At 40.9% G+C, this 241151-nt stretch overlaps 3 protein-coding genes across 8 annotated transcripts; 2 read left to right on the top strand and 1 right to left on the bottom strand.

The window, feature by feature from the left end:
- Positions 1-20830: 20830 nt before the first annotated feature.
- myo18ab (myosin XVIIIA b) lies at positions 20831-202928 on the bottom strand. 6 transcript variants are annotated; one of them, XM_084351386.1, is made up of 48 exons: positions 165606-165747; positions 160132-160234; positions 159712-159744; positions 157576-158814; positions 154642-154704; positions 153028-153174; positions 150708-150773; positions 149973-150060; positions 148185-148291; positions 146805-146981; positions 146139-146349; positions 145065-145207; positions 140318-140418; positions 139509-139572; positions 139239-139383; positions 132804-132974; positions 131899-131989; positions 129569-129761; positions 128824-128910; positions 121356-121497; positions 121072-121231; positions 119344-119530; positions 116735-116942; positions 115428-115537; positions 108974-109039; positions 99019-99147; positions 89523-89666; positions 88827-88916; positions 87605-87724; positions 81550-81661; positions 74731-74858; positions 73103-73257; positions 71352-71475; positions 68122-68229; positions 64166-64258; positions 61585-61695; positions 59325-59429; positions 58156-58302; positions 57115-57228; positions 48558-48674; positions 46562-46645; positions 41091-41228; positions 39014-39199; positions 38701-38840; positions 36643-36687; positions 28857-28979; positions 25907-27394; positions 23592-23732 (listed from the first exon to the last, which is right to left on the bottom strand). In XM_084351386.1, exons 2-47 carry the CDS (start codon positions 160168-160170, stop codon positions 25915-25917), a joined length of 8031 nt encoding a protein of 2676 aa, XP_084207512.1. In that variant the 5' UTR covers positions 160171-160234; positions 165606-165747; the 3' UTR covers positions 23592-23732; positions 25907-25914. The 6 variants fall into 6 exon arrangements, with proteins under 6 accessions (XP_084207515.1, XP_084207516.1, XP_084207512.1 ...); XM_084351389.1 differs by lacking the exon at positions 25907-27394 and having other exon boundaries at positions 20831-23732; XM_084351387.1 differs by lacking the exons at positions 153028-153174; positions 154642-154704; positions 157576-158814; ... (1 more) ...; positions 160132-160234; positions 165606-165747 and adding exons at positions 135484-135495; positions 198199-199329; positions 202809-202928.
- A 5204-nt stretch (positions 202929-208132) lies between these two features.
- On the top strand, positions 208133-208948 carry LOC311256221 (phospholipid scramblase 1-like; the record flags this gene model as incomplete). Its single annotated transcript, XM_084351070.1, has 1 exon — positions 208133-208948. The coding sequence occupies one exon, from the start codon at positions 208133-208135 to the stop codon at positions 208946-208948; it is 816 nt and encodes a 271-aa protein (XP_084207196.1).
- Positions 208949-223702: 14754 nt separating this feature from the next.
- On the top strand, positions 223703-225213 carry LOC311256222 (uncharacterized protein; the record flags this gene model as incomplete). Its single annotated transcript, XM_084351071.1, has 2 exons — positions 223703-224089; positions 225187-225213. The coding sequence occupies 2 exons, from the start codon at positions 223703-223705 to the stop codon at positions 225211-225213; spliced, it is 414 nt and encodes a 137-aa protein (XP_084207197.1).
- Between the last annotated feature and the right edge of the window lie 15938 nt (positions 225214-241151).

The raw sequence follows: 241151 nt of genomic DNA on the forward strand, positions 1-241151 counted from the left end.
CATGACACTTTATAGTTGGAGCAGGTCTAGACCATACAGTCAGCAGTGTTGCCAGATGTTTTAATTCATTTCCTGACATTATGAGGACAGCAAGATATGGATCCTGCAGCTACATTACCTCTTTCTAGCCAATAATGCTTGATGTAGGATCTGATGATGAACGTGATTTGCAAGCATAGCTGTTGTTCTCTCTCCGCTTCTTCACTTGGAGGTTTGAACTTTCTCAGTAAGGTATGCGGTGTGTAAGTCAAGGTGTTGAAAATGGTCAAGTCGCCCCAGTTATTTATTTAATTAGCTTATCTCATGGTCTTAATTGTATCCATGCAGAATATGAACAGGCTTCCAGTCGAGCAGTCTTGTAATTTAATTTTAGGCTATTATCAAAATTGTTAGACTGATGGAGTTATTTTTACTTAAAGCTATGGTCTACGATTTGAAAGATTTGTTATTATTATTAACATTATTTAGATGGTGGTTATGACCCAATAGTACCACCCACACAATGTGGAGAGTAAAAGGAACCAAAAAAATCCATTCTCTCTAGTGTCTGAAACAGAAAAGAAATTGACCAATAGGAACCATCCGGTCCGGATGGCTCCTATTGGATCAATTTTCCGATCCAATCCTCGCTCACTCTCCTGGTCCTGCTCACGTCTGGTCCCGACCCACTTCCGCATTTGAAACTACAAGCGGACAAGAGGTTTGTTTTGCCCTGAGCAGTTCAGCTGCCTCTGCTCGCCCCACTGACAAAGAGTCAAAGAAAGAAAGTCTGTCACTGAAAAGACACAAACCGGAGATGTGAAACAAAGAGGGCTCAAACCGAATAAACATCGGGTCATCATTTGAACGGTGGCGAAAGGTCCGTGAAGATATGGACCCGGTGCTGATACAGCGGCGTTTCTGTTGAGCAGGTAACCTTCGTCTTTATTGTGGATGTTGTGACACAGATAACTTTCATGCCGATGCTGCTGATGACTGTGAAAGCTGCCGTTAGTTTGTTTCTGTGTTATTAGACGGTGTCTGTCTCTGCAGTGTTGTCAACACTTGTTTACTTGTTCGACGGAGACGTTAGCCTCTATGCTAGCATTGTAAGCTAACAACAAGCTAACATTGCTAACATGTTTACACCAAATCAGCCTATTTATTTGCTTGTGGCAGCTAAATGAAGCAGCAAGTAAGATGAATGAAGGGATGGATGAAACCGCAACGCGAAGCGGAGGGGTTACGGATTTATTTCCGGATTTTTATTTTATTTGTCCGGATTTATTTCTCCATAACAACCTCTCGCCGGGTCACTACTCAACTGTTTTGCTAACTCTCCTCCCGGTCTTGTCCGTTTGTTTTCAACGAAGCCTTTGTTAAATCAATATGATGGATTGTCATATAGGCGTTACGATGTGTGTATTTGTGTCTCTTATCTGTCATAACCAAGAGATTGCGGTTTACGGGCACGTTTGTGTCGCGGTCTGGTGCTACTCAGACAACAGCTGGGACACACACAGCTGGTCCGAGGCTCATGTAGGTTTAGTTTTCAGCCACAATGTGGAAGCGATCGTTGTGATGAAAGCTGGCGGCAGCATCTGTTAGTCTCTTGGCTCTCAGTAACTTTTCGAAGTGGCTAACTTAGCTGTTGTAGCTGATTACGTAGCTGTAAGGTAACGTAGCTGTAGCATGCTAATGACGTTACGCTAGCTTGGCTGTGGAGCTTAGCTGTGGACATTGTAATGACTTACAAGATTTACGTTAGTTTCAACGTGCATTGTAATAACTTTATCTGTGAATCCGACATCGTTACTCCGCATTCAAAGCTGGGCTGTATTTGGTTTCTGCCGGCTTGTTGCTCTTGGTGCTTGTTGCGGGACGTATAAAGTTCGTTGAAGAGAAAAAAAAAGCTTGTAGCGGAGGGGGTGTGTCGCGGGACTCCGAGGGGAGAGCGATACAAGCTCGGAGGGGAGGGGTTAAGGTGCACAGAGGGGAGGGGTGTGTGGGGGGGGGATGCTTTTTTCAAACCTTTCTCAGATCGTAGACCAGAGCTTTAAGTACCTTTAATCACAATTGTACTTCACTATATTTCAAGATGCATTCTTTACAGAGCAATAACAAAAGTCACATGAAAAAGTCCTGATAGTGTGAAACTGTGTGAGAATGGAACAAGAGATGTGCAGCTACAGAGAAGTTGTTGCTGTTACATCTCCATCAGGAGAACTACAGACAACATACATGTTCTCAATGTTTGTGTTCACTTACTGTGTCAGCACTGAAAGAGGAGTAAAAGATTCCATCTATCCCAAACTGGAATGACCGTCATTGAACAGAGGAGGTGGCCTGCGACATTACTTATCACCCACCTACAATGCAGTACTGAGTTCTCTCCCCAGATAGCTTAATAACCATTCACATCTGGACTCTCATAGCCCTAGCAACCCACATGAAGGCCGGTTGGGTCAACAACCCACAAGTGACTCTGAAACTCAGAGCTCACACTTCCACACAGAGTTTAAAAGCCTGCAACTCCCCTCCAGTTAGTTAGAGCTGAAGAAGCCTCTTGGATGAGAGGTGAAATGTCTTGAAACTGAAACACGTCTAGTTGCGTACAATATAGCACTTAGAATTACCATGACCTGGATGACTGAGACCTGGATTTATACATTAGGTTGAATTCGAAACTCACTTTAAATTTACAATAGTCGAGGTCAAACTGGGGTAGACTTTATATTCTCATTAAGTTTTCAGAGGCTGTCCATCTACAGTTTGTAGCAGTTTCCATCTGAAATGTGTTGTACCACCACAATTTCACACAAATCAAGTTTAGTCTGAAAAATATATTTCAATTTTTTGTATGGAAAGAGAATACATAAAAAGAAATACTTAAGTGCAAATTCAAATACTGAAATAGTGACACCATGAAAACCTAATGCCGTGTTCAGCCGAAACGAGATGCGAATATTGGCATCGAGTTTGGTCTGAACACAGTATCATGAGAAGCACCATAAGCATCCAGGACTCCATGTCTGTTCCCTATTTTAAGAACGTTTCATATTGACTCTGAAATCATCCCATTCATTACCCATTTTTAATATCTGTGGGTGAGAAGTTCCACATTGATCCCCTGGACAGCAGAGGATAACTCTCCTTATGGGACGGGCTATGTTGCATTGTGGGTAATAGGCGCCAGGTTTTGAAAAGGATGAAGAATGTGTGGAATAAAAAAGGCAATAATTCTGGTTCTGCTTTTGATCATTTGTTTTTGAACAAATATTATAGGAGTGCAATGCTAGACCAGTGGACTGTTTTTGGAAACCTGGCATCTGAATTTACCCACAATGCAACTTGGCCAATGAGTGACATCACTGGAGGCAATTTATCAAATTACACGCAGCTTTTTCACATAAGTAGTTTTACTCCACAAGTCCTGTAAAATGGCTTTAATGTGTAAAATTGGCAGTCACCCTTAAATGAATTAAACAATAAGCTGCTCACACTTTCTGAAAATACATTTTTGACGTATGAATGCTTAAATGAAGACACCCAAAAATGTTACGTTGCACTAATAAATATTTTTAGATAAACAATTGATCAAATGACCACCTTTAATGTGAAAAGAGTCACAACTCTGCAGTTCACTTCAGCTCTACAGAGCTTTTTGCCTCAGTCGCAGCACCCTCATCAACTTGGTTTCCAGGAGCAGCAGGCAGCTGTTTTCTGTGAGAGAGCTCGGATAAACCCACAGTTAAGTTAGTAACTTGGTGAACATAGTGGATTGTAGATGTAACACTGGAATTGTTTATTTGATATGGTGTTGAAGTTGTGGATGTGACAAAAATGGATGACTGTTACTTGGTCAATCAATGTTATTCTACATTTTAAGCATTTTTCGTGTAGTCACTCTGTAGTATCATATAGGCTATGCCTTTTTGATATGCTGTCTGATGATATGCATTTTTTCCCCGCATATGTTGAAGACTGTTTTAAAAATGTCTCTTTATCCCAGCCATTATGCCCCCATCATTGACTGTATAAAATACTGGACAGAGCCACAGTGAAGTCACCCATAGGTTTCTGAAGGTCCAAAATGAAGCCCAATGTTGGTCGTACTGGCCGTAGCCATCTTGGCAGTGCCTGACTGCACCTAACTCCTGGCTAATCACAGATGTACAAAGAGGTGAAGCGTGGGTGGATCTTAAGTGAGCCTAATTAAAGAGTTAAACAAGCCCACAAGTCTGGAAGCTACCAAGCTAGCTAAGACTAACAAGCTATTAATGTTCACACATAAAGAGAAGCAATATTCACCTCACGTTTATTCATGTAAGTTTGACCGCAGGTTTATTTTCTTCAAACAGACACAATACTTAATTGTACACTAGACTCAAGGTAGTGAGCAACAACCAGCACCGAGGGTGTGTGTTTGTGTTCAGTTAGCAGCAATCAGCAAAGTTAACACTCACCAGATACTCCGTTTCTTTCTGTTATCCTTCAATATGTTTTCTTTTCCCTTTTGCTTATCTGTACAGTCAAGGTACAGCTAACTAAAGTACATTTCCCATCCATTCAGTGGTCAAATAAGAGAGTTCTAGTGCATAACAGGGGATTGTGGCACCTCTGTGGGTTGTTCTGGCAGGCAATAGTGAAGATAAATCCACTTTTTAATCCCTAAAGTTTAAAACAAATGTGCTGTTGGGACCCACAGATGAAGTCATTCATTGTGGATTTCAAAATGGACTCTGAACTGAACTCAGTGTCCCAGAATTCCCCATTCTTCACACCTAGGTGTAAAATTCAGCTTTGAGCTACTATTGGTCAGGGTGACAGACCCCCCTCTGATCAGAGAGTCAAAACTCCAGTGCCTTCCTTTGTTCTCTCTCTTCTCCTCAAGGGCTCCTCTCCATCTCCCCCCCCCCCCACAGGGCTGCCTGCCCTTAAGATCTCTTCTGGGCCTAAGAGCTGCGGAGAGCTGCAAGCTTCATTTGCAGCAGGCCCAAAGAACTTCTCCTCACTGCAGCGACACGAGGTCCTGCCAGTATTCCTGATCAGTTAGCACCAGCAGCTGCGACGCAAAGCTTGCCAGCTTACTTCACAATCTGAGGAACACCAAGCAAGTTAGCACTGAGCTGCTACCCCTGCAAAGGAAAGGAGCCTGGAGCATACCACACCCACATGTGATATCAGTGACCACCATTGTTTCTTTGTTCTGCCAGACACACACACACACACACACACACACACACACACACACACACACACACACACACACACACCTGTATATAGTACATGTTAGTTAGTGTGTTTTCATCTTTGTGTTGAATAAAAGACTTTTTAACCCACATGTTGTCTATTTAATATTGTACAAGAGTGAATGTTGCCAACCTCTACTCTGTCAAGAGCTCCAAAATCCTTCCACCATTACTAGCTGTTATGGTGATATTGGTTGTAGTTATTAAGTTAATTATTAATCAGAGTTACAAACAGTTTAGTACCTTTTCTGAGACTGATTTGGTGAATTGGCTATCTTTTCCCTTCTTCAAGGGTGGTGCCCCAAGGTGATCTAATGTAAATTGGATCTTATTAGTAATCATAATTAATAATTGTCCCTGATAATCATTAATTATTATTGATAGCCAAATTTAACCCAAAACTCCCTATTACTGTTGCATGAAGCACTACATTATGGTGCCTCGTGTGATGTGAGCACAACAGTGCTATTCCACTCCAAGGGTCTTTTCCTCCAGAGCTCGCCAGCTCCAGCGACTGTCTGTGGGTTAACACTCGTTAACAGGGTCACTCATTAATCCACATCACTGCCATCTGTCTCTCTGCTCTGATGTTAGTGCAGTTAACTGCACAGAAAGCCATTATTTGTCTGATATTTGCATTAAAAATTGTCCAAAAGGCACCAACACCACAAATATGGCCAAGTGGTGAAGATCAGTGACTGGAATTAAATGAGGTGAAGCCGAGCAGACGGTTCAGGAATGCCTAATTTAAACGAGTGACCTATAAAAAAATTCACCCAAGTACAGTTGTCATGAAGGGATATATTGGGTATAGAGGCCAACCGTTTTGTGTACCAGCTGTAAACATGTTTATCTCTGCTGTAAAGTTGGGCATTTGAACATACGCTCTCAGGGGGAATGACTCACTTTTGGAGCCAGCCTCAAGTGGCCAATTGAAGAACTGCATTTTTGGTCCTAAGCATTGGCTTCATTTCTCACCCCCTGATGTTGCCACTTGGTCCCCAGCACTTTGCAACACATAGACACACCCCTGGCCATAACAGTAGATAACTACTTTACCACCACTCCCCGCCATCTCTTTACAAGTCCAGTCACCATCCATTAATATCATACTGATGATTGTAGTCTAATGTTTCTGTTCTGATCACTGCTCATACTGCTCAATATTGAGTCACAGGACATGACTGGGTATTCCTGAACAAGACTTTGGACAGCACAGCTTGGTAGTCGGCATCATCATTGAGAGCCCTCCATGCTGGAGTTCAACCAAGGAGGTAACATTTCACTAAACTCGCAATATTGGCAGTGTCCACTGTCCATTATTGTTTTGTCTGGATGATTATTGAACTGTTGGCATTTCACATAATGTTTCATTAGATCTGTTTAATCAGGTCGGATTACAAAATTCACAAAGCAAGCCCTGTTGCTAGCTTAAGCTCAATTAGCGGTAGTAATGTTAGCTAGCAAACAGCCAAGTGAAGGTCTAATTTATTTAACTTGCTTTAAACATTTTTACAAACACAGGCTAGGCTATTGTCAGCACACCAGTTTTCCAGGCTTTCTTTAGCATTTCTGTAAATGAGGCTTAGACCTAATTGAAGCCAGCAAAATAGCCAGGAATGTATATTAAGTTCAAGCCAGTTACAATGTGAAGATGTAGCTAACTTGTGTTCACTTGTGCTGTCATAGAGCTGACAGAACAACCACAAACCAGACGGACCTGGAAGACTTTCAAAAAGGAGCGAGGACCTGGAATCACCAGATTGTCTCTCTCAGCAGATGGAGAAGTGAGGTACAGTATGTGTCAGTGTGTTATTCCATATTCAGGTAACCATTTTCAGTTCACATTTACTTCTGTTAACCTTTCTCTCCCTCAATTACTGTTTCACAGTTTACCAGTGTCATTATGTTGCTCAATTTTTTTGTTGTTTGTTTAACAGGCTCGTCATCGGTGATTGAGGATACCAACCAAGTGCTGCAGTCAAGTCCTCTCTCACTGTTCGCTGTCTCAGTTATTTTAATAAAAATGATAAAACATTATTACAGAGGCTGCTCTACTAATGCAAAATGTGACCATAGCATCTTAAATGTATGGGAGCTGAACACCCCTAAAAGTCTGATCCTTTGCCCCTTACCCTATGCAAGGCAGCTTCATTATTTTCTCACACAGACAGAAACAGACCAGTACTCCTATGCTTGAATAATAACAGCGTTTTATGTGATCAGTTGGTGGTAATTAAGTAAATTTATTCATGAATACACACGATGCAAGCCCAACTTAAATTAAGGTCTTCACTATGGGGCATATTTAGGCAAAGTCTGGACATTTTCAATAATTTTCTGATTGTATTGTCAACAAATGTCATGGAACGACCCAAACCAGCAACTAATGTATTGAATGTAATTATTGTACATGGATCAAGGCTCATGATATCTCATTTGTCTGAGCCATAGCGCTCTTTTGTTTACCAGACACACTCAAGGCCGTTGTTCAGGAGGTAGAGCGGTCGTCCACTGATAGGAAGTAGATGTGTAAATAACTTGGCAGTGGTGTGGACAGCAGCTAGTCACATGAGGGCAGAGCTGTAGCTCGCAGGCCTTTTCCAAACACTCCCACCCAACCCCAGAGATGAGCCTTGACATGAGGTCAGCCTTCACCAGTCCTCCAGGCCCAGCTTCACCTGTCCTCTGGATAAACACCAAACACTGCAGGGCTCTGTATGCACGCTGCTGTTACTCAGTCTCAGCTGACCTGGACCTTTATACAACAGACCTTCAGCTGTGTCCCAGAGGCAACACTGAATCCAACAGCCCACAGGTCAATCAACTTTAATAAACACTTGAATGGAAGGAGAAATCTTAACAAGCATGAGCACTTGAGAGGTACACGGGAGAGCAAATCACTGAAAGAAGAGTAAACATTGGAAAACATGAAAAGAGAGAACTTAAATTTTGCCTCACATTGGTTTCCTCCGAGATGTAGGAGGAGGTCAAATCAACCTGAACCCAAACGAGCCAAACACACTACTAAAATTACATTATTGTCTTCTGTTTGCAACTTTACAGCAACAAAATGAGGAAAGAAATCCTTTGCCAACATTTGTAGCATCAACAAACTGCTGTACTACATTATGTGTGACGCAAATACAAGTTATTGGAGCACCTGTGTGTCATTGCAGAGGGATGAAGCAGGCCTGAAATCTGGACTAAGTCAACTTGTATCTACAGGTCCTTTCAAATACTGTTGATGAGATTTTTTAGCCTCCAGATAAATCTTTGGATAGGTTGTTGGCTGTGGCCGACAGTACACATGGATTATCACTTGTTCGTCAAAATAGTATTACTTTGGGGACAGTAAAATGGCTAGTTAGCTAGCTGGTCTTTTTGTTCAGCATGCTGTGAAAATATATTTATTGTTTGTTAACTGTACACAATGTTATTGACTTTAAATCTTGAACCCAGAGGTTTCTATGAGCTGAACTGACAAGTTTATCTTCCATGCTAAGATAGATAGATAGATAGATAGATAGATAGATAGATAGATAGAGGAAATGTATGTTTTGAAAGGACAAAGTATTGTCATCCCCAGCTCACTTAGAGAAGACACACTTGACATCCTCCACCATGGCCACCAAGGTATAGTATAGTGTTGTGCTAGAGCCCGTGAATCAGTCTGGTGGCCAAAGCTTTCTTCTGCCGTTAGCTGGAAGGTAGAAAACTGCCCCACATGCACGAAAAATGCATGCGACAAGAAAACTTTCCTTGTAGTGGTTGACTATTTCTCTCGGTACATTGAGGTTGCCTACCTTAATGTTGCAACAGCCAGCACAGTAATAGCAGCCCTGAAGAACATCTTTGGCCGTCATGGTGTTCCAGAGGTGTTAATGTCAGACAATGGGCCGCAGTACGCCTGTGCACTCTTCAAGGACTTTGCCAGTGAATACGGCTTCACTCATTTAACCAGTAGCCCACGATACCCACAGGCCAATGGAGAAGCAGAACGGGCAGTGGGAACTGTAAAAGGCTTGTGGAAGGAAGGAGGTGACTATGCTAAAGCTCTGCTCAGTTACCGAGCCACCCCATTGGAGAATGGCTATTCTCCAGCACAGCTCCTCATGGGGAGACAAATTCGAACCCCTCTGCCACAACTGCCCAAACTGTTGTCTCCACGCTGGCCCAACATCAGACACGAGGGAAGAGAAAACAGGAGCAACACTACAACAAGCTCCACAGAGCACATCACCAACCTGAGTTGAACCCGGGCCAGAGCGTGTGGGTCACCACAGACAACTCTTATGGAACAGTTATACAGCAGACAGCAGCTCCAAGGTCATACCTTGTTAAAACAGATGAGGGACTGTTCAGGAGAACTCGATCACATCTGAGAGCAACCCAGCAGCCATCATCTGCTGAAGAGGCTTCCACCACAAATGATACTGTTTCTCACAGTGCTGTCAATAATGCAGATACACACACCATACAGACACCTGAACGTGATGTATATGTCACTAGGTCAGGCAGACTCTCACGTCCGCCCATGAGAATGGACATTTGAAGACACTGGACTTAATTGGGCTTGAAAGCTATTCAAGGAAAAAAGAGAGAATTGTGTGTGGTGAAAGAAGGAAAAAAAAACAATACTTGATGTGATGTTGAGTTTATTAGAACTGAAGAAAGCCACACAGTTAGTTTCATTTTCAGTTTTTATGGTTCAGGAAGATTTATTTATGTATTCAGTAATAAGGAAAACAAAGGTGCATTGTTAATTAATAGAAGAGAATGTGTTTGTTCTTACTCAAAGCGGGAGATGTTGTGTAAGTGGTTAACTGTTGTGTAATATAGCAACCAATGAGAGTGTTTGTGGTTGAATGGTTGAGAACCCGGATGTTACCTGAGCTGCAGGAACAAGTAAAGTTCATGATAACTTAACTCCCTGCCTCGTTATTATAATAATAATACAACAGTTGAAGTCGCCTGTGATGATGATGAAGGCTCCGGGTTGTTTCGTCTGAAGTCCCGCGGTCACATGCTCCTTCTGCGTGGAATGTAAACAGTGATGGCGATGACACTTGTAAACTCCCGTGGCAAATAATATGGACGATGGCGATGAGCTCCATGTCCGGGCTGCAGACGCGCTCTTTCACAGAGATGTGCCCGGGGTGACACCACCTCTTGTTGACAAGCGCGGCGAGCCCTCCTCCTTTCTTCCTGCCGCTCCCGGTGGTGTCTCTGTCCGCTCGGACCGTGTGGAAGCTGCGGATGGTGGCGTTGGAGTCCGGTATCTGCTCGTGTAGCCACGTTTCCGTGAAACACGACACTGGACTCTCTGTACTCCCTCTGCGTCCTGGCGAGCACTTCCAGTTCGTCCATCTTAATAGGGTCCATCCTTTTAACCGGAGTAGAGAACAACGTCGCCATTGTATAAGAACCTTATTGAATTGTAATGATTGTTTCAGCTATTAGTCATACTCTTGTTTCCAGGGCAACAGAGTTACTGTTTTGTGAGAAAACCTTTTGATTGCAGAGGCCTCCACAGCATCCATTAATTCCTGATAATGGACACCTCGTCTGGAAATGTCCCTTACAACAAGAACACCTAGAATTTTGAATTAATTGTTATCTGAACAAAGTTATTTTTAAAGCAAACATGCCAAAAGTTCACTGGCTCCACTTCTCAAAGTGAATACTCGTCTTTGTCTTTTGTGGTAGATGGCACTGAATATCTTTGGGTGTGGGAGTGCTGCATATGTGAGCTTTGGCTGTGGGACTCTGTGAAAGACACTTTTCAGGATTTTGTGTCATTTCATATAATTGAGAAAATAACTACCAGATTAATGAAACAACTAGAATTGCACTCAGTATAGTCCCTTTTAAATCAGTCAAGCCTAATCTAATATCAAACTGGATAGCCCTATATTACTCCAGATTTTATACAACCCATAACTGCGTAACTGTAATTAAAGCTCAGCAGATCTACAGTAGGATCCACATCAAATTGTATTCATTTATAGATTCGCTCTATCTCCTAATGTTAAAAAAAAGTGAGAAAAACTCCTTTATCCCAACATTTTTTTCTTGATCTTGAAAACAGCTTTGGAGAAAAAAGTCTTACAACATGGTCAGTTTAGAAACAGTTCAGGAGCTTTTGATCAAGTAACATGAACTTCAACAGCAGTCTGTTGTCATGTAGTAGTTAGGGCTGTTAACGAATATTCTAAATTCGAATATATATTCGAATATTTATAAAAAACGGAGATTCGATTGTGAAAATTAATATTCGACTGTGGAAAAAAACCACATCAGCGGCTGCTTTGCGAGTGGGCGCACTGCATGACGGGTCAGGGACAGGTCACTTACACAGCGTCACTCACTGCTGAAAGTGAGACGCGACAAAAACCGTGGCAGATGCCCAGAGCCCAACTCGGCAGCAGAGAGAGTGGTTTGGACTCCAAGCAACCTAAAAAGCCCCGTTTGGAAATACTTCGGATTTTGGTCAGTAGACGGCAAAAATGCGGAGCCTTGAGATAAAGGTGTATGCTAGCTGTGTAAGCTACAGTTAGCTTACCATTCCACCACTAGCAACATGAGGGGAGTGTGCGAATAGAGAGAGAGGGGGGCGAGAGAGAGAGAGGTCTACGGTCCTAAAAGTTTTACGGTATAGGCCATTAGTTCATTTACTTATTTTGTAATGTGTAGGTATGTTTTCAAAGACATGTTAAAACTAAAAAAAACAATACCTATACAAGTAGTTATGTCTCGTTGTATTAGTTTGTCCTCCTGTTATTGACATAATGCACAAATCTAGATATTCGATTGGTTTGAACCTATGTGGTTTTTTTAGATCGAATATTCAAACGTCATTTTGGAACAATCTTGACAGCCCTAGTAGTAGTAGAGGTGTACAATTCTACTTTTATCAGCACTTTAAGGACTTATTGCTCATATTGGCTAAAAGAAAAACAAATTAAAAAAAACTATCAACATTGTTAATATAATAAACATTTAATTTAAGCTGAAACTATTAGTTGATTAATCAGCTAGTTACAGACAACAGAAAATGTAGCTTGGGGCTATCACAATATTGGATTTTCACTACACGGTTATCATAATAAAATGTCTCCTGATAACGATATTATCGCGATATCCATAGAAATTTTAAAATAAATACAGTAAAATAGTTTGCTGTAAAGCAGCTTTCCTGAGAATTCAGGAGATTCTGTCAAAACATATTTATATCAGAAGCTAAAAGTTTCATTCTGTTTCCTTTGGTGAGGTTATAACTACAGTTTTCAGTTTTCCTGCTTAAATGTGCCACGATATTAAGTAACGAAAAAAGCAGCCTGTCAAATCATAAAATCAGAGTGGATGCACAGTGTGAACCCACCTGTGTAGGCGCATCTTTGACTTTTTTGTTGGTCTATGGCACTGTCTCTTTCTGCTGCCTCAAGATAGCAATCCACCAATCTGCCTGACCACACCTCACTTTAAGACAAACACACCCAGAGGTGCACAGGTATGCGCAAGTACATTTGCTATTACACAACGTGGGTGCTGGGCATCGTTCTGAAACTAGCAATGACACTTGTGCCAACTTGCGCTGAGCATAAGATAGAGATCCATATCTTTGGGTTGTTGATTGGACAAGAAACATTTGGCTTTGACTTTGTGAAATTCTGTGACATTAAAGGAATAGTTCCCTCTAAAACAAAATTCAGTCATTATCGACACATGCTGATGATTTTTCTAGCCTAAACAGTCACTATGCTGCATCTGCCTGGAGGCACGCTCCGCGTTCTCTGGACTTCTCATCAGCATGAGGGTGAGTCGATAATGACTGAATTTTGTTTTAGAGTGAACTATTCCTTTAATTAATTTCTCAATTTTATAGATCAAACTGTCAGTTGAGATAACAATCAGTGGATGAATTAATAATAAAAATAATAATATAATATGAGATTAATAAGATCATTATCTCAATATTTTAATCATTATTTTGAGATACAGTACAATCTAAAAAAAATGAGTATGGCTACTTTGGGAGTCCATACAGTATATCTGGAACTAAATGGTGAACTAGTTGAAAGGACTAACTAACCCACCATAGACTGTATTAACAATGAAAAGATATATTCAGTCACAGTAGGAGGAAAAATCACAGCAACGCTCCAAGCCCTGGTAGGCAGCAGGAGTACCTCTAGATGTTTCAGGCCCACTGCATCATACTTTGTTCCCTGTAAGTGCTGCCCTGTTGCAGGCAGTGACCTCAGGCCTCCAGGTTGGGCTGTTTTCCCATGGTCTCTTCACTCTCATTGAAAAAGAACCCCTTTCGAGCGGCTCACCCTCCGAAGCAGATGACAGTTCAGAGGGGCTGTCAGCCGTTTGCTTGACACAAGGTCAGAGGCAATGACTGCAAGTCAGCCAAAAAACAAGATGGACTGTCAGCGAAGGAGCCCGCGGGGAAAGAAGGAAACAGCAGCCACATTTGGAAGGGTAATGAGCTCGGTTGTGAGGCAGCCAGGAGAAAACATTGAAAGCCTTGCATGTTTTTACAGCATTTTCTTGTCACTGACTCTCTCTGGGGAAAAGGTATGCTCTCCTTCCCACCATCGCTCCCTCCTCCCATCATCTCAGTCTCTGTCCTCACCTCTCCCTTCTTGCTACCAGAGATGTGCTATAGCGGCTGAAAGGCCAATTTCCATCATTCAGCTCATGAATACCGAATGGCCTCAAGTAGTTTTGATTAAGAAGGTACAAAGGTTGCAGACAGTAATCTGCAATCTTTCACCATGGAGGGGGATTTCTAGGAAAACAGGCAAGAGGAAGAGGAGAAATAAGACCTATTAGAATAATTTATGTTTCATTTTTAAACTACTTCAAACAGAGAATGGCTGCTGCTGTTTAAGGGAGTAGAGTTTTCTCATTTTATTCCAGACAGAAGTGAAATATAAGGTATTAACACCCGAGAGAATTGCCTGAAATTGCCATTTCCCCCATGCTGGAAGTGCTGAGGCAGCATAGCAACTTTTGACATTCTAGGCCCCTGAGCTGCCATATGAGAGGTGAAGCTGAGCAGCCGCCTGCCCACTGTTTGGGGATGTTCCCCTATAGAAGAGCCACAGTGAGGGAAAATTCACTATCACTTACCAGCTCCACAGATGATCTGACCTCACCTCAGGTTGCTTCCTGCTGGCTTTTGCTTGTCAGTGAGACTACACTGTAGGCAGGGAGCAGCTGACGAAGAGCAAAACGCATTTGACCCATGAAGAGCAAACTGCATGAGACCAACCTCCCAACCTCTACACATTTTCCCAAATATGAAATGTTAGAGGACAATTCCTATACTGGCAATTGATGCGTGATTAATTCCAAGTATCTAGAAGTAAGTACGAAGGAAGAACTTTAATGTTGATTTGAATTCATTAGCCTGATGCCAGTGCATTTAGATTAACCTACATGTTTTCTTCCTTGTTATTTATGAATTTTGTGCATTCATTCTTATCACCAATCTACTTAGGTTACTGTGTAGCAGGCCACCTACTGCTGCAGCTACTGCTACTTACCAGATGGTGTGGTCAAAAGGTGCCCAGTGTAAACATGATGTGAGGTCAATATGATAAAAAGATTAATACATTTGTGATAAATAGTGCAGACCATGTTTGAAGCAAGCTGAAGTTAATGAACTGCCTTAAAGCTGCAAGTTATCTGCTGAATACCTGATAAAGTCTATACAGCAAATGTCAGACTGTAGTAAATACAGAACTTCTCTGAGGACCTGGTGCTCAGTATTGTCTTTGGTAAGGTTTTACAATTTTAGAAGGAGTTTACTGTGAATTCACACTAAGTACTTATGAATGATGGGAATTTGGAATCCTGACCTCAGTATGTCTAAAATCCTGTTCACAGCCCAGGCTGAAAACACAACAATGGTTTATTAGCAAAACAAATATGCAGTAGTTGATATGACTAATATGTTAGCAAACAACTGCTTATTATGTGTTGTTATGTATTATGCACGTTGATGCTGTGTGCGAATTATAAATTGATTATTATTCCTATTTCCCAGGCATATACCAGTGTGTGCATTGGCATAGCGGTGGTGTGTCACTCTCGATTTATGTCAAAAGTTGATTCTTAGTGCTGTCACTGCGGTTGACCAGCTTATGGCACAAGAAAGCTGGTGGCCAGTAACCAGTGGTAGGTAGCAATGCATTAGAAGTTTTTTACGGAACAAGTGCGCTTCACGTTCCTTTTTTAAAACTGTACTTCTGCTCTTTACTTTGTTTATATTTTTGAGCTAGTAATCTAGTGTTTTACGTTGCTACATTTGTCATTTCAATGTTCAAGGTGAATTACTGGTAATTATACAACACAGTGTTGTAACAAAATTAAAGTTTGTAAACTCTGTCATGCTACACAGACACAGAACACAGTGTTTATCATAGACTTTACTTGGGCAGTCAGCCCAAATATATTGGCAGGCCTTTATAACTTTATAAAACTTACTGCTGATGAAGAAGGCAGATAATGTTGCTGATAGAGAGAAAACAAAAGGACAGGGAAACATAAAGGTGAGGCTAGCCAGTGTGTATGCAGCAAGTTTTGCTACAAAACTCCAGAAATGTTTTGTGGACTACGAAACTCCACCTGGCTTTCCATCAGCATTGGGGTGAGGAGATGATGACTGAATTTTCCTCTGGTTTCCTTTCACAGTGTAAATTGGAAATTACCCACATTTAAATTGAAACAAGATTAAATGTCTGTCAACCAAGTGAAATGGAAAGGCATTAAAAAGGTCTTGTTTGAAGACAAAGTAAAAGCTCTTGAGAGAGTATAGTTGTAGTGGCAGTTATAACATTTGTGATGTCACCATGAGGTGCTGGTGTGACAACAAAAAACATTTGCATAATCAGTTAAATTATAAAAATGTTCATCTGATGCACACGGTGTCTGTCTGATCAAACAACATGGTAGTTCTCTGCTCCCTGAAGTCAGGAGGTAATTGAAGGACGAAATGCAGACCACATTCCTCACACATATCAAAATATTAGATTGAATATTGATCAGCAAAAACAGATTAGATCTTAGGTCTCACTCTGATGTCCTTCAAGAACACTTTGAGCGCTTAATCAAAGTCTGTACACACACGCGCACACAGTAGATGATTGTGTTATGAAAGCAGCTCTTGACATTGGATGTTTGAGGATTCACAGTTGACACCACATGGCCTTCAACTGTTCAACTCAGACACAGTCTATAGGTAACCCTCTTTCCATGCTTTAGGATCTAATTGAAGGATTTTAGATATTATATAACTGGGAGAATATGGAACAACTTAATCATCTCACAAAAACAGCAGGTTATCTCAAAATGTTTGACCTTTTTGGGAATGACCTATTGGAGGAAACTTGCTTCAGTATAATAAGCATTATAAATTATGAGTCCGCCACATCATGTTGTCCGTCATAGCCATAGTTCTACACAGAATATTGTAATATACAATCTACAATTTACAATATACAATATTGTAGTTGTTGTGTGTAGATATTGTGGAAAGGGAGAATTTGAAAAATGCTGGTATTGGATAGAATAAAATCTCATTGAAACAATTCTGGGGTTTTGCAGAATTGTCTTATAACGACCTTGTCTGGTGATAGGGTTGTTAAAGCTTTGTTGAGATTTGAAAAATGTCCAACTTTGGCCTCACAGTGATAGTAAGGACAGAAAGGCAAACTCTGAGACACAAAATAAAAAGTTGAAAGCAACTGTGACACAAAAAGGGTTATCAAAATACCAAAAAGACTAAGGGCCCTATTTCAACGATCTATGGCGCACGTTCTAAAGGCACAAGTGTACTGAGGGTGTGGATAATCTGGGCGCCAAGTAAGGCGCACAGCAAGAAGGGGTTGCATTTAGACTCTTGATTAGTCATTTAGGCATAACTTAAAATTAGAGAATCTCACATTCACTTTGAGAGCCGGATGCACCAGTACCTGGCACCTTGCTAGAAAGCAGCGGCACCCGTCTTCGCTGAGAGACAGTTATATGGTCCTCCGATACTCCACCCTCTGCCGCCACCATTTCACAATCATCTGTGCCATCAACAACTCTGTTTGACTGCAATTGAGATAATACGCTGATATTTAAATGAGAAGGAGGAGGAGGAGTGCTGTGTGTGTTATAGTGATGCATAGATCTCAGTCAGGATCAGGCAGCATGGGTCATAAAAGTTATTCTGATCAATAGCGGGTGGGATGCAGGTGGGTGAAAATACACCTTTAATGAGAAAGATGTAAGTGACATTACCTGCAACGATCCTCCAGCAGCGCAAACGATATCTATATCTCTCCATTAACGACATTTGCATACAAGAAACAGTGGATAAACTTCAGTGATTATTTAAAGCTCATGACTCACCAACAGGACCGGTAGGTATTTCCTTTTAATGAATGTTCTGTGTTCTTCTACACATCAAAAGGTCACACAGTCCACATTCATAGAGTAAAATAGTTTTTTTATTTTCATACTATTTCAGAAGCTAAAAGTTTAATTCCGTTTCCTATGGAGAGTTTTCTCTGTCCTGTAACTAGTTTTTAGTTTTGCTGCCACATTTGCTGCAGTGACATTTCTGTGTGCATGGAAATGTTTAAAATGACTGACAGCAGCCTCTATATGCGTCTATGCTTGTTGTGAAACTGCCTATGTATCTTACTACTCTTATCTGAATAATGTGTCCTTTAAATAGCAGCAAAATACTGCATCTTGTACTTTAGACCAGCTTTTTGTTGGTATATGGCGCAGTCACTTTCTGCTGCCTAAGGCTGCGGTCACACATATGTGAAAGCAACATTTGCATGCTACAATTTCACTGGTCAAAGTTGAACTCCACATGAAGCCAAGATGCAGATTTTCTTCGCAACTGGATGCAAATCTTTTTGTGTGTTTTTTTGCCCCTTTGCTTGCATGGAATGAAAGTCAACGGGAGGTGATTGTTGATTTTGACATATGTGTGACCGTGGCTTAAAGATAGCAATGCGCCATCTATGCGTCTGACGACACCTCATTTTAACACCAAGATGCCCAGGGGCGCAAAGATACATTGGCTTTTTACTGTGGCGCTAGAGAAACACTCATCAATGTCACATATTAAAATAGAAAAAATGCTGAAGAGTCCACCAAAGACAAAAGAAATACTGATGAATACTATTAAAGGGGCTCAATGTAACAATTTGTATCATTTTACATGTTTTAATCACTTTTTCATTAGCCATATGTGAACGGATTGTAACGTGACATGAAAAACGAGACCTTCCTCGTTTCTCTGTTTCCTATACAAGCTTGTGGATGATTTGTTTAAATATTTTAATGCTGCTGGACTGTGGATTTCTTTGTGAAGGACTGGAGGATGGGTCTTTATGCACGTTCTTGAGTGCCTATTCTCAGCGCATCTCTCCGCTAACAGAGAGCAACAGTAGCCAACGTTACTTTAGGAATGGAATCCACTAATATAAACTACCGGCTTCCAGCATAACACAGAAGCTCCAAAGAGCCCCTTTAAACTATACTGGATACTGAAAAGGTAAATAACTTCAGAGTTGAATAAGCATTTTCGAAGACACGGCTGCAGAGTACCAATACTGTGGCTGCACTGACGCACAAGATTCAACCATACGATAATTGACTGAACAAAATGCAGTCTGGTTACAACTGTACATGTATTTTATTCTATGGAGTGGGGTAAGTAAATAAAAATGTCAGACACATCTTTTGCTTCAGGTTAACTTTTGTAAGGTAGGAATTGGAATCACAGGAATCATACCATAACAGAGTCCATCAAGTCCATCAACGTGAACACATTGGCCCTCATTTATCAAACGAACGTACGGCAGAAAACCGTGCGTACGACCATTTCCACGCAAGCTTCGGCATTTATCAATTTGGACGTGAGCGGAAGCTACGATCAGATCTCACGTCAGGTCTGAGCTCGTGTACGCACATCTGAGTCTGTGGATTTGCGGTGCAGCACAGCAAAATCTGTCTGAAAATAATTATTAAACAAACCTCAGCTGTCATTAAGCATAAGCAGTCACATATTTAGAACAGATCAAAACGGATTCTTAAAACGAATAAAACAAAATATTAAAAAAATAATTTAAAAAAGCCCACGTTTTTACTGATACCACTTTTTTGTAAAATGAAGCAATACGATAGGTTAAATAGCCTAACATGACAACTAATTATTGCACATTAAAATTTGAAATAATAATACAAAAAGGCAATTTTATGAGATTGCTCGGTTTCCGAATGTGGTTGGAGCAATTGATTGCACTCATGTGCGTCTGAAGGCACCATCCATGAATGATTACGCATCATCAATCGCAAAAACTACCACTCGATAAATGTGCAGGTGATTTGTGATGCCAAGCTATCACTTTTAAACGTGGTGGCCAGGTGGCCGGGGGGGACACACGATTCTTTTATATTTCAAAACAGCTGTGTTGGCGCGCGGCTGCAGGAGGGCGCACTGCAGAGCCAAAGTCACCTCCTCGGTAAGCAGCTACCCTGGATAAATTGCATTAAACTAAACAAGGTATCAGATGATAAACATTTTGGTATGGTTCTTCTAGGTGACGAGGGTTATCCTCTAACGGAATACCTAATAACCCCGCTGGCAAAACCTGCTACAGAGCAGGAACGCAGATTCAATAGTGCGCACACACGCACACACGCACACGGGTCACAGTGCAGCGCTGCTCCGGGTCGCTGAAGGGCAGGTGGCGCTGTCTCGGACCAGCAGGGGGGACGCTGCTGTGCACCCCAGAGAAAGTGTGCGATATTATTTTGGCCTTCTGATGTGCCGGCGCGGCCAGATGAGCCAATGCCCATTGTCTCTCCATCTCCGAAAAGTTTCTCTTCTTGCCAGTGTTTTTTCTCTCCATGTGTGGCAGGGTGAAGAGGGCCCGGCGGGGATTGAACCCACACCTCCCAGGTAAGAGTCATGCGCGCTTGCCAGTCAGCCAAAGGGACAGCCCCTTGGCCAAGTAGCCAGGGCACATGATCAATTGGAGGCATAGTGACCAGAACCTCAACTGTCACACATGTTTGACCTCAGTGGGCGAGGCCTCCGAACCACGAATATTTAAGGGCGTAACATGTTAATGACGATCGGATTCAGCCGCCGCATTTATCAAGACCCGATCATTTGTACGCTGGGATTGGTCAGATACGAATGTTTCATAAATCACACGTGTCCTGTCGTAAGACCAATTCTGCGCTCAGATCTGCACCCGTTTTCACGCAAGATTGATAAATGAGGGCCACTGTTTCTACCATTTACAGCTCAACTTTGGAGCAAAATATACAATATTTAATTACAAAAGAAAAACTAAATCAGTACATTTTATGTCCCTTTAAGGTATTCACATGGTCAACAAGGCTGTTGACATTTTTCAAGGCAGATGAAAACAGCAAAGTGGATGCATCAGAAAACGTTTCCCTTTTTTGTTTTATCGGAATGCCCTCTGAAGATCTGAGAACAAAAGTGTGAGTGTATGGGAAAGACATGAACTGAATACACACAGCAGCAAAACACAAATCCAGTCTTCTAAAACAATCACCATCATTTATTTACAATATATTAAACTGTAATGCAAAATTTATAACAAGTGGTCAATTTGTTCAATAATGAAAATAAACATTAACTATTTTCAAAGCTAGCATGAATCATACACATATTTATATATAAATACGGTGTGCAGTAAGCATTATTATGCCTGCTCTTTTGCTTTTTTTCTGTTGAAGCCAGACACTTGTATCAGAGTCAATGAGATAAAAACACATTTCCACACTTGTGTTAACTGCATAGAGAATAAAAATGAAGACAACAGTCTACAAAAAGCATGTCTAATAGAACCACACCCAACTTCTCCCACAATGAAGAACATCCATTTATTTATTTCAGCCCCAAATGCCATGCCAAGCTCTTCTGGACTTTAAATGGCTTTCAAAGATATCTTGATGCTAATACCAGACAAATGACTTAAGAGTATGATGTAACACTTACACAACAATGAAAATGCAGGTTCCATTTGTCTTGCTGTTTACATGATTTCACAGTATTGGTTATACAGGCTGTAGAGTGTCCAGTTAATGAAGTTACAGTTACAGTACCCAATGAGGCTTTAAAGAACAAGGATGGGGATATTCTAAATCTTTATTTTTATCGAAATTCATGAATCCATTTATCCAAGGAAAGATCAGTTCATTCCAATGGAATCCCTGCCATCAGCTGATCTGCTGGCAGGACTCACATTTAACTTTGGTAAACTTTGAGACTCAAATTTGCCCTATTGACCTTGAAGGGAACAGAGAATGCCCTGTTGCCTTATCCGTCAACTAGGCTAATGTAATTCTCGCTAGAGCAAAACAGAGAGAACTAGCTAGCAATGCTGAACGAATAATCATGACACTCAACCCTCTGAGAAGTCCACCAGTCGCATAGCAATAATGTTAGCCTTGTTACTTAAGTGAGGCAGCAGAGGCACAGTGATTATACAGAACATTAAAACTTTTTAGGACAGGACATAACCTGTGTTGGTTTTAATTTGTTTGAATTACAAATGTGGCATATTAGCTTTTATATAACTTTGCTTTACTGGAGTGAACTTATGTGACCAAGCTAGCTAAGAAGCTAACACTGACTAGCAACAGCGTGTGCCCAATGTGTTACAAACTACAATGGCCAGAAATTCAGAAAATTCCTGAATGATTTTTTTCCCAATAATATACTTGCAAATGTTTTAAAGTTCCCATGAAGTTAAACTTGATGTTTAAGTGTTTTTGTCACATATGTTGTTCCATATCTCACCTGCCTTACACATTACTTTACAAAAACAGAAACTTTGGAGGAAACTTAATCAAATTTATGGAGAAAGAATTTTCTGCTGCCTTGCTGCCTTAACTCTGGACAATTAGCTTTACTTGTCGCTAAAGTTACTTCTGCTAACTACTGATGACCAACAGCCTCCCAAGCCTCCAAGAATGACAGAGTCCAGCTATATTACTGAGATGATTCACGGAGTTCCTGATAGACAACTACATTGGTAGCTTTGTTGCTTTACACGTTAAGGAACTGCTTCCAAATGTAGCTGTAACACATTATTATTATTCTCAAAGGTCACCAAGGGTCCCAAAGGTCTTTCCATGTGATTTACACCAGCTTTTTCCTTTAACATGCTAGTTGAGGATACCATCTGCTCATTGTTTTTTGTGAGAAACCAACAAATGCCTGGTGCCCAAAGTCAAGTACATTCTTTACTTCGGAAAAGGAGAGTACATAAAACGTAAAACAAAACACAGGCGGCATGTGAATGTCGAGATCTAAAGTCTCTTCATCACTAAAGAATTCTGGCAAATAATTCAAATCAAGTCGTAATAAAATAAGACAACGCATTTCAAAGAGGTAATCTCAAACCTTGTGGAAATGAATTTGCTTGACACCTGCTCTCTGAACAACAAATCTGTCAAACATTATAAACATAAGATTCAAATGCTTCGCTTTCATGATGGAGTAGTAAGTGATGCTAACCTCTACCCCTGTCAGGAGATCATTTTCCAGCAAAAAGCAGAAACAATTTCTCAGGCAAAGAAAAAGCGAACAGATGTGGATGAGAGAGTCTTCAGTGTACAGCGCAGCAGTTCATGAAATGGAGAAGCCAGCTGTAGAGGAGTCCACTTAAATCAAATGGCACTTTACCCAAAAAAGATAGAAGAGAAGAAAGCTTTGACTTTTCCCAGGACTCTTCATAAATTGGCAATAAGTAAAACATTGTGCACACATACTTGGACAAGGGCTTTTTGGCAATACATTGTACTATGGTAATACATACTACTGTGGTGTACTATATGTAAAGAAAAGAGGAAGAGTAACAGAGACAAGAGAAAAAAGTTATCGTTGCAACCTCAAGTTCTTTGGCTCAGTTAAAACCATGATGATTAGAGTTTAACAGAATGGCTGCTCAAGCCAAGCAACTGCTGCTTACATGCACCCAGCAAAGTGGAGTCGGTAATAACAGAGCTGCTGTGTGTGCAGTGAGGTTAGACTGATGAGTGCCAAATCAAGCAGACCATGAGGTTTCCAGAAAAACAATCCTATGAATCCTATCTGTCATAGGAACAACTCAGTAACATCTACAGTATTTGATTGACTGTGTTTTGATGCAGGGCTGTGAGTGTTTAAGTGAACAGTTGTGTCAGACTAACCACTCTGTGGGTCAACATTGCATGCAAGACGAACAGTTGAATGAGGGTGCGTTTCAGATGGTGAGTGCTGGTAGCGAGGACTACGATGTGGTCTCATAAGGTCTGTCCTCGCTGTCTTTCATATGGCTGCTATATCTGTATCGAGAGGAGTAAGAGCCCTGGTTCGCCCCGCCTTCTTTTTTTTCTTCTTCCTCCTCCTCTTCATCAGAAATATCGAAGCAGTAACGTCTTCGGCCAGGGGGGCTAGAGCAGGAAAGGACAAGGACAAGCCGATGTTATTATTGAAAAACAAAGAGCGTAGAATAGTACGGTGTCTAAGAGAGCTCAAGACATGTTACAAAAATACAAGCAAAGGCAGAAATCATCATTTTGACATATTTTTGAGTTTAGAAAAAAAAAAGTAACATAAAATAATTTAATTTCATAAATTTGTTATGGGAAAAATATTTAAATACAAACTCACAGGTTGGCAGGTAATTTTCTGAATGATTTACCAAACAACTGAAACAATTTACTTGCAGAGAAAGGTTGATACACCACGGAAGAATGACACTACTGCTTTAATCTGTAGGCTGAGAAGCGTTTCAGTTGGTGAGGGAGAAAGAAATCCTAGACCATTTTTTATTTTTAAATGTTGAGGTTAATAGAAGAGACCTTCAAAATAAATCAAGGTTTCTTTTGTTACTTTGCACTCAACGACATTGTTTTTCTCAAAACTCAAAGATTGCTATGATGATTGCCTTCCATCCAGTGAGTTTGTATTGTCAAAATTCTTCCTGGGTTCATGAGCATAAACCCTTTGGTAACTGTGACTTGGCCATTCAAAGACTGTGATACATAGTGGTCCTGGATCAAAGCAGAAACATACTTCAAATTCAGTAAAAAGAAAATATAAGCAAATAGAGAAACACTGCAGGCCGTATACAACAATGTGACACTAAAAGCATACCCAAACAAGCCACACAATAAACTTGAAAATTGAAGTTTAGGCTCTTATTGAGTAATTTTTGTGTTATTTGATATATATTTTGATGTTATTTGGTTCTAATACGTAATGACCTCTGTTCAGGAGACAGTTTTAGCACTGTTTCAGAAAAAATCTCCATCCATACTAACTAAGGTCAATTAAGTGAACTTGGATCTGTGTGTCATTGCTTCCAAAAATGTTTAGTTTCTGCTCATCCAGACGTAAAACACTGACAACATAGTTTCAGAATATCGGCACCCCGGAAGGAGTTTTCCATCAGGTCTATTTCCAGAGACCTAAAACACTGTTTACAAGTGTAACTCATAGAAAGAAATACATTTTCAGAAATACTTGTACACATGTGGATAGGGCCTTATAGTCCACAATAATACTCTGTTTTACAACACTTTATTGTTTACTACTTGCAGTGTTTCTGTATTTGCTGATGTTTGTCTAATTGTCAATGTAAATATTTGCTCATTTGACATGAGGTTTTCATCATTTGCTTGGGTTTTGTCCATTTTCTTGCCAGTTCTTGTGTTAGAGCATGTTGAGCTCTCTTCACCACAGAGGAGCTTTATATCTAGCCATGTTGCATCAAGTGGAAACAAGATCTCATGCAATGTGGTGCCACACCAGCGTGCAAAACTGTAATGATGGTACAGAAGTACTAAATCCAAGCCATTGAAATAACAAATACAAAGCAATTCCATCCTCTCAAGGTGTTAAGAGTCATCAAGTGAATGAAAATGAAACAAATGCTTACCAATATCTAAACATGATTGAATTCTCTTTTTTAAACATCATCTCAAATATTCCAACTGAACTCTAAAGAAAAAATAAATTCAGTATGCATAGTGTCTAGCCCAGCCTTTTCACATTATTTAATATTCAAACTGCTTAAATATTGCAAACTGGGGGTTAATTACTGTCAACTGTGCATCTCAAATGAATTTGCAAGTTGGTGTTAATCAATGCTCAGGGTCTAATTATGCTTGCCGTTTTGGGGCTGTAAGGAAAATGTATTATGGCCTCTCTAAGTGTAGTTGACTCTCGTTAATTTTTACCTTTCTGGGGCTATAAATCAATATGACATCTCAGAAGTAATTAAAGGCTAAGTTAACATCCATGTTGAGTGCCCCATTTCACCAAGTACACTTCCTGGTGTGATAAAATTCACAACACACCAAAGACTTTCCTGCTCACTTCTGTTTGGCTTGACACTGTGAACGTGTAGTAGTAAACCTCCAAAAAATTGTTAGCATGCCTACAAAGCAATAATCAAGGACGCAACTCGCAAAATAGACTCCTAAAGTGTGTCTACTCACAATCCGACTGAATAGAGCAAATTTAATATGCTGACTGATGAGAGTGAAAATGTCTTTGATTAGTTAGGTCACACCATGCTTCAAAAACACTTTCTCTGGTAAGTTCGTATAAGGCAACCTACTGCCTGCCTCAGTCACTGTCTGGCCGGTACAGGTACTTCATCATCAGACTGTCCACCTTCTTCTTCCTTTTCTTATCATCCTTTTTACTAAGGGGTTGGCTTTCAATCTGTGGCCTCGCTTCTTCTTCTTCTGGGCTGGACACCTTTCGAACTGGGGCCCTCTTCACACTGCTGGAGCTTCGGTAAGAAATAGTAGAGGCACCAGAGCTTGATTCTGACCCAGAGTCTGACTCAGAATCTGAAGATGATGATGAGGAAGAAGAAGAAGATTGATCCCTCTTTTTGGACTTTTTCTTGGACTTCTTGGACCTCCTCTTGGAACTGCTCCTGTGACGGTCATTTCCTGAGCTGTCAGACTCAGAGCTGTGGCTCCTCTTCTTTTTCTTGCTCTTGCTCTTACTGCGGTGGCGACTGCTGCAGCTGCTAGCACTGCGGGACGATCTCATGCAGTCCACAGCGGATGCAGAGCGTCTGAGACTGCTGGCAAGGCGAGAACTTTCCTGATTACGCGCTTTGTTGTCATCTCCATCATTCTTCAATTTTTCTTCTTCACCCTCAGAGTTCTCCAAGCTCCTGCGTTTGAATTTGATAGGCTTGAAACTCAGCACCTCATTGATGGCTTTCTCTAGATCAGGGTCGAGGTAGTTGCGATGACTGACTGTTTTGATGTCCCAGTTATCAGCTGGGTCATTATCAGCAGTTGATGATCTGGCCTGCGGTGGTGGCATGGAGATACTGCGGCCAGTGGATGAGTGAGGACTGTATGCTGACCTCTCAGTGAAGGCCACGCTTCGACTATCATCTATATCAATGTCAAACTCGCTCAGGCGGCAGCTGCGTGCCAGCGACATATGGGAATCAGCTTGGCTAACACTTCCAGGACTGCGACCCCCAGACCGTCTACTAAAGCAAGGGCTACTGGGACTGCTGCCATACAGTGACCGCCCACCTCGGCCCTCATCTAAGCGCGAGGTGTATCGGCGTCCACGTGGGCTTGACAAACCTAAGCTGATGGTAGACTTGGTATCCTTCTCTGGGCTTAAACCGACACGTGTGGAGGCCCGACTTGGTGCAGTGAATGAAATGGTTGATTCTTTGTCAAAGTCACCCCAGCGGCTGTCCATGCCTTTCCTGGCTCTGCTGTTGGCCTCTGAATAGGCCTGGGACACAACTGATTCTGTGTCATTCATTTCATCCCCTGCCTGTGACTTCCTCCTTGAGCTTACTGAGAAGGTGTCATCCTTAAGATCTGAGGTTTTGGGTTTAGTCTTATGTAAGGTTTCATTTTCTAACTTGGCACTCTCCTTGAGGGCACTGAAGAGGGTATCCCCTTTAGAGTCAAGGTTGGATCTTTTTCTGTAGCTGAGGGAGCTCATCACTGACATTGGCCTGCTCGACTCTACCTCTTTGCCCTCTTTATTAGGCTCTTTCCATTCCTTACCCTCCTTCCAATCGTTCCCTTCCTTTGCATCTACATTTAAAGCAAATCTAGAAAGTAACAAGAATGGAAAGAACAAAGGAATGAAGACAGTGGGAGAGAAAATGACAAGATGAGATTTGGGTCAAGTGAAGGTGAGTGAAGGAAGAGTATAAGAAACAAATCAATCAAACTTGACAAATCATATAAACAGAAATGTGATGAGAAATGTAACAGCAGAAAAAGAGTGCAAATGGAGACAACTGACTAGGGACTAACAAGGGCTTTTACTGCATTGAAATGTCAAGACAGACACCAACATTATTGTATTGTCCACCAAGGACAAATAAAGGCCACAGTAGTTATGAGAAAATCTTAATCAGTAATTCTCGGCAAACCCACTCCAAAAAATGTAAATGTTTTGTGGGGCTATGGCCAGACAATAATAATAAACATTCACAGAGCCATTTAGATTAAAAAAACATACAAGTTTCAAAATTAATTAAAACTTGAAAGGCTATCTTTGAGTTCTAGCTGTGTTATATCTGTTACTTGACTGTTGGTGATTAAAGTTGTTGAAATCTACAAAATATCTAAATAGATTTGAATTTGGTAGTACATTTGCTACTGGATTCAGATTCAATCAAATGTGTTTCAGACCCAGTCATAGCACCTGACTACTATTCTACAAAGAACAGAAGGACTGGATTCACTTAGGAAAGAGGATTCATAACATTTGGACAGAAGACAGAGTATGTCCTACTTGTTGCAGTCGTTGGGTTTATATTGTGTATGCTTGAATGACAGGGTTGAGGTTTAAGGTAACTCTAATCCTTGTGTTCCAGCAAAACTAATATATGTACTTTCATAGAAACAAATAAGTGCTAGCAACAACAGAATATTTCAGTAGCATTATTTGAGTAAACTGGCTGGAAATGTTTCCCATACGAAAGTTTAAAGGTACATTTCCAATGGAGTTGTACCCGTGTTCCTTGGCAATTAAAGACAATTGAACTCTAAACTGCTACTACAAGGGGGGTTGTTGGCCAGCTCTGTGAATCAGTTAATGTGTGTCTAAGGGGACAAGTTGCTAAGAGAGATTTAAAAACTCCAAAAGTTTTTAAGTTGGGAGTGGCTCAGCTGAGGGAGGGAAGTTAAATCTTCTGGTGAGGAGACAAATCTGGGGCAATCGAAGCTGTCAGCTTGCAGACACATTCATTTATTTCAGCGAGCAGCTCAGGTAGACTACGCCAGCTGGCCACTGGGCACGTCAATAAATCTACCATGGAGACGGTTTGTTTTTGTGGAAAAAAAAGGACCATCTTCACCAAGGGGGTGACAATGAAGACAAAGCAGCTTGAAAATACATTTAAGTAACAGCAGTTCCGTCATTTCCGCAAAGATTTCTGCTCCGCTTTATTTCTGCTGGATCAGATCACATAAACCATTTCATCTAGACAGGCCAAAAGCAGTTAAATTTCTAGGTAGGTAGACTTCTGACATGATAGTAACAGCAGCTGCCTTTGTACTGACCTGGAGCTCTTGAGGCTGCCGTCATCTGAGAGGTTCTTTGCAGAACCTTTGCTTTTTGACAGCCAAGATTTCACACCGTCCACACGATCCTCCACCTCAGAGTCCGTGTCTGAATCCCCCTGACTGGGGGTCAGAGACAGGGAAAGAAGTCAGAGGAAGCAAAGGAGAGATGAGATTGCAAATGAGGTTATGAATAAAGAAAAGAGAGAAAAAGCCAGATATAACCATTCGGAGAGGAGAAAATATGGTGAAATAAATGTTAGTGTGCAAGGAGAGTCAACACTGGTAGAAACATTTCTGTAATTCTCTCTAGCTGTGGAACCAGAGAATGAGGTCAGCCTACAACTGTTAGTGTAGAAGCAAAGAGGGATTGTGGCATTTATTCTGTATAAGAGACAACGCATGCAGTCAGCTCAAAGAGCCCCTGTAAACACACAAACATGCCTGCAAGAGGTTATACAGTATCACACAGCAACTTGTCACTGTTGTCAATATTAGGTGAGTGCTATCACAGTCCAGCAGGTAGCTGGCACTGAGGCATCAAACAAACATTCTACCTTTACTTTTCCAAAGTGACTTCAGATCTCAAGTAGCACCATGACAGGAAGAAAACACAACGGCTAAGCTTAAATTACAAGAACTCTGTTCTTTTACAGTCTGGCTTTTAGTTTCACGTTTTTCACCATTACTCCTGTTAGGTATGATCAATTTTACACATTACATGCATTGCTGAGATCTGGGAAAGAAGCAACTCGGCTGGACGTTCTTTGACACAGCACACGAATCACCACTTAAACTGACTGGTTTTAAGACCACAGTTCTTCTTTGTTATCTAAACTACTTGTTAGAAAGTGAAGAGGAAATATGAATTGTGCTTTAGGTAATAAAAATAAGTGGTTTGGTTGATTTGGTTAAACTGACAATGCGTCCAATACCTGCCAAGTTGTCTGATCATTCATGCTGAATGTTCATAAAGGGGTGCAAAGGTTTAGTATTGCAATTCCAAAAGGAGGTGTGTGGGGGTGGGAGGGATTTAGAAAAATTCAAAATCAAAGCAGAAGATGCATTTCCTCCAGCTATCTTCACACTCAATATCTGAAATCACCCTTCCTCTATTGTAACTTAATCACAGTTTGAAATGCAGGTTTTCTGTTAGAATTTGTTGACTCCAAGCTCAAACTAAAAGGGGAAGTCCACCAGTTTTACACATCAAGGTCTGGGAAGTACTAATTTATATGTGAAAAGGTTGTACCCTTTTGCGTCAGTGTTGTTTACGTCTGAAGACAACAGAAAAGACTGGGAGTGTGGAACCTCTGTCCAAACTTTTAACAGTCCAGTTTGTGGCACCAGGTTTTCACTAGGAAGAGAAATTCAATGAATAGGGGCCCTGACACACCAGGCCATCGGGGCTGTCGATGTCCGTGCGTCTGTGGCCCTAGTTTGAGCGGTGTGTCCCACACCTTTGGTGGCAGTTTTTTGGAGGACTAATCATTTTGAATCTGCAGCGGAGCCGGTTGGTGAGAAAAGTCACACTGATCGGGATTTCATTGAACAAATAAGTGCAAGGTAGAGCAACTTGTACTATTTTCCTTTTCTTAAGATGATGCATTTCAGCAAAGACGCTGTTATTAGAATACCAAAAGACTGGCATCCTCCTCCTTTGACAGAAAATAGAAACTCAACCCCTGCTCATGTGTGGTGGATACAGCTGAAATGAGTATCTGGTACAGATATTGTACTTTAAGTAAAAGTATCATCTGCGTAAAATGCTTCAATATCTGTGCTATTGATGAAGTAAAATCCTCATTGGGTACCTGAATGAAGTTTAATAATTTAAATTTACCAAAAGCTTGTTCTGTTAAAAGCTCTCTTACTCTCAGGATATAAATTTGATCTAAAGCTCAGTTCTAAGGCTGTTCTGTAAGTAGTTTTCTTGTAAATAAATAATAATATAGCAACTTCTGATTGGCCCATATCAATTTAAGGCTGAAATTAATAACTTCTGGTTAGTCCCTCCTACTTCTTGAGTACAGATAAAGATTATTTAACTGGTTGAACAGATACAGATAATGGTGTACCTGCTCATCCTGAATAACGTAGGTACTACTCTAATTACCATATGGAAAGATGATATACAATGGACACTTGTCATCAAAGTAATACCAAAGTACATAGTTATTTAAGCTTTTCTTCGAGGCTGTTTGAAAGACATATTAAGGCATCCTTCATAATTTTGGTCCCCTCAAGTTTACCTTGTACTCTGAAGATGTTTTGGTTCAGAAGTCTTTTTTCAATAACAGCTTTAAACTGTGTTGAAGTTGTGCGCCCACATATTAACTTTGCATTCAGAAATTTGTTGTATTTAATGTTGTTTCACAATGGGATTTGATGTAACAGTGCAATCTATTTTGGGCGATACTATCATAATGAGATTCTGATTCTTTTTTTTTGTTTGTTTTTTTTGCTCAAATGCATAAGCATCAGAGAATAAAACTGAAAAACCACTATCTCAGTTCCTAAGTTTTTCTAGCTTTAGCAGAGCAACAAATTCACTCAGAGTAAGTGCACCTGGCTTGTACTGGTGTAGCAAACTGAATAGTAAATGGACTTTGACATGTGAAAGCTGTGTCCCTTTGACTGTGAAGATCTCTGTTGTCAGAGGGCAGCAGGACTTGAATTTAAGACAAAATCTCTTATACTGTATCACTTATTTGATGCTTCATTATTTCATCAGTTTTAACGACCATCATGAAGATCAGACTGAAACCACATTCACCTGATTAAAAGTGGGAAAATGTATACGATATCTGTTTAAAATCTATAAATGTACCCCAACCACTCACTTAGTCAAGATGGCAGAAACTAAACTAAAACAAAAAAAAACTGTTAAAAAAAGATGAATTTTCTTTGAATTGCACAGCAGAGAGGCAGAACATTTCCAGATTTACCTTTCATCTGGTAATTATTTTCATCACCAGTCCTGCACAGACACACGCAGTCATATGCATACACTCATAATTTCAGTTCTTGACAGATTGATTTGGTACGCAGCTGGGCACTGCACTGTTTTTCCTCTCAATTATCATTAGACGTTCACAAACCACTGCGAGCCATGGAGTAAAATAGAGGGCTTGTCATAAAATTTGACACGGATGAAAAGAGCGCAACACTCATTAAGTGCTGTCAAAGCCCAGTGCTTGTGTGGCGCTGTGAAATTAAGTTGTTACAGCTTAATAGTCCTATAGAGACATCAGGGGGGTGGCTCAACATCTCTGCATCTGTTCCAGAGCCTCCCATCTTGTTGAGGAAGAGAGAGAAAAATATACTTTTCTACAGCACACAGAGCTCTGAAAGGCCCACTACCACCTATAATTAAAATCATTAGCAGTTAGAGACAAAAGCTCTGTGGATTTCAAAGGGGAGATTTCAAATAATGGCTTGCCCAGTGAGATCTAAATGCATAGCCTACTAGCTTTTATGGAATACAATAACCTTGCACTGCCTTCAAACCAAAAATGAGGAGGAAGGAGTGGGCAGAGGGCGGGGGCAACTGACTCTTAAGCTGTAAATAGCTTTGCAGAACATGCTTCGACTATTAGACAACTAGGGGATTTGCTACTGCCTACTGTTATGATGACAGAGCAGCCAAGTGTCTTTGTCTTTGGCACTGTGGACACTCAACGAGGGGAGAGGTAGGAGAATCTCAAGTCCAGACAAGTTTTTTTACAGGAACTTTTAAGAGTTGAAACTTTCAAATTAAATCAAATCCAGCTGTATTATTACATGAAATCATTTTATCACATGCAATCATACACAGTACAATGTATAGTGGAATTCAGTCTTTGCATTTAATCCTATCCCTAGCTCCAGAAACAAGGGGCAGCCTTTGTGCAGCATCCAGGGACCAACTCCAGTTCCAGGTCAAGTTCTGACAAGAGAATTAACCTAAGTCTTTGCCAGGATAAACGTGCTGGTCAGGTTTTGGTGAGTGAAATATTCCCTACAGCTCTCTTAATTTAGTCTTTTAACATTTGTCTCTTTGAGAAAATGGAAATGAGTAAATTCAGTGTAGTCAAGGTTTTTTTTTTTTAACCTTGTACCCATCGTGACACTGCTGAGTTTCTTATAACAGCAGTAAGTACTCAAAATTACAGTTAAGCTTGTGGAACACAGCTCTTTCTCTAGCCACGGTTATGCCTATACGTTTTTGAGGAATCATAATCACCATCAGTGTGGATGGTGGGTGTACACAGCCACATCAGGCTTTGCATCCTGCATCCCACATGTTATTAGGTTTAGGCTACTAAAACACTCTGCCTTCCCATAACCATGAAAACATTTAGCAAGCTTAAGTTTAAATTTTAACAAATGTATGAAATTTTGTCAAAATACAATGTGAATTTATGGTAGTGTTTTGTAATGAATGAATTTGTCAGTGTTTCTAGAAGTCTTCATCACATCTGCTTTTGGAACAGGTCAACCCTTTTTAACCATTTTTTGTTTTGATCTTTTAGAAATTTTGTTACTTCCACAATTTTTTTATGTGCATAAAGACACCCATTTTCTTCCACAGTGGTGCCAAAGTTTAACATTTTCTACAAATTCTACCTATAGACACTTAATGAATTCTGTGATGTTTATGAAAAGGGTAAAGATTTTATTCTTTTAAAAAGGGAAAACAGAAAAATAAAACAACAGTTAAAATAATGATCAGTTTTAAAGGTTTTACAGTGTGTAGATTGTTTCTCATGTTTCTTAAAACCTAAAAAAGAAGTTAGACAGTAATAGTGACTCTGAGTAAATGTTACTTTCACCCTCCAGCTGCAAAACTCAGACTGTCATTATTCTCAGAGACTTTCTTATCAGTGTACAATTTTATGATGCGCTCAGAGTACACAGGGAGACCTCTGGTTTACAGCCAGCACCACAATGGTGGGCACTATATAATTGAGCACTTCACACATTGTGTCAACCACAATTTATGTCCTTGACCACCATACCATTAGTTAAGCCCTGCCGAAAGCCTGGGGGAAGCAAACAAACACAGTGCTGAGGAGACATTAATTGTCCGTGACATTCTTCCGCCATTGGTTGTACATCTCTGTTACACACTATTACATTCATCATTAGCTTCTATGGATCCTCCTGCTCTGCTGTGCTCAGCTTTGCTCCTCTGTGTCCCTGGGTCTTACAGACCCCTATGTTTATGCTCCAAATATATGAAACTGTCGACCCTGTGAAGTCCCGTGGCTTTAGAGCACAGGCAGGCATATGCATCCTTTCCAAGATCATCAGGAAACAGACACTTGGAAAACTCCTCTCATCCACAGAGTCACATGAAAATGTATTACTGTTATCTGTGCTGCAAAACTGCAACAAGCAGTAAGTTCAGTGCGATGTGAATTGCACATATTCAAATAATCATGCTCTAGCTACACCAAAAAACAACGGAAGTTACAAAAACCATTCCTTTCTTGTAGTCGAAAAACTGTCTGAAAGTGATTTCCAAATTTACTTAAAAAGACTAAAAGAAAGATGGTCTTTGGAGTTACATAAGAAATGTTACTTTTTCCCCCAAGCCTCTGAGTAAGTTTGTTTGATTTACCCCAATTTACCCTTTTACCTACAGTATATACCTAGTTTACATAGTTTAAAAGCTTAGGACAGGAGACATTTTGATAGCAGTGGTATTGAGGAATAAAGACCACAACATTTAATATGCAAACTTACAAACACTGACATGTGAAGGTAAATTTTTAAGCTGTTTATTGTGCTGCAGAAGCTCCTTTTCTATACTGTTTCTGTACAGAGGAGCAGCCTTCTATTAAGTATCGAATTGGCAAAATCAAGAGGGACTTTTATGGAGTGAGGAAACAGACAATTAATTCAATTTTACTGCCACTTTGTTGGATTTGCTTGTTTAAATGTGAATAATTATTTTCTGGGTTAGTTTGTATTCATGTCATTTTGGTTTTGTATTGGTCAAACTAACACATTTCACAAAATAAGTGTTAATGGATTTGCGTGTTTTTGTTTTGCTGTTTTGTGCAATTTTGTGCAATCATTTTCTTTTTAAAATCTGTAACCATCTGGTTATGATTTTCCTTTTGTTTTTATTGTCATTTAAATGCAATTTTAAAATGTTCTTAGTGTCTTATTTCTAATGTGTTTCTATGTCGTTTTAAAGCACTTTGAATTGCCTTGAGTCTGAATGGTGCTATATAAATAAACTTGGCTTGTAAAAATCAAATATAGCTGTCTTGTTGATTTGCTATCTAGCCTGCAAACTCACCATATGTTTTCCCTGGGTTGATGTTGCTAGCTCATTGAACAAGATACTGTGCAATACAAGACATGTATGTTATACTGTAGGTTGGGGGTTATTCATAAACACTGACATGTGCTCAAAAGAGAACTCTGGCTATGTAATTTACAGAGCAGAAATGTATGTTGTAGCAGAAAAAAACAATGTATTTTCAGCAATAATCTTATGTATTTTAGAAAAAGACTTCGCTACATGTATAGCTACATCATTTATATTAAATGAAAACTGAAATGCATGTTGATTTTTACTCAAATGTAGCAGTGTTTCAGCTCATTACAAATCAGAACACTTTGGTCTCTTCGACAAAAGCCTGCACTTTCCAGTTGTGATGAATAATCCTCACTATCAGAAAACCAAACACTGACAGGGGACTGGATTGGCTGGGAGCCAGAGGTTACCACTGTGTGTGTGCTACTTGTCTGGTGAGCAAGACAGCTATTTGTAAGACATTTGAGGGTTCTGCATTATTAAGTGCGAGTCAAAGATTGATGAGGATCACACCCTTTTTTCCTCCTGTCAGGAGGGCAGTCACTGCCGAGTCCCACTCACAACCAGCCCTAGAGTGGGCCGATGAAATATTAAGAGGGCCTGGGGAGTGAGAAGATGACTTGTTGCCGACGTGTCCAACACGATGCCCTCAGACCAAGACAAGGCCGTATACACAGCTGGGTACCCCTCAGCGACATAAGGGAGAACTGTGAGGAAGATCTAGGCCTCTAGGGGGATGACCAGAGAGATCATCGCACTTGTTCCTCTCAGTTTAAAGCTTTGCAAAGTGGTTAACCACACAGGGAATCTGAGTAGGGAAGCTTGTTTCATGCAGGGGCTCAAGTAACATATTGTCAGTGGTATTCATGCATATCAGCATGTGAGGGCATGCAGTCATGAGTGGAGGAAACTGGGGTTATGAGGGAATCTTTGAGCACTGTTGATGATGCATCATCCTTGAGCCTTTACACAACAAAGGAAAATCCCCCCTTGGATTTACTGCATCTCTGCCTCGTCCAGGGGCCTTGGGCCTTTCTCTCTGTTTGAACTGTTGAACATGTGTGCATCTGGAACTGAGCCATCGGCCTTTGATTTTAAGGGCCTAACACAAAAGCTGATGTTAATAAAAAAAAATTAAAAAAAGATTATAATCACAGGAATCAGAGCAAAGTCACCGAACAACAAAACTGGACCAGAGTGCCAGGTGCATTCCAAATATCTTTTCTATTTTTTCCTGTCGGGGGGATTTTTCCTTTAAATATCAGCTCTTTTCTACAGTGTGACAGGAGTGATGGACTAACTGGACTGAAACTAAATCCAGAGAAAAACTCTGTGGGAAAAAATTCTCTCTCCACAATCAATGTCTAGACTTAACGTTCAAAGACTGTAGAATGCTGCATCATTTCCAGTGGACCAGAAATGGTCTAAAATAAAATAAAATAAATAAATAAATAAATAAATAAAGTTCCTCACGTTTTGTTCTGTCTTTTCTGATACTTTGTCACCATATCTTGCAAACTAGTCGTGATGATGATGGGTGGAGGGACAGACAAGAAATGAAAACAACAAAAGACAATAGAAGAAAATCATGAAATGAGAATTAAATAAAAAATAATACATCAAATGCCAACGATGCCTAAAAATATAATTTTATATATATAATAACAATTATGGATGTCATGGCAGGCGTTATAATAAGTCAGTTTTCCCTTTGGCAAAGTAACTGTACTGCATGCATTTTGTTTTTAGGGGCATTTACTCTGTATGGCATTTTATCCTGATCTTGTGTCCTGCATCAGAGTGGAAAAGGCTTACAGAGTGTATTCTAATGACTCACAGAGCTGTTTACTGCTACTGTAGGGAGAAGAATAATCAGTAAGACTCAGCAGGCATCTCAGAGAGTGAATACATTTTCTTACATGGCGCCCCAGAGAGAATACAGGACGTTTTACTGGGTGTAAATAACACAGTCTGACTGTGTTGAAAAAGAACTACCTTTGGATCGCTTTATCATGAACCCTATGATCATTTTAGTGCAACTAACCGACTCCCTCGCTGTTTTATCCCTTCTGCTTTCTATCTCTGTGAAGCTGGGCCAGACATTAGCTGGGGTAACTGCCGTCTATAGGAGAAAGAAGGTCAATAGAGGTACAATAAGAGTAATAAATTACCAGGTAATTCAATTTCTAGAGGGCTTTGGTTGGATTGTTGAAATTATCATTGAATAATATATTATCATTGGTCATGTATCATAGTGGTGGTATGATACATGATAAGAGAAAACAAATCAACTCAACTTAAATAAGAAAACATGCCTCTTTGGTTTCTCTCTAAGAGTTAAATGTGGAAATGGATACCACATCCTAGAGTCAGGACTCAGTTAGCCTAGCTTACCTTGAAGACTGGAAAAGGGGAAACAGCTAGCCTGGCTCTGTCTAAAGGTGTTCAGAAAGACACCTTGCATCACCTCGAAAGCTAATCTTCAATTAAAATGCTGTTTCTTGATCATTTAATCCCTATACAAACAGAAATGTAGGAATGACAAATTGTTATTTGTGAATTGAGAGTAGAACTATCTTTTTTTTTGGCAAGTAACATTTATGTATCTGCCCAGGACTTCTGACCAAACAGTTATGGCTATAGCATGGGTTGCCAGATACAGCTAGTGAGCACAGATTGTTGTGTGGTCTCTGTACAGGCATTGTTGAACCAGGCAACCTCACTGTGACGACAAAACTAACCAAATTCCTGGCTGTTTGATTGATTGATCTGAGCTCTATTCTACACACAGACATAAAACTGATATCCATCTTCTCAGCTCACACTTTGGAAACAAACAAGTTTTTGGAAATCGGATGCAGCAGAAAGGATATAACATGTAATTATTTCACCACAGCAGCATCTTATGGCAGTATGATGATTTAAAATGAGGAGTGGTGACAAGTAGGTGGTCTAAGAGAGTAGAGTGACAAGTATACATATAATGCACTACATAAAGTCAGATGGTGCAAAATACAGATGTTTGTATACTAAATCTAATGTCATAGTGTTGCTTTTTCAAAATGTGCGTAATTGCACAGAGCAAAGGGAAAATGTGACAAATTCCTCAAATTCTCAGACAAAAATATTCTTCTTGTTAATATCTGGAGTTTCAAATTACATCCACTTGCTAGCTTTTTCAGGAGCTCTCAACTGTATCTAATGGTCTTCTTTAGCCAATGGGGTTAGCAATATCGTCACAATATCAACTGCGGGTTTATCACAATGACAACTTGAAAAAGCTAGTAAGTGGTGTTTGATCTAAGATTGTTGGCACCCTTTATGCACAGGTGCCCTTTAATCTAATAAACATTGGGCTGTAAATGGTGTCTTTCTAGTGACTGAATTATTCCTTGGGCGAGTGTAAATATTTGCTATATACGTGGCTATTGGACTCCCTTCTCTTTGTTTACACTCTGTTTTGTATAAGTCCTCCACCTTCTGGGACTTCAGGAAGCTCCAAACCTGGGAGTTGATTTTTTTTTTTTATACCTGTTGATAAGGTCTTCATTATCATCACTCTCCATCTCGTCCTCGATGGCTGCCTGGAGGTCACCAATCCTTTTGAAAGCCAGCTTGAGGTCTGCCTGCAGGCTCTGATTAGCAGCCTCTAAGCTCTCAATATCCATTTCCTATTAATGACACAAGAGTCAGCTGATCAGGACCAATGGTTGATTTGTTCAATGTTGCTGAGTTATTGTTCATGGATGCAGGCTCCTATAAAATGTCAGGAGTGTCTGACTTTACTGCTTGGTCAGTGACAATTGTTAGCAAGTTGTCTCATTAAAGTCAGTCACATCCTTACCAGCTCATGTTTCTTGCGGCTGGCCTCGGCTTCCTTTTTAGCAAGTTCACCCATCTCTTCTTTGACGTCGCGGATCTGTCTCTGCAGACGTTTGTTCTGCTCCTTCTCTCGATTCTCGCTGCTGCTGCGCTGGTCTCGTTCCTCCGTAAGCTTCTCTAGGTTCTCCTTAAGACGAGCTACAAGGCTCTGTGCAGTAAGAGAGAAAAGGTTCACCAACATAGTCAGTTTGATACCTTTACATAAGTTGTATGTGAGATAATGTAGAGCCAGCTGTATACAGAACAACAACAGAAGAGAACAACAAAGTCACTAAAGAGCACATTATTGATTTGAGTAAATCAGGAAAGTCACTTTGATCCATTTCAAAGCAGTTACAGGTCCCACAATCAACTGTGCAAACAGTTGCAAGTATAAAGTGCATGGCACAGTTGTGTTACTGCCATGATCAGGAAGGAAACGAAACTATCACCTGCTGCTGAGAGAAAATTGGTCAGGATGGTCAAGAGTCAACCAAAAACCACCAGAAGGCAAGTCTGTAATGAATTAGAAGTTGCTGGAAGACAGATGTCAGTGTCCACAGTCAAGTGTGTTTTACATCAAAATGAGCTGACAGCCTGCCAGGCAAGAAAGAAGCCCTTGCTTGAGAAGTGGTACCTTAAAGCTAAACAGAAGTTTATTGCTGATCACATGAACAAATAAAAAACTTTGAGGAGGAAAACTCTGTGGTCACATGAAGCAAAAATGTAGTTGTTTGGCCACAACGAGCAGCAATATGTTTAGAGGAGAGAAGGTGAGGCCTTTAACCCTAAGAACACCATACCTACTGTCAGGCATGGTGCTGGTAGAGTATTGCGCTGTGGGGCTGTTTTGCTGCCAGTGGATCTGGTGCCAGAAGATTTGGTCTTGGGTGAAGTTGGGTGATCCAACAGTACAATAATCCCAAACACACATCCAAAGTGATAAAGCAAAGACTAAATCGGGCTAGAATTTAGGTTTTGGAATGGCCTTCCCAAAGTCTTGACTTGAACCCCATCAAAAACATGTGGACTGAAGAAACAAGTCTGTGCCAGGAAGCCAACAAATTTAGTTGAACTTCACCGATTCTGTCAAGAGGAGTGGTTAAAAATTCAGCCAGAGGACTACCAGAAGTTGGGGATGGATATCAAAAGCACCCAACTGAGGTGAAAATGGAAAGAGACATTTAACCAAATATTATACTACTTTTAATGTATGTATATTTTTGACTCAGCAGATTTGGTCACATTTTCAGAAGACCTATAATAAATTCATTATTGAACCAAACTTCATGATTTTTTTATTTATTTTTTTTATGACAAAGTAGTTTGTGTTCCACTCATTTCATCACAGAAAAATGAGAGCTGTAGAAATAACTGGAACTCAAGACTGCCATGATATACATGTTCTTTACTTTTGACCATGACTGTACATATAACTTGATCATAAATGTGTATCTGTCTGTATTCAGTCTGTGCATCAATGCCAGCAGCATACATTATCAGTGAGTGAGTTTCTGCATTAGCAACCAGCTCCGTCCAAATTTTACATAGAGTGAAATAGAGTGGGTGTTATACGCCGCCTCATCACACATGTATTGATTGAGCTCTGCTACCTCCAGCATTGATGAGTGGTAATACTCAGATCACCTGGAATATTCACACGCTGCAGGTTTCTTTGCTGGGAAGAAGTCATAAAAAGCAAACCAAAAGGCAAAATGAGTCTAACATTTACATTTTCCAAATATACATCAAACGCATATTTCACCACAGGCTAGAAACCCAGATATTTTAAATAAATAAATAAACATGTATAGATGAATATATTTGCTATGACTTTAGAGGGTACAGTTCAGAGGGAGTGTCTCTGGCAGTGAGCTCATTGTACAGCTAGTAATTACTAAACCGAACCTGCAAAGTTTGGAGCTGCAGTACATGTTTATGTGGTGCAGTTTATGTTTAGTTAATCATGACCTTTTATTGTTCTGTTTCTGCAGTTGATCTTTGACCCCAGTACATTTCAACCACCCACCAGCACTCCTCCACCTGTCTTTAGCTCTCACCTCCAGGCGTTTGACCTGGGTCTTCTCAAACTCCAGCTTGGACTCCAGTTCACGGATCTTGGCCTCCTGCCGGCTGACGAGAGATTTCTCCACCATGGACTGCTCCTGGAAATCCAGCTGGCTCTGGAGGGCTTGCATCTAAGACAAAAACATATACATATTTATGCTACTATACTCGTGAGTAGCACCCATTGGCTGGAATAAAATCTGAGCTTTTTGTCTCAATTCAGATCTTCTCATCACAAAGAGTAGACAGTCCATGTGGAGTGCTGCAAAGCTCTGTCTTGGGTCCATTACTTTTCATTTTCATTTCAAATGCATTGCATTTTTCATTGCTATGCAGACGACATCCAACTCTTTACAGCTGTTAATCCTAATAAGCGGAGCCCCCTTTATTCCCTTAAAAACTTCACTCTGGCACATGTGTTTGCTGAACTACATGTGTTTGCTGTGCATACAATTTACTACACTCCTTGAGCACATTACAGCCCAAGAGTGAGTCTTTAGGTTCTCATTTCAACCACTCAAGACACTAGTTCATGTTTCGAGAATTAAATTATCCTTTTCTGACTGCGGGAGCTAATCCCCTGCTGCATTTGGTTGCATTAAAAACCTTTAGCATCTTGGGTCACAATGACACATCGTAGAGCCCTAAAGTAAGGAGTCTAGGAAGCTGCACACCTTCAGTGCACTCTTCGCACGTCAACATTTCTGTTTGTGTACGGATAAAACAAATAAGATTAGTGTTAATTAGTGAGTTCTAAGGTTGTTGGTATGCTTATTTCTAAACTTTGGACGGAGCAATACTTTATGCTAAGCTGGCCTAACCACATCTTGACTTCAACTCCGTACTCCACTCAAAGGGATGAGGGTGGGGTCAATCTTCTCAACTCACTTGGAAAGATAGCAAATAAATAACAATTCTTTTGAGATAACAACATACATTGATGAGTTAGGAAATGTAGCTGATGTTAAAAAATTGAAAATAAGGTACTTCAGAACGAAAGACTTTAAATTCCTCAAAGTAGGGTACAATATGATATTCATGACATTACAACTTTAAAGTAGCACAAGACAACCTGTGAGGCTGGTAAAAAAAATGGAGAGCCTGGGGGGTGGTTGATGTTTTTCTGGCTAAAGAGAAGTTTCAAGATTTTCTCATGCTCTCAGTGGAGACAAATGATGTCTCAGAGATGGTGTCATAGTATGGAACACTGCAGGGCTTGGGTTATAATAAGATAACATATCCCTTGCACAGGTGGTCCCTCGTCATACTGGTGTAATATCCCCGTCTTTTTGGCTAAGTTTGATTTGTCAGGTACAGCTGTGGGGAAAATGATTCATGCAGCAGCAGTCATTATGAGGATGACAGCACTAACATTTTCAGCATTATTATTTGGCTGAGCTAGGAAACCAAGTTGGCCATCTGTATCACATAGTGCCAGCGCCAATCCTGCTTGAATGACACATCAATTACATCAAGGCTTGTATTTGTCAAGAGACCAGTGAGTGCTAAGGCAAATGAAATGGGCTACAGTGGTGCTTCACATTCATGCAAGTCTGTAAATGCAATTCTTCACTCGAACCTGCAGCAGAAAAAACCTTCACCATCAAGGGAGAGGCCCTGCATTATTAGGCTCAAACTGTCGTACAGCCATCATACATTTTTATTATTCAAGCTCTTTAGGCAACAATAACTAATTATAATCAATCAAAATGTAAAAACAATTAACGGATGCCCATCTCTATTTCCCACACCCCAAAGCAACATATTCAGATTGTCATATAAAAACATACACAAAATAAATAATTAATATCTAGTTTAAATTCAGAATCCTCATATTTAAGGAGCTGGGAAAAAAACAAAACAGAAATAAATAAATATATTGCATTCATTAATTTACGAAATGTGACACTACCGTTTGTATAAAGGTCTAACCCACAGTTAGATTTGACTACTGGCATTCTACACCTGTATGTAAGATAAAAGTTATAGCTCAAAATATTAATATGGTGTTAATATACTGTAATACTGCTTTTCCAATAAAATTAGCAGGTCTACACAGGTTTTTCGGTCCAGTAACATTTGGAATGTCTAGAAGAGCAACACGATTAAATTATTTTATCCCCATTCAAGTTAGCCAGGCGCTAAACCGGAAGTTAGCCGGCTCAGCTGGTGATCCAGGTATTATCATAGCCAGGAAGTCGAGCTTTTTGGCTTGATTACTTGATTACTCAAGTTGTTATGTTTTGAAAACTTGTATCTTGAAATAAACATGTATGTAACGCTGTGATCCTACCCTCTCACTATAGTTACATAGTGCAGAAACCAGTGATAGGGTGGTTTAGGTTTATCATGGTCCTCAAAGATATTCTCAGTTGTCCCATATACATGTGTCATGTGTGACCTTTTTAGCCTTAAACTCAGTATTAGTCATAGACTGAAGGGGTCAAAACTATCAAATCATCTCTGTGTAAGAACTCTGTCAATAAAACTTTTACCTCCATTCAGTTTCTACTGGAGTTAGATCTGGTCACTTCATTTAACTGTGCACTTCAAAGGGAGGACCATGCACCTGGGCTTTAACCAGGAGTTTTGTCCTTAAGATTTTACTCTCAGTTGTGCTTATAAGCTTACTGAGTCCTCAACATTTCTTTATATCAAGACATTAAAAATGAGAAAAAGGCCAATTCTAAATTAATTATGTGCACAAAAATAATTCAAACTTTAAGTGTATTCAGATACACTGAGGAGTCATTTAAATGTACATGGTTATTCTAGCAGCAGATGTAAGAGGTGCTGCTTGATTTTAAGATTAAATTGGTTATTTGCATTCAAAAGTATGTTGAAGGACTGGACATAGAAGTCATACAACTCTCAGTCATTAAAACTGCTACAGAGAAACGGCAAGATTACAGAATCTGGTCTTTATGATTGAAAGCCTGTTGCTTTGCAGAGGTGTTAAGTCACAATTAAAAGATGGCGTGGCTGGCAAGGTGTCGGTTGTCAACAAAGAGAGTTTTAACGCAAGATACACAACTGCCTTTAGCTTAGCCTCGCTCAGCTCAAACATGCTCAGCATGTGTGGAACGACGTATCCCTCCGACAGCTAAAGGGCCTTTGTGCATAGCACTTTAATGTTAGCCAGTTACATCTATGTTTACAAGCTTCTTGCCGTATCCAGAGTTTCACAGCACTCAGGTGTGTCCCTGCTCCTGGTCACAAATATTTCAATGCAGGGAGATTCACCTACATCAATTAAACATAATAACCATCAGTGGCAGCAGGGGAGATTTAACATATTCTGGCTTTCCCCAACAGTATGGAAGCACTAAATGTTTACTGACTTTGGCTCAACCATTTGCTCAATACCAACTTATATAATAACAACATAAAAACACCACATGCAACACACACACTAGTAAGCTAAGCTAGTGTCTTCCGCATGAGTGGCTGCTCTCAAACCCAAAACCATGAGACAAGGAGGACCTACTCTGAGGCCTTTCACAAACTTACAGGGAATTCACCTGCCTGACACAAATAAAAGATACGCAACAATAACTTCACAGCAAGTCACAACAGGGGCACTTAACTTAAACTCTTTTCTAGCGGTACTGTCTCTACAGTAATCAGGCTTTCTGCCCGATAATTAGTCCATCACTTGGACAGCTATTTTATGACCAGGGGTTGTCGTAAAAAAAAAAGGGCTAAGAGGTTTCCCAGTCAAAATCCAAATCAGCACATTGTTGATAACCTTTCAATTGATATTGGTTTTAATATGCTTCTATGTGTACTTTAACTTTGTGTTAATTACTCTATTTATTTACTCTTCCATTTAATTTTCAAGTTTATTTATGAATGTTTTAAATCTATTTCTGTATTATTTGCACTTTGCCAGTATTTATATCCTCAAACTTCTTCATTTCTTTATTTTCTTTTAATATACATTTTTGCATTTCTGCTTCATTCCAAGGCATCAGTACAGTAGGCCAGGACTAGGTGAAACAGTCTTGGGAGAAGAAAAAAAAAATGATGACAGTTGTGGGGGTAGCTACAACCAGGACTCTGATCTGATAAAGGGAAATACTGTGCTGCCCTCTTTGTGGATCTTACAAAAGCTTTTGATATTGTTGACCACGCTTTGCTCATACAGAGGTTAAGTGATGTTGGTTTTGATTGTAATTCCTTTAATTGGTTCAAGGACTACCTGTCTCATAGACGACAATGTGTTGCTGTAGGAAATGATCGTTCCGTGTTTTTACCATTGTCTAAAGGGGTTCCGCAAGGTTCAATACTGGGTCCTGTCTTATTCACAATCTATATGAACAATATTACATTTTCTATAACGAACTGTAACGCCCATCTTTATAATGATGATACAGTCCAGTGCTAAAACTGCACATAAAGCCATGACAATTCTCCAAGAAGCTTTTGACAAACTGCAAGATTCTCTTTTTAACCTGAAATTAGTGCTCAATGCAAACAAAACCAAATTCATGATATTCTCAAGAGCCGGAGATATTGCAGACACTGGTCTGCATGTTACCACTCTAACAGGAACCAGTATTGAAAGGGTTTCTGAATACAAATATTTGGGTATCTGGTTGGATCAGAAACTCAGATTTAAATTTCATATTAACAAAAACATGACCAAAAAAAATGGTTATTTATACAGAAACAGATTTACTTTCCCCATGTTCTGTAGGAAACGGATCATTGAAGCTGTCCTTTTATCTGTCCTGGATTATGGTGATGTTATCTATAGACAGGCCTCTGTCTCCACTCTTACTCTACTAGACTGGGTTTATCACTCCACCCTCCGATTCATTACTGGTGACTGTTATTCCACTCATCATGCTATTCAATATGAAAAAGTTGGATGGGCACCTTTAACAGTAAGACGTTACAGCCATTGGTTTGTGTTTCTTTTTAAAGCCTTGAAGGGCAACATGCCACCATATATCAGCTCTTTATTAAGCTGCTCACAGAGTCACTATTCAACACGCTCTAGTGATCGTATAATGTTCCCCGGGTAAACACTAAATTTGGGAAAACTGCTTTCAGCTTCAGTGCTCCATACACTTGGAACATTTTACAACGCACATTTAAACTTGATACAGTTATACCTATAGGGTCAGTTTAATACTCTGATTTCAAACTACTCAGCATTTGAATGCAACTGTTTTTAACTACGTGCTGTCCTGTATGGTTGTCTAAGCATTTATTTATTTTAATATTATTGCTGGTGCATTTCATGGAATGTTTATTTTATTTATAGAGCGTTTATTTGTTCAGCACCTTTTTTCTTCATTTTTTATTTAGCAGTTTCAGTCATCAAAACATTTCAACTCGTTCCACAGTGTCAAAACTCTCTACCTGTTTTACTGTGCTTTTAGACAAAAAGTACAACTATTACCTGGCAGTCCCTGTCAAATCACCGTTAAGCTATGACCCGAAAGCCAGCATCTACCTTTTCCTGAATATCCTGCTTCTCCTTGAGGGCCTCCTCCAGCTGGGCTTGGAGGTCACTGATCTGAGCCAGGTTCTGGGCAGACTGAAACCACACGAGCACAGGAAAGAAGAAAAGTCAGTGAGTAACATGATACTAGAGTATGCAGTGTATACACAACCTGTACAGCTAAAACAAAAAACAAAAAAATTACCAGGAAGATCAAGGAAAAATATGATGACATCTGAGCGACATTATGGTGAAAGTATATAAATAAATCTCATTTCAAAGTGACCCGTGTGAAATATTAGAATCAAGTGCGCTTTTTTTTTTATAGTAGATGAAGCACTCTGAGTCCCACTGGGAATTCAGCTGCCTCAATTTAGAAAAGAAGGATGGATTCATTTGGAGCCAGTGGAGGCAGATCACTCATCATTCCATCAGTGCCAGAAAGGAAGCGCTTTTACTTTTATTTCCACTTGCTGCTCATCTGCATTTACAGCTACATTGATACTAATGGGGAAATGATTCAATGATCAGAGATGAATTGTGTTTAAACATTCAATGTAAAGCTTGATTCAGGGATTTTACCATTTACAAATTAACTTGAGATTGCCTTTTGGCACCTTTGACATGGTATGGTCGGAGACATGAAAATAAACGCAGAATATTCCTACAGCTTACTGATATATCAGGACAATTTTTGCTTTTAATTGAAAATCATACAACCAGTCAATGTCATTCATCTGTTACATGATGGATTACTCAGTTTTAATATCTATTTTGGCCTCTAGTAGCACTGTAGAGCTGTTCTTCTATGAGTGGGCCCCTTTGTTTATCTTGTGGGTCACGGGACACACAGTCACACTAATGGCTTTACAATATTCAAATAACATACAGGCAGTGGTAACATGCCAAGATATGCTATAATGTTCCAAATAAGGGCAGGGAAGAAGAAGAAGACTATTTACAAGTAAAAGAAAAAAAGTTAGTAAAATTTCCATCCAGCCTGAACTGGGTATAAGATTCTGTTACTGCATTGCCTATTTCTAACCCCAAATGTTTTCAGAGAGACATTTTAGTAAACTGTGTAGCTTTAATTTGTGATGTTTAAACTGAAAACCAGTGACACTGAAAAAAATACTGTGTGTAGGATGAGTGCCTCATGTCTCCTAAATCTCGGCCAAAAAACTGCACTTGAGCAAACCGATTAGACTATTATTATTATTAATATACTATTTTAATCCCACAATGGGGAAATTCTTTTTTGACTACAGCTGGCGGCCAGAAAAACTTGTATGTTCTGCGCCTGCATGAAAGGAAATACCCCTCTGCCGATATACATACACCGTTGTTATGCTTAAGCAGCATAACTAATATAGCCGGTTCTAATGGAGAATATGTTGATTCTACATGTTGAATTGGCCAAAAAGGGCTGTCCGGTGCCAACGATAAAGGTCACATCGCAACGACGAGAGCCCCGGACACACAGTGACTTCCCTGACAATGCCCGAGAGCCGACCATCAGCCTGGTGTGTAGAGGCCTTAAAGGTGCCGACTTGGGTAGACTGATTTACTGTCACTGTTTTTTTCAATGTTGGCTGGTGAAAAAAGAAACGCTTTATGTTATACCAATGAAGTCTTCAGCTGTAATAATACATCTCAGAAGATGCACGTGAACGTTACCACGAACCTACACAAGGATGATACATGATTTCCATCAACACATAACAGGTGGGGCTCTGTGAGTTGAGCTTCATTAAATGTTTTGGTCTTAACATTAAAATGATCACAAAGTAGAGCCTGTACAAATTAGTTGTGAGATGGAATATGATAGGCAGAAAAATTAGGTGGAAGTAGATTTCATATTAAAATCAAATAACATAATTTTAAGCATAAAGCTGCAGAGGAAAATGGAAATGTTGACAGATTTATTTTTCAGGTCTATAATTATTCCAGTAGCACACTCAAGACTATTTATTTACTGTGTATATGAAACAAACAGAGAAAAGTAGACCTGGGCCACAGCAGCCTTGTGTTTCTTCATCAACTCATTGAGATCCTCCTGGTCCTCCTCCATTCTTGACTGCAGGTCATTCTTCTCTCTCTGCAGACGACTCAGCTGCTCCTCCAGCTGATGGACAGAGACAAATCAAGACAATTTGTAATTAGATGAACCCAGCTGTTTGGTCACTGTGTCAGACAAATTGGACAAAGATTTGCAGCTGGTTCTCTCATCAAAACCTGTGTTTACAGATAGGGAGTTTAAATAATATATCTAAATCCAACAAATAGGGTCTGTGGGTCAAAGAGTCATTCTCCAAACATTTTCTTTAATACTGTAAGTCAAATGCTTTTGCATTGTAGCCAATTATGACTTTTGAAGACATCAATCTTTGTCATACATCTGTAAGTGTGAAAAGTAACATCTGTCTATCAAAGTACTTCTAGTAGAAGAGGACGACCAGGCATGAAAGCTTTTTGGAGCTAGGCATCTAGAGGTCTGCTGAAGAGACAAACATCATTTATCACGACCCACCAGAATAGAAAAGAAGAGCTGCTAGTCACAAAAATTACAGTTCAAAATAAATTGGACGGGAAGTGACTCTGATTTACTGTCATCACACAACACAAACCATTTTAAGTGATGGCTGATATAGTCAATGACTGCATGTGTTAGGAAAGTGACTAATCAGCAGCACATTATATAATACTGATGTGTTGTTGTGTAAAATGATTTCAGTTGGGTGAAGTGATGGGATTGGATTTCCAATGAGAAAAAATACATGAAGACAGGGAAATATACTGTGAATATCAAGTTTCGCTAAATAAAATATTACAATTTTATAAGCACACCAGCTCAACTTAAATTGATAAGTGTAATTTTAAAACTCCATCTATCCACACAGACAAGAACATCTTTAGTTAGATTAATTGCATTTATAATTTGTGTGTAATAAAAGGCTTTTGAACTACATGCTGTCTATTTAATATTGTATAAGAGTCAATATGGCCAACATTTACTCCGTCAAGAACTCCAACATCCTGCAACCTTTTCTAGGTGTTGATGGCAATTTTGGCTGTTAATTTGGGTAATTATTAATCAGAGATCCAAACTGATAATTTAGTACTAATTTATGGGACTGAATCAATGAATTGGCTATCTTTCCCTACTTCAAGGGTGGTGTTTCGCAAAGCGATCTAATGTAAAGTTAGATCTTATTTTTTTAATATTAATAATATAATAATATAATTAATAATTATATCTGATAATTCTTATTCTTCTTAAGAATAAGAATGTTTTGTGATACCTTGTTATGAAAAGATGCTTTTTGTCAAAACAGAATTATTTTGTGTGAAATATTAACACTGAAAATTAAAAATAACTAAAGTAATCGAAATTCACTCTGCACAAAATTTAAAAGCTCTCATATAAATATAAATAAATAAAATAAATATACAGAATTTTTATTCATGTCATGGTGCTAGAACGACTTCAGGCAGTCTTATTTTAAAAGAAAAGAGTTTGTCAAAACTCACCATCCTATAAAGCCTGGCAAGTGTCATGGGAAAAATGATAATAATTAATGCCCACAAATATCTAATTTGTACTCTTAAATTCTAAACTAAGGCTCTCAAATTATTTTGGTGTGGCTATTTATACATTTTCCTTGCACCATCTCCATAAAGAATTGTAAAATGTGACTTAATGGTCAGTCTGGAGACATGCTTTGACTTTGTAGGTGTGCCACTTTATGCGCAGAGGAACCCTAATTTGTTCATACACAGTCCATCTGTGATCACTGGGCCAACAGGAGTTATTTAAGGTGCTAGTCAAAACCAGGTTATCCAATTAGAGGCAAAAGACATATCTTCAGCTGAGGGGAGGGACTGTGCTGAAGCAATCCTATTTCTGTAATGACTGAGTTAATACACAAAAGAAGGAGAAAGGTTGGTGGTGCAGGACTACTGATTAATAAATTATGACTAATGTGAATATGTGAAAAGGCTAATGAATCCATTTACGCTTAGTAGGTAAATGAGAGGAGTCGGGGACCGGCAGAGCTGACACCGTTGCATCCATCTTCTTAAGTCCAGTCCAAACAGGATGTAGACTGAACCCAAATCATTGAATCAAAAGACTGCTTCAAAGTATGGATTTTGATTATGAGGGTAAGACTTACAGTATATATTACTTATCTATTTTTATTAATACCACACACTACTGAGATGTACCAAGGTGTACTTCAGTAACTAAAAATATCCATGAGGAATCTGGGGCAAATTCATTTACATATCATGCTTTCCTTTTTTAGATCCACCGTTGGCCTCACGGAGGGCTGATAAAAGCTTTCAAAGCAGCTCCAGCTTTGCAAAGTGGGAAAAATATTGTGATGGATGCAACTGTTGGCAGCATCAAACTTTCATTTAGCACATTTAACAATAGGCTGTCAGTGCAATCTCAACCCAATTACGTGGCAGGGCTCTTTGTTTTTCCCTTTTTTTTCTCTTAGATTGCCATGGTTCTCCGGAAAAATAAAGCTGTCGAAAACATGCGAGACAATTTTCTCAAAACACTGCAATTACGGCAATAGAACGGCAGGAGAATGGCAAAAATGCACGACCATTTGAAAGAAATGTTATTTGCATGATTTTATCTTTTGTTGAATTGCAGTATATGATGTGGCCGAGGCTGCATCAAAAACACTCCATTCATGCAATAATCATTTCTGTCATCGGTTTTCAATGCCTTTTACATTCCCAGCAGGCTGGCTGTGTACTGCAGAGGTCATCCTCAAAGACACCATTTCAAAACAAACAGCTGCTGACACGTTCATCTGATCTCTACAGTATTCCTTTTCCACCTTCTACGGACCAACAACATTGTGAAAATAATTAAGCTGCATTTATGAAGTCTATATTATACTTTAGTAGTATACAGGAATACCTTTTTAAAAATAATGTGAAACAAAGCCAAAATAGGGACTGAGATAAAGTCCATGGCTAGTGAAATAGGGGCCCAAATAACTTTCAAGTTAAAGAGTCCAGGGCTAAATGCTGCTTCATTTTATTGGGACTGAAGTGGGCAACTAGGGTCTAATACTGACTATAATGTTTTGAGCTCCAGTAACTCTATGAAGCTGTTTTTTTTTTTAATGAGCTGGTTCATGCATGTGCATGAGGGCACACATGTACACATGCACGCAGGTGATGTGGTGAGACAGTCCTGCCAATCGCACTCAACAATGCACCAACATAGGAAGGGAAGATTAGACTGCAGACTAGTAAACATGAATGCAAACAATGCTGGATTCAAAATACTTTTAAATACTTTAAATCAGCTTTGTTAATGTTTGGGAGGAATGAAATACATTTGACACCTTTGTTGAAGCTCAATGATAAATACAATGCATTTTGATTGCAAACATAACCCTCATTGGTTTACAAGGAATCTCCACAAGGGATGGTTAAGAAGTGTTGCTTTGAAGCTGACACTACTTGTGATAATAAACAGAAAAGCCTCTAGTTCTACAGAGGTGTTAATAAATCTTGAAATGGCACTGAAACAATCTGGAATCACTTCACCTTACATCTTGTAATGGAGCAAATTATCTTATTGTGTGCAGAGAGGACACACACCTTTTTTGTGAAAAACAGTCAAACAATCTTTACCATGAGGTCCACCTTGATAAAAAAATAAAACATAAATAAACAGTGGGCACCTTATTTCCCTGTTGTTTGTTAGTTTGAAATGTTTTTGTTGGGGTTACAATGTGCAATCAATGTGATTGTGGCAATCCAAAATAAATCAGGAAATTTATTTAGGACTATAAGTTATTGAGCTAGATGGCTTTTTCAAGTCACTCATGTGAGGATATTCACATTTATACTGATTCACAAGGATCCTGACAATAGAAATTCACCAAAATCAATTTATGGATTTTTATCACAATCCACCATAAAATCTTACATCCTCCCATCCCTACTGTTGAAATAAAATGTAATTAATGGAAATTACGTTTTAAAGTGGTAGTAAAGTGGTAATAGACTTGCTTTTAGTCATCATTCTAGAGGAAATACTAATTGCACAGTGAAATGGCCATAGGAAATGACACCATTCGCATATAGATTGGTTCCCTATAAACCTTAGCTTTCACTCTTCTGAGGGGGTGGGTGGGGTTGAAAAGTTGTCCATTTCCTTTTTAAGAATAGAATATGATAATAGTATTATCAGCTGAAAAAAAATCATTTGTCAACTAAATAATCATTGACAAATGTATCAGTCTCTTTTATATTATCTTACATTAAGGTATTTTAATGTGTCATTTAAATGTAATTAATACATGCTTACAATTTATTGATTGATTATAACTGTAGTTATAAATTGTGGTATTCACACACACACACACACACACACACACACACACACACACACCCCTCCAAAACTATTGGAACAGCAAGGCCAATTCCTTTATTTCTGCTGTTTGGTGATGTCAGTGGGTCGCAGGCTTGATGCAGTTATTGCAAACAAAGGATTTGCAACTAAATATTAAGTATTATTCACTCTAATCTATTTTAAGTCTACCTGTTCCTATACTTTTGCTCACCTAAAAATGTAGTGTTCCATTACAAATGATGCCTGGAAATGAAAGTTGACATACTGATCTCTTGTCTCATATTCATCTTTTGATGTCTAACCCAAATGTTTTCAGTGTGAAGCAAGAAAGGGAATTGGCCTCGCTGTTCCAATAGTTTTGGAGGGGACTGTATATACACATATTTGTGTGAATCAAATACTTTGTACCTTGGCCTCTCAACTTCTTCTGAATGATTCTGACTGATAGCAGCTTGTTTTATACACCCATTAGACTCAGCCACAAACATTACAATGGGAAAGTCATGGGAAAGAGCTCAGCATTGATCTGAAAGAGCACATTATTGATTTGAACAAGTCAGGAAAGTCACTTAGAGCCATCGCAAAGCAGTTACAGGTCCAAAGATCAACTGTACAAACATGTTTATATATACAGTATAAAGTGAGTGGCACAGTTGTGTTACTGTCAAACTATCACCTGCTGCTGAGAGAAAATTGGTCAGGATGGTCAAGAATCAACCAAAAACCACCAAAAAGCAAGTCTGCGATAAATTAGAAGCTGCTGGAAGACAGATGTCAGTGTCCACAGTCAAGTGTGTTTTACATCAACATGAGCTGAGAGGCTGCTGTGCAAGAAAGAAGCCCTTGCTCCAGACGCAGCACCTTAAAGCTCGACTGAAGTTTGCTGCTGATCACACGGACACAGAAAAAACCTTCTGGAGGAAAACTCTGTGGTCAGATCAAACAAGGTGAGGCCTTTAACCCCAAGAACACCATACCTACTGCCAAGCATGGTGCTGGTAGTATTATGCTGCGGGGCTGTTTTGCTGCCAGTGGATCTGGTGCTCTAAAGAAAGTAAATGGAATAATGAAGAAGGAGGATTATCTCTAAATTTTTTCGGGAAAACCAAAAATCATCAGCCAGAGGTTTGAGTCTTGGGTGCAGTTGGACAGGACAGTAACCTCAAACACACATGAAAAGTGGCAAAGGAATGGCTCAGTCAGGCTAGAATCTAAATTTTTGAATGGCCTTCACAAAGTCCTGACTTGAACCCCATCAAGAACATGTGGACTGTGCTGAAGAAACACAACCGTGCCAGGAAGCTAACAAATTTAGTTGAATCAAGAAGCTTCTTCTATCAAAAACACCTGAGGTAAACAACATATTCATTATTGAACCAAATTTCATAAATGTTTTTTGTGAAAAAATAGTTGGTGTTCCACTCTTTCCATCACAGAAAAATGAGAGCTGTAGAAATCATTGGAACTCAAGACTGCCATGATATACATGTTCTTTACAAGTGTATGTAAACTTTTGACTGCAACTGCATATACTGTACATATATATACATATATATATATAAACAGAGGTGGACAGAGTACACAACTTCACTACTTGAGTAAAATACTCCTTGTCAAATATTACTCCAATACAAGTAAAAGTAGCTTAGTCAAAATATTACTTAAGTAAAAGTACTAAAGTATTTGCTTAAAAAATTACTTAAGTAAAAGTATTTAAAGAATATCTCAGGAAATACAGGAAAGGAAAGTAGCTTAATGTCATTATACAATACACTGATGCGATTCTGCTACAGACGTGTTTATAGCTCAAAAATAAACAAATAAAGGCAAGAAGCCTCAGAACACAGACTCAGCTGCATTCACCAACACATGAAATATATACTATACTCACTCTATGCTACTCTCTCTCTCTCACACACACTCACACACACTCTCTCTCTCTCACACCCACACACACTCTCTCTCTCTCTCTCACACACACCCACACACACTCTCTCTCTCACACCCACACACACTCTCTCTCTCTCTCTCTCTCACACACACACACACTCTCTCTCACACACACACACCCACACACACTCTCTCTCTCTCTCTCTCTCACACACACACACACACACACACACACACACACACACACACACTCTCTCTCTCTCTCTCACACACACACACACACACACACACACACACACACACACACCCACTCTCTCTCTCTCTCTCACACACACCCACTCTATCTCTCTCTCTCTCACACACACACACACACACACACACACACACACACACACACACTCTATCTCTCTCTCTCACACACACACACACACCTAACCCCTACCTTGGACTCTTTGATATGAATTGTATAAAAAACATGAACAGAAAGTCAACTCAATCATTCAACTGCACTGCAACAGTTGCCATATTTTTAAACTGTTTAAAAATGGCAACTATGATACTACAAACACATACAATTACGTTTAAAATGTTCATCTGCAATTTAACCAACATTAAGCTAGCTAACGTTAGTAACAACTTTACATACCGCGACGTGCTTTTTCAGGTTGGAAGACGAGTTTTTGTAGGCCGTGATATAATTTGTTCGCGATAAGCACAACAAACATGTAAACTGAAACGAATCAAACATGGGTTTGAGATAAGGCCACGGGTGCTCGGTGGGAGTTTCCCCCGTGTTTCTCCAGTTTCTTCCTCCATTTCTTCGTATGGCATGACGTAGTACAGGTACGGCAATACGACTAAGACAAACCATACGCAAATCAGCAGAAACAGTTTATTTTCTCTGAATTTTGCACACAAAAAAAAAAAAAAAAAATCATCAGCTGACGTAAGCTCAAAAGTAGCGAGTAACGAGAGCATCAATAGAAATGTAGTGGAGTAAAAAGTACAATATTTGTCCTTCAAATGTAGTGGAGTGAAAGTAAAAGTATCCCCAAAAAATAATACTTAAGTAAAGTACAGATACTCAAAAACTGTACTTAAGTACAGTACTCAAGTAAATTTACTTCGTTACTGTCCACCACTGTATATAAATATACTGGTGGTACACACCTGACTCCAATGAGCTTCCCCAGGTCATTTAAGAAACAGATATACATTTAGAAAAGAGCTGACAGTCGGTGAGTGAGCACATGCATCCGCACTGACTGCCTCTTTCTATTGAGAGGGTAAAAGAAAAGATTAAAATCATTTGAAGATGAGGGAGCGCAGAAGTCATCCTGATATCCTCTGCTATCCATCCACACATACATCTATCCCCCTTTTCCTAATATCTGCTTCTGACCTGAAGCTTTGTCAACTCAATTATCTTTACCCTTCACTGCACTGTGGACATAATATTCACCTTTCCGAAATTGGCAGTCAAACTTTTCAAGGTGCCATATCTTATTTAAATTAGATTTCAACAATCAATAATTTCTCTTAAACAGACAGGAGAGAAAGCACAAGCAGATAAATCCTCACTGATACAGAGGGTAAGAATGAGGGTAAATGAATAGCAGAATAGATTTCTTCTGCTATTCATTTACCCTCGTTCTTACCCTCGAAGATGGAAAAAAGGCAGTTTGACTGACGTATAGAACCAGATTGCCATGGGAACAGCGCATTGAGTAAGCATTCACAGATGTCATGCCAAAAGGACAGAAATATATAAAGGTCAAAAAAGATTACAAGTGGCTGAGATAGGAAGAAAAGAAAAGCAAAAACTAAAGATGTAAAGAGAGAGGTATAGACAGAATACAAAGAACTGTGTGTTTTTGCAGGAAAAGAGGAAATATCCTCCCGCAGAGACTTGGAAAATATGGTAAGAGAAGCAGAAACTAAAGAACAGAGGGAGGGATAGGGGATGGAGTATGAGCTCTGAAGGAACAGGTGTGTCCTCTAACCTCTTATCTCCGGCTATCGGCAATGATTTGACATATCTGCTGCACCCCTGCTACCACCACAGATGGTGCAGCCTTAAAATGCCTCACAACAAAGTGATCACCACTGATGATAATGTCCAAATGTTGTGACAGCTTTAGCTTTTTCCTCCTACTCAACAATGATATGCAGTAAAGTTAGTACCAAACTTGATCGAATCTGCCACCTGTGGTTGTGTCATCCCAGGAAATGTATTAGAAATGCTGCTTTTAAAGACTGAGAGGATGGTTCAGAGAGCTGTACTGACCGCCTGTTTAGTTTTGGAGATGTCCTCCATCTGAACGTGCAGATCTTCAATCTCCACCTCCATGGATTTTCGAGCTTTAACTGCAGCCGCACAAGTGAACTCTGACTCCTCCAGCTGGAACAGACACACAAAAGTAGAAAAATGTATCAGTTCAGTAACTTCAATGTAGCGTAATACTGAATGTCCTGTAGCAAACTAGTCAATTTTACGTACAGTCACTGTACTATATGACCAACTGATTCTGGTCCCACTGCTGAAAAAATACAGTTATTCTGTACTCTAGACCAAAGGATTGCAGTGATTTGCAGCAGTTGATTTTCAACCTTGGGTTTGGAACCCCAAAAAGGGTTACAATATAATCTTGGGGCTCACAATATGAATAGGAAGACTTTTTTCAGATTCAAATTAAGACTCAAAATCGGAGAAGGGAACCATCTTGGGCAGTCATCTCTGTATGCCTAGTACTGTAGTTACAAACATGCTTGTGAAGATTCTCAGTCATCTGGGTCATGGTGTGTCAATATGGAGGCAGCTGGACTTCCCTGAAGATGTTTTAGCATTCAACCAAGAGGCTTCGTCAGTTCTAACTGATTGGTGGGTAGTCAGAGGCTTTAAACCCCGTGGGGACGTTAACCCTGACAGAGTCATGAGGTCACATGTGAGCTCTGAGTTTCAGGGTTGTTAAGGACGCATGTGAGACAGCAAAATGCAGTAGAGACTCTCACATGGACCTGAGATGAAACAAGTGCTAATAGATCAGATAAATAACATGAATAAAATATTTTGTTCCCTTCAGGGTTGCTGAGATTAAATTTAGGTGTTCTTGAGCACCCCTAAGATGGGTCTAAAATTGCCTGTCATTCAGTAATCCATCCCCAGTCACACATGAGTGAAATGCTAACTGTTATGCTGCTGCTGAAATGTTTCTAACCTGCCTTTCACAACTCTACAACTGTCCTACTCTTTCTCAGACTGTAAAATGTGTCTTATCTTATAACTGGTGCAGTAAGTGTACATACAATGGTGTTTTCATGGCTGTACCTGGTTCTTTAGCTGAGCGATCTCCCTCTTGCTGGGTGCGTTGTTCTTTATGTGGTCCAACATAATCTGGGCGTCAGCCAGCAGAGCTTTGGTTCTCTTCAGGTCTTTTCTCAAACGCTTCTCCGTCTCCAAGTCACCACTTCTCACCTGGGAACAAGGTTCGGTTGGGTTTGTTGACTCAACTGACATCACAAATCATGCTTAGTGGATATTTGCTACATCAGTGTTTGAGTAGGAGATTTTTGTCACATCCACAGGAATCCCAGGACTCAATGTTTCCCAGCAGAACATCACATTGTAAAAAAAAATGTTATAACCTTCACCTGTCAGTGGTTTTAATGTTGTGGCTGACCAGTCTATTCTGGATTTTTTTTATGCGAAGAAGTAGGATCTATTTTAAGGATTTTAATATTGTAATTTACTCTGTCTGCAAAAACCATGGCAGACACAGGATTTTAATGCCTTAATACATGTGCATTGAGGACCTATAATATATATTTTTTTAGATTAACATACATTGTATCAGCTCTAGAATAACTAGCATTCTGAATTTTAGGAGTTGGGTGACCTTTACTGGTCACAGATGGTGTATTTAAGACAAGAGAAAAAGAATTCTGTTGATTACATCTTAAAAATAACTTTATTTGGGTTACTTATAATACAAGAAACTCCTCTGGGTCCAGCATGACCAACAAGTTAATACACTGTAGTCACAGGTGACCTTCATTTTATATAAATCGAACTGGACTCGTTTGGTCGCAGCAGGCAGCATTCCCCCCTTCTATTCCCTGGATGTCAAAGTTCGACATTGATTCAGTCAGTATAAATAAATCACTTCAATCACATAAAATGCCCACATCTCAACCCACACACCTCAACAGTAGCAGTGAGCTAGCTTTAGACTAAATAAATCACTAATATTGTGTTAATAGCCAACACTGCATATACCAAATGAGGATTTGATGTGCTGTGAATGTACAGAAGAAATTTACAAATAATCGAATGAATAATTTCAATCTGGAGAGATTTAGACTTGTAGACTTCACCCCTGATTTCACTACATAGAAGAACGCTGTAGGAAATAATACCAATGTGTTTTTTACATTATCTACGATCCCGTTCTTGGTTCATCAGGACTGGGATCTACTCTCTGTGTGTGGTGTATTTACCTTGTCCTGTGCTGACAGAAGCTTTGACTCCAGATCTCTCCTTTCTTTCAGCACCTTCTGCTTCTCATCGTACTCTTCTTCAAGCTGGACTTCCATTTGCTTCAGCTTGAGACACAAAAAAACACTGATCACTGAGGAGTTCATAAAGTAGTGAGTGTATGCTGTTGACTCATTAAATCACTCATTATGTTGGTTCATTAAAACTTGAAGTTTTTATTCTTCTTTAAAGCAGGAACGTTAAACATACTAGAAGGAACCTTTAAAAAGTCTTAATACTGATGCCTCTATATGACCTATATAAGTAAACAAGACCATCAGCATGAAGTTTGGCAATTTCTATCTAGCTATTATGGTTTTTCTTAATGCCTGTAACAATGTCAGATTCAAACTTGTCTGGGTTGAATAAGTCATACACTTAAAACAATTTTTATGGTGGCGTGTTGAGGGTGAATTAAGGATTATCACAGCTTAAGGAAAGACGCTGCTGTGTAGTCTGGTGGGACAGCACCATCGTCATATTACAGTTATTAATTGCCCATAGTCACAAATAGATACATTACGTCATCCCATCAAAATATTTACTTATCTTAATGAGACCATAATTATCCATAACAATTTCAAAGGCAATCTGGTCAGTAGTTGTAGTCATCTTGCTTTGGACTTTGCTGTGTTTGACTGACAACAGCGTCCTTCAGCTGGACTAAAAGGCAAGGACCACACATCTATCTCACTTAATGAATAGTAGAGCAATATGTTATGGTCACATTTCTGTAAAAACTGATCACTTCTAACACTATCCAGTCAGCCAACAGCCTATTCTATATTTCACTTACTTAAAAATCAAATATAAAAATGAGGAAGGTTCAAACAAGACCTGTCAGAAATTTTACAACAGAGTGGTGTCCTTCATTTATTCATCAAAATATCATCAAATACTGCATCACTATGTAAATGTTACTGGAAGACACAAGTAGACACGGTGTTCCCAGCGTGTGTTAATGTAGAAAATGCTAATTATGCGTGGGCTAATAAGGGCTTGACTGATGGAGGCCAGTGATGAGGTAGTCAGCAAACAAATAGAAAATAGCATCAACAGCATTTAACAACAACGAAGCTAAAAATGCACCTAGATACTAACCGCAAACCACCTACTCACTCACTCTGTCACCTATACACCAACACTCCTCTACTCCACTGCATCTCCCTCATATTGATATCATGTGGCAGATAAGCCACTAACTGGATCCATAATGTCGATATATAAACAAATATGACTCAAGAAAAGGTCCAATAATTTACATGATGATCTTAAATCTAAAACATACATTCATACATGTTGTTGGACATTATGTGTATGTTTATGTGTTATTTTGATTTTATATTTTGAAAAACAAACAAAAAATACCACATACCACAATAACCACTCAGCATAAAATACATTTTGCAGACTAATTTATCAGTACACCAGCATGACATACCTCATGTACAAAAAAGCTCTCTAATCAATTGATTATTTTCCATTGTTGTTCTCCTTAATTTTTTTTTTTTCCTCCGCCTGCTAATGCAACATTTTCTGTATATGTTTCAGATTAAAGGTCTACAGGAAAAGGATCATACCCTTTAAGCAGCTGCAAGGCTTTTATTGTGAAATATCTTTGCAAAAGTGTTGAGTCAATTGACAGTAGATTGAGGTGGAAAGTTCTGTCTCTATCTCAGTCTTTAATTTTTACCATTCTTTTTCAATCTGTATCTAGTAAGCAGCCTTTTTAAAAGGGCTCTGTGGAGTTTATGTGTCGTGCTGAAAGCTGGTCAGTAGTTTATGTTAGTGGATTTTTAAACTAATGTTAGCTACTGCTGGTCTAAGAGATGCACTAAAACGAGGCACTTGAGAACATGAAAAAAGTCCTATCCTTTGAACTGCTGCGGAAAATCAGATCTTAGTCCTTAACAAAGAAACCCACATTCCAGCAGCATCAAACAACTTTAACAAATTGTTAGCAGGCTTGTGTAGGCAACTGAAAGAATCATGGAAGGTCTCATTTTTCATGTCACAATCTGCCCACATATGGCCAATAAATAAGTGAATAATCATGAAAATTGCTAGAAGTTATTATATAGAGCACCTTTAATAAGTATATGAATGGCTTCTCCCACACATTAAATCACAATTGTAAATAAGAAACTAAAACAACTGCAAACTGCAAAAACAGTATTAAAATGTGTGTATATACAGTACGTGTATTGTAATGAACTTCCTGACCTTCTTGCTACAGGACTGTCTGATCTCTTCCACCTCATCGTCTTTGCTCTCGATCTCCTTTGAGTGGGTTTGACGTAAACGCTCCATCTCCATCTCCAAACGCAGCTTGGCCTGAAAGAAGGAACACAGTCATTGTAAACTCTGCTCTCATCATGGCTTAAAGGCTTACAGCTTTACACTTTGCTGATTTTCAACATTATTTCCATATATTATTCATAGGCGCTTATGTCCACAGTACTTTTGGTTGTTCTCTATACAGCTAACAAGCTCTGACATCTGCTCATAGTGGAGAAGGAACTGGGGAGTTAGGCTGAGAAAACCTTTGCTTTCTCCTTTTCTGCTGGGAGCAGCACTATAGCTCAGTCTACTGGTGAGATCTTGCAAAACATACGGCATGAATTTAGAAAGAAGTAACATCAGTTAGCTTACTCTTCAGGTCCAGAACGCAGGACCAGTCCAATAATGCATGAAATGATAAAATATATCATGTAGACAGCTATGTCTGTCCACATTATTGTTCCACATGACAAATGTTGAATTGTTGAAACAGTAGTTTGGTAAATCCCTGCTCTATGCTGTCTTTTAAGCTAACAAAGATATGACTAGGCTCTGCACAGCACAGTTCAAAGAGACACAGACGGGGTGCCGACACACAGGCTTCCCGCAGGAAAAATGCAGGATCATTCTGCAAAGCAGTTGGCTCAACTTTCGCAGCAATGCATGAATCTCGTAATCCTTCTGTATACCTTGTGATTGTCACAAAGGAGGACAAAACTGTTGCTGTGATAACTTTTAAGAAAAGTTAAGTCCTGTATCATAGCATTATTAACTGCTGTGAAGTGTTTTGGGGTTAATAAATATTCATACTCATGGATCTGTTACTCAAACCGGAATTCCTGAATTATATTTCATCTAGTCATTGGTATTGGAAACAACAAGCCACCCCCACTGCAGCAATGGTTAGGGCGTGAATCCTGAGTAAGCTATCTGACATGCCTAAAGGTCTGACACAAAAGTGCACTGCATATTGGTCCAATCTTCCCAACATCTCTAAGAAAATCATTAGCTTGTGTTCTGTAATAGATAAAACAGATACTTTTCCCAGGGTGCCGTGGCCTGTGTAGATGCTATCTACATGCTTTCTACATGCTTGTCTGCTAATTCACTCTACAGTCTCCTCATCCAGGGAAGAAGGAACCATCCTAGGACAACAGAGTGTTATTTTTAATTCTTTGTTTCATTTCATTGTGCTCATTGAGAGATATCAATGTTTCATTACATCAATATATGTAATGCTTATTAGTTGACACTCATAACATTTCAAACTGGGGTCATCTGCCCCCAGCTGGACTTCGGCTGCATGCTTGCAACAGCATGCGCGGTGCAACAGAGGCCTGCTGCACCTTTGATTCCTGACTCCACAAAGTTAGGAATGAAGAAACTAAAGACAGCCTACACAACTTTCCAAAGTGTGCATGAAATGTAGAGAGAGCGAGAAATGCAGGACGCCACATCAGCAAAGGCCGACTGGAGAATCACCACAACGCCTCCTCCCTCCTTCCCCTGCAGCCTTGTCAGGTATACAAAACTTTCCAAAGGTTGAATAATATGGTTGATAGCTTACAGGTTAAACAAGTGTAGGCTAGGATGAGATTCACTAAGTCCAAACTTAGATCTTTTGGGTTACTTTCAGTACTCTCAGCTTTGAACGATGCAAGCACAGTCTTTTTAAGGTTCTACACCTGGTCCAACCCCCAAACCTCTCTGTCTTTGTGTCTTTGTGTAATGTCTTGTCGCCATAGTTTAGTGTATCTGTTGTTGTCACATCTAGAGGTGAATAAATGTTCGACCATAAAGTCATTGTTTGTGGTTTCTGTACATTTTACAGTTCGGTCACTGAACGCATTCCGATATTGTTCATGCTTTACATAAATTACAATTAATTATTTTGCTTGAATTAATATGTGTGTTAATAGAGCCACTCTTACCTGATCAAGAAGGGGTTTCACTGTGTTATTGTACTGATTATGAGGTCATCTCGCTGGTCAAGGGATCAACAATAGTCTGCATAACAACCTTTATTATTCACATATTAATACTAATATTTTGAGCTATAATTATAATCATACACCTCTCTACAACTCTGTATCTCTAAAGCTCATGAGTCAACCTGTTTCATCTCGTTTGTTTAACCAGTACATAAGCAGGAATGTAAAAAAAAGAAATGTTGTGGTCCTAGGGGGAGGGCTTGAACTATTTCTTGATGAACACAAAAAACAATTGTCATTTTTACATTATGCTTGTGTATGGCTTATGCTTATGCTTGTAAAAGTGACTTTTACAGTTGTTAGTCGGCTTATTTCTAAACTTTGGACAGAGTCAGGCTAGCTGTTCCCCCTGCTTCGGGTTTTACACAAAGTCTTTACACTAAACTTGACTCAAAGTGAATGTCAGGGCTTAGTTTGTCATAAAGTTTTGTATTTTTCTGTCCCCAAGTCACCAAATGTAAACAAATGCATTATTTAAGTATTAAATACTTAAATAATATCCCTCAGTTGGAAGCACTTTGCTTCGTGTGTACCTGCTCCAACATCTGGATGGTGCCGGCCTGCTCATCCAGCTCCTCTTCCTGGTCCTTCACCTTGGCCTCCATGTCGCGAAGCTGTTTCCTCATCTAAATGATAGGAAATAGTAAAAAAGTAGAAAATAATATACATTCAGATTAGCTTGTTCAGTTAAATAGAGCACACATTTCTTTGTTTTTATATCTTTGTTTGTGTTTGTATAAAAAACTGAATGTCTTGACTATACTGCTAACATAATATGGAGCCAGAACAGTGACTTTAAAATTTGGCATCCAAAAAAAAAAAATGGCATTGAAAACAAAACCAGAACTGAAAAAGGAAACATTGGCATTGAAACATTTGTATTGAAAACAGTTGTATTGGCATTGAAACAAGTATTGGCACTGAAAAAGGAAACTAATTAAAATAATTAAAATCTGAAAATCTTATTATTTTATTTTATTGGGATTTTTTGTATTTTTCAATGACAATCTTCAGATTTTTTCTTCATGTCACTTTTTTTTTCCAGCGACAGATTTTTTTACAATGTCAGTTTTTTTTAGTGTCACTGATTTTCAGTTTCAACTTTCTGTCACTGTTTTGGCGTCGAGAGGGAGGGGTCTGAGGGGAGGGGCAGGTAGAGCGTGGTTTGCATATCGGCATCCTGAAGAAGTAGCTATCTGCCATCCGCTCGGAAGCCTCTGGCACGGTGGCATTACTAAAATGTCCTGTTCACCGGGAACTTTCAAACCGCAATTAAGTCTGTTTTTTTTCTCTGCTATTTACATGTTTATTCACATGCAACCTGGCCTGTTTGGTTAGCTTTTAACGGCCGTTATGCTGTTTTTGTAGAGGTCCGCTGGAACATGTAAGTTTCTAACATTAGCCGTGTTGGCTAACTTAACCTGTGGTTAATGCAGGATCAAAAATAAACACCCGCCAAGCGCCGAACACGGCTAAAAGTCGGTTTTGGCAGAAGAATAAATTAACGTCATGTGTCACCGGCCTGGCGGTAAATACTTGTTGCTGCCAAGTAATAATACATCACAACAGCGGCTAACAGTAACATAGCCTGGGACGTTAACATTAGGCTCGTTCGAGATGAGCCAGGCCTGCGCAGAATCGATCACCGGCGACCACCGCACAATGCATGCCGGTTAGATTTGTGTACGACTTGATCCCGACTTGCTCTGCAACGATAACCTCGCGAGATCAAGGCGGCCGCAGTCTTTAGAGCCAGGCATGTCTATGGAGCCAGGCGCCGCAGTTGCTCTCCACCGACTGCAAGACCTCAGGGCATGATGGGAAACGCCTGGCTGTCGCCTGATCAAAGAGCTGATTGGTTCTTAGTTAGGACTACGTTCAGTCGACAATTCTTATTTTCTGTGTATTGTTTATATTTAATGTTAGATTATATGAATCTCATGTGCAATGAAGGTTTAATCTGTTAACAGACATATTTTGTGTGGTTGATATACTGTATATAATTACAAATATAAATACATCAGTAAATAAAGATTATAAGAAACCTTTGTTGCTTGTCCTCCCCATGTGTAACCTATATATGTAGCTGTGAAAATGTTTGGACTGTTATTCAGTAGTTCAATTTCTTAAATGTGGGGATTGTATGATTATAAATGACAGTGCCTTTATATAAATCTACTTTGTAGGCAATTCTTGTTCAATAAATGACTTCCAAGGGCTGAAATCTGCCCAGTCGTTCTGATTCTCACCTCAATCATAACAGGGGCATCGTTAAACAAATAAAAAGTTATGATTGACAAATTTAGACAGTGAAAAGTAGTTATCATTTTAGAAAAATCCACTTTGTATGACCTCAAAGTTTGTATTTCTATTTGTTACATTTGTGAGATTAAATATTAAAAATCACACCACATCCCATCTGCCCATTAAGAGGATTAGCACAGTGTAATTCATGTGCAAAGTGGAAAAGTAGGGGGATCTCTTCTGCTTCAATTTCATCAGCGATCAAGAACGCATGTGCAGTTTCTTCAGCCATAGCTGTCCGAACGTGTTGTGCAAACTACAGATAGCCTACAGATGGATCTGACAGGATGTAAATATTTCTGTGACTTCCTGTATATTCTTTGACGGCGGCTGGAAACTGTCCGACTTGACTGCAGCTTTTTGCCACTGCCCCCTGCTGCTGCCGCCTGGTCTCGTCCACCTTCCAGACGAGGCGCAGTTCATCTCGAACGAGCCTACTGACATGATGAACAGCAGGGCTTCGGCTGTGTACGTTAAGCTACCTCATCCCCAGCACACACACACGCACCATACAGGCTCTCATCTTTGAGCCGCTAGCTCAGCTTCAACGCAGGTAGTACACAATAACTCTTACAAGGGCCGCGAATTTGCTTCTGGTGACGATAAAAATGTTCCAGCGGACTCTGTTTCCAGCGCGGTCATGGAGAGTCTGAGCAGCTAACTTACTGAGCTGTGACTACCAGCTCTGCTTTTCTCAGTTTACCTGCCACTGGCAGATGAGCCAGAAAGTTAAATGTGGACCCTGGGTAAATGGAAGCTAATGTTAAGTCTCCAGCCCTGTGATGTTTTGCCGTTGTGTTTTTCACAAAGACCCTGGCCGAGTTAAAGGTAACTTTGAACGGCTAACTATCATTAACCACAGATTAGCTAGCCAACACCTATTAACTTAGCATTTGTTTCAGTGGACCGCTGCCAAACCAGCACAACAGCCGTTCAAAGTTGCCAGTGGCAGGTAAACTGAGAAAAGCAGAGCTGGTAGTCACAGCTCAGTAAGTTAGCTGCTCAGACTCTCCATGACCGCGCTGGAAACAGAGTCCGCTGGAACATTTTTATCGTCACCAGAAGCAAATTCGCGGCCCTTGTAAGAGTTATTGTGTACTACCTGCGTTGAAGCTGAGCTAGCGGCTCAAAGATGAGAGCCTGTATGGTTTGTGTGTGTGTGTGCTGGGGATGTCGGTAGCTTCACGTACACAGCCGAAGCCCTGCTGTTCATCATGTCAATGTTAACGTCCCAGGCTATGTTACTGTTAGCCGCTGTTGTGATGTATTATTACTTGGCAGCAACAAGTATTTACCGCCAGGCCGGTGACACATGACGTTAATTTATTCTTCTGCCAAAACCGACTTTTAGCCGTGTTCGGCGCTTGGCGGGTGTTTATTTTTGATCCTGCATTAACCACAGGTTAAGTTAGCCAACACGGCTAATGTTAGAAACTTACATGTTCCAGCGGACCTCTACAAAAACAGCATAACGGCCGTTAAAAGCTAACCAAACAGGCCAGGTTGCATGTGAATAAACATGTAAATAGCAGAGAAAAAAAACAGACTTAATTGCGGTTTGAAAGTTCCCGGTGAACAGGACATTTTAGTAATGCCACCGTGCCAGAGGCTTCCGAGCGGATGGCAGATAGCTACTTCTTCAGGATGCCGATATGCAAACCACGCTCTACCTGCCCCTCCCCTCAGACCCCTCCCTCTCGACGCCAAAACAGTGACAGAAAGTTGAAACTGAAAATCAGTGACACTAAAAAAAACTGACATTGTAAAAAAATCTGTCACTGAAAAAAAAGTGACATGAAGAAAAAATCTGAAGATTGTCATTGAAAAATACAAAAAATCCCAATAAAATAAAATAATAAGATTTTCAGATTTTAATTATTTTAATTAGTTTCCTTTTTCAGTGCCAATACTTGTTTCAATGCCAATACAACTGTTTTCAATACAAATGTTTCAATGCCAATGTTTCCTTTTTCAGTACTGGTTTTGTTTTCAATGCCAATTTTTTTTTTTGGATGCCAAATTTTAAAGTCACCGTTCTGGCTCCATAACATAACTGCTGTAACACTGAAAGAAGAATGAAAGCTCAGTATCAGTGCAAAGAACTGCAAAGAAAAGTAAGAAAGCAAAACTCAGCCATAAATATGATAAAACACAAAAAAGGAAAATACAAGAGAAAAAAGGTGACCTTGGCCAGCGATGCCTCATCCTTGGATTCTTGGGAGTTGAGGTCCTGCAGCTCGGTCTCCAGCTGGTCCAGCTTCAGGTTGACTGCACACACCTCCAGGTCCTTGTCCTGCAGGACAAATGTTTACAGTCAGAACAGAGAGGACGTGGAACAGGAACAAACACGCAATTATTTACTCAGCAGGTAGCTACAAGGTGTACACATGCACAGAAATATTTCCACAACTTGGGCTCATAACTACAAACTCATGCTGTATGTACATGTGTAGTGTACACCTGTGGAACTTTATTGTAGATCTAATAAAAATTAGGAGTGGGAATCACAGAGTAACTCATGATACAATATTAATCACAATACACTTCCAAAGATAATTACAGTACAGTAATGACATTATCATCTCACAATACATCATGATATCTAGGAATTATGTATTTATTCTCTGCATTGTGGTGTCAGTTTCCCAGAATTTGACACTAACTGAGATGAAACAAGCATCAAAAAGTGCATTGAGTCTTAGGTTTGTGCCTCCTTAACACACGCACAATAACTGCAAGTTGTTATGTCCATGTGTGCCCGCATTCCAATGTAAAAAAGCCAGAACCTGACAAAAGGCTTAATTGCCAGACAGTAGAACAGTTTCAATTTGTCTAAATTAAGTTAACTTTCCAAAAGTTATGAAGTAGTGCATCTGGTAGGTCACATTGTCAGAGGAATCTGTTAAGAGGACCTGCAAGGTTTAATAAAGATATTAAAATTTTGCGCCAGTGTATCTACAATCATATTGTAAGAGGAAGTGATATGATATATTGCTGTATGGATATTTTGTCCCACCCCTAATCAACATCGACCAGTTAACAAGGATCAAATAAGAGATTAGAAGCTAATGTGTATAAAATAGTGCACAATGCATGCAGATGTTTAACACTGATGAAATGGCGCAGCAAAAAACAACAAAAAACTGACATCTTGGATTAGTTCACTTAATACAACTTATAAACATGAGGTTGACAATATCACTTCAAAATGAATAAAAATTAATGTGAACCATCACTGCAAACACAATTACAACAATATTATATTTCCATTCCATTTATTAACCTCTATATGCTTTGTATGTCCTGTTGGGTAACTGTGATATTTATGTCAGTTCATTTTTGCATTTTATCTGTTTTTTATCATTTCTAAGACAATTTCCTGACAGGCTGGACAATTCTCTAGTCCAGTGCACATATATTTTGAAAACGGTCTAATTTTTCTTTGAAAAGTCACGTCAAGTAATAAAATAATAACTAATAGAGCAGCTATCCACAACAGTAGTTCTATTAGAGATGCTGTTTATAATTTTATCCTATTCTGCCAGAACTTTGAACTAGTGTTTTCAATTATGTAAAAATGTGTTTAAATTAGTGCTGCCGTTTCGGGCACCTGCCACTGACTTATCGCTGCCACCATTTGAGATTGCTGTCCCACAAACTCAAGTTCTTAACTAAATTATAGTGGCCATAAGAAGTCGTCTGTCCAAGGTAAAGACGCATTAATGGCAATCGCCTCTGTGGGAATCTTCCTTGATGCATTTGATTACGCTCAAGCGAGCACCAGGTTTGAGTCCATGTAGACTAGGAGGAAGGTTTGAATTCAGCAGTTTTCTAAAGAGTAGAAAGTACAGATAGAGACAGATTGTGTTAAAATGTAGGGAGTAAACTTAAAAACTTGTTATAAAAATAAATACTTAAGCAAAGTACAGATGCCTGAAAAATCTACTTAAGCACAATTAAGAAGTATTTATACTTCATTACCTTCCACCTCAACTGCCTGGATGCTGCTGGATCTGGTATGTTAAGCTGTGTAGCTGGGATTTTTAACTACTTCTATGTTATTGAATTGTATCAGTGTTTACAAATCAGTTGATTCACAGAAGATGTATTTTTACAAAAAAGTATATATATATTTAGGTTTTTAAATTATGTAAGTCATCTATTTAGCATAAATCCAATACATCGTGAGGTTCCAGCTTCACGTATGTGAGGCTTTCCATTTTACATAAAAAATGTATTTGGGCTTTGGCTTGATGGCTGAAAAACAACTAGTAATCCTAACTGAGTTTCAACTGAATAGTCTTGCACAGAGTCATGATGCTAAGTATGAGTATGAGCAGATGGACTTTTTGTTCAGTTGTCATGGTGATGAATCTGTTGACATACTAGCTCAGTAGAGAGAAGTGAAGTCATAATAGCTACTGAGCTTGCAGGTCAACAGATCCATGGCCATGACAACTGAGCAAACTTCATCCCTGATGAAGACCAATGCTGTGTTTGCATTACCCTCCATTTACGATAGGTATAATGCAATACATTTACTGACCGTCTGAGTTTGTAAATTTTGCCCTCAAAAATTCTCTGAATGGAACAAATGAAGTGGTGTGAAGTACACTGCTTTCTGCAAAGAATCTCTCAATGCAATATGTGTCATTTTGTAGATGTGAAAACTATTATTGTGTGACACTATGATGACGATAAGTACAGTAAGCATTCGAAATCTGACTTTACTGCTCACTACAGGCTCTATCTTACACTTGGTGCAAGGCGGCCTAAGGTAGCTTGAGATGGGATTGATTTTTCAACAAACGTTTATTTTCTCACTGTTTCGGGAATCTTAGTACAAATGTACTTTACTGTAATTGACATGCCTTACATGCGATGTCTTACTTTCGATTGTTGTTTTAAACTTGTTTCTGGCCAGGGAGTGCAAATGAAAACTAGCCTCTTGGCTAATTCTGGCATATGTTCATTAATATGTACTGTGCCTGAGAAATAAACTGGATGAATAAATGAAATGTATTCATCTTTGTTTCACCAAAATTGTAGTCATTTCAACAACAGATGTAATTTCCAGCCACTTTACATTCGCCTTTCCATTTTATCCGAGCCCCCATGATACCTTGCGCGAATTATGGACGTAACTATGGGTATAATCTGTCACTTACCCGGAACCGCCGCCCCTCTTTCTTAGAGCAATTGATATGGTGTATCATTCACTTTATAGAGTGAATTCTACTAAAGGAACTATTGTTGCTTAGCCCACTTAGCTAACGCTTGGATGCATATATGACACCACATATGACACCACAGAGAGGAAAATCCCATCACCAGAGCAATTCTGTATGTAATTACTGACGTGAAACTCAATCATTTCAACGTTTCTGAAGCAATCTGGACCACACAGGCACAAACCTCCAGCTGCTGTCGGAGGCTGAACGCGTCTCCGGTCAGCATGTCTTTCTCTCGAGCCAGTTTCTCCCTCAGGCTCCTCTCCCTCTGCACCTCCTCCTGGGCTGCACTCAGCTCACTGTCAAACCTGCACACACACGCACGCACGCACACATGCGCACACACACACACACACACACACACACACACACACACACACACACACACACACTTACTTCACTGATCAACAATGTCAAAACTTATTCAGTATTACTGGTCCTGTAACATTCACAAACTTATTTATTATAAGCAGGAGGCAGGTATCTCCTGGGTGGATATGGAACAGTCCTTAATTCTCTGGTTAGTTTGCAGTTACCCTCCTCACTGAACACCCGCTCTAACCCAGTGATTGGAAACACAATGAAGATTTGGAGTCAGTTCAGAAAACATTATGTATACACAGACCTCTCTCCAGTCTCCTATTGTATCTAATCACTTGTCTGTCCCATCCTGTACTGACCCCATTTTTCAGGTGTGACATAACAAGGGTATCCAAATCCAGACAATATTCTTGCATCATTTAGTCAAAAAAGTGGCCTCTTTAATACACATTTGTTTTGTTATTTTCAAATTCGGCATTTTGTACAAAATAACTATCCACAATTTCCATATTGCCCCCCTTTATCTATTCTTGATGACCAATGATGTTCCAATTAAATCCAACTAAAAAGAAGACTGTGTCTGAGATCTATAATAGAATGGTTAACATTAATACTTTACTATTAATTAACTTTAAGAACTCTTGGGAAGAATATTTGCAAAGGGGACATTCAGAGGAACAATGGGAAGCAGTTTTAGACCTTATCCATTCGTCGTCCATTTGTGCCAGGCACGCTCTCATCCAATTTACTCATCAACATTTTGCACAAATGCTACACAAATGCAAGACTCACAAAACTCTACCCTTTCATTAGTCTTTTCTATGTCAGATTTAAACAGACCCCTGCAGATCTTATTCATATGCTCTGGTCTTGTCCCACTCTCAACAACTACTGGACAGACATTTTTTCAATACATTCAAAAGAGTATTTGATAAACACTTTGATCCAGATCCTCTTATAGCAATTTTGGGTTCATACCCGAAAGGGGAACACCCGCTGTGATTCGATCTGTAGTGGCCTTCTACTGACGTTTAGCCAGACACTAATATCATTGAAATGGAAGCATGTCACCCCACCTACCCACTCCAGCTGAATTAAGGGGGTTCCACAAGCAGTAAAACTAGAAAAAATTAGGTTATCATTGAAAATGTTTCCTGGTTAAATTTGAGAAAACCTGGAGACCCTCGTCAGCTATGCGCAGACCCTGGTACTTACAGAAGAGTGATGTGAACCTGTGTTACAACAATCTATTTCTACAGACATTAATGTACAGTGGGAATATCAGCCTGAGTTACGGCAGTTGGTTATTATTCATTTATTTATTGATTGATTGTATTTTTCCTTTTATTTATCCCTTCTTTATTTAAATAACTAGCTAAATTCATGGTGCGAAAGTTCTTGAAATCTGCTGAGCTGGTCACAAAGAAGATCCTGCCTCTGTTTCAACTACAGCATGCATATTCAGCAACAGATACAGTGTACATCGTTGCTCACACACACACTCACACACGCACATGTGCGCACACACGCGTAGCAACAACAGTGGACCCGGACACAATACTCTGTGTGTGTGTGTGTGTGTGTGTGTGTGTGTGTGTAAATGTGTACACTGACTTCCTCTGCTTCTTCTCCAGGTCATGATTGCGGCTCTGCTGGCCCTCCAGGTGAAGTTTGGTGTCCTGCAATTCAGATGTCAGTCGTTGTGTTTTCTTCTTCAGCTGCTGGATGTTTCGCTGGGACTCTTCGTTATCAGCCTGCAGGTCACTTATCTGCACATACACACAAAAAAAATTATTCGGAACTGGATAAAGAAACGTTTTCAGTATGTTGAGAAGCCTGGACGTAAATGTCATACGTCTGACAACTTGAGAGCTATCCAGGCATAACAAATTGTATACACTTAGAGCCGAACAAAGCAGGCTTGAGAATTAAACACTGCATTGTTCCTCTGTTAAAGTTGACAAGAATTTGGCTCCAGAATTTTACATTCTTAAGTTTCCTTGGGAAGTAGAGCCTTTTCTGTGCTTTTTTATAACAGGGTGGTGATGACCAATATAGGTTCTCTGTGATGTTGATTCCCAACTTATACATATTGTTCCATTTGGTATTTTTATTGCAAACTCGTTTGCTCTAAAAATAATATTTCAAAGCCATAATCAGGTATTTGAGGAAAATTAAAAACTAAACAATGCAGCTGGCACAAGTAGTTAACCCTGACACATTAGTACTTGGTAGAGCTCCCTTTTGCTGCAATAACAGCGTGAAGTCTTTAAGGGTAAGAATTGACCAACTTTACACACAGTTCGGGTATGATTTGTTGGTTTGACCTTGTGCTTGAGGTCATTGTCCTTGCAGTTGAACTTTCTTCCAGGCTTCAGTTTGTAGTGGATTGAAGGAGGTTCTCTGACAATTATCTCCCTGTATTTTGCTTAATTCCTTCTTCCTTTTTTCAAACAAGATGCCCAGTCCCTGCTGAGGAAAGCATCCCTACAGCTTGGTGTTGCCACCACAGTACTGTAAGTATAACTGTAGTGTAACAGTGGTGTTTGCTGATGTATAAAAGTTGCCATACAGGGCACTTTTATACAGGGCTCCTGGTATAGTTGACTGGTGTAGCTTACTCCACTTTCAGTCACTGATATCTGTAGCCAAGTAATAGTTGGCTAGTTTGTGGCTTGCCTTACAAGTCCATTTCTTGCCCTAACATTGAGTTTTGAGGATCAGGCTTATCTAGGTAGTGCCTGGATGGTAAAATGCAGCTCCCATTTCCTACTGATCCAAAAAGGCTTATTAGGATATCCAAACACCTGCATATTATTTTGTAGTGTTTTCCTAATTTGTGAATGTCAATGACTAAATATATATACATATATCATATATATATATAGCAGATGGTGTCCTGGGAGATCTCCTCCCTGACCTGAATCAGGGCATCAGTGAGCTCCTGGACAGTCTGTGGTGGTACTTGGCAGCGTTGGATGCATAACATCCCATAGTGGCTCAGTTGGATTAAGGTCAGGGGAACAAGAGGGCCAGTCAATGGCGTCAATCCAAGAACTGCCTACACATTCTGGGCACATGAGGCTAGGCATTGTCCTGCACCAGGAAGAACCCAGGGCCCACTACAGCAGCGTAAGGTGTGCATATACATTAACTGATAACTGATTAACTGATACACACCTTCCATTTCACTTACTCATTAAGTGAAATGCAAGGTGTGTATCCGTGAAATCCTCACTCACCCTCCTCTCCAGCTGCCGTTTGTTCTGCTGCTCAACCTCCAGCTTGTCATCAAACTCCTGCTGCAGTCTCTTCTTGGTGAATTCAATCTCTCTGATGGCTCGTTCATACTTCAGCCTCCACTCTCCTCCTGTCATATAAACATGTTCACAGTCACAGTCACCCAATATGTATATAAAAACACAGTAGTGGTTCGAAACAGGAATTTTAGCAACGAATAAAATAAGTCTAAAACTGTGTTTCATAAAATACCATATATTTGCAAGGGATAATGTTTCATACTAATAATATGATAACATCCAAATGTCATATTAATCTCAGTTGTAACTTAGCACATGTACATAATATTAGCATTAAAAAATGCAAACATCTGTCCATAACATATGTCCTATATCCTGATTTTTCAGGACATTTCAATGGCCAAAGATTTAAACATTTCTATGTTTTGTGTTTGTCCTGAGTTTGTGGGACAGCAAGCTCAAATAGTGACAGCAGCTGCTATGCAGGGTACCGCTAGTGCCGCTGCCACTATTTGAGCAACTTTATGTGCCGCACTTCAACCCACATAGCAATGTTAAAAGAACAAACAACAGTACTGTGGTAGTAGGTAGTGCCTTTGGCAACTAATATGAGAGAAAACTACTGCATACATGTGAATGCCCCCCCTAAGAATCGCCACCTTAATGTGGTGGAGGGGTTTGTGTGTCCCTGCAATCCTAGGAGCTATGTTGTCAGGGGCAATAACTCCTGATAGTGTCCCCCAAGGCAAATTGGTCTCAGGGGAGGGACCAGACTAAGATCATTTCAAGAAGACCGGATGATATGGCAGTCGCAGGGACAGAGTACCTTGCCCGGTACAGGAGCACCAGGACCCCCACCTGTAGCCCGACCTAGGAGGGGAGCTCACCAGTGAGCGTCCAGTGGCCAGGCCTTAGCCCATGGGGCCGAGCCAGGCTCAGCCCAAAATGGCTACGTGGGGCCTCCCCCTTCTAGGCTCACCACTCGCAGGGGAGATGGTATCGGGTACATTGTGTATTGGGTTGCGGGCAATGGCGGGGACCTGGCCGTCCTGATGTGGAATTAGGGCTGGGCTATATGGCCGTTTACTAATATCCCGATATTTTTATGCCATGTCACGATACACGATACATATCTCGATATTTTGCCTTAGCCTTGAATTAACACTTTGATGCATACAATCATGCCAATATGATGATTCTACGTGTCTACATGTGATTACAGGTTGCTGGGGGGAAGGCTCTGACTGTTGTTTGTACTTATGCAGCAGTTCAGATTACCTGGCCTTCTTGGAGTCCTTGGGTGGTGTTCTGGAAAGGGCTGCACCTGGGGACTCTAAAGTCCTTCTAGTGGACTTCAAAAATCACATGGGGGAGGATGGGGAAACATGGAGGGGGGTGACTGGGAGGAACAGCCTGCCTGATCTGAACCTGAGTGGTGCTTTGTTACAGGACTTCTGTGCAAGTCATGGATTGGCCAAGAAGAGCTGTAGCTGCTCTTACTTATGTAGGAGGTATGGCGGAGGGAGGCAGAGATCATCTGCAAGTGTTTTTTTAATATGGACATCTGACGGATTTTATGAACTTGCTGGGAAGCATGAACTGGACGAGACCCCTGCTGAGCGTGACTTCTGCCTCGCAACAATCACTAATCACGTTAGCCATTTTCACCTGAAGCTAACGTCTGCAGCCATACATAACTGTTAGAGCAAGCCCAGCTAAAGCGCCCAGATCTGAGGAGGCGCTGTCAACTTTGCTGTCCAACTCTGAGAGAAGTGTGTGCAGCAGTGTCAGTAAATGCCTCATCTTAAAGCTGCCATGTGAAAACAGTATTATATTATTATATAGTATTATATTATTGTAGATTACAACAAACGTGTAAGGCACCTCAGATGGGTAAAGGTTTTTTTTTTTTAATGTTTATGTATTGAAAAGATGCAGCTTTTATTTTGTAGACTACTGTAGACGGATTATTGGAAGGACTTTCTGAATAAAAGGGGAATTTAAATGACGAAAAGTAGCCATGTGCAGTAATATAGATGATTGAGGATGCCATACGCTGAGATGCATCACGATGCATTGAGAATCCTTTTGCGTTCAAATCGTTGACAGCTGAATCATAATCGCAATCAAATGGAATTGTAAGGCCAGAAGTAACATGTCCTCTGCAGGGAGGCAGAGTCTGAAGACTCAGGGGAAGACTCCTCTGCAGCACGGCGGCAAGGCGCCAGGGGTGTCTGAGATTCGCCCTGAGATGCTGAAGGCTCTGGACATAGTTGGACTGTCTTGATTGACATGTCCTTTCAGTGTCGCGTGGAGGTCGGGGACAGTGCCTCTTGAGTGGCAGACTAGAGTGGTGGTTCCCATTTTCAAAAAGGGTGACCAGAGGGTGTGCTCTAAATATCTGGGTATGACACTGCTAAGCCTCCCTGTGAAAGTTTATTCGAGGGTGCTGGAAAAAAGGCTCCGACCAATTGTCAAACCATGTATTCAGGCACAAAGCAGATTCCATCCTGGTTGTGGAACGGTGGACCAGCTCTTTACCCTTGGGGGCATATTGTGGGGGTACTGCAGGAGAATGGGGTTCCAGGGCTGTTGCTACGAGTTATCTGGTGCCTGTATTACCAAAGTGAGAGCTCTGTCTGTACACTCAGACTCAGACACTACATAAAATCATCTATAAAGGGAGGATAGCCTGTGCAACTCAAGATAATTAGCCTATATTTTGCCAGATGTGCTGTTATTGGAGCTTCCATGATTGGTAATGCCAGAAAGTGCTTGTGCTCCAACTCCTCCACTCCACCAGGGTTCCCTGTCCCTTTTGCTGGTTCTCTTTTGTGTTGCAGGATGTGTGGAGGGAGGAGTAGTCATTATCTTTATGAGGTAAGCCGGTGTAGTCCTCTTCCAAGCCCACCGCCACCTCCTTACAGTTTCTTTCTGGACCATTGCGGCATGGCTCTTCAGTTCTGCTTAGTTTGCTACTGACATTCACACACACACCCATGACTGCCTGCACTACTGTTGACTGACTCCCATGTTTGTTTTCATTCTTTGCATTTTCATTCATGTTAATCTCATCTGGTCTCCCCTTTTTTGTCCAGCCCAAGAGCCAGGCAGTGACATCATAGAAAGAGAACTTCAGAATAAGTCTGTTCTAATACACTCAAATACACAATTTTAGTAAGACCTATACTATTTTGAAATAGCTCTAAATGCCACAATCTAATGTGCAATAAGTTCAACATGAGAAATACCTTCATGATTGTGTTGCAGCATCATTTGACCTGAATCAAATCTCTACTATGGGACAAACAAGTAAAGTTGTTCCAACCTATGCAGTAAGAATGGAGACATTTAGAAAAATCAATCCAACATTCAAAAAGTCTGCATGCAACACAAAGACAGCTGACAGTCTGCCTGCAGGGCGTCTGGAACTGAAGCTTTACCTAATTTTTCACTTTAAGCTAATCCATTTCTAATGTACTTCTTCACATTGGATTTTTCTTGGCTTTTGTCAAAGCATCGACACCACCCCTGCAGTTTCTGCACCTCCACAAAAGATCTCACACTGGGCTTTTTGGGAGGAAATTACAACTATTAACGTCTGTGTGTGAGTATGTGTATGTACAGTTTATACTGGGAGTGGACAAAATAACAAAAACATATCACAAGTTTGATGGCAAGTTTGTGTTGAGACTTTTAGAGGTGTTCAATCAACACAGCACTCTTTTGTTGAAATTCCATTTACAGATTATTAAATAAATTTACTTATTTTTGTTGAAAGTTATTGTGACCACTTTTGCTTTTTTTCAACACAGTTTCTATGTTGAGAAGCACCCAGTGCCCAGAAGAAGAAACTCTGGCCAATTTCTGTGTAATACAGTACAACAGTTCTGTCTAATAAATCTGTTATTAGAACGGTGAGATGGCCCTCTTGAAATGCAAGGAATAATTTTTCTTTCTTTCTTTTTTGCTTTCCTTGCTTCTATGCTTAAAGTACATCACATTTTTGAGGACCAAAACATGCTCAAAAACTCATGATACTTTGCACTTCATTCAGATGTGGTAGGAATTTATGTATTTTATGGTTTTCGGCAATGGCCTTGACACAATGGGTCACCTCCTAAAATGCAGGCCATGGGACTACTTTCATGTATGAAGTAACCCTAACCGTGTATCGCATTTTTATATCCAAAAACGTCTTAGGTGCCATGAACCAAGCCCAAAAGAAAGTTGGCCATTTCGGATTTAGTGCAAATGTTTTGTAAGACCAATGTGTGTGCTATGGATCCTCTTAAGATGTAACCCTGAAATATTTCCTTAACCCATCTAGAAAACAGGGAGCACTGGCAGCCTTCTGTTAGAATTAGTCATCCACATACAGAGATAATTTACACTCAATATTCCCCACCTTTTCCTTCCTTAATAGCAGTATGTAGCCTTATGCTGATGTCCAAAGCTCAAGTGCTGAACTATGATCAACAGAGGACTGGTACAGCATCCCTATCTTGTCCCACGTTTAAGGTTAAGAGGTAAAGACCTACAGATCTAATATATAACTACAGGCGTACTGTTTACTTTATATTCAGCATACATTATGTTAAATAATGATTAGTGTTAAAAAAATGAAAATCTACCAGATAAAAAGTTATTTTGATCAGGATGGCCAGCCTAGTGGCCAGCATCCTTGCTACCACTTTCTGACTGAGGGATCTATGTGCCCGGATCTGAGTCGTCCCTCCCTTTCATTGGGCCTGCTGTCTTACAGCTCGGAAGTGATTTAATTGCCTCTTTAAATTCTATTAGCGATGCGCTCACATCTCCGACCCAACGCAATGATGCCATAAGAACAGAAACTAAAGTGATCACAACACTGATATACTAGTATTACTGTAAAAAAAATAAATTAAAGCTGCAAGCAGCGATGAACAGGCCCTCGCCCCACGTGCGTCGGGCCGTGGCACCGTCGGAGGCCGCACGCCCAGATGTGTGCTCCCCCGTTGCCTGTGTAAATGTCCTACCTAAATGGGATACGTGCCACACAAAGCACAACAGTGACATCTTCAGTGACTTCCTGTGTCCAGTCGGTGGCGCTATGGATATGATGCAGTGTTGATGCATAGAAGGACTGAGGGTTAAACCCTGTAAGGAATTCCTGCTTATGGCGAGGGATCGAAATTGACCACCACCCGCCATGCCCATCAGGTGTAACGTAGGCGAAAGCTTTTGACAACTTTTCATTATGAAGGTATGAGGATGAGACTTAGTGACTGGGAAGTCTGTGGTGTTAAATCTGTAGGACAAGTTAAATAAAGTATGAGGCATAGAAATGGGTACTTACAAAATGGGAAAAGCCATAAGGGGGTCATCGAAATTGAACGCACTACCACGCCCACCAGGAATAACATAGGTGAAAGCTTTTGTCAACTTTTCATCATCAAGGTATAAGGATGAGACTTCGTGACTGGGAAGTCTGTGGTGTTAAATCTGTAGGACAAGTTGAATAATGTACGAGGCATAGAAATGGGTGAAAATGGCGGCGAAATCTCGACTTTGAACCAAAATGGCAAACTTCCCGTTAGACTGAGGGTATGGGTCCAGGAGGGTTTTTTGTGCGTATGGTCATGATACATAAGCGTACCGAATTTTGTTCATGTATGTGCATGTAGGAGGCGGGGCTTAAAGTTTGAAATATTCCAGGGGGCGCTATGGAGCCTTTTTTTTAACTTAAAAGGCCCAGACCCATATCAATTATCAATGTGGGTGACTCGTGATGCGTGTGCAAAATTTGGTGTGCATATGTGTTTGTCTGTATGTACGAAATGGGAAAAGCCATTAGGGGGCGCTACTGAGCTGCCGTGTCACGCCTGAGGCCAGTGATGGTATCAAATTAACGTACTGATGGGTTAAAAGCAATGTGCCAAATCTGGTGAGTCTGAAACCACCCTAAAGTCCCGAAAACAGTATCGCAAAAATTAAAATCGCCGCACGCCATTCAAGATGGCCGACTTCTTGTTGCAGTAACAATTCTGAGTTTGGTGAGTTTTGGGGTATGTTCAGGCCGCCAAATATGCAGTCGAATGGAAGGAAAAAGAAAAAAAAGCAGGTTTCTGCTCGGGGCCTTATGAAAAAAAAAAAGGTAAAAAAATAACGCAACAGTGATTTCTGACACAGCTTCCATTAATAAAGTGAAACACAAACTGTTTCAGTTCATTCTCAATCTTCTTATACAACACTCCTCACTGGTGTGTTCTCTTTGAAATGGTTTTACACGTTATTAAATAAACTGGGCATCATTGAGGATGCCATACACTTAAAATGACCTGCATTCAATTCAAATCTCTTTTGTCTCAGCTTGAGTGTTTGCTTATTGACCTGAACACTCAAGATGGTGTTATATTCATTCTTCAGTTTCCTGATACAGTTTAAATATTTCATCGACAGAGATTATATGTATGCCTTTACCAGACCTTGTTTACAACCACAAAACGTCGCGCATACAAAATACTGATAATCCACTAATTTAGAGTGATTCAATATACTAATTAAGATTATCGTTAGCAGAGGCCACCACTGTGACAAAACTCACAGAACTGTCACTCAGGCTTGATCCATACACGCCCACAAAGTCCTGAGAAAACATCTAATCAGTCAAACACCTACGTGGGTGTCCAGCAGCTTTGTCTTACAATTGCCATTTCTATCTCTCGAGTTTTTAATGCAACATAACATAAATATCAATAATTAAATGGTAATTACTGCAGTGCTGTGCACATTGCGTCTGTGAGTAGGAGTGTGTCTGACCTGTGTCATCATCATCCATCTCTCCATTGAGTTCAGAAGCCCTGATGAGTCGAGCCTCCATCACCTCCATCTCCATGGACTCCATCTGTTTCTTCATGCTGTCGAACTTGGCCTTGTGGATGAGAGAGAAAAAGCGGTTTCTATGAAAATATAGACACATCTGTCTGGATTAACCCCAGATTTCTGCCGGTTTTCATGAGTTGGAGCACAAACAGAGGGACATTAGATGGTTCAGAGAACCACTGGACCAGATTATGTCTCTGGGGCCCACAGAGGAAGGTTTTGGGTGCATTTAATGTAGGACTGAAACTTCTCCTGCTGAGTAAAAACTATGATCACAGTCAGTCCCATCATGATGTTATTATTGCAACCCAGAGTGGGTATGTTTAGAATGGCTCATTGAAAAAATTATGATGCTTTTTGTAAGCCTCAGTGTGGAATTTTTGGATGTTCTGAAAAAGCTTTTAAAAATTACTTGTCTGTGGAAAAATATTATCCAATTATTCCACAAATTGGCAATTTTAAAGAAATATCGACTGGACATGGATAGGAATAATTCCTAAATTCTTAATATAATTCCGAGAGTAACATACAATTTCATTTTATGAAGAATTAAGTTATGGTGACAAAAACATTACTATATATACATATATACACATATACATCTATATATATTTATCTATAGCTATCTATCTATATATATATATATATATATATATATATATATATACAGTACAGACCAAAAGTTTGGACACACCTTCTCATTCAATGAGTTTCCTTTCTTTTCATGACTATTGACATTGTAGATTCACACTGAAGGCATCAAAACTATGAATTAACACATGTGGAAATATGTACTTAACAAAAAAGTGTAAAACAACTGAAAATACGCCTTATATTCTAGTTTCTTCAAAGTAGCCACCTTTTGCTCTGATTACTGCTTTGCACACACTCTGCATTCTCTTGATGAGCTTCAAGAGGTAGTCACCTGAAATGGTTTTCACTTCACAGGTGTGCCCTGTCAGGTTTAATAAGTGGGATTTCTTGCCTTATAAATGGGGTTGGGACCATCAGTTGTGTTGTGCAGAAGTCAGGTGGATACACAGCTGATAGTCCTACTGAATAGACTGTTAGAATTTGTATTATGGCAAGAAAAAAGCAGCTAAGTAAAGAAAAACGAGTGGCCATCATTACTTTAAGAAATGAAGGTCAGTCAGTCCGAAAAATTGGGAAAACTTTGAAAGTGTCCCAAAGTGCAGTCGCAAAAACCATCAAGCGCTACAAAGAAACTGGCTCACATGAGGACCGCCCCAGGAAAGGAAGACCAAGAGTCACCTCTGCTGCGGAGGATAAGTTCATCCGAGTCACCAGCCTCAGAAATCGCAGGTTAACAGCAGCTCAGATTAGAGACCAGGTCAATGCCACACAGAGTTCTAGCAGCAGACACATCTCTAGAACAACTGTTAAGAGGAGACTGTGTGAATCAGGCCTTCATGGTAGAATAGCTGCTAGGAAACCACTGCTAAGGACAGGCAACAAGCAGAAGAGACTTGTTTGGGCTAAAGAACACAAGGAATGGACATTAGACCAGTGGAAATCTGTGCTTTGGTCTGATGAGTCCAAATTTGAGATCTTTGGTTCCAACCACCGTGTCTTTGTGCGACGCAGAAAAGGTGAACGGATGGACTCTACATGCCTGGTTCCCACCGTGAAGCATGGAGGAGGAGGTGTGATGGTGTGGGGGTGCTTTGCTGGTGACACTGTTGGGGATTTATTCAAAATTGAAGGCATACTGAACCAGCATGGCTACCACAGCATCTTGCAGCGGCATGCTATTCCATCCGGTTTGCGTTTAGTTGGACCATCATTTATTTTTCAACAGGACAATGACCCCAAACACACCTCCAGGCTGTGTAAAGGCTATTTGACCAAGAAGGAGAGTGATGGGGTGCTGCGCCAGATGACCTGGCCTCCACAGTCACCGGACCTGAACCCAATCGAGATGGTTTGGGGTGAGCTGGACCGCAGAGTGAAGGCAAAAGGGCCAACAAGTGCTAAGCATCTCTGGGAACTCCTTCAAGACTGTTGGAAGACCATTTCAGGTGACTACCTCTTGAAGCTCATCAAGAGAATGCCAAGAGTGTGTGAAGCAGTAATCAAAGCAAAAGGTGGCTACTTTGAAGAACCTAGAATATAAGACATATTTTCAGTTGTTTCACACTTTTTTGTTAAGTATATAATTCCACATGTGTTAATTCATAGTTTTGATGCCTTCAGTGTGAATCTACAATTTTCATAGTCAAGAAAATAAAGAAAACTCTTTGAATGAGAAGGTGTGTCCAAACTTTTGGTCTGTACTGTATATATATATATATGTATATATGTATATATATATATATATATATATATATGTATATATGTGTATATATATATATATATATACACATATATACATATATATATATATATATATATATATATATATATATATGTATATATGTGTATATATATATATATATATAGAAATAAAATAAAAAGTAAAATAATTTTGTATAAAAGTTCCTGCAGTTTAATAATGACAGATTTAAACTGCTTAAAACATTTGAGAATACTGATAATGAAAAGATAAGTTAAAAAATAACACTAATAAGATACCTGTCACCTGTGACCAAAGTTTTTGTTCAGTGACACAACCCTCTGTGCACCTGGATCTAAACTCACCTTTTAATGTTAATTACAAATAACAGCTGCACAATATATCGCTTTAGCATCGACACTGTGAGATGCGCAATCGTCACATCATAGGATGTGCAATGTCAAAGTAAGGCAAATCAACTCAAACACGTCCTGATACAACTTTTTTGCCACTTGACACAAAAACAAAACTTGAATGATTCTCAATTTCTATGACTAATCTACAAGAGACATCTGTCTGATATTAGACAATTTAGTTTGTTGCCAAAGCAGGGTCTGGTTTGGTCGCTGGATAAAATATACTCCCCTACAAAATCACCTCAATCATTTTAGAATTATATATTCTTTCAAATTATAATTATTTAACTTATCAAGACGAAATTGCTGTATTGTTTCATACCAAAATATATATCACAGAAAACCTAAATGTTGCAATGTCAGTTTTTTCCAATATTCTGCAGCCCTACAAGCTAAGCCTGATGCTACTTTATATACTTACTTTATATACAAATCTGTCTTCTGACATTTTAAATGAAAATCATGCTTTTAGGTTAGTAGTTTATTTGTGCCTATTCAGCACTGCTACCATCAAGGTAACACTAAATAAAATAAATAAGTAAATAAGATTGTTCCAACCTAAAAATATGAGTGACCACTGCCTTAATTTTAAGTAATGAGTAATGTGTTAAATGTGTTCATTGGTTATACTAGTTATCTCCGGTTTAGGCAATGCTAGTTATTACGTTTAATTGTTACTTTTAACTCTTCCTGGAGACTTCCTCAGAAGGGTTTCAAAATGAAGTCCAGGAACCCACTAAATCCACCACAACCAACAACTTACAATATAGTTATCTGAATATGTAGTGTACATCCGGTCCATTCCAGTGGAACATTTACAACATGCATGAACCTTTTCCTCTGTGTGAATACCCACATTGCCCCCTTGTGCCTCTCCATCAGACAAACACACAGGAAGAAATACATCCATCCCACATTTCTATAAGCTGGGCCATTTGTAAGCGGCCCCTCCTCATGGCTATCCAGAGCAGTCACTGGAAAATATCAATCCCACCACCCGCAATAAATATATAGAAAGAAATCATGTCAAAAATGTCAAAGAGTGAACTAAATGGATCGAGGGAGCACAGGGAGACAAGTGGTGGAGAAATGGCCTGACAATATGATTTCACAATTACAGTCATCCCATCCCATTATGAAGAAACCACCTTTTCAGCCAGTAAGGAGAAAAGGAATGATTACAGAAAACTCTACACACAAGTACTCAAAGAGATATATATTACAACACACAGAGCCAATAATGTACGAGCAGTTTGAATATGAAAAACTAAAAAAAAACTCAAATCAACTTAAGCATTTAACTAAAATGAACCTAATACCAAAATTATTATTCAGTTCACCATATCATAATCTTCTGATGATGTGTTGTGGGCCGCTGTATTAACATTTTCTAATTGTTTGGGGTCCTCTAATACCACACTGCTGAATGTGTTATGTTTGCATGAGGCCCAATGAGAGCACATTTTTTAATCTTCATTTTAAATCTGTGACCAAAAATAATCAAAACAAATGAATTCTTTGGTAATTAACTATAGCTGACGAATCCGGGATGCATAAATTAGATAAAAATGTATTGGCTATAATGGTGAAATAGTACCAATCTTGTTTTTAGTTACAGCATTGTAAATTGAGCCTCACATGTAAAACTATGGCAACATCTAGGATTAAAGTAATCTGGAAAGACTGAATTAGAAATGCTTTGGAAAATATAGAAAATAGCAGAAAATGTGTATTTGTTTGTTTCAGCACTAAAAGACCCAATCATCTATGCTTGTACTTCCCAATATTGAACAAATTAAAGGCCAGATACCAACAAACCAGGATTGGTAATTATAGCTCAAAAATCATTTAGACAGTGATGATTTACAGCCCAGCAGGCTGTGTTCTTCTGTTGTCTCACAGCAGCATCTGAAGCTCAGCACCACATACCTGGAGGGCTGAGATCATTTCATCCCATACATGGGAACATATTAGTTAATGTGCATTTACAAGTCGGAACTTTTATATACATATTTTTTAAGTTGCCCATCTGTGTTTCCATTTTAGGAAAACAAATTAATTCAGTTCATAGCATCTGGAAAACTGTTTTGCGTGTACAACTGCATAAAAATTATGTATTTTAATTTTTGCCTTTGCTTCTCTTTTATTGTTTAAAGCAGTTAGTATGTTTTTCATCAATCCTGTACAACTTACAGGTAAAAAACTGTTCGCGGTTTGTTCCGTTGACTGTTGAGAGTGTGTTGGGAGCTCAATACAAAACTACAATGTTTAAAGATCTCCTCCACACCTGTATTAAGGCTTTTAAAAACATCTCTTATTTGTGTCTTACATGGTTCTTGCAAAGAGTATAATTACCATATTAAAATCATTCAAATGGCTCCCTCATTAAAAGCTCCAAGCTGCTAATAATTTTCATTTCACAAGTTTAACTGCTGACATACTCTCAGTGTATGTGAACTGGATGCTTCATGTTTCCACAACACACTTTGGCTCCAAACTCTTTGTGATGTCACAAATTGTGCTCATAGTTCTGCCTCTTCAAATCAGATTTTCAGTCAGCACAGAGAAAATGTACTCTATGAGCAATTAATGTGAAAAAAGCCTTATAGTGTCAAACTCTGCATATACATCATTCTACACAGTGACGCTCAAACATTCAACTGTAGGAACAAGGAGATAAAAACATTTCTGAATGGAGGGGGACTAGTTTGCCAAGTTTGATTTATATTTAACTTTTTACACAACATTCACACTCAAGGATGAAAAAAGCAAGGATGGCTAACAGTTCGTCTCCTCAGTAGTTCAACTCTTATGCAAATGGTAATTTTCATATAAATGAGCAGACATTAAAATACACTGTATAATGTGCCTTAGCATCAAACTTTATTGTGAAGTCAGAGAATGTGGCTGTGTTGTAGAAAAAATGTATTACCTTACTGCTAACGGCCTAATTGGGCTATAAACTGTTATCCATCTCGATTTTGCAATCACAATAAGGCAGTTCCATTTTCATTAGCCTTAATAGAACTCTTTAATGAGTAACAAGTGAAGGAATGGTTCAGTACTTTAATAAACACAGTGAGACATTACTCCCCTGGTGTGTGACAGTTTCAATCAAACCTAAACGTAGGCCGCAGCAATGCAGTGATGTAGCATGTGAGCACTACAAGGCTCTCTTATTCTATAGATATGACTGTTGTGTTGTCTTAAAGAAGTGTGTGTGTGTGTGTGTGTGTGTGTGTGTGTGTGTGTGTGTGTGTGTGTGTGTACTGTATATGACTACCTGCAGGTCCTTCATGTCTTTCTCCAGACGGAGTCTCTCAGAAGTTTCAGTCTCCAGCAGCTGGGAGGCTGACTCCCCAGTGTTACGCTCATCAGCCAGTTCTGACGACAGCTCTGTAATCTGGTGCAACACACAAACATACACATTGGAATATTTACTCCATCATTAGGTGATTTTGTTTAAGGCCAAGTTTCAGGATTTATCATATTCATATAACAATAATATGAGTTACTGACACACAGGCTCATCAGGGACATGATAGAAAATACATAAGAAGTTCTTTAGCAAAGTCAAGACAGAGAATTCAGCGTATTCATATTAATGCTTGGGGAGAAAACTGACATTGCCATGGATACAGAAAAAATGTCAGAGCATATTCACAGCCATAGGAAAAAAACAGAGCAATAAAATATGGAACTCCATTAGAAAACTAGAATAACCACCTTGTAGTTGTGTACGTCCACACACCAAGGTGCTGTTTCAGAGCTATGGCATCGAATAATGGCCAGAACATTTTTTGCAGAAATTTATGATGTCACAGATAAGTCCTCTGCTGGATATAAATTGTTATGACTTCATCATTTTACCCTGTTAGATATTTCTGTAAAATGTTGTCATAATTATCATATGAATTGTTGAGTACTGGCCAAAAATGTGTTTTGTAAGGTTGCAGTGACTTTAAACTTTGACCAACAAATCTAATCAGTTCATCCTTGAGACCAAGCGGATGTTTGTGCCAAATTCAAGTCCCTCCTCAAAGCATTCCTGAGAGATGCGGTTCACTAGAATGGGATTCCATGAGATTTCAGTAACCTTGACCTCACAAAAATCTAATCAGTTCGTCCTCAAGTCCAAGTGGATGTCCATATCGACGTACGGACAACACGAAAACATAATGCCTCTGACCACGGATATTGATGGTGCGGAGCAATAAAAATGCACTTTTAAGGCACTTCCCCATTGGCTTTAATTTTCGAACCCAGAAGCCCCGTCCACTTATCACACTGTGTATGATCGCGTGGCAGGGGCTAAGACACAAGGATAAGACAAGTGAGGAAAGTAAGTATATTTAAGTCAAACGAGAAGCTGAATCATTCTGAAGTATTGTACTAACATTATAAACCTTGTACAACATACTTTGGCAATATTGCATTGAGACATGGTCGAGGCAATTAAATAAATTAATATTCTTCATCTCATGTCATAACATATGTATGTTTACCCGGCTCTCAAGGCGATCGTTGTTGAGTCTCAGCTCATTCCTCTCTTTCTCCACCTTCTCCAACTTCTGCTTCAGCTGCTGGATCTCTTCCTAAGAAGGAGAAGACAGAAGATGGTGGTGACAGACAGACATGTTTGTAAGGACACAGCAGATAGACTGAATTAATCAGCATATAAACTAATTATACACATAACTGCACTGTAATTTTGCTAAATTGTAGGTGCGTATTTATGAGTTTTCCTTCAGCACAACCTCTTAGCTGTTTTTTCACATGAACTCTAGACAATGTCTGGAAAGTCAGGTCCTGACATTATCTGGAGTTGCCTTATCACACATGCAGCCTACAACAGGAGATTGTCCATGTCAGATGTGTTGTCACCTAATACATTTTATGGTTTTGGTGGCCGGGCAGAGCATGCAGGAGGCATTAAAAACTTAATTAAATTCTGGGCAAAGTACTTGAAAATGTCAATGATATTTTATTTTGGATATGTTCAAATCAAACAGCAGCCACTACAGACATGAAATTAAATCATGCTATACTGTCTAATGTCTATATAATGTCTTACATTTATCAAAAAACATGGCCATTTCATGTGTACTAGTTCAGCAGTTGTGACCAAAAAAAAGCAACAATTTCAAAGCATGCATCATTCGCACCACACCGTGTGAGTGTGTGTGTGTGTGTATACTCACATCCTTGCCACGGATCTGTTCCTCAGTGAGCTGCACCTCTATCAGAGGTCTGACTGTGGTCAAGAGCTTCCACCATGGCCAGCCTTTGACACCACGATTCTTTTTAATATTCTTCTGGATACAACGGATGGCCAGATCCTGGATCTGTCAAACACACATGCAACAACATTAGTCAGAGGAAGAACACTGAGTAGCCAGCTGCATTTACTACATTTAACCAAAAGGAGATTTGGGGATTTTATGATGCGTCTATATAAAAATATTTTATATAGTCAATTCCTGACCTCTAAGGTAAGTAGATTTATTGTCCTCCAGCTATACATTTACGCTTTGAATATTTGTTGGACAATGAAAAAATGTATTTGTTGGACAACAAAAATATACAATACCTATACTGTATATGTCCCCTTAAAGTGGTAAATAGGCTGAGCTTTCTGTTGATATACTACAGCTCTACAGGACTCTTTTGTGTATGCAGACTGGGATATGTTGAGAGATGCTGCCACCAAGGAGAACCTGATCAATCTTGAGGAATATACACTGACAGTGATATCATATATGAGCACATGTGTTGATGTTGTCGTGATGAAGAAAAAGCAACAATAAAATCATAAAGCACCGTCAGAGCAAGACGAAGAGCTGGCATCAAGGAGGACCAGCAGAGACATCAGGAGAGACTGAAGATAGAACTCAACACCAACAACACCAAAGGTATGCGTCGGGCGATCCAGACCATCACAGGCTACAAAAGCAGGAGCATCACGAGTGAGGCCCTGTTGCCAGATAAGCTTATCACATTCTATACTCTCTTTGATCTTCGCAACAAAGAGTCAGTCCACTCAGCCTGCAGATCATCCACAGGTGAAGTGAGGGGAATCCTGCTGAGAGTAAATATGAGTAAATCTGCTGGGCCTGATTACATTCCTTACCATGTACAAATAACATGTGTTGACTACCGGTCTCGTGCTGTTTTTTTGGGATACAGCATGACAAAATAAAACATAGGTGACAAAAAGAGAAGGAGAGACATGAAAAAAATATATGTAATAATAATGTTGGTCAATATGATGCAATGACAACAACATACTAATAGCGTGGTGTAGTTTGTAGTCAAACCCGGAAATCAGTGTGCATTTTTGAACTCTTGGTTCCCCCATCTAAAAGTCTATGACGTTTTTGAAATGGTTTTCAGTTAAATGTCTCAAATAAGGTCTGTGGTTATCACAGGCTTAAGATATTTACACATTTTGTTCTACAACATAAAATACATCATTAAATGTCTCACAATATCATTATAAAGCCGTTACATGTCTTAAAAACGGCAGTTGCTAACAAATGGCTTAATGAGACTACAGTCATTGTCACAGACATTAAACTTCGTCCTGCCGAACACGGAGACTAATACACGCTATAGTCTGTCTTTACAAGCGGACTTCTGTTGCAAATTATTCTAACTCTAACTTTACAACTTGTAGTTCAATTTACAGAAAACTTGTATAGTAATTGTGTAGTAAGACACTTCCTCACCATTAGGTGGGAGTCAGTCCACTGAGGACTGACATTTGTTAATGTATTTATTAATTTTTAATACATTTCTTTTCTTTCTTTCAAATCAAATCAAATCAAATTTGATTCTTTCTTTCCTTCCACCTCTTGTCTTATACTTTAGGGTAAGGGAGTTAGGCCATGCCAACCCAATCCCATCCCACCCCCACAAGAGACCAAACCATGCAACAAGAGGGCCAGGAGGGATATTGCTGACATTTTTAACATATCACTGACACAGGTGAGTGTTATCTTCTGCAAAATATCAGCCACCATCGTCCCTGTACCCAAAAGGTCTGGAGTGTCGAGTCTAAACAACCTGAAATTTTCTATAAAAAGTCAAATGTGTGACAAAACAGGATTAAAATAAAGTACTGTGGTGTAGCAGAAAGGCTCTGGCCTGAAAATGCAGCTCTCCAGATGTGATAAATTATGTTTGATTGGTACAGACAACGTGTGTATGCATGCATGATTACTTTGTTATGCGTGCGTGCGTGCGTGCGTGCGTTGTTACGTGCAGATTGTATTTCACGCGTAACAAGAAGCTGCGTACGTATGAAGCAGCGTGTGCACGTCTGTCTGTCACTGTTTGACAAATGATGTTACGCGTTCACACACACGTGCGGTCGCAGTTTCTGATGCTACACAACTGGAAGTTGTATGGCGGTAGAATCGTGTCATAATGCGTGCGCACCTATCAACTGAACGTGTCACACGCGCGTGCTTTGACGCCTGTGCAGCAAGCAGCGCCTGACGTGTAATGTAGTTTCCCCATTGACTTATAATGGTCCCCCGTTCACACGCACGTTCACGCGTATGACTGCTGCACGCCGGTAATCACACGACGCGTAGTGACTACGCGTAACATTCATGCGTTTTTATGCGAACGCACGCATTAACGCTCGCATGAAGATAATTGAACATTTTTGTCACACGCTCACATGTAGGCGGAAATGACGTGCGCAAACTATGTCACGCGTAACAAGATGCTGCGTGCGTACGAAGCAGCGTGCGCACGTCTGTCTGTCACTGTTTGACAAATGTTGTCACGCGTTCACACACGCGTGCGGTCGCAGACCGCAGACAAACTGCGACCGGAAGTTGATCTGCACCGTGCGCAACACACCGCGTACTTAAGCTTGATTTATGCTTCTGCGTCGCGGCGACGGCGTAGCTACGTCGTCGACGCAGACCCCTACGCAGACCCTGCGCCGTAGCCTGACGTGCGCCTCCAAAAAATCCTGACTACGCGTCACGTCGACGCGTCGAGACGCGAACGGCAAGGACTGGGATTGGTCCGCTCAGACCGTCATTCCGGCAGTTGCTTTTCCGGTCAACAGTATAACAACACCGCCAGTTACTTCTGCTGCTTGCATGCTTGTCTCCTATTGCTTGTGAACTCCATGCTTTGTGAGATCCCAGCAGGGCAGGAGGAGTATTGGTGTTGTGTAGCATGTAGCTTGTAGCCCCACACTGTGACCAGAATGCTACACAGCATATCCGCTCTGACCGCAACTGCAGTGCAAGAGAGCAAGAACCCCCCGAAACCAATCCCCCCCCCCCCCCCCCCCCCTCGCGGCTTGGCGGTGAATTGAACGCGTTCCCTCGACGCAGAACTTCGAATGCTCAATGACGGCGTAGGGTCGACGACGTAGCTCCGCCGTCGCCGCGACGCAGAAGCATAAACTAGGCTTCAGACGCCTCGCGTAGTTGGCCTTTTCATTTTATTGAAGTGTCGTCAACCAGGGGAGGCAGCAGTGAGCCAGACACTGCTGCCAGAATTATAAAAGAAGAATGAGAAGGAGGAGAAGTGTTTTTTTTGTTATATATATATATATGTATGTATGTATAAAAAACGCTGCTGCTCGAGTCCTCAGTGGGACCAGGACGGTGGATCATTGATAAAAGTGCGGGCTTCCCCCGCCCCTCCCAACAAAAGTCCTGGGAGTGTGTTGCAGCTGTTCAGGTGCACAAACCTAACGCACCTCTCCAGCGGTCCCAGCAGTTCTCAATGAAGTGATTACCTGCGGGGGGCGTGGTTAACTTACAAATGTTTGTCATTGATTTTGTGTCTTATGTGAGAAACAAAGTAAAAGAAACAGCAACAGAACTCTTTCTCTGTCTTCACTGAACACATGAATCATGTCATGTAAAAGCCTGTATGTCTGTATCTCGTATTGGATCGATTGCGCCATCAACTGGATGAACATGGAACACAGAACAACTACGCGAGGCGTCTAAGTACGCGGTGTGTTGCGCACGGTGCAGATCAACTTCCGGTCGCACATCAGAAACTGCGACCGCACGCGTGTGTGAACGCGTGACAACATTTGTCAAACAGTGACAGACAGACGTGCGCACGCTGCTTCGTACGCACGCAGCTTCTTGTTACGCGTGAAATACAGTCTGCACGTAACAACGCACGCACGCACGCACGCATAACAAAATTCTCATGCGTGCACACACCCGTTGCTGCGCATCTCTCTGGTTGTTTTGACATTGATATACCTTCATAGAAGTTGATCTGCATCGCGCGCACCAGTCCATGTACATGAATGCCTCACATAGTTGGCCTTTTCATTTTATTGAATTGTAGTCAACCAGGGGAGGCAGCAGTGAGCCATACACTGCCTGCCAGAATTTCAAAAGAAGAAGGAGAAGGAGAAGGAGATATATATATATATATACACATATATATATATAAAAGGTTGCTGCTCGAGTCCTCAGTGGGACCAGGAGGGTGGATCGTGTCACTCCAGTCATCAGATCTTTGGACTGTCTCCCTGTCTGTCTGTGCGTGCGTGCGTGCGTGCGTTGTTACGTGCAGATTGTATTTCACGCGTAACAAGAAGCTGCGTGCGTATGAAGCAGCGTGCGCACGTCTGTCTGTCACTGTTTGACAAATGTTATCACGCGTTCACACACACACACGTGCGGTCGCAGTTTCTGATGTGGGACCGGAAGTTGATCTGCACCGTGCGCAACACTCCGCGTACTTTGACGCCTCGTGTAGTTGGCCTTTTCATTTTTATTGAAGTGTAATCAACCAGGGGAGGCAGCAGTGAGCCATACATTGCCTGCCAGAATTATAAAAGAAGAATGAGAAGGGGGAGGAGGAGAAGTGGTTTTTTTTGTTATATATATATATATATATATATATATATATATATATATATATATATGTATAAAAAACGCTGCTGCTCGAGTCCTCAGTGGGACCAGGACGGTGGATCATTGATAAAAGTGCGTGCTTCCCCCGCCCTTCCCAACAAAAGTCCTGGGAGTGTGTTGCAGCTGTTCAGGTGCACAAACCTAACGCACCTCTCCAGTGGTCCCAGCAGTTCTCAATGAACTGATTACCTGCGGGGGGCGTGGTTAACTTACAAATGTTTGTCATTGATTTTGTGTCTTATGTGAGAAACAAAGTAAAAGAAACAGCAACAGAACTCTTTCTCTGTCTTCACTGAACACATGAATCATGTCATGTAAAAGTCTGTATGTCTGTATCTCGTATTGGATCGATGGCACCATCTACTGGATGAACATGGAACACAGAACAACTACGCGAGGCGTCAAAGTACGCGGAGTGTTGCGCACGGTGCAGATCGACTTCCGGTCGCACATCAGAAACTGCGACCGCACGTGTGTGTGAACGCGTGACAACATTTGTCAAACAGTGACATACAGACGTGCGCACGCTGCTTCATACGCACGCAGCTTCTTGTTACGCGTGACATAGTTTGCGCACGTCATTTGCGCCTACGTGTGAGCGTGTGACAAAAATGTTCAATTATCTTCATGCGAGCGTTAATGCGTGCGTTCGCATAAAAACGCATGAATGTTACGCGTAGTCACTACGCGTAGTGTGATTACCGGCATGCAGCAGTCATCACGCATGAACGTGCGTGTGACCATTATAAGTCAATGAGGAAACTACATTAGACGTCAGGCGTCAAAGCACGCGCGTGTGACACGTCCAGTTGATACGTGCGCACGCATTATGACACGATTCTACCGCCACACACACACACACACACACACACACACACACACACACACACACACACACACACACACACACACACACACACACACACACACACACACACACACACACACACACACACACACACACACACACAGCAGCAGCTTCTGCTTGTCACCACCTGTTCCCAGTCAAGGGGTGGAGGTAGGGCAGGGGTTCTGTCTTTAGGCAACTATTTAATTAGGCTCAGTGTTGGTTGGCTGGCAGGGGAATCCCCCATGCTCCTCCACTCTCAACTGTTCCCCATGAATGTCAAAGAGATAGAGAGGGGGGGGCAGACTGCATGGCTTCAAAGCAGTGAGCAGATCCCTTCTATTTGTCTATTCCCCCATGGTGAGGCACAGTCTCTCTTTCTCCAGTTTCCTTCCTTTTTCTATTTTGTCATTTTCATTCTCCATCTCACTTATTTCCCGCAGTGCTGTCAACACTGCACGGCCGGGGGGATAATCCTGATTTAGCACACGGTGAATCAGTTTCAAATCAGCTATTAATATTTTCACTAGCCGATTTGGTCGATTTTTTAACACACTGCAATAATAAAGCCTTTAACAGGTCAATCCTATATCTGGCTGTCAGGCTCACTCAAAGTACACTGGCAAGAGTTCCCTATTACCTTTCATGAATGGAGATGCTGCAGTCTGCAAGTTTGTTTTTTTTTCTGCATTAGTGATTCAATGCATTTACGTTCTTTAATCAGCTCTCACCTCAGTTTGTATTTTGGATGGCTGAATCAGCCATTTCCGCACTGTATTCAAATCACCTTCAAACACACAAGGGTTTCAAAGAAAACTTCAACTGGATCAATGACAAAAGTCTCACTGTTTGCTGTTCACTCTCCTACAACTGGATCAGAGCGGTATTGCAATTTTTCCTATTGTTTCTGCTACACAGGAATGATTAACCATGAGAGGATTTGGATTGGAACGGAGAAAACTTCTTCACAGCCTCGTGACCACAGGACTTCACTCTGGCACCATAAAACTGGCTCCCCAGGAGCATCAAAGCCCAAATGGCAGAAAGATGGCTTAGGATGGAGCCACTACTATGATGATGATGATGATGATGATGATAACACATGGCCCAGGGTTTAGAAGGAAGTATTGTATAAACTGTTCTTGGCCTGTGTAAATACTGATCCACAGCACATGCCTGTTGTTCTGCCCTCTGTTGAGTGCATGTGTGGCTGTTTAGCAAAGTTTTGTGTCTTGCAGTGCCCTCTGTTGGCTATTCAGCAGCAGCAGTAGTATTACAGCAGAGTTAATGAGTCATGGTGGAGAGCAGAGTGCTACTGGTTCTCCTGCTGCATCTTTCATCTTTCTACATTGTTGCCTTGGACACTATTTGTCTGTAAGTGTTATGGTTATACATTTTTTGCATGTTAGAAGCATATATAAAGATATATCCTAAGAATATAGTGCTGTAGTTTGTTTACTTGAGACAGAAAAATTTGTGAATTGATAGCTAGCATACCTCTGAGATAATGATTAGCAGAGTGACTCAGCACGTTCTATTTTTCTCTGAACCTTACATTGTGCTTATTGTATGTGCTCTGGTCATGTTCTGATTTCTGTTTGTCATTTGTGCTTTTGTTGCAGTTTTACAAGTAAAATTCTTCATTAAATCCAAGAGAAGTTACAGTTTTTATTGGGGAACTGCATACTGTTCGCTAACTGTCTAGCTTTGAATACGGCAACTCATTGCGAAGACCGTATACCTGTCTGTTAACACACACTACAGCGTTTCACACCCTACAACACCAGAAGCAGGAACAATTCTTAGACAAATAGTGTGTTGTTTTAAATTCTCTGTTTCATTTTACTGTGCCCTGTAATTATACCAATGTATACATGGATATATCTGATGTTCTTACATAATGACCATGCATATCATTTTATATCTAAACTCACAGTTGTGGTACTTGAACATTAGCTGTGAATCCACCATCTAAGAGATTTCACAGTCTGTTCAACCAACGACTGACAAATATACACCTGTTTTTGACAATTTATGTGTGATTTTGTCCATTTTAACTTTGATAAAAACAAGGTTGTGTCACAACTTCTGTCTGTCTACAATATAAGGGCTGCAGGGTCTTTATCCTTCTTATGATCTTTTTTATTTGGGGAAAAAAAACAAAAACCCAACCATTTATTGCTAGTTGTGTTTGCACCACCATCATTATAGTTAATTATAAGCTTCATTGTGACTCTGACAAACAGACACTTATATCTCACCTTCTAACAATTTCTTGATCTCTTTACTCTAAAAAAAAAAAAAAAATCACCAGAACAGCAGGAAGTCACAATCCAAAGACCATAATCCACTTGAGAAGAAAATGACTATACAATGGCATCAATTGCATGAGATTACCATCAAGCCCGAGACATGAAGGCCAAAACTGAGTCCTTCGTAATAAAAATAAACTAAAATGGTAATGAAAAAAAGACAGGGACTCAAAGCTGAATCTCTTTCCAGTCACACACACATACACACACAAAAAATTGTTGGATCTACTAAAACTGTGCACCAAATAAAATGTGTGTTGGCATGAGAAAACTCCCACAAGCAAAACCAAAACTTCTGTGATAACACACAATAACAGAAAATCAACAGATCCCCACTGGCAACATGAAGGGTCAGTCAATGCATGGCAGCAATGTTCTCCACTTGTCAGGTTCAGTCTGGTGGAACAACATGCACGCACGCACAAAATTCGCTCCTCCTCGATGCACCATGCCAACTGCTATTTTATGGAAGACTTTACATCTACTGAGGGGTAGGTGTAAAATTTAAGTTGTAACTAATGCCTACGTTGGAACTATATCAGTTGGTGCAACCCTTAAAATGTTGATCATAAATTAGAAATTACATTCAAACTAGGCTAAGTTTGAACTTACGCATAGCTGGTGCAACCAAGTGCAGGTGACTGTGGAAGAAAGTCTATGACAGTCAGGAATTCTCCTATTTATATTTTTACCATATATACGGTTGGGGCCAAACGTCTGAGACGTCATTGAAAATCTCTAATATTGTCAAATAATCCTGGATGTAATTAGAAAGTTTGAGGAAAGTAAGTAAAAGTGTCAGAAGTCAAGTTACTATTCTAAGCAAAGAGAGGCTTTCTCAGCGTCAAATCATGCAAGACTCAGGGTTTAGAAGGCGGCAGTGCATGGAACTCTAATACTCTTTGTAGAAACTGGATCAGACCACCTGCTGCCCCTCCCCTTTAGAGCAACATCTTCAGGAGAATGAAATCCCACAGCCACTGATCAATACTAAAGTGGTTGAAGTTAAGGTGGTGGCATCCCAGTGGAGAGGTGTAGCAGACTGACAGCTCTATGATCATTCATTCAGGCCTGTTTTGCTTTGGCAGATTGACAGCTGATCAACCGGAAACTGTGATCTGAAGCTCATATTTAGTGTTACACTAAGGCATAAGCCCAGGGGGGAGGGCAGCATTAAAATGACTAGAAGCCACCAGGAAACAACTAAAGTAGCTCAAGTCCATCTCAGAGGAAATGTTTTCACAACTGTTGGCTTTGTGCTCTCAAGATATTTTACACTGATTTTGCTAAGGCCACAAACAGATATGCAATCCCTAGCAGTTAATTAAAGGTGGGGAAGGTGATTTTGGTGAAATCAGTTAATTATTGAGTCGCATTCCCAGGTCGTCAAATACAGCTGCTTTGGGTCAGTATTAAGCCCGAAATTCTAACCCAAAGCCTTGGTATTTGACGACATGGGAAAGAGACTAAACAATCAACTATCTTTCTTTGTCGTTAAATTCATTACAGTTACCACCACAAAACACTTCTTTATCAAGTATGACATAACAATATTAACAGCAGTAAAAATGAGGCTACAATGATGTACCATGATTGTAATCACTATGTGCAGCAGTCTTACCTTCCTCTTCTTGAAGGCATGTCTAGCAAGGTATCCCCTGCATGCAGCCTGGAACATAGAGATGTTCCTCCTTGTCTGAACGTCCCGCTGCTCCTCCAGCCTGGACAAAGTTCCTGCCCTGAAGAACACCTGCAGGAGGAGAGAAGGAGTTAAGTAACACAAGATTATTTCCTTAAAGGTAGGAACACATGGCCACATACAGCTGCAAATACCTGTCCAGGGTAGAAATTGTTCTCAATCTTCGCACAGTAATGTACTTCAATATGTTAAGCAAGTGATTGTAAAAGTTGCTAGGATTTCATGTGGATTTCAACCCACTTGAAATCCTATTGGTTTGTAAGCATGATTACTTTTAAGAGCTCTCCTAAACTCCATGTTGATATGATCTGATTTTAAGAAATGGCAAAAACCTTAATGGATCTTTGCCCAAATAACTTATAATAGCTTTTATAAATGGAAAAATGCCAACCCTGCAATTAACAATTTTCACAATGAAGTCCAATACTATATCCAAAATCCCAAAATCCAAATCACTTTTATGTACCATGACCCACCACATCATTCTTATCTCTTGCATATTACTGACCTCTAACATGCAGCTGGAATAGCATAACCCTAACCCTAACTCAACAGCTATAGCCCTTACAACCTAAACTAAAATAGCATTAGTGACGGCTGTGTCCACAAGTATGCAGTTACCTATAGTTCCCTCAAACAATGTAATGAAGACGCGCACCAGAGGGGATTTAGAAGTGGGTAAATGCAATGCCGACTGAAAAATATTTAGTTTATTTAACTTAGTTCACAGAGGAGATGTTGAAGTTAAATATCAGCTGAAGCAGTCATATTAACAATCGTTTGACCACATTCATCTGCTTCCAGAGGAGTCAATCAGCCGAAATACAGACAGCGCCACTCTGCCATTGCTGAGCACATTGTGGTCAAACGGGGTATGAGTAAAAATCGTGTCATCAGAATTTTACGGTCATTATCAGGATTCAAGCACTCTGCTACCACCTAGCATCTACAGTTATCAAGTGCAGTACCCCCTTTAACTACTGCAGCGTCACCGTGGTACTGCAGCAGCAAACAAGTCTTATGAAAGGAGAAGCATCTGTACACCCATCAGCCAAAACATTAAAACCATTGACAGGTGAAGTGAATAACATTATGCGTCCCTTTACAATGCAATGTTCTGCTGGGAAACATTGGGTCCTGGCATTCAGGATGTGAATGTTCTTTGACATGTACCAATCCACCCAAGTACAACCTCTCATGGCTATGACATTAACTGATGACAGTGTTACCCAACATTCTACTGAACTTGAAGTACTAGGGAGGCTATGGAACTGCCAGTCTGCAGTCAAGAAGGCAGACACCATTTCAGCCTATGCCTCCCTACAGACTCTCAATTTCCTGGCCATGACGGAGAACTGGATCACCCCAGAAAACACTGCCACTCCAGCTGCCCTCTCACCTGCCTACTCATTCTCACACTCCCCAAGAAAGGTCGCGGAGGAGGAACTGGACTCCTCATCACACCCATGTGGTCCTACCAGGTCCTTCCCCTGGACCACCTACCCAGATCTGCACTTGAATTCCACGCTGTCTCTGTCACCCTTCCTTTCAAGCTCAACATTGTGATCTATCACCCCCCTCCCGGTCCTCTCCGTAACTTCTTTGATGAGATGGACGCCCTCCTAAGCTGCTCCCCTGACCCCGCTACACCTCACACGGTCACCACCCGCCACAACCTGAAATCCCTCTTTCCCCGACTCTCTCCTCAATTGTTCTGTCCTCACTACCATCCACAGAACAATTCTCTCTAATGTCCACCGAGGGAGCCTCCTCCACTCTGTTATCCTCACTCACCTCCTCTTTAGACGCTCTCTGTCCCCTCCACTCCCGACCAGCAAAGTAACAGACATCAGCTCCTCATTTACTCCTATGCCCATCCAGAAAGCACCTCCCCCAACCCTCACCTCTGATGGCCTTACCTGCTTCAGCCCTATCTCCTCTGAAGATGTTCACACACTAGTTACTAGTTACGATTCCCTCCTCCCTTCTACAAGACATCTCACACGACGGCCTTATTTCAGCTCCTTTCAAGACAGCTACAGTAAAGCCACTCCTAAAGAAAGCCACCCTAGACTCAGCTAACATCCGAAACTACAGACCTGTGTCTCATCTTTCATTGCTCTCTAAAACCCTGCAACGCGCTGTCTACAAACAACTGTCCACCTATCTTTCACAAAACAACCTCAATCAGTCAGGCTTCAGGACTGCTCACTCCACTGAGACGGCCCTCCTCACAGTGACTGAGTCCCTCCGTGCCGCCAGAGCCTCGTCCCACTCATCCGTCCTCATTCTCCTCGACCTATATTCTGCATTTGAAGTCAACCACCAAATCCTCCTCTCCATTCTGGCTAAACTTGGCATCGCTGACGCTGCTCTAACCTGGTTCACATCACACCTGACAAATCGCACCTTTCAGGTCATATGGAATGGCTCCTTGTCCAAACCCTGCTTTCTGAAAACTTGTGTCCCTCAAGGCTCAGTACTAGGACCACTTCTGTTTTCATTATACACTAGATCACTAGGCTCTGCAATCATACCACATGGATTCTCTTACCACAGTTATGCAGACGACACCCAACTGTTCCTCTCTTTTCCCCCATCCTCCGACACCCACGTTGCAACACGCATTTTGGAATGTCTGGCAGACATCTCCGCTTGGACAACTGCGCACCACCTCAAGCTCAACCTTAATAAAAATGAACTCCTCTTCAACCCAGGTAAAGACTGCCCTCACATGGACCTGTCAGTCACTGTCGAGGATGTCACAGTATCGCCTTCATCGACTGCGAGGAACCTGGGCATAATCCTACGACAACGGACTATCCTGCACCCCCAATATCACTGCTGTGGCCCGATCCTGCAGATTTGCACTCTACAACATCTGCCGGATCCGGTCTTTCCTCATAAAGGACGCAACGCAACTCCTGGTCCAAGCACTGGTCATCTCCCGCCTGGACTACAGCAACTCGCTCTTGGCTGGACTCCCAGCCTCCGCGACTAAACTGCTGCAGCACGCCTTGTTTTCAATCTACCCAAATTTTCCCATGTGACTCCCCCGGCTTCGATTCAAGACAATGGTACTGGCCTTCAAGGCCGTCAACGGAACTGCACCCATCTACCTCCAAACACTGGTCAGACTACACACCCCAGCGCAAGCACTTCACTCCACTACATCAGCTGGCTGGCTGGTACCGCCATCGCTGAGAGCAAACAAAGGTCGTTCAGCGAAGTCACGACTCTTCTCTGTTCTGGCGCCTCAGTGGTGGAATGAACTCCCAACCAATGTCAGGACAGCAGAGTCGCTCGCCCTCTTCCGCAAAAGACTCAAGACTCACTTTTTCAGACTTCACCTCGACCCCGCATAGCACGACTCCCTCCCACCCCCAAATGGGGGGAAAAATACATGCAAATGCATACTTGCCCTTTTGCCCTTTCTGCTCAATATTTACCAATTTCTTAACTGTCAAGAGCAACTATCTCAGTGATTTTCCTAGCCTGATTATTATAGTCTCACCCAGAAAAATTCCTGTCTCTTTCATCCCCTTTGCTGATGATTTGGTGCTACTTTCTGAATACCAATGAGCGCACAATTTCATTTTTGACTGTAAAGAGTCACAATGGGCTGCTACTGGGCCCTATGCACAAGCATCATGCATCATAATGCCTCTAACTCCTTCCTAGATAATTTGTCTGGGGACAGACATTGCTCTGTTCCTCCACCCTGAATTAGCTGGCAGCTCCTTGAGGAAGCAGACTCATTAAGCAGAGTTTGAGTGATGCTTTGTCCTTCAGAGGACCTCACTGTTCCTTACTCTGACTGTTCCTAACTCTGACTGTAATTTTCAAAATTGGTTGAGGAGATAGTAGGGCTTGGAGTATTGCCAAGAATAAAGAATGTTGTTCAGATGTCATGTGGACCTTGTGACTGCACCACTGTATAACAATGTTGTGCTGTGGAATAAATATATACGCATCCTGCAAGCATTTTGTGACGTAGGCACTCTACATACATAACTGTTCCCTTGACAGTCCATCCAAACAGCAGGTATTTCTAAAGCGCACAGTGACAATCAAATGGCAGTGGTTCGCACTGTCACCACATGTTAAAATAGTCTGCAAACAAATGTAGGAGGGATGGTCTCATGGATACATAGTGTGTGACAAGGCGGGGGTAAGGGAAACAGGTAGTAGTGGCTCACAACAACTCAAGGTAGATAAGAGCGATGTGTTAGTGTTGTCAAGGTGGAGGTGGGGGGTCATCGGAGAAGGGGCTTGTAAATCAAATGAGAAAAACTGGTCAACTTTAAAGGTTAGTCCAGCTTAAGTGACCCTGGGTCGTAGTTGTCACTAACTCGGTGGCTAACCCCCTTCACGAAGTGAAGTGTACACACAATGCACTGCTACAGTAACAGCTATAACATTACTGTAATTGTGTAAGTACATCAGTGTACTCAAAGACCAGCAGAAACCCTAACGTGCAGAGTACAAAGTAAATGTATTTGTTATTTTGACGCTACATTCACAAAAAGAACAAAACAATCTATTTTATAAAATGGCATGTGGAGAATGAACTGAGGAGTCTCACAGCCTGAGGATTGAAGCTGCTTTGTACTTTGGTGGTATGGCAGCAGGAACTTCTGTATCATTTGCCAGATGGCAGCAAGGGTGAACTGACTGTGGCTGTGGCCATCTTTTAGTACCCTTTGGGCTTTTTGCAGACATCTCACTTCACCGATATCACTGATGCTCTGTAAATGGGTGCCAATGATGTTCTGGGCGATTTTAATTACCTGCTGCAGAGCCAAGTTTGTGATGTTTCCAGTAAGGATGCTTTGTATTGCTCCTCTGTAAAAGTGCAAAAGTACCAGAATTTGGCTCCAGAATTTTGTCTCCCTAATTTTCATTCAGAAGTAGAGCCTTTTTTTTTTTTTTACCAAGGGTGGCAACGTTTGCTGACCAAGATCGATCCTCTGTGACGGTCATTCTGAGGAACTTAAAACTGTTCAGCTTCTCCACCTCAGCTCCACTGATGTAGGCAGGGGTGTGTGTCTTTGCCTCCTTTTCTCTTAAATCAACAATCAGCTCCTTGGTTTTGCTGACGTTGAGCAGTAGCTTGTTCTCTGTGCACCACTCTGCAAGATTTCCTCCCAATATGAACTCACATTGTTGTTTGTAATGCGGCTGATAATGGTGGTATTGTCTGCATATTTTGCCATAGACTTCTCTTGATGTCTGGGAGTGCAGTCTTGGGTGTACAGTGTGAACAAGAGCGGAACAGGAACAGAGCACACAGCCCTGGGGGCTCTGGTGTTGAGCACTAACATAGAAACGGTGTGACTGCCAGTACGTACTCTCTGGGGTCTGCCTGTGAGAAAGTCCAATATCCAATTCCTGAGTGTGGTAGTCAAGCCCAAAGTGACATTGTATTAAATGCTGAGCTGAATCAACAAACAGCATTCTGATGTAGCTGTTCTTATTCTCATTGTGTGTGAAGACTGATTGGATGGCAGTGAATATGGCATTCTCTGTGGATCTGTCTGAATGTGTCCGGGTGAGGGTCCAAGCTTGTAGGGATGTTGTCTTTGATGTGTCTTTGAGAACCAGTTTCTCAAAACACGTAATCAGGATGGTGGTAAGTGCAACAGGGCAGTAGTCGTTAAAACTAGACACAGCAGACTTTTTAGGTACAGGGATGATTATGGCTGTCATAAGGCCTGTGAGAGTGGGATGTCAAAAACGTTAGTTGTCACTGTGAGTCTGCTGCTCCTATATGGTGTGTAATTGTGTGTTGGCATGACATTTTTTCTGAATATTAACACTCTACAGGATGAGTGGGTGGGTGTACGGTATCCCATATCAGAACTCTGGTATGAAATGCAGTTGTGGGCAGATGATGGCAAACTAGCTAAGGAGGAGACAACACATCTGGTTAGCATGAACTGCTATGCTCCTTGAAGACCCATTTGTTAGTGCAGGTATGGTTTAATGATATCAGGCAGACGGCCACATACAAGTTGGCAGTGAACCACTGGGGCAGTTTGGCAGTGAGAGGTGGGCCATCTGCCAGTCTGGAAAAGACACAGCCACTTGCACGGTCCACACTTCATGTGTCATGGGTGACACGATTATGTTGGATGATAATCATTCTGACAACAAAGCTAAGGTAATAATATTTTGTGTGTTATACTTTTTAGTTTGAGGGATAAGCGGCAAATTTAAACTAAATAAAAAAAGGGTTCGCTTTGTGTCATTTATTCCACTGGATGTTGACTGATTTAAAAGAGGATGCTCTGTTACTGCTGCTTCAACAAAAAGCCTCTGTGATTATTGCCACACCTACAGTATAGACCAAACTGAATATAGCAGAGATGTGACGGCAGACAGCAGTGGAACAAACTGGCTTTTACATCAACATTTTATGTTGGCTAAGTTGCTAACAAAGGTATATCTTGCTGTTGGCTTATTATTATGAAAACAATAACATAGCTAGTTTTCTGCCTATTCCGATTTGGAGAATTTTATAATAAAATCTTTCTTGCCAAACAGAATCAAAAGCCTTTTTAAAATCAATAAAACATGCAAACATTTTACCCTTGTTTTTTTGGTGTGTGTGATCATTAATTGGCGTGTGTAGGGTACAAACGTGCTCGGTGGTGCAGTGATTCGGTAAAAAGACAATTTACCCTTTACTCAGGACATTGTGTTCCATAAGGAAGGCCATCATCCAGGCATTGATAATGTTGCAAATCTTCCCCAAATCACTGCTCATGCAAATGCAGCATTGGTTCTTAGGGTGCATTTTATCTCAACTCTTACTGTATGTATTGTGGAAAAAAGCCCCCGGCTCCAGATCTCAGGAAAGCGATCTGACTGAAGAACGAGATTGAACAACTGAAGCAGGGCCTGTTTCAGCTGAGGGCTGCCGTGTTTCAGCATCTCTGTCCTGAAGCAATCAGGTCCCTGTTTTCCCAGATTTCAGTTTTTTTATGTTGCTTCTAATTCTTTCATTGTAATTAGGTAATCAAGAGGGTCTGATTATTTTTGATCGCTGATTCAAGGATTGTCAGTTTTCTTGGATATAAGATTTTTATGTGAAATTTCATCATATAGTTTTCAAAATAATTTTTCCAGAGATTGCCATTTTGTTGAGCGAGGTTGTCTTTTTTGTCGTTTTGTTATTTCTCTTTCACCTCGTTTCTTCTTATGTGCATTCTCTCAGTGTTATACATAAGTTTGTCTCAGGTATGTGTTTTGTGGCTGACGGCGTTTTAGGTTGGGCTGCTGTCTTAATTTCTTTGTCATTTTTTCCATTCCTTGTTGTGCCACTCTTCCTTTGTCAGTCTCTGTTTGGATACAGAGCTGTTCTTAGTCACTTCCAAAACAAATGCACATGCTAGCCAGATCAAGATCTTGTGACATTCTGTGATGTCAATCTTTGTTTCACCACTTTCAAACACTGACATTATTGTTATTAATGTACTGATTTGACAGTAAATCATTTTCAGAACATCAACTTTTTCAAGCATTTCAATAAGTACTGTACATTGAGTATGTAGTTATTGCCCAGTCTGACTGGGCAGACACCTAATATATGTCTGTTAGTACAAAAAGTAACAACAAGTAATGTAAATCCAGTGTATTAACAATAAGGCAACCCCACTCTGAGTCAGCTAATTTATTCATTATTCCAAATGATTCCCACAATGCACGAAGTACATAGTATAAAAATAAAGACATAGATAATAGATGAAGTAAGTGACCCAGTGTGTGGGTTGGTTAGACCTGTGTGTGTCTTGTCCACTAGTATAAACAATGTAAATCAAGACGCATTAGTAACATTAGTAAAATGAACACCACAGAACAAAAAAGTTGATGTGGAACTTTATCTAAACTTGGGAAAAGTAGGGAGCTAAGTATAGACTGACACGCACCAACACTTAGACAAGGTTAAACTTCCTGCAATATCTGCCAAGTAACTTCTCTAATTGACAGCTAAAGGCGCTCTCTGTGCTTTATTCCACAGACATTCACAGATCTAATTAACAAAACCATCAGCCTGTCTTTTTCCTTGTGATTAGCTGGGTGTTTTTATCTCAAAGAGTTGGAGTCTGGCAGTGTCTGACTGCTGCTTGGCAAGGGTCACTGATACAAACAGTCAAAAAGATCAGCTCCTCTCCATGAATAGAAAAATATTTCACACACTACAACTAGTGAAACTGAGAAGTGGGAATACTTGTCAAAACAGCGGAACAAAACACCACTGACTTCTCCATGCCCACCACAGCTTTTGTTAGAAAGGTAGGTGAGTAGAATGGGAAATGCTTTCTTATTATCTATTTAATTGTGTTCAAATTAAAAGACTTGAAGTTGTGACTAGAAGCAAAGATTCCCCTTGATAGTGCAACAAAAGATACAAAAGCCCAAAGGTCAAACTGCCCATGGTGAGAGACACAGCTTTTGCTTTATTTGATGGAAAGCATGCAGTGTTTTATGTCAATTTTAAGGGTTTCTTGCAATTGACTGGCGACTGCCACATTCCAACAAAGATTTTTCCTAAGGTTGAGGTTGAAACATGATTCAACAAGGGCAGGGATCTTCAACATTTTTCAGGCCAACAATCCCTTAGCTGATAGAGAGATGGAGTAGGGACACCCTTCTACATGTTGTATAAAATTATGTTTCATATTAAACTAGGCCTACAGTAATGTGTAGGGCAGCCTAAAGTGCCATGTATAAACAAGTCAGCAGCAGTTGTGTGGCTAATGCAGGGGGTGAGGCTAACATCCCTTACAATTTCTCCACTGGTTTCTGAGATGGAGGGTATGTCAGAGACTCTTCCTTGGTAAGTTACACAACAATCCACTGTGTCTCACAAGATTGTCCATACGCTTAGGATAATAATAGATAACTGGCCAACATGTTTAAATAATATGTAGTTAGCTAACCAGTTTGTTGTTTTTGATAGGCCCTGCAGTTTGATTTAGCATACAGTTAGGTTAGCTTGCTCACAGGATTAGATGACGAATCATTGGTAGATTTTACGGCTGGGACAATATGCTTTTCTTCCAATTCAGTATTTTCACAATACTGCAATTCAGTATGTATTGTGGTTCTTAAGTATTGCGATTCAATATTGTGATTTATTGCAATTTTTACTGGCTAGACCATGGAAAAAAGAATCATACATGTCTACAGTCATAAGACATACTGTATTTATTTCTTATTTCAGTAGCATCATTGCTGTACTTAGTTTATTTCAACAGATCATGTAAAATACTGTATATACCTGCAAGTATGAGTGCATGTTGTTTTATGTTAAACATGTGAACTACAATGAATCACTTGTTGAGATAATATTGTTGCGACCCCGATGCTTATTTCCATTAACCTGTTTACCGTTATGTGTTAGCATCAAGCTAAGGGAGTAAGCACTAGTCATTTAAAATCAATTCAAGGGGTGCCCCGGTTGCTCAGTTGGTAGAGCGTGTGCCTCATATAAGGAGGCTGTGTCCTCACCGGGGCAGCCCACGTTCAATTCCAGCCTGTGGCTGCATGTCATCCCCACTCTTTCTCCGTATTTCCTGTCACTATCTGCCTGTGTTGTGGAAATTATGTTATTATTGACAAATTAATCTATGCTTATAATTTGTTGGTTTCTTGTTAAGGTGTATTTACAGTACAGAAAACAGGGAGATTTTTCACCAAAACATGAGCAACAAGGCATTTCTATAAATATGCTTGTTTCAGATATAGGGGTCTATCTGCTGTTAAAGTGGCTACCATTTGAAAAGTTACAGCGTTAAGGTCCAAGGTTAACGGTCTTTATTTGTATAATGAGATGAAAAGTGTGCGTGAGCATGTGTATGACTCCACTTACCCTGCTCAGCCCCATGTGGTAGCTGCTCTTCTCCAGCTCCAAGGACTCCAGCAACTCTTCCACTGCCTGGAAACCAGTAAAGCAAACAGTTAGACAGATAAGCAAAAGCCACCACTGCTCGTTCTAGGCCTTACCTCTTCATGGCCACATAACCAAGTTGCCCAGAAGATGCTAGCCTGGCACCATAGCAACAAACACCATGTTACCTTAACACCAGAAAACACAAACACAAACACCTCCCCCTGATCTGCCTCAGGGGACATGATAGGACATAACAAGTCAGACAGAGAAGCTTCTCAGGTCCCTTTTCTGTTTCATCGATTGTGTCAACTCAACCTTTTAAAAGACAAACTGCAGACTGTTTGGTGAATAGGGCTCAACTCAGAGCGTTTTGAAGGCTGATGCTAGAATGTCAATATCTGAATTGTAATTTGGTTGAATATGTTGAATTAGGCTATTTGGAGTGCCTTAATCCACAGAGCATGTACACTATGTCATGACAGTCTTCCGTTTCAATGATTTCAATGAGCGTGTGCCTCCTTATATGAGGCACACGCTCTACCAACTGAGCAACCGGGGCACCCCTTGAATTGATTTTAAATGACTAGTGCTTACTCCCTTAGCTCCAGTTCTCAGATCTTTACACTGGCTTCCTGTCAGTCAAAGAATAGATTTCAAAATCCTGTTGTTGGTTTATAAAGCACTGAATGGTTTCGGGCCAAAATACATTTCTGATCTGCTACCACGTTATGAACCACCCAGACCTCTGAGGTCATCAGGCTCAGGTCTGCTTTCAGTCCCTAGAGTCAAAACTAGACATGGAGAAGCAGCGTTCAGTTACTATGCGCCACACATCTGGAACAAACTCCCAGAAAACTGCAGGTCTGCTCCGACTCTCACCTCTTTTAAATCAAGGCTGAAGACCTTTCTGTTTGCCACAGCCTTTCACTGAAGCAATTTTAAGTCTTTGAACTGCACTGTGACTTTTATTTTTTCTCTATTTTAGCCTACTTTCCTATTTCTTAACTTGTTTTAATGTTTTGTTTTAATGTCTATTTCTTAACTTGTTTTAATGTTTTGTTTAAATGTCTATTCCTCAACTTGTTTTAATGTTTTGTTTTAATGTATCTTAAATGTTTTACTGTAATTGTATGCGCCTGTAAAGCACTTTGAGTTGCCCTGTGTCTGAATTGTGCTATACAAATAAACTTGCCTTGCCTTGCCTTGCCTTACAGCTCTCATGTTTCTGTGATGGAATGAGTGGAACACATACTAATTTGTCACAAAAAAACATTCATGAAGTTTGGTTCGGTAATTAATTTATTATAGGTCTATAGCAAAATGTGACCAAATCTGCTGGATCAAAAATATACATAAAGCAACTTGAATGATCAATTTTGGTGATTATAGAAAGTTGTGTTATACAAATTTGCTTTGTAACATGGCCTCTTAACTTCTTCTGAGTGATTCTGATTGATAACGACTGATGACTCTTCTGGGACCATTTTAATAGGGCTTGTTTGATACACCCACTAGACTCAGCCACCATCACAGCTCAGCATTGATCTGACGGAGTGCATTATTGATTTGAACAAGTCAGGAAAGTCATTTGGAGCCATTTCAAAGCAGTTACAGGTCCCAAGAAATCCACCAGTTGTCAGTCTGAGTGCTGTTTTGAGTTGGCCTTTTTTTTTTTTTATTTGTTATTTTTAACTTACTGTTTTTGTTCAGCTTTATAGATTGTCAGACACTGGCATCCGAGTATAAAGCCAGTGTACCACAGTCTACAACACTGTTTTAAAGACCTTTTAAAGCATGTAGATTACTGAAACTCTCCAGTGATATGATAATAATATGCAATGGATCATCAGGCACTCCGGGACAGGACGATGACAGGAATGTTGTGTGATGTGGTGGATTGTCTCTGCCGTTAGCCTGGTTGGTCTGAAAAGCTCTTGGCAGGTATACCATCTGGCTACTGACATCATGGCTACATTACACTATAAGGGGAATTGACAGAACTGGGCTGTCAGCAGCAGAAAGACAGGGCTTTTTGTTTGGTAAAAAAAAAAAAATCTCAGGCTCAGCAAACCAGTATTCTCTTTTTGTCACTTTCTTTCTGTGAAAAACAGCTCACTCAGATTATTCCTCCAATTATACGCCCTTCTCAGTCTTAGACCGCCTTCTTTCATACATCTTGCTTTCTTTCTTTCTTCTCTGCTGTTCATTCCCATCTACCCAGAGAACTGGGAACCATTAGTTCTTTCTGAATGGGCTATCCTCTCTGATCTTATCGACCAGGAACCTTGTGAGCCACTTTAATGCCAATGTGTTGTGGTGTGTTAAAGAGAGGATAGCTTGATCTGATTAATTAATCCAGTTAAATCTTCTCTGTTTACAGTGACAATTCACTCAGTGTTCTCTTTAAATATTCATCATTTAAAAAGACATATGCAAAGAGGCAGGCACTCAGTTAACTAGGTTTCACCTATAAATATAAGAAACCTTGGCACATCAGTTGAGACGGCCTTAAAGGTAAAGTGATTCTGACAAAACATTCATTTAATTTCAACTCAACAGCCAAACAAATAAACCCCTCCCTTCTATGCTCCACGCTATGCCCCTTATATTCATGGATGCGAAGCGCTAAGGCAATAACACTAACAACTGGGCTAGCTGACCAAAAAATAAATATGGTGAAATCCAAATTGGCCAAAGGTAAGTCAAACTCAATAGGTAACATTACACAGGTGAAGATGTGTAATTCCAAGGACAAGAATGTGAGGTCTGCTCTAGCAAGTAAAATACTGTATTTTTGTACTAAGTTGGCCATGTAATATCTCCAATGATATATATTTATCATTAGTAGCACATTGGAGTGGTGGTTTCCCTGTTGCTGATTGGCTAGAATAGTGTTGTTTGGTTTCGGCCTCATTTACAGAGCAAGTGCTGTGTACGAACACCAGATTTGTTTTTCAGCGCAAACAGAGAACAAACACCTAGCAGCCCATGAGGAGGTATTCTCTGAATTTGACAGAGAGTGTTTTGGATTAGAATTGCTGACTGCACTTTTAATGTAGATATGTTTTTCCTCCAGTAGCCCCACCTTCCCTCATAAAGGCTAATCACGCCTTTGTGCAAAGCTGCTATATACTGCCTGAACAGAATGTAGAGAAGACATTTATCATATGCTCAGGGATGTTCCTAAACTGTTCTGCCTCCTATACAAAAGGAATGGAAAGATAATGAGACAAGAAAAAAAAAGTGGAAAGAGACAAGAAAATAGGAGGGCAGAGGGAGAGAGAAGAGCAAAGAAAGAGCTCTTCCTACTGCCGGTAATTAATCAGTACAGTAGCCGTATGCTGCCAGCCTGCGCAATCATAATTAATTACACACAAGAGCGCTCTTGGAATAGGAAGAGGACAGCAGAGAGAGGAGAGCAGGAGGAGAGGAGGAATAGAGGGTTTCTGTTCACACCGAGAGATTAAAATGTGAAGGGCAAGTAGAGAAATACTGAATCTCCAGACGTTACAGTTCCAACATTCTACCAATTCTTTTGGCTGGCAAATAGCTGGGATAGCTGGGATTGTACAGTAGCATCTCCTGCATCAATACTGATGCAGGAAAAAAAAAATCAGTATCTGCTGCTCCTGCATCAATACTGATGCAGGAGCAGCAGAAAATTCTTCACTTTAACTCCATAGTATGGAGAAAAGGTCTCAAAACACTGGATCCTACATTTCAGATAATGTAACTCAATAGTGTTAGAACCTCCCTGCCCGGTAAACAGCAATGTCTTTAAAACGCTTCACCTCAGGCAGGCTTTGTGTAGTCTCTAAACTCGAACTGAGATTCAATAACCCTGATGACATCATCAGGTTTTTTTTTTCTATTTTAGTGGCCAGATCTCCTCCAGTGCAACAGAAGATATTGGTTTTACAGATTTAGTAGTATTAACAATGACATATAAGCAGACCCATGCTTTTAGAAAGGTGGAGTGCCTCTTGAAATTTGACAGTTTTTAATTCAGTGTCAGTAAACACTACTGTTGAGAGTGACCAGTCATTGTTATGTGGATGACAGACAGATGTACCTCCCCCTAGAGCCTTACCACTACTACAAACTAACTGACCTCAATAACTGTCTCCACATCATCAAGTCCTAGATGTATGCAAGCTTTTTCAGCTCAATGAAAATAAAACTGACGTTATTTTACTTGAATCTCCTTGAAGCACCTGACCAATATTATTTATTCATCTTGGCCCATTGGCCCATCTCTGAACAGTTGTTAACATACTGTACTATAAAAGTAAAAAATTATGTGTGGTTGGTTAACAAGCTTTTTAGCAAGGAAAATATGTACAACGTACAGTAAGTTTCATTGAGCACAGTGTTGATGATTGACATTTGCTGGAAACACATGCTGTAGTGGATTCAGTTAAGACAGACCAGAAGGTTATTTGATCTGGGACACTTTAAAGTATGATGTGCACATGTACATTTAGGATTTGGTTTTAACAACCGACCCCACTGTGTGTAATTAAGATCAAGAACGAAAATGTGGTAGAATTCATACTTATGGAAATCTCCAAATTAAATATTTAAATATATTTTAAAATTGGTTCTGTTAAAAACAGTGTAATGTACCTCCTGAAATAGAGAAATCACAAGAAAAAGTTTTGAAATAAAAATCATTGACTTAAAGCAACATTATGTTATTGTTGTTTTTAATGTTATAATATGTTATAATGTTACATTATGAAATTGGCATTTGGTGAGATTTGGCGCCCTCAACAGTTTCTGAGTGCACCACTACTGTCATAAATACAAATCCCGGGTCTATAAAAATGTTGTCAGACGTGCTGACTACAAACAAAACTCATTACGTCATAACAATGTTATGTCTTGAAAGCTTGTATGTATGTATAAGTATACATGTATGCAACGCTGTGATGCTACCCTCTCACTGAATTACATAGTACAGGTACATGGAACAGATGATAGTGGGCCAAGTGGCTGAGACACCATTCACCCTATTACAAGACACTGTACCATCAAAATGATTTAGAAGCTGAGTTACATAATATTACTTTAAGCAATGTAAATTTTGTCATACACCCTATGTTTCATTATGATTTGCATTTTTCATGTCTTAAATTAACTTTGTGTGTTTTTATTGTGTTTATTTTTCATAATTTCCTGTTGTGAAAAATTTAAGATCTGAACAGATGTGAACTGTATAGACAATATGTGCATGTTTGGCCATCTGCTTATATTATTTCAATGATTTTGTTTGAGTTTAATTTATTCCTTCTGTTGTTTTCTTGTTGGATTCATTTCATTTTTTTTAAATCTTATTCTAATTTTTTTTTATATAGTGTCAGTTTTTCCTTCTGTTTTTATTCTGTGCATATTAAAACAGAATAAAAACATTGGATTAAAAAAATTAATTCAGGAAAAGTAGAGGTGGGACGTTACACTGGATAAAGAGTAGGTGGATTAACAGCATCAATAATTTTCAAAAAAAGCAACTGAACTTTCATCTGTCATGGCAGACTGAAATCATCTCAGGCAAACTTGTTATAGATAGCATATAGGTGGGCTTGGAATACAAGGTCAATGGATCGTGTACTGGGTAGGAGGAGTTCACTTTGTATGCAGACCCAAACCAACATGTATTATATCCTACTAGTACTGTGTGTGTATCCAAAGCCTGCTAAATCTTCTTCCTCTGTGACATAGATCTTCATTGTTATCCAGAAACCATTTAATCATTTAATCAGTAAGCCACACTTTTGTACTTGGTGAACTGGTGTATTGGTGTTCCCTCATCACCATGAACACATGACTCAATCCCACATACACTGTCAACCTGCTACAAATATTCACTAGGGTACTAAAATCAGTACCCAACAAATGCACTATTTCTTCCTGTTTGAGTAACGTTTGTGAAGCACTTAAGTGGCCCTTTAAAAAAACAGTAAAAATAATAAAACTATACATTTGTAAGCCGTGTGGTTTTTACTGAACATTTATGTCTCTAGTAGGAACCAATGGGCTTAAAGACGACTTAATGCTTTCAAATCCATGCCACTTACAAGGTTACAAGGTAAATGCATTGGGTTTTTTTTGTTTTGTTTTGTTTTTTAAACACAAGGGTTTAAATTACAAAACTTTGTTTGAGTCCTTTGTGCTACATCTATTTTAGAGACCTGTCTTCGAGTGTTGATGATGAATTGAGGAGTCTAATCGTGGGGAATGAAGCTGTTCCATAGTCTGGTGGCTACTTACTACAACAATCAAAATCATCCCTGTTAGTAATGCATTTTTAACTACTATAATTATTGTGGGGAAAGCAACAGAAGTTGGAAAAAAGTAGTAAATATCATTTCAGCAGTCATGGTCACACACAACTGCACTCCAGAGTATCAGGCTGACCCTGTCAAACACTCACCCTCTTCTCATCCGTAACAATGTAGTGGCGGCCATGCTTCTTGGTCAGATGAGGTGTCAGGACATCAAAGCGCCTGCGGAACTCAGAAAACACCATGTGGTCTGGGTATCCTGGAGCCAGGGTGGCAGCAAAACAGAGGAGAGCACAAATATGCCAAACAAAGAGTTAAAGGACTGTCCACAGCTAGTAGAGAGCCAATGGTGAACTGTTATTTTCAGGAGAACTACATACAAAGAAAGACTTCAAAATACTTTAAAGCAAAAAGACAAATTTGTGAAGGTTTGACTGGTGGAAATGCACAAGGTTACATGTGTTTCTCGAGCTTTAGAATAAAATTACACTGACAGTACAGTGACTTCAGTGAAGTGTTACATTGGGACAAAGGGATAAAGCATCTATAAGCTTACACTTTTGACTAAAGACATTAAAGAGTAACTGGTCCTTTTGAGAGTAACAGCAATGGGTCCTAGATTATTGGAACCCTTTCAGAATCTCTATCACTGGAAATTAGTTTCACTGGATTCAAATGATTTGGGAAAGAAAAGATTAATCTATTGCTCTAGATGGATTAATAGCAGTACAGGAAAGAGGACAAATACAAATACAGTGCGAGCCAAAGTAATCCAGTCATCAGGCCCGTGCAGAGACCTTTGGAGGGGCAGGTGCTCAAGAAAAAAAAAAGGCATAAAAACTATATATATATATATATATATATATATATATATATATATATATACACACACACATAATGCTGCAATGTGTCTACCGTCTTTAAGAGTTGCCGGCGGTAAAACAGCTGCCCCAACCAACTTTTATCTTGATCACATCAGCAGGACTGCATCTTCACGCAGCGGTCGCGGTCACCTCGGTTGTTGTGGCATTTGCCCACATCCCCCTATGGCCAGACCGTCACTACTCCCATTTCATAGCGTAAATGCAATATTGTTGCTGTAACTTGCGATCTGTCGGATTTTGGGCCGAGCCCGTCTCTCGCTGCGGCGGGGGCACGTCGGGGCACGTCTTGGTGGATGATGTTACCAAGGGGAGCCAGGTCATTTCATTTAGGCTACATAAATTATTATTATTATTTTTTGAATGTTTTTCTTTAAGGGCTACTGACAGGCCTTCACACAAACACACACACGCAAAAAAAAAAAAAAATAGCACCATCAAAAGGGCACTTTGGGCATCAAGGAGCAAAAGGGCAGGTGCAGTTTTTTTTTTTTTTGCACACCCATACAGGTACCCTCAATTACACTAAAATTCAACAGAAAATAAAAGCCAAGGACCCAAAGTCACTTTCTTACCTTGCCTGTAGATGCGCAGAGCATCCAGCAGTTTGGATCCTCGGAGCTGTGCTCTCAGGAGGCCCACATCCAAAGTCATAAGGCCTGAGTCTGGGCTCTCTCCATGCGTCACACGAGGCTCACCTCCTCCACCCACTGCCTCTGCTTTGGGCAGTAGGCAGTGGACAAAGTGAACCCTGGAGCGACGCACCATGTCAATCAAAGCATCCTGAAAACAGAAAGGAAATGACTAGGATATCAGATATCACTGATAGAAAAACAGCAAAAAGTCACTGTGTCTTCTTGTAATATAACATTACAAGACAACTTTACATTGTGGCCGTCTGTGTTGGATGGAAAAATAGCAATCTAGCTTCTTGCAAACTACAGTAGCTGCATGAAGCAACTCAACCTTTTTTCTGTCTCTGCACACCCACACAGGTGTTGTCAATTACTCTGGTACAACATGACAACAACAAGAGTAAGGAAGACGTCAATCAGTGAAAATTGTACACATCCACAATGTTGTGAGAGGAGGTATACTTAGGAATCATGTAGATCATATGTGGGTGGAATATGGGTGAGCAGGGGCTGTTTTAGGCAATTAAAATAACCTCAGTGGAATGCAAAACCTCTTCAAATGCTAAAACTCAATTTAATTTATTTCTTCAATTCCTCTTAAATGTTAGACAGCGTAAAACATTTTTTTGATACAGTTTGTACAGTACAGTACTGTATCACTATAGATTAGCCATGTCTGGTGGCTGCACGGAGACCAGTTCAAAATTTCAGAACTTCCTCTTGGATGATTGTTGAGGTATTGAGACCCGGTTGTGAACTTGGGTAAGCTAACACTCTGAGGAATGGTGGAGCTATTAGATTTGCACCAATGCTCACTTTCAATTTCTAAAAGAAAGGATACATTAAACAATAAAGGTATTCTCGCTGTTCATGCAAGTGCATTCTGAGGTGACTCTTGAATTGCACAAAGCAGCAATTTGGTGGAGCTCTCTACAGTAGCTGATTTAATCTTACCTAATATGAATTAATAAAAAATAAAAAAATGACAGTAAATTACTTCAGCAATGAACCAGTTTGCAATTGGTGTTGGCTGACACCTCCAAAAGCTAACCAGTGGGGCTTTTTTTTAGGAATGAAGCACAATGTTTTAATTACTTGCTCCAGCCTGTTCTCACTGGCCCTCAGCTTTCTAAGGTTGAAATTGTAGATACCCCTCTAGCATCACTTCTTGAAGCGCCCCTTTAGTACAGTAGTATAAAGAGAGAGACAAAGGGCCAGACACAGGGTGGCTGGGGCACTAAGGTGAATCATTCACAGGACTTCCCCTCTTGAGACCGAGGTTTGTGTCCTATTTGTGATCAAGAGTCAAGAGTGATTTATTCTAAATGTATGTAACATAAGTAGGGTTGACCCAAATTGGCAGAGTTGGCAGGACTGAGAAGGTGGTAGCATCTTTTCCACATATATTTTCAGCAGTTTCATCTCATAAGTTGCCAAAGATACTACCTACTACCACATTACTGTTGTTTGTTCTTCCTTTGAAGGTTGAAGTATGTGAAATATAGTAGCTCAAATAGCGGCAGCGGCTGCCGCTAACATGCCATGGCAGTTCCTGTTCTGGGCACCTGCCACTGACTTTCAACTGCCACTATTTGAGCTTGGGACAACAAGCTCAAATAGGGGCAGTTGAAAGTTGAAAGGCAAACTCTGGCTGAAGTGGCACTGGTACAGTTATTCCAGTTTCCAGTGTGGCAGCAGAGTGCAGATTATTAACTAAATTATAATGGCCATAAGAAGTCATCTGTTTGAGGTAAAGACGCAATTGCTCTGTGGCAATTTCCCTTGATGCGTTTGATTATGCTTAAGCGAGCTGCGAGCACCCGGTTTAAGTCCACGTGGACCAGAAAGAAGGTTTGAGTTCCACTTGACAATAGCAAGTAAGTTGAGTTCAGTTTAATTTCTTGTAAATGGTTTGTTCCTATTTTAATTGTAACTGTCTAATTATGAAAATTGCATAAATAATATTTGCTGTTTAGGCACAATGGCCATGGCGTTTTCATGCTCTCTTCTGTCATTGTGGGGGGGAAAAAATCATCTGCTTCTTGTGGTGTTGACATAAAGGTTCCACACAGTGGTGTCTCAGTTAATTTTTTCTCTGCATGCCCTTATAAATTCGTAATCTGCAAATTTTTATTCTGTATTAATTGTTATTGTCGTAACATTTAATACAATAATTAACTGCCATTAAACAATAACGGCTATGTCTACATCATAAAAAAAACATTATAAATAAAATGATTTTTACGACCCCTTAACCTGACCAAGTACTGTGGTGCCTAAACCTAACCAATCTGACCGTTTCACAATGTAAACAAGGGTCCTTACTCTGTCATAATATGTGAGCTGTGTGTCAGCGAGCTCTATCTTGAAAGTCTAACCGTACGTTGTATATTACATAGCATTGCTTACTTAACTGTGTAGCCCTTCACGTGCAAAAGGGACACTAGATGGGTAGGTATGGCATCGTAGTTCGAAACTTTAAGCCACTGACCGAGCTGCCACATTTGACAAGTTGGGAGTGAGAATGTGTTGCTCTTTCCTCTACTTACCACTTGAAGTTTGACCTGGATGCAAAGGCTCTTCTTCTTGACGGCAGCCACGCCTGTGGTGAAGGTTTTCCTCATGCTGGTGGCTCGTCGCAGAGCAAGCTGGGAGCTGCCCTCCAGTCCGGCGATGGAGCCTGACAACACTGTGGCCCCACTGGCCCGGCCCATAAACAACCCGCTGATGTTCTTCCTATGGTAGCAGAAGAAGTATGGATTGCTCACTGCCATCAGCAAGTGATTGATACTACAATATACAGGGAGCTAAGCTGGTGCATTAGTGGCATATTCTGCTGTTTGGAGACCCCTACTGTATGTTGGCGGCTGCTCACTGCATCATTTGGCTCACAGTGTCGCCGCTTCTCTGAAACTGTGGATCTCACTTTTTCTAAAGCCTTATGGATACCAGAAGTCTGAATTTGGTTTGGATTAGCTGCTGTATGCAACAAGACACAGTATTCTAAAAAGTACAGTAATTCTTGGGATTCTGTGGTTTAAATGATAACTTCCGACCTATATTGTTATAATAATTCTAGGCAGAAACCTCAGAGACAGATATCTCAAACCCTGGACAAACTAGAATTCTAGAAATCTTCCTGAGTTAAAGGTGTCATTGATAACATTGATTCAGCCACTAAATGTGGCATTCCAAGGGCGCCACGGTAGCTCAGTTGGTAGACCATGTCCGACCTGTGGCCCTTTGCTGCAATCAATATGAACTTTAAATATTATTATACAGTTGACTAATGACCAGGAAAGTGTTTTTGCAGAACATTATGATGTCACAGTGAAGCTGACCTTTTACATTTTGCATACATAAATGTCATCAAATTGAAAGTTTGTGTCAAATTTTGTCATAATTAGTGCATGAATTCTTGGTTTATTGCCAAAAATGTGTGAGGTCACAGTGACCTTCATCTTTGACCAGAACAACTGCTGAAACAGTTCATGCCAAGCGGAAGCCTTTGTGGCTGAAAAAATGTAGCAACGCTTAAGTACTGCAGTTCCTCGAATGGCCACTTGAGGCTGGCTCCAAAAGTGAATCAATCCCAATAAGAGCCCATGGTTCAAGGAGGGCTAGGAGTTTGTTTTTTTAAACCTTTGGGATTAAAAAGTGGATTTTGCTTCACTCTCGCTTCTCAAGCTGTCTACAGCAACGAGCCACAGAGTACTTAACTCCATTAACGCACAGACAAATTGGAATATGAAAAGACACTGCAGGATAACAAAGAAATGGATCTGTTGAGTGCTTTGGTCAGAGACTGACACTAACTCAGATGGACACAAACACCCTGCGTTGCGGGTTGTTGCTCGCTATCTGGCGGATGATGTACTCGTAAGGTATTGTGGCTGCTTGGCACAAATAAACCTGTAGTTAAACTCACACAAGTAACTTAAATAAACAGAAATCATCCAGCTATCGAACTCAGGCGAATAACGTGATGCAAAATTTGCTCATCTTTATGAGTGAACACAGATAGCTTGGTAGCTTCCAGCTAGTCGGGATTCTTTACCTAACAAGGCTTGCTTTAGCTCCACCCATGCGCCACCTCTGTACCCATTTTTGATTGATTAATTGTTTAAAAGACAGAACAACAAAGAACAGTACTGGAAACAGTGTGTGACACATGGCTGTGCAGCATATTAACAACACAGCACTGATGACTAATCACCACAGATTCAGTTCTAATAAACTGTATATTGTGTATGTATGTTTGCTGTGAGTAGCAATACTTCTGGGAGTCCTGCAGCAGTGTGGCAGCATTCTGGGCAGCAGGGTTGTGCTTGGCATGGTTCAGCCATCCCTGAGCGTTGTACTCCACCCAATCTGTCCCGTGGCTGTGGCCAAGCAGGAATAGGTGGGGCTTCTCTCCTCGCAGCAGCAGATTAGCTCCTGCATCCACACAGGAAATTTTCAATTTATGTCAGGAGTATAGACAGTGCTGTCTGTTGTTCCTGCGACCTCCACAAAGCTTCTGTTCATTGCTTTAGCAGGCAGTGACAGGTTGAGGCCTCACCTTTGTTTTCTCCTTGTGCAGAGCCGTAGTAGTTGAAGAGTCTCTCCAGCATGGTTTCCTCTGAGCCCCCAGGCTGAACAGCCTCCTCTTCCATCAGCCACAGAAGGCCCCGTGCCTCATCTGTCCTGGCCAGAGTACGCACCTGTGATGGAAACCGACAGCCACAAATTCTTCCTCACCTACTTTTGCATTCACAATCAGTTCAGAACTTTAGTCTCCCCTTTCTGGTAGTGAGAGTGATTACACAAACCCTGTCAATGTACTTGGCTCCACCAAACTCCTAGTTGCTATAGCCGACTTGCTAAGGTTTCTCACCCATTATTAGTTGATTTATCTGGTGGTAATAGTTTTAATCAGCCCTGTGTGAACTCGTTGGGCAAGGGCTTGAATGTTACAGATGTTTATTTATATATCCAAATATCAAACACATTGTAATCATTACATAGTTAAATACCTCGGGTCGTATTCAAAGACATGAACAATGCAAACATGCAAAAAGACTAACACCAGAGGGCAACATTATATTTAACAGTTCATTCAACTTTGGCCCTTTAGGATGGTTACATTAGACTACCAATCACAGCTTGCAATCTTTCACAACTTGTGACATACAGGGATGATGGGTAAAATGCCAGGGACTGACTTCACTGTTGTACCTCATAGCACCATTGACATCATTCCTCTTCATCATGTTTACAACTGTGTTTCAAAGACCACTTAGTGCCCCTACTGGTCAAGTCACATATTACATTGTAGAAGTTTTTAACCTAGACAAGAGAAGTCTTTTAGATGTGACGGTAGTAGGCGTCTCAGATGCTGCATCAGGTGTCTATAATGCAGATTATAGAATTGATAGGATTGATTGATCACTCTTGATTCCCTTTCCACTTACTTTATATTTTTTGAATATTATTACCAAGTTCTATCTTGAGTATCTTAAATACTGACTCATTTGTTTTTATTTGTTTGTCATTTAAGTGCATGTGTACAGGTCCCCTTATTCAATATCTATTTAACACTAGGCAAAAATTGGCAACCATAGCACGGTATTCTAACTTTCTAGCTTTAGCAACTTTTTCTACTATCCTTCTAACATTGTGAGCCACACAGCAAGTCACAGAATCAGAGCTGAATAAGCTGGCAAACTGTGTGGACAGTCAACACACTCACAAAGGCTCACAGTAATTGGCCACAGCTGAAATATTTGCAGCCATCAACAGTGACGGCGAGAAGTCTTTCTTTACCAGTTAATGTAACAGTATTCTAGTAGAACAGTACAAAATAAACATTCTACAGAAACATGTGGAATAATGCTGTTGTTTTTTGCTTTTATATAACTTTATTATTAATGAAAACTACAAGAATAGCCATGGCCTGCCATCTTGCAGTAGTGGCACCAAAAAGACTCCTCAGGTAACCCAACGACTGAAAATCTTCATTTTACTTACAAAACTATACACCTTTTGTACAGAAACTAATTACTGACACAACGCACATTCACTTTGGATAGAAGAAATACATTTCATGGCGCGGATTGCAAAATGGAGGAAAAGAGAAAAAATAGCTATGAAGGAAGGTGTCAAAAGTTTCAATCATTTCAAAGCTGAAACACTCTACAGTGTGTCTAATGTAAAATCAAACTAGCCAACCAAAATAGCATGACAGTAATGCTACAGCATTTCTGCAAAAGCTTCCAGTCTACACATCCACTCCATGGAGCAGACCGGACACAAGGTAATGTTAATGTTAGATTTAACGTACCAGTAAATCAATATGAGTGCTCGCTAAGATGAAGGCTAGGAAATAATGCACGATAATTATGGCTCCATATTATGGCTTGTAACCGTAAATTATTTTCTTTCTCTAAGTTAGCTAAGTTTTGTGAAATCCTGAGCGTGAGCGTCAGCAAGTATAGGGCAACCTTTCCATATGGTAAATACATGAGCATTAGCTAGTCCAACGAAATTACAGTTAATGTTAGTAATTCTTCTTTCAGTGTTTACAAAAAAAGTTGCCCAGTTTCTCCCTTTTTATTTCTTTCTGATGCTGTATTACTTATACTGTATTTTCATCAATGTACTAAGATTTAAGGGACGGTGGTGGATGGAAGGTCATTAATAAAAGGTCTTCACAGGTTATCTGGGTTTGCAGCAAAAAAGACCTGAGTTAGGCTGGGGCCAAGTAATAATCAGTCTTGCTTGGAATGGCAAGATTGGTTCTGGTTCTTTTTCTTGGGCAAACAGCATTTTGGAACTTTTTTTTTGAGCACATTTGTTCTTAAAGGATTACTGCATATTCAGGTGATATTCTGTGATTATTTGGTAGCTTTAAAATGTGATGTCACTGCCCCTGGTTCCCGACTTAATTTCCTTTCCCAAATTCTCCCAAAAAACGACCTTACTATCCAAGGCTATATCCTGCATCAAGTGAATCCTGCTTTAACATTTTATGTAGGCAATAAAACAATGTGCAAAAACACACAGGTTCACTTTTAAATAAACAGTAAGAATAGGACAAAATATACAGAAAGGGCCTCAATCAGAATAAGAATTTGGCCCACTGCCATTGGATTTTCAAATGTGTGTGCTTGGCAGAGATCAGACTCTAAATAAGGAGGTGGAACCTCTGTAAATAGGCAGCCTTTGATCAAAATAGAAGGTTAACTGAGTCTCAAGGTCTTTCAAAATCAAAGAAGAGATGCTGTATTGTGCTGCTGAAACCTAATTAGCAGCGAGGTGCAATCTAGATCCTTTACAGAGATAAATTCCTAATAAGCTGTCATCTGACCAGAAAGCACCGGCCACAAATTGCTGCCTGTGAGATAAAGTTTATTTGCATTTCTATGGGTCTTCTGGTTGTCCTTTTAATGTCACAATTTTTTGCGTCAATCCTTTGCTACCAACTCAGTCAATTAAAACAAAAAACGGTGTTACTTGTTGCCTTTAAAAGGACATTACAAGCATTTTATTCCTCTGTTGTTGCAGGAAAACCTTGTCAAAGCCTTCCAAAACCTTAATAAATGAAATCGGTTTATACACAAAAACCAGAATTAAATTAAAATTAAAATTAGAGAACCTCTTTAGGACTAAACACAGAGAACTGGACTAAAAGGGTGACCTGATGATGGTGCTAGATGAAAAGTCAAGGATTCAGCAAAGTTATCATCCTATGGGGGATATGAATGTCACAGAAATCTATACAATAGTTGTTGACACATTTCACTTAATGTGACAAATGTGAACCTTACTGTGGGACTATAGGATAGGTCTTTAGGATACATGATTTGAGAACTATGAATATGTGTGCCAATCTATTTAAGTCAAAGTTGATGGAAGTCAACAGGTCTCATCCTCTGGGCACCAGATTGACCAGAATGCCGATCTGTAGAGCCATGCTGCTAGCAAGGATGAAAAGTAACCTAACCCTTACCATACAGTATGATCCGACTACATTATTTCTAAGTACTGTAATTCTAAGTGCTGTATCGTAGGCAACTGGACTTGTTTCAGTTTCTTGAAGACGTTTCTAAGAGGCTTCTTCAGTTCTAAATAACTGGAGGGGAGTTGCAGGCTTTTAAACTCTGTGTGGGAGTGTCCTTACAGAGTCGTTAAGGACACGTGTGAGCTCTGAGTTTCAGAGACGTTAGGGCCACTTGTGTGTCATTGACCCAACCGGCATTCATGTGGGTTGCTAGGGCTAGACAGTTGTCCCAGTTTAACATAGAAGGATTCTTTTACTCCTCTTTCAAACCATCCGTCTTTTCTAGCCAAGATGTTTACATTGCTGTCCACTTACATCTGAAGGAGCAAAATCATTCCTTTGAGGACAACAGAGTCTTGAACTGAGGAGTTGGCCCTCCTGTGTTGTGCCATTCGTTTATGGTTGTTTTATCTCTCCAATGTACAAATCTGTGCAGTCCTGGCTGCACTGAACAGCATAAACTATGCCTCATGCCTGGGTGTTTTGTCCTTAGGATGGATAAGTTTCTGCCTCAGCGTGTTGGTAGGTTTGAAGTAAACCGGCATGTGATGTTTATTGAAGATCATCCTGAGTTTCTCAGATGTTCCCGCGACATAAAGAATGACGATGTTGTTAAGTTTCTCCTTCTCCTCCTCCGCGTCAGCTCTGGATCGTGTAGAGGTTTTGACAAAGGTCCAGTTTGGGTAGCCACAGGTTTTAAGTGCTCCCCTGATGTGCTTCTGTTCCTTCTCCTTCCCCTCTGTCTTTGTGGGCATGGTCTCAGCCCGATGGTTTAGGGTTCTGATGACCCCCAGCTTGTGCTCCAGTGGGTGATGAGAGTCGAACAGCAAATGGCTGAACCAGTGCCTAGGAGCAGTTCCTGTGAAGGTAATCAAGGCTCTGCTCTCAACTTCTTCTATATAGTGGTTGGCCACTATTGGGGACACTGGTGAGCCCATCCATGGCACAGCCGTGCTTCTGTCTATAGAAACCTTCACTGTATCGGAAGTAGGTGGTAGTCAGACAGAGGTCAAGTAAGGCACAAATGTGATCTGGGGTGAAGTTGGTTCTACTGGACATAGTGCTGTCCGTCCATTGAAGAAGAAAGTGAGTGTTTTGGATAAAGAGCAGCAGACTTTGTGACAATCACTGAGCAGAGCATCTGTCGACCATCCAACCTGACTGCTGGCAAGGCTGCCCCAGAAACGAGAGGAAGAGAGTTGGGATAACAGCCATGCTAATCTAGCCTGCATTTAAGGCTGCCGGTGGCTAATGTCCGATCACAGGAATATGACGAATGGAACTGAGGCTGGCCTAGCAACAGCAAATCAGAGACTGTTGTGTCCAAATCTTTACAGAGACCTGTCTCCACCACAACATCCCGGATCGTGATGGTGCCATTGATGGGCAACTGTGGCATATACTGTATGTGACACACATATTTGTACCATTAATAACAGAATGGGCTGTGCAGTAAGAAGCCAACTGATGAGAAGAGGGAGAGAAACCCTTTCAAGCCAAGAAGAGAGAACTAAATAACAAGCTGGATTCTAATAATTATGATTTTGGACAAATTCCAAAAGGAATTTGACAAACTAATTGGTTGGAGACCACAAGCCTGGGACAGCATATGAATGATCATTGGCCGCATTTGTCTCTATTTTAGGTTAAAAGTTTAATTTGACAAAATGTCATCAGTGGTGGCGCAGCTGCGCCGATCAGCTGGAGTTACGAAACTGAGGAATTCTTGCGATAATTACATAATCACACAGGACCGCAGTTATATGTATGTGTTATAAACACAACAGCACAAAGTGTTCTCGACCGACGGATTAGAAGAAGAGCTCGTATTTGTCTCTTTTTTTGAGGTTTTTGTGTTTGTATCAACACGGAGTGTTTTATTTTGAAAATCAACCGGATGTCTTCTTGTTGTTTCGTGTCTGACTTCCTGTCTGCTCTGTGCTAAATTCGGCTGGATTGCTGCGTTGTGTTGCTGCATCCGCCAGAATAGAAGTCCTGCGTATCTGCTCCGCAGGGCTGCGGACTGCTGGAGCTGGGACGCAGCAGACACGCAGCGCAGCGGACCTGGTGGAAGTTAACACATAGACTAGAGTGCCACGGATCAGCTCTGCCGCCGTGGCGTAGCCGTAACGCAGCCGTACCGTATCCAGTGGAATCTGCGGGTAAGAGTACTGCCCAAAGTAAAAATAGTAAGATTCTTCTTGGCCTCTGTTGTACAATTTGTCATAGTCAACCGGAGGTCGAAGTAAGTCACACATGTCCAAGTCTCAAGTTACTGTGGTTAGATTCAAGCAACTCAAGACGAGTCCCTACTATGAGACAAGCAAGTAGAGTCATTTTTACACAGCCATCTATGCTGTATATCTGACTAATACTGTATACATCGTATTCATATCCAGCGGTTTATTCTGTATATGTGTACAAAAAGCCTTGCTTATTTGTATATCTATACTTATTCCTACAGTTGCCTACTGAAACTACTGAACATGCTATATATAACTTAGTGTATTCATTGAACTGTTCATATTGTTCAAACTGTATCTTATCTTAGATAACTGTTATCTTAGCATTTTCATATACACCTATCAGACACAACATTAAAACCACTGACAGGTGACGTGAATAACATTGATCATCTCATCACAATGCGATATTCTGCTGGGAAACCTTGGGTACTGGCATTCATGTGAATGCCACCCATCCAAACACTGTTGTAGACCAAGTACACCCCCTCATCACAACAACACTACCCGATGGCAGTGGCCCCCCAGCAGGACAATGTGCCCTGACACACCACAAACACTGCTCAGGAACAGCTCGAGGAACACAATGAAGGGCCCAAGGTGTTGACCGGGCCTCCAAATTCCCCAGATCCCAATCTGATTGAGCATCTGTAAGACGTGCTGGAGCAGGTCTGATCCATGGAGGCCACCCAGAGCATCCACTATAAAACGCCCTGGTGCTAGACACCACAGGACACCCTCAGAGGTCTTAAGTCCATGTCTTGACAGGTCAGAGCTGTTTTGGCTGCACAAGGGGAACCTTCACAATACTAGGCAGGTGGTCATAATGTTATGCCTGATCGGTGTATACCTTTCACATATTTCATATTTACCCTTATATACCCTTTCTATTGTCTACTGTACTTGCTGTAGCTGTAAACTGTATATCTTAGTGTGTTTTTATATACGCCTATCTGTTTTAAAAAAGGCCTGTCTGTCTCTAAGCATATGTACATTACTCTGCACTTTGCTGCTGTCAGAGACCCCTCAGTCAACTGAGATTCATCAAGTTGAGCTGTCTTTTTTGTTTTTTTTTGTTTGGTTATTTATTTATTTTTTGAGTGCATTACAATAACACGATAAAATATAGAGGTTAACAAAACTGCACAGGGATAACAATTCCATTAGGAATTTTTAAGAAAATGAATAATAAGTATATTTTTATATTAGCTGGCGCACTTAACAACAGGCCAAGCTGATTCATCGTGGTTTTGAGTATATATGTAATACATGAAATGAGTACTATATAACTGACTCTGCTTTCTGTTCACTAATACATTTTAACAAGATGATTTATTGCTACACAATGCACCATAGCTATTTTTCCTTCCTAAATCTCACATCAGATGGCTTTCAGACAGTGATTTCAGCTTTGCTAAATAAGCCTAAAGCTACATTTATATACACTTGCCAGTGATGATGAATGGACCTATTTACTGGCTCCATGGTATTTTGCGGCGCTCATTTAGGTTAGAACTTGATTTGCATTAATGTCTTACTGAATAAGATAAAATCTCAGGCCCAAACAAATGGCCCTGAATCTGGACCTGAATACCTCAAGGCTTCACTGAACACAAACACAACCTTAAGATGTGCCTTTATGAAACATTTCTCATGACAGGTTTCAGGTAAAAGCAGAACACAAAGACATCACATGCACATAGATGACTGAAACAGAGATGGTGTGTGAGGTTTTTTGTGCTTACCAGAGCTTGGGTTGAGGCTTGGTCAATAGCTGCTACAGACATTGAGGTACTGGACTCTATGTCATCTAAAGCAAGCTCTATGTTTTCCTAGAAGCAGGAGGGGATAAAGGCGTAGGTTAGTAACCTACAGGAGATTTGCCAGCAAAAGACGAGATCATCAATAAATCAGCAACGTAGCTATTCAGTTACATTATTCAATTAGTCATTACCAGACTGTAGATTGGGTTGCGTGGGAGTACATTTGGTCTTAATTAGTGCAATTAAATTTACCGTTTTCATTGGAACTACTTCTTCATTATTTATTATTCTTTTTTAGTACAGCACTGCTAGTAGCTGGTGAGAAACGTTTTTTTCGTTTCAGCTTATGTATGAACATACATTCGTAAGAAATGACAATAAAGTTTCTTGAGTCTTGAGTCTTCAGTGGTAATAACCGCTAAGAAAATTGAAGGTTTTAATGCTATCAGCACCAATTGTTTTCTATTGGCCTCCACTGTATTGCGGTTAAAATTTGACCAAGTGTTAATGGATGCCACTAGGTGGTGGCCACGAGGTGAGCAAGTAAATACAAAGAAAATATATAATTATATTGTTATCAGACCAAACCAACTACTTCAAAAGGTATATTTGACTATATTTTAAGCTAATTTCAGTCACCACAGAGAATCTTAGGATAGTTGTGCTAATATGTGTATGTTCTGAGTATGCCACTGCTTAGAGACATGCTCTGTAGGACCAGCAGCACCTCCTTGTATCTCTCCAGCTCCTGGACAAAGGTGCGTTCATGGAACAGTGTCTGCAGCCTCTCCTGGGTGTAGTTGTGGCAGAGCTCCTCAAATGTGGCTCCCCGTTGCTGCTGAGCCAGCCGAGGGTTCTGGAAACCCGGAGTGTCCACAATCAGCAGGGAGCACAGAGAGTGTTGACTGGACTTCAGAGCCCTGGGGGACAGAAATATATCGTAAAGCTTTTGTGATATAGTTATATTCTTTGTTCCTACTATTGGTTTAATTGCTCCATCTTTTTCTTTGTTTTGCTTCTTCTACCCTTTCTTAATCAATTTTATTTTGTGCTTGGTGTTTTTTGTTTTGTTTTTTTAATATATGTGATTCACCTTTATTCTGGGACTGACTGCTCTGTCAGTACAAAGCAATGAGACTGTCGTTGACATGCACATAGGGTGTGTAAGCTGTAAAGATTAATATGCACGTATATACAAACTTAGTGATGCTTAACTGGGTAATTGCTGATCATATTAGAAACCAGAAACACATGTACCATACATTGTTACTGATTTAGAGATGTGTTGGTTTGGGTTTGGCCAGCTTTCAAGCCCTGGGTTGTGCTGTTGTTTTTACTGAACTACATAATACAGTATACACTGTGTGCACAATTATTAGGCAAGTTGTATTTTTGAGGAATAATTTCATTATTGAACAACTACAGTGCTCTTAGTCAATCTAAAATGTTAATAAACCTCAAACCTGAATATTTAAGAAAGTAAAAGTGAGGTTTTGTCTTTCTTAGGAGAATAATATCTATGAGTGCACTTATTGGGCAACTATAAGTGTGCAGAATTATTATGCAACTAAATGAAAAATGAAAAGTTTCCCGTCTCACTTGTTGATTTTCCTCTGTTAAAGTGAGAATAATAAAACAAACTCAAAATTTACAAATAAACATTTCTGAAAAAATTCAGTGACCAATGTAGCCACCCTTCTTTTCAATAACAATCATAAGCCTTCCATTCATGGAGTCTGTCAGTTTCTTGTTCTGTTGACGATCAACTTCTTGTGCAGCAGCAACCACAGCCTCCCAGACACTGTTCAGAGAGGTGTACTGTTTTCATTTACTGTAAATCGACCGTTTAAGAAGGGACCACAAGTTCTCAATAGGGTTTAGGTCAGGTGAGGAAGGGGGCCATGTCATTATTCTTTCATTTTTAAGGCCTTAACTGGCTAGCCACGCAGTGGAGTACTTCAATGCGTGCGACAGAGTATTGTCCTGCATAAAAATCATGGTCTTCTTGAAACATGCAGACTTTTTCCAGTACCACTGCTTGAAGAAAGTGTCTTCTAAAAACTGGCAGTAGGTTTGGGAGTTGAGTTTGCATCCATCTTCAACCTGAAGAGGTCCAACCAGCTCATCTTTAATAATACCAGCCCATACCAGTACCCCACCTCCACCTTGCTGGTGTCTGAGTTGAGGTGGAGCTCTGTGCCCGTTTCTGATCCAGCCACGGGCCCATCCATCTGGTCCGTCAAGAGTCACTCTCATCTCATCAGTCCATAAAATCTGTCTTCAGATATTTCTTGGCCCAGTCTTGACGCTTCAACGCATGTGTTTTGTTCAGTGGTGGTCGGGTTTCAGCCTTCCTTACCATGGCCATGTCTCTGAGCACTGAACACCTTGTACTTCTGGGCACTCAAGGTAGGTTGCAGTTCTGGAATATGACAGCACTGGAGGATAATGGGTTCCTGGTAGCTTCACGTTCGATTTTTCTCAAATCTTTGGCAGTGTAATTTGTTTGTTGCGACCCTGTTGACTATTTGTAACAAAACGTTTGACGGTTCTGTGATCATGCCCCATTATCTTGGCAATTTCAATTTCAAATATTAACACACTGAACATTGGAAAGTGTTGAAATGTACGAAAAAGTTGGCCATTGGCTTAAGCTCTAAAAATATTTTAACTATCAGCTGCAATCTAAATACTGAAAACAGTGTGTGTTAAAAGGAGTTAAGATATGAGTTATACTATATATTAGATAAAAGGAGTGAAAAGGGCCTGTTGCATTTGAAGTACACTGTTATGAAAGAAGAGAGGGAGTAAAATTTAGATACAAAAGGGGTAATAATGAAAGATGAATGGAAAAGAAGATAAATAGAAGGGGGGGGGACAGGGAAACAAAAGCTAAAAGGAAGGGAGGAAGAATAGAGCAAGAGGAAAAAGAATACAGGGCGAGTACGAAAGCAGGCATAACAATTGGAAATTACATCTTGGATGCTTAAGAAAAAAAACTCCCGACAGCATCACAATGATAAAGTAACACATTTGAAGTTAAACATGAGGTCTAACCTGTTAATGAGGGAGACGACAAGAGTGAAGATCTCAGAGTACAGTCCAGATGCCATGGCCTCTAAACACTCCAGAGCTGTGATCTTAGAGCCTGATCAACAGAGGGGGGCCAAAGACAACAAATCAGAGTCAGAGCCAACAAGAACCACATGAAGAAAGTCAAATTCATTCTAAATCAAACCACTTCTAATCAAAGACCCCCAGTCTACAACTGATATGTGGGGCCATATTTCAGAGCCAGCACAGGTGTTTTTAAGGCTACATTCGTACTCATTTCCAGCAAAACATAAGGTCAGTGTTTTTCTCCAAGCGCTAAACTCTTTGAGACAGCATTTACAGAAATCAGATATAACTATCAGACATCACTTCTAGTTGGGTAATGACCAACACCAGTACAGAAACTGTCAATTACCTAAAGCTGGCATCAGCGTTTGGTCACATTCTTAGTATTTGTTTTTTTACATGACATTCCTAGATTTAAATCATCATTTTTGGACTATACCTTATTAGGGCAAGGGCTCACCACATACAAGCAACATAGTTTTCATCAACAGAATTCTCAATTACATTTCACTTCTCTACAGTGTATGTAACTATTTTCAGGTTTTATTCTTACCATGACAGTAAATTGAATATCTTTGGGTTGTGGACAAAACAAGACATTTTAAGGACCTCATCTTGACAATTAGGGAACACTGATCAAAATTGTTTAGCATTTTCTGACATTTTATAGACCAAACAACTGATCAATTAATCGAGAAAATAATCAACAATATCAGTAATTAAAGAAATGCTTGGTTGCAGTCCTAGCATATCGCCGCATGTTGCCTTTCCAGATGTGCTACTCCGAACCATACACATGATTTTACAAAAGAGATTCAAGACTCTGCAGTTTTGATTTTTACCTGAGCTGTCACCTTGGCTGGCCTCGTCCGATCCTCCTCTGAAGGAGGTGGAATGCTGCAGTCCTTTGGCTTGGTGCTTAAAGATCGAAGAGGACAGTTCCTCCAAGGTACAGCCCAGCAGGTAGGCGGCCTTCTGGGCCCATTCATGACGGGCAAACTGCCTTCGTCCAGCTACAAAGAAAGCAAAAAAGTGTTTAAAACACAAAAATATGGAATAAGAACCAAAAGAAAGATGATGAAGATGACAGGTATAGAACGAAGAAGAGGGTGGAAGATGAATGGGGTAAGTAGGGTGCTACATTAGAATTATCAGAAAACATATCAATAATTTCTGTTCAGCTGCAGAGTGCTTTGCTTTTGTCTGAGCTGTAGCTAACAATCAACTGAAACCACACTGTAAAAGTATAAAAACAGTATCAACCATAGCTAATCATTTAACCCATAAAGGAATGTGTTATGGCACATTGATGAGAATACACCCCTTGAAAGTGGCACTAGCGAAATTCTCTACACCACAACTGACCATTCCTGTTCGTGACTTTCGACAGCTGTATTTTCAAAGGTTTTTAAAAGAAAGAGCTCATGATGCACACACTGATGATCACTATTGACATATCTGTGATCTCTCTGCAATCATATAGTACAGCTGTTGTCATTAACCTGTATTGTTTATTCTTTTAAGCAAAGTCATGGTGATAAAATTGAGACAAAAAAAGGCCTAAAACATGTTTTGAAATTTAACTTGTGTTGTGTAGGCAGTAATACCCAACTCATCAAACTATGACAATTTATCCTTTTGTTTCACTAACCGCCTGTTAGGATGCCCAGCCCCCACAAAGCAGACATCCACACTACCATCCTCAACCATTGACTGATACTGAAAACTTTAAGAATTTTATTTATAACAAAGTAAAATAGATGAGTGAGAAATTAAACCAATTTTGTGTATTCCAACTGATAGCAATACATAGTCTACAGAAGAGGGAACATTAGCAAAAAATTAAAAATCTATAAAAATGAAAGCACTTGTGATCCACTGCTGCATATCATTATTCTATAATTCCATCATTGTCTGATCAGAACAAATACAGGTTAATGACAGCAACTGTGTGATCAGCTATCAACATTAAAATGAGTGATCACAGTTAGTCTACAGGAGGACATCTTCTTAACCCCAGGCAGAAGCACCCTGCATGTCTTTAATGGATTATGTTCAGCTGTGTTTCCTCCTGCTCAGACCAACTCGTGTGCAGGTGATCACAAACCTCACACCTCGGCAAAATCCACAGCTGTCACAGCAAGGATACTTTTATTAATTACTTTCATCAATTACCTGCTTGTATTATCACGACAGCATCTGACAAGGTCAACATAAATATAGGTCACCGAAAGCATCTGTGTGATATTTAAAATGAAGGATCACAGAAAAATTGTCATATTAACTGTATATCATGCTTAGTTAGCTCATAACACTTTCTGCCTATTTCTCCAGTGCAGTCCGTGTACAAATATGAAATACAGTAAGACCCTAGCATTGTTACTGATTTTTGGACTTAAGGACTACTATTCAGGATGTGAATATAGTTGTATATTGTTATCTGTTGCTCTAGTGGAGTTTTGTCAAGTAATGTCAGCTGACTATTTGGGCTTGGAAACAAGTTGGGGATGTGGAGTTACAAAACACTTCTCATAAAAGATGTGATTGAGTTGCAGCATGAGATGTGTAGAATCCAGTTTCTTGAGGTTATGCAATATCATGTACTAAAAATCTGGTAATTGGCTTCTGCTGTTTGGCTTTTCAGTTTTAAGAAAATCTATTCCTTCCACTTGCCCCAACTTACAGGAAATGTAATTCTATAGAGAGAAACATAACAAATGATCACAGGCATCATATTGTGTGTTTGCTACTGTAGGCAGTTGAGAAACTAAAATAAAAGCTTTATACAATATAAAGCTAACATTGGTGTTATCTGGGATATGTGGTGGAAATCACATTGAAATCAAACTTAAAAACCCAGATTTAGACTGTTAATCACTACTGATCATGTCTTGACTCTCTGTGATTGTTTGCATGAATGTCTGTATGAGGGGTGTATCTCCATTTGGTCTGATTCAAAGTCCATTTGTGAGAATGAACCAAAGCAACATGACAGCCTACACAGCCAGTCAATCAAAAGCTTAGACACAGAGCCAAAGAATCAACAGGAGCCCCTGCCAAGAAGAAACTTCATGGGGGTAGACAGGGTAAGCTGGGGAATACAAGTTCTGTGGTAGAAAGTCAAGAAACTAACTAGAGAAGTGAAAGTGAACAAGCTTTACTCTGCTTTTGAGAATGTGTTGTAGTGTGACAGCGGTTTGGGAGTTGAATTTGGCTGACATGGGAAGCATCAGAGAGAGCAGTTTAAAGGGACAGCAAACTTCTGATCCCTGTGATTTTCATCTCATGCAACAGAAAAGGGTGAGAGAGCGGGGAGAATAGTCATGAGGAAACAGGAAAACACAAGAGAGAAGGAGGTGAAGAGAGGAGGGGGAGGAGGAGCAGAAACAATAAAAATGCTAATGACTTAAGGCCTGGAAAGAATGATAAAGGCATTAAGACAGAAAACACAAACAAGAGAGGCTCAGAAACAAAGTTTTAAGTGAAAAACAGTCAACAACCTGTGTGTTGTTTTTCCATTACCTTCATCTCCGTCTGCATTTGATAGGGCGCAGCATGCAAACATGCAAGTAAAGAGAGGGGGTTTGAGATAACACAGCTCATGGATTTATCAATTCAGTCACAGGAAAATAATAAACATAAAACAGCACTGACAACCCAGCATCATGCTTTAAAAGAGCAAGCTGAGAGGTTAGACATCTAACTGCTGAAAACACAAAGCCCTGTCATATATAAAGGGATGGTTAATGATACTCTGCCAACTGCCATGAGTCCTTGATGGGGTTTCCCCAGAAAAACACAATAGACTCAACTGAAGAATGTCCTCTAAGTAAAGTAAGAGCCAGTGCAGACTGATGACTTCTTCTACAATCTTCTGACTACAATCTTATAAGTATTGTTCTTTCATGCTCCAAGGTATTTTTCATTGTCATGTGGATGCAGGGAGGCAAAAACTGACAGATGAGGTGTGCTGATTATTCTAGTTGGAGAAAACCTGGGTTGATTATTATTTAACAAAATAATGCAAGACATCTCACATCTGAGGAATGACGCTGCTCTTTCACTATCCTTTGCGCTCTGTGCAGACACCTCACTTCACCAAAATCACTGATGTTCAGTAGATGGGTACTAATAATGTTCTGGGCAGTCAATCACCTGCTGTAGAGTCTTCCTGTCCTGGGCCTAAACTAGCACCACAGCTAACACCATAAAAGTGAACATTAACCTTTAGGGGAAAAGACCACAAGCACTACGTTACACAGGAAAACCCACTGTATTTGGCAGAGATGTGGACTTGAGTCGTTTCGAGTCACTATTTTGATGACCTGCAACTGGACTTGACACCAGAGAAATGACTTGACTTGACTTGACTTGGAAGTTTAAGACTTGACTTGAGTCATGATGACTCGAATGATTTGTCAGTCTGTCAGTATCTTACTGGTCAGAGGTGATGAGGATGGGTTAGATGTAATTTTATGATTGAGAAGACTTTAAGACATAAAATAATTTAAATAAGGCTGTTTGTTTTTTATTTGTACTAGATATCAGTAATCATAACACAAATTAAACAATTTTAAAATTTTGAACAGGTTAGATGACTTGGCTATTAATATCATTATTAGGCAGACAGTCTTCATAAAGACCAGATACTGCATGTGAGACTTGACTTCAGGTCTTGTAGAGCCAAATCATAGCAAAAGTTATGTAGACAGCATTAGGCTAATCACTAGCACCATGCTGGTGTACATACAGGTCTGTATATGTATGCTGCTTAACTTGGAGGATTTTAACTGACTGCACTTATCTGTTAACTACAATCCAGTGTTTACAGGTTTTGCAAACTAGAGAGCAAACAGAATCCTTATTGGTCGGTTCAACCAAATACAAAGAACATTTTGTCACTTACCTGTCATAGAATCTTGCCCTGCAGATACACTTTATGTCCAGAAATATAACAACCTCAACATACTTTTGCATGCTCTTTATGGGTCTTGTTTGAGGACATACCTTGGGTCTTTTTAACCTGGTTTGGTCTTGGACAATACCAAGTCATACAATGATATTTTAGACAATGATGGGTTTCCAACTTTGTGGTACTTTGAAGGCCTTTTCCTGTTTCAACAACAATGCCCCTGTGCCCAAAGCCAGCTATATAAAGAAATGATTTAGTTGGGTGTAGAACTACTTTACTGGCCTGCACAGAGCCCCGACTTTAACACCAGCAACACACCTTTGTGAGAGCAGATTGTGTGTTGGACCTCACTAATGCTCTTGAAGCTGAATGTGAGCAAATGACTGAAGACAGGTTCTAACATCTGGAAAGACTTCACTGTTAGGTTGCCACTATAGTGAAAAAGGTTTTTTTGTGATTTGGGTGACTCTTTAAGTTGACCATCGTTCTCTACAATTTACAAACTGAACAATCAGCGTGACGTCAAAAAGCGGCTAACAGATAAACAGTAAACTGCCTGCTGAGTGTGTGCATTCAAATGTCAAGCCTGACACCTGGTGGCCATGGTGGAAAGTCAACTCCAGTCTGTATATTTTACTTGAGTGAAAAGGATTTGCATGTAATTCAGTACAGTTTATGGTAATTAGAGCAGGGTCATGTTGTCATTAATGTTCAAGTAATGAGGTGATTTAAATGAATACGTGGTTGGCAGGACAGAGACAGTTTGCTTGGTAAAACCAATAAACCAAGTGTTCAGAGACAGCGATATGAGAAAAAGAACTAAGGAAGAACTAACTGTTGCCTTCCAGAATAGAAAACATGCTACATCATATTTACAACATGAAAGAAAATAGTAGGTTGAGGCAACAAGTCAAAAGTCCTGAAGTTGGTTCCACTGCTCCATGTAAATTTCACACTGACTAAAGTCCAGTTGTTCTGTCACAGTATTTGATTATCTGACTCCATTTTATAAATTGATTTTTTTAACACACTATTATAACCTTCATTAATAAACAGTTCATTTTTAGTTAATTAAACTTAAGTTTGTAGTTATTTCACTGTTAACAAACAATGAAATGCTTTATAAACAGGCCTGGAAAGTAAAGGAATACATGTAACGGAATTACGTAATTAGGATACACAAGAAAGGTAACTGTAATCCAGAAAAAAATGGAATTAGATTACATATATATTTAGTAAAAGTGGGGATAACAGAATTACAATTTTAAGATAAAGAATGATATACTGGTCTGTAACTGCAAGGGCACATGTGCACACATGATAACACTTCACGAGTCTCATCACTATGGTCTTTTCTCTAGTCTTCATTTGCATATGTTCGGTATTGAGGTAATCAAAGAGTAACAGAAAATAATTAAGTTACATTACGTAACTATCAGAGTACATTTTTAAAAGGAACCCTCTTAATCCCTGTTTATTAACCAGCATTTATAAACAAAGCAATTGTTTATTGTTAAATTGCAGCCAATGTTCATAAACATTTGTAAATAGTTAATAAATACTGTGTAGTTCATTTATCTACATTATTTGGATGCCAATTATAAAGTTGTAACTGATATTAACAAACCTTTACAAATGCTGAATTCAAACTTTTAACTCCTCAGTTGATCTAATGGTGAAATGGTGAATAAATGGTGAAGTGAGAACTCATCTTTGAATTGTTTATTAAATCAAAGACAGGAAGCATTAGAGTATTTACATATTACAGTGCTTTTGGTTTTCCCTCTCATTGTCCTACTTGTCATTTGATGAAAAGGAATGGGATTCTGTGAGTGACATCACAGTCTTCAAGTTATACTGAGCTTGGACCAATACAGAGGATAAAAACAGGAGGAGAAATTTGCCACTGCTGTCTTAGAGACAGGCAAAAGAGATGTCACGCATGTATTTGGTTAAATATGCATATCTGAGTTAGTTTATCTTTATCCACACGCAAATGATACATCAAGATTTATCTTAGTTGTGAGTTTTGTAAAAGGAATTAACTAAGTGTCTTGGAGATTGTGTTCTGGGCTTATCTGCACTTACAAGATGAGAACACACACAACAAAATCGAACATCCAGCCAGGCCTCATAATTAACCTTGACCTTGCCTATCAAACATCTGTGTATCTGTGTAAGAATTTTCACGGTTCGTTCCCAGTATATTTGGCCCCATCTCAATGAGCCTGTTCCTGGTTTGACCTCTCCCCTTTTAAAATGTCTAAGATAGTAAAGGCTATAGTGCTGCTATGGAGCACTACAGTCAGGGGCACATTCACGAAAGATCTAATGTATTTGCTGGCTGTTAGTTGGGAGTTCCTACCTTTAGTGGCTCCTGCAGCCCCCAAGTGATAAATGGCTCCCAAGATGAGCCAGAGGGCCTTCTGCTCTTCACCAGAGATGCCCAGCACCTTCATGGCTGCCTGCAGCTTGGTGAACTGCTGTGAGGCTCGCTGCTTGTCCTCAGGCTGGAGGAGATAAGATCAGATCAAACTTCACTGATCATAATAGGCCACATAGATCACACAATGGAAATGTGAAATGAATCCCTTCAAACAGACACATCTCAGTTAAATCATTTTAGTGTAATCACCTTAGACTGAGGTAGGATCCCAAAAGCACTGTTCTCAGCCAGGTGGTTAAAGTGCAGCTCCGTTCTGGGAGAGAGGAGGAGAGAGGCAAGCTGCTGGGGTCAGGAAGTTCCTGGGTGTCAGTGAAATGCTGACGCCTCTGGACGTTGTTCAACATTTTTAATATCACATGAATTGCACCGTTTTTTGATTTAGTTTATCAAACACTAACTGTCATCTGTAATGCAAAATGATAAGGATTCAAAAGTCAAGGCATTTAGAGTGAACTACTGAGTGATTATTTTATAGGGAAGAGTAAACGGAGGGAACCAGGGAGTGATTTCAGACTCAGCCCCGTCACTAAATTTAGATGAAACAGTGGCTTTGGCAACAAGGACTATAAACTCAGAGAGAGCTGTAGAAGAGTAAATTTCATCAGAGTGAAGTAAGCTGTGGCTCTGACCTGATACTTGATCATCTGAATCATTAAAGACATTTTTCTAAGAAACTCTCAGAACACTGTGCTGTCTGGCCAATATTACACCATTTTATGTTTGCTGATCAGTTTGATTATTTTATGATTATTTCTCCTGCTAATTCTATCAAATTATAAAATGTTTAAAATAATCTCAACAAAAAAGATAAGGAGGAACCACAACACACTGCATGATTTCATCTCCTGTCTGTAAACACTAACTGGCCAGGAACAACTACACAATAAAGAATAAATAAATACAATAAATATGTATAATTTGTAAAACATTTAACATTTTAAATACTCCATAATTATGCTATTCAAAAACTGTTGATAAAGAATTGCTAGAAGAATCACTTCAGGCTGCTGTCGGCTCCGGCCATCAAGTAGTAAAAGACGTTGAATGTGGACTCTGCTTCAGGTCGTCTGCTCACACGCAGTTTCTCCAGCAGCATCGTCTAAACACAAAGAAGCACTGAGTCAGGAGCGTGCATATTCTATGGATATAAACAGTACAGTATGTTGAAGTGTGGGTGGATTTGAGTTTCCAGACAGTCTCAATTTTGTTCTGCAAACCTGTAATATCTGAAACACTTTGGTTAGCTTTGGTTTATATTTCAACTGTGAAACTACACTGCTCAAAAAAATTAAGGGAATACTTTAATCACACATCAGATCTTGATGAATTATTCAAGTTGAAAATCTTTACTGATGTACATTGTATAATTTGTTGCGAACAAAATGACGTAACAACGGTCAATGGAAACCAAAATCATCAACCCATTGAGGGCTGGATCCAAATCACACTGAAAATCAAAGTTAAAAATTTAATTGACAGGCTGATCCAACTCAAAATGTGACTCAGTAGTGTGTATGGCCCCGGAGTGCCTGTAAGCACCCACGACAACATCTGGGCATGCCCCTGATGAGTCAGCGGATGGTGCCCTGGAGGATCTTCTACCAGACCTTGATCAGGGCATCAGTGAGCTCCTGGACAGTCTGCACTTGGAGGCGTTGGATGCACCGATACATAACGTCCCATAGGTGATCAGTTGGAATTAGGTCCAGGGAATGAGAGGGCCAGTCAATGGCATCGATGCCTTCATCATCCAGGAACTGCCTACAGACTCAGCCCACATGAGGCCGGGCATTGTCCTGCACCAGGAGGAACCCAGGGCCCACTGCACCAGCGTAAGGTCTGACAGTCGCTCTGACGATTTCATCCCAGAACCTAACAACAGTATGGGTACCGTTGGCTATGACATGAAGGTCTGTGCGACCCTTTAAAGACCATCACTGACCCGCCACCAAACTGGTCATGCTGGATGATGTTACAGGCAGACGAACGTTCACCACGGCATTTCCAGACTCGTTCCTGCCTGTAACATGTGCTCAGAGTGAACCTGCTCTATCTGTGAAGAGACGGGGGTGCCAATGGCGGACCTGCCAATTCTGGTGTTCCCTTGTGAATGCCATTCGAGCTGCACGGTGCTGGGCTGTGAGCACATGTCCCACTAGAGGACATCGGGCCCTCATGCCACCCTCATGGAGTCTGTTTCTGACAGTTTGGTCAGAAACATGCACACCAGTAGCCTGCTGGAGGCCATTTCATAGGGCTCTGGCAGTGCTCCTCCTGTTCCTCCTCTAACAAAGGAGCAGATGCCGGTCCTGCTGCTGTGTTGACGCCCTTCTACAGCCCTGTCTAGCTCTCCTCATGTAACGGCCAGTTTCCTGGTATCTCCTCCATGCTCTTGAGACTGTGCTGGGAGACACAGCAAACCTTCTTACGACCGCACATATGGATGTGCCATCCTGGAGGAGCTGGACTATCTGTACAAACTGATTGGGCTGCAGGTACTGCCTCAGTCTACCAGTATCGACAAGGACACTAGCAGAACACAAAACTAGAGAAGAATCAGTCAGGAAGGATAAGGAGAGAGCAATTGTGGATACTTAATTGTCTCAAATGAATAATGAACTTAGTGAAAGGTTTGCAAGTTGTTCACCTGAATATAAGAAGTTTGCTACCTAAAATTGACCTTTTAAGAGTCTGGCTTACTTACAACAAACCTCATGTAATCACTCTCTCAGAAACCTGGTTGAACAGTAATATTCCTGACAATGATGTCAAACTTGACAACTATGTCCTATACAGAAGTGATAGGGGTTCTAGAGGAGGGGGACTTTTGACCTACTGTATATCTCCTCAAGTCTGACTTCAGAAGTAGTCATACCAACTGAGAATCCTTTGTATTTTTCACCAGAACAAAAGATTAATTGTTGGAAATATCTATAGACCTCCTAAATCTCCTACGGAATCTACAAATCGTATGTTATCTACCATTAACTCCTTAGACCACTCAGGTGAGAAAATTATCTTAGGGGATTTTAATTCTAATTGGCTAGACCAGTCCTCTCTCAACGATCGCAATCTTTCAACAGTATAAACCTCACACAACTTATAACTGAACCCACCAGGGTGTGCTCTAGCTCAGCTTCCCTGCTTGATTGGATACTAGTCACCCATCCTGATTGGATACTAGTCACCCATCCTGATAGAATTATTCAATCTGGAGTATTATCAGATTCTTTAAGTGACCACTCCATTGTCTTTTGTGTTTGGAAGATTAGAATGCCTCATCTTCCTCCTAAATGTATTAAAGTAAGGAAAGCTAACAACATTAATCCTGATCTCTTTAACCAGGACATTTTAAACATAAACTGGGAGAGGTTTCAGTTAATACCAAATGTTGAAGATGCATGGCATTTCTTCTACACCGAGTTCCTTGAGGTCATAAACAAACATGCACCCTGGTCAACAATCAGAGTTAAGGGTAGACATCTTCCGTGGATTAAAGGAGAACTTATTAATTTATTCAAACAAAGAGACAAGGCTTGGAAAAAATATCGAGCAACTAAGGATGTCTCTGATTGGATTGCTTATAAAGATTTGAGGAATAAATGTACAACCAAAACAAGAAATGCTAAAGCTAATTATTATAAAGACTCCCTAGCAACCAATTTTAAAACTAAATAAAACTACAAAAAACCTCACTATCCATATTAAAATGAATGATGAAATTATTAATGATTCAATTTTAATTGGAGAAGCCTTTAGTCAGCACTTCTCAGAAACTGGCAATTCTCTGTCCAGTATTCAATGCTCTGACCTCACCCTGATTAATGAAAGGTGCAAAAGCTCCTTCTCCTTCAGAACTATCACCTCAACTGAGGTTCAACGGGTCATTGACGGTTTAAGCTCTGGGAGCAGTTGTGGTCTAGATGGGCTGGAGATTAAATTCTTTAAATTGGCTTCTCATGCCTTATCATTTCCTCTGTCTGATCTATTTAATTTATCCCTGACTACCTGTGTAACTCACTCATCTTGGAAATGTGCCAGAGTGACCCCTCTACATAAAGGTGGTGACCCCCAAGATAATAACAACTATAGACCCATCTCAATCATCAATAGTATTGCAAAAATATTTGAAAAACTTATCTTTAACCAATTATCCAACTATCTCAATGATTACAATATTTTATCTCCACACCAATCTGGCTTTCAACCCAACTTCTCGACGATCACTGCTCTCACAAAATTCACCAATGATATACTATCCTCCTTTGACAATAATATGCCTACTGATGCCATATTCATTGATCTATCAAAAGCTTTCGATATGGTTGATCACTACCTCCTCCTTGACAAGCTATATGCTATTGGTCTCTCATCAGAATCAGTTTTATTTTTTAATTCCTTTCTTCACAATAGAAGCCAGTGTGTCTCCTTTCAGGGCACTCAGTCTGATTTTAAATCAATAACAAAAGGTGTGCCTCAAGGGTCATCTTTGGGTCCTCTCCTATTTTCCATTTTTGTCAATGATCCTCCACAAACCTGCTCCGACTGTCTAATTCATCTTTATGCTGATGATACTGTAATCTACTCATCTTAACCTAACATTTCACAAATTCAGCACTCCTTACAATCTAGTTTTAACTGAGTTCAAAAATGGTTCTCTTCTAACAAGCTTCTCCTTAATAAGAAAAAATCACATAGCATGTTCTTCAGCACTAGATCTGATCTACTACCCAAAGACCTGTCCTTAAATTTTCTTGATGGTGCACCACTAGAAAATGTAGTAGAGTGTAAATACTTGGGCCTCTGGCTTGACTCTCAGTTATCCTTTAAGCCACACATTGACTCAACTACAAAGAAAATTTACTCTCGCTTGTAATTACTGTATCGTTCCATTGATTGCTTCACATTACAGGTCCGGAAAAGAATCATAACACAATTAATATTTCCTATTCTTTACTATGCAGACATTATCTACCAAAACACCACAGAAGCAAATCTTCGCCCTCTCACCGTGCTTTATAACAGCCTCCACAGATTTGTTCTGAGATGTCCCTACAGAACTCATCACTGTATTCTTTACGAATCTCTGAATTGGTTAACCCCAAAAGCCAGAAGATTTTTTCACTGGTCACCATTTTTAAATGCATTCACTTTAATCTTCCTTACTTCCTAACTTAAAACAATTTCTAGTTCCTTACAGCACACAATACAACCTAAGACATACCGATCACCTCTTCTTCCGCACTCCTAGAATATTTAAAGAATTCGGGCACCACTCATTCCAGTTCAAGGCTCCGTCTGACTGGAATAATCTCCCATGCCAACTTAGGTCTACGACCTCTTTTCATGATTTCAAAGCATCACTTCTAACACATTTGCAAACTCCTTGTTCTTGTTTCTGATTATGTGTTTGTTCTTGTTTTTATTTATTTTATTTCATTTTATTCTCATTTATCATTCATTTTCTCAATTATATTATGGTGGTATCTTATATACGTATTTATTACATAAACTGATATTCCTGTAACCTTCTTTCTCCCACTTGTACCAAATTGATTACTGAACTTAGATTTGGCTATCAGTGGATTAGCCTGGGTCTGGAGAGCCTTGTCTGTGTCTGTGTGAGTGTGTGTGTGCATGTATAAGTCCTGTAATGCGTGTGCGCGCGAGTGTGTGTGTGTGTGTGTGTGTGTGTGTGCATACGTGTGTGTGTGCATACTGTACGTGCGTGCGTGCGTTCGTTACCTGGATGGAGGCAAAGGCCACCTGGCCAGCCTGGTCAAAGTCGAGGGACACTACGTGGGAGAAGCGGCTGGCATTGGTGTTCATAGACGTGGAGCTGTTGCCAAAAGCCTCCAGGATGGTGTAAACGGCCTGCCACTTCTCAGCTGTGTCAGCAAAGACATAAAACACTGTAACTCATCATTTCTTCTGTGGGATCAGTGAAAACTCTTGAAAACTGGCTATCACCATTTTATTGGATCCTAGAATTCTGTTCCGCCTGCTGTTGTTTATCAATTAATACTTGAGCAGTTTGTCTACATGCAACTTATTACATCCTTGAATAGATGACAAATTCGAAATGTTCCAGCATGTAAACAGAACTTATAGTTACCAGTCACATCAGAGGTAAGTCACCCATGATGCTAGTAAGTCTGCAACCGGTACTAACTGATCACGGACCGAAAAGACCAAAGCTCAAAAGAACACCCACCTATTTTTATTTTCAATTGTCTGCTGTAAACATCCATCAGTTTATAGACCCACTTCCTGCTTCAGTTTTGACAGTTTTCAAGTTTATCTACAACTAAAGTGGTTTAGATAAACTGTTGGTTTGTTTACCATATTGGCAATAGGGTTGCACAAATAATCGAAATTAATTGAAATCACAAAATCACAAAAAAGTACAATATCCAAATCACAAGAATCTTTTGTTTAGCGTAAAATGTGTGAGAATCAACATTATAACAAAGAACTGTAGTGCTGCAGAGATGATCTGGCAAACACAACTTCACAATATGTAAGAAAACATGTTTGTTTAGTATAGATCCAAAAATGAAAACTGTGAAGAAAAAGAAAAATCTCAATTTTTAGATAATTTTTTTTGTGGAAGTTAGGCTTAGAAAATAGACTCCATATTATATTTAAGGAAACCATTTACAGACTGCAGTTCTGTTACCTCTTTTTGTCTAACAAACTCTACATCAGTTCCCACTGCAGTGATATAGCACAACACTATGCGCATCTTACGAAGTGACGTGCATCATATTCATTCATGTATTTTTACTCTGTTCCCCTCTTCACTGTCTGCAGTCTCACCAGAGAAGATTTTGCCCGTGCTCCCAGCAATGGAGACCAAATACTGGACCAGGTGCTGACAGTTTGTGGTCTTGCCGCTGCCAGATTTGCCCAGCAGCACGATGGATTGATCCTGCCGGGTGGTAAGTAGGTTGCGGTAGGCCGACTGAGCTACAGAGTAGATATGAGGAGCAGAGTCCTCACGTCGACATCCTTTGAACATGTGCATCACCTGATGAGGAGGCAAAAGATACTCAAAGCAAGGGAGAAGCACAAAAGAAGCACGAACAAAATCATCAGCCACAACCACAGTGCTGCTAACGCTTGACAGGTGGTCTGCAAGCTTTATCAACATGATTAAGACATTTTATATTTCATATTTCTTCAGAGTTCAATTTCAGGTAGAATTTAATACACTGCCTCACTCATCCTAGAAATTCTATTTACGTTACACTGTAAAATTGCTTGAGCAATATTATTTATTTATCAAAATAATTTACCAATTTTAATATTTTTCATTTGCTGAGAGAAACTTGTCTAATGTTTGTTTGCTTCAAATTTTCAGCAAAATAATGCTTGTGTTATTTACACAACATGGACTGAAACTGAAATTTGAACATATCATTCCAAACCTACAGCCATTATTAAAATACTAGTTTGCCGCAGTCAGCGAGTCTTAAAGCTTACCTTCTCAGAGTACATGGAGGGTGTGCTGAGGGGGTTGATGACGACCATGTTGGGTCCAGCGTAGGTGTGGATGAGGTTGCCTCCGTAGCGCTGCCTTAGGCAGTGCATCACACTGGATTCATTCAGATAGAGCAGTGAGGCTAGGTCCTCTGATCGGCCGTATGATGGAGGGTTGGCCTACACAAACAGATGACGATTATGGCATTCAAACAGGAAAGATGTATACCAGATACAGACTTTTTAAGCCCTGAACCGTTGGACGTGGAGCTAGTCTCAGGTCCAGTGGTAATGTAAGATGATCTTGGGAAGATAAGTCTGGGTTCAGGTACTTAAGGTCAAGTACGGAGCATCAGTTGGAGGAATGTTGAGGCAGCACATAACTCCTTGATTCCACTGGGCATGTTTCTATTACCTGGCATGTGCAACACTGTTTTGTTTCATCCTCCATATCCCACCAGGAATGCTTCTGGAGCTGAGCGTCATCCCTGCCTGATATTTTTGACTTGCTCAGATTATGTGTGTTTCGTCATTTCTCCTAGATGTTTTGTGCTTCTACTATGGTTGACTAGGCTATGAAGTTAAATCGTTTCATTGTTAGTGCGTTTTAAGTGAGTTTATTGTTTACATGTCTGATTTTCTTGTAGTGCTGTAGATCCCACGTCTGCACAGGGTGTTGTAACTGACCAGATGCACTATGCCATTCTGCTGTCTGCTTCCAGCCTGGCTCTATCAGCTCTGTGCAACTGGAAGCGGCTGCTGTCCGCTTCAATAAAACTTGGTGAAGATTCTCAGCAAAGCAGAGCAAAGGGCCGCTTCCGGGACGCTGATGAAACGCACCGTGGCACAATGTCTACAGCGATCGTCTACAGCCAGAATACAGACGTGCCCAGTGGAATCTGCCGTTAAGGCTCTGGATACGCACACAATATTTGTAATTAGGATCAATTCATTGTTGGGCTCTGCACATGGGATATGTTGAAAGCAAAAAAAAACATATTACATTTAATGCTAATAAGTTAAGATGGAGGTCTTCTTGTCAGACTTTAAGGTGTTTGTGTCATCAGTAAACAACATTATAAGAGAAAGAGTTAAAAAGTGCTACACATATAGGATAAAGTGCACAAGTCAAATCCCCATGTACAAACAGACATACATTCATACATCATACATCCCAACATACATTTACATACAAAAACAAGCATGATGCACAGACAGACAATTTATGAAAACGCCAACCTATAGAAATTTGAGGATGGGTACTGCACATCCTCAATTGACATGATTCAGTCTTCCAAATGATATAATTTATAATGTCCATAAGCAAAAATTATTAAAAACTATTGCACAGCCATTAACCATCTTTAACCATATCCTGTTTACCTTCTCCACATCGTCTTCGTCCACATCCAGTGTTGTCCCATCATGTTCAAGTTTGATTTTCACCTTGCCCTCTGGCAGAGAGCCATCCTCTGTCTTCACCACAGTGGCTGGGAGGAGAAAAGGGAAACAAACACAGGATAGCTATCAGTTCTCATACTCATCTGTTTGTGTCTCAACTGATTAATTCAAAGGCAAAACCAAAGCAGGAAAAATATAGGATTTTTATTTTTTAAACTTTTAGACCACAAACCACCAAATGAATGTAACCAGAGCTTCTCAGGCCTCTTACAATGGGAGGAGACCACATAACCTTCTCTCTCTGGTAACAGAAACATTTCCAATCTTATAATCTTTCACCAACCATGAAAGGTTTTTTAAGTCTGTTCACCCAAAATAGTCTATTTACTGTATGTCTACATACTCCCACAAAAAGAACAGAAATTGTAGAGCGTCAGTGTTACGCAGGAAATGTTGGCAGTGCCCCAGCTGTAGCATGTTAGTTGACTAAGCTGGCGTAGAAAATTTCATTTTGTGATGCTGCCTCCGAACACAAATTAAAGACCATGACATCTAGATCCATTGTATGGGACATTATGGCTGTCCAGTATAGTAACAGTGAAAACGGACAATTGTCAAACTGTACAGCAATGCTGTAGTCAGGTATGCCTGTGAAAATACTTTAAACATGTCATTTATCACCTGAATGTGTGGTTGGCAAGTCCTTCTCTCTACAGTGTTAAGGCAGTCTTTCACTGCAGATTTGGTGATTATCGCTGCAAATATGTGACCATACTCAGTCTAAAGAATACAGATTTAAAGTATAGTTAGTATATATAAATAAGTGCTTGAGCTCTGCTAGAATGTGCCACCAATGCGGCTTGTTGGCCAGTCGAGTTGTGCTGCTCTGTATAAATGAGTGTCATGATGTAGCTACATTTTGACATTTGTTAATTATATATTATAGTACAATACATATAATATACAATATGCCAGAATTTGAGAGCCTTAACAGTTACATCAGAGTTATGGCCAATAAGCCAGTTTAAAAAAAAAAATAAAAAAAAAAGGCAAAAATATTATTTCTAGCATTTGTTTCCCTGGTGTATCAAAAACATGCCTAACTGTGACCCAAAACCTAAGTTCCCAATGAACTTGTGAATTTATGTACTATTACACCCTTGTAATGTATACACCATGTAATATGAAGATCCATAGACTAGACCTGTCTTTTCTGTTACTACCTCCACCAAGAAGGTTATTTCTTTGGTTCAGTTTGTTTGTTGGTTTGTTTGTCTGTTTGTCAGACATCACAGGTAAATTCAGTAGCAGTAGTAGAGTTCAATAATGTCAAATAATGATCAACAGGTAGGGACAAGATGAAAAGGAAGAGTTTTGCATGCTACAGTATCAATACCGACTTACTGTGGGACCGCTGTCACACATTTTTTGATGGACTTTATGAACTGACACAGTAACAATCGAGTAATCCTTTAAGTCATTGTCTTTTATTGTAATATTGAGGTGAAAAAAATTATGTACGGAGAGGATTTTGGCGAATATGATCATTCTTATATCTTCTTACTTTTATTCACTAGCTTTGGCAGTGAATATGTATGGTTTTAAAGTTTATTATTGTGGGAGAGCTTTTTGTTGTGGCACATTTTTGCAGGAACAAGTTTTATGCGAGTAGTTCAAATGGGATTTGTTTAAAGAATTGTTTTAGTTTGTTTTTACCATTTACTGTTTTTTAAAAGTTCAAATATCTTCAAAAATGGCTTGAAATCTCACCCAGGGAGAAGCCATCTTTGTGGATTAGCCAAACTTTCTCTGATCCATACCAGGCCTGCTCTGCTGCAATCTGCTCCTCTGTCTTCACCTGGTGGATAGAAAGGAGAAGGAAAAAAATTACTGGACAGCAGGGACGGGGAAATAATTTTTGCCAAGCCACATAACTGGACCACTCATAGTAATACTGACTACTGACTCTTTTCCAGTATTTCCAGTCAGACACTAGTACATGCTGAAAGGTTGTGAAGGAAAAAGCCTGTCAAAATGATGACCATGCAGTGGGGGAAAGTGGACTGAAAGGTCTCACAGTCCACTGAGCACTGCATGCTCCTTCAGGGTGGTATGTAAGAATGTGTGCGAGAAATTTCAAACCAGACAAATTTCAAAATATCAAGGCTCAGGGGTGAGTGAAGGGGGTTCAACAGCAACCCTGGTAACCAAAATGCCAGGGATTACCTTGGTTTGGTGAACACAAAGGGGATAAAGTGAGGAACACAACAATGATAAATAAAAAGAATAAATGAATTAACAGTGAAGAAAAGTCACGTTTTTTTCCAGTTAGAGCTATTGGTGACTGCTTAGATTCACATAACTTTAATGGGAAAAGTGAACAAGACACACTGCACTTCACAAGCAAAGGAAGAGAGCACAACACAGCACAACATTTCATAGTGCAGGGTGATCATGGGATGAGCTGGTGGTGAATGAACACTCAGTGCACAGTGCAGGCCAGACCTGGGACTGCTTAGCTGCAGCATGAGATGCCTGAAGGAGGACCACAGGGTCCTCTTCCACTGATCCCTGGTGATTTGGCCAGCATGAAAAGGTCAAAGGTCACAGTTATATATGAGCAACGAATGTTATACATACACATATACAAATAGATAGCACACAGATAAATAGAAGGTCATCTGCGTAGCTGTAGACTGTGTTAATGCTTCTGAACAGAGTGGAATTTACCCGTTATAATCCACTTAATATGAATATTACACTTGCACTGGTGAAGTGTTTACAGATTCATGAAATAAAATTGTTGCATGACAACAACAGAGAGTTTTTGCATAATGAAAAAGGAGTATAGGAAAATAAAATTAGTCATACCACACTCACTTTAAGAGTGGAAATGTCACACATGCATGTCTCAAAATGTACCACTCCATCACCATGGCAATCTTTAATATAAAATCCATGCAGGTAGCTTCTATCAGCCTGATGTATGATGAAAAAACGCAGTTACGTCATGCCACTGTGTTACAAATTGTAGCTCATGTCGATGACAATACAAAGAAAGACCTGCCAATAAGCTTTTGACTGAATAATTCACTCTTTGGTCTCCAATATCAAGAGACAAAAAACTCAATGACTGTTCAGGAAGTAGACTTTATGAGTCAACAGTGGGTTTGGGTTTGCTGTCAAACCATTGGATGCATGGGCGTATGAGGCATATAGAATTTGGGTGGGCGCTTCTAACAGATGTTTGGGGGTTTTCCCTCAGAACATTTTAAGGGTAGGTGTCATTTCATATATTGTGGTGCTTTTTATAAGGTTGTTTGATGCTTTTATCTGGCTATACTAGCATTAGAAAAATTATGGGTGCCATTTTATTTCATCCAGGGGAAGTGTTTGGCCCCATGTCACATATTTAAAGACAGTAAAAAGCTAAAGTAAAGAAATTGATTCAATGACTAATTTATAACAGCTTTGTGGCACAGACCTATTATAGTGTACTTTTTGGAGCTTAAAATACATATTTGCTGATATTTAAAATAGCCAATAACCTAAAATACAACACATAGAGCAAAAACATCTTGTGAAATATCTAAATCAATGTGACACAATTACTCACAAACAGTGACTTTTGCCGTTTATCATTTAAAAATTTTTAATAACCTCACACAATTATCAGGTGCCCAGTTATATTAATTAGCGTAAAGGTTGAACTGCAGTAACAATTAAAAGATTCAAAGATAAAAAATAAAAGATGACAGTTTCCCCCCTGCCTTACACCTTCTTTACTTCCCTCTCTTTTAGTCTCATTTGCCATCTTACTTTCCTCTTTTTTGTCATGTTTCTTCTTTCTCCTACGGAGTATATTCTCTGTGCTCAACGCTTTTTGTAGCAACAGTGTGTGAACCACCTTTACTTAGCTGCCTGGCGCCATGCATCGATAACTAGATAAAATTATCACTGCTCATGTGTATGTGTGTGCACATTAAGTGTCAATCTGCCTGGGTGCAAGGTAGCAGTGAAAACATGGTGAGGAATTTCGTTGATTTGGACATTCTCTTAATATGCAAGTGGAATGGATTTGATAATGAAGCACTGACACTGCACTGAAAAGAGCGCAGAGTACATTTTTTAAATACGGTAAAATTGGAGAGGTACTAAACTATTAATATTAAAAATATAATAGCTGCAACGCCATGATCAGATGAGTGAAGGACAGTCATTTTCCTGTCTTTAATCTCTACCAATACAAACATTAGTTCAGGACATGTTTAGCCCAGTTCAGCATAAAGTGCTGAAGCAAAAGGGGATCTTGTCTAGCTCTGTAAAAAGTCTCTATAGGTGTTTTATTTAAGCGATGAAATTAAGCAAAAGTTAGCCTTGTTGCCTAAGAAGGTTATCACCAATGTATCAATGCATCAGCTAAGAGTTGTTCTGCCCAGCAGGCGGTGATGAAAATTTAGCTCCAATTCTAACTGCACTTAAGTCCACAAGGTATAGATTTTCTTTTCAAGCATATAAGGTTACAACGTTCAAATGAAAGATTTAAGTTGAGCATGTCCTACAGCTCTCTCTGTAATGAATGAACAGAGACAATAATCCCAGACCATTCATAGAGGTAATCTCTTTAAAATGTGGTTCAATTTATGCCAGATGATGAAAAAAAAACTGTTTTGATTTAATCCTTAGCATGTCTTGAGGACCATGAGACAAAACTCTCTACTTATGACAAGCAGGATTATTATCACAGCAAGGCTACCAAAAAAAATACAAATACTGAAGGAAAGGAAAAATGGAGAAAAAGAGGGGGAAGGATTTTGGGCCTTACACTCCGACAAGCCACACGAGTACAAATTCCAGCTAGGAGGCCCAGAGGAGGACTGGAGGACTGCAGTACCTGAAGGGAGCCATGGGGCTGTGGGGTGGCAGGGATGGGGGCTTGGATAGAAGATGAAACACTGACTGCCGGCTCCAGCTTAGCCACAAAGAAGCCACAGAATGACAACGACAGCCAGTGAGTAAGGCATGGAGAGAAGGAAAGACAATGTGGGGAAGAATGAAAGACAGTGGAAGACAAGGTCAAAGTGGAACCTTGTTCAAATAAAATGCATTGCATAAACGAAAAAAAAAACAGAGCATGGAAACTTGACAGCATATTGGAATACAGATAAATGATAAATGTTTTTGGGAATTGCAGATGAGTTTAAACACATACAGTTATTGTTAACTGTCAGAGTGACACATTAGTAAGATTTTACTAGAAGGAGAATGTACTATGAAGCTGAAGAGTGGATCCAAAGTGGAGTGCTGTAAATCGAAAAGAACAAATGATCACTACATGGAGATGTACTGGTGCGGTTGGTGAACGGTGGAAAAGGGTTCTTTGATAACAACACAAAGTGTGTGGGCCTTAATAAAGAGGAGAAGTCAGCTATGAATCTCAGTGAGCATTTCAGTAAGAAACATTCAATCACAGAGACCAAAATCATGTTGCATGCTCCACTAATGCCAAACTGAAGCTAAATATTGCAGATCATGAAAGCTGCAATTACATTCATCACTTTAAAATTTTAAACCAGTGGCTTCTTTTGTTTTTCAATGTTATTCATGACAGTCCACTGCCACTGGACATCGATAGAACAGCAGTCCAAGACTCTGTATTAGATGAAGTCCACCTGTTCTGCATACTATAACGCTAAATTCTACTCAAATAGTTAACAATGTGCTGTAGACAGCATTTCAAAAAGGTTATGAAGTTTCTCCTAAGAAAACAACTCACAAAATTGAGCAATTTTAAGGGAGTGTGGACTGGCGATAAAGCATTGCAAATTATTTGGGCATGCAGATGCAAGTCACTATAACATGCAGCTTGGCAAAATACATAGGTTCACAAAATTCTGACCAGAGAGCAGAGAACACAATCAGAAAACGGCAGCTGATCATACCAACTGTCACTAATTAATGGCAATTCTGTAAATGACCTAACGACAAGCTCAACATTCTTGTCTGTTCAGTGTGTCAGGTATATATTTGATCAACATTTAGACAGAAGTATTGGATGTATTAGGACTTTCTATGGGGTAGATACTCAATATAGATGAGACTCAGTCCTGAGCAAATAACTACTTAATCGTGATATCCCCAGTGTGAATAGGAAACTTTCTAATGAGTCTACAAAAACAAGCAAAGATAATGAGTCCAAATATTCAACTCAGAAACTGAAAATGGACTTTTGAAAGCAGACATAGTAAAAAGATAAGTAAGTAAGCAAGAAGTAAGTAAGCAATACAATTGCATGATGTTAGCCAGAAAGGTTAGAAAAGTAGCAGTTTGAGCATTAAAGCCAGTGTGTGTGTGTGTGTGTGTGTGTGTGTGTGTGTGTGTGTGTGTGTCTGTGTGTGTGATGGGGCTTTGGAGGTATGCAGATGTTAGCAGCATTTACAGGGGCACTGAAGATCCTCATGAGCCGTCTCTGAGCCTCCTCGGTGGGACTGAGCGGTGCCTCCTACAGGTCAAAGCAGCAACACATTTACACTCAGCCCACTGATAAAGATGCAGCAAAGCCCATGACTACACACTAACAAAAAGTTAGAAAACAGATGGAGTAGTATTCTCATGTTACTGAACTTTCTTCCTTCGATACAATACCTTGTAATTATCGATTTTCAATACCATGTTTGATACCATGGGAAAAAATTGACATAACATTGTGGGCATAACATTTGTAATTTTTATTAAAAGATAAATATAACAAGGCTTGTGGTTCTGTGTGTTAAGCACAACGGCAATTTAAGGTAATACACTATATAAGGAGGCAGGCCTATGTGGACACAGCAGCAGTGTGTGTGTGTGTGTGTGTGTGTGTGTGTGCCTCTGTGGACTCGCTGTCAGAGAGAAGAAAGAGCCAGAAAGCACAGCGGGCATCAGTACTGATACTGTGGAAAATGAGTATTGAAAAGTTTAAAATATTCAGAATTGATATTTTTGACAGGACTAATATGGAGATTTGATTCATTCCTCTTAGAAATTAAAGACCCTCATCATGTCAGCCACAACTGCCCTGTCCACAAACACACTTCTGTCATCAACTTTACAAATGGGTAATTGTGGAATCACATTCAAAAAGACCATGTTCATAGTAATCCCAAATAAGGAGCAAAGGTCAAAAAGTGCCTGAAACAGCGTGCACACGTGAAAATCAACAATTCCCACACACAATAATAAAACTGTCAGGTTAAAAGAATATTTGCAAGACACAAATTGAAGCATACCAAGCCAAGCAAGTGGATGAGTACAGTGAGCCAGAATATTTTTAAATTAAATCAACAGAGTGGGGAAATGCCTCTCCTTATGTATCCCTAACCCAAAACTAAAACTAACTGTAATGTATCATGCCAGTAAGTACAAATTACAGGTCGAATGATGTCATTAAGATTTGTCTCAAGGAACTTAATATCAATCCTGCAAATAAAGTTTTGTTGTTTTTGATTTTTTTATGGTGGATTTCAGATCTGCTACATACCGCAATCCCAAAATATGACAGAGTTCATGGTTTGAAGATTAGCAGATTCTTGAAGTTACTGTAGTGGTCAGATGTTGTATGTATTTTGGATTAAACTAAGACCCAGTGAGGACTTAGCTGCACTAAATTAGTAAGAGTCCAAGACTGCTTTTTTATTACAACATCTGCGATCTGTTGAGTTCCTTGTAAGTTGTGTCATCTGTGCTTGTTTATGGGTTTTGCTTTGACTTCCTCTCCCAGAATGCAGCATTGCAGTAATTGGCTTTTCATCAGTCTCCTGTAAGTGACTAAACATGCTAGTTTACTGAATACCCTGGTTTGGAGTGGTCTCTGGTGGGACAGGTGCCTTTGTAAACAAGGCTCACAAGCTTCAATCAGCTATGTGTGAGCTCATGAGTTAAAAAAAAAGTAACAACTGTTCTCCCTGTTTTGATAGTAAACTCTTTCACACACATGTTTACAACTCATAAATCTCATAAAGAAAAGAAGCTCCTAAAATCTGCAAAACCTCAAAAAGTACAAATAAACAACTTGCTAATTTGACAGCAAAATCAAGTTTTTGAGGAAATGAGCAAGTTGTAGGGCTGCCCCCAAATAGTCAACCAAGCACTGGTCGACCAAAAAATCATTAGCAGACCAAAATTTCATTGGTCGATTGGTCGCAGAAAAAAAAGCCAAAAACATTTGGAGCCGTGTCTTGTCAAATTTAAGTCAAAATCTATGTTACTGGCGGCTGGTCTGTGTATAAAAGGCTGGAGGGCTTTTAATTTGAAGGGCCAGACACAGGAGGTCGTGACACTCACTCACTGTCAGTGTTTTTTTTTCACACGGCAGGTCCCTTCGACATCGCAGTTAGACAGTCAACAATTAATAGCCAACCATGTCGGGAAAGACGTCTAAAATATGGGATCATTTTGAAAAGAAAAAGGATGACCCCCCCCCCCCCGAGTGCGGCGTAACATGAAGGAGAAAGCTCCATGTTACGCCGCACTCGGGGATTGACGCAGGACTGGCAGGACTGCTACTGCTAGGCTACTGCTAACGTGAGTTGTTGAAAAACCTTTTTAGCAAACTTTGTGTACACAAACGATGTTCTCAATGTTCGTGTTCATGTGTAGAGACCCTGGTGATGCTACAAGCAAAGTTTCATGTTGTGTCGAGTCTTCTTAGTGTTTTAAAAATAGCGATTTTGATGCTACAGAAAAGTTGCACCGCGCACCTCCATTGTGAGTGTAAGTAGCCTAGCTACCCGCCCATGGCGGCCCAAACGTTTGAAAACAGAGATAAATACATATTATTATTGTTATATGGGCTAATATTAGACTATTCGTGTGTACTGGGGAAGCTAAATTATCCAGCTCACTGTGTTTTACTTATTGTGTAAATCTCTCTACAGGCGCATCCACTTTACTGTGGAGATATATTTATTTATTTATTTTAATATATATATATATATATATATATATATATATATAAATATATATGCGTCGATTAGTCGACTTATCTTTGACAGAAGGGACAGAAAGGTCACAACAAAATTGTGGTCAGGACATTCACAAGTAGTTCCTACTCCCTCACCAACTACTGTCGAGGTGCCTAGAAGCAGGCACTCAACAACAGAGGACTAGCTTTGTTCCCATTAATAAAAGACAAAAAGAACAATAGAAGTCTTGCCAGTCTGCCAGTATAAAACTCCATTGGCAGAATAATAAAGACCAAAAAGTTAGACAGTTGAATAGACTAAGATTAAGTATATGTGTACACTTTTTTTCAAACATGCATTTCAAACGGCCATGCATTTTCCACACCAAAGTCTCAAATGTTGACCAGACATGCTAAGTGTGGACACTCTACCTCTTGCTTACTGACAGCAGGTTGTTGAATAGGAATGACGCCTGGAGGGGGAAACACTAGACCAGGATTGGGGAGGGGAGGCTGAGGGCTCTTAGGAGTTGCGAGTGGAGAGGGTTTAAGAGCTGGGATGATATGTGATGGAGGAGAGAGGGAGAGAGGTTTGTGGGCCACTGAGGTGGAAGAAGGAAGATTTGTTTGGGTGGGTTTTGTGGCATAAGTTGTTTTGGGTCCAGGTATGAAGCCAGGAGGTGGAGACAAGGGTGAGGGCTTGGGAGCTGGGATAAAGCCAACAATCGGTGGGAGAGATGAAGGTCTAAAATGAGTCGATTTAGAAGAAGTTGGAGCGGAGCGCTCAGAAGCCATGCTGCTAGGGTTTACAGCAACCGCAGGAGATTTGACTTCCAGTATAACTGGACCAGAGCTTGTAGCTTTGTGATTGACCTCTTGTGGATTCAGGGTGGATTTATCCTCTTTCTTCTCCTCTTTTGTCTCCTCCGGCTCAACTTTTTCCTCTTTCTTCTCACTTTTCTTCTCTAACTCTATTTTTTCAGGTCGCTCATCCTTGCGTATTCGTGGGCGGGGCTCTCTTGTCCTGCCTCTGACCATTAAGTTTGTTAATCCTCGTGAAATGTCATCTTTGTCTTCTGTTTTGATGACATCATGTTTAAAAGAGAACCCTGACATCACAGGGGGCTTAGACAATGAAGCTGGTGTTGGCACTGCTCCAACTGGTTCAGTATCATGCTTGGCTGCTTCTAGAGCTTTGCCTGATTGTTGTGTTGACACCTCATCCTCTTCTGTGGGAAGTACCTTCCTGACAACACGACGAACCACCTTCACTACTTTTTTACGAGTCACACCCTGGTCATCTGTAGTATCCATCTGGTTTGTGCTGGTGCCTGGAAGTTTGATGTCATTGGTGGTGGTACCATTGACCACGCTTTTGCCAAGTAGGCCATGTTGTTCTCGTTCCCTGTTCATAACCGGCTCTGGGCCCAGAGCAGCTTTTGGTGGTCCAGGACTCCTCAACTGCTCTTCTGTCTTAAATGGCGGCTCAGGGCTTTTGAAGCGCTGTGGCAACTTAACAGGTGTCCTGACTTTAGGTGGGGAGGGACTCCTGACCCGGGCTGCCGATTCCGCAGAGGAAACTGGTGGGGGACTTTTTGCCCGGAATAACCGACTGCCAGGGTCTAGAGCTGGCACGGACTTGGCCTGGTTGAGCTGCCCACTACTGTCTGGCTACTCATAGAAGGAAAGAGAGGAGGTATAAGGATGGTAATGATGAAAGAAAATTCAAGCATCATGTCTTTATGATAACAACATTCAAAGTATTGGTACACAACAGTTATTAAAGACAAGTAATAGAAAATAGGTTAAGACTAACTCTTACCCCCTCAAACCCTCTGATGATAAAACAGAATCTTTAAGCTTTATAAAATCAGGCGCACACTGCTGTTCAATTTACATCACAGATCCATTTGACTTGACTTTTTATTTTAATCCAGAACTACAAAAAATGTTGTTGTTTTTTTTAAGAATAGCAACTCATGATCAACCCATATCAATTTCAGGTGTAAATCAATAACTTTAAGTTTAAGCCCCGCCCCTTCCAAGTACAGATATGGATACAGATTATTTGGGTGGTTAAACATAAACAGATAAAGATAGCAATTGTGTTGTACTGGTTCATCCCTTTGTAATCAAAATGTGACGCCAGTGAAGATTCACACCTCTACTGTGTAGAAGAGCAGCCAGTTGCTTATTACATCCCTCATTGACTCCTGGAAGAAGAACCCTGAAATCCCACAATAGGTATTCTGTACTAGTAAGGTTTGCAGGGCACTTATGATGCTATAAAGATGCCAAAGTGTCTAGGAGAATGACCTGCTGCTTACAGTATGCAATTAAATGCAGAAAATATTCTTATAAGCACAAGTAATAGTTGACACATTTCTCTAGAACCATCCAAGACTAGCTTTAGGGTCTTCAGTCACATCTTTATTCAGACAGCGCATAGCCTTTTGGAGAACTGGGTGATTTCAACTGACTAAAAATGCTTTAATAATGTCATGACTCTGACTGCCTGAAATAAACAACATGTATTCCACTGACTAATAAAGGACAGAATTTACTTACACTTTTGCTTTCTGGCTTGTTCTCTTCCTTGATCTAAATGTATTGATATGAAGACAGAAAGATCAAAACCTTGACACTACATGAAGCCTTTGTCTACCACACACCATGCAAACCTCAAAATATGTGAAAAATCTGACAGCCATCTTTTGCATAGAAAAGACTTTTGCACTACAAACATCTCTTTCATTAGAAGTACACTCAGTCCTACTATTTGAAGAAAATGATGCAACTGCTGCATTGTAAGTGCATAAGTGGTACAACGGGACAGCAAATGGGGTAACAACAGTAACATATGAGTGAAAGCCATAAAATTTTTAGTGTGATGCAGGCCGCATGTTTCTAAAGACGTCAATAGACAGTGTAAAACATTAGCACACCATGCTGTGTGAGAGCGTTATGAAATGTCCAAATGAGACTTCCCTTTTGTTCCCAGAAGGAAAAGCGAGATGAGAATGCCATGTTGGCTGATCTGCTGTCATGGGCTGTGATGAATGAGACGAGAGCAGGAGAAGGTGGAGGGGAGCTAGGAAGAATGGTGAGAACGCAGATGATGAATAGGAATGAGGATCTTAAGGCAACAGATTGTAACACTCGTAACAGTGTCGGCAGAGCCACATGTAGATGGCACGGCAATGGATAGGGTCTCCAAGAAGTAGAGGATAAGCAGGAAATTAAAGCAGGTTTAGAGAATTGAAAACAAAAATTGCAAAGTACATCAGGCTAACAAAATCAAAATTTTTGTGCAAAGCCATCAAAAATCATCCCACTAACACCTAGTGCACAAGGATCTTGGGAACACTTTTGAATGGTTAACAAAAATAAAAACATACTAGTAAGCTAATCTTGACCCAGGTATCTTTCAAAGAGCAAGAAAGAAATGCCAAAAGCTCGTGCATACATGTGGTCTGGGCTCTAGACCAATTGCATCCCCTGATAATAATGTACAGGATCATTTTAAACTGCTTTGTGACATTTTCATGATCATGTTTAGTATCTTATCTCTACCTCTGCCCAGAACATCAAACTGTTACTTTTTTTTGTTTATTTTCATTCATACATACAGCAAACTTGCATCACATGTCTACTCAGCTGTGCACCTTAATATCAGGCCAGACAAAAGAGGTAGGATCAAAGAGTTCTGAACAACAGAAGAGCAGGAGCATTAGTTTGAACCAAAACAATCCCTGCTGGATTACATGTGCTTTGATACATTTTCTAAAATCCTGTCACGATTAGAAGTTTGAGTCAGGCAATATGCTGATATGTACCATGAGACCAGAGGGGACCCACTCAGAGAAGGCCCAAATACTTCAGCATTTCAAATTTTATACATTAGTTCATTAACAATAATAATAATTATTTAATAATAATTTTTTATAAAATTTGCTTGAGAAATTAAATGGTTACTGTCCTGAAAACAATCAAATCCAAACAGAATTTTTTTTTGTTCCCTCTAGGCAGAGAAAAGGTTAGTGCTGGTGCACTCATTGGTAAGGACATTGGGCCTCATTCATGAACCATTCTTACGAACAAATTTGTTCTTAAGTCCCACTTACGAAGATTTTAAGAAGATTGTGGCATTCATGATTTTTTTCTTATCCAGGATTTATTCTTAGGTAAGAACAAATCCTACGAACACTCAGGAGTACTCTTACGCACATTTCAGTGCCGACATGTTGGCATGGTTGTGTTTTCTTCTCTTGTGCAGTTCAATAAAATACAATATTACAATGATAATTCTGTCATATTTATTTATTTATTCATTTCATATTTTTGGTAATTTACAGAGAATTTTAAATTTTAAAATAAATTAAATGTGTCAATGATTTAACATTAATCAAGTAAATTGGAAACCATGCCGTCAATTAGTAACCATTCGATAAATGTACAACTTATCTGCGACTCAAGGAGGAGCACACGACTCCTATATTTTCCAAAACAGCTCCGTGGGAACACACCTTGAACGAGGAGCAGCTGGTGATGCATGGCTCATTGGTACGTATCTTTTATAATATAATTATAATTTCCCATAAAAGTGTCTTTTTATTTTAAAATGTTGTATTTTATTTTATTATAAAATCTGCTTAGACTAAGGTCACGTTTATTCAAACACCTTGCATCTTAACTTATGACTCTCCCTCACCATTACAGGTCTGTAGGATAATCATGGCCTGCTGTGTTCTGCACAACATCGCTATGAAGCGTGGTGTGCCACTTCCCCTTCAGCCACAACACCGTAAGGATGTGCGTCCTGACGCAATGATGGTGCCAGACTGCAGGCGCGCTTGTTCATGTTCGAGCGCAATTAATGGCCTGCTTGTGAAGAAAATGCATTAATATTACAATTTCAGTCTAACAGTCTAATTCACTTTAAAAAGAAAAAACAAAAAAAAAAACTTCACCTGCTGTGCTCCAACTGATTTATTTTTTGCTTTTGGCATTTTGTCGCTGTTTGCTCTGCACTACGGCATCAGTGTCTACACGGCCCTGCAGTTTCTTTTATGGGCATTAATGGGCGGTTACCTATGCTAATCCTATGTTAATTAGACTCACCTTGCACGCGCTCTCAATTTACGAGGAGGTGGCATTCATCAATGTAGGAACACAGCTGCGAACAATTCTGAGGCTTACGAACGCGTTGATGAATCTGACGTAGGGTTTTCTTAAGGAACCTCTTAAGAACAACTTAAGAAAGAATCTAAGAAGATTCTTAAGAAGATATTGGTGAATGAGGCCCATTATTACCAGGACAGAAGGCCATAGCAGCATGTGATTGTTTAGAAAGTGACAGGTGAATTAACCAGTCACATTTAGATTCATAGTAGATGAAGTAGTGAAGCTAGTTTATCACGTCTGCAGAATGCAGGTGAGACTGACATTGTGGCTAGCTTGATAGCGATGCCTTTTTTAAGGCCTACTCAGACATTATATCCACATTACTGATGATTATTTATTAAATATCTTATTGTGTTAATATTTTGTCAAAGTACCAATAGTACTGCAATAGTGTTGCAATATTGAAATTGAGGTACAGAATAGGTAAAAAATACTGTGATATTTAATTCTGTCGCCCAGTCCTAGCATTTATGGTGTGCTTCAAGGGAGGTTTTAGTCTTTAATGTTAAAAAGCTACTGTACTGTATATTTTGTGTAAATGATCACTGCCAATTGCTCCCACCTGTAGGTACCTGTAGATGTGATCGTCAGGTGATAAGTCCTTTGTTCATACCTAGCTGTTACTGTATTAGAAAAACAATTTTACCACAGTCTGAAATGGGAAATTAATTTTTGCAATAGCAGTCACACACAAAGTTAGTCTAAGGCCCAGTCCGTAGCCAAGGATCTCCGCCTTGAACTAGTATAATTAATCTGTACACAAAACAGAACAAAGCTGTCCTTCAAAAATCTAACTTTGGCTGGAGGTCTTTGGCTTGATAAGCCCCTCCAGGCCAACCTTTACTGGGTATGGGACAGTGTCCAGGTCTGGCTCAGGGTTAGTGGATTTTATCAGTGGTCACTGAATTAGCACACTGACTAACAGGTTTATTTTTGGATTAGACACTGGTACTGTAGGATTGTGGGCCACATTACTTCCTCAGACCAAGACCAACAAGGAAAATGAAACAGACATAGGTACGTGCTACATCATAAATTAAACATCACAAATATCTTGTTATTAATAATAAGCAGTAAAAATTAGCCAAAAACTTTCCCAGCAAAACATTGAATTGTAACAAGATGGTCAATTATTATATACACCCATAGTATTTTACCACTGTTCACACAGAAACCCAAATAACAAACCACAGAAGAGACAGTGTAGACTGTTATAGCACAGTGACAGTATACTGTATGATAACACAGCCACTAATTTAGGAAGTTGCTGGGTTAAATGAGAGCACTGACTCATTTATGAAATCACCTTACAAGAAAGAACAAGGCAACACATAAACAGTATTTATGAAAGCTGAGTCAATATTCGACGCTAAAATCTACAAAAGCTCAAAACCACTTAGGCATGTCTGAAGTGTCTCTATGGACAATAAATAATTAAAAGTTCCCTCAAGCTATTACACAAATAGAAGCACTTACATTTAACAGAATTCATAATTTCTTGAAGTCAATCATTTAACTTCTGTAACCTGAATATCACCCTGTGTCTTCTATTCATTACTTATGGAACAGCCAGGGAAACATTTAGTTTCCAGTTTTGAGGATTTCATTTTTTTTTTCTACAACAGATGCTGTATAAGGATTAACTAAGACTTCATTATACACCTTCACTGAAAGCCTTAAACACTGCAGCAGACTATTCTCTCTACAAAGGCTCTACAATTCAGTGCAATTTGGGCCACATTTTTTCTGTCTGAATCGACCTGAGCATGACAGGTGTTCTGTTTTTTACGCCCGAACCCAACCCGAGCCTGGCGTAGTTAATGTAAGATAAAGCACTGAGTTTTTTGTTACCCTCTCCCGCAGTTGTTACCATGGTTACAGCTTGCCTGTTAACCCTGATTACAGAGATGTTCAGTGTATTAGACCATGAAAGGGCATTGTTCTACACACATGGGTATGAAATACGAAATATATATACATATATTCTATATCACTGGTTACGCACATATTCAAAGAGCACTGGTATATCATCAAATGACATGTCCGAACCAAACTTGTCTACAATGTGGCTTACGTTTACACCTACTATTGGAAGCATTTGTTATTCAAACACAAAACAGGATCCTGCCTTACTTGCTATCATGTGCAATTAATGCCTTTTTGCTGGACTGGTATTACCTGGGTCACATGAGGCCTACAATTGGACATTGTTTTCCACTTGCCATACACTTGATCTTAAGGTAGATACCCTGGGATTATCCCAGGGTATATTATATGGCTGCCTGGGGGGGAATGGAAGTGACAGAATTCATGTCTACAAAGCAAAAAAGTAAGCTCACACATGGCACCCCAAGAGAATCAAGCAGTTGCCTTCTGCTATTGTAAATGGTCAAGATACTAAAACCCTGTTTGTAGTGGACTGGTAATATCTGGGATAGAGGACAGTCCAACTGAATCCTAATATACCCAGGGATAAAAAGACCTCATCCAAAAAGACCTCACAAAAAATGTGCTCTAAATATTTTTATGTTTTTCTTTGAGCCCTCTGCTGTCTACTCAGTGGTTAGATTTGAGATTTGTCAGCCCATACTATTTTCAGCTGATATTCAGTAATCCAATTCCAATAGTGCAAACCCTAGATTAACCTTTTATTTCTATGTTAAAGTTTTTATAGTATTACTACAGCGACATGTCTGTTAAAGCCAGCTTGTTATAAGCATCATTGTGCACTGAAACAAGAGTTCCTGAACATATTTTGAAGCTAAGTTTCCAGGTGTTTTGACCAGCTAAGCGTGATTTCTTATATTCTTATTTAACTGCTGAGAGGCATCTTTGTCTCTTTCTGCCCTTTCCAGTCTGCTTGAACCAAACCACTGTACAGCATTTTGTACGCCATGTACAAAATATTTTTGGCGAACCCTTACAAAATAACATCTATTTATTAAGAGGACTTTCTACAACCTAAAAGCATCAAAGACCATGCAAAATATAGAGCAGTCCTCTCAGCCATCTGACTGAATTGATCAAGCTTTTGCGGCAGATTGTTCCAAACTTTTCAATGGCAGTATAGAATTAAGACCTTATCAGAGTGCCCTCACTAATGACACAACATGTTTTATATTGTAAATGCTACTTTCAGTTGGGAAACCACTTAAGTTGCCCCCCTCAGCTAACTGTAATCTAAAAATAGTGCCAACGGCTGTGGAGCCTCAAAGCCCCATGTCCGTTAAAGATTTTCCATTAAAGATCCCACAAAAAGTTATCTAAAATTCTTCTACCTGGCAGTGAAGTCACTCCACAACTCCTGTATCCAAATAGTCCTCACAAGTCACCGATCAAATCAAAAACTGGTCAAAGTCGAGGAGATCAGAGCAAGCGGCAGGAGACACACAGAGTGGAGAGTGAAACAGCAGAGCTGAGAGGGGGAGGATGCTGATAGGCTGGCTATTCCTGACAGCGGACAGACAAGAGATGTGGGGACAGCTGTTGTGATATGAGGGTGTTGAGGAGCAGTAAAAATAGGAGCCATCCAGCCCGTCCATCTTTCCAGCCTGGATGGGTCTGCCATGAGCTCCCCCCACCACCTTCACAGTCCAATCAGAGGCCACACTGTTCAACCACACATGCTGCTGCAGTTGCTGTCATCTCAGCTGTTTCTGTGTGTGCACGCACGTGTTTCCATGTGTCTGTCTATGTGTAAGCAAACGCAGCTAAGGGTCTGTTAAAGTAATTGAGAACATACTGGGTCCAACTGTTTGTCTAGTACGTCAGTAATACTAAAATACAGGACTTGGAAGTTGACATCAGAGTGCACTCTGGGTAATTCAGGGGCCATTCTGACACACTTGTAGGATACTGGTGTTTGGGTTTGCATATGGAGCTGATGGTAGAGATGAGACTTTTGGGTTCAGTAATCAATGAAAAGAACAAATCAATGAATTATTATTATTTGGATCAATAAAAATGTGGAAAGCAGTAACAAGACTATTGGTGTTTTCAAACTGAACACGATGCAAATTGCAAAGGAAAGTTGCACATTGCTACCTAGCTACAGCTTATATCTGTACAGTCAGTATATTGGTTATTGGGCTTAATAAACAGGGAACAACATTATCATACTGACATGCTGCTATTTGGATTTTAGATTCAAAATTCATTGATTTGTCATTATGCAACTTTATTTGCAGTTCCCTAAGCTACACACACGCACAAAAAAAGTATATAGACTATTGAATATTGAATATTCAGTCAGAAAAATAAACTTTTCATGGTGAAGTTTTGTGACCAAGTTCTGGAGTCTCACAGCCTGGGGAATGAATCTGCTCTGTAGACTGGTTGTAAAGCAGCAGATACTTCTGTATCTTTTGTCAGATGGCAGCAGGATGAACAGACTGTGGCTGGGGTGGATGTCTTTTAGTATCCTTTGGGCCTCAGACATCTCACCTCACCAATATCATCAATGCTCTGTAGATGGATACCAATGATATTCTGGCCGGGCTTAATCACCCACTGCAGAGCTTTCCTGTCCTGGGCCGAGCATGACCCATGCCAGATAGTGATGTTTCCAGTCAGAATGCTTTCTTTTGTTCCTCAGTTAACAAAAATTTGGCACAGGAATTGAGTCTTCATACATTTCTCTAAGAAGCAGAGCCTTGTCAAGGCTTTTTGTACCGGGGTGACAATGTGTAATGGCAGGTTCTCTTTGATGTTGATTTTCTGGAATCTAAAACTGTTAACCTGCTCTACCTCAGCTACACTGATGTAGACAGCAGCAGGTATGATGAAGCTGAAATTATTGTTATATACAATTAGTTATGCACGTATTTAGTCAAAAACCAAAGGCACTAGATGAAAGTCACAGAATCAGACCAGAGGATTACAATTTATCCTAAGTAGAACATGAATGTGTGTGTGCACCTAATTTTAATGGCAAGCCATCCAGTAGTTGAGACATTTCAGTATGGAACACATTACCAACCAACATGCCTTACTTAAAGCCACAGATACACTTTTCACACAAATTTAACAATAAACTTCAGACAGTGTTTTATTTCATTCTTCCAGACTGCCAGAGGCAGTGCTCAACACTGCATGTCATACGTCTTGTGCACTCGCAGATCTATTTTTTTAACATCAAAAAAGTCACATGTGATCTGGGAAGACCTTGGGCAGCCTGTCTGTATATACCCATGTCATCATGAAAGATGTCTCTAGTGAATCTTCTTGCCAAGATTCCAAGTAACAGAGATTTCTTACAGTCATCCAGAATTCATATTCACTATCTGTAGGTCCACATGGTACGTCATGATAACCCATGAGCAAGGCAAAATTAAACTGTTGTTTCTGGGTTTTTTTAAATACAGGCCCATCAACTGGCCCGCTATTAGAATGTATTTATTTATTACAGTTAAGATGTTGACTATGAATTTTCTATCAGATTTATAACAGACTGAGGTTAACTGCGTTGTTGGTTAACTGGAAAAAAATATTCCTCTGGTCTCACTATTCAACAGCAAGAAGGGATTTTAGCTGCTGCTGATTGTTCTACCTGAAAAGATATGAGTTATAATGGTCTTTGTGCCTTGCTTGTTCCAGTATATCTGCAGATAGTAGAGTTGTGAGGCTACATCCTGTTAACATACCTTTGAATTTCGTCCAATCATCATTTAGCAGTACAATCCCACATCCAGTGCTGCTGCTCTCAGAACCATATCCGACCAAAACCCTTCTCCCCCCGTTTCATCAGCTCCACTCTGCTGCTCTGCTTTTCCTGCTATCTGTTTCAGTAAATACACGGTACTATAACAATCTATACATCTAGATTTGCATGTGTTGTAAGATGCATTGTCTTCCTGTGTGAAACTGTTATGCAGCAGAGAAGAGGAAGTGTGAGCATTTAAAGAAGGCAGCTCAAAAAAAAGCAGAAGCAGAAGCATGAAAACACAGGCTTCCCTCACTGCTGGTGATGAATGAAAAACCGCTCATCATTTTCTTTAGATGCTTCAAGTACTTGTAAAAATTACAGTTTTTTTGCAATTGAACGAAAACCTCTATGTCAAGTATATTCTTCTATTAGGAGATGTATTACACATAAGAACTCAGCACTGGCATCAAAGTATCAGTTTTACACCAATCCAACTCATATGATCTTGCAGCAATGAACAGGCGTCAACCTCAAGTTGTAACTAGAAAAATTGTATTTCCTGCGAAAATACAGTGTGAATGCTGATGGCTGAAGTGATTTTGCTAAATCTGCTGAATGTGCTGGAAAACACTTGCCTAATGCATAAAAAATGCATGAAACTATGAGAATGAATGGTCAAGAATTTGCATAAAAAGCTGATTTTTTCAAAAGCTGAAAAGGCAGAAAGGCTGAAAAGTAATAGGTTGAAAGAGCTTAAAAAGCTGAAGATTTTGATAGTTGAATGGTTTCCATAGCTGAACATAAAGCTGAAAAGGTTGAAAAGCTGAACAGTCTGACAGCCAGACAGTTTCTGTAGCTGCACAGATGCTGGAGCAGTAGCAGAACCAAAGTTGAAAAAGTCCCCATAAGAATGAATGGGAAAACACCTCCCAAACACCTGCAGGTTTAGAATAAAGTGTAATGGTTATGGCCAAAATATGTATACAGTGAGTAACAGGAGACATTGCTGAACCATGTGATGTATTTTTTATTTCTGTAGAGTGAAAAATGAGGGCACAAGAGCGAGAAACAAAACCGGTACCGTCTGCTCCACTCCAGAGATTTAGGCTCAAAGTTAACACTGCGGCTTATGGCGGAGTTGCTGGAGTTCTTGTCACTCTAGGGCTTCCACAGCCAAAAGTTTAAGTCGCACATCTGAAATAAGATGATCATATGAAAGCCAACAAGATTTCCTACATTTCTATGTATATATTGTCTATGTGAAGTAAAAGCTGTGGGACCCAAATCAAGCTGAAGAGAGTTTTTTCTAAAGTTTTTGCAGCTGCTCTCCACTCTAGCGATGATGTCACCCACTCTAGCTCACGCAATACACACCCATTATAAACCCAGAAGACGAGCTAAAAATCCTTCAAACTAAAACTGTGATAATTTCAAAACCATAAAAGATTTTCAAAAACTAAACACATGCCTAATAGTTCAAGGTCTTGTGACTATTTTAAAGTTGGAATGGTGTCTCTAGCTCAAAGTATGAGGGAGCAGAAGAGGTTCAAAGTGGATGAGTTTTGAGGAGGATTTGAAGATTTTCCCATTTGCTTCCATATTAAATTTTTTTTTGAAAAAGCTGAATATTTGAAAAGGTTGAAAAGTTAAAAGGCTGAAAAGAACAAGGCTGAAAGAGCTTAAAAAGCTGAACAGTTTGATAGTTGAACAGTTTCTATAGCTGAACGTATGCTGAAGTAGTAGCAGAATGAAATGTGAGAAAATCCCCATAAGGATGAATGGGAAAAAATTTTGGTTTTAGTTTTGAAAAAGCTGAATATTTGAAAAAGTTGAAAAGCTAAAAAGCTGAAAAGTACAAGGCTGAAAGAGCATAAATAGCTGAACATTTTGATAGTTGAACGGTTTCTATAGCTGAACGTATGCTGAAGTAGTAGCAGAATGAAATTTGACAAAATCCCCATAAGGATGAATGGGGAAAATTTTGCAGAAAAAGCTGAATATTTCCAAAAGTATAAAAGATAGAGAAAAGAAAAATACACGCCATCATGTCCTTAACGAGCTGGACATTTTGATAGTTGAATGGTTTGTGTAGCTCAAAATTTGTAGGAGGAGAAGCGAGCCAAAAAACGTACGGAATCAGGAATAATAATAATAAAAACTTTAATAAATTCCGGAAGAACAATAGTGTGAATGCTGTGTCAGCATTCACACTAATTACAAAGCCACAGGTTACTGTTGGATACAAATACCAGACTAAAGACCAGTTAATTGGGAACAGCTTGTCCAATTTGGGGGGAAAAAAAGATTTGATTTGATTTGATTTGATTAGTGGGTCGTGGTTAAGGTTAGGGTTAGGCTTAGGGTTAGTGTAAGGCAAGTAGGGGTTGGGTTAGGTCACCAGGAAATGATTGTAAGTCAACGTGTCACCAGAGAGACATAACTGAATGTGCATGTGTGTGTGGCACTAATAAAGCCACGATATTTTTCATACTGACGTGATACTTACACAGCATAATCTAATGACAAGAGCAACACATATATCACGGGAAAGAGGTGTGAATGCTAAGAATAATAAAACAACATATAACGCTAAAGTAAACAATTACCCCCACATGCACAGACTATCGGAGACAACCACTTTTTTCAGAAACTTCTTTCTTTTCACCGTAACCTGAAAATAAATAATAACTGTCACATTCATATTTACACGGCACACGTCCTCTGTATGTCATGTATGTATAATGCCACTGACAATACATTTGACGTTGACTTTGGCTCTGACTTGCTTGTAGCTGTCGTGAGCCTTTGGCTACGGTTAGCATAAAGCTAATCAACTCACAACATTACTCGTCAATTCTGACCCCACACCGCCTGCTTTATTAGATTCACGGTCATTTCAACTACACAGCCAATTACTACCACACATTTAGATTATCAGCTACGTAAGACTTACATTGGAGGCTCACCTGTCCAGGAGAAGAACAGCAAGCTCAGAATCCAACTTCAGCCCGATGCTATCGCTAAGCTCTCTCCACCTCGGATATGCTTGTCCAATGTTTACACACGATTTATTTCGTCTATCGTCACCTTCCCTTTTAGACTCTCGTTTCTCTACATCGGTCTTGCTTTTTTTGGCTTGCTTATCCGTGTAGGCTTTTGTTGGTAATGCCGGGATAGCGGCTTTTCCTGCCGGGACGTCCGCCATTGCACCTTCACCACTGATGGAAGGTGAGCGCGCATTGACTTTGGTCGAGCAACCAATAGGAACGCCCAAAACAGCTTGCTCTGTAAAATTAACTGTGATTGGCTGAACACTGCCGTCACGGCATCGATTTTTTAAAGCCTGAATACAGAGCCAAGAGGAGACACAGAAGTCCAGTGTTCTGTCATAACACTATGAATTACAATATGCTGAAAGGTTATTATTGATTTTTGACCAAATGACGCCAAAAATAACTTACACACTCCAGCTTTAACCATTGGGGGATCTGCAGCAACTCTATTTATTTCCCCATCACCTTTGCTTTTGGACCACAAGATGGAGCCAAAGGACTGGGAAAAGCTCCACATGCTGCTGGAATGTTTCAACCACACAAAGCCTCCATTATTTCCCAGCTGATGCCATGATATAGGGAGGGAACAGCAAAGTGATATTGATAAAGTGCAAACAAACCTTGCTGTGAAATGAATGAAGTGACAGCTTTAGTACAGCTGACAGTGGGGAGAAGGGGTGAGAGGGGGAGGGTTGTATTTTGTACAAGCTGGGAAATGGAGTGTAGCTTACAGGAGAGGGTGGGGTAAGAAGAGCACAGAGAGAAATGTAGTGATGTAACACTGCGTTCAAGAGTGACAACAAGTATTATGAATGGCAAAGAAATGTGTCAGCCACAAGGGCTGGTGTAAAGTCAGCTAAGAGGAAGGCAGAAATCTGTCTGGAGCTTTCCAGAAACTATTCTGCTTTTAAGGTTTAATTCTTAAAAATGTCTTAGTAGCCTTATCCCCACAGGCTTGTTAGGGTTGTTGCTTTATGTAAATGCTGCTCTAAAGCAGAAGGTGAAAAGCCAAAAAAACGGCATTTATAATTAGACAGGGGATATGGTCTGTGTTCAGTCTATCACCATTGGCTTGAGGCAGAAGGACACAGATGGAGGGAAGAACGCAGACAGAAAAATAGCAATATTAATGCTCAAAACCATTTGTTATGTATATACCTTAAATGGATATCTAAATAGGCAGTGAATAACTTTATTTTGGTAGGAGGAAGTAGTGGATTTACACTCACTAAGAAAACATCACAAAGAATTAATGGCAAACAAGATCATTTCATGATTAATATCATATTGTGGACTATTATCAAGTCATCTTTTAAAGGAATGTCTGCTTCTCTCTGACCCTGAGAGGAGGGGAGGGGGTTTTACAGCCCACACAGACACATCTTGTGTGGCTACAACAGAATTCTTTTTTAAGTTCTGCACTGCAAGGTTAGTTACTTTTGTTTTGTTTAAATTAGGCTTATGGGTCCTTGATAAATCCAGAGTATGGATGTTGGCCTTGCATAAGGTGGTGTAAGATGGTTTCATAGACAGTCTGTGAAAACAGATTGCAAATTAATAAACTTGCTTGGATGCCACCAACCGCACACAACATCTGTGGATACTTTTTCCAATCATTTAGTCTGACAAGACCTATTTCATGACCTAGAGGTGTGCAAGTGAGCAAGGCTCCATCTATGTTACACAAGATGCTTTAGTGCACCAATGTTTTGGCAGATATACACCAAGACTAGAATATACAATGATTTTTAGTAAACTTATCTCATGTTGAAATTGGTTCCTCTGTAATCACTAAATGATTCTTGAAATTCAATGAACAAAACATTGATATCAGTGTCAAACAAGGTTGGGCCGATAGATGATGCCATCGTTTATCGCTAATGGCTGACAGTCACTGACCACTGAGCCCTTTCTGCCATCGCAACATTGTGATTTAAAAGATATCTCCCCCTGCCATAGAGAGCACAAATGTAGTGTGTTCCCACCGAGTTGCCGTAAGGTAAGAGTTGTTGGCATTTGTGACGTGGAAGAGAAAATAAAAATAAGTTTGTTGCTGGTCAATGCACGTGCTCCATGTCCCATTTTTTATTTTCCTATTAAACCTGCCTAGTTAGGCGAACCCAAGACAGTTGGTTACATTGGTGGCAACTGTGTTTCTTTTTCTGTGTGTGGCTGTTAGTGTGTTTCTTTCTATTGTACTAAGTGTGTTTTCTTAACTTAATTAGTATACTGTAGCTACTCAGTTAAGTTTGTTTCAAGGTGCAGAGGTTGATCACAACGAAGTTCTGCACTAAAGCCTCTGTTGGTGTGGAGACAAAGACACTTTTAAAATCAGCACAGGGTTGTATGGCAGAGGCTCACACAGCAGTGGTGAGAGTTGATCTGACTAACCTTGCTGGTGACGCACAGACAACATTTCTGGCCAATGTCCATAACCAACACCTCAGTTTATAATGGACTTGATTACTAAGAGATAGAAGACAGGGCAAGTCAATGGCAATGAGACAGATACTCTCCACTGTAACCCCACCTTCCTACCCCTACCTTCCAACATATTGACTATTTATAGATGAGAGCATATTTATTTAATCATGCCTCTCATAGATTCTATTTGCAGATAAATAGTTGTTGTCTTTAAAAGCAAAGTCGCCTTCAGGCTACAGAGCAACAGGCTATAAAGTAACAATATTTCAATTAAAAGTGGCATGAGGCACTCTGCTAATGCACCCCAGAGAATGTACTTTAATGTTCTCTGCTGTCAGGAGCTCAGCAGATGGTGACAATGTTAATGCCAAGGTCCTGAAAGCATACACACATACACACAGACACACGCAGATTATATACCACAATCCATTCAATCATTTTTCCTACTAGGGGGCTGATTTCATTTCCACTCCCATGTTGACAGGATTGAACATGTTTGTGAAGGACACAGGACACATTGATCCAGTTCTGAATTGACTGCCATTGCCCAGTATGATACACACCCACCCCCCCACTATATAAAAGCTTTTGATTTGTCTGTTTTACCTCGGTTTCTGTGGTGTTTTGGACCTTGGGCTTTGTCACTCAGAGATCAATGGCCTCAGGTCCCTTCTTATGAATAAAAACAAATACAAATTACTGTCATGCCATGAGTGCAACATTACATATAATATCCTTCTCTATTACACGATATCACGCCCACTTGCAGGCATTCACAACATGAAAACCTGAGATGCCACTGCATTAGATGTTGTCCATCATCTTCACCAGGAGTCGGTTGCACTAGGCAATACAAATATTCAAACTTCAGACATCTAGGTTCACTTAGTTAGCTAGATTTACTTACAAGTTCAGGCAGAGCTCAAACCATGCAACCTCACAATAAGAACTGTTACATGCGCACAAAGCACAAATTAAATAAAACAGATTTTAAACGACAGGGAGTCAGGCTAGCAGCTTAACTCTCCATCCAGTCCTTCTCTTAAACTAGACTAAATATGTCCCAGACTTAACTCTGTATTGGATACTTAGAGATGAAACAGATGCACTCTTGTCAGAGAAGGAGCAACATTTTTACCCTAGATTTTGGAAGTGTATAGTGTGTATATGTAATATATGAATATATATGTAAGTATGTATGGTGAGTAGTATGCTCAGTTTGTGGGAGAAAGGAAAGTTTAGAGAGATCGACAATGGTGCAAACATTGTGTTTATCAAAATTAAGCACAATTACTTTCCAATGTACCATGCTTTATTCACTAACTGTTTTCAGCCATCTTTCCTTCATCAGGTTGGTATATTATGGTTGTTTCCAATTTCTTTACATATAGTCAATCAGTTACATAAAGGAGGCGGTACAAATTAACATAAACACATGGTATCAAAATCAACATTACATTCATTCCTTTAAAATAGTTTTCATGTGCTTCTCAAAAATAGTATTATTTTGAATAGAAGTGCAGGTAGAGGAATTTTCCAATTTATCTCCAGGGCGTTTTGTTTGGTATGCTCTGTGATCCAAACAATTACTGTCAAAATAGTCTATGTCACCTATTTACGCATGTGGAACAGAAATTCTGGTGGGCGCGAAGGGGGAGAAGCAGTGGGATAGATGGGAAGGGAAGGGTACAGCAGCCACAGCAGTAATAACAGTCATTTACAATAGGATCACTCAAATATAAGGAGGAAAATGTATAATTGCACAGACTTTCTGCACTTGTCTTGTATTCATGTTGTCGCTATGTATAAAGCACATTGTGTTACATTGATTTGTATGAAATGTGCTATAGAAATAAAGTTTGATTGATTGATTGAAAACAACCAAGGACAGGGCAATTAACGATTAGTTAAAGATTAATTAGTGATAGACCCCAGAAGGGGATGGGGGAACGTTTTGGGAATTTGTTGCAATGGTATAACTTTTAGTCTATGTATATTTTTACTTTATTAGAGGTACCATTGAAGGTACCCCTATATTTGAATTTCATTCATGTTACCTCACATACATTCTCAGAAATTCCTGTTCATTCCCCTGGAAAGTTTCCATCTTGAATCTTCCCAGAATTTTGCAACCCCAGTTACACCTCTAAATCTCTAACTGAAAAGGTATACCACTGAAAGGTTTACAAGGCGTTTCAATTCTGATGGATTTGTAACTCAGGGTGGTGTGCACCATGCTGTACATGTGGATTGAAATCCACCATGATTTGTTAGCATCTGAAAATAGCTAAGCTCTATACTCTTTTGATATGTAACGAAACGAGCTTTAACACCAAGTACTGCTCTTAACAATATTACATTAAAAACATTTCCATCTTTTCTAAAACTAAAGAAACTACAGAAAGGGTTAGGATAACAGTTTTATATTTCTCAGAGCAAGATATTGAAAAGGAACTACTGTTTCTGACGAATCAGTCCATCAAACACTAACCTTGTGTGATGGGGGAGGAGGCAGACAGCGTGTGCATGTATGTGTGTGTGTGTGTGTGTGTGTGTCTGTGTGTGTCTGTGTGTGTGTCTGTGTGTAATGCCTGAGTGAGTTCCTTCAGTTCTGGTGCAGGATGGCAGATCTAGGTCAGACAGGGTGCTTGATGTCTTTGTCTGTACATGTGAATATATGATGCTAGCAGAAAGATAGATGTACACACACACACACACACACACACACACACTCATGCATAATTTGAGATACTACTTAAATCACAAACAGACAACACTTCAGGGCTAGTACATTAATATTAGGTAGCCTACTCAGGACTGTGTAAGTCACACAGAAAAAACATCTCATATTATGCATATAGATGCGGCTGCCAGTAGCTCCTTTAATCTAAACCATTTTTGGTATATTTTTCTATATCATGCATTTATGCCCCCCTCTATTAAGTGAACCAGACCGCGAGAGAATTTCCACCAATAGCATCTGCCGAGCAGTCAGCGAGAGGATCTCTGCCGGTGGCATCTCCCAACCATGACACCGGCCGGCCAGACCAGCAGGACAAAACATAACCAATGTGATGCGATCGCCCCAAGAAGAGACGAAAGAGAGCCGGCATCAGAGCTAAGCTGACCCAACTTGGACCTAAACCTTCTCCTCTACCAAGCCTTCTTATGAAGAATGTCCAGTTTCAGGAGAATAAAGTGGATGAGGTGCAACTCAGGCTCACTCAGCAATGGGAAATCAGAGGCTGCTGTGCATATATTTTCACTGAGACATCATACCAACATCCCAGGTCAAGCTATAGCACTGGATCAGTGGACCTTTTCAGAGCTTACAGAACACAAGACTCTGGTAAGAAGAGAGGAGGAGGGCTCTGTATCTACATAAATAATTGCAGTTAAAGTGGATGGAAGGTGTTTACCAGATGTGGATGCCAAGAAGTCAACCATATAATCTGCCCAGGGAATTCACCATTTTTTTTTTTTTAATGTTGCCGTGGACATTCCTCCAGATGCAAACTCAAAAAATGTAGCTGGTGATTTTGATCAAACAGACCTCAGAACCGTATGACCTAAATTTCACCAACATGTCCACATCCCCACCAGAGGAAGAAATATCCTGGACCATGTTTATAGAAATATTCCTGGCAGCTACAAAGCCATCCCACGTCCTAACTTTGGCCTATCAGAACATATTTCTCTCCTTCTTCTGCCTACATACTCTCAGTTAATACAGAGGGTCAAACCATTGGTAAAAACTGTTGTGTGGACAGATGAAGATTCAGGAGCCATACAGGACTGTTTTGAGAGCACAAATGGCAAATGTTCCATGCTGATCCAAATGATGCTGCCACTCAGAATAACATCAATCTTGAGGAATATACATCTTCAGTGACATCATATTTCAGCAAATGTGTTGATGATGTGGTGATCACAAAGACAGTAAGATCATTCCCTAACCAGAAGGCCTTGATGAATGGTGAGGTGAGGGCTCTATCCAGAGCCTAAAAAGTTGCCTTTAAGTCAGGTGACAAGGAAGCATACAACACCGCCAGAGCAAGACTTAAAGCTGGTATCAAGGAGGCAAAGAGGAGACAGCAGAGAGTGGAGAGGGACCTCAACACCAACAGCACTAAATAGATATGTGGCAGGCGATTTAAAAGGCTAGAAAAGCAGAAGCATACCCCAGACAGTACAGATTGGCAGTCACATCTCATCTGCATCAGTGCTCAACACCGGAGCCCCCCAGGGCTGCATGCTAAGCCCCTTCCTGTTCACACTGTACAACCAATAACTGCATTCCCAGATATCGAGTGAATTTTATGCAAAGTAACTGAACGACACCGGGATCATCGGCCACAATACAAACAACAAGAGTTCATATCAAGAGGAAATTTACAATCTTGCAGAGATTGTCTACATTAACTTTTACAGGAGCAATAGTATCCTGACTGGAAACATCACAAACTGGAATGGTTCATGCACAACCCAGGACAGGAAGGCTCTGCAGCAGGTGATTTAAACCACCCAGAACATCACTGGTACCCATCTACTGAGTATCCGCTGCCATACCAGCGGACTACAGAGTAGCTTCATTCCTCAGGCTTTGAGACACCTCAATTCATCCTCCACACTTCACTGCATACAAATAGATTGTCTTTGTTTTATTTGAGAATGTAGCACAAAAGGACTTAAACATAGCGTCATTTTTTAAACCCCAGTGTTGTAAAATTGATAAATAAATGTAGCTTGTACCATGTATTTCCTTTGTATTTTGTCATGCTGAGTTACAAAGGATTACTGGTTTCCTGCAAAATGCAGAAACACTGTTGGAGAACTCTTGGCGCAGATATATGATATTTTGAGTAAGGCAACAACAAAGGAATTAAAAGTAGGTTTGTCAATGATGGCCACTGCTGCCCGTGTAGAATGCTATAGCCCATTTAGAACTTATTTTGGCTAACCTTAAACTCAGACCTTAATCAGAGTTAGAATGCTGTCTAGGGATGTCAGTTTCGATGAATTTTGCTGTTGATGAGCTGACAACCATTAACCGGTAACTAAGCAGTTAATTATTAAGGAAAAAATGCCAAATGGCATGAAAGAGGTGCTTTCCATCTGGCTTTTGCATGCAATGTAAATGTATATTTTCAGGATTTACTCCCTGGTCGATTAACCCTGCAGTAGTCACAGGTATTTACCGCCTCAGGCTAGGGTCGGCTTTGATATGGACACAACAACCGGGTGAACATGGTGATTTACACTTCTTTTCAGGTGCAATGCTATGATGAGTGCTAAAGTTAAGGCTGCTGGCTTGTTAATATCTTTCCATCTCTCTCTATCAAGCAGCACCTGAAAATCGTTCAGTCAGCGCTGAGTTTGAAAGAGCAGCTGAAGTAAAAGATGACGAAATAGTAACCATTGTCAGTGTCTTCCATGTGGTCTAAGCCTAGTCAGCTGCCTTATAGGTACTGCGCATGTGCAACAAAGAAGCATGATGTCCTTGGCAACTTCAGTTATTAGCTCTGGAAAAAATGATGTGTCTAATTCAGAATATCATTGATAAAGACTTTTTAAAACAACTTCAACGTCTCCTGGATGTATTCTGATGAAGTATATGATCTGCTGCTTTCTACTGTTCCCTTTTCTGTGGGGAAAAAACAGAACAGAACTGGCAATATTAAAGGAGGTAACTGCAGATTATGTTTTAAAAACCTGCGTATACACGCTAATTTCAGTGTAAAAGTAGCATTATTTTCTTTTAGCGTGCTTCACTTTGTACCTTAGATTGCCCTACCGAAGCAGTTACAGTGGGTACTAGTTTCAAATGGAGGTTTCCCTCGCGGAAAGCGTGATTCACGCGTTGCGTGAAATTGTAGGTCACATTGTAGCCACTAGGTGGAAGCATCGTACTGAAATGCAGCTCAAAAGATTTTGGGATAATTCCACGTTTGACCACAACGTAGCTGCAATGGAGAGTGGCGCTGTTCATAGGCCATAGGCTACTTCATTTGCAGCTGTGGTCGAGAGAGCTAGAGAGTGAATGGAGAGAGGGACCGCTACGCCGGTGAATCAGATCAATGTTGTTGTTTTTTATTGTTTCACAGTGGTTACGTTCAACAGGATCAGCGGTTCTCATGGGGGTCCTGGCCCCCTCCATATTTTTGATCTCTCCTGTAGCCTGGCCGGGTCTGGCTCCAAGTTTGAGCAAATTGTCTCATATCTATTTTCTGCAAGTTCTCGTGAATGTAACAATCCACTTATAGCCCACGATCGCTCGTTTAAACAGTTTCTAAGCTGCTTCGTTCGTGCCAGCAGCCTGGACCCGATGCGGCTGGACTCACGAGCGGAGCATTAATGCACATCTGTCTGCAGCTGCTCCAAACACACAATTTGAAGGGACAGATTAGATGTTGATTTTGTTAACAGTGACTTTGTTGATACTACTTTAATCGCTCTACGCTTCCCCATTGAAGTCAGTAGAAGCTGAGCGTCCGACTGTGTAAAGCGCTGTGGCGCTGCGGGGATGAATGAGAAGGAAGTTGCGCCGGTTACCTGTGATAAGTAGCTGATTCTGAACAAAAGATGAAGGCTTTCTAGCGCGTATTTAGTCAATGAAATGTACACACAGCAGTACATATTTCACCACTTTTTTTTTTGGGTGACATTTTAGGGGAAGCTGAGCTTCCCTTGCAGTCTTAGAGCAATCGCCTCTGGTGTATGAAAATCGCTACAGTGCTTTGGTTTTTAGGTGCTCTACAATCTCATAGTTTCAAAGAAAATGGATTGATTGATTTTTACTTAACGCAATGAAACGAAAACAATATATATTATATTACTATATTGTTGCAACTTTAGAAAATATAATCCAGGGGAAAAAAGGCTTACAAACATGGACCAAAACGGCTCAGTAATACGCACAAAAATCCAAAAGAAACGAAAATGAACTAAAAAAAAAAACTAAAAATCATGAAGTGGTCTCAATCTGTGTTTTACGCATGCCTCTGTGCGTCTGGCACATGTGTCTTGGAGTTCTGAATGGAGGCTGTATGTTCAGCTCCCCTTACATGTGAAATTTATTTCATGAAACAACGAAATTTCTTCACTTATGAACTGAAAAGTGTGAGGAGAGCTACTGTAGGAACCGGTTTTTCTGTTCAAAGCAAACAGCTGTGTGAAGTACTGTGGGGGGCAGGACTTTTGTCTGACAATGTACTTGAGTGAAGTGTCCACAAACACACCCATTGGTCAGAGATAAATGGAGGATGCTAATGTGTCGCTAATGTGTTACATTGTCTCTCTAAACGGGTCCGCTCGGCACACACCCTCCAAAAAAAAAAAAAAACTATTGGCAGAAGTCCGGGCCGTGAGAACCGGCAGTCTACCTCTCGTATGGATAATCAGCGTGATAATCCAACGGATTTGATCTGGAAAATCCCTTGTTGTGATAGACTCATGTGTTTTCATAATGTAGCCTATCATAAAGTGGATACAATCACCGCAACTCTGTCCGGAGCTTCGCTACTTTTATTTCCGTATCCTTGGTAACAGTAACCCAGGTACAAGGATCCCCCCCTCCCCGCTTGACTTGAAATTATGCCCCCCCCCCCCTTGTCCAGATGCGTTCCGCGGTCCATGGCGATTTTCATACACACACCCAGCCTCGCTTTCAATAAAACACACACGTCTCCTTTGATGTGAACTCGCACAGAGCATGAGGCTGAGTTGATAACCAGCTTCGTAGTACCGTGTTAACTCGGACCGGGGCTTGAGGTTTTGAGCTGGACTCCTTCGCAGTACAGGCCGGCTGGCTGACGGTGTCCGGTCTCATTATCACTGGCTGTTTGTGTTGTCTGTCAAAACATGGATGAATGAAACCTATCAACTTTGTATGGGCCGCGTCTTGTTGCCTATTTCTATCGAGGAAAAGTTATTTCAGGATATCCTATGTTTTATCGCCCAGCCCGAAAATGACACAGCCCGTTCATTCATGAGAAATCATCCAGCAACACTCTCAATCAAACAAGGTGGGGAATGAGAAATCTGCGGACAGTAGTTCGCTCCTTTTAAAAACACAGACGGGTGTGTTTGGAGCTGACGAGACTGAGGACCGAAAAAAGAGAGTGAGACGTATACTGTAGCTGCCGTCGTTACATTTGTCTCATTGAAAAACTATAGCCTACTGTATTACAGTGGCGAGCGGTGACCTTTTACTGTGGTCATGCTGACGTGTCAATACCATGCGCGCCCGTAAGGGGGGTATTTATTTATTAATAAAAAAATATTATATGTTTTTTTATGTCTCAGATCAGTAGGCGCTGCTGCCGGTGTGTTTTTAAAATGAGCGAACTAGGCTAGTAGCGCCGCAGATTTCTCATTCCCCACCTTGTTTGACAGAGTGTTTCGAGATGGTTTTCATGAATGAACAGGCAATATGTCACTGTCAGACCGGATCGTTGACGGGAGGGGGGGTCGGGCCGTATGAGTTTCACTCATTTTGACCAGGCTACACGATGAAATGAACCACTGACAGTTTCCCACTGAACAATTCAAACAAGTCAGTTTTGCGCATGCGGTTTGGCAGATAAGCTGCTTCACTGACAGCTTTTTTGCCATTCAAAGTGCTCATATACAGTAAACATAGCCTCTAACAGTGCGCATGCGCGAAACAAGCTGTCAGCTTTCCAGCTTTTCGCAAGCAAAACGGGACAGATTAGGCACGGATTTAAGATCAAAACAGTAGAACTAAGGTATTGTATAATTGAACACACTGCCAGATTAATATTTTTAATTATTTTTTATTGAAGGGCTTGGGCATGCACTGCATTTATAGCTTATTATGACCGCTCGCCCATGCTGTATTATTATTATATTGCATTCCCCATTTGTGTTCACTGCTCCGTGCTGCTGTCTTATGGAGGCGTCCTGCTGCTCACAGATGCCACCTGGCGGTTGTTTGGGCACATTGCAGCTTCTGGTGAAAACACAATTACTCCTCCACAAAAAATCCGTGTGACTCTCCCGTGACTCACGCGTGAATCTCGCGTGAAATCATCCAAATGAAACTAGTACCCACTGTAGCTGACATTGTTTCTGTATGCAAATTAACCTACAGACCAACGCGCATAACTGCTCCAAAATATTCTCTGCAGTTAACCAATTGACGGTTAATATGGTCATGTGAACGTACAGTATGTCTTGGGAGTTCACAACTGTTTCTTCTGTTGTGTGCATGTTACAGCAAGCATAGTCAGTCATGGTGGTGAAAGATCTGACTAATCCTCAAAATACGCAACCAAGGGCTTCCAAGATGAATCTGAGTAAGACAGTTATCATAAATTTTAACTGACATTTCTCCAATCAGATTTTTCTTGTTAACCGATAGTACAAGTTTTACTTTTACTAGTTTTAACTTTTGGTTTGATAACTTTTTTTCAAAGAATCAGTGAAGTTTAGAGGGGAACATCACTCTTTTGTGCAGCCCACACGCATACAATGAGTGACATCTAAGTATACCCAAACCACATGGCATCACTGGTCCTGTGTGGCTACTCTTTGTGTCTACTATGACACAACTAGAACTACTAGAACTATGTAGTTTGAACAATAATTCCCATGTGAATTGATACATGAGTATTCACTGAGGCAGTCATTAAAGCTTTAATAAGGCACTATGGTGAATGACTTACTGAGTTCCAAAACCATTTAGAGCTGCCGGATAAGAACTATGAACATGAACACAGTCATCTTGCAGCATGATAAACAAACTTAATGGCTCTCAGCCTCACAGTCATGTGTGTTCTCCAAGCACGCTGATTCTGTCTGGCTGCAGTAATCTCTGTGGTATGTGTGGGCAGGACAAAACCTGGACGATGCTTTTCACACAATTCCTAAGAATCCAGCTTCTCTAACATAACAGACAAGGTCAAAGAGCAGGGTGTTGGGGCTACAGTCTGCAGGTCAGTGACAGCTTCAAAAACCAAACAGGCAGCGAAATTTGGAAGCATATCATCGACTAATACGAAAGTGGCAAAAAGCATGTGTGGATTTCATTGACTGTATTGATGCTTAGGGACAATGCGTGCAAATAGACATCACAGCTATGCATACATCAAACTCAATAATGGAGGTGATGTCATCAGTGTTATTGGCTTGGGTTAACAAAAGACTATTGAGTTGCACAGGGCTTGAGATCTGGATAAATGGAGGTGGACACGCAAATTTCCGCCAATTTTCATGAACACGCCGAGTTAAGGATGCTGGCTTGTTACTTTTCTATCCGCCTCCGTTCAAGCAGCACAGACACCATTCAGTCATTTGGTTTTGCAGGCATTTGGTCTATAAACCAACTTATTGGTCAAAGTGAAACTTGGACTTGAATGAATGCCCAAGAGGAAAAGTCACTTCTTCCTGTTATCACAATTCATCCTGTAATGAAGAATCCAGCAGATGTTGATATATTTATGTTATTTATATTTAGCATTTATGCCAGAACCAAAGTGGCAGAGAATCCAACAGAAAGACCACCGGACATTACCGTCTCTAAAGTCCCACTTACAATGCTGGCAAAAAATGTCAGAAAAAGGGAGCTCAAAGAAAATCTCATTAGGATATGTGATGCTACAGAGCTACATTGCTATTTGAGCACAGCAAAATAAGCAATCCGTCTCCACACTATTTCATGTGACTTTTTTTATTAAAAAAATGTTTTACTCATTCAGGGTGGTATTTTATATTCTGACAAGTAACTACACTATAAGTCAACTAAAAATGCCATATGACAGCCTATGGTTGTGTAAACAGCCACACACGGCAATGATAGGATACTAATGTGACAATGCGTCTGGCACATGGACAGAGCCCTCAGGGCTTAGGTCAGCTCTGGATAGAGGATAAAACACAGAGCCATCCACTGCCACATTTGCTCCAACAAATACTGAAAAGCTCAGTGGCACATGTGCTGAAGTTTGGACTTTGAGTTGAATGTGTACATTACTCAAAATCAGTTAGGGATTTTGGGATATTTTAGTCATTGTCTATTCTGTGACATATCTGATTTTTTATTTTCTTTTTTGTGAATATTTTTGGTATAATAATTAATTATGTGACACATTTCATTTGACTTTCATTGCATATCCATGCACACGCATATATGCACCTATATCCCTATACATCCCTAACTTATTTTGAGTGGTTATATGTGTTGACTTGCCCATCCCCATGCCCATATAGCTAGAGTTTCAATGAATTTTAGCAGGTTGATGAGAACAAAACAAACCACTTGTGGAGAAATCAAAGCACTTCAATTGCTGGCCGAGCTAAATTCTTCACCCACCAGTAGCCTGCTATGAATCTGCCACTGGTCTAAAATATCTTGTTTTGGAACAAAAGCCAAACCTTTTGGTTATTTTTAGAGGTATAAATATGATTTTCCTTTTTTAAATCATTGAACAAAATAACCAAAATATACAATAACCGGGCCCTCTCCACAATGACATCCTACAACTTGACTTATCAGAATCTGTTTTAATTAACAGCTTGCTCTGCCAAATCACCTGGCAAACAAGTTGGGAGAGCAAAGTGCAGTCTGTTACCATGGAAACAGCCAGGTAATGCAGTATGCTTTGACTGTACTGCTGTGTCACTGTGCTTACTGTGCACAGAAAAGAGACTGCTGACAGTGTGGTTTTTTAGTCAGCAGCAGTCAGCAATGAGAGAAGCAAAACAAGTTGTGGCATCTGACCAAGACAGAGACAATGATACTGCTACTGCACCACTGACTCAAATTGTTATCGCCTTCTGAAAGGAGGCAGGGAAAGAAGGTAACTGGGTTTGTGGAAAATGTGGTCTTCATTTCGGCACTAACATTAGCATTAACAATACTTCCAGGGTAGGAGAGGGGCTACCAATCATTATGTAACTTTCCTCCTTATCTCTCCCTATAACACTGAAACCAAACACCTTATTGTAATTTCTCTAAGAACAGCTGCTTAATTCTCCAGACCTCCCTTCTTTGCTCTGACAAGTCTTTCTTTCAACAGTCTTCTCTATTATTCATCTGACCTGCATTGTCCCTGTTAATAATTCAGTTCGCAAGAAAAAAGAAGGAGGCAACCTACACCGCAGCAGCAGAGACAAACTTATTAGGAAGCTGTAGGGAGGGTTAAAGCAACATGGACACGTGTACTGCCACATTATTTTTAACAAGCCACGGTAATAGTACTTTTCTAGTGCCCCCTACATTGGCACCAGAAATATCTGAAAAAAATATTTGTTTAAGGGAAAGCCTCCTCTTATAGAATGAAAAAATATAGGGCTATTTAAGGAAATTTGTCCGAGTCCAAGACAATCAGTATTTATTAATTCTGACACAGCTGAAGATTATAACTCAGGATTTGAATATCCCACATACACATAAGATTAAATTATGGGACTAAAGCTCAGACTAACGTAGAATAAAAAAAGGGCAGGGAGAGCTGATTTCCATGATTTTGGCAACTTGTAACTGTAATTTGTGGGTCAAGCACAAAGTTGATGACTCCACTGATGATCATGACAGCTTCAGGCAGGGGGTAGGAAACAAGTTTAGTATACTTAATTCATTGCATTGATAAGTCAGCAAGGAATTTGTTTTTGTGAAGTATGTAGCTATTTCTGGGTTTTTTTAACAAGACTTGTGTGATGTCATACTGTGTTGTAATTAACTTACACAGTATTACTTGGTTAACCACTCATCTTCTACTTCTCATCAGTGGCAGCAAAGGCTCCGTTTAGCCTGGTAATTCATTTAACAGTGCCCCCCTCTTATAGCGGCATTGCTGGTTAATCCCTGTCTCTGGAAGGCATAAGGATTACCTCCCAGCAGGATGGTCAGCTCAACTTTACTGTAACATCACGTAGGATATCCTAATCTGACTACTTGGTCCTGAGAGGTTGAGAAGGAGCAAGTGAGAGGTGACTAAGTAGGAAAGAGGATTAAGAGCCAAACAGTGTTGGGTTAACCTTCTTGTTTGGTAACTTAGAAGCCTCAAACACACATAATCCTTTGACCGGCAACACAGAGTGATGGGTGACTAATGAGTGTCACACACTGTCTCACCAATCATAGAGATTAGCATAAAGGTCATCCACTAGTCTACACGACTAATGAAGATGCAGCCACAATGAACTGCAAATTAACCAACATCACCTACTTATACAAGAAGCTGTATTGAAGTACTAACACAACTGTCAGGGCAGTGTAGTCAGCCTCTTAAATTACCATCATCCAGCCAGGAAGTGATGGTCAAATAGGTTTTTAAGCAAGTATTGTAGATGTAGATTTTTTCCGACCGTGAATCTGTAACATTGCAATCTACAACTGGTAGAATGACATGAAAGCTGGTACAGACATTCATGTTCATATCTGTTAAATCCATAAATTAAATCAATCAATATAATCAATCTGATGTGTCTCAGTCCAGACACTCTGGCCCCTCTTATTGCATTTTAAAGTGTCTTTTGTGTCTGTGGCAACGAGATACACAACAACAACGTGAAATCCAGAGTGACAGAAGAGCATCAGAGTGGCTGAGCAGAATCTATGCAGTATGGCAGAATAACTGTAGAATAATTGCATGCAGGGTATCTGCAGGCTTAAGCAAGTTAAATTTAAGACTTTTTAAGACCTTCTGAATGGCACTTGGAATGGAATTTAAGACCAAGATAGTCAATGCCGATACCGATATTTGGGAGCAAGAAAATTCTGATATCCAGTACATAAGCCTATATATTGTAAGTCCAGCTGTTTAGCTGTGTAATTCAGAGCAAAAATCATAGAATTTTACTCACTGTACAGGGATATGACAATATCACAACTAATGTAAACATTAGGAACCGTAATAAATTAATTCTTACTTTTTGTAGTGTGGTTGAGGCTCTCGTTGAACATAAAAACAAAGGTGCCTGTGTTCACATTAGATATCAGCTCTTTTATGACGAAAGGGGCCAATCCAAAATGTGTGATGTAAGATGTCTTGTCTCTTCCACATGTGAATGCCAGGGAAGTCAGGGAACATGGCTTGAAATATGTTTCCAATTTCCTCATTAGTGGTCTATGGTTGATGCCTCACCACTGTGTGCAGGGTCCACAGCACCTCTGCTTGCAGCATGGGGGTAATCCCAAATGTTCTACGGAGATCACTTGCAGGTGAAGAGCTTGCTAACATTAGCCACTGATTAATGTTACTTGAGGATATTGGTTTTGCTACTGCTTCCATTACTGCTACTCCTACTCTGCTGCTCGAATTAAAAAACTAAATAATCCGTGGCGTTTTTTTGACGACTCTGAAACTATATTTCTTTCTGTGTAGAATTCTACCGCCTTAATCCCCTTGGTTCCGATTTTGAATGAGGGCGGCTGTGGCTCCAGCCTGATCTCCTTACATTTGCACTTCCCCGTCAGCTATGGCAAATGGCAGCAAAAAGGCACCAACAACCACCAGGGATGTCTCCCGGGGTTGGGCCAAGCCATGCCAGAGCAAGATTAACAAAAAAAACCCAGTTTTCTTCCCCCATACCAAATTTTAAGACAATTTCAATGAATTTAAGACTTTTCCAGGTCTTTAATTTAGATAAATGATTTTAAAACTTTTTAAGGATCCGCGGGGACCCTGTCTATGGAGGACAACACAGAAAACAACTTGGAACATTCACATGTGGTGAAAAATTTGATAATTCCACATGATTGGGGGTGAGTGTGGCCAGGGGACTCTATAGCGCCACCTAACGTTGGGTCAGGCTGGGAAACATATTCTCGGATCTTCATGAAATTTATAGGAGTCATGGGTCTCAGGGATTCAGCCAGGAATTATTTTTGTGTGAATTTTTGCCGCAACAGGAAGTCGGCCATCTTGAATGGCGTGCAGCGATTTTCATTGTTCCGACGCTGTTTTCGGGACGTCAGGATGATCGCAGACTCACCAAATTTGGCCCGTAGCTTCTAACCTATGAGTACGTTAATTCGATACCACGACTGCCCTCATGCGCAGCACGACAGCTCAGTAGCGCCCCCTAACGCCCCCCTTATAGCTTTTCCCATTTTGTTTTTTTCATTTCTATGCCTCGTACTTTATTCAAGAATTCAAGAATTCTACCGCCTTAATCCCCTTGGTTCCGATTTTGAATGAGGGTGACTGTGGCTCCAGCCCGATCTCCTTACATTTGCACTTACCCGTCAGCTATGGCGAATGGCAACAAAAACGCACCAACAACCACCAGGGATGTCTCCTGGGGTTGGGCCAAGCCATGCCGGAGCAAAATTAACAAAAAAAAATAGTTCTCTTCCCCCATACCAAATTTTAAGACAATTTCAATGATTTTAAGATTTTTCAAGGTCTTTCATTAAGATAAATGAATTTAGGACTTTTTAAGGATCCGCAGAGACCCTGTGTATGGAGGACAACACAGAAAACAACAGTCTGTGGATAGACATCTACGCAAATGGCTGACAGTCAGTCATTTCTTGATTTAAAAAGGCACCCAACAAGAGAGCACAAAAAAGTAGTCTGTCCCCTCAGAGTGGTCATTGTTGTTGCAGTTTGTGACATGTGGGAGAGAAATTGAAAAGAAGTTTCGTTCTGCTCAACGTCCCATTTGCTTTTCTCTAAACCTACCCTGTTTGGTGAACCCATGAAACTAGGTTTCATTGTTCTAAGCGCTATATTGTAGGCAAGTGGACTCGTTTCAGTTTCTTGAAGACGTTATTTGCCTGTTATTTGCATTTTTTTGCTTAGCTTCCTCAGTATCAATTAGCTAGTTAACTTTGTTTCATGCTTCTGAGCTGATTATGTGGTGCATAGATACAGATACTTCTGAACCCAACACAAAGATGTATGCAAGTCATCATGGGAGAACGTTTTCTCGGCTGGGTGAGATCACTGGGTCAAAGCAAGATTGGGAAACAGCCATGAAAACAGTGGTGTTTACGGCAATTCTGAAGGGACACTCTACCTCATCGTCCATCACGATGTTTCACTGTGGACACTGACCAACTCTACTGATCACTTGCAAGTAATAGTGTGGACAGTCCCTCTGATTTCAGAAACAAATCTGATTAGCCTGCAGTCTGAACATAGCAGCTTCACAAAGACAATATTTGATTTTACAGTAGGTATAATCACAGTTTATATAACATTGTGTAGCCTAGTGTAGACTCAAGCCTACTCTAATAAACTCTGCTATTGTTATTTCACATACATGAAACTGTACCACAATAATGTAACACGTTTCAATTAATCATCATTTTGTGACTTACATTTAGTCTCAGGAGGTTAAATTCTTTCAGTTTATCTATTTCTGGCTTGGTGTGTATGAAAGAGAGGAAACAAAAATAAAGATAGATCTGTCTTGATGCAAGATATTTTTAGACATCCACTTTGAGGTTCTGTCACTGTTCTGTCTCACATTAATTGCTATCCCAACTTGGCACGCTGTTTCCTCAGTGCGTGTCACCAGCGTCATTCATCACATAGCTTACAACTTGTTCTATGGCATTCCTGTCTCCTGCCTCGTCTGTCCTGACCTGACTGCTCTCTGAACCCTCACACACTGAGGGTTACAGGAGACACTGAGGACTAAACAGGGCCTTTCAACGCCTGTTCAGCTGCACTGCAATGCATTTGCATTGAAACCAGCACTGCTCATTTCCAAAGCAAACATGCTAAACAAAAAGGACAGGCAGAACACATTCATTAATGTAGTCGTAGTATTCTGCTGTAAACCTGATTTGAAACCTGACTGATGAATGGATAAAGCACTTTCAAAGATATCAGTTTGTGATTGAAGAACTTTTTGATCAAATCTGCCTGGAAAAGAGGCCTTGTTCTCAGTTCTCATGCCCATGGAAGCAGAATGTTTTATATATTATAATTATTATTAAATTATAATTATATATATTATATGTAATTATATATTTCTCTGTAACCCCTATCACTACAGAAGGGTTTATATAGAAACACAACAAAGCTTCATCATCAGGAAAAAACATTTCATCTCTTCAGACATGTTTCTATTTCCAGATACTCAAGCTGGGTAGAATTGCTGCGAGTACTGAGGGGGTTTTGTCAACAAGAACTAGGCTAGACTGATTATAGGATGGGTGTGTATGACACCCATGCATTCATGCGTTGTTTGACTCATTCATTCCAGTCTGTAGGGTAAACACTGTCTAAATTCCAATTTGTTGTCATTTACACAAGCCTTAGGTTTGTAACCTTGACCATACACAATATTGTTAAATCACGGAATTATATTGCACCTTGCATTAAACCTTCAGAATGTGATATGGCAAAAACTATTTCTGTAAAATAACACTGACAGAAGATGGCATCCAATGGTTTTCTACTCAAGTCAAGTAAAATATAAAACACACAGGACCAAATGGATGACGGCTTGTGTGCCTATTTTTAGGCTCAAATGCGATGAATTCTGCCAAAGAAACGTGCTGTATCTATAAGAGACACGACAGGATGAAGTCAAAGTTTACAGTTTTGTCATGTTCATTGTGCGCCTCTCTGCTGATTGTTCGCAGTTTCACAGGGAAAACTCTCCTCTTCTGACAGGAAGGGTGTTCAGGTTGGAAGAAACATGCATTAAAAATAGACTTTTATATGACTTAAAAATGATTATCAAGAATACAAAAGAAGCAATTACTCTATTATTAATGAGCATCATTTCTGATTACTTTAACATACATGAGTTTTAGTCTGTATTTATTAAAATTGACCAGCAGTCAAGTCAGTCATCTACATACGGTTTTGGCTGCATTTATCTCAGCATTAAAGGTTGAGTAAGCAATTAAGGAGAAAGATCTTCGATTGAGTCTCACTCGCGGGTCATCAAATATCGTCACTTTAGGTTGGTGGCACGGTCCAGGTCAGTGTCAGTGGTATTTGAAGGCCTGAGAATGACACTTTAACAATCAACCATCTTTCTCCAGAATCACTGACTCCACCTTAAATCCTGAGATAAATGCAGCCAAAGGAACATGTCAAAGTTCCCTGCATATCAACTTTCTCTCTCTGCATGTCTTTGATTTGTCTTTTCATATCGCTTCATCCTTCATCCTTTTTACTGGCACAAAAGCGGGAATAAATAGCAACAAAACTACTTGAACAACAACTAAAAAACATCACCATCGGCTATTGCCCAAATTGTTATTTCAATGTCAGTGTTATGGAACCAAATTGGGGCCAAAAGGGTTTGTTAATTTAAAAAAGACAAAAAATGAAGTTCAAGTTTTGATCTTGAAATTAAAAAATAAAATGTACAATGTATTCAAACTAAATATAAGTGTAGGATTTTTTTTATATTATTTCAAGTCTTTTCAGTCAGGTTTTTAGTTGTTGTTCTTTTTACTTTCGAATAATTTTTTCAGTTGTATTTCATATCTTTTGGCTCTGATGTGGCATGGGGGGTATGACATTAATGACGAGTGGCATGGAATCACGACTGACAGCATAACAAAGGCAGCTCAGGCCCTTCTCAATTACCTTGCCATCAGGAAAAGTGGACACTTTGACACACACTGATGCGTTTTTTGGGGGTTATTTTTTATTTAATTAACAAACCTTTTGGTCCTGATTTGGCTCCATACAATGTCAGTGCACCCCTATCCATCATGGAAGACTGGAAGAAAGCTTGTTTACAGATGAATCAAAGTTTGAACTTTACCATTACTTTTTTGAAGACAATTCTGTTTAGCAAATTTATTAAAAGACATTAAGTTCACTCCCTCCTCCATCAGCCCTCAGCCTCAAAACTCAATCCTCTTCCTCTTTAAGAAAATCCCAGGGGGAAAGGGTCAGGAAGTGGTCTATTTGTTCCAAAGCAGATTCCACAAATACCAGAGTGAGACCTTAAGGGAGAGGCCTGCTTCCTGTTGTTTCCAGTCAGCCTGTTAAGACAAGTGAAGATGGCTTCTTATGGCTTCTTGCTACTTTAACCTCCACTTTCTCTCACGCTCCAGCCTCCCCTCTCCATCCAGGCCCATTTAGTCTGGATTCCTGCTCATAATTTCAGATAGTTTGGGGCAAATGTCTCTAGCAGATTTACAGATAACAAGTTTGCTTGACAAATTCACACCGTATATTGTCCCAATTAACAGGCACATTATGAGTGTGGTTGGGAGAATGAAAATATCTCAAAGCTATGTCACACAAGGAGGATGCCAGCTTCCTGTGTTATGTTTTTAACATGGGAAGTATAAGAATTTGTCAAAAATCAAACAATCAAACACTGTTATGTGTCTTTGATCAACAGCTAAGCCTCCTACAAGCATTTTTTGAAGACCATGAAAATACTGAAAATGTTATTCTGACCTAATTTTTCAGTTTTTTATGTCTTGGAAAATTTTGAGTGGAATACTGTTTAGCAGTAGTGAATCTGTGCTGTCAGTGACATTATCATATAAATAACCAGACATGATTTCTGGCTAACATGTGCTTTAACGTGTGCCTGGGAAATCAGGTATGACTATGACTTCTAATTTTAATTGTGTGGACTGTTTCTACTACTATTAATGACCAGGTCTGAGAGGGAAAGACCAACAAAAGGAAAGCATGAGCTTATCCATATAAATAAAGTTGATTGATTGATTGATTATCAAGTCTTGCTCCTACTATTGACTGACTGCAGGGCACTGTCTCGACAAGCAGATTCACTAAATGATCTGGACAAGGTTGCTGAGTAAAACACTGACTGCTGGTAGTCAGTTCAAACTGCCTTTTTGTCCCTTAGCTGATTTCCCATTGATTCAAACATGAAAGAAAGGTCAGCAAATAGAGGTTTTTAATTAAATGTAAAATTAGTGAGCGATACCCAAGGAGGCGCTGCTACAAGGTTTTGAGATGACCACTCTCTGCATTAGAAAACACTGCTCAAGCCAGAGCAATGCATTTCTGTTACTGATCGTATGCCAATAGCCTGAGGGATCACAGCCCTTACCAGTCACTAGTTGCTTAATGGGAGAGGATCATATTCGAGCCAATACCTCCATCACAAAAGGAAACCCGGAAATGTGATGCAAAGCCCTAATTGACATATTGATGGTGATATAATACATTAACACCCCCTACTTTTATGCATGACAACCAGTCTCTTTTCATGCATGTGTGTTGTTAAGAAATGACAACAGCTGATGTGCACTTGGACTGTCTGCATCACATTATTTCCGATTGAAATGAATTACATTAAATACCTTAAGCAATGTTAACATTGTCATGGTCTGTTTTTTAATGTATTTGCTTAAATCCTGATCTTAGCACATCTTAAATCCCCATTTCCATATCAAACAATTTTACAGTCCATACACTGGCATTATTGTTGCTTTCCACAATGCATTGGCATATTTTCTTCTATCCTGTGTGCATTTTTCCAGCTTCACGCTGAATAAATCATAATTTCCAGTATGTCATCTGAATTTTCAATGTAAATCTTATGCGGGACAATTACAAATTAAAAACAACAACTGATTGCAATCTAAGTCTAACGAGTTCAATATGGGTACTCTTCGGGTGATTGAGTGGTTTTGAATGCATTTAATATGACAGTTGTTTCCAGTTCAATACCAGCTTGGAAACATTGTGACATATCATCAGTCCCTATCATTCCCCCTGTGTTTACTGGTCCACCATACTGTTAAACTACCAAATAAATGCAGAAATGCTGTAAAAACAAAGTCAGTGTTCATTCATTCAGTAGTGTGTCACTCCAGCCTCAGTAAAGCATTATAAGTACATTCAGATGCCTACAGTTATTTCTATTCTTAATTGGTCTACTGGATCTCTAACCAGATTGATATCTAAAGGGTTACTCTGCCAGCCAAATTGTAATCCCGGACCTTCCCTCCGAAGCAAATGTTACATTTCCATGTCCCGTTTATTGTTTTCTTATTAAATCTGCTCAGTTAGGCAAACCTAAGACACTCAGTTTAATTGGTGGCAGCGGTGTTTCTTTTCCATGGGTTGCTGTTAGTGTGTTTCCTTCAATCGTGCCATTGTTATTCGCATTTTCTCAGCTTAGCTTCTTCAGCAAAGCTAGCCAGCTAACTTTGTTTCAAACTTCTGAAGCTGCAGTGTCCCTTTTAAAGTCTTTGTCAGGACTGAATGATGGGCCTTCTGTCGGCTTGCCTTTATTTTAAACCAGTGGTCAAACTTGTGATATCCATTAAAGTGGACAAAGAGACACAGACAGGCCTGCTGTTTAACACACACACAAATCAGCTGCAAAGATCAGCTCATGAAGTAAAGCGCGCACGGGTGTGTGTGTGTGTGTGTGTGTGTGTGTGTGTGTGTGTGTGTGTGTGTGTGTGTGTTTCTATACACTTAAACAAAGCTCCCTCCGGTGTGCACTTCCTGTTTGCTTCATGGAAATCATTATAGCGCCTCCTCACATGACACAAAGTAAGTCTCTTATCCAGTCATAGGCAGAGTGGGATTTTTCCAACAAACAGCCACTTTGGAGAAAGGGCTTTTACAGTCAGTCACTGCTCGTCTCCCATAAGGAAAAGGACAACATGGACTACATAGAGTCACTCCCTGCCTCCCACAACAAATGAATTCAATTGTGGTAGGAAGGGGGACCAGAGTCTCTTTCAGTCTTACTGTGTCACAAGGACCCTTGAACCGAAGCCAACGGAGGCAAACAAACAAAGCCCTCTGATGCTGCCAAAAGCAGGGCCTACTACAAGACACTCAGTTACTGTTAATGCAGGGTATCTGCACACTCTGACTACAAATTTAATGAATTTTAAGACTGTTTCAATACCTTCAAAATGAAAAATATCTGTCAAATGAGGTTACTCTATACATGTTTAATCAAACCAATCAAACAGAAATTGCTCAGACGATGTCAGTTTTCCCCAGATGCCAGGGACAAACTGCTTGTTTAATCAAACCAACAGCCCAAAACCCAAAGATAGTCAGTGCACAATGATATAAGCAGACAAAAGCAGCAAATCCTCACATTAATTATCACAGCTAATTATTTCATCACTGCTCTGCAAATGATTCACTTTACCTGCAAAATTCAAAACAGCGAGTCTATTTGCAGCCAATCTGTCTGTCAGATTGAAAGATTGAAATAAATAATGTCAATAATGTCATTAAGTTCAATCACTTATACTTTACCATTTTTAATAAATTGCTGTTAAACTACTGTCAATGAAACTTAACACTACTTGCAGATTTTAACATTAAAAGTGAGGGATTATGCCCACTGAGCCACAGATATACCATTAATGTGTAATATATGCGCAGGTAATGTTGAGTTGTGTGGACTGTTGTTTAACAGTGATCAAAAACATCATAGTAGATGCAACTGGATAAAATCAGTGAATGAAAACAGTATTTCTGGGAAAAAGGAGCAGCGGCGTGGTATGACATGCCTCTGTAGTTGTACTGATAGAATTAGTATTGTGGAAATATACACTATGTTGAATTTATCAACACAACACGTAAACATGGAGAAAGTGTTGGGTTTGCAAGGGGAACAGGACCAAATGTAAAATTAAGGCCTTGCTCTCTCTACTGCTGTGGTACTCTGTATAGACTGAAACTTGCAAACATGTTACGTGGCCACACCCTTATCAGTAACAGTCTTTGACATCTGATGGTAAATAATTGTGACAAGAATGACTTAGGTGTGGTCAGATGTGTGATATTGTAAATAGGACACAATGAGCCTTTAATGGACTGTGAGGAGGAGTGGCAATCAGTGCACAATCTAATATAGGTGTGTTGGTACTGTTCCTGGATCATAATTATTGTTGCTCCTTACAAACACATGTTAAATGTTGTGCAAGAGTCTATTCTAACCCAAACCATGTTTTCCTAAACCTAACTAAGTATTGCTGTTCCCTACCTAGCCTAACAGCAACAAAAACTTTTTTAATACAAACAGAAAATAACAAGTGAGGTTAGTGTTAAAATAATAGCCGACAATGCAATAAAATGTTCCAAATGGGATGCAAACCCCGGTCTAATGACAGAGTACTGTACGCAGCCCACTCAGCCCCAATAGCTTGCTCCAGAGAAGGTTATACTGTAGCTGGTCTTTCATAACTTGAAATGACAGTCCTGAAGCAAAATTTTCTTATGATGTTCAAGGGACAACACCAACATGGTGATAGTAGGGTTGGGGTATAATGAAGTCAGAGGTTCTTTAAAAAAAATATCTGATAATGATATACATCTAGGAAATTACATCTTATGGAATTTGGTCATCATGCCGAAGACTTTGTTAGTCACTGACTGTTGCTCGAAAATAAATCCTAATTACTTTAGGTCTACAGTGATAATCAAGTACTTAAAAGACCTGAGTGGAGAAGGCTGAAGGTAAAAAAATAAAATTTAAAAAAGATTTTTAATGATTCCTAAATTGATAAAAAAAAAAATTAAAGAATCAATTTAGGGTTGTGATTTTATGTAACTAGCACTTAATCTGTTAGGGCGCGTTCACACCAGCCTTGTTTAGTCCGGTTAAACCAAACTGTGGAGCGTCTGCCCCATGGTGCGGTCCGTTTGGGTTGGTGTGAACGTTGGCCTCGAACTCTGGTGCGGACCAAACAACCGCACCCTGGTCCACCTCGTGGAGGTGGTCTCGGCCCGCTATCAAGCGAACGCCAGAGCGGAGGGGGGCGGGGTCTACAGTATAGGGGCATTCATTCATTCATTCAAGGACATGCATGGATTCTATAAACAAGAGCTGCTTTTATGATGAGCCAACTTTGTGATTTTTACACGTTTGTGATTCTCTACTTCCCTCACTGGTCCCGCTTGTGTAGAAAAAACGTCATGGTAGGCTCTCATTATTGCCTGTCGTCTACTCCGGTATGATCATCAGATTGCATAGCGTCTTCGGCGAAATGAATGGATCAAGACATTATTTAATGCCCGCTGCTCTATGAGGCGTTCATACGCGTGGTCCGTTAAAGTTTGCGTGTAAGCGCTCCAGATCAGCAATAATGTAAAAATAAGCAGACGCTCCATGATGTACAGTAGGCTACTGATCTGATGTACAGATTTGCTGACTACCCGCCTAAACAGTTTGACCAACAACAGAAGGGCGTTGCGGCCACGTGAGTTTTGTTTACAGATTTTGGACTGTTTGAGTTTGGCCTTTGTGAACGCAAACCGGACCGACTCAAAATTGAAACAATGTATCATCCTCGCATTGGTTCGGATCAAAAAACGGACCTTTCACAGACCTTTAGGTGTGAACCCAACCTCAGTTCAATTATCACAGAAGTCATACTAATGTTAAAAAATGTGTTATCTTGGCAAGGAAAGCGCAGTTTGAACAACTGCTTTGTAAAGCCAAGGCTTGAGTGGAAACTCATAAAACCATGCAATTCTTTTAGTTCATAAAGTCTTGAAGCTTTCTTTTCAAACCAATAAAAAGCCACAAATTTATTTGCAGGATACCTAGCAAGATACCTCCAGCAAGTATCACCTCCCACATCATGATCAGACACTTAGAAATGTCAATGAAGCAGAACCCAAGTATTGTACCCCTGAGTGCATGGGACACTTCTGTGGTTCTGCTGTAGTTGATCTGCCTGTTATAAGAAAGATAACACTGGACACAAATTGTGAGACAACACTGAAAGATTTTAGACTGAAAGACAGTCAACGACTATATAAACAGGGCGGCAAAGACAGTGTAATAGTCACTGTTATCTGTCTGTACACAGCGGAGAGTGGACAGGATACTCACATGTCTAGCCTCCCTGCGCTGCCCCTCGGTATTCCTCAGCCAGCAGCGGCTCAGCTCGCTCAGCTCCAGGATGGGTTGCACCTTCAGCCTCACTGTGTCTCCCGACTGACGGATCATCTCCACTATCTCATCACGGCTCTTGTTTTCCACATTCCGTCCATTTATCTCCACCAGCCTGTCCCCTGGCACCAGCCCAAGCGCCAGGTCCTTGGTGCCGGCACCAGGCTCTGCAAAGTGGACCACGCGCCTGTACACGCCTCCATCAGGGCTGCGGTCCAACATAGTAGTGCGACGCAAAGAAAATCCAAAGTCGCCAGTGTTGCGGCGTTGGAGTTCCAGCTCACGCGTTTCTGGTGCACTCGGCGCAACCACAGCTGGTAGCTGCAGCTGTGCAGGAAAGGTCTTGTCAACCACTTCGGGGATGCAGACTTTTTTGGTGGCCGGTGCTCCAGGCTGCTGTATGAGGCTGTGCTTGCGGAGCATGCTGAACACTTTGCTCTCCACTTGCGGGGACGGGGCAGCAGAATTCTGGCCTGACGGGGTGGAGCCCTCCGAAGGGCTCTCCTCTTTGCTCCTCTGAGAAAAGGAGAAGCGTTTCATCATCTGACCCACCTGCGACGAGTTCTGCTTGGCAAGTGACCCAAAGTGAGCCACACGATCACGTACTGAGCCGCGGTGACCATCCTGTCCTCCACCGCCCTCCCCCTTCAGGTCATCAGTGGAGCTGGCAGCACTCAGCTGGCCATCAAGAACCATACTGCTTCGGTTGCTCAAGCCGTCCGATTCAATATCAGTGAGGGTGAGCTCGTTGCTGCTGGCCACTTTGATGGGAATGGGGTTAGAGATCTCCAGTTTGTTCTTGGACTCACGCTTGGCCTCCCTCTTGAGATTGAAGAAGCCACGCCGCATGCTCATCTCCTCCAGGCTGCGCAACTCTGCTGCAGACATCCTCTCTTTTTTATCCTTCTTTTCCTTCCTACTCCCTTCCCTCTCCTTATCCTTTTTCATCAGGTTAAACATTGTGAAAAACCAAACACTGTTTCCGTCCAATGGGGCTCTATTTTCCTTACAGAGTTGGAGGTCCAGTTCACTAGTCAGTTGCTTTTGTTGTGACCAACAGGGAAGAATCCCCTGAGGAAAGAGACAGGGAGAGCAAACTGTGTCAAAACTCACAAAATGGTAAATATTTTGCTAACATTTGCCTTTGATTTTCTTTTAAAGCAGGACAGCATTGACACATATCAAATGATCAAAGGTTTGCAGACACTTGTAAAGAACATGTTTATCATGGCAGTCTTGAGTTCCAATGATTTCTACAACTCTAATTTTTCTGTGATGGAACATACTACTTTGTCACAAAAAACTGTCATGAAATTTGGTTCAATAATGAATTTATTATGGGTCTTCTGAAATTGTGACCAAATCTGCTGGGTCAAAAATATACAAACAGCAAACTGAATAACAAATATTTGTGATGTAGAAAGTCATGTGAATTGAAATTTGCTTTGTAGCATGGTCTCTTAACTTCTTTTGAGTGATTGTGATTGGTTATGTAAAGTGTATGTAAACATTCAACCACAGTCGTATATATGTATATGCAGTGTCTATAAAAATGACTCACCCCTTTGGATGTTTTCCCCTTTTACTGCTTTTATAAGTGGAATCATGGTCAATATAGTTTGGCTTTTTTGACAAGAATTTGCGAAAAAAAAACAAAAAAAAGCTTTAATGTCAAAGTGAAAACAGATTTCTACAAAGTAATGTCAATTAATTAAAAATATTGTAAAATAAGTAATTGCATAAAAATACAACCCCTTTAAAGTGACTGACCTAATTCAGCAGAATTAGTGAAAATGGAGATCACCTGAGTGCAGTGAATGTGTCTCAGGTGATTGTAGTATAAAGACAGCTGTGTCTGGAACGTCCAGTCACTGGTTAATCAGTATTCCTAGCTACAATTACACCGTGAAGACAAAAGAACAATCCAAGCAACTACGTGACAAGGTTATTGAAGTCAGGGGATGGATACAAAAACATTTCCAAGTCACTGAACATCCTCATCAGTTAAATCCATCATTAAGTAGTGGAAGAAATATGGCACATGTGTAAATCTTCCTAGAGCAGGCCATCCTCACAAACTGAGTGACCATGCAAGGAGACTAGTGTACATATAAACATACATGTATATTTTAATATATAATTATTCTTTTTAATCAGATGGAACAGTCAGGTTGAAATGTAATGTAATGTAATGATAACAGTGTGTTTTAATGCTTAGTTGTGATAGGGAACACCCTGGACTCTAATGCTGCCATAAGTAAGACAAGTAACCTATCTTTTTCCAAATTATATATTCAGTGGTCGATCCATACGAAATTTCAGTTTTGATTATCAATTGATTAGGTCATTTATAAAAGGGGTGAGCAATGTAAAAAAAAATCCCCTACTGTAGTATAACTAGTTGTAAACTGCAACATCAAGGTATATTAATTCTCCTGGGAAGCTGCTTAAAGGATAACTACTGTTTTTTACAACCTGGACCTTATTTCTGGCAAAATATATGGTCATTTACTCACCCAGATAACTTTGGTGTCATTCGGCGTCGTTCGGACGAAATTAGATCCAGTGTAGCGGCGATATATCCATATAATGGGAGAGACGGGGCAGCGACACACAGCCTCTATATAACGCATTATCTGCCACGAAACTAGTTAATTTCATCAATATTTTGTTATGAAATGCTAGCGCTATTAGCCTCTGAGTCCGGGCTCGTCTATTGTCAACATCCGGGGTCTGTAGGCTGATCTACTACCTCTGACCTGGAAGATGTCGTCTCTGAGCTGCGCGCGCACCCGCGACAGCGCGGCTTGTTTACCTGTAGCTGCTACTGCTAGTTTGACCCCGGATGTTGATAATGGACGAGCCCGGACTCAGAGGCTAATAGCACTAGCATTTCATAACAAAATATTGATGAAATTAACTAGTTTCGTGGCAGATAATGCGTTATATAGAGGCTGTGTGTCGCTGCCCCGTCTCTCCCATTATATGGATATATCGCCGCTACACTGGATCTAATTTCGTCCGAACGACGCCGAATGACACCAAAGTTATCTGGGTGAGTAAATGATCATATATTTTGCCAGAAATAAGGTCCAGGTTGTAAAAAACGGTAGTTATCCTTTAACACAATTTTACCAGACAAGAAAGTCTGTTTTGACTCAATTTGTTATCACTAAAAACTAAGTTATGCAAGTTTTTCAGCAAAACCAAACAATTTAAAGACTCTGCACATGGGAGGAGTTTTATAATGTTTAAATATATAATTAATAGGAAATTAAATAAGTTGCAATTACTGTGCATATTACGACATAAGTCTTATTATAATGTATTGTATTGCCCTGTTATAGTTTCCAAATTGCTCAAATGGGCGAACGCATTAAATTGCGAATAACAGAGAAGCTTGGCAGGATCAAAACACATTCCTGGCTTCATTTTTAACTGAGTCTTTCCAAACCCTCAAAAATCAGGGTCTCTTCCTGCCACAAGCAGACAGGCAGATCCATCCATCAGCCTGCTTCTCATTAACTGCTGTGTGACACATACTCCTCTTTCCACAGGGCAGTGCAGGCTGGAATCCCAAACAAACAGCCACCTCCCACTTTAATTATGGCAGCCTAATATTGGGCAAGGATATCTCCTATTCGGAATACTCCGAGGTAGAAATCTCATTCATCTCAAAGTCTCGTTTGTGACTGGCAAGCACCTAGGCTGTCAGTGGTGTAGAGAGGTGTCACAGTTCACAATGGGATCACAACACACCGACAATAACATAACGTAATACAGGTACTCTGTATGACTTAATGGCTCTAAAACATTAACATTTTCACAAAAATATAGTAGTGCCCAGTGGATTATCTCCAAAAACTTTCCTGATAGATGTTTTTCAGTCATAGCTACCATAAGCAGGGCCATAGTGAATGGACGGCTTTCATCATTAGCGTCACGTTCCGTGTATAACAACCAAGGGCTAGGGAACATTAGAGCGCTAAGCGGTTAAACAATACGGGTCTGCCTACAGTTTTAAGCTCTTCCCTGTTTAGCTGCTTGTCTGCTGAGGTTAAAACGATGCCAACACCTGGCCCACTAACGCACACAAAGCAGCATTAGCCCCACTCCGCATTCAGTGTAGTTAAAGTCGGGAAAAAACGCATGACAGAGCTAAAATAGATGTAGCTTTTCGGCTACATTAGCTAGCTGGGCTACTGTTTCGTAGGTGGGAGTAAGGTTAATGTTGCCTAATAACACATATCTGCGTTTCTATTCACGGCAAAAGAAACATCTCCAAAGGGACAAGCAAACGGTTATTCATTATGGTTTCCTTTAACTTTACTGTGAACATTGTAGCTAGCTAACTAGCCTAATTGGCTCAAGTCACAGCCTCAGTTCTTTGCCTTCATTTTTGGTTAAGCAAATCCTGAACAACACATTGGGATCCTGTAAAAAATGATCCAGTCAGCCCGACTGACTGCTTGCCTCAACACTGCTGTCTTTAAACAAAAAGTGTCCCCTCATTCTAAGCACACGTGTTTATTACAAGAAAAAATACTCACTGTTCTCCAGTACAGCAAATGGTGCACAGCTGGTTACTGGGCGCAGCACGGCTCGTAGGGAACAGAAGCCGCAGGCTGGCTTTTAGCTAACGTTATCAAAGCTGCTGCCTCCAGCCCAGCTCTGAAGGATCGGGACCAACAGCCAAAGACGGTCAAACAGCCACCCCTACTGGACAGACACTGGAGCTACAGTCTGACTGCTGCACTGTCCCGCGGGTATCTAGTGTGGAATATTATGTGCTGATATTTTACTGCAAAGCTTGCAGTGCCGGATAAGGGATCCCTGCATGTGTGGCAAAATAATACGTAAATATTCCCTCCACACATTGTATTAAAGCTTACAGAAAGATCCCTTATGTGTGGCTGAAGTGGTTATTGCAGAACAACAATGGCTCTTACATCTTCTCCCTCATGAAAAACTAAAATATTTTTCAGTTATCAAGTTTAACTGCGGGATGCAAGATGTCTCCTACTTCAGCATAAAATAAATTCTCAGCATATGTTTTCCAAATCACACTTGTGAGTGTTGGACCAGGATTGGCTTCCAAACTACACTGCTCAAAAAAATTTAAGGGAACACTTTAATCACACATCAGATATTGATGAAAGAATTACTAAAGTTGAAAATCTTTACTGATGTACATTGTATAATTTGTTGAGAACAAAATGACGTAACAACGGTCAATGGAAACCAAAATCATCAACCCATTCATGGGCCGGGCATTGTCCTGCACCAGGAGGAACCCAGGGCCCACTGCTCCAGCGTAAGGTCTGACAGTCGCTCTGACGGTTTCATCCCGGAACCTAACAACAGTATGGGTACCGTTGGCTATGACATGGAGGTCTGTGCGACCCTTTAAAGACCATCACTGACCCACCGCCAAACTGGTCATGCTGGATGATGTTACAGGCAGGAGAAGGTTCACCACGGCATTTCCAGACTCGTTCCTGCCTGTAACATGTGCTCAGAGTGAACCTGCTCTATCTGTGAACGGACCGGGGTGCCAGTGGCGGACCTGCCAATTCTGGTGTTCTCGTGTGAATGCCATTCAAGCTGCACGGTGCTGGGCTGTGAGCACATGTCCCACTAGAGGACATCGGGCCCTCATGCCACCCTCATGGAGTCTGTTTCTGACAGTTTGGTCAGAAACATGCACACCAGTAGCCTGCTGGAGGCCATTTCATAGGGCTCTGGCAGTGCTCCTCCTGTTCCTCCTCTAACAAAGGAGCAGATGCCGGTCCTGCTGCTGGGTTGATGCCCTTCTACAGCCCTGTCTAGCTCTCCTCATGTAACGGCCAGTTTCCTGGTATCTCCTCCATGCTCTTGAGACTGTGCTGGGAGACGCAGCAAACCTTCTTACGACCGCACATATGGATGTGCCATCCTGGAGGAGCTGGACTATCTGTACAAACTGATTGGGCTGCAGGTACTGCCTCAGTCTACCAGTATCGACAAGGACACTAGCAGAACACAAAACTAGAGAAGAATCAGTCAGGAAGGATAAGGAGAGAGCAATTGTGTGTGACCACCACATGCAAAACCATTCTCTTTTTGGTGGTTGTCTTGCTTTTGCCTCTCCATTGCACCTGTTGTCACTTTAATTTGCAGCAAAGCAGGTGAAACTGATTCACAATCACTTGTGCTTCCTAAATGGACAGATTGATATCCCTCAACTTTAACTGGTTATTGGTGTAATACTGTGACGATTAAGTGTTCCCTTAATTTTTTTGAGCAGTGTTGTGAAGTCAGAAATCATCGTAGGCCAGCCTCTTCAAATCAGACTTTCATATTAGCAAGGAATGTAAAAACAGTAGTGCCAAACTCTGCACATACACATTCTACACTCTGAAGCTCAAACATTCAAGTTAAGGAACAGGAAAGCATTTCTGACATGAGGTGGACTTTTATAAATTGAGTATAATCATTTGTATCACTGATGAATTCTGGGTCATAGCCACAGGACATACTGCAGTCCTCTCCTCTCACCTACATTTCCAGCAAAATGTTCTGTTTGGGGTCCTGGAAACCCTGGGCTATCCCTAACAGCTCAAATACAGTGGATTTTCATATGTTCTACATCTGTGGTTGGTGCTCTTTCAGCATGCCCACTTTTTACACTACACTACCCCTCCGAAATATCACCTTGGAGCTCTCCAGCGTATAAGTGGTCCAAAACATAAATAACGTCAACATGAGATATAAAATATTGTACATTTTTCTGACTTAGAAACCCTTTTGTAAAATGAAAGAAATATTATGTGTTTATTAACATTATTTTGGAGATAATTTATGCCTTTACTGGAGAGGTGACAGAAATATGGAATAACATGCGAAAAAGGTCAGTTGTCGGACTCAAACATACACTGTTGCTGTAAGAATATGTCATGCATACACAATATATATATACAGTATAAAACATGAAATACTTTCTTACATGGGGTAGTAATAATACGCAATGGCAATTTCTGTATTTTGTAATCTTAATCATCTGTGCAATCCCAGTGTGTAGCTGAGTTTCATGATAATGTGGTCCAACCCATGAGCACTGATTTACTACTACTACTACTACCTACTACTACCCACTACTACTCATATAATAATGTAGTAATCACTACCGGGCAGGGGTGGGATAAAATATCAATATGACACTATATTGTAAAACTTACTTTACGATTTTTGATACACTGGTGCTAAAATATCAATATTTTGATTAAAATAAAAGTCCTCTAAACAGATTCCCTTGACAATTTAATTTACCAGAGTCACTATTACTGAGTCTGTAAACTTAATCTACACAGATTGAAAAGAATCCATCAATTATCACAACATTGCTGTATTGTGAAACTATTGTATTGTGGGCAACGTATCATGAATGTTATTGTACTGAGAAGGCTACTTATGGATCAGTACTTCAACATGTTGATGGCCGTTGTGGCTGGTGTGATCCCATTACAAAATGGTCTCTAATTACATGAGTACTCGTTATCTACCTGATGATGGTCCTAGACGGAAAGTCAGGAGATCACTAAAGTCATTAGGACTAACTCTCTGTGGATCTTATATGTCAACCATCCAATAGTTATTGAGATATTTCGGTGCGCACCAAAGTGGTAGACTGACAAATATTTCTATCACCAGAGAGCCCATTTGTGAGCAAGGCTAAACCTTATTTTAAAAACCCCTGGCTACAGAATGGCAGTTGGTAGTGATTGAACAGACAAAACACAGCATGAGCTTGCCCTGAACCCTGAATATTAGACTAATGTATGAAGACTAGAATTGATAATAAAGTTACATTAAGCATAAGCGTATTGTGGGAAACAAGGTCTGTAGGCCTCTACTAATTAGTCATGTTCTGTATTTCCTACACCATAGACCTGTGTGGGGAGTCAACTCACCACGGATATTTGTAATTGTTTTTATTTGTAATTTACACCTCTGCTTTAACTGCTGTGGCATGAATAAATGGCATGATGTCTTACAAGCAAACGGTCTGTTAAGTCATTGCAGTGAGGGAGGATCCTCACATCTCACAAGACAACAGGGGCAACCTGACTCCACTCCTCCTCTGCTAAAAACAACAACCTGTTGCTAAGGAGGTGCTAAAGCATAACTACAACACATCTCATGTATCACACATCTGTTGTCTGGAAAGCTGTTCGACATCGTCTTACGAAAAACACATGTGGTGGGTAACTATTCTTAACTAACAACGTGTAGCTCTCTAACATGCAGTGTCACAAAATTGGTTTTACTTGATAAGAATGCAAGTGTATTGACTTTTTATATACAAATCTTTAATATTTTTTAGTCATCAGTGAGTGATGGGAATGACTCATTTTGAACCTGCCAATACTTCATACATGTCTTACAATGTGGCAATATCATGACAGAGAATGAACAAGCTGTGTAAGAATTATTGTACAGTATTATACCTAAAGTGTTAAATTATACATACTGTCAGTATGAGCTATTCAATAGGATAGAATGCAATGTGTACTGATTGTTATGTTGGTTCAGACTTTTAGAACCTCACCTGGCAGGTGTAGGAAACAAACCTGATTCCTTCTGCCTTCAGTCTTCATGCTAAGCTAGGATGGGTGGTATCGATCTTCTTATTTAAAGGATAACTACCGTTTTTTTCAACCTGGACCTTATTTCTAGCAAAATATATGATCATTTACTCACCCAGATAACTTTGGTGTCATTTGAAGTCGTTGGGACGAAATTAGATCCGGTGTAGCGCCGATATATCCATATAATGCGAGTGACGGGGCACCGAAGTGCAGCCTCTATAACGCATTATCTGCCACGAAACTAGTTCATTTCACCAATATTTTGTTACGATATGCTAGTGCTATTCCCCTCTGAGTCCGGGCTCGTCTATTGTCAACATCCGGGGTCTGTAGGCTGACCTACTACCTCTGACCTGGAAGATGTCGTCTCTGAGCTGCGCGCACACCCGCGACAGCCCGGCTTGTTCACCTGTAGCTGCTACTGCTAGTTTGACCCCGGATGTTGATAACGGACGAGCCCGGACTCAGAGGGGAATAGCACTAGCGTATCATGACAAAATATTGGTGAAATGAACTAGTTTCGTGACAGATAATGCGTTATATAGAGGCTGTGTGTCGCTGCCCCGTCACTTGCATTATATGGATATATCGGCGCTACACTGGATCTAATTTCGTCCCAACGACTTCAAATGACACCAAAGTTATCTGGGTGAGTAAATGATCATATATTTTGCTAGAAATAAGGTCCAGGTTGTAAAAAACGGTAGTTATCCTTTAACTCTCGGAAAGAGAGTGAATAAGTGTATTTCCCTGAATGTAAAACTATGTCTTTAGGTCATAATTCCGGCAATCTCAAAACAAGAGCAAATGGGGAAATTGTCAACCTACCCAAATGGTCTGCTGTAAACAACCATCACAATCTACAAATGCACGCGCAGTTTTGCTGTTTAATGAAGGGTTTGTGTGGTGACTTCCTATGTAAGCTCCACATGAAATAGTTCAATAATCTGGATAACTTTAAAGAACTTGATGTACACAGATGCACACATAGTACCCTATAAGTAATTAACATTGGTGCCACAATGTGTAAATGCTAAGCGATAGGAATGATGGCAAAATGACAAGCGCAAGACAAAATATGTAATAATGCATATTTACATTGTAGATTTATTTTGGATATAAGGTTGATATATTCAATGCAGGCAGCTCAACCCTTTAGTGCTGAGCTGAGCAACATTTCTATAAAAGATACAGTGTACCGTATTATGTACTGTATGTTTGGAACCTTCAACAGATAGACCTGCATCATGGAATATCAGGAAAATATTCAACCTCTGCCTCAGGTACCAGTGTACTATGTTGGGATGCAGCCTGGTCATAATGCAGTATATCCAGCTCCAGTGAACTATGGAGCAGCAGCCCCTCCACCACCATACACACTCCCTCCCACACCTGGTCGACCTGCGGGCTGCCCACCTGGACTGGAGTACTTGACTCAGATTGACCAGCTCCTGGTGCATCAGAGGGTCAACGTGGCTGAAATTGTTACTGGCTGGGAGATGCACAATGTTTACACAATAAAAAATAGTATGGGCCAACAGGTGTTTGTGGCTACAGAGGAAAATGACATCTTCACCTTGCAGTGTGGCCCTGCTCGACCTTTTACTATTCACCTTAATGATAACACGGGACAGGAAATCTTGACCCTGACTCGCCCGCTAAGGTGCACCTTGTGCTGCTTCCCCTGCTGCCTTCAGGAGCTGGAGGTGCAGAGCCCTCCTGGTAACCCCATTGGTTTCATGGAGCAGGACTGGCACCCCGTTTTTCCCAAGTTTACCATCCTGGATGAGATGAGGAAGCCCCAACTGAAGATCAAGGGGCCATGCTGTGACTGTACATGCATGTCTGATGTCATTTTTGAGGTGATGTCCTTGGATGAGTCAGCTGTGGTGGGACAGATCAGTAAGCAGTGGGGTGGGTTCATGCAGGAAGGCTTCACAGATGCAGATAACTTTGGGATCTCATTTCCAATGGATCTGGATGTGAAGATAAAAGCTGTGATGTTAGGAGCATGCTTCCTTGTTGATTTCATGTTTTTTGAGAATAAACCAAAACAGAATTGATAAACATTTCATGGCATAACATTGAGACAGGATTTTTAAGGCAGATGTACTGATTTACAATGATTTAACCCTGAGTTTACAATGCTATCTCTAGGCAGCACCAGAAGTTATAGTGAGCATTTGAGCTATACATTCTTCCCTTTACAGTTTTATGTTAGAGTTGAAATGTTGAAAGGAATGTAGGCTGTATTTGAGCCCCGGGAGACTCCCATTCTGTGTGTGTTATCTGGATGAGGGACATGTTGAGGCAGCTGTTTCCGACTATGCATCAGCTACTCCAGTCTAATCTCTACCATTATGTACCATTTCAGTTCTGGTCTGAAAAAATTTTCATTTTTATATTTCTTAGTTCAATTGGGCTCAAACAACATCCACGCAGCGTTGTTATTATGAACCTCTACTGAATGGTTAAGATGTCCATGTACAGTACAAGTATAATGTTGACAATTGGCTGTTTTTGACTACTTTTGATTTTACCTTTATATTTCACCTTAAAAACTGTTTACCTTGCCTTGTTTGGTGTCATTTTTTTCAGCACAACCTCACCTGTGTGGATTTACAGTTATTTTTCAATTTTGACATACTATACTAACACAGTGAACCTAAAATCACACAGAAAACATAAAATCCGAGTAGAAAAAAGTTATATTTTTTATTGTGAAAACCACAAATATGTTTAACCAACCATTTTTAGGGCCCGAGCAGGAAACCTGCGAGGTCCCTATTGTTTTTGTAGTAATTATTATTTTTCTTTGTCGGAAATGATCGCATTTTTCACTACCTGAACATTTACGAAAACGCAATTTTATTTGGCACGAAAAGTGCATTTTGGCTCATAACTCCCATGTACTTAGTTGCACATTCAAAATCCTTATATCTACGCGTTCGGTGAATTGTGCTGAATCTCGTGATATAGGCCACGCCCGTTTCCGGTTACTTAATTTTTTCGCAAATTCGCAAAATGTCGCAAACCTACTTTTGCTAACTCCTCCCAGGCGATTTCACCGATTTGCACCAAACTTTGCACACAGCATCTGTGGAGCCTCCCGACCCCCAGTTGTGCTAAGCATGTTGATATTCCAAAGATTACTCAAGTTATTAAATAACCACTTCCTGCACATTTCGTACCAAACAGGAAGTGTTGCATATCTCCACATTGGTTTGTCCGAATTATATGAAACTCAGATTTCTATTTCCCCATGAGCCCCTAAGGCTCTGTGCAAAATATTGGGGCGTTGACCACTAGGTGGCGCTCTTTAAATTGAAGTATTTTATATCTCCACATTGGTTGGTCAATTAACACAAAATTTGGTACGCTCATTGCCACTGCCCTCCTGAGGATACCTGATGAAGGTCTTACCGATTTGCCACTAGGTGGCGCTCTGGTGGCAGTCTAATTTTATTTTTGCCACTGTGCCCACACCATAACACTTATGGATATGAAATTGATAGGGGTGGTATAGACTGGCCCCTGTAACCCACACACCAAAAATGACCAGCAGGTGGCGCTAAATGCCTCCATAGCGCCCCCTGGAATATTTCAAACTTGTAGCCCCGCCTCCTACATGTACGTACATGAACAAAATTTGGTACGCTCATGTATCATGACCAGACGCACAAAAAACCCTCTAGGACCCATACCCTCAGTCCAACGGGAAGTCTGCCATTTTGGTTCAAAGTTGAGATTTCGCCGCCATTGTCACCCATTTCTATGCCTCAGCCTCCGACGGCGCCGCAGCCCTCCAACAGAGGGCAGTGCTGGCTGATAGAAACCTCTGTTTATGAGTCTGTAGGGTCACACAGTGTAGTCATCTTATTATTTGTTCTTCATGTATATTGCCAGGAGTTCGACGCACTTCGGCGAAGTTTATTAATACTGACAGCAGCACGCCCCGATATGCGTGGACTGCGAGGGCCCGTTCATCGCTGCTTGCAGCTTTAATTATAACTTATAATGCAAATATAAATTGTGAAATTCAAAACCTTTGTACAATTTTAACACACAACAGACTATTTTACCACTATTTACATTAAAATGCAGGCAATGCCTCAGGCGTTTTTTGTACAGCTATTTACAAAACAATGTCAAAACTCACAAATGGCACACAAATTATTTGTGCCACTCAAAAAAACAGTTCCTGTCCACCACAAGACAGAGGGGCACATCACAGGCCTGACACTTCCAGGGTGTGTCACTCCTCCTGTTGTCCACCTGAAGGCAGCGCTTGCACTTCAGTCTGCCTTTGGTGGCTTTTTGGCCAGCATCTGTGGCTGTGGTGATGGGCACAGGAATGTGATCAGCCCTCCTGCTCTGGGGAGCACCTGCTTTGTCCATGCCACAAAGCTGAGACACCAGCTCCACCATGAAGTCCTTGTGTGTCATGGGCTACACCTGCTTGGCATTGCTCATCTCACGGTGCAAGATGAAGGCAGTTGTTGTTGCAATGTCCAGGAAGTGCAGCAACATGGTCCGGTACCAGCGAGCAGTTTTTCTGTGGGTGGAGTAGTACTGGATGAGCTGGTCTGACAGGTCGACCCCACCCATTCCCTTGTTGTAGGCCATGATTGGCCTCACAGCCCAGCGTCCATCTCCATCCTTCACTCTTCTCTGCACTGTCTCACCTGAAAATGCAGGATGGATGCTGGAGCACACAGACACCTCCCGTGTATCCATCCACTTCACAAAAACCAGTGGCCCCTCTCTGATCCATCTCACTGATCCTCTTCCGCATTTTTTGGTGAGAGCATTTGCCCTCCCTCTGGGGCATCCTCTTCTGTTCTCCCTGTAGGTGCCACATGCTCCGAATTTCATGCTGGCCAGGTCCATGAACAGGTTTGGGGCTGGTGTAGAAATTGTCCATGTAGATATGGTACCCAGTGCCAAGACAGGATGGCTGAATGAGGTCCATGACTACATCATAAGACAGCCCATGCTCACTTGCAGTTACAGCCTTCCCTGTGTACATGCTGAACCTGATGGTGTAGCCACTGCTTGACTCAGCCAATACAAAAAGTTTCATCCCCCATTTAGTTGGCTTATCTTTCATGTATTGTGTCATGCCTGTCTTTGCCTTAGTTGCCACCATCCTTTCATCCACTGACAGCTCCCTCCTCGGGTGGTAATAAGACTGGCAGGCAAGGAGGATGTCATCATACAGAAGTCTGACTCTGAACAGTTTGTCATGGCCTGGTGTTCCCTTCTTCCTGTCGTTCTCTGCATCCTCCTCGGGATCACTGAGGTAGATGTTCCAGAATATGGACCTGAACCTGTCTCTGGTCATCACTTTGGCTGGAAGTGGCACAGACAAAATGTGATTCTGTCTCCAGTAGTCCTGGAGACTCGGCAGCGACACCAATGACATGTAGATCAGGAGACCAAAAAACTCATACAGGTCCTCCTTCTCTATGTCAGTCCACTTGTATTTTTTCCCTGACTCTTTGTTTTTTGCAGCATTTTTGTTGGTGTTGCTGCAGATGGTATTGACTGTGTCAGTGGCAAAAAACAAAAGGAAAAGGTCTTTTGGACTGTGGGGGGAAAGTGTCTCTACCTGGATTCCTGGTGGTCTGTGAGGCTGGAACCTGCTTACTGCTGGGGCAGTGTCAGCATCCTCCTCTGTCTTCCAGGGCTCAGAGCTGCTGCGTGGCTCTGCTGCATGAGCCAGCGGGGACTGGGACCTGGTGGGCATGCCGCGCCGTCCCGTCCTCTGGGCGGATCTCCGACTCCGTACACACGTCGGAGGCTCCTCTTCCTCCCTCTCCTCCTCCAAAACAAACGAGGGATCATCCACTTCGTCGTCAAAGTCCTCACTCTCCGGCTCAAGCCTGATTTATGCTTCTGCGTCGCGGCGACGGCGTAGCTACGTCGTCGACGCAGACCCCTACGTGGACCCTGCGCTGTAGCCTGACGTGCGCCTCCAAAAAATCCTGACTATGCGTCACGTCGACTGTGATTGGTCCGCTCAGAACGTCATTTCCGGCAGTTGCTTTTCCAGTCAACAGTATAACAACACCGCCATTTTTAAAGTTTTTGTGGTACGAGCGGCACGGAAAAAATGGACCAGGCAGACGAAAGAATAATCGAGAAGGTCAGAAAGTATGACCATCTTTACAACTCATCTTCGAGACACTACAAGGATTGCCAAATGGCAAACAACTCCTGGCGGGAAATTTCGCAGAACACGGGGCTGGAGGTAGCCGAATGTATGAAAAAGTGGAAGAACCTCCGCGACAAATATGTTCGGCTCCGGAAAAAAATGGCCACAAGAAGCAGCGACCCAGGCGGCCAAAAAGTACCTGCTTTTTATCATTTTATGTCGTGGCTAGCACCACATGTGACGCACCGTGAAACGGACTCCAATTACGAGGCAAAGGTATGTGTGTACGTGTGCAAACAACATGTAATATTTACTATTGGTTGTAATCAAACACATGGACTAATAAAGCATTCACTCTTGTATTAAAAACAGACGTTGTCCAGTTCGGCAGAGAGCGACACGGCCTCATCTGCGCCATTGTCTCCCCGGCCTTCCACACCAGAACTGCCGGCTCCTGCATCTCCTGGTCCTGCTCCTCGTGCTCCCTCTGCATCTCCTGCTCCTTGTGCTCCCTCTGCATCTCCTGCTCCCCCTGCATCTCCTGCTCCTCGTGCTCCTCCTGCATCTTTTGCCCCTGTTGAGTCCCCTGTGTCTCGGCCGAAAAGAAAGAGGGACCTGCAGGATGAGTGGTTTGTAAAACAGTTGGCAAACTTGGAGGAACGCAGAATGGAGCTACAACAGAAGATACAGCAGGGGACTGATGAGTGCTCCAGGTTCGGGCAAACAGTGGCCGACCTGCTCCGAAGAGTGCCAGAGGACCTGAGACCAGATGTAATGTTTAAAGTCTATGCACTCATCCATGAGAGTAGACAGTAGTCGAACTCAAAAAAAAAAAAAAAATTGTAAATAGTTGTAAATAGTTTTGTTTGTTTTTGTGTGGTTTGAATGCACTTTGCTGTGACTTTTTATATTGTACTTAACTTTGCTGTGACTCTTTATATTGTACTTATATATATTTTATATATATATATATATATATATATATATATATATTCTACTATTTATTACTTTATATACATTACAATGTATATTGAAGAATAAAACACAAGTTTGTTTTCAAAGAGTTGTTTTCATGTTTATTTTCAAGAACATAAACAGTTTACACACCATCATTACATTGTGCACATCACTGATTGAGTCTGCCTCGGCAAACCATCTCATTTTGCCATGGCACAGTTCCTTGAGGTGACTGAAAGAAAGCCATCAGGTCATTTCGAACAGCCAAGGCAGCTCTGGTGGAACGGGCCCTGGACATCTGTGTGGGATCCACAGGTTCGACGAGGTTGGAGTCATTGGCCACCACTTTTCTCCACTCACCAGGCTGCACCGATCCAGAACTGTCACTGTCCACAAAATTCGGCGGGATGTATCTGCTGTCTGACTTCATCGGTGTAGGTGAGGTAGTTGTGTAGGACTACACAGGCTTTGACAACATCCACAGCTTTTTCTGGAAGGAACTCTATATGAACTCTATATGTATATGTATATATATATGTATATATATATATATATATATATATATATGTATATACATATACACATACACACATATATACATATATACACACACATATATATATATATGTATATACACACACACATATATACACACAAACACACACATATATATATATACAGTATATATATATATATATATAAACACATATATATACACACACACACACATATGTATATATATATATATATATATATATACACACACACTACACTATATACTATATACAGCTACATACCAGGAAAGGGACGCATCATGTTGCAGTGCAGGGGAAAGGCAGCATCAGCAACAATGACATGAGGGATCTGGACTGCGGTCCCTGGAAGTTTAGCTGGTGGGGGCAGATTGAGTTTATGGTCGAGCAGCATTGACCCAAACTCGCTCTCTTTGAAAATGCCACCATCGCTCTCTCTTCCATATCCTCCCACGTCCACCATTGTGAAACGGTATCTGTAAAACACATAAATTCAGAGCATGTTGTTAGTGTGGTTACTGTGGATTTGTACACAGGTATAACATGGACTCAGATCAAATGAACAAGTTTTAAATTATTTAGCTCGGTTACCTGGCATCGCATGTTGCCATCAGCACAATGGAGTGACTCCCTTTGTAGTTGAAGTAGTCACTTCCTAAACATGTTTACCATCGAGGCTTCCAACGCAGTTTGGGAAGTTCCACAGCCGCCAGTAATCTGCTGCCATGGCTTCCCACTGGCTGGTTGAAGGACACGGCAAAAACTTGGGCTGAAGGGCTGTCCACAATGCTTTGCAGACCTCGGACAAAGCGCTGGACACAGTGCTCGACGCCAGTTTGTAGCTAGCCGCCACAGCTTGCTGGCTTCCACCCGAGGCTAAAATCCTCAGCGTCACCGCCAGTCTCTGGGCGACATCAACAGGCATGCTGTGCGTTGTCTGTCGGATATTAAAGGCTGTATACGCCGAAGAAGATCGTCAAATCTGCCCGTGGACATTCGAAAGTACCAAAAGTGCATTTCTTCATCCAGGTTCCTCAGTGGGCGAACCAGTGTGGCAAATTCACCCGTTCTCAGCCTCGACTGGTTCAGTGGTCGGACAGACCACCTCCGCAAATGACTTCTGCGTCGCCTGCGCTTCAACATTTGTAATAACAGCATTTGTTGTTCAATATCCATGAGCTCCATCTCCAAAAACACCCGCTCCATCTCAGTTGCCATTGTTTACTGTCTGACCGGAAGAAAACCAAGGAATCCGATATGAACCCCCCGAAACCAAACAAAGACACAGCCACACCCCTAGCGGCTTGGCGGTGAATTGCAGAACAACGCGTTCCCTCGACGCAGAACTTCGAATGCTCAATGACAGCGTAGGGTCGACGACGTAGCTACGCCGTCACCGCGACGCAGAAGCATAAACTAGGCTTCAGAGTCAGACTCGGGCTCCACCGCGTCTCCCTCCGCTCCGTCCAGCTCGAAGAAGAGCTCCGCCGCCCGCTCCACATTCATCAGCCGTCTCATTGTTTTGTCACACAAAACAAAAAAACGACTGCACTACACACTAAACACACCACACTACACACTACACTAAACCACTACACACTAACTATGCACTCAAAATACGCTAAATGTCACAAATAACTCCAATCTCAAAACTCACTATCACTATCTCTGTCTCTATCGCCACCGTAACTCCCACAACTTTCCCTTTTTTCATCAGCAACTAAATGCCGCGCTTTGCCATGTTATTTTTTGATTGATCGATGTGGTGCATTTTTCCACCAATAGGAGAGGGGTTGTCATGTTTTTTGGGGGGGTTTTTTTTGTTTGGCAAGCTGCCAGCACTTTCGTGACACTTTATAGCTCGCTTTTCCGGTCTCTAAATGCACCGAACGTGCATCGAACGTGACGAAAATATTCAGGAAAAAGTATGGCGTAAATAATATATCATAAATCGGGTTTTATTTGGCCTATCAACACAATTTAAAAACGAATATATAGTTTGTGGTCAGCACTTTCGACACAAGTTGAAACAGACTGGGACAAGGCTGCGTCTTGCTGCTACGTCGTCATTAATCTGTCACGTGATTAAGACGCGGGGGCACGTCCAGGGACTCGTAAAATAAAAAAAACCTTTTTTAAAAAACAACAATAAACTTCCATAGACAAGAACAATGTGCTAACTCAGAAAATGAAATATTATACAACATGGCACCGGCATTCTGGGCACATTTCCTGGGCCTTCTTGTCACCAATGCCGTCAATGTGCAGGGAAAAGCATTTCAGTGGTTTCACGTCATTGAAAGTCAGGAAAAAGCATCTATAAACATTAGTTTTCCATCTAAATATCTAAACCTGAATAAGCAAACACTATAGATACACCTATAGCTCAAAATCAGGGGTTGGAGGTGCAACATATTTGGGGGCTCGTCCAAATGCGGTTTTCCCGCTTTGAGTGGTGTTTGTAGGCTTCGGTGTGGTGTGATGGAGCGTTGAAGGCTTTCTTCTGGTTTTTGCCTCAGCGTATGGCTGCGTGATGTTGTCTTTAACGCAGTTGCTTGTATCGGTGAACCGAATCATGGTTGTTTTTTCCTCTCCCGGTGTTAATTGAAGCGTGTTTTGACAAGGGGGAATGTTGCCTTAATACTTTGTATACTTTGGTCTGCGTGATCTAATATTATTAGAAGAATTTAAGAACTGCTTAACAGACAGAATCGCCACTTATGTTAATGAGCAGAAGGTGTCTACAGTCTCTGATGCAGCTGTCCTGGCTGATGAGTACATCCTCACGCACAGGGAGACCTTTGACAGGTCTCACCTGTCCTCTGGGCATGGCGCTCCTGTAGCAAAGTCCCTTTCTTTCCCTGTAAAATCAAGCTTTCATGGCGAAAGTAAAGCCAGCAATAAGGAAGGTGTTGACGCTAAAGAAAGACCTGTCTGTTTTTACTGTAGAAAGCCCGGCCACACCATAAACCAATGTTTTGCTTTAGATGAAAAAAATAAGTCCTTGAAAGCAGTTAATTTGTTGAAAACAGAGGCGGTGCCGAAACGGCGGTCCTGGCCTGTACAGTCCATGTCTGTTGGTCCTGTTCTTGATGTGTATGCTCCATTCATTATGAAAGGTTTTGTGTCCCTGTCGGAGGAAGCCCCGAATATCTCTATTACCATCCTGAGGGATAGTGCAGCCTCACAGTCAGTCATTCTCGACGGAGTGCTGCCATTTTCGGATAAATCTTCTGTTAACTCTGTGGCTCTGGTTCGGGGCTTTGGCATGCAGTTTGTTGGCATGCCGTTACATGCTATTCACCTCGACTCTGAGCTGGTAAACGGGCGTGTTGTGGTGGGTGTAAGTTCGCAGTTTCCCATTGACGGAGTATCTTTCATTTTGGGTAAAGATTTGGCTGGGGGTTAAGTGTTATTAACTCCCGAAGTTACCGCTGGTTCTCTCTCTGAGCACTCGGATGACCTGAAGTCGAGGTTTCCGGTCTTTTTAGTGTGTGCTATCACTCGTGTGATGTCTGCGAGGCAGAAGCAGGATTTGCCTGATGAAGAGAGCAAGGTTGAATTGGCTGACAGTTTCATGGCTGATTCTGACTGTCTGGCTTCCTCGCCTGTACTCTCTCCCCCTGCTCCGCTTTCACCTGTCACTCCGGTAGCTCCCGCTGTTTCCTCTTCTGTTGAAGAGCTAAGCTCTAAAGTGTGCATGTCACGGGGACAGCTTGTTGTTGAACACGAGCATGATTTGTCGCTAGTTCCTTGTTTTGATGCTGTGGTTCCAGCGGATGAGGTTGAGAAGATGTCCATCTGTTACTTCTTACAGGACAGTGTGCTCCTGCGTAAATGGATGCCACGGCATGTATCCGCACAGGATGATTGGGGTGTGGTGATTCAAGTTGTAGTTCCGAAATCTCATCGGGGTGAAATCCTCAAACTGGCTCATGATAATCCACTTGCTGGCTTTATTTTAGGGGTGAATAAAACGTATGATCGCATTTTACGTTGTTTTGTCTGGCCAGGATTGAAACAGGATGTGAGGCAATACTGCAAAACATGCCACGTCTGTCAAATCTCAGGTAAACCGAATCAGAGTATTCCACCATTCCCGCTTTATCCAATTCCAGTGGTGACAGAACCTTTTGAGCGAGTTCTTGTTGACTGTGTTGGTCCTTTGCCGCGCACAAAGGCGGGCAACAAGTTTCTTCTGACCATCATGTGTTCAGCAACTCGGTTTCCTGAGGCCATTCCCATGATTACTGCAAAAACGGTTGTGGGGGCGCTAGTGAAGTTTTTCTGTCTTTGGTTTGCCAAAAGTAATGCAAACTGACCAGAGGTCTAATTTCATGTCGCAGATTTTTGCTCAGGTAATGAAACAACTTGACATCACTCACTGTTGCTCTAGTGCATACCACCCAGAGAGTCAAGGGGCAATTGAGCGCTTCCATCAGACCTTAAAATCTATGCTCCGCACTTACTGCCTGGAGTCTAATAAGGACTGGGATGAGGGTGTCCATCTCCTCCTTTTTGCTGCCCGTGAGGGGGTTCAGGAGTCCCTAGGCTTTAGTCCGGCAGAGTTAGTGTTTGCACCCACGGTGTGTGGCCCTCTGAAATTATTGCAGGAAAAGTGGTTGGGTGACAGCAGGCCACAAAACCTGTTTGATTACGTCAGTAATTTTCACTTCAAGCTTCACCGCGCTTGTGAGTTAACAAAGCAGAACATGTCCGTTGCTCAAACTAAAATGAAAAGGTGGTATGATGCGGATGCTAAAAGTAGATCCAGGTGATAAGATGTTAATGATATTGCCCATTCCTGGTTCCGCTTTGCAGGCTCGTTACAGCGGTCTGTATGTGGTCCAAAAAAGGGTGAGTGACCGGAACTACAAAGTTGCCACTCCCGAGCGCTGAAGGCAAAGTAGATTGTGTCACGTAAACATGTTAAAGCCATACCTGGACCGAGAGTCTGTCCCTCAGCCCCCTGTCAGTGCAAAGTGCAAGGCGGTTGCGGCGCTGTCGAGTGCTGAAGTGATTGATGAGGCGCTGTCCGGTGCTGATCCCACGGTGGCCCTGGCGGCTTCAGATTTGATGTCGAGGATATCCCTGGCCCGTCCAGTGCTGTTGTCCAAGGACGGTTGAATAATGCTGAAATGTTGTCCAATCTTTTTTTTTTTTTCCACTTAGTTTTTATTGATTTTTCACATCTTATATGTGCATCCACTGACATACATATAGACACCACGTACAATACAAGAACCAAACAAAGCCACACTAGAAAACAAAAAACAAAAGCAAAATACAGTCCTGTTGGGAGTTGCATTCCTTCTTGTTCATTCCTTAATTCTCTCAATTTCGTCCTCTGTGACTAATGTTCTTTCAATAGTCTTTGTCGCTGTTCAAGGTCCTAAAAAATGTCTATTTCAGCCATTTGTCCTCCAGCTGTGTTTCTTGCAATCTTAAGCGATGTGTCAATTTTTCGGAGGTTCCACTCTACCCCATTTCCTTGTGATAGCTTTTTCCCCAGCTATTAACAGTATTTTTACCAGGTACCTATCCCCTGCATGTACATTTTCCTCTGTGAGATTACACAAGTAGAGTACCTTACAGCACATAGGGATCTCTCAACACCTCTTGCAGAGTTTTATGTACCATCTTCCAAAACAGTTGCACCTTATCACATTTCCAAAATACATGTGCATGGTCTGAGCTTAATGCTCCACATTCTCTCCAGCATGATAGATTCTCATTCAGGTATTTACTCTTGACCTTGGGTGTGATAAGGAATCTGATCAAATTTTTCCAAGAGAACTCCCTCCATATCAGCGAGTTGGTGAATGTATGATGTATTTTCCACATATTTAGCCAATCATTGTCCGAAATTTTTATATTGAACTCTGAATTAGTTGTATTCTTGTCAATTGTCAATTTTTGGTACAGTGCTGATATTATGCTAAATTTGGTGTCCTTGTAAATACTAATTATTGTTTGTATCACACCATTCACTTCCATGGAGGGATCCATCTTGATTTCTTTCCCGTAATAATCTCTTAGTTGTAGGTACCTGTAGAATTCGTGTTCACCCAGATCATATTTGTCTCTCATGTTCTGAAAACTCTCCAGCCCCACATCTTTCTCTAGAGTGCACCATGCTGTAATTCCCTTAATTTCCCACTGTTTGAATCCCTTGTCATACCTGGCAGGCTTGAAATTACTGTCAGATGCAATCCACTTTAACAAATGAATGTCCTTATTTATCCCATAATTTTTAATGATTCTATACCATAATTCCAGGGTGAACAGTGTAATTGAGTCAATTTTATTTTTAATTTTATCATATGTTTCTTTGTCTCGATCACATTCTGTATTGGGCATCCTCCAAACTCTTTCTCCATTTCTTTCCACTTTGCTGTGTAATCTGGTTTACACCAGCAGAGTAAATATCTCAGCTGGGCTGCAAAGTAGTATTCTTTCAGTCTTGGCAGACCCATTCCCCCTCTGTCTTTTGGCAGCTGGAGAGTTTCAAACCTAATTCTGGGTTTTTTACCTGCCCAAATAAACCTTGATATTGTTCTGTTCCAAGTCACAAACTGGGTTTGAGGGACCTCTACTGGTAGAGAATGAAATAAATAGAGGAGCCTAGGTAGCACATTCATTTTGATTATTTCTATTCTCGAGTTAAAATCTAGTGGCAGAGTGGCCCATCTTCCAATGTCTTTCTGTATCTCTTGGCTTATTTTGTCATAGTTTTCTTTATATAGTTTAGATAATTCTTTAGTGATGGAGACCCCCAGATATTTTATTTTCTTTAGGTTCCAATTAAGAGGGTATGAATCCTGCGTTTGTGACCCCTGACGCTTTCTTGCAGTATGCGGTGATGCCATTTGGCGTGCGAAATGCGCCTGCGACCTTCCAACGCCTAGTAAACATTGTCTTGTCGGGCCTGTCGGGGTGCGAGGTGTATTTAGACGATATCATGGTTTACTCTTGTTCGTGGCATGACCATATCCAACAGCTTCTTGCAGTGTTCGGGAGACTGCGTGATGCCAATTTCACTGTAGTATAGTTAGTACTGAGATATTGTGAGAGCAGCCAGAACGAGAGTAGAGAACGAGAATACAGAGAACATGGCCGCTGAACAGAAACGTGTTAATAAAGTAAACATAAAACTGAACTAAAGGACTGTTTATTTTAAACAACACAACATTTGGCGATGAGGAGATGGTTTTGCCAAGGACCTGGAGACAAAGAAGGACGACTCGGATTTTACGTCCATGCGGAACAGTGAGACGAAAACAGCAGAGCTATGTCGACTGACTGGCAGCAGCAAGGAGCCCCACCCACTGCACCAGGACCCAGCTACCCTCAACTAGCCCCGCCGGTTCCGCTGAACCTTGGAGCATCTGATTTATTCACGGAGTGTAACCTGTGGAAGGACTCCTACAGCTTTTTCAAAGTTGCCAGTGGGACTATTAATGCACAGGATTCGGTGAGGAGAGCCACTCTGTTGCACTGTATAGGAGCGCCTACACAGAGGATTTTCGCAAATCTACCGGGAAATAAAGATGTACATATGCACAAACTGTTGCCGCTCTGGACGCATATTTCACTCCACAGAGAAATGTCGTCCTGGAGAGACACAAGTTTAGGCAAAGAGCTCAGTGCCCAGATGAGACAGTAGTCCTTTCGTGAAACATTTGACAGAACTGGCAAAATCATGTGATTTTGGCGCACTGGAGAACGACATGATAAGAGATCAGATAGTAGAAAAATGTGCCATGAAAAAGCTGCGTGACAAATTGTTGCAGGAAGATGGACTGAGTTTAGACAAAGCACTGTCAACTGCGAGAGCTTATGAAGCAGCACAGGCAGAATCTAAACTTTTCACGGAGAGTGCTGGTCACAGAGCAAGGGATAATCACGTTCATTTCACTAAGAAGAGTGCACGTGCAGATTACGGACGGAAAGCTGGGACAGCGCGAGGAGGAAAAGGCAGCCACGAGCAAGCCAGCAGCGACGCCCAGTGTTACAGATGCGGAATGAACACTCACACAGCAGATGAATTTGGTGCCAAGACAGCGACGTGTCTTTTCTGTCAGACAACGGGACATTATGCACGCATGTGTTTCAAGAAGAAAAAGAAAGCACAAGCAGAAAATAACAGTGACACAAGTAAGGACAGGAATAAAGAGAAAGAAAAGACAAAACCAGGTAAACGAGTGAGAGCAGTAGTACAGGATGCTTCTGACTCAGATTCAGACGAGTTTATCCATGCTGTAGATCCTGAAGGTACTGAGACAGTTAAGGTAAATAGACAATGGCTGAAAATGTTCATAGATACAGGAAGTGGTAGAAACTTCATAGGAGAAGACCTGTGTAAGAGAACAATGTCAAATAGAACAAAACTGAAACCAACCAAAAAGAGATTTTATGCCTATGCTCAGACTACTCCACTTAAATGTGTAGGTTATTTTGAGGCAGAAATGAGATGGAAAGACAACGTAGTCACAGACAACATATATGTGATAAAAGGACATGTAGAAGCACTGCTAGGCAGACAAACAGCTTTTAAGTTAAAAATACTTAACACAGGAAAAAAAGTGAACACAGTAGGGCAGACAGAGAGATTCAGCAAGCTTGTTAAAGAGTACCCACTAGTTTTTAAAGGACTAGGTCAGATTAAAGGTTACAGCCATAAGGTTATAGTCGATGAAAAAGTCCCGCCTGTAGCACAGGGTTTAAGGAGAATCCCTTATCCCATGTTAGAAGCCGTAAACCAGGAGCTAGACAAGATGCTGGAACAAGACATAATAGAGGAAGTAAATGAAGGATCAGAATGGGTTTCTAATATCCTGATTGTACCCAAAAAAGACACAAAAGAAGTGAGGCTATGTGTAGACCTGAGAGAAGTCAACAGAGCAGTGATCAGGGAAAGACATCCAGTACTAACCGTAGATAGCATCTTACAGGCAGTGCAGGGAGCAAAAGTGTTTGCTAAGCTAGATGCACGAAAAGGGTTTTGGCAGTGTGACTTAGCCCCAGAATCCAGACCACTAACAACGTTCATCACACACAGAAGGTGCTACCGCTTCAGAAAAGTTTCCTTTGGATTATCGAGTGCACAGGAAGCCTACCAGAAGGCTATGGACTCTATGTTATGTGCCATGCCTAGTACTTTTTGCTACATGGATGATGTGGTGGTATTCGGAGAGAACGAAGACCAACTTGAACAGAGACTGAGACAAGTCTTCCAGAGATTCAAGGACAGAGGTCTAACACTCAACAGAGACAAGTGTATCTTCGGACTACAACAGATCGAGATACTTGGACATGTAATCACCGCTGAAGGAATCAAACCAGATCCAAGAAAGTTCGAGGCCGTCTGCAAAGCACCCAGACCTGAGAACGTCCAGCTGCTACGCTCATTCCTGGGCACCTCTGGATTTTTGATGAAATTCATACCAAACTACGCAAACTTGTCAGAACCACTACGGAAGCTGACTAGAAAAGAACAAGTGTGGGAGTGGACAAGTGAAACAGAGAGATCATTTCAAGCAATGAAAGAAGCATTGGTGAGTGAGCCATGCCTGGCCTACTTTAAACTAGGTGCACCCACAGTAGTCATTAGTGATGCAAGCCCAGTAGGACTAGGTGCAGTTTTGCTACAGACCCAGTCGGATGGACAGAACAAGCCAGTAGCCTATGCAAGCCGTTCATTGACTCCAACAGAACGCCGCTATTCTCAGATAGTCGGGGTGCCCACTATTGAGGGGCGGCACAATGCGCCTTTACATATAGAGGTGCGGACACATCTGTCTCATCCTTTTCCTCCGCTCCTCTCCGGTGGCTGTGGCTGGTCTGGCGCGGTGGTTCGGCGTGGCTGTTGCGAGGGTACAATCCTCTTCATTCAGGTAATGCTCTCTGCTAGTCTTCCATTGTTCATGTGTGCATAACACGGGCACTTTGGTGACGCGATCTCCGCTCTTTGTAGAACAATCGGCTGTGGGGAGACGCATCGCTCCGCCAGAAGCCCTTCCTGGATAAGCTTGCCTGTCCCTTTCAGTAAGTCCGAAATTGTCTGCCGTCCCGCAGCTCTGTCACTCAGTTCCACAATATTATTGTGTGTGTGTGTGTGTGTGTGTGTGTGTGTGTGTGTGTGTGTGTGTGTGTATTTTTGATTAATTTTGCTGAGTCGCTTATGTGTTAAATAAAGTGTTACCTTTAATTTGAAAACCGTCTCTTGCCCCGTGGTATCATCGAACCTGTGACCTCCTTCATTAAAATTTAGCTTTAGAATTTCCTGTGGGTTGAAATTACCCCAGGTGGCGTTGTCGCAACCCCATAGCTCCCCTGTACATCACGCCACATAAACATAAAACTGAACTAAAGGACTGTTTATTTTAAACAACATGAGGAGTACTCCTGGCCACTAGGGGGTAGTATCTTATTAGTGCTACACTGGCTCAGTTAGTAGTCGGCCATTTTGTGAGTATCTGTTTTATTATGTTCCTGCTATGGTGGTTGGAGGTTCATCTCTGTTCATATTCCTGTAAGTCTTAGTATTTTATTTTCACTACTATCAAGCTTGGTTAAGCTCATACTATTACCTCTGCTACACAGTATCACATATCTGTTTTAGCTTATGATGTTATTCTGTGTATTGCTGCAGGGCTCCTTCATCGTTGTCATTAAATAATTGACCTGACATCGAGGAGTGTGTTTCTTCATGAAGGAGCCATGGTGATCATTCAGTGCTCTGTTCCCAGCTGCACGTTCACGACCGGTGACGTGTCTGAAGCACTCGCCATTGCTGTGTTGACGAATCATGGACTTGCCCATCAGAACCCACCGCCTGTCATGGCTGCGCTGGCCCAAGCCTCAGCTCCTCAAGGCCCGAAGCTCGATCGACCTAAGGTTGATGTTGGCGTATCGATAGAGGAATGGAACGTGTTCATCCGTCGCTGGGAGGTCTTCTGCACCGGCTCAGGCATAGGAGCGGCCCAGGCCCCTTTCCAGTTATTTCAGTGCGCTGGGCCTACACTCGGAGATAACCTTTTGAAAGCTAACCCCAACGCCACTTCTGGGACCTTGCCGGATATGATCGCCGCCATGCGTTCACTAGCAGTCATTCCAGTCGCTACATGTGTCCTGCGCACCGAGCTGCTTCAGTTACACCAGGAACGCGACGAAGCATTCCGCACCTTCACCGCCAGGGTGCGAGGTAAAGCAGAGACCTGTGCTTACAAGGCGGCGTGCGAGTGTGGCAAGGAGGTAGACTACACCGACCACATCATCCGTGATGTTTTGATCAACGGGATTTATGACTCGGACATACGCCGCGACATACTGGGGACGCCTGACATCCTGACAAAACCAGTGAACGAGGTGGTCGCACTCGTTGAAAACAAAGAAATGGCCCACAATGCGCTCCCGTTGCCCACCCTATCAGCCATGTCGTCATTCCAGCGCCTGAAGAAAAATCCGCAAACGAGCCCCGCCCCGACCCAAGCCCCTGCAGACAAGGCTAAACGAGCCTCGTGCCCAGACTGCAGGAGCACCTTTAAGGTCTTCACGGAGGGGCCTCGTGGATGGAATACCAAGCCTCACCAAGTTTGTATCGACTGCTATAGGGCCCGCCAACGACAGAGGCGGGAACAGCCATCGACTGACAGTAAACAGGCCGCCATCGAGTCAGAGCCGATCTCCCAGATCTCATCAGTTCAATCTGGAGCCCGCCCTGGCCCACACTACAGGAGTCATCGTCGAAGCCGTACTCAGACGTCATTCAGCGATGTCAACAAACCCACACCCGTCAGGCTCGAGCACCACATTTTCTCTAAAGGAGGATGGAGGCGGGCCAAGCTGAGGGACCACCCTCGCGTGCCGATCACCATCTTGATCGACGAGCCTGTCGGACCGGGAAGCCGAACCAACACCCGGGGCCCGGACCACGAGGCGAATATATCTGCTATTGCAGACACCGGGGCGCAGTCTGACCTTTGGTCTCTGGGGGAGTTCCTTGCCTGTGGGTTCTCGCACGACGACCTGTGCCCAGTAAAACTTAGCCTGTCAGCCGCCAACCGCTCCCCTATAGCCGTTGAAGGAGCATTCTTTGCTAGGCTCTCTACAGCTCCCTGCAGCGGTGGCGTGAGATCCTGCCGCGCCATGGTCTACGTGAGCAGCTCGGTCCATGCCATGTACCTCTCCTATGAGTCATTACTTGACCTCGGCCTCTTACCTAAGGACTTCCCGTCGTGTACCAGCGCAGGAGGACCCAGAGAAGAGCACGGCCCTGGCGCTCCTGACTCAACATACAAGCCCTCGTCTGTCAATGCTACAAGGTCCACCGACAGCGGCTGTAAGTACCCGAAGGACCCCCATGACGCCCAGTGCTCATGCCCCCTGCGTACATTCCCCCCGCTTCGCCCAGTGGCATTACCATTCCCTTGCACTCCAGAGAACAATGGCCGGATGAGGGATTGGCTACTTGAGAGGTATGCTTCATCTGCATTCAACACTTGCCCTCATCGAGCTTTGCCATGCATGGAAGGGCCTCCCATTGAGATACATGTGGACCCTGGAGCCACACCTAAAGCATGCCACACTGCGGCCACCGTGCCTCTGCACTGGCAGCAGAGAGTCTATGACGACCTCCTCCGGGATGAAGCCCTTGGTGTCATCGAACGTGTCCCGTATGGTGAACCGGTGACATGGTGCCATCGTGTGGTAGTCACTCGAAAGCAGGATGGTTCCCCCCGTAGGACTGTGGATCTCTCACCTCTCAACAAGTTCTGCCAACGTGAGACTTTCGCCACCGAGTCCCCATTCCACCTCGCACGTCGCATCCCGAAGGACACCTGGAAAACCGTCACGGACGCCTGGAACGGCTATCACAGTGTGCCCCTCCGCGAATCGGATCGTCATCTGACAACCTTTATCATGCCCTTTGGCCGCTGGCGCTACACCAGGGCTCCGCAAGGTTTCCTATCATCGGGCGATGGCTACAACCACCGTTTTGATGCCATCCTCTCGGACTTTGAGTGCAAGGAACATTGTGTGGATGACACTATCCACTATGACTCTGACCTAGAGCAACACTGGTGGAGGACCATCGACCTTCTGGCATGTGTTGGCCGGTCGGGCATCGTGTTAAACCCGGATAAGTTTCAGTTCGCGGAGAGGTGCGTCGATTTTGCTGGTTTCCGGGTATCGGACACTACCATCGAACCACTCCCGAAGTACTTGGACGCCATCCGTGACTTCCCTACCCCGGACTCTACAACGGATATCAGGAGCTGGTTCGGCCTTGTCAACCAGGTGGCCAACTACGCCCAGTTGCGCGACACGATGGCACCATTCAAGCCGTTCCTGAGCCCACACTGTAAATTCTCGTGGTCCCCTGACCTGGAGGAAGCCTTTCGGATGTCCAAGCTAGCCATAATCGAAGCCATCCGTGAGGGCGTTGAGATCTACGACATGCAGAGACGTACCTGCCTCCGCCCTGACTGGTCCAGGCGCGGCATTGGTTACTTCCTACTCCAACAACATTGTGGATGCACCTCTGGGGTGCCAGACTGTTGCACGGGTGGATGGAGGATAACCCTTGCTGGTTCACGTTTCCTGTCCTCGGCAGAGCAGCGTTATGCGGCCATCGAGGGAGAGGCCCTGGCCGTAGACTGGGGCCTGGAGCAGACTCGGTACTTCACACAGGGATGTGACAACCTCGTCGTAGTCACTGACCATAAGCCGCTGGTGAAGATTTTCGGCGACCGTACGCTGGATGAGATAACAAACTCACGCCTGTTCAGGCTTAAGCAGCGCACCCTCCCATGGCGCTTTGATATCGTGCACCTGCCCGGCAAGAGTAACCATGCCGCTGACGCGACTTCAAGACATCCCTCCCCCTCAGGCTCGGCGAATGGCCTCTCTCTAGGATCACTAAGCGTACCCGACGCCGTAGAGTCAGCACTTATGGCTTCCATCCGTGATGATGCGCAGGACCTTGGGGCTATCTCGTGGTCCCTTCTCGCACAAGAGACGTCGGCTGATGCATGCCTTGGCCACCTTCTGCACCTGATCGAACACGGGGGCAGGATCGACCCTGCTCTGATGGGTCTGTCACCGGTCTGCGAGTCCGTCTACGCGCAGGATGGCGTCCTACTATTCCGCGACCGTGTTGTGGTTCCTCCATCGCTGTGAGAAAGGGTCCTTCGCCACCTTCATGCCGCCCACCAAGGGACTTCTACGATGGAGCAGCAGGCTCGCGCCATAGTCTACTGGCCCGGGATGTCGAAGGACATCCAAGCCACCAGGCACGGATGTGCAGACTGTAACCGCAATGCTCCATCGCAGGCAGCCACACCCCCCCTACCGTCCTCGCCACCGTCGACCCCATTCGAGGCGGTGTTTGCTGACGTCTTCGACTACGGGGGCCGGCACTTCCTGGTTGTTGGGGACCGAGTCTCAGGCTGGGTAGAGGTCCTGAGCTCCACAGCGAGCACCGATCTAGGAGGCTTGGCTGGCCTAGTTCGCCACCTGCGCATGTTCTTCGCCACCTTTGGCGTCCTCTGTTGGCTTCCCACAGTCGAATGGAAGGGCGGAAGTTGCAGTGAAGGCTGCTAAGCGCCTCCTGATGTCCAACACTGGCCCGACAGGCTGTCTTGATAATGACCGTTTCCTGCGTGCCATGTTGCGGCTGCGAAATACGCCCGACCCTGACTGCAACCTCTCGCCGGCGCAAATCATCTTTGGTCGACCTCTTCGAGATTCATTATCCTTCATCAACAGACTCGAGAAGTTCTCGAACCCGCATGTCCGACCGCTCTGGCGCCAGGCATGGGCGGCGAAGGAAGATGCCCTTCGGACCCGGATATCCCGCACCACAGAGTCTTTGAGAGCTCATTCAAGGCCTCTCCACCCGTTGGCGCTTGGTGAGAGGGTGTTCCTCCAGAATCAGCGAGGCCTGAGCCCTCGCAAGTGGGACAGGTCTGGCGTGGTGGTGGAGTCGCTGAGTCATGATCAGTATCGGATTAAGGTCGACGGGTCGGGGCGCCTGACTCTGCGCAACCGGCGATTCCTCCGCAGCTACACGCCAGCCTCCGTTGCCGCCGCCGCTGGCTCTGGAACACTAGTCCGTGCCTGTCCACTCTGGACCTGTACTGCCACAGGGGGTCGTCCCACGGATATTGGATGGACCCTGCGACACTGCTTTGGACACCGCATTGGGCACCTCCCCGCTGGCGTCCCCTGATGAGGAATCCCCTGGCCTTGGGACCCGAGGTGACCCCGTTCCTGCGGATGTCACCCCGGGGTCGTCTCCTACGGTGTCGCAGTCGCCACCGTCGCTGCCCCTGCTTGTGCAGCCGGGCCACCCAAGGAGGCCGCCCAGGCGCTACAAGCCTGAGACTGGTCATTGGATAAGGGACTGAGTCCGTTAACCTATTCCTGTTCATAGCTTTACGGACTGGGGGGGATGAGGAGTACTCCTGGCCACTAGGGGGTAGTATCTTATTAGTGCTACACTGGCTCAGTTAGTAGTCGGCCATTTTGTGAGTATCTGTTTTATTATGTTCCTGCTATGGTGGTTGGAGGTTCATCTCTGTTCATATTCCTGTAAGTCTTAGTATTTTATTTTCACTACTATCAAGCTTGGTTCATACTATTCAAGCTCAAGCTATTACCTCTGCTACACAGTATCACATATCTGTTTTAGCTTATGATGTTATTCTGTGTATTGCTGCAGGGCTCCTTCATCGTTGTCATTAAATAATTGACCTGACATCGAGGAGTGTGTTTCTTCACAACACAACACTCATGCTCAATTTGGTGAAGTGTGAATTCGGTTGAGCTACTGTGGAGTATTTGGGGAAAGTTGTGGGTCACGGGCAGGTTAGGCTGGTGCATTCAAAAGTTTAGGCCATCCTGTCTTTCCCTGCACCTGGTAGGCTACCCGTCTTGAGCTGCGTCGATTTTTAGGGATGGCGAGGTACTACATAAGCTTCTGTAGGAACTTTTCTGCTGTTGCGGCCCTGCTTACCGATCTGTTAAGTCCCAAGAGGCGTTTCCACTGGTCTGAAAGTTGCCAGCAGGGGCTTGACTGTGTGAAGGCTCTGTTGACGCATGCGCCGGTCCTTGCTGCGCCTGTATTTGACCGTCCGTTTAAGCTAGCTGTTGATGCCAGTGATGCGGGGGCGGGTGCTGTCCTCCTCCAGGATGGAGATGATGACGTGGAGCACCCCGTCTCATATTTTTCCAGGAAGTTTAATCACCATCAGCGTGTGTATTCCACGGTCGAAAAGAAGGCTCTCGCGCTTGTCTTGGCCCTCAAGCACTTTGAGGTTTATGTCGGCTCTGCTAGTGCACCAATTATCATCTACACAGACCACAATCCTCTAATATTCATAAATCAGATGCGTAACACCAACCAGGGGTTAATGCACTGGACATTTTTTCTGCAGTCTTTTAACATCATGATCCGCCACATTAAGGGTCGAGAAAATGTCTTGGCCGACACTCTGTCGCGCTGTCATGGTCTTTGAGGCGTGAATGATATTCGCGGCGCTCCTCCCATTCACTATTTTAGGGTGGGGGTGTTATGTGTGCCTCTGGTGTGTGTGTGTGTGTTTTGCTCTCTCTCTCTCCCTGATTTTCATCCCCCCCCCCCTCCTCCCTCTCTACCTGATGTATCCCACACACTTAAAAGTGTTTGGTCACTATAGGGTTAACTCCCTGCGAGTTGTTTGTTTTGAACCTGTCGGCACCTGTACTGACGTCAGGGCCGATCCTCCGCTCGTTAGACTGACGGAAAAGCATGAGAAGGAAGTGCAAGGAGAGAGCCCCACGCATGTGTTTGGTGAAACCGAGAGCTCAGAGAAAACTGTTAAAACAGAGAGGAAAAGTGTGTGAGAGGAGGTGCAGCGTCGCCAAGCATGTTCGCTTACATTGGCGGATCAGGATAATTGTTGACTTACCTTGGGAACTCCGGTGAGTGAATGCGTTAGTTATGTGTAGCTGTCGGTTAGCTTAGCCGTCAGCTAGCTCGGCCATAAGCTAGTGAGACCGTCGGCTAGCTAATTGGTCTTAGTAGTATCATTTAGCATGGTGGAATGTGAGTTAAAACCAGTCGGAGTATTTTGGAAGTTATGCTGAATATTACTGTATATTGTATTGCTATATTGTGTTTATAAGTTCATCATTTCGCATGAAAGCACTGTTAAAAATGTGTAAAGGTTAAAAACATGTTACTGTGTTATTTAAAAAATGCTGTAATTTCATTGTGAATGTGGATGTGAGGAAATTCATGTCTAAATACTGTTAAAAATCTGATAATTGTTTAGATAAGAACACTGTTAAAAAATAGTAAAGTCATGGGGAGATTATCTCTATAAGTTAAAAAGTTAAGTGAAGAAATCTTGATTTGATTGAATCTGATATTATTTCATTTATGATGATATCATTTTTATTGGAGATGATAAAGTAATTTGATTTGTTGTTCTGCACAATATGTGTGGACTGGTTTTTGGTGACCCTGGATCCACTGAGAGAGAGAGAAGTTTGAGATTGATGGCGAGCCAAGCCCACCAGAAGAACTCTGAGGATTACTGTTAGTAGTCTGGCAAGCTACTACAGTGTCCCCATCATCAGATCGTCTTGGAACGCAACTGGATTTCCCCAGATAAGCACATGAACACATACACTAATAACTACCCGGGTAGTGTACATTAGAAACACAAGACCAACAACAAAAAGAACAGTACCAGTACAACAAGAACTGAATGAAAGGAACTGGATCCAGAGAAAATTATTTCTTTTCCAGAGAATTTTATTTTTTTTATTTTATTTTATTTAAAGTAAAGAGAGCTCTATTTCATTTGGGGATATTTTTCAGTCACTGTAAATGTGATATTTTTGTGTTTTTGTACTGAAATAAACCTGTCAGATTATTTACCTTATCTATATTCTCTATTACTCCTTAGAACCTAGGTCTCAGTTAGCACAGATTTAATACCGCTGAGCACCCCTGAGTGTGATTGGCTGGAGTGGGGGAAGTGATAAGAGGGCGCAGGGACAGGGAAGCTGACACACACATGAGCAGCAGCGCACTGGTGAGAGGTGCTTTTGTCCTCTAGTTCTGAATTTCGGTAGCTTGGTTTCTCAGCCTCCACGCACGCTGGGGTGCAGGGGCTTCATGGTTTTGTTTTATGTTGCTAGGTTTGGGTTGAAGGTTAGCGGTGGTCCTGTTTTCGGTTTTCTTTGTTTAGGGTTTATTTTTCACGTAGGCAGGTTAAGGGGGAGACGCGGGGAACGACGGCCCACTGCGCCGCTGGTCCACCGTCTAACCATTCTTTTGTTCCTTTTTGCCGGGACCTTCAGCCCCCTTTTGTTTTATTTTTTCTGTTAACTGATTCAATAAAACCATCTTTGAATGAAACCTGAATCTTTTGAGTGGTGTCCATTGTATGTTGCGCCTCCAACCCCTGATTTTGAGCTATAGGTTAATCCCTGCTGATGGAGGCCGTAACATGCATCAATAGGCTAATAATAACCAATAATAAAATAAAAATATAAGTTTACATTTTCTGAAATATGCCATCAAGTACTTTTGATATTTAAAGTATGTTTTGATGCTAGTACTTTTACTGAAGTAAATGGACTTGCATTTCTATAGTGCTTTTCCAGTCTACTGACCGCTCAAAGCACTTGTCACATTCACCCATTCACACACTGATCGCAGGCTGCAAGGTGCCAACTGCTCATCAGGAGCAATTTGGGATTCAGTACTTTGCTCAAAGTAATGCAGCTGGGGAAGCCGGGGATTTGAACCAGCAACCTTCTGATTACTAGACGACCTGCTCTTAACTCCTAAACTACAGGATTACTTAATTAAAGTAATACTTTAATTCATTACTTTTGCTTGTAAAAGAGTGTTTGTACATTGTAGTGGTGCTATTTTCTGAACTATATTCCACCTCTGTTTGGAAAAACAGACTGGCTACTGCACATAATAATTCAAGTCATGTTATATTTTCATAAATTCAGCTATGTAGGAGATACACTAGTAATAAATGTAATTTATTTATCACTGGCGATTAATAAAACACTCGTTAATGGGGCATCACCTCCGATGTTTTTATCTATTTGAATAATCCGGAGGTAATTAATCAAATCCGACTAAAGAAGGTTAACTTGTATCAATTCTAATCAATTTCAGATCAATTTATTCAATCTCATAAATGAAGTAGTGAATTCTACACAGATCCATCGGTTCTCCACATTAAAAACAAACCTGCACAGACAACAACATACACTTAAATAGGTTTATTTACTATAAAATGGAATAAATGAAATGGCAATTTATATGAACAACAAAAGTTAACAATGTGGAGACTATAATGATCAAATTAATGGGGTTATGTGAAGATATGCGATGGTGAAGTCGTGATTCAGGTGAAGTAATTAATCAAATATTACGAGAGTAATTTCTAACATTAAGAAACCCTAATCGAACTTCTCTTAAGCTAAAATTAATAACCAGGAGCTAAAGATGACACCAACCATCTCATGTGTGCAACCAGTGGTGTGCGGGATAGCTTTGTCCTACTTTGTTTGGGGAGTGGAAGTCCGCGATTTTGGGTCTCTTCTCCGGTATTCGTAGCTTGACTGCGGGCTCGCAGTGTCGGTCCAAGAGCCGGAGGGGAGCCGCTGTTCGTCCGGTGTCACGGTGGGTGACCCCCTCGTTCCGATGTTGGATGAAGAGCACAGTGCGTCTGGCACTCAGCTGATGGCAATCCTGGCTCAATGCTCAGCGGGATGGCACTCCTAGGGATCGTAGGAGGCGGCGGTCTTAGCTTGGCACAAAGTCTTTCTGTTGTTGCAACCCGTTTGCATGGATTGTTGAGGTAGCCAGTTACTGCGAGTCTTTATCACTGATGATGGTCTTAATAACGATGTTCTTCTTCCTTGCTTCGAGTGGTGGTTCTTTTAAGCTCTGATTCGTGAATTAATTCAATTACTTGAATAAAATAACTAAAGGATGACTGCTGGCCGGGCAAATCTTCCGTGGTTACTTAAGACAAGATAACTTAAACTGAATTCACTTCCACTGAATCAGGTCGTGATACTTAACGATATATTTAAAAGAATCAAAAGACTATGGCAGACTATAAAAATGAGAAAAAGATCAACACGTGGTTGATTCTGCGGAGATCGCTGTCTTGGAGCGTGTTGCAAAGTAAAGAATAAAGTAAAGGGTTGAAAAATTTAAAAAGAAGAGAGCAAGAGTAAAAATAAAAGTGTAAGAGAGAGCGTAAGTGCAAGAGAGTGAACGGGAGTGGTGTCTGCCTTTTTTTTTGTCCCATCTGGTAGGCGGAACTCAAAGGGCGGCTGACAGCGTTCATGCTTTAAATGATATTATAAGCCTAAACTTGTGGACTTAATTAAACTAAACTATCGTTTTTAATGTTTCAAGATCGTATTTCACCCTCTACACAAATTCACCATAGCAAAATATGTGGACTTTGTCTAACAAAGACTTTTTTGATGACTTTGTTTAGCTACTGTCTCTTATCTGTACTGGCTGCAATTGTGTGTTGGTGACTTTAACATCCATGTTGACAAGCCGTCGTCTCAAAGCGCTACATCACTTAAAACACCAGTGACATATTCATTCAGGCTTTCTCTTCCACACCTCCCCTCTCCAGGTTCTCTGTCAATGACCTTGTAGGTCATTTCAGTTCTCAAATTACAGATGTTATTGATGCCTTTGCACCCACTAAAGTAAAGGTGGTCTCTAGTAAGAAAAAATCTCCTCGGAGAAATGCCACGCTAGTCAAAATGGAAAAGAAGGAATGTCCAGAGCTGAGCGCAGGTGGCGAAAAACAAATCTCCAGGTTCCTTTTGACATTGATCAAGAGAGACTTTACATTTTAAATTTAGAACTGAAAAAGTCAAGGCAGTCCTTCTTCTCAGCAATATCACCAAAAACAATAATAATGCATGTGCCCTGTTTGCTGCTGTCAACAGGCTAACAAACCCTCCTGTGCCAGTAGCCTCTGAACATCTAGCTACCAGGGCCTGTAATGAATTTGCATCCTTCTTTACTGACAAAATCCAGAAAAATAGCCAGCAGGGTTCTTCAAAAAAGTTTCAGACTGCATCACTCCAGATCTGCTGCAGATTGTCAACATGTCTTCTCAGGTGTCTTCCGACAAGCCATGAAAACTGCAGTCATTAAACCACTCCTGTCCAATCTAGACACATCAGTAATGAATAATTAAAGGCTCATATCAAACCTCCCAATTTTAACTAAAATAATTGAAACAGCTGTTTTTCAACAGCTGAACAATTATGTAAGGGATAATGTATAGTTCGGAGGTTGTTATGGAGAAATAAACCCCGACAGGTTGTATGGAACCCCGACGTAATGTAATTTTTATGCCCCTGTAAAGCACTTTGAGTTGCCTTGTGCTACACAAAGTTCAGGTGCTTGTATTACACCTGAACTGCAAGTTCAGGTGTAATAACTAATAATAAATGGCTGTTTTGATGTCTTCCAATCAGGATTTCGACCACATCATAGCACTGAGATCGCTCTTGTCAAGGTCCTCAATGACATTCATTTAAACACAGACAGTGGCAAAATTTCAGTCTTATGTAGCCCAGGCTTCATAAGCTGTGAAAAGGTTAAAAGAAAAAAGAGTAGAAGTTTGTTATTTAGTCTGTATGTATGTGTGAGAGTTATAGTTGGCATTTATAGGGTTAACCACGTCTCCCTGAGCAGAGAGAGAGTAGTGCGTCATGACGTCACGGCCAACCGCGTTACAGGTGCGCGCAGCACTCTGGGAGATAGTTAGGACAAGAGGAGAGACCACACCGTCTGGCTGTGTGAAGATAGCTCTGCCTGAAAAAATATCCAGAAGTGGTTAAAACGAAGTGAAATGATCAGAATTCACCGCGAGCTGAATCTACAGAGTTTTCGGTTGATGTTTCCTGCTCGGCGGTGAGTTTAATGTGTATTTTGAGGAAAAGAGTGTCGAGTGAAAGTGGTGTTAGCTGCCGCGCTAATGTTAGCTGCTAACCGCTAATGTGATACCGCGTGTGTGTGAGCCGCTAAGGTAACAGTCCATGTGAATTTGTAATTACCTTAGCTAACAACTGAGCTAACAAATGAACTATTGGTTAACATTGTGGGGGTAATCCATATAAAATGCTGAGCTATTGTGTGTGTGTGTGTGTGTGTACCGTGAGTCGCGTGCGTGTCGCGTGCGTGTGTGTCGCGTGTGCGTGTCCGTGCGCAACGTGTGTGTGTGTATTGTGTGTGAGGAAGAAAAAAAAAGGGAGAAACTCATCTTATTTCATCATTTTGCTTAAATAGTTGATGGTAAAAGGCTTAGTTTGAGTCATTTGTGAGGATTTTCATTTGATTTACTGGTAAAGTGAGACCTATAAGGAAAATTTAATTTAGAATAAATATTTTTTGTAAGATTATTTGAAATGTAGATATAGGTCATATTTATGTTATCTATTTTAACTAAGAATTTATGGCTTATAGTAATTTAAGTTACTGAGACAAGTGAATGTGGCCTGTTTTATAGGTCAGGTTTTTTGTGGATATGATTCGGTGAGACTTGATGTTGAAAGAGAGGACATCAGCGACACCATTAGTCGACGTTAGAGAGAGGATACCAGCAGTGGACAGCCACCAGGCGGCTTCCCAGACACCTGTTCGAGAGACGGATCCGGAGAACCAGATGGCGGGCTAGAGCAGAGGAATGAAGGACAACTAAACCTACCTTCCTTACCTGCGGTGTGGTAGGACAGTGATATACACACAGATTAAAGGGCCCCAACGGAAAAAACTGAGCTCACAGTAAAAGAAAAAAGACAATACAGACTAAATACACCAACAACGAAGGACACAATTTTTTATTTTATTTCATTTTGTGCGCGCTTTATTATTTTTCATATTCAATTGGATAATATTGTTGTCATATTGTTCAATGTTGATGACTGACAATACATTTTTGAAAACTAAATTGTTGTGTGTTCAATGTTGATGTTCCACCCTGGGCTCCATGAGCGTTTCCTTAGAATTCTGGTAACTAGTCCATACTGCGAACTGAAATTGAAACCTACTACTACTTGTGACCTTATCAGGCAAAGAGGGGTTACACTTAGTATTACTGGACCTCAGTGTTGCATTTGACACGGTCGACCACAATATACTACTGGACCAACTGGAAAACTAGGTGGAACTCTCTGGTACAGCACTAAATTGGTTTAAATCCTATCCAAATGATAGAGACTACTTTGTGTCTGCTGGTAATTACACATCTGAGTGGATGAAAATGACAAGTGGAGTACGCCAGGGCTCCATTCTAGGGCCTCTACTATTCAACATTTACATACTCCCTGTAGCTCAGATAATGGAAAACAACAAAATATGTTACTTTAGTTGTGCAGATGACACACACATTTACATAACCATACCACCAGGGGACTATAATCCCATACAAACGCTGAGTGTTGAACAAATCAGTGATTGGATGTGTCAGAGTTTTCTTCAGTTAAACAAAGATAAGACTAAAATAATTGTTTTTGGAGCCAAGGAAGAACGACTAACAGTCTCTGCTCAGCTTCAATCTGTAATGTTGAAAACTATAAAAACCAAGCCACAGACCTTGGTGTAATCATGGACTCTGACCTGAATTTCAGCAGCCACACTAAGACAATTACAAAGTCGGCCTACTATCACCTTAAAAATATATCCAGGATAAAAGGACTTATGTCTCGGCAGGATTTGGAAAAACTCATCCATGCATTTATCTTCAGCAGACTCGACTACTGTAATGGTGTCTTTACAGGACTCCATCAGGCAGCTGCAGCTTATTCAGAACGCTGCTGCTCGAGTCCTAACAAGAACCAAAAAAGTCGAACAAATTACTCCAGTTCTCAGATCTTCACACTGGCTTCCTGTCTGTTGGTTTATAAAGCACTGAATGGTTTCGGGCCAAAATACATTTCTGATCTGCTGCTATGTTGTGAATCGTCAGGTACAGGTCTGCTTTCAGTCCCCACAGTCAAAACTCAACATAGAGAAGCAGCGTTCAGTTATTATGCGCCACATTTCTGAAACAAACTCCCTTTCTGATTGCCACTGCCTTTCATTGAAGCAATTTCAAGTTAAGTCTTGTCTCTTGTAAACCTATTCTATTTTAGCTTACTTTCCTATTTCTTAACTTGTTTTAATGTGTTGTTCTTGATGTCTTCTGACTTGTTTTTAATGTATTTTAAATGAAATTTTATTTTTTTTAATGTAATTTTTATGCCCCTGTAAAGCACTTTGAGTTGCCTTGTGCTACACAAATAAACTTGCGTTGCCTTAAAACTTAAACATTTCTGTAATAATGTTATCACAGATCAAATAAATTATTCTTTCGATCCAGTTTTAACTTCAACTCCCCTTGTCTTTTGTTTGTCTTGTGGAGAGAGGAGAAAACATGGGAAACATGTCTCTTACAATGACTTTTGTCACCATCAAACAATGCAAAGTGTTTGAGACATTTCCGCTCGTTTTGACTTTTTTAAAAATAAACAGTTTAGTCTGTAAGGTTTATGTTTTTCAAAGAAAGAAAGAAAGAAAGGAAAAAAGAAAAAAAACTTTAAGAAAAGAAAGAAGAAACCTCATCATCCATGAGTAGATGCACACTTCCTGCTGTGCGTTGGTGCAGTTTAGGGGTGTAGTCTGCTGGGTGTGGTCTGGCAGAAAAAATAGTCCTACATTAATTGCTCTCAACCAACCTTAAGCGCCAATTAGTTCCATTATACATAGTATATATGTATTTCAGAGGAGGCAGACACGTCAATGGCTGATATCTCCAAAACTCAGCAACTTACACCAAAGCAATGTAAAGGCATATATAGCACTGCAACTAAGATGAAAACTATGGATTTTTACTCTGGGCTGGGCAATAGGGGGTGTTGCATGAATTTGCTGACTGCTGTGATGTGATGGTAACTGGAGTGATACGTAGTACAGGTGTTTTATCAGTAGAGGGCAGTGTATAACAAAAAAAAAAAACATAAACTCGATCATCACACACAAGCAGAGATGCACTTAAGAAGGATGTTTTCCTCAGCAAACAACAAGTATTTGTTTTATTTACATGACCATAACAAAATACAGTATTGCCAAGTTTCAGCCAACATTCAGTTCTACTCTATTCAAAATGTGACCAAAACGGTCACAAAGTGCTTCACAATAAGAGACAACAAACAATAAAAGCCAGAGCAACATACATGATATGCAGACATAAAAATTACACTAAAACATAAAAAAAAATAATTAAAATAAAGTGCATCAGATAATAACTAAACAAAAGCAAGTCCAAGCAAGTGAGTCTTGAGCTGCTTGTTAAAGGTTTCCATTTTGTAGAACAGATACTCAGTTTTGAAACTTTTAGAGGCTTATGTGAGATGCATGACTGAATATTGTCTGCATAGCTGATCTAGAGATACCTATATCTATAACCCCAGGCAATAGATATCTATGGTTATCAACCAAGCTGCAGTGGTCCACAGTGTCAAAAGCAACAATGAGATCCAATGGTATGAACACCGGACATCCTTTTGCATCACTGTGCAACATGAGATAAGTTGATACCCTGCTCCCTTGCTTCCTCCAGTGTCTGTGGGAACTTCTGGCTGTAGCACACACAGCCAGGATCTGGACCACCATGATCCACCGTGAGGTAGAGAAGAGTCTGGCAATCACACAATCAAGCAGCATATTCATTTCTAAGGTACTAAAGAACAAATACATTAACAAACAGGACAGGTAGGATGAGATGTGACAGGCAGCATCAAAGCCAAACACAGTTTCCATGATGCCAACTCTCACAACCACAAACCAATCACATCTTCATCTGTTCCTTCTTGCAGTACTGATTGTTTTCATATTTGGAAATTTTAATGTGAAATGTGAATGTGAAAAAAGGCAGTCACTTGTAAATATGACCAGTTCACATTAGTTTATTTTCACATGTTGACATTTTTGTTCATGTGTGAAACTAGCCAATTGTATGTAAAAATGTGTGAAAATGTGGAATTTATATGCACATTTGAAAGTGATTCATGTGCCATGTTCTGTTTCCACATGTGGTAATTCTAATCCATGTAAAAAACATTTTTAAAAAGCAGGTCACCAATGAATGTATGCAATTCAATTCAGTAAAAATGTAAATTTTGCATGTAGAAATTGTCATTTATATGTGAAAAAAGACGATCGCCTCTGAAAACATTCACAAGTGTGAAATTAAGTGTCATTTAAGTTTTCTTTTTTTCTGTATCCTTTTATCTCTTATTTGCTTATTCACTTAAAGATTTCACTAGGAAACGCTGCTTCTCAATGGTAATACATACTTGATCTGGATGAATCCACTTTTTAGGGTCAAATCTCAAAGTAACACATGAACATGCTGTGTTTTTGCAGCAGCTACTGTGCTACTTTAGACATTTTACTACACTTACAAGTACTATTCTTTCTTGACTGACTTGACACATGGATGACTTTCTGACAAAATGTTTTTTACTTATTTATTAGTTTATTTGACAGGGAAAATACATGTATCTAATTAA

This window comes from Pagrus pagrus (assembly GCF_965226575.1).
Source record: "Pagrus pagrus genome assembly, chromosome: 4".
Classification (NCBI taxonomy): Eukaryota; Metazoa; Chordata; class Actinopteri; order Spariformes; family Sparidae; genus Pagrus; species Pagrus pagrus.

What these genes read in the sequence shown, in the direction of transcription:
- myo18ab (XM_084351386.1), bottom strand. Translation starts at nt 160,170, where the DNA reads ATGGCATTCTCATCTCGCTTTTCCTTCTGGGAACAAAAG. An exon ending in TCCAGGTCAAACTTCAAGTG is followed by an intron (nt 116,943 to 119,343) that starts GTAAGTAGAGGA and finishes TTCTGTTTTCAG; the next exon opens with GATGCTTTGATTGACATGGT. An exon ending in AACGGCAGCTGGAGAGGAGG is followed by an intron (nt 73,258 to 74,730) that starts GTGAGTGAGGAT and finishes GTGTATGTGCAG; the next exon opens with ATAAGTGACCTGCAGGCTGA.